Source organism: Hypanus sabinus, chromosome 1 (assembly GCF_030144855.1).
Source record: "Hypanus sabinus isolate sHypSab1 chromosome 1, sHypSab1.hap1, whole genome shotgun sequence".
In the NCBI taxonomy this organism is placed as follows: domain Eukaryota; kingdom Metazoa; phylum Chordata; class Chondrichthyes; order Myliobatiformes; family Dasyatidae; genus Hypanus; species Hypanus sabinus.
The window spans coordinates 31,915,229-32,170,472 of NC_082706.1; the positions used below are offsets into that span (position 1 = coordinate 31,915,229).

The 255,244-nt window shown below is 44.0% G+C and overlaps 2 protein-coding genes across 4 annotated transcripts; both read right to left on the reverse strand.

The window, feature by feature from the left end:
* Nucleotides 1–36,626: 36,626 nt before the first annotated feature.
* ido1 (indoleamine 2,3-dioxygenase 1) lies at nt 36,627–82,525 on the reverse strand. Of its 2 annotated transcripts, XM_059966136.1 has the most exons (12): nt 82,482–82,525; nt 82,319–82,385; nt 79,333–79,484; nt 77,113–77,208; nt 75,884–76,003; nt 74,594–74,712; nt 67,358–67,372; nt 62,952–63,051; nt 59,318–59,435; nt 58,763–58,814; nt 50,299–50,447; nt 36,627–38,941 (listed from the first exon to the last, which is right to left on the reverse strand). In XM_059966136.1, the coding sequence occupies exons 3-12, from the start codon at nt 79,453–79,455 to the stop codon at nt 38,562–38,564; spliced, it is 1,272 nt and encodes a 423-aa protein (XP_059822119.1). In that variant the 5' UTR covers nt 79,456–79,484; nt 82,319–82,385; nt 82,482–82,525; the 3' UTR covers nt 36,627–38,561. The 2 variants fall into 2 exon arrangements, with proteins under 2 accessions (XP_059822119.1, XP_059822114.1); XM_059966131.1 differs by having other exon boundaries at nt 82,319–82,502.
* Nucleotides 82,526–89,744: 7,219 nt separating this feature from the next.
* On the reverse strand, nt 89,745–224,430 carry LOC132392320 (disintegrin and metalloproteinase domain-containing protein 9-like). 2 transcript variants are annotated; one of them, XM_059966145.1, is made up of 23 exons: nt 224,196–224,430; nt 180,933–181,048; nt 177,024–177,088; nt 153,069–153,147; nt 151,367–151,443; nt 149,096–149,306; nt 147,106–147,171; nt 146,955–147,023; nt 143,940–144,109; nt 141,002–141,083; nt 139,467–139,597; nt 137,218–137,389; nt 130,133–130,225; nt 126,272–126,467; nt 122,290–122,395; nt 117,842–118,025; nt 112,108–112,188; nt 106,500–106,605; nt 102,517–102,649; nt 101,399–101,453; nt 99,034–99,057; nt 94,279–94,343; nt 89,745–91,548 (listed from the first exon to the last, which is right to left on the reverse strand). In XM_059966145.1, exons 1-23 carry the CDS (start codon nt 224,260–224,262, stop codon nt 91,491–91,493), a joined length of 2,406 nt encoding a protein of 801 aa, XP_059822128.1. In that variant the 5' UTR covers nt 224,263–224,430; the 3' UTR covers nt 89,745–91,490. The 2 variants fall into 2 exon arrangements, with proteins under 2 accessions (XP_059822128.1, XP_059822131.1); XM_059966148.1 differs by lacking the exon at nt 99,034–99,057 and having other exon boundaries at nt 224,196–224,427.
* Nucleotides 224,431–255,244: the final 30,814 nt, after the last annotated feature.

A 255,244-nucleotide genomic window follows, 5' to 3' on the forward strand; every position in this document is an offset into this window, starting at 1 on the left:
CATGGAACATCTGCACATGCACTTACTACAACTTCCGCAAAATTAAATATTTTATTGCATACAAGCAATTTCCCAAAATTAAAATAAAACCCATGCCCAGCTTGTATAAATACAAGCAAGCAATACTATCGATTTTATACATTCATCAGATAATTGCACAGTACTTCAGAAATGTGGGTCTTACCATTATGGACAATTTGAGATTGATTTGATATTGTCAGACAATGTGTTATTCTTGATAACTATGAGGAGGACGTTTAGAATTTGGCATCAAGGTTGGCACAAGACCACGTGCCAAATGGCCTGCCTGGTGCTTTACTGCCCTGTGTATGATATTTACATGCCTGTCCTAGCATGAGAAGTCAGCTCCAGCAGACTGAGATGGACGGTGACGTGCAACAGCCAGGAAGGTGGAACTGCAAAGCAATGGGCATGATAGGTCATGATCGTCTACTGCAACCAAGGATGCAGCCTAGTTTGTGATGCTTGCTCGTACCTCTAGACCCAGACTTCAGAGGCTGAGAAGAGTGGAACCACATGCAATGGCCTTTCCACTGTAAAACCCGCTCACAAAGGTTTCCTGTCACCGGTGAACCCAATGGACGACAGCCACGAAAACTATAAAAGTACTAGCAATAACGTGCTGGAGGCACTTCAGCTGTCAAGCAGCATCAGTGGGAATTCCTTCTCCTTCAGCCCTTTACTTTCCCCCCTTTCCACGCCCCCCCCACTCAGCTTCTTACTTCATTCCCCCTCCCTCACCAATCTGGCTGCACCTATCACCTTCTCGCTTGTACTCCTTCCCCTCCTCCCCACCTTCTTATTCTAGCTTCTTCCCATTTCCTATGCAGTCCTAATGTTGAAGCCCAAACTGTCAACTCTTTATACCTCTCCATAGATGCTGAGTTCCTCCTGCATTCTGTGTGTGCCATTCTGGATTTCCAACAGCTGCAGAATCTCTTTGCTTACGAGGAAGGAAATTGTCAATGTATTTCCTCACAGGTGCTGCTTAAGCCGTGGAGATCCCCCAGCAGGTTGTGTGTTGCTCCAGATTCCAGCAGCTGTGGTCTCCTGTACCTCTTGTGAAAGCATTAATCTCATCGGATTCACACACCTGCTTCAGAGGAGTGAACCATACACTGGCTGAGTGCTGAGCCACCAAGTAGATAAATCAGGGCTCAGTATTGTTATTGCTTCTTTTCACATTATACATCAACGATTTGGATGACAGAATTGATGGCTTTGTGGCCAAAAGTTGCAGACAGTACAAAGACAGGTGGCAGGGCAGTGGTGTTGAGGAAGCAGGGGGTCTGCAGGAAGACTTAGATATATTGAGAGAATGGGCAAAGAAGTAACAGATGGAACATAGTGTAGTGAAATGTGTGCTCAAACACGTCAGTAGATGGAGTGATGGCATAGACTATTTTCAAATAACAGAGGTGCAAAGGGACTTGGGAGTCCTTGTGCAGGATTCTCTACAAGTTGACTTGGAAGTTGAATCGATGAAGGCAAATTCAATGTTAACCTTCATTTATAGAGGACTAGTGTTGGCACGTGGCCAAGTGGTTAAGGCATTTGTCTAGTGATTTGAAGGTTGCTAGTTTGAGCCCTGGCTGAAGCTGCGTGTGTGTCCTTGAGCAAGGCACTTAACTACACATTGCTCTGCGATGACACCGGTGCCAAGCTGTATGGGTCCTAATGCCTTCCCTTGGACAACATTGGTGGTGTGGAGAGGGGAGACTTGCAGCTTGGGCAACTGCTGGTCTCCCATAAAAAAAACCTTGCCCAGGCTTGCACCCTGGAAACTTCCCAAGGCGCAAATCCATGGTCTATCAAGACTAACGGAGGCCTACTACTAGAAGACTAGAAAATGAGAGCAGGTATGTGATGCTGAGGCTTTTAAGGCACGAATCAGATCGTACTTGGACAATTGTGAGCAGCTTTGGGCTTTCTAAGAAAAGATGTGCTGACTTTGGAGAAGGTTCATGATTCTGGGAATGAAGAGGTTAATGTATACGGAGCTTTTGACGGCTCATGCTGGCAGGAGTTTAGAAGAATGAGGGGAGATATTGTAGAAACCTATCAAACATTGAAAGGCTTAGATAGATAGGATGTAGAGAGGATGTTTCCTATAGTGGGTGGGTCTGGGACAAGAGAGCACAGCCTCACAATCTGAAAGGCATTGATAGAGTAGACAGCCAGCATCTTTCTTTTACCTTCAGAATGTCTGATACAAGGCGAAAGATCAAAAAAAGGTGAGTGAGGTAAGATTTTTACACAGAGAGTGTTGGGTGCCTGAAAGGCTCTGCCAGGGGATGGTAGAGGCAAATATGATGGAGTCAAGGAGTCAAAGTGAAATACAGTATGAGTAATCTTGGTTTCCACTCAGCTGCTGCCAATGTCCTGCATTTAGCCCATTGAGGCATTTAAGAGGCTCTCGGATAGGCACATGAATGTGCAGAGAATGGAGGAACATGAGCACTGCATTGACAGAAAGAAGTCGTTTATTTTAACTATAGAACACTACAGCACAGTACAGGCCCTTCAACCATGTTGTGCCAACCCATATAATCCTTAAAAAAATTGTACTAAACCCACACTACCCCATAACCCTCTATTTTTCTTTCATCTACATGCCTGTCCAAGAGGCTCTTAATGTTTTAGCCTCCACCACCATCCCTGGCAAGACATTCCAGGCACTCACAACCCTCTGTGTATGAAAACTTGCCCCGATGTTTCCCCTAAACTTCCCTCCCTTAATTTTGTACATATGCCTCTGGTGTTTGCTATTGTTGCCCTGGGAAACAGGTACTCACTATCCACCCTGTCTATGCCTCTCATAATCTTGTAGACCTACAAGATCTTGGGCTTAAAATTACTCAATTAATTAGTTTGTCTCAGTACTGTGGGCAAAGGTCCTGTTCCTGTGTGTTGTATGTTCTATAAGTGCAGGATAGAAGATTTAAAATCTGAGGCAACAGATATTCTGATAATGCATATCATCTGGAACTCTTTGCCTTAATAGTATCAGAAACAAAGTCAACAGACCCGTCTACATCATATTAGATCAGCCAGTGTGAGAGTTATTATCAGAACAATGAGGAGAGATCAGGGTAACAGGACTGATAGTATTATTCTACTAAAGGTCAGTGCAGACTTAATTAACCAGCTAGCCTCTTCTATCCCAGAACAATTCTATGATTCCACACTCTGGCCATTTTATTAGGTACCTTCAGTGCCTAACAAAGTGGCCACTAAGTGTATATTCGTTGTCCTCTGCTGCTATGGCCCATCCAATTCAAGGCTCAATGTGTTGTACATTCAGAGGTGCTCTTCTGCACACCACTGTTATAAGCGTGGTTACTTGAGTTACTGTCAACTTCCAGTTAACTTGAACCAGTCTGGTCATTCTTCTCTGATCGTCCTCATTAACAAGGCATTTTCACCCATCGAACTGTTGCACGCTGGATTTCTGTCTTGTTTTTCGTACCATTCTCTGTAACCTCTAGAGATATTGTGCACAAAATTCCTAGGAGAGCAGCAGTTTCTGAGATACACGAACGACGTTGTCTGGCACCAGCAATCATTCCACGGACAAGGTCACTTAGATCACGTTTCTTCCCCATTCTGGTGTTTGGTCTGAACAACAACTGAACCTCTTGACCTTGTCTGTATGCTTTAATACACTGAGTTGCTGCTATATGATAGGCTGACTGCATTAATGAGCAAGTGTGCGGGTGTACCTAAGAAAGTGGCCACTGAGTGTTTGCATTCATCTTTGATATCACAGAACTGAATAAATGTTTCAAAGCAAGATTAAAATGTAAGAAGCTAATTTTGTTTCTCCTTGCACAGACCTCTGTGTCTAATTTGCTGACATTGTAATATAGTTGTCCTGGTACATTTGCATGCCTTCCCTGCAGTTTGAGCCCGTTGCCTCATTTTTGATATTTACATGATTATTAAACATTTATTTGCTGGCTGCCTTCGGGGTTCCTTGCTAGTGAAGGTTGCTTTTCTGCATTATTTCAACGAAGAATATTAAATGACCATCTCCTTCTGAAATAATGGTTCCAGCCTTGTCTAAATTAAAAGTCAAAGTAGTCCAGAAAATTCTCTTATGGTCACTATAGAAAAGTCTGACTCGCCGGACTATACAATGCAAACCCCTGTCAGATATCCTTGTTTTAAAATATTTAACATATTCTGAAGCACAGGAGAAAAATGTGCATCTTTTTCATTTTTGATTGCCTTTTGCTCTGCTGACATGACTGGTAGATTCTATTGGCTTTTCCTTCCTACCATACCCATATTCTAGATGTTAGAATGAAAGTGGGAGCTACAATTCAATTTCATAACCAAAGCCCATCCGAAGTTCCCCATGACAAAGATCACCGACTCCCTCCTGAGTGGCCAAACGAGATTCAAATAAGAATGTTTTTCTCTATCAGCAACCGTTTTAAAATTCATAAATATTAAATTGCTCATTTCTTTCCCATTTGAAAAGTGGCACAATCATAAATTAATCATTTCAAAAAGTGCATCTTTCTGCAGTTTTGCAGGGAACCAATAATAACAGTACACATCATGACGCCACGTTTGATGGACCTTTTGTATCCTAATAAATGTGGCACTTTCTCCATGAAATACAGTTTGAAATAATAACTTCCAAGCAGGGTAAAAATAAATTGTGAAAATATGAGAGAGGGAAAGAAAAGCAAAGAATAAATTAGTGCTACTAATGTAAAGAACATACAGAACAGGCTCCACTTTCAGTGCAGCTTCGTCCTCGGAGAACATGCTTCTCTTGCTGTTTTACCCTATCACGTGATGAAAGAGCTGCCTGCTTGTATATCGGCATAGTGGGTGTCAGGGGTTCAGGAGTCAGCAATTTAAGACTCGAATGAGCGGAAGGTTGTTCTCCCAGGGAGTTTTGTATGTTTAGGGTTAAATATCCCAGAGAGCTGTGGAGGATGAGGCATTGAGTGTATTGAAAACTGAGGTAAGAGCTTTGATCTACAGAGGAATCAACCAATATGCAGAAAATTGAACAGTATTGCAGTGCTCTCTCCTGCATCTCATTCTTATGATTTAATTTCAAACCAAAAGTAGTAAATATAGTTAGAGACATAGAGTTATACAGTACAGAAATAAGCTCTTTGGACCAATTCATCTGTGATGACCAAGATGTCTGTCCAAGCTAGTTCCACTTGCCTAATGTGATAATTTATTGCTGATACAACAACAGCCCTTATTTCTTTTTGTTCCATAAATGGTGACAAAATAAACTGATGGCATTTCGGAACATACCTCCTGCAAGGTTTTGCACTGTCAGTGACCAAGCTTGCAGAAAGTTTGTTAAAAGTACACTTCAATATGTCTATTTCCTTCTCACCATACTCTTGATGTTCAGTAAACAACCCCCACCCCCACCCCCAGCATCATGACCATCATGTCGCTGTATGGCCAGGCAATGTTGCTCGCCTCTTCACGAGCCAATCCTATCGTCTAAGTTCACAGTCAGCAAGGTATCGGGAAAGTTGGCACTTGTGAACTGGACCGCGGCAGTGATGAGTCTACCACAGGAAATATCTTTGGTGGATTGGTGATCTATTGGTGAACAATAAAAGAATACTTTTTTTATGCAGTAACCATTACCTCAACCTACACAGGTTACACAGAAGTGCCGGCTTATAACAGAGCTCAGTACAATAAAGGACACTCTAGGTTTTCAGTACTCACAGCAATGTTTAATTTACCTTCATCTCTGGACTTCCTGCAATATTTGATTGGCTACTTAAGTAATAAGTGGGAGGTCAGTATTGCAATTGACAACATAAAGCAACTGGAAACACAGAAACCAATTAAACAGTTCCCTGGCAACCATGTGCTGTGACCAAACACGGTGCATGGCAAGAGGTCAGGTTTGAGATCGGTACCACGTTTCGGTGAGCTAGAGGACTGGGGTGCAATTCGATTTGTTCGAGACGTGACTCGCTCTCACCTCTGAGCAGTCTAGCTCCGGACAGAATGGATGCTTCCTATAGCGGGGTGTAGAACCCAAGAGGACAGTCTCAGAATCGAAGGATGTTGCTTTAGAACAGAGATAAAGAGAAATTTGTTTAGCCAGAGGGTAGTGAGTTCATTGCCACAGAAGGCTGTGGAGGCCAAGTCATTGGGTATATTTCAAGCAGAGGTTGACAGATTCTTCATTAGTAAGGTTGTCATGAGGGAGAAGGCAGGAGAATGAGGTTGAAAAGAGAAAATAAATTATCCCTGATGGAATGGGAGAGCAGACTTGATGGGCTGAATGGCCTAATTCTGCTCCTATGTGTTATGTCTTATGTTTTTGTCTTATTCTATATTCAGCAGAAATGCACCTTTCACTGCTAATGTGTGCACTTTGACTCTGCTGCCTCGGCACTATAATGGCACAAAAGGTGCTTGGTAACTGGGGAAGGAATTCAATGTCAATAGAAGGGAAATGCCACCATTTTCTAATCTTAGCAAAGCAGAAATAATAGCATAAAAATAGCAGCAGTGTTCATGCAAACTTTTAAGAAAAATTAGTCATAGAATCTTTGCCCTCATCAAATATTGACAGCAAAATTTATAAATAAATATTGTCATTGAAGCATGGAACTGGGGCAGCTTTACAGGTCAGTGGAGGCTATTTGTCCATCAAGTCTGTGCTAGTTCTCTGAAGAACAATCAAGTCCTTTCCATTCTTCAGAGCCTTGCAAAGCTTTTACCTAAATTTATTCATCTATCTCTCTTTTGAAAGCTACAATTAAAGCTCAATCTGCCACACTTTCAGGCAGCACATTCCCGATCATAACTAATCGTGTGCAGTAAACAAATTGTTCTCGTCGGCTCTGGATATATTGTCAATCATTTTAAATCTCTTACGCCTTTGATGGGAACAGCATCTTTCTATTTATCTTGTCTAAACCCATTGTGATCCTCCTCAATCTTCTCTGCTCTCAGATGAACAAACCTGATTCTTCATATCTTTATAACTGAATCACTTCAGCCATTGCTTGGACAATATTATTTCATAGTGTCAAGTTGAATTATAAATAGCATATTTTAGTCCCTTTTTTTACTCCGGATATTATGGGAATCCAGGTCCTTTACTCCCTTCACCACCCATGCCTCTGGAGGCTGTGCCGATGCCCCTAATGAATATGGTCTCCAAGGCACACACAGCCCAAACACCCATGCCTCTGCCCTATCCCAGTAAAATATCTTGACTCCCAGCCCCAGAAGCACAATAATGTGAACAAAATTACAACATTACGCAAAATCTTATGCCAACTTTTCTGCAACTTCTCTGGCTAATTTTGACAGATGATCACTGTGTTAAGCGCAACACATACAACCATTTTCAAACTTCAAAATAAATTTTATTATCAAAGTTCACGGCCTAAGGTAGAAGGAGTTGATTTTAGAAAACCTAGCGCATTTATTTTTCAACATAGTCCCCTCCTATATCATCAGTTAATAACTCATCGGGGTGATTGATAGGTTCGTGGCCTAAGGTAGAAGTAGATGAGTTATTAACTTAAACTTTCTGCATAATCACTCAAAGAGTTGAACTGCACGTGCTTGTAACGAGAGCTGTTTAACTCATCTCCTTCTACCTTATGCCACGGACTTATCAATCACCCCTGCTGTGGACACTTTCTGGAGGTCCAAGATCCGTATGCTCCACGACCGCTGGACTAAGTGTGTAAATGTAGGAAGAGACTATGTTGAAAAATAAATGTGTTAGGTTTTCTAAAATTGACTCCTCAATCGTCCCTCGTATATACAATATGAGATCCATTTTCTTGTGGGCATACTCAAAAAAATCTATAGAATAATAACCATAACAGAATCAATGAAAGACCGCCCAATTAGGACAGTCAACCAAGGCATTTCAAGAATGAAGAAGCAAACAAAATGCGAGAGGAACAATGGGACATGCAGTGCTTGTAGCAGCAGTGAGTTTCTCCAGCATCTGTGTCTTCATTTGAAGAAGGGCTCTCTAATAGTGGTCCAGCATGGATCACTGGATAGTGACCAGTAGCTAGAAGTATTGATTAATTTCCTCAGCTTGTTTCCAGCGCTGACTAACACAGGATGATTACAGGACAAAGCCTCTTCAAGCACTAGCTTAATGCTATATGTGTAATGAGTTCAAAACTCACCTCAATTACTGCGGCATCTTTGTTTATTGAATCACAGGATGTGGACTTCACCAGAAATGCCAGCATTTATTGTCCATCCCTCATTGCCCTTAGATCGAGGAGGCATTTTGACACTGGTGGGATTAGAATGACGGGGTGAAGATACATCCCTACCAAAGGAATTGAAGGGTGCTCCTTTCCTCCACCAGCCTGCAGGTCACCCTTAGGCAAGAATTTTAACAATGGTGGGGGGGCTTAACCTCATGTCATTGGATTAATAGTTTAGCATTTCAACTGTTCGACTAGTAACTTAACCATGTTCTACTTCACACCATAACGTAAATGAAATTTTAATACAAATTCAGTTGATTTAAAAAAATGCAATTTACACATGTTCTTAGCAATATGAAATTATTTCTCTGTTTATTATAAACCATCCAGTTCAGTAATGTCATAGAGTCGCAGTGAGATAAAGCAACAAGACGGGCCCTTCAGCCCATTGAGTCTGCACAGACCATTAGCCACCTGTTTACACTGATCTGACAATAATCTCATCTTTTACTTTCCCCATATTTTCATCAGCTCCCTCCTCCGTATTCTGTCACTCATCTACATACTAGGTTAGGGTGGTGTTGTAGTGTAGTGGCACGTTATGGCGCACCAGCAGTAAGACCAGAGTTCGATTCCTGCCGCTCTCTGTCAGGAGTTTGTACACTCACCTTATGACGGCCTCGGGTTTCCCTGGGCTCTCTGGATTCCTCCCACATTCCAAAGATGTACGGTTAGGTCTAGCGAGTTGCGGGCATGCTACATTGGCACCAGAGTCATGGCAACACCTACGGGCTGTCCAACTCAATTTTCACTGATTTGGTTTGACTCTAAACAATGCATTTCACTGTGTTTCGATGTATACGTTTCAAAAACAGCTCATCTTTAACTTGGCGCTCGCTTTACCGTGCCCAGTAAACCTATCAAGCTGGCCAGCCTCGGGACAAAGGGAAAAGCCAGAGCACCCAGGGAAAATCCACAGGGTCAAAGGGAGAACATGTAAACTCCACACAGACAGCACCTGAAGTCAGGAATGAACCTCACTACCTAGTCTGGCGGCCTTGCCTGGGCTGAGGTACTGTATATTTGACACCAATCCCATTGCCATCTGCTAACCATAAGTACTTTCAGAAGCAGCCTCTGCATGGTGATAAACGTTGGTTTTGTCAGAAACATCCACAATCTATTTAGGAATCATTTGGCGGCTATGAAAGATGTCAATGGTAGCTTCTGGATTAATTCCAATCAAATAAGTAAGACATGAATAATCAGAGAAATCTACATAATGTCAGAGCATTGTCAGTCAATTCTACTTTTAGGAAATACGTATCAACACACAGAAGCAAAACAATGGGAGGTTAGTGCTGGGTACATTATGTGCTGCAGCTTTTCTTTCAGTGCGTCACATCTTTTAAAGTCAAAGTTGAGTTTATTGTCAGATGCACACAGAGATATGTGCACAGGTGAAATGAAAAACTTGCAACTGAATCATAGGCACATTTACAAGGAAAACATAAGTGATACCCAATTTTTACATGAAAAATACACAATTAGAACAGTAAAAATAAATTCCATTGTAGGTCAAGGTGGTCATGGTGTTGCTATGCCAAGGGAGTGATGAGGGCTGTGCAAGAACTGACTGGTTGAAGGGAAGTTACTGTTCTTGAATCTGGGGTTATGGGACTTTAAGCTTCTGCATGTCCTGCCCGGTGGTAACTGAGAGAAGTTAGTATGGCCCGGATGGTGGGGATCATTGGTGATAGATGCTGCATCCTCGAGGCAGCACCTCATGTAGATACTATCAATGGTAGGGAGGAATATGCCACTATGGTTTGTACATTCCAAAATTCCGGCATTTCCAACACCTGAATTTTTAGCCTGATGCTTCACATATTGTGTGCCCTGAGTGTTCAAAGGCCCCATCTGAGTTACAAAATCACAGTAAATTTGCACCTCTGAGATGGGTCGTTGAACCGATTCTCCCCGTGCTAGCTGTAAATATCAGAACCTGTATGCCTAAATGTGTTAAAGGTTTCTTTCTCCACTACCTCAGGTGGGTGGGGAATGAGTAAGAGGTGGCATGGTAGCACAGTAGTTAGTTTAATGCTTTACAGCGCCAGCTACAGGATCGGAGTTCAATTCCCGCCACTATCTGTAAGGCATTTAGACATTTTCCCCGTGACTGTGTGTGTTTCCTCTGAGGGCTCTTGCTTCCCCCCCCCCCACCCCCATATTCCAAAGATGTAGAGTTTGGGTTAGTTGAGTTATGGGCATGCGACGTTAGTGCTGGAGGCATGGTGACACTTACAGGTTGCCCAGCACAAACTTCACTGATCTGATTTGACTAAAACAGATTCATGTCACTGTATGTTTCAATGTACACGTGACAAATAAAGCTTATATATGCTGCAAATCTTTAAAAACCCTTTCAGACAATCAGCTCCCGACCCTAATGGGTGAAAAATACTTCTTCATCTCCCACTCACCACTTCTAATAATAGTATCAAATTCTTATGGGAATCTTATCAACACAAACAGTCAGCAGTTTTGGAAAACAAAACCTTTAAATAGTATAATGTTAAAAGATTGCATATTTCGAATTGCTGTCCTTGTACTAACTCCGAGATAGAATGGCTTCATATGCTATTTTTGTGAAGCGAAGCCAATATCAAAAAGAGGCGCCATAAAAGGAAATGCAAACCTCTGGAGCGCCTGTGCTTCACCCACCTTAAAGACTTCAGAACAATAGTCAACTGCAGAATTCAATTAGAGGAAACAGCTGAGGGACTGCATTTGTCAGCACTGCTTCATCTCCCGGACATTTTATACGGCTACAGAAAGGGTGTTAGAGTGCTTCTTGCAGACAAGTTGTATCTTAGTTGTCATTGTTCTCACTGCCCTCACAAATATATTTTATTGGGAGGGGAAGGGGAGAAGGCTGTCACACAATCAGTTAACCTGCTACGTTAATATCTGCCATAAATATACATTATATTGTGGAAATTGAATTGCACTAATTATAATTACTTCTGCTCAATTAACTTCAGTCAAAAATTAAATAAAAGTAATCCTATCAAAGGTTTGAGCAAGATGCAAAATATACTTACCCTGCCGCCCAACAAGTCTTCCGTAACTCACATTGAAGGCATTTCTCAGACTCGGCTTGACCAAGCACAGATGAATTGTACAAAAGTTTTTGCCTCAATAGTCTCTGCTCGATCATCAAATGCTACCCACCAGTGGTATCTGCTTGGCATGCTATGTTACGAAGGCAATATTTATTATCAAATATCCCCACCACCCAAGCCATCCCATCTTCTTGTACCTACCATCGGGCAGGAGGTAGAGAAATCCGATACCCCACACCACTGGATCCCTTCAGCTTTCCATTCTTGGACAAGTGGCACAATCCTAGCCACTACATTAGTATAGAAATACTATGACCAGGTTGAACTACCATGAACTTTGTTTTCAATTGTGTTTTTTTTGTATAATTTATGTTTTTCTTGTGCATGAACCAGACCACACTCTCTTCTCGCTGCTGCCATCAGGAAGAAAGTCCAGGAGCCTCAGGACTCACACCACCAGGTTCAGGAACAGTTATTATCCCTCAACCACCAGGCTCTTGATAACTTCACTCACTGAATCACTGAACTGTTCCCACAAACAATGGACTCATTTTCAAGGACTCTTCACCTCTGTTCTCAATATTTGTTGCTTATTTATTTTTTTTTTCTCAGGTCAAGCTGGTAAAGCCCGAGGTACGGGCATTGCCAAGCACAATCATTTGTCAATTGCTAGGAACTTCCCAACTATTCTCATGGTGTTTAGTATTGTGGCTTTCTGAAGAGTTACATAGAGAAGATACTGTTTAATGCTGTTGTGTCATGTCTTTGGGATGACACCAGTTGTAGATATTACTATCAAGACAATATATACCCTGTTCATGTTCCATAGTCTTTCAATTTCCTCTTTTAATTCAGCATATTTCTAGTGTTTTTCTCTTATTGATTTCTGTAAGTTATATGCATTTGGAATGGCTATTAAATAAGTTGTTTTTGATTGCTTGTCCTGTATTATTATATCTGGACAGTTATTATAGATTGCCCTATCTGTAATAATTGATCAGTCAGAATGTAATTTGTGGGATTCTGATTCTAAAACTGGATCAGTCTTGTATTTATAGCAAGGAATGATTTCATTTATGAGTTTGTACTTTAAAGCAAGATTTTGATGAATGATGTTTGCCATTTGATAATGCCCAAATATTATTATTATTTCATTTTTTTCTTTGGTATTTGCACATTTTGTTGTCTTTTTCACATTGGCTGTTTGTTCTGTTGGGTTTAGTCCTTCATCGATTCTATTATGGGTCTTGGATTGACAGAGCATGCCTGCAAGAAAACAGATCTCGGAGCTGTATATGGTGACATATATGCACTTTGATAATAAAGTTACTTTGAACTTTGCTGCTTATCTGATGTCATGTCCCCGTGATGCTGCTGCAAGAAAGTTGTTCTTCACACCTGGGCAGACAGGCATTTTTGCAGACACTGTAACAATAAACCTGACTTTGACCTACCAATCTTGGTCTTTTAATTAGTTTTGGGAAATACTAGCCCCTCCAAACCAGAAAAATAAAGATCTAGGAAGAATAAAGTTGCTTTATAGTAATGGTTTTATGGTGGTTATTTCTGTCCCTCTGAGCTGGGGGTGCTCATCACTTGTTTGTTGTTGGAAGGATCTGTATGAAGCAGCAGTATGTCCTGGAGATAGTTATTCACAACGAGGCCAGCTTCCTGCCAGTTACTGCGACCCAAGAGCCCTCAACACTCTTGCACTGGCCATTTGGTGAGGCACCCCAAACATCAGCTGTCAAAACTGACATTTGTGAATTCACGCTCATCCATATTCAAAAGCATTTACAAATAAAAATAGCAACTTTTGGATTGTTAAGATTTCAAATACATGATCAAAAACAATCCTTCTGTTTCTTCCCACTCACTTGAATGGGAACACTGTACTTTCCGTGGATTAACCCAGCACAGACTGAATGGACCAATTTCTAGAGGAGAGAGGGAGGCACCTCATCAAGTGACTCCATTCCCAGCTCAAGATTTTTCAAGAACACAAGAGAATCTGCAGATGCTGCACATCTTAAGCTGCACACAAAAAGTACTGGAAGAATTCAGCCAGTCAGGAAGCATTAATGGACGGAAACAAGCAGTCGGCGTTTCAAGCCCAGACCTTTTATCGGGATGAGATCTAAGGACCCAATGAAGTGTCACAGCCTGATATGTTATTTCCGTCCATAGCTGCTGCCTGACCTGATGAGTACCTCCTGCATTCATACACATTCTTCAAGAATTTTCAACTGTGACTCTGCTTTCAAGAAGAAAATGCTGGAAACACTCAGCAGGTCAGGAGGCTTCTGTGGATCGAGAAGCAATGAATATTTCAGGTCCAGAGTACGTCACCAGACTGGGAAGAAAGAAGAACACAGAACAAAGGGAATATCTCTGATAGGGCGAAACCAAATGGCAATATGGCAGTTGGAAGCATTTTATGTTTCTTTGTATAATAGTGCTTGAGGCAAGGATATGGGACATGCTAAGCAATGCAGTCTGTACAAACAGAGAGAAAAACTAAGCCACAATCACAGGTGGATGACAGATTGTAAGAAAGACCAACTTGCTTAAGAAAATCAGACCTAACACTTGCTATCTGGAGCTAACAGATGCAAATAGATTTGCACACTTGGTAAATCAGTTTACTATTGTCACATGTGCTGAGGTACATTTAGAAACTATATTTTGCATCCCATCCATACTGATCATTTCATCATATTAGTATATCAATAACAGAATGCAGAATCAAGTGTTACAGTTACAGAGGAAGTGCAATACAGGCAGACAATAAAGTACAAGGTTGTGGCAAGGTAGGTTGTAAGGTCACGAGTCCATTTTACTCTACAAACACTTCAAGCTAAAGGAAAGTTTTAAATCTCCTGAAGTTTAAGGGAAATGGCCTCAGGGAATCTTGGACAGTGGACCAGAGGCTGAACTTTCTTGGGTGCTCAGTGTAGATCAGGTCTTGTACTGAATGGGCTAGTAGATTGGCTACTCTTGCCCGTGGAATAGGAGTGAAACCCGTGGGAGTCCAGGTGTCCAGTTCACAAGCCATCTGCTTAGATCAACAGAGCTTAGTGTAAACAATACTTTGACGTTTCAACAACTTCAACGTTAATAATGATTGAGGTTCTAGAAGTTTTGTAGAGTCTAACTCACTATTCAGAGATCATCCTGCCTCAATTTGGAACTTGAATTGTTGACAAGTCAGACATGTACCAACTCTGCATGAAACAGATGGATGGATCCTTCCGACATGCAGCTACACTACAGCAACAAAGATCAACGTTCAAAGTAAAGTTATTCTCGAAGTACGTATATATCACCATAAACAACCCTGAGATTCATTTTTTTGCAGGCATACTCAATAAATCCCTAGTAGAATAATAACTATACAGTGTTGTTGAAAATTCTTAGGCACCCGAGCTATATATGTGAGCCTAAGTCTTTTGTGCAGTATTGTAACAGAATCAATGAAAGTCTGCACCAACTGGGCATTCAGTCTGGGTCCCTCAGTGGCAGCACTAATCTGACTGAATCTGCAGCAAGCCAGCAGAGGAGGTATCAGTCCCTCGGACACAGTGTCTGTATGGAGTTCTCAGCTGATCACACCAGGGCATTGGGTGCCAGCAGTGGATGGTATCTTGAGGTGCAGACCAGCAGAGACACTGGCCTCAGGCATCATGGCTGAGCCTGTATTCACTGTGGTAATGCACAGACTATTTCAGGAAACTCTTCACTCCATGTTGGGCCAAACACATCAGCAATGGTGATGGTATTTATAGAGATGTGTGGACACAAATGCGTTAACTGTTAAAACTCATTTGTAAAATCAGTGGTGACAGAACGTTATTTTATAGGTAGGCTCTGAAGGGAAGGTTCTAGGTTTTGAAAGTGCCATCAATACCCAGGAGATTTCAACGTATTTTAGTCACCAAGGTTACAAACAAGGCAGTAACTATGGAACACTCCATTGCAATCAAGACAGGAAATGCTTTGTGGTGCATAGATAAGGGATTCTGTTTGGAGTCAAAAGGAAATGTGAGTCTGCCAAGTTTTTTTTCAAGTATTTTGTCTAATGTAAAAGTTGCCATGAAAGGTTATATCTCTTTTTATATATTGACCAGTTGTAACTGACTCTGATATGTTGGCTTCAAAGGTCATAAAGGTACTTAAACATCTCTTTATTCCTTCAGCAGATTTTTCAATCCTGCCTCCTCCATCATTCTCCCAACCTCCTCCAATTTCTTTTGGTTGTCAGCAGACAACCATTGGTATGGCCCCCAATTTGGAATTTCCTTCCCTGACCCCTCTGTTGCTCTGTTTGCTCTCTTTGTTTGATCCACATTATTAATTGAGTAGGTATTGAGAAGGGGTAATCTATTACAATTTGACCCACAGACCCCCTTAGCATACACTCCAGACAGGGGCAAATTTCCCTACAATCATGACCTCTCCTGTCTCGCCAGCTTTCTTTCCAAGTTAAAAGGCCCAGAAAGAGTGGCTGTGGAGAGGATGTTTCCTATAGTGGGGGAGTCTCGAACCAGAGGGCCCAGAAAGAGTGGCTGTGGAGAGGATGTTTCCTATAGTGGGGGAGTCTAGGACCAGAGGGCACATCCTTGGAATAGAAAGGCATCCCTTTAAGCAGAGATAAGAAGAAACTTCTTTAGCCGGTGGGGAGTGGAGGGAGGTGGCAAATCTGTGGAAGTCATTGCCACTTTGCCTGCAGAAACCAAGTTATTGGGTATATTTAAAGAAGAGGTTAATAGGTTCTTGATTTGTAAGGAGATTAAAGGTTATAGGGAGAAGATAGGAGAATGGGGTTGAGAGAGATAATAAATCAGCCATGGCAGAACAGGCTTGATGGGCCGAATGGCCTAATACAGTTCCTATGCCATATGGCTTTATGGTCTTATATAAGGCAGCACTTCCCCTGTCAATTTGTTGGGGTCATTTACAACATCCAGCGCTTCAGTGTGGTTTCCTCTACATTGGTGAGACCTGACACAGCTTGGGGGACAGGATCACCCAATGGCCAACCATTTCTATTCGACTTTCTGCACCCACATCGGCATGTCCATCTATGGTCTCCTCTATTGCCACAATGCATGTAGAACAAGCAACACATCATATTCCATTCAGGCAATCATCTCCAACCTGATGTTCTGAACATTGATTACACTTTTGGGCTGCCCAGAACAAACCTCACTAATCTGATTTGACTAAACCAGAAGGTCATCAGGATCCTGCACAGCTAACAACTCTTTTCTCTCCAGAGTCCACATCTAGCTTGGGTACCTGGAATGTGAGAACCATGTCCCAGGCATTGTAACAAATGAGATGAAAAGATACAATCTGCCAGTTCTTGGACTGAGTGAGACAAAACGGACATCATCTGGGGACACTTGACTGACAAGTGGGATAAGTGTCATCAGAGCAATGATGCACCACATTCATAGCCTTCATGATGACACCAGAAGCACATAGAGCCACGATCACATGGGAAGCCATCAGTTCCAGGATCATCAGTGCTAACTTTAAAACCAACCACAAGAAGACAGCAGCTCCAGTTATCAAATGTTACACAATGAATGATGTTAAGGAAGAAGGCAAAGACAAGCTCTACAATGCAATCAGTGGAGTTATCGGCAGAGAGAAGGAAAGAGACCTGCGCATTGTCATGGGATATTTTAATGCCAAAAGAGGCAGGGAGAGTGCAGGGTATGAACAGGTGATGGGGAAACACAGTCTCGGAGAAATAAATGAAAGTGAGGAACAATTTTCTGAAACTTGTGCTAACTTCAAGCTAGTTATTGAAGGAAGCTTATTCCTACACAATACACAAGGCAACATGGATGTCACCAAACAAGGTATCATAGAACTAGATCAACCATGTGTGCATCTCAAAGAAGTTTCGAAGATCACTCAATGTTGCACGAGTGAAACACAGTGTCAATGCAGGATCGGACCTCCATTTTCTGATTGCCAAAGTACAGATAAAGCAAAAAAGACACTACGCATCTCAGAATCAGTGACTGAAGTACAATGTGAGCTGCCTGAAAAACAGCTCAGAGGTTTGCCCTCACACGTTCCAACAGGTTCAAAGCACTTGAGGACCTTGATAGCAAAGATGAATGGACTGTTGTCAAACGTGCGAGGAAGTACCGGGAAGAAGGACCCCTGAGCATAAGGGACGGATTAAACCAGGAATGATGGAAACAATCAACAAGAGAAGAACATTAAAAGAAAAATGCAACAGTAGCAGGACAGGCAACGAGAACGTGGAGGCAGAGAGGGAATATGACAGAGTACACAAGGAAATAAGGAGGAGCATCAAGAGGGACAGGAGAGGGTACACCAATATCCTTGCACCCGAAGCAGAAGCAGCTTCTGCAAATGAGAAAACGATACGATACTACCAAGAAACAAGCTGGCAAATTCAACCAGATCAACACCCAAGTAAGGATAAAGATGGAAATGTCCAGACTAAAGGAGATGAACTGCTCCAAGGTTGGGCACATTACTTCAATGATTTTTTGACCAAACCACCTCCGGAATCTCCTTTAATTCCAGAAGCACCATCAGACTTGGATCATTCAGGCAGTCAACGGGCTAAAGACAGGAAAAGCAGTTGGCCCAGTCAGCATACCACCAGAGGCATTGAAGGCAGACCCTAAACTTTTGGCGGATATTCTCTATACTTTGTTCTGCAACATCTGGGACAAAGGAGAGATGCAACAAGTGTCAAAGGAAAGTCACATAATCAAGCTTCCAAAGAAAGGTGACCTACAAGACTGTAAAAACTACAGAAGCATTTCCTTATTCTGCAAAGCTTTCAACAAGCTGTTTTCACAACATTAAGGGATGAGCAAGCAGACTTTAGGAGACAAGCACAGTCCAAGTAGCTACTATAAGAACCATTACGGAACAATCAAATGGAATACTTCTCTCTACATTAACTTCATCAACTATGACAAAGCCTTCGATAGCTTAGACAGAAACACTGTATGGAAATTTATGAAACATTATGGAATACTGCAGAAGTTTATCAATTTCATCAGGAACTCCTACATGTCATGTAACATTATATATGTGGGAAAACTGTCAAGAAGCTTCAATGTCAACAATGGGGTTACACAGGGATGTTTGATGGCCAAAGACTGGATTATGAAACAGTCAAGTGAAAACAAAGTTGAATCCAGTGGACTACGTGTCAGCATCTTGATAATCTAGAGTCTGCAGATGACATTGCCCTACTGTTTAGCTCTAACTAACAGATGTAATACTCTCAGCTACTAACTCCACCATACTGGGTCTAAAATGAAAGTGATGAAGAAGAACTGCACTAGCAATAGACCCATAGTGATGAGAGATACAACCCTGGAAGAAGTGACTATCTTGGAAGCATTGTGAGTGTATATGGTGGAACGGATGAGGATGCCAAAGCCAGACTCAAAAAGACCAGGGTAGTTTTCAAGGTCTTGAAGAAAGTGTGGACATCTAAATTCATATCAAGGAAATCCGAAATTGAAACCTTCAACTCAAGTGTTAAAACAGTGCTCCGATATGGTTCTGAAACCTGAAAAGCAACAAAGAAGACACTACAAAAACTACCGGCTTTCATCAACCAGTGCCTGAGAAGGATCCTAAACATCAGATGAACTGACAAAGTAACTGACCAGACACCATGGGAATACACCAACTAGGAATCCATAGAGATACATATACGCAAATGGAAATGGACATGGTTTGGCCACACATTGAGAAAGCCAACCAGCAGCATCACCAGGCAGGCATTAAAATGGAATCCCCAAGGAAAGAGGCATCCAAAGAACACATGGAGGAGGGGCGCCCAGGCCAAGATTAGACGATGGGGTGGGGACACTCCAGGTCCACCCTTGAGAAACTGGCTTAGGACAGAGAATGATGGAGACAGGAGGTCACCAATGGTCTATGCTCCACTGGGAGCTAAGGACCCAAGAAGAAGAAGAATGCCATATAGAACAGCACAGCAAAGAAACAAGCTTTCGGTCTACAGTTGAAGACCTTCCAATCTCTTATCATTATCCTGTAAATCTCCATCCCATTTCCACTCTCAGGTTCCAACTGAAATCATCTTGTACAACATACATTTGTATTGAACTACAAAGTGAAATACTAACCTGAAAGATGTTCCCCCGCAATCAATTCCTTGGGGATACCATGGCCAGAAAATTAATTGGACTAACACACATTTATTGAGCTAAAAACCAGTCATCTGTTGTCCAACCTGTAACATTGTATCAATGCTAGACTCCTTAAAGTCATTTAAAAGCTGAGTCAAGAGGGAGATGGATAATTTGTCACTTGTTTGGACTTGCGGAACCTAAACAACTCTTGGGAATATCAACAGCATCTTCCTTGACTGCCAACTTACTTGTAATCCTAAATACTCACTTCCTCCAGCAGCAGAGAGTACAGGACAAAAGGACACGCCCTCTCTCCTTCCCCTTCCACCTCTCTCTACCCCTCCCACCCTATCTTCCTCTTCTTCTCCAAGTCAGGCTGTACTCGCAGTTGAAAATAAATCAGTTTCCTTATTGTCAATTTGGTAAAATCCTGAACTTCCAACTAAATAGCAGTTCCATCACATGGACAACCGTGATTTAAGAAAGACAGTGAAATAAGAAATGGAGGTGGCAGAAGATGCCGTGCTTGCTGCCAGCATCCACTTCACATGAAAGACTTCTGCTTTTATTCTGTACATAAATCACCAAGTGTGATTTTCAGTGTCTCTCATCCGTTGGAGATTTCTTTCACATCCACGAAACAGAGAACTCACAAAGGTGTCTCAAGATATTGATGTAAAACTTAAAAATTCATTGAAGGTAACTTCTAATTGTGGTAACCAATCAAAATCAGAGTTGGTTAATTATTATTAACATATGTCATGAAATGCATTGTTTTGTTGCATCAGTTCAGTGTAGTACTCATTGTCCATTCAGATATCTGATAGAAGAAGGAAGAAGTTGTTCCTAAAACATTAAGTGTATGTCTTCAACTCCTATGCCTGTTCTCTGATGGTTGTAATAAGAAGAGGGCATGCCCTGGGTGGCAGTTCTCCTTGACAATGGATGCCACGTTTCGGTAGCAAAATGGCTAAGTCATTCATCCAGCATCAACGAGTTTTTCAAAAAAAAATTAAAAGTTTCAAATACATCTCAAATTTATCAAAACAAGGCTAGAATTGGTAATGGTCTTAGTGAAGCCACTGCATTATCTTGAATTAGCGTTGAACCATTTTTAAACAATCTGGTCAATATGTGACTCCAGTCCCAGCAATGTGATCAGCTCTAAATTACCTCGAAGAGCACAGTGGTAGGTAGCTCGGGAGGGTCATTAAATGCTGGCATTGATATCAACAACATCCCAGAGATAAACAATACCTAAACAATCTCAGGAAATGTAGAAATTAGCCCATTGTTAATTAAATGATATAGGGAAGTGTTTTGGCTCCTCCAGTGTTTATGGCTCCCCAGAATCTATGACTGGAAGCCATTCTTGCTGCTGGAATCGGTCCCAATATATAAATGGTATTAAGAGCTTACAAATAGCTGTCAGCCACAGCATATCCTCCCACTGCTTAAAGAATAAAATATTGTTTGTGCATTACTAGGAGGAGGTTTCTTCAATGTGATAAGCGTGGTCTGCTTCAAGTCCAAGGATATGCAGTGTTTTGATATATTGTTTAGTCAATTACTTGGATTTCCAATAGCCTGCTGTTAAAAATCCAAAACACAGAATACTTGTATTTCAAACAGCAGGCTAGCTGAAATCCAAGTATTTTGTATGCAGAACTTGCTTATTTCCATTTTTCTTTTTCATTTAGATAAGAGTGTGTATGATTATTATTTTATAGCAAAGCAAAATAACTTTAGTCAAAAGTTAAAGGGTAGGACTAGGGACAAACCTGGTTAGGACTTCCATGGTGAGCGGTAAGGCACTGCAGAGTCTGGTAGAACAGAGGGATCTGGGAATACAGATCAATAATTCCTTGAAAGTGGCTTCACAGGTAGATAGGGTCATAAAGAGAGTTTTTGACACATAAATCAAAGTGTTGAATACAGGAGTTTAAGCTGCATAAGACGTTACTGAAGTGTAAGTATTGCGCACAGTTCTGGTCACTTAACTTATCAATAAGATTGAAAGAGTGCAGTAAAAATTTACAGGGATGTTTCGAGGACCTAAGTTACAGGGAAGGTTGAATAGGTTATGACTTTATTCCTAGAACCTCGAAGAATGAGGGGAGATTTGACAGGGGTATACAAAATTATGAGGGGTGCTGACAGGGTAAATGCATGCAGACTTTTTCCTCTGAGGTTGGCTGAGACTAGAACTAGAGCTCATGGGATGAAAGGTGAAAAGTTTAAGAGGAACGCGAGGGGGAATTTCTACACTCAGAGGCTGGTGACAGTATGGAATGAACTACCAGCGAAAGTGGTGGGTGTAGGTTTGATTTGAATCTTTAAGATAAAATTTAGTGTACGTGGAAGGGAGAGCCATGGTCCAAGTGCAGCTTGATGAGAGTAGGCAGAATAATACCTCAGCATGGACTGGATAGACCAAAGGGCTTGTTTTTATGCTGTAGTACTCCAAGGCTCTACGACTCTCAGTACTTGTAAGGGGAAGTTGATGGTAACATTTCATTCTCTTTCAAGGTCATGCCAGCTAATCATAAAACTTACAACAGTTGAGAATGGTTTTGATTGCCAGCACATCCAGAAACTTAAAGGGGTGATCAGAAATGTGGCTTTCTCCAGGCATGCCAGGTACAGCGATCAAACCTGAAAGCTTCTTGATTTACAGAATGGATTGAGCTGCTGATTCCAGAAAGGTAAAAGTAGGAAATGCATGTTTTATGATAAACTCTCATTGGTGCTCCAATGTGGCAGTTCTGTCGAACTCGTTCCCCGGCCTTGATCACCTAATGGTCAAATGCCATCCATTCTATTTACCTAGGGAGTTCTCCTCTGTAATCCTGACCACAGTTTATATTCCACCCATGGCCGACAATAATCAGGTGCTCAAGGTACTGCATGATGCTATCTCCAAATAAGGAAGTCTATCCCAGACCATTTCAAATCATAGTCGGGGACTTCAAACAGGCTTGTCTAAAGAAAACCCTGCCCAATTACTATCATGACCAGAGGTCCCAACACACAGGACAACTGTTGTACTAAGATAAGGAATGCCTACTGTTCCTTGTCCAGACCGCATTTTAGTAAATCAGATCACTTGGTTGTCGCTCCCCTGTCTCCATACAGGCAGAGCAAAGCTCCAGAGATTAGACAATGAAGCGGTGGTCGCAGGAAGCAGAGGAACGGCTGCAGAATTGCTTCAAAGACAATGGATTGTGCTGTGTTCAAGCACTCACCTAAGGATCTGAATGAGTGTACCATAGTCCAGGTATGATGTCTGGTAAGCCATCTTACGGACTAAGTGGAAATTCTGGACCAAACCTGAATCAATGAAGAACGCTTGACAGTAGTGGCAGGCCTTGAATACTATCACCTCTCAGAAAGTTAAATCAAGCAACATGGACTTCACTTCCAGATGAGCTCAATGCCTCTATGCTTGCTTTGACCATCATAACATGGAGAAACCATTGCATACTCCCATATCCCTTAATGATTCTATGATTTCTGTCTCTGAAGCTGTTGCGTGAGTTACCTTCAGGAGGGGGGGCCCATGAAAAGCACCTGGCCCAGATGGGGTACCTGGCCATGTACTAAAGACCTGTGTGTTCACTGAGATACTTAACCTCTTTGGCAATGTGTGGTACCCACCTGCTTCAAGCAAGCTTCAACTGCGCCAGTGCCCAAGAAGAGTGTAGTGCCCTGCCTCAATGACTACCACCCAGTGGCACTTACATATATTTGATGAAGTGTTTGAGAGGCTGGTGATGAAACATACCAACTCCTGCCTGAGAAGCAACTTGGATCCATTCCAATTTGCCTGCCAGACCAGCAGGTCCACAGCAGGTACCATTTCACTGGTTCATCACTCAACCCCGGAACAGCTGGAGAACCAAAATGCATACATCAGGATGCTCTTTATTAACTACAGCTCAGCATTTATCTCATCAAAACTCATCAATTAGATCCAAGGCCTTGGCCTCAATACCTCCTTGTGCAATTGGATCCTGGATTTCCTCAGTTGTAGATACCAATCGGTTGGGATTGGCAACAACATCTCCTCCACAGTCTACATCAGCACAGGTGCACCACAAGGCTGTGTGCTTCGCCACCTGCTCTGCTCACTTTAAACTTATGACTGTGCGGCTAAGCACAGCTCCAATGCCATACTTAAGTTTGCTGACGACACCCCGTCATAGGCTGAATCAAAGGTGGTGACGAATCAGCATATATGAGGGAGGTTGAAAATCAGGCTGAGGGGTGTCATAACAACAACATCTCACTTAATATCAGCAAGACCAAGAAACTGATTATAGACTTCAGGAGAAGGAAATTAGAAGTTCATGACACAGATTCATCGGAGAGTCAGAGGTGGAGAGGGTTAGCAGCTTCAAATTCCTAAATGTTATTATTTCATAGGGCCTGTCCTGGGCCCAGCACATAAGTACAATTATGAAAAACTACAGCAGCACCTTTCCTTCCTTAGGTGTTTGCGGAGATTCTGCATGATTTTGGCAAACTTCTAATGAAGTGTAGTGGAGAGTATATTGACTGGCTGCATCACTGTATGAAAACACCAATACCTTTGAATGGAAAATTCGACAAAAAGTAGTGGAAAAGCCCAGTCCATCATGGATAAAGCCTTCACATTCATTGAGCACATTTACATGAAATGCTGTCACAGGAACATAGCATCCATCATCAGGGACCCCCACACCCAGGACCTGCTGTCTTCTCACTGTTGCCATCAGGAAGAAGGTATAAGACCTCAGGACTCACTGCACCAAGTTCAGGAACAGTTACTACCCCTTAACATCACCCTCTGGAACAAAGGAGATAACATCACTCAACTTCACTTGCCCCATCATTGTAATGTTCCTCCAACCAATGGACTCACTTTTAATGACTCTTCATCTCATGTTCTTGTTATTTATTGCACAGTTTGTTGTCTTCTACATTCTGGTTGAAAGCACTAGTTTGGTAGCCATTCATTGATTCTGTTAAAGCAACGGTTCTACTGATTTGTTGAGTATGCCCACAAGAAAATTAACCTTGGGGTTGTATATGGTGACGTATATGTACTTTGATAATAAAACTTACTTTGAATTTTGAGAAGTCATTGCACATTTTGAAAGGCAAGTGCAACATTCTAAACAAAATGAGGAAAAGTCATTTATCATTGGCACAAATATTTATTAACCAAGAATAAACAGGTGTACATTTCTTCCAAGTTGAAATCACGATATTCAAGTCCTGGTTATATGGTTCTTCTATCATGTGCTTAATATTCATAGTAAGATATCAGGGTCTCTTTTCTCTTGCAAAAGCAGGTTGAGAGGTCTTGAAGGGTGGAGAGTTTTGAGTAACAGGGTTTTGAGACAACGTTTCTGTGTGTAGAGAATGGTGTCAAGGCCACTGATGAAAAATGGTCACCAAGGATTTTGTCCATTCCCTTGAGCATTTGTCTCTCCCCACTAACCTCCCTCCTGCAACTTATCCCTGCAAGTTGCTAAATGCTACACCTACCCATTCACTCACTCCCTCCCTCACCTCCATTCAGGGCCCCAAGTAGTCCATCCAGGTGAGGCAACACTTCACCTGTAATTCTGTGGGGCTGTCTACAATAGTCAGTGCTCACAGTGCTGCCTCCTCTGCATTGAAAAGACCCGACCTAGACTGGGGTACAATCACCTTTACTCCATCTTCAAAAAGCAGCATTTCACGATGCCCAATCATTTTAATTCCAATCCCCATTCCCATTCCGACATGCCAGTCCATGGCCTCCTTAAATGCCATGATCAAGCCACTCTCAGGATGGAAGAGCAATAACTCATATTCCATCTGGGTAGTCTCCACCTGGTAGCATGAACATCGATTTCTCTAACTTACCCCTCGCCTTTCCTCTTTTTCAATGCGTCACTCTGGTTCCCCTCTTACCTATTCTCTTCTCTTCTTCTCACCTGTCTATCACCTCCCCCTGGTGCCCTCCTCCATCCTGTTCTCCCATTATCCACACTCCTCCCTAATCAGATTGGTTCTTCTCCGGCCCTTTGCTTTTTGTACCTATCATCTCCCAGCTTCTTACTGCACCCCCACACCCACTTGCCTGGCTTCACCTGCCACCTTTGAGATTGCACAATATCCCTTCCCTACACCTCCTTATTCTGGCTTTTTCGCCATTCCTTTCCAGACTTGATGAAGAGTCTCAGCTCAAAATGTTGACTGTTTATTCATTTCCATAGAAGTTTTGAGACAACGTTTCTGTGTGTAGAGAATGGTGTAAGTCAAGGCCACTGATGAAAAATGGTCACCAAGGATTTTGTCCATTCCCTTGAGCATTTGTCTCTCCCCACTAACCTCCCTCCTGCAACTTATCCCTGCAAGTTGCTAAATGCTACACCTACCCATTCACTCACTCCCTCCCTCACCTCCGTTCAGGGCCCCAAGTAGTCCATCCAGGTGAGGCAACACTTCACCTGTAATTCTGTGGGGCTGTCTACAATAGTCAGAGCAGATGATTTTGACTACCTATTCTACCTGGACCTCTTTTAATTTTATAAGCCTCTATCAGATTCCTTCACTCCGGGTAAAACGAATCCAGCCTATCCAATCTCTCCCCCATAACTGGAGTCCTTCATTTCAGACAATCCTCTGGTGAATCTCCTCTGTACCTTCTCCAGCACAGCTGCACCGTTCCTGTGGATTGGCGGCCAGAATTGCATGCAATATTTTAAGGGTAGTGAGATGCGGGATAGCAAAGCTGGAAGAGCACCATCTTTGCATGGAGCGATTGGGCTGAATGGCCTGGTGTGTAGCTCCTCTGTCCCCTGTAACTTCTTTATAAAGACCCTGCTCTTCTGTCCTGGAAAAGGACTAGTGTTGCTAGTTCTCCCAAAGGAGAGGAGGATACTTCATCCACACTGGAATCCTTTGCAGCTACAAAGTGATATTGATATTAGTATTGGTTTACTATTGTCACCCATATGAAGTTACAGTGAAAAGCTTGACTTGCATTCTATTTGTACAGATCAAATCATTACAGTGCATTGAGCACTGTAATGAATAATAACAATGCAGAATAAAGTTAAAAAGATACTGGAAGAGTGCAATGCAGGTCAATGATAAAGTGCAAGATCATAATGATCATAATGGGCAAAAATCCATCAAGTTCAGATTAAGTACGCATGTACACCACGAAATGAAACAACATTGCTCCAGAGAAGTTGCACAACACAGTACATATACCTCACAAACATAGCGCATAAACGAATGTTACCGCAAATAAATTAACAAATAATAACATACATTTACAAACACAAGTTAAAAGCTAACCGAAAAGTGTAATGCTACTGGAGCTTCATACGTGATGAGCCCGAGGTGGCAGGGAGTTCAGTAGACTTACTGCTTGAGGGAAGAAGCTGGTTCCCAACCTAACAGTTCTTGTCCTAGTGCTGTGGTACTTTTTGCCTGATACACCACGTTCTTGATAAATATCTCTGATGGATGGAAGAGAGACCCCGATAATCCTCTCAGCAGTCCTTGCAATCCTTTGTAGGGACTTGTGGTCAGATGTTTTGCAATTCCTGTACCAGACGTTGATGCAGCTGGTCAGGGCACTCTTGATGTTGTAAAAATTGGTTAGAATGGCAGGGGGTTGGGGAGCCCCACTCACCTTGGTCTCCACAGTAAGTGGAGACATTGCTGTGCTTTCCTGACCGAAGAGGTGGCGATGAGGGACCAGGTTATATGTACTCCCAGAAACTCGGTGCTCCTAACTCTTTCCATGGAGAAGCTGTGTATGTTCACTGAGGAGGGGTCAGTCCACAATCATGTCTTTGGTCTTGTCCACGTTGAAACTCAAGTTGTTGCCTTGTGCCATTCTATCAGCCGCTCTTTATCAGCTCCTCTTTATATGCCATCTCCTTGTCATTGTTGATGAGGCCAGCCATGGTATGGACTGCATCTAGCACTGGAGCCATGCATCAGCAGCGGGCTTGTCATACAAAAGATCCATTCAAGAGTCTAATACAGTCTAATACGCTGTCCTTGAACCTGGGGGCAGGTGCTTTCAGACTTTTTTTGTTTTTAGCCTGATGAAAGGAGGGGAAGAGAGAATGTCTGGGGCAGTTGGTGTCTTTGATTAAGCTGGCTGCTTTACTGAGAAGTAGAGACAGAGTTCATATAGGGGAGGCTGGTTCCTATGATGTGCTGAGCAATGCTAACACTGTATTTTGGAAAGCGCTTACTATGAACCCTAGCGACGGAGTTTCTTCAGCCCTCGCTAACCCTCCGTTATCTGGCCACAGCGGGAAGATGCTGAATCAGCCAATTATCAGTCAGAAGTCACCGGAGAAAAAGGGTTAAAAGTCGTGGAGCGAATGAAAGGTGAATTTCATTTCTGGAATGTGGAAGTCTGGTAGAACAGCAGCCAGTGGCCTGGAACATTGATGTGGGATTGTGAGTAGTTCTTTGAACTTAAATTTCCCAGTATCACAGCTGGAGAATTTAAATTCATAGAGCTATGTACATCTGGACTGTTAGGAAGAAAAATAAGCAACAGTGACTAATGCCTTTCATGGGAAGACACTTGTTTACCACAACTGGTCTGGTGTATACATGACTTCATGCTGCAACAATTTAAAGTGACGAACACCTAGCAAACCATACTAGATGATGAATGTGCCTAATAAGTAGAATTCTTTATTAATCACTATCAGTGCATAGAATCAAAGTTTTTTTAACATAGTTTCAAACAGAAGTTATTAACTCTTTAGTTAAGCATTTCAATAATTAGTTTCACAAGTTCTAAACTCATTTCTTGTGTTCAGACATTAACTGCTCGAGCTGAATCTGGAGTTCAATCTTAACAAATTCCTTTCTGAGTACCTCTTTTGTGATGGGTTTTTTTTTGCATTTCTCATTGTCATCTGTACCATGAGGTAACTTCTTGTACATCTCTTTGCATATCTGCCAGACGTTGCTTTGATTTTTACATCCAATTCCATAGCTAAATTCACCTCAGCTTTCATAAACACCCTAACCCTTTGGTTAAGCCATGGCTGCTTGATCATCAGTGTGTCTGTCTAAGTTTCTTCATATATCTGTATGCAGAAGTGTAGACAAAGATGTATTTGTTCGTCTGGCATTTCTCTTTTAAAATCACAAGTCACTGCTGGATGCTAAGGATATCAAGTACTGCAGGACTATCCCATCAGCCAGTTGCTCGATAGTGATGGGGTTGGACTTATTGTGTACCATTGTTGTGTTGCTGCCTGGACTTCTTGCATATCATTGTGCCAAGACGGCGTGCAGTCCAAAAACCAGTGTGAGTGATCTTCTTGGATGTCTTTATTGTGACCACAAGACTCCGTTGGACATTGGTAACGTTGAATACTGAGACCAATGGCAGGGGAGCTGCGTTGCCTCAGATGTTATGTGGCTAAGGCCCTCGTGCCTCGGAGTCACTTGTTGCGGGAACCAGCGAAGAAGAGACCGGAGCTGGCTACGTGCTGCTGGATTTCGTACTGGATTGGGGGCTGGTCCTCTCATCAGTGCTGCTGTATGTTACTCTCTCACTGCTTCCCTCTAGTCCTCATTCAGAAGAAGCACAAGCTAGACCAGGACAATGGGAATTGGGCTAGATTATTATTTTTTCCTTCTGTGTGTTTTTTTTCCTGAAATTGCAACCTGGTGTACTATTTGTTCCATGGCAGGGTGCTGTGTGCTGTGTGCTGTTGAGAATGTGTTTTGCAACTTGGCCCCAGAGGAAAACTGTTTCATTTGGCTATATTTAAGCATGGTTGACTGATAATTAAACTTGAAGTTGTTAGCAAGCTGGAGAGACAGAGGATAGGAATATGGAAACACGGGAGTATGAGAAACCCTCTCCATCTTGACACATGCTCATAATCTGAAGCCTTAACTACCTCCACTCCAGAGATGCTGCCAGAACCGCTGTGTTCCTCCAGCAGATTTTTCATCATGAATATGAATATCTCTGATATTGTAAGGCGAGGGTTTGGCAGTACTCAAGGTGAACTGGCTGATGGGCACGCGGGAGTCATGGGAGAGGGAGAACATGGTCTCTTGTTCATAGAGAATGAGAAAGCAGACAAGGAAATGAAAAATGTAGGACTCTGTGTCACGCTGTGCTGATTGGAATGAGAATAATGAGCCAGTATCACATGGAGGAACCTGGGATAGTTCTCAAGTTGACAGCGAATGTAAGTTACTGAAGTAGAATTCAATGCTGACAACAGAAGGCTGCAGCTTTCCCTGATGGACGAGGAGGAACGTGCTGTCCCGTAAAGATGACCCACAGAATCAGAACCAGATTTATTATCACTGAGATATGTTGTGAAATGTATTTATTTGCAGAGCAATGCATTAAAAAAGTTATTTAAAGTCACAATAAGAACTATAGCGAGAGCTGGTCTCCCGCTCTCGCTGGTCGCAGAAGCGATATCTCTCTCCCTCGTGAATAAGTGAGAACCTGTCTAAGATGTCGAAGTATTGGGATGGACTCTAGATTATGGTCGCTTTGGGGGCTTTACTATTGCTTGCACGATGGGGCTGTGAGTTCAGAGCTTTTGCTGGAGCAAGTGGGTGGACAGGGATTGAGGGGGTTGACGCTTTTCCCATTGCTTGTGCGGGGAGAGAGGAAGGGGATTTAGGGGTTCTGACACTTCTGTCCATTCTTTGGGGGTTTTCTGTTTTGTAGATGTCTGTGAAGAGCAAGAATTTCAGGTTGTACACTATATACTTTTCCTGATATTAAATTGAACCATTGAACCAAAAAAAGTGCAAAAGGGGAGCAAAATAGTGAGGTAGTGTTCATGGACCATTCAGAAATACGATGGCAGAGGAGACGAAGTTGCCCTAAAACAACGAGTGTGACTTTCCAAGCTCCTGTACCTCCTCCCTAATGGTATAATTGAGAAGAGAGCAGTCCTGGATTGTGAGAGTCTTTAATGATGGAGGCTGCCTTCTTATGCACCATCTCTTACAGATGTATTGAACGTGGAGAGGCTAGTAAATATGATGCAGCTGGCTGAGTTGACAGCACTCTGCAGCCTCTTCCAATCTTGTGCGTTGGAACCTGCATACCAGACAGTAACGTAACCAGTCAGAATGCTCTCCAATGTACATCCGAAAAAAATTTCTAGTCTTTGGTGACATACAAAATCCCTTCAAACTCGTAATGAACAAAAGCGGCTGGAGTGCCTTCTTTGAGACTGCATCAATATGCTGGGCCCAGGACAGATTCTCTGAGCAGTTGACACCCAGGAACATCACCCTCATTATCAAAATGTAGGAGACTGGGCACAGGTAGGTGAGATTGGAGGCGGAAGGGGAAAATTGCACTCACAGGCAAGATGGAAGTTGAATGCAGGTGCTCCAGAGTTGTAACCCAATCTGGGCTTGGTTTTTCCAGTCTTGAGGGGTCTGCAATGTGAACTTACAGAACTTGCTTACTTGCTGGAGCTCAGAATCAGAATCAGGTTTATAATCACTGGCATTTATCATGCAGTTTGTTGTTTTGCAACATAGCTGTGCCGAACATGTCCTTACCTTAAAAATTACTTAGGGTTACTCATAGCCCTCTATTTTTCTAAGCTCCATGTACTAATCCAGGAGTCTCTTAAAAGACCCTATTATTTCTGCCTCCACCACTGCCGTCAGCATCCCTTTCCATGCTCACTGCTCTTTGCGTAAAAAATTGTCCCTGACGTCTCCTCTGTACCTACTTCCAAGCACTTTAAAACTGTGCCCTCTTGTGCTAGCCATTTCAGCTTGGGAAAAAGCCTCTGACTATCAAGATGATCAACGCCTCTCATCATCTTGTACACCTCTATCAGGTCACCTCTCATCCTCCATCGCTCCAAGGAGAAAAGGCCGAGTTCACTCAACCTATTCTCATAAGGCATGCTCCCCAATCCAGGCAACATCCTTGTAAATCTCCTCTGCACCCTTTCTAACAACAGGAAGATGCAAGACAGAAAAAAGTGTAAAAAATGAATAGTGAGGTCATGTTCATAGGTTTTTGGACTGCTCTAAAATTGGGGAAGAAACTGTCCCTAAAATTTTGAGTGTGTGACTTCAGGCTCCAGTACCTCCTCCCCAATGTAATGCGATGCCTGGGAAAGTACTCAAAGTGTGAAAATGTTGCTTCAATATCCCTAGCTCCAGTTTAACTTTCCATATTATTACTTATTAACTCGTAGCTGACATGGGCCCCATTGGTATCATCATTCCAAAACTATTCTTGTGAAGCAGCAAAGAATATTCCCAGTTCTCAGTCAAGAACTGAGAACATAGAAAAGTACAGGACAGGATAAGGCCATTCGGCCCACACTGTTGTGCCAAACCAGATAAAAAGCAAATCAATACCACCCAAACACTAATCCCTCCTATCTATGCCATGTCCATATCCCTCCATTCTCCTTATACCCATTTGCCTATCCAAACATATCTTAAAAGCCTCTAATGTATTTGCCTCCACCATCATACCAGGCTGCACATTCTGGGCATCCATGACTCTCTGAGTGAAAAAACATATCCCTCACATTCCCCTTGAAGCTACCCCCTCTCACCTTCAATGCATGCCCTCTGGGTTTAGACATTTCAACCCTCTGGTAGTAGACATTTCAACCCTGAGAAGTGGCTGGTCTGATGGTTTAATTGGCCCTTGTATGTTGCCCTGGAGTGCTGGTGAATGGTAGAAACTGAGAGGAGTTGACAGGAATGCGACAATTAGCGTAGGAGAGTGTAAGTGGGTGGTTGATGGTCAGCATAGACTCAGTGAGCCAAACGATATTTTTCCATGTTTAAATACAATTCCCTGAAGTCAAACTGAGGTAATCACAATCCCAAATCAGCTTTTTAGCAGTAGTTCTAATAATAAACATGTACAATATTGTAGTAACGACAAACCAATTAGGACAAAAAAGAGAGGAAATTTATACTCTGATTTAATCAATGTATGTAGACGTGGTAATTAGAGTGAGCTTTCTGGTAAATGTCATGAAGAAGTAATGCATTCTTTATGGTCTTTACGCGTAAACATTTCTACCAAGAAAAATATGTCAAAGGTTATCACTGATGGAAAATATGCAAGCACAGTTTTAACTCTCACAATCCCAATGTTCACTCAGTAGCCACTTTATTAGGAAGATGGTGTTAAGTTTACATACAATGTCAGGAAACAGAAAGATAGCATAGTGGAACTTGAGTTCTGAGTTACACATATTTTAATGCAAGGAGCATTATAGGAAAGGTGGATGAGCTTAGGGCAAGGATCAGGACCTGGAATTATCACACTGCAGCTCAATGTTCCAGGATTCCATTGTTTTAGACATGATAGAGCGGGAGGGCTTAACGTTGGAGGGATGGAATTAATAGTCAGTGAAAATGTAATAGCAGTGCCCAAATAGGACAGATTGGAAAGCTCAAGCAACACACACAAAATGCTGGTGGAACGCAACAGGTCAGGCAGCATCTATAAGGAGAAGCGCTGCCGACGTTTCGGGCTGAGACTCTTCATCAGGATTGGAAAGCTCGCCTACTATGCTACATGAGTGGAACTGAGGAATAAGAAAGGCGTGCCCACGTTAATGGGACTACACTATAGACCTCCGTACAGATCACAGGATTTAGAGGAGCAAGTTTGTAGAGAGATTACAGACTGTTGCAAGAAACATAAGTTTGCCAGAGGGTCCCAGCCCAAAATGCCAACAGTACTTTCTTCCATAGATGTTGCCTGGCCTGCTGTGTTTCTCCAGTATTTTGTGTCCGTTGCCTAGGTGTCCAGCATCTGCAGATTCTCTCTTGTTTGAGGTTTCCATAATAGGTGATTTTAACTTTCCACATGCTGACTGGGACTTCCATACTGTAAAAGGGCTGGACAGGATAGAGTTTGTCAGATGTATCCAGGAAAGTTTCATAGAGATCCCAACTAGAAAGGGTGTGATACTAAATCTTCTATTATGGAACGAGACAGGGCAGGTGACAGGAGTTTGTGTAGGGGAACACTGCATAAAGTGAAAACAATGCCATTAGTTTCAGAAAAATTATGGAGCGGGATGGGTCTGGTCCTCCGGTTGAGATTCGGAATTGGAGAAAGGCCAATTTTGGAGATATCAGAAAGCACTGGGGAACTGTGGACGAAGGCAGGCTATTTTCTGGCAAAGGTGTATTTGCTAAGTGGGAGGCCTTCAAAAATGAAATTTTGGGAGTACAGAGTTTGTGTGCCTCTGTCAAAATAAAAGACAAGGATAAAAAAGTTTATGGAACCCTGGATTCCGAGTGACAATGAGGCCCTGGTTAAGAAAAAGAAGGAAGTGCAGAGCAGGTATAAGCAGGTAGGAGCGATTGAGGTACTTGAGGAGTATAAGAAATGCAAGAGAACACTTTAAGAAGGGAATCAGGAGGGCTAAATGAAAGCATGTGGCTGCTCTAGCAGACAAGCTGAAGGCCTGACAAGGTGTTCCCTCAAAGCCCGTGGGAGTCTAGTGCACAAATTGCAGGAATCCTAGCAGAGATATTTAAAACATCCTTAGGTACAGGTGAGGTGCTGGAAGATTGGAGGATAGCTATTGTTGTTCTGTTCTGTAAGAATGAGTCTAAAATTAAGCCAGGAAATTACAGCTGGTGATCCTTACTTTGTAGTGGGTAAGTTATTGGAAGGTATATTCCAAGGGACCAGAAATATAAACATTTGGATAGTCAAAATGGCTTTGTGCATGGTAGGTTGTGTCTAACCATTGTTGTAGAAATTCTGGGGGGAGTTACCAGGAAAGTTTATGAAGACTAAGCAGTTGATATTGTTTGACCAAGTGAGATGAAGGTGACAGGTAAGGGAGAAGCTAAGTAGGGAGAGGATGAATGTGATTGGTGAGAGCAGGTGAGGACGAAGGTGATGGGTCCTGCCAAAAGGTTTCAGCCTGAAAAGTCGACTGTACTTTTTTCCATAGATGCTGCCTGGCCTGCTGAGTTCCTCCAGCATTTTGTGTGTATTTGTCGGATTTCCAGCATCCACAGATTTTCTCTTGTTTGTGAGGGAAAAGATGGGTTGGTGGGTCAGTGGATAAAGGGGGATGAAGGTGATGGGTGAGACCGGGTGAGGGAGCAGGTGGGTCGGTGGGTGAAGGAGGGTGAAGGTGATGGGTGAGACCAGGTGAGGGAGCAGGTGGGTCGGTGGGCGAAGGAGGGTGAAGGTGATGGGAGAGACCAGGTGAGGGAGCAGGTGGGTCGGTGGGTGAAGGAGGATGAAGGTGATGGGAGAGACCGGGTGAGGGAGCAGGTGGGTCGGTGGGTGAAGGAGGGTGAAGGTGATGGGTGAGACCGGGTGAGGGAGCAGGTGGGTCGGTGGGCGAAGGAGGGTGAAGGTGATGGGTGAGACCGGGTGAGGGAGCAGGTGGGTCGGTGGGTGAAGGAGGGTGAAGGTGATGGGAGAGACCAGGTGAGGGAGCAGGTGGGTCGGTGTGTGAAGCAGGGTGAAGGTGATGGGTGAGACCGGGTGAGGGAGAAGATGGGTGGGTAGACGAGGATGAAGGAGATAGGTGAGGACAGATGGGTGGTTAAAGTCAGAAGCTAAGAGTTAATAGGTGGAAGATAGGCTGAAGAAGAGGTTTATCTGATAAAAGACGATAGTGGACCATGGAAGAAAGGGAAGGAAGAGGGCAACCAGAGAGAGAGAGGTGGTGGACAGATATTGGATTATTATTGTCATATGTTACATTGCCAATAATGAAGTAATACCAATATCTGCCTTTACAGATACAGTGAAATGCTTGTCTTGCAGGCTGCTTTATACAGATTAAATTATTACACAATCCAGAGCTAAACTAAGGTAAACCAATAACAATGCAGAATGAATTATAAATGCTAAAGGAAAAAGTCCAATGAAGGTAACTGATAAAGTGCAAAATCATAACAGAGTAGATTGTAAGGCTGAGAGTCCATCTTATCATACTTGAAAGAAACTGATAACAGCAGATTAGAAGCTACTATTAAGACTGGTATATATGCTTTGAAGCTTCTGTCTCTTCTCGAGAAGAGAGAATGCCCGGGGTTGGGGTCTGTGCTTTCTTGAGGCATCAAGGTACGTAGGGAGAGTTTGAAGAGAGGAGGCTGGCTCCTGTGATGAGGTAAGTTGTGCCCACAGTTCTCTGCAGTTTCTTGTGGTCACATGCAGAGCAGTTGCTGGACTGAGCCATTAACCAAACAGAATGGTGCATCAATAAAAATTGGTAAGGGCTGATCAGGCTATCCCAAATGCCTTTAGCCTCCAAAGGAGGCAGATGCATTGGTGAGCTCTCTTAGCCATGACGTCAATATGGTAGGATCAGGACAGGTTATTGGTGATGTTGCCACCAAGGAAGTTGAAGTTCTCAATCCTCTCAAAGTCAACACCATTAACGTGGACAGGATCTCACTGTAACCTATCGAATGGTTGAAAGGCCTAGATAGAGTGGACATTGAGAGGATGTTTCCAGAGGGCACAGTATCAGAATAGGACAGCCCTTTTGAACAGAGATAAGAAGGATTTTTTTAGCCAGAAGCTGGCGAATGTGTGGAATTCATTGCCACAGAAGGCTGTGGAGGCCAAGTCATTGGGTATATTTAAATCTGAGATTGATAGGTTCATATTTAGTAAAGGTGTCGAAGGTTATAGGGAGAAGACAGGAGAATAGGGTTGAGGGGGATAATAAACCATCCATCGTGGAATGGCAGACCAAATTCAAAGGTCTAAATGGCCTAATTCTACTCTTATGTTTTATGGTCTTAAAATACTTTGCAAGCTGGGCAGCATCTACAAAGAGAGAAACAGAATTAATGGTTATTTCTCTTCCCAAAGGAATCCACTCAGTCTGATAATACCTAACCTCGTGAATATCTTACTTCAAATTGTTAGGAGCATTAGAGCAATTCTGGCAAGAAGAATGTAAAATAATATAAATTCTTTCAAAAACTTTCTTTAAATCCAATTTAGTTTATTCAATAAAGATGCTGCTTGCTTATATTTGCAACAACAGAAAGCAAGTTTGATAAAAATATATATCTTTTAATAATAAATTCAATAATATTTTAGTAGGAATGTTGTGCCGTTAAGCAGAGCTTTTATTGCACATTACAAATCCGACCACTTACAAGATGACAGCAAAGTGAATGCTCAAATTATTACATTTAAAGTGGGATTTCAAAGGAATTCAAATCCTGAGATGTGTCGTTTCTTAAATAAATATTTTAACTCGTACTTTAACATGGGCTGAACAAAAGTATGCTTTAAAATATTTTCTTCTTACAAATGAGTTTGTGTGTGTTGCTTTCCTACTGTATTACTCTGCTTTTATTCGGCTAGAATGTGCTCCTAGATGGCTGGCAGTTCTCTCAAAGTCCTAGCTAGTCAGCATCAGCTTCCTATATCTTTTGGAATTGATTTTAAAGTTCTCTTGTTTTTTAAGCTCTTAATGGTCCGGGACCAGAGTCTATCGCAGAACCATTTTTGCTTTGTAATCCTGCTTGAGCAACTAGGTCTTCTTCTGCCTGTCTCTTAGGTTTAAAAAATAATTGGCAGGTCAGCTGTGTAGAACTACCCTCCTAAACTGTGGAATTCAACACCTCAAACTATAAGGGATGTAGACTCTTAAAAAAAAAACTGCTCAAAGCCCATTTATTTAACTAACTAGCTTTTAACCAACAACTTACCTTTTATTTTCATGTTTGTACTTTACCCCACTGTAAAGCACTCAACTACATCCTTTGTATGAAAAGTACTGTATAAATAAGCTGTTATTATTATTTGCTATTATTCCTGAGTGCTCCTACTTGGAATTTGGGAATGCACTGGAGTTATTGCACATCTAACTCTTTGCTCCATCCCTCACTCTCCAATGACTCTGGGATGGAGCAAGCGGTAGATGCTGAGCCAAAGGATACACTCTGTGCCAGTTTTACGACTGCCATTGTTTGAATGGGGTCATTAGACTTTATTTGAAAGGGAAGGTTATTGCTTTATTTATCATGGATCTATTCATAGCACAACCTCTTCAAACTGCAGAGTTAGGAATCAAGTCCCACATTGGGGATGTGTAAACACATGGGCTGATGCTCTAGTATAGTTCTACTGTAGAACTATAACCTCTGCTACACTGAGGCACCACAGATGGAGTCGCTGACGCAAGTTCAATCCTGGCCTCCGCTTGGTCTGTGACCACTTCCATTCCCCCTCACGTCCGGAAAGCATCCTCCCGTTTCATCAGTAAATTGGTTCATGGTAGGATCATCAAGGGAGAGGAAATGGACATGTGAGAGAGAAGAGGAGGGGGAATTAATCTCATGGATTGTACTGGGTCTGGCAGAGACCTTCAGGGGCTGAAGGACCTCCAATACCACAAGGAAATATTTAAATCAATGGAATATATCAGATTTTTAATTAAATAACAGCAGCTCAATGTGCTTTTAAAATGTGTTTTATTTCATACTTCCATGAACTTTATTTACATTTTTCCAGTTGTCTCTAAATGTCTCAGACCACCTGCTGTCAGAGAGGCATCAGAGGCTCATGGGCGGGCCTTATATTCTGCCGTCGGATGTCAAGTCGCCGCTCAGATCTGTGCAGCGGCCCAGCAAGCAGTGCTGGCAGAATGCACGGAACCGCAGCAGACTGCTGCAGTCCTGAGCAGTAGTGCAAGGAGGCAATTGCGACAATGCAGGACATATGGATCGCAATTTGCCCATTGCATTGATTGGAGCAAGAGCAATGCATCCAATGCAACAAAGAAAAGCATCCGGGAAACTTAAGAATGATCACAGGGTAGGAAATAGATTTAACTATCTTCAATGACAAGACAACGAGCTTTTGAAGTAGCTGCAAGAAGTGATACAGTGTTTCAGTTTAATCATTGGAAAGTTAGCCAGACTCACTGGCAGTTAGTATTTTCTAAGTACTTGATAATTCACAGTGTTTGCACCAAGCATTGCACAGCTATATCTGTAAATAATCCTTCTGAGTTACCACAAGCAATAGTTATCTTCAATCACTGCTGTTCTCTTTCTTTGATCATCATTTCTTTAGTCGCGTCCCGTGCACTTTTCAGCAGAGACATAATTATCGAGCCGCCAGTCCCCCGCTCTTCCAGGGACGTTGGAGCTTTCTGTAAGATATCAGGCGTGCATCTGATCTTGCCCTTCTTTGCTTTCGCTCCGGAGGCCAGGATCGTGATGTACCGAGTGACCACTGTGATGTGGTAGCTCCTGAGACTAACGAGGGCCTGTATGCATTCATTGTATCCGTCTCGGAGACTGGGGCTCTGGTGTAAGATGATGTACTCTCGCACGGATGGGCCTGAGGCAATGGCTTGGATAAATGCCTTGTGTGCCGGTGGCATGTAATCCCTCATCCGGTGGAGGAATGCCGCTGTTAATCAGAAGACAATATGTCAACCTGGATGCAATTATTCTCAATGTCACATCTAACCAAATAACCATGCAAGCAAGTGTACCTTACAAGTGATGCTATAAGCACATTACATCATTTAACTAGTTACATTCATCTGTCCAACACACGACAAGACCATCAACAGGGCTAAAAATCACCCTAGTCATCATCAACAGTCCAACTGTCCTCCCGACCATTATCCACTTTCCAATGCTCTCACCCAACCTTTACCAACAGTCCAATGCTCACCCCAAGCATTACTGACAGTCCAAAGTATCTCCCAACTATTATTGACAGTCCAACACTTCCCCCCGCCCGACCCATTAATCACAAGATGTTGGAGAAACTCAGCAGGCCAGGCAGCATCTATGAAAATAATACAGTTGACGATTTGGGCTAAAAACCCTTTTGCAGGATTGGAGAAAAAAACTGATTTAAAAATCTAATCCTCAACTTTTGTTTTCTCCAGTCCTGCTGAAGGGTTTCAGCCCAAAATATACGCTTTTTCTAGATGCTGTTTGGCCTGCTCAATTCCTGCAGCATTTTGTGTGTTTTACTTGGATGCCCAGCATCTGCAGACTTTTTCTTGCTTGTCTCCAACCATTACTGGCAGTCCAATGCTCCTTTCGACCGTTACCGACAGTACAACACACTTACCGAACATTACTGACAGAACAACGCTCCTTTTGACCGTTACCGACAGTACAACGCAAACACCAACCATTACTGACAGTCCAATGCTCCTTTCGACCGTTACCGACAGTACAACACACTTACCGAACATTACTGACAGAACAACGCTCCTTTCGACCGTTACCGACAGTACAACGCAAACACCAACCATTACTGACAGTCCAATGCTCCTTTCGACCGTTACCGACAGTACAACGCACACACCAACCTCTACCAGTAATCCAATACACACACTGAACATTGGCCTGTAGACATGGATTTTGTCCTAGAGCCTTATTTCTGTGAGAACAGCCCACAGCATTCCTCATATTGTATAGTGCAATCCATCTTGTCTCACATTAAGCAAACACTGATGGGAGGGGCCAGCTTCCAGCCCGCTGCAGAACCCAGCGGCACACGGCCAGTTCCAGCATCTTCTTCCTTGGTGGCCACAACAAGGCTTGAATGAGGCCTGGTCTAGGACACAACTGAGGGTACACAACTCCTCTGCTGTTGGTCTTGCCAATGAACCAGAATCGCAGTGTTCTTCAACATTTTATCAAGTTTGTTCTCCCTGTTCTCTCAGGTGTCACTGACCACTAAGTTAATAGACAATAGACAATAGGTGCAGAAGTAGACCATTCGGCCCCTTGAGTCTGCACCGCCATTCTGAGATCATGGCTGATCATTCACTATCAGTCCCTGCCTTGTCCCCATATCCCTTGATTCCCCTATCCATCAGATATCTATCTAGCTCCTTCTTGAAAGCATCCAGAGAATTGGCCTCCACCATCTTCCGAGGCAGTGCATTCCACACCTCCACAACTCTCTGGGAGAAGAAGCACTTCCTCAACTCTGTTTTAAATAACTGACCTCTTATTCTCAATCCATGCCCTCTGGTACTGGACTCTCCCAACATCTGGAACATATTTCCTGCCTCAATCCTATCAAATCCTTTAATTATCTTAAACGTTTCAATCAGATCCCCTCTCAATCTCCTCAATTCCAGCGTGCACAAGCCCAATCTCTCCAATCTCTCTGCGTAAGACAGCCCTGCCATCCCAGGAATCAACCTAGTGAATCTACGCTGCAATTCCTCAATTGCCAGAATGTCCTTCCTTAAACCTGGAGACCAAAACTGTACACAATATTCCAGGTGTGGTCTCACCAGGGCCCTGTACAAATACAAAAGGGCATCCTTGCTCTTGTACTCAATTCTCCTTGTAACAAAGGCCAACATTCCATTTGCCCTCTTCACTGCCTGTTGCACTTGCTCATTCACCTTCATTGACTGGTGAACTAGGACTCCTAGGTCTTTTTGCATTTCTCCCTTACCTAACTCTACACCGTTCAGACAATACTCTGCCCTCTTGTTCCTGCTTCCAAAGTGGATAACTTCACATTTATTCACATTGAATGACATCTGCCAAGTATCTGCCCACTCACCCAGCCTATCCAAGTCTCCCTGTATTCTCCTAACGTCCTCTTCGCATGTCACACTGCCACCCAGTTTAGTATCGTCAGCAAACTTGCTGATATAGTTTTCAATGCCCTCATCTAAATCGTTGACATAAATCATAAAGAGCTGTGGTCCCAATACAGAGCCCTGTGGTACCCCACTAATCACCTCCAGCCAGTCCGAGAAACACCCATTCACTGCTACCCTTTGCTTTCTATCTGCCAACCAGTTTTCTATCCATGTTGAAACCCTGCCCCCAATGCCATGAGCTCTGATTTTACTCACCAATCTCCTATGTGGCACCTTATCGAATGCCTTCTGAAAATCTAGGTACACAACATCCACTGGCTTACCCTCGTCTAACATCCTTGTTACACCCTCAAAAAACTCCAACAGATTAGTCAAGCCTAATCTAACCCTACCCAAATTACCTGGCTGAATTCTTCTCCCCCATCCTGAGTAATCTGCTAGAATACCCCCTCCCCAAATTCATTTGTCAACTCTGGTCCTGGTCACCTGACAGACCATTCTAGCCAAGCACCTGAACAAACCTCTCTCCTCTCAATTGCTTGCTCATCTCTCCCAACACTCTCTCCGCTTTCCTTGAACAAACCAAGTCGTTGGTAAATATCCAAAGGTTTAACAGAAGTGATCTCACACAATTTCCCACACTAACTGCTCCGAGATGAGATGCACATGAAGAAGGATAGGACTAGTCCTTGGGTTGAGATTCTAAGCAGGAGAAAGGCCAGTTTTGAAGGCATCAAAAAGGTTTTGATAGTTGTGGATGGGAATGGGTTGTTTTTTGACAAATGGTAAATGGGAGTCCTTCAAAAGTAAAATATTGGAAGCACAAAGTTGTAATTTTCCTGTTAAAATAAAAGGCAAGGCTAACTGGTTCAAAGAACCCTGTTTTTTTTTGAAGGGATATTGAGGCCCTGGTTAGGGAAAAGGTGTGTGGCAGGTGTAACAGCAAAGAACAAAGGACGCACTTGAGGAGCATAAGAAATGCACAAGGACAGGAGATCAGGAGGGCTAAAAGAAGGCATGAGGTTTTTCTAGCAGGCAAAGTGATGTGAATCCCAAGGGCTTCTATACTAGATATGTTCAAAGCAAAAGGATAACAAGGGTCAAAAAATGAATATCAAAGAGGTCTATCACATGGAGCTGAAAGAGATGTGGGAAATCTTGAACAGTTTTTTTTTAATCTATATACACTGAGGAGATGGAGACAGAGTCTGTATAACTGAGGCATAACACTAATGAAGTCATGCACTGTATCCTGATTACAGAAGGGGAGGTGCTTGCTGCCTTGAGGCAAATTATGGTGGATGTCACCAGACCCTGACAAGATGTCCCCTTGGACCAAGTGGGAGGCTAGTGTGGAAATTGTAGGAGTCCTGTAAGAGGTATTCAAAAAGTCTAAAACACATTTGAAGTGCCAGAGGACTGGAGGATAGCAAGCATTGTTCTATTCTTCATTAAAGACTCTAGGAATAGGCTGGTGAGCCTGATGTCAGTAGTGTAAGTTATTGAAAGGTATTCTAAGGAACAGGATATATAAATATTTGGATAAACAGAGTTCATTATGGATAGTCAACGTGGCTTTCACATAGTAGACCATGTCTAACAAAGCCCTGCAGTGGAGGCTGGTTCAGAAAGTTCCTCCTGAATGAATAAACTGGATTGGGCTTTGGCTCAGCAGGAGAATGGTAGTAGATGGCATCAGTGCTTGGTCTGTGGTTGATTGCCATCTACATTAATGATACGGATGATGATTAGGTAAACTGGATCAACAAATTTGCAGATAATGCCAAGGTTGGGGGTGTAGTGGGCAGTAAGGAAGGCTATCGAGGCTTGCAGCAGAATCTAGACAGGTGGGAAAATGGGCTACAAAATGGCGGGTGGAATTTAATGCAGACAAGTGTGAGGTTATGTATTTTGGTTGGACACGCCAGGGTAGGACCTACACAGTGTATGATAGAGAACCGAGGAATGTGGTAGAACAAAGGGATCTGGAAATACTGATTTCCAAACTGTTGGAAGTAGTGACACATGTAGATAGGGTGGCAAGGAGAGCTTTTGCACATAAGCCTTTATAATCAAAGTATTGGGTACAGTAGATGGGATGTTATGTTGAAGTTATCTAAAATGGTGGTGAGGCCAACTTTCAAGTATTCTGAACAGTTCAGGTCACCTTCTTGCTAGAAATATATCAATAATATTGAAAATATACAAAGAAAATTACAAGGATGGTGCTGTGACTTGAGAACCTGAGAAATATTGTCTGGATCACAGGAAAAAAAGGGAAGATTTGATAGAGGCATACAAAATGGGATAAATGCAATCAGGTTTTTTTCCCTACTGAAGCTGGGTGAGGCGAGAACCAGAGTTCATAGATTGAAGGGTGAAAAGTGAAAATTTAAGGGGAACCCGAGGAGGGACTTCTTCACAAAGAGGGTGATGTGAATGTGATACGAGCTGCCAGTGGAAATTGTGGATACCAGTGCAATTCCAACATTTAAGAGAAATTTGGATAAGTACACAAGTGGGAAGGATATGGAGGACTACAGGTCAAGGCAGAATAACAGTTCATAATGGACTAAATTGGCCAAAGGCGTGTTTCTGTGCTGTAATGCTCTATGACTGACTCTATGTCCTCACATGATGCCTTACCCTTATGTCATCTATCATGAAACTCTTGCAAACGTTACATTCTACATGTTCTACTTTTGCAACCCTCACTCTATGGAGGGGACGTGCCTGCCGGTACTCTGTGAGTTATTTGATTGCATTTGTTGCCCCAGTATGTGAAAATGTTTTGTTATAATATTGCTTCATTCAGTTGCATAAAGCATTGTTAAGAAGGCGTATGGTGTGCTGCCCTTCATCAACCATGGGACTGAGGTAATGTAACAGCTATATAAGACCTTATTTAGACCCCATTGGAGTACTGTGCTCAGTTCTGGTCATCTCACTACAGGAAGGATGTGGATGCAATAGAAAGGGTGCAGAGGAGATTTACAAGGATGTTGCCTGGATTGTAGAGCATGCCTTATGAGAATAGGCTGAGTGAACTCAGCCTTTTCTCCTTGGAGCAATGGAGGATGAGAGGTGATGTGACGGAGGTGAATAAGATGAAGAGAGGCAATGATCCAGTGGATAGCAAGAGGCTTTTTCCCAGGGCTGAAATGGCTAACACGAGGGGGTATAGTTTTAAGGTGCTTGGAAGTAGGTACAAGGGGGATGTCAGGGGTAAGTTTTTCACACAGAGAGTGGTGTGGCTGGAATGCACTGCCAGCAATGGTGGTAAAGGCGGATACAATAGGGTCTTTTAAGAGACTCTCAAATAGGTACATGGAGCTTAGAAAAATAGAGGGCTACGCAGTAGGGAAATTCTAAACAGTTTCTGGAGTAGGTTCGTGGTCAGCACAACATTGTGGGCTGAAGGGCCTGTAATATGCTGTAGATTTTCTACGTTTGATGTTCTATGAAACCTGACCATGACCTGAATATGTTGATGTGCCACTGTGTCAATCCACATTTGGAGAAATATCATCCTTTCATGTCCACATATATACAGAAAGATGCTGGAAAGGAGCCAGTAACATCAGGAAGGATCCCACCCACCTTGCTCATGGACGGTTTGTCCCAGTCCTGTCAGGGAGGATGGGACGTAACGTCCACACCAGAACCACCAGACTCAAACAGTAAGGCTGATCAACATCTCCACCTACTCATCCACCCCTATACAACGCCCAAACACCACGACCTTATCATTTCCTGTTGTACATACTCTGTTGTGTCTAGTATCACTTTATAGGCATACAATCCACCTATGTGTATGATATCTTATGTATTTATATTTATTGTGTTTATATTATAATTATGTTCTTTATCTTATTTTGTTTTTTTATGCTGCATCGAATCCAAGGTAACAATTATTTCTTTCTCCTTTCCACTTGTGCACAGGAATCAAGGCAGAATAACAGTTCATAACATTCTAGATTGAATCAAACAAGCTTGAATCTCTGTGGATTTACTACAACTAACCTCAGTAACAATGCAATTAAACTTGAGACCAGTTTCCCTGCTGATCGTAGCCCAGTGACAAATGTGAAGACAATAGACATGTCAATTCAAGTGTCCATTTCAGACAAGAGAACATTTTTGGAGACAGAAGAGACTGCCGACTGTGGAGTATGAGGATCTCAGAGAGTCGGGTAGCATTGTAAAGACAAAACAATAACTAATGTTTGAGTTGAGACCCTATGTCAAAACATGAAATATCAGCCATCCCTTTGTCTCCACAAATGCACCTCAATCTGCTGAGTTCCTTCACCAACTTGTTTTTTGCTCAAAGTTCAAAGCAAAATTTATTATTAGAGTAAATACATGTCACCACATACAACCCTGAGATTCTTTTTCTACAGGAATTCTTTTTCTCGGCCTTTACTCCTTGGAGTGACAGAGGATAAGAGGTGACCTGTTAGAGGAGTACAAAATGATGAGAGGCATTGATCGCGTGGATAGTCAGAGGCTTTTCCCCAGGGCTGAAATGGCTAGTACGAGAGGGCACAGTTTTAAGGTGCTTGGAAGTAGGTACAGAGGAGATGTTAGGGGTAAGTTTTTTACGCAGCGAGTGGTGAGTGCGGGGAATGGGCTGCCGGTGGCAGTGGTGGAGGCGGATATGATAGGTTTTTTTTAGAGATTCCTGGATAGGTACATGGAGCTTATAAAAATAAAGGGTTAGAGGTAACCCTAGGTAACTTCTAAGGTAGGGACATGTTCGGCACAGCTTTGTGGGCTGAAGGGCTTGTATTGTGCTGTAGGTTTTCTATGTTTCTACGTTTCTATACTTACAAATCTATAGAAAGGTAACTGTAAATCATACACATTAGGAACTATAAACAATAAATGAACTGTGCAAACACAGAGCTAAGTAAATATCAATAAATAACAAGTATGAAGTAAAAATATAAAAGAGTCCATAAATAAGTGGAGTTATCCTCATTTGTTCAAAAGCCTGATTGTGGAGGGGTAGTAACTTCTGGTGGTGCGAGTCCTAAGGCTCTTGTACCTTCTACCTGATGACAGCAGCAAGAAAAGAGCCTGTCCTGAGTGGTGAGGATCTTTGATGACAGATGCTGCCCAGCGGTTGGGAGGGTTTTACCAGTGATGTACTGGGCCAAATCCACTACCCTTTGTAGGATTTTCTGCTCAAAGTCTTTGGTGCTCCTATACCAGGCTGTAGTGCAGCCAGTCAGCACACTTTCTAACACACAAGTTTGCCAAAGTTTTCAATGACATGCCAAACCACCGCACACTCCAGAGGAAGTACAGGTGCTGTTGAGCTTTCTTTGCGATTGTATTTATATGAGGGATCCAAGCCAGGTTCTCCAAGGTAGCGACACCCCAGGAATTTAAAGTTACTGACCCTCTCCACCTCTGCTTCTCTGATAATTACTGGCTCATGGACCTCTGGTTTCCCTTTCCTGAAGTCTACCTTTGAAACTATTAGTTCCTTGTTCTTATTGACATTGAGTGAGAAGTTGTTGTTACTACACCATTTGGCCAAACTTTCAATCTCCTTCCTGTATGCTGATTCATTATCCCCTTTGACACAGCCCACAACAGTGGTGCATCAGCAAACTTGTCTATGGCATTGCATCTGCACTTAGCCGAACAGTCATAGGTGTAAAGTGAGTAGAGCAGAGGACTAAGTACACACCCCTGCGGTACCCCTGTGCTGATGGAGATTTTGGAGGAGATTTTTTGCCAATCTGAACTGACTCCATGAGATTATTAGTATTTGCCACCTTCTACGTACAGTATTCCCTTGAAACTTTTCAATAATACAAACTGCTTTGGTGAGAAGAGTCCATTCTGTTTATTCCTTTTGCTGAGTTTTATTTTCAGTCGAATCGACTGCTGTCAAGAGCAGCTATGGTTATAATTTAAGTTTCCCCCTTGGATGCAAACCATGCAGTGTTTGCGTTATTGATGGCTTGTGACAGCTGTATTAATACAAAGTGCTTATCTTAATGACATTTCTATGGTTTGTTGTTTCTGCGTATACCTGCATATTCAGAGAGCTTTGCTTACCTGGGTTTGAAAGGTCAGCCATGTTGTTTCTATCAGGCAGGAGGTTAGCCAGTCAGCTAAAGGAAGGACATGGGCAGGCCACAATAAGGCCTCATTGACAGACAGTACAAGCCTACGTAACACTCACAAAGTGCTGGAGGAACTCGGCAGGTCAGGTAACATCTATGGAAATGATGCCGAAGAAGCAACTTGGCCAGAAACGTCAACTCTTTATTCATTTACAAAGGCGCTCCCCGACCTGCTGAGCTCCTCCAGCGTCTTGTGCGTGCTGCTTTGGATTTCCAGCACCTGCAGGCTTTCTCATATTTATGATACTACAAGCTTACCCTGTCTAGCCAGCGGCCAAATCCATCAATGTTTTTGAATTCACAATTCAAGATTGTTTTTTGGCAATTCGCAGGACATGAGTATAAAGGAGAACAAAATGACTCCAGAAAAAAACACGAGGCACAATAAAAATAAATATTAAAGCAATCCTAGCAAACATAATGTACTACCACACACGTACATAAACTGTATGTACATGAAGTGACTCTAACTGTTGTGTTTGTAGTGATGGTGGGACGTGCCAGGATGGGTTAATGGGTGGAGGTGTTGATGGATTGGGGAAGTACCTGTCTTTGAGTATGGTGCTGCACAGCCTCTTCCCTGATGGGAATGGGACAAACAGTTCATAAACAGCATGGGTCCGATTCTTCATGATATTGCCGGCCTGTTCCCAACAACTTTCTGTATATATCAAATGACTCCATAATTAATTTTTTTTTACTGGAATATTACCTGTGTTTCAGCACCTCAGTTACAGAGAAAGGTTGAACAAGTTAGGTCTTTATTCTTTGGAGCGTAGAAGGTTGAGGGGGGACTTGATAAAGGTATTTAAAATTATGAGAGGAATAGATAGAGTTGACGTGGATAGGCTTTTTCCATTGAGAGTAGGGGAGATTCAAACAAGAGGACATGAGTTGAGAGTTAAGGGGCAAAAGTTTAGGGGTAACACAAAGGGGAACTTTTTTACTCAGAGAGTGGTAGCTGTGTTGAATGAGCTTCTAGTAGAAGTGGTAGAGGCAGGTTCGATATTGTCATTTAAAAAAAAATGGGATAGGTATATGGACAGAAAAGGGATGAAGGGTTATGGGATGAGTGCAGGCCGGTGGGATTAGATATGAGTAAGCATTCGGCACGGACTAGAAGGGCCTGTTTCCATGCTGTAATAGTTATATTGTTATGTGGTTAAAAAGTTTAAATTATATTTAATCTTCTAAGTGTAAAGTGCTGCTAAATAACTTCAAAACAGTAAACAAAGCATTTTTCTTATATAAATAGCACTTTATTTTTCCCTTCCTCCCCTACAGCCTCTTTCCCCAGTTTAGTGATTGGCCTTCGAGATCTGTGTGAGATCAATGAGGTTCTGCTTGGCTGCTGGATCTATGGGACCCAGTGACAGAGTGTCGTTGGAAAATGGACAGCTGAGCTCAGCTAGTCAGGCTGGGGCTTCCATCACTGGCTGGGACACTCTGACCTTATTGCCCATTGCTCTGGGAATTGCTGGGTGTGCCCTAATAAACGATTGGCCACGTCCAGAAATCAAATCACAAGCAAGAGAAAATCTGCAGATGCTGGAAATCCAAACCGCACACACGCACACGCACATGCACGCATGCACTTGCACACACACATACACACACACACACACACAATGCTGGAGAAACTCAGCAGGCCAGACTGAACTTTTTCTATAGATGCTGCCTGGCGTGCTGATTTCCCCCAACATTTTGTCCAGAAAAATCATTCATTTTTCTTTTGTGAATTCGCAGAGTCTTTAGAAAATAACCCAGTTAAGTAATGGGTAGATAAAATGAACTATAAGACCATAGGATATAGGAGCAGAAGTACATTGAGTCTGCTCCGCCATTCACTCATGGCGCTTCGTCCAGTCATTCCCACTCCCCTGCTTTCACCCCATACCCTATGATGCCCTGGCTAATCAAGAGCCTATCTTTCTCTGCCATAAATACACCCAAAGACTTGGCCTCCACAGCTGCTCATGGCAAAAAATTCCACAGATTTACCACCCTCTGACTAAAGTAATTTCTTCGCATCTCAGTTCTAAAAGAACCTCCTTCAATCCTGAAGTCATGCCCTCTTGTCCTAGACTCCCCTACCATGGGAAATAACATTGCCATATCTAATCTGTTCAGGCCTTTTAACATTTGGAATGTTTCTATGAGAAACCCCCTCTTTCTCCTGAACTCCAGGGAATACAGCCCAAGAGCTGCCAGACATCCCACATGTGGTAACCCTTTCATTCCTGGAATCATTCTCGTGAATCTTCTCTGACCCCTCTCCAATGTCAGTAGAACCTTTCTAAAATAAGGTTCCAAAACTGCACTCAATACTCCGAGTGTGGTCTCACGAGTGCCTTATAGAGCCTCCACATCACATCCCGACTCTTATATTCTACACCTCTAGAAATGAATGCCAACATTGCACTCACGTTCTTCACAACCAACTCAACCTGGAGGTTAACCTTTAGGTTGTCTTGCACAAGAGCTCACAAGTGCCTTTGCATCTCTGCGTTTTGAATTCTCTCTCCATCTAAATCATAGTCTGCCTGTTTACTTCTTCCACCAAAGTGCATGACCATACTATACCCACTGAGGTGGTAGATTGGGAGAATAAGCCACACCTTACATGCCTTGGCTGGAACTAATAAATTGAACATTCTTCTGTGCCAGAAATACAAGAACTTCTCCTGGCATCATACCTTTCATCTCAGTCAAACCAAGATCCTAAGTACATGCAGACTAACACTTGAAACATTGACCTGTCCTTTCTGCGACGGGGAATTGAAACCCAAATCAAAGTAGCCACTTCAGTTAGGAGGGATTTCAGTTAATGCGTCAGATCGTAATGTAAAACTTGTGAGTAGGGTTGGAATTTATTAACATGAAAATGAGAGCAGTTTGAACATTTTGCAATTCAGTTCAACAGAACTCAAATGGATTTTGACATTGCAATTTCTCATTCAACAGAGGTCAAACCTCTCCCTGTTCTTTACGCCCAAACATTAGACTGAAAAGGCATGGCAGACAACGCTTACCACTTTGCTCTTTGTGACGTACTCCCAAAAACTCATCGAAGGACTGGAGCGACGAGCTTTGGGCTGCACTTCCCCCTGAGAATTGCCTTGGATTCTCCCACACTCCCTCGTACAGCAGCCCATCCGGAACAGCTGGGTTATCCTTCCACCTGCAAGGTCAAATCCAAGTGAGTTCTGCGGGGAAGTGCAGTGAAAGAAACGCACGTAGCCAATGTGTACACAGCCTGCTTTCCTTTTGTCAGGATCATCACTGGCATTGGATTAGAGCTTAATTAGAGTGCCTGGGAAGATATGTAGAGTCAGAAATGAATATTTTACTCCACTGCCCAACTTCAGTTATGTTGAAGGCAATAATGTTCCACAGTAAATCTGGCCGTGCAGCAGTTGAATTACCAAACCACCAACTCCGAGGAATTAACTAACCATCCAGAGATCTGCAGTCATAAACTCACCGTTTATAGATTTTAAACGTGAGATTTATTTGTCATGACTACGTCAAAACATACAGTGACATGCGTTGTTTTGTGTCAACGAGCAACACAGGCTGAGGACTGTGCTGGACGCAGCCCACTAGTGTCACCACACCTCCAGCGCCAACGTAACATGCCCACAACTTACTAACCTAAACTGTATGTCTTCGGAACATGGGAGGAAACTGGAGCATCTGGAGGAAACCCACACAGTCAAGGGGAGCATCTACTAACTCCTTACATACAGCGACAGGATCCGAACTTCTATCAGTGATGGCTGTCGCTGTAAGGTGATTGTGTTAACCACTGGGCTACCGTGCCCTATAGCTGAATTTATTTTCCACGTCTTAATCAAGAAACTTCTATCTGGTCTCCTCCCAGCCTCTGCTGCTCCAGAGAAAATAACCCATTCATTATTATGCTTCCCTAAATGCCCTTGCTAGGGCATTTCAGCAACCTGCTATCCAGGGCTATATATAGGCAGCACCCTGCTGCAAGGTAATGCTCTTGTCTGAAAGAAATTAGTGAGTGAGATGGGTCCTTACATCATTACGGTTTAAATTCAGTTTGTAACCTGCATCTTGACAATATTAATGGTGACCACAAAACTACTGGGTTGCTACAAGGACCCAACTCATTCACCAATTTCTTTCAGACAAGAGCATTTAACTTGTAGCGGGGTGTTTTTTTTTCTATATACAAATAACCCTGAACAACAGGTTGCCAAAATGCCCTAGCAAGGTCAAGGGCAATTAATGAAGGGATACAAGAGCTCCCGCAGATACTGGAAATCCAGATCATTTCACTCAAAGTGCTGGAGGAGCTCAGCAGATCAGGCAGCACCTATGGATGGGAATAAACATTTGACGTTTTGGGCCAAGATCCTTCATCAGGACTGGAAAGGAAGGGGGAAGAAGTCAAAATAGGAAAGTGGGGGGAGGGGAGGAAACGTACAAGGTGGCAGGTGATTGGTGAAACCGTGAGAAGGGGAGGGGGTAAAGTAAAGAGCTGGGAAATTGGTGAAAGAGAAGGGGGAATCTGACAGGAGAGAACAGAAGGCCATGGAAGAAAGGGAAGGGGGAGGAGGCAAAAGAGGGAGGTAAGAAGAGAAGGTGTGAGATGGAAACAAGAATGGGTAATGGTGATTTGGGGGGTCAATTACTGGAAGTTTGGAAAATATTTAGGCCTTTAGGTTAGAGGCGACCCAGAGAGAATATAAGGTGTTGCTCCTCAACCTGAGTGTGGCCTTTTTGCTGCAGTAGACTGACGTGTCGGAATGGGAATGGGAAGGAGAATTGAAATGGGTGGCTACCAGGAAATCCCACTCTTTGTGGCCTGAGGGGAGATCTGATAGAGGTTTATGAGATATGAGAGGCATAGAATGAGTAGAAAGCAAGTACCTTTCTCCTAGGCCTACCTGGTGGAAGCAACAGTGGCCATGCCTCTGGCACAGAGTCTGGGCCGGTGGCTCAGAAGGGTAGGGAAAGGAAGAGGATGGCAGCAGTAATAGGGACTCTATAGTTAGGGGGTCAGACAGGCGATTCTGTGGATGCAGGAAAGAAACACAGTTGGTAGTTTGCCTCCCAGGTGCCAGGGTCTGGGATATATCTGATCACATCTACAATATCCTGAAGTGGGTAGGAGAACAGACAGAGGTCTTGGTACATGTTGGTGCCAACGACATAGGTAGGAAAAGGGAGGAGATCCTAAAAAAAAAACTACAGGGAGTTATGAAGGAAGTTCAGAAGCAGGACCAGAAAGATAGTAATCTCAGGATTACTGTCTATGCCACATGACAATGAGTATAGGAATAGAATGAGGTGGAGGATAAATGTGTGGCTGAGGGATTGGAGCAGGGGGCAGGGATTCAGATTTCTGGATCATTGGGAGCTGTTTTGGAGCAGGTGTGACCTGTACAAAAAGGACGGGTTGCACTTGAATCCCAGGGGGACCAATATCCTGGCGGGGAGGTTTGCTAAGGCTACTGGGGAGAGTTTAAACTAGAATTGCTGAGAAGTGGGAACCGAACTGAAGAGACGGTTGGCTCGCAAATAGAGAAAGCTTATAGACAGTGCGAGAGGGAAGATAAGCAGGTGATCGAGAAGGGATACACTCAGACTAGTGGTTTGAGATGTGTCTATTTTAATGCAAGGAGTATCATGGACAAAGTGGATGAGCTTAAAGCATGGATCAGTTCTTGGAGCTATGATATTGTGGCCATTACAGAGACTTGGGTGGTTCAGGGGCAGGAATGGTTACTTGGAGTGCCAGGCTTTAGACGTTTCAGAAAGGACAGAGAAGGTGGCAAAAGAGGTGGGGGGGTCATGACAATGTTGATCAGAGATAGTGTCATGGCTGCAGAAAAGGAGGAAGTCATGGGGGGATTGTCTACAGAGTCTCTGTAGGTGTAAGCTAGGACAAGGAAGGGGTCAATAACTCTACTGGGTGTTTTGTTATAGACCTCCCAATAGTAACAGTGACATCGAGGAGCAGAAGAGATAATAACAGGGTTGTCATGATGAGAGAGTTTAATTTCCCAAATATTGATTGGCATCTCCCTAGAGCAAGGGGTTTAGATGGGGTGGAGTTTGTTAGATGTGTTCAAGAAGGTTTCTTGAAACACTATGTAGATAAGCCTACAAGAAGAGAGGCTGTACTTGGTCTGGTATTGGGAAATGAACCTGGTCAGGTGTCAGGTCTCTCCGTGGGAGAGCATTTTGGAGACAGTGATCACAATTCTATCTCCTTTACCATAGCATTGGAGAGGGATAAGAACAGACAAGTTAGGGAAGAGTTTAATTAAAGTAAAGGGAAATATGAGGCTATCAGGCAGGAACTTGAAAGCATAAATTGGGAACAGATGGTCTCAGGGAAATGTATGGAAGAAGTGTGGCAAACGTTCAGGGGATATTTGCATGGAGTTCTGCATAGGTACGTCCCAATGAGATGGAAAGAATTGGAGGGTACAGGAACCATGGTATACGAAGGCTGTTGTAAATCTAGTCAAGAACAAAAAAAAAGCTTACGAAAGGTTCAAAAAACTAAGTAATGATAGAGATTGAAAAGATTATAAGACAAGCAGGAAGGAGCTTCAGAATGGAATTAGGAGAGCTAGAAGGGGCCATGAAAAGGCCTTGATGGACAAGATTAAGGAAAACCCCAAGGCATTCTACAAGTATGTGAAGAGCAAGAGGATAAGACGTGAGAGAATAGGACCAATCAAGTGTGACAGTGGAAAAGTGCGTTTGGAACTGAAGGACATAGCAGAGGTACTTGATGAATACTTTACTTCAGTATTCACTACGGAAAAGGATCTTGGTGATTGTAGGGATGATTTACAGCGGACTGAAAAGCTTGAGCGTATAGATACGAGGGGTAATTGATAAGTTTGTGGCCTAAGGTAGAAGGAGTCATTTTTAGAAAACTTAGCACATTTATTTTTCAACATTGTCCCCGCCTACATTTACACATTTAGTCCAGTGGTCATGGAGCATATGAATCTTGGATCTCCAGAAAGTGTCCACAGCAGGGGTGTTTGATAAGTTTGTGGCCTAAGGTAGAAGGAGATGAGTTATACAGCTCTCATTACATGCACATGCAGTTCAACTCTTTGAGTGATTAAGCAGAATGTTTGACTTTAATAACTCATCAGTTAATAATTCATTAGGGGTGATTGATAAACTTGTGGCCTAAGGTGGAAGGAGGTAAGTTATTAACTGAAAACTTTCTGCGTAATCACTAAAGAGTTGACCTGCATGTGCATGTAACGAGAGCTGTATAACTCATCTCCTTCTACCTTAGGCCACGGACTTATCAATCACCCCTGCTGTGGACACTTTCTGGAGGTCCAAGATTCGTATGCTCCACGACTGCTGGACTAAGTGTGTAAATGTAGGAGAGGACTATGTTGAAAAATAACTGTGCTAGGTTTTCTAAAAATGACTCTTTCTACCTTGGGCCATGAACTTATCAATCACCCCTCGTATTAAGAAAGAGGATGTGCTGGAGGTTTTGGAAAGCATCAAGTTGGATAAGTCACTGGGACTGGACGAGATGTACCCCAGGCTACTGTGGGAGGCAATAGAGGAGATTGCTGAGCCTCTGGTGATGATCTTTGCATCATCAATGGGGACAGGAGAGGTTCCGGAGGATTGGAGGGTTGCAGATGTTGTTCCATTGTTCAAGAAGGGGAGCAGGGATAGCCCAGGAAATTATAGACCAGTGAGTCTTACTTCAGTGGTTGGTAAGTTATTGGAAAAATTCCTGAGAGGTAGGTTTTATGAGCATTTGGAAAGGCATAATGTGATTAGAAATAGTCAGCATTTCATGAGCCGCACTGAATTTTTTGATGATGTGACTAAACACATTAATGGGAGTAGAGCAGTAATCCATAATGCATATGGATTTCAGCAAGGCATTTGATAAGGTATGCCATGCAAAGCTCATTGAGAAAGTAAGTAGGCATGGGATCCAAGGGAACATTGCTTTGTGGATCCAGAACTGGCTTGCCCACAGAAGACAAAGAATGGTTGTAGGTGGTTGATATTGTGCATGGAGTTCCGTGACCAGTGGTGTGCCTCAGGGATCTGTTTTGGGGGCCCTTCTCTTCGTGATTTTCATAAATGACCTGGATGCGGAAGTGGAGGGATGGGTTATTAAGTTTGCTGATGACACTAAAGTTGAAGGTGTTGTGGATAGTGTGGAGGGCTGTCAGAGGTTACAGCGGGACATTGATAGGATGCAAAACTGGGCTGAGAAGTGGCAGATGGAGTTCAACTCAGATAAGTGTGAGGTGATTCATTTTGGTAGGTCAAATATAATGGCAGAATATAATATTAATGGTAAGACTCTTGGCAGTGCCGAGGATCAGAGGGATCTTGGGGTCTGAGTCCATAGGTCACTCAAAGCTACTGCGCAGGTTGACTCTGTGGTTAAGAAGGCATACAGTGCATTGACCTTCATCAATGGTGGGATTGAGTTTAGGTAATGTTGCAGTTATATAGGACTCTGGTCAGACCCCACTTGGAGTTCTGTGCTCAGTTCTTGTTGCCTCACTACAGGAAGAATGTGGAAACCATAAAAAGCGTGCAGAGGAGATATACAAAGATGTGGTCTGGATTGGGGACCTTGCCATATGAGAATAGGGGTTGAGTGAACTTGGCCTTTTCTCCTTGGAACGACGGAGGATGAGAGGTGACCTGATAGAGGTGTATAAGATGATGAGAGGCATTGATCGTGTAGATAGTCAGAGGCTTTTTCCCAGGGCTGAAATGCCTAGCACGAGAGGAGACAGATTTTGAGTGGTGAGTGCATGGAATGGGCTGCTGGCGACGGTGGTGGAGATGGATACGATGGGGTCTTTTAAGAGACTCCCGGACAGGTACATGGAGCTTAGAAAAATAGAGGGCTATGGGTAACCCTAGGTAATTTCTGAGGTAAGGACACATTCAGCACAGCTTTATGGGCCAAAGGGCCTGTATTGATCTGCAGGTTTTCTATGTTTCTATGAAATGTCTTATACTAGACAGCATGTATTTTAGGTGACAGGGGCTAAGTTCAAAGGGGATGTGTGGCACACATTTTTTATATACAGAGATTAGTGGGTGCCTGCTATATGCTGTCAGAAGAGGTAGTGGAGGCAAATATATTCAAGTGGCTCATAGGAATGCTCATGAATATGCAGGAAATGTACTGCCAGAAGGGATTAGTTAGTTGGGCATTCAATTACTAACTGCAATAGTTTGGCACAACATTGTGCACCGTGTTCCTGTGTTGTATTGTTCTATGATTGATGTTCCAAATGCCCAGCAGCCCCTGGAGAATATACAAATAAAGTATGTACAACACAGTGAACACCACAGACCTGAGCTGAGCTTCAGAAAGACAACCAAGGTGACTTCATTTATATTTTAGGATTGACATACTGGTGGTAAACCTGCAATTGAGCACCAGGCCATTAAAGAGTCAGTCGTACTGCAGGGTGTGGAGTTACACATAGGCCAGACCAGGTAAGGAAGATCGATTCCCTCCTCCAAACCTGAAGTGCTAATCTAACAATGTCAATATCATTGTTCCTGATTCTAGCTCACATAAAGAATGAATGCTACTAAATCAACTGAACTTAACTTCAGTTAATTTGGATTTGAACTCAGATCTCTAGATTGTTGGTTCAAAAGATTACTAATCCACTGACTTAACTTTGTTCCATCACTGGCTTTTATAATACAGACCAACCGCAACCAGTGAATGGTGGCAAAGATTTTCCCTGTTTTTCCTGTGACCACAGTTGGAGCATTGTAGGCAGCAGGGTGATTTAACGTTGGGCTGTGTGGCTGGTTTGATCAATGTGGTTTTGTGAACATGAGGCTTTACGGAGCACAGGCAGATGAGTGCTACTACAAATGCAAACTACTACAACTTCTGAAAATCTGCAGAGAGAGTGCTGGGAGGGCTCAACAAGGAGAAAGAAAGGAAGTTCAGGTTTCACCTCATTGGAATCACATCAACCTGTACTTTTAAGCTATTTCTCTCTCCACAGTCACTGCCTGATCTGCTGAATATTGCCAGCAACATTTGTATCTATTACAGGGACATTATTCAATTTCCTGGAGGCTTGGAGTTATACGGCACAGAAACAGGCCCTTCAGCCGAACTCATCCACGCTGTCTTTATATCCATCTGCATTAATCTTATTTGCCTATGTTAGGACAGTATCCATCTATGCCTTGCCTATTTACGTATCTGTCTAAATATCCCCTAAATTGTATCTGATCCCTCCACCACCTCTGCCAGTGCTTTCAGGATATCAGCTACTCTCTGTATAAAAAAAATCTCCTCATATCCCCTTGACGATTCCTTCCCTTCATTTTATCCTTCTGCACTCCTGCTTTTAATACGCCTGCCATGGGGGAAAGGGTTTGGCTATCAACTTCTTCTTCTAGCCTCTCTTCTTATGTAATTCCACCAGATCACCCCTTCTCACAGGGAAACAAGCTCAGTCATTCCAATCCCTCTGACAGCCAAAGCCCTTCAATTCAGGTGAATCTCCTCTGCACTCTCTTCAACACAATCGCATTCTCCTTATAGTGTGCACTCTTTATTCATCCTGCCATCTAACCGGTGGTTTGCAGTATTGTGGAAGTGAAATAACAAGGCAGGGAATATTACATTGATTCATCAGACGTACTCTACATTAAGTACCTAAATAAAGTGGCAACTGAGTGCTTGGCAGTGGTCTTATGTCACCTGAGCCCATCCGCTTCAAGTTTTGACATGTTGGGGGTCCAGGAATGCTCCTCTGCACACCACTGTTGTAACGCATGGTTATTTGAGTTACTGTCACCTTCCTGTCAATTTGAACCAGTCTGGCCATTCTCCTCTGACCTCTCTCATTAACAAGGCATCTTCACCCCACAGAACTGCCGCTCACTGGATGTTTTCTGTTTCTTGCACCATCCTCTGTGAACTCCAGAGACCGTTGTGCATGAACATCCCAGGAGATCAGCAGTTTCTGAGATACTCAAACCACCCCGTCTGGCATCAACAATCATTCCACAGTCAAAGTCTCTTAGATCACATTTCTTCCTGATTCTTATGTTTGGTCTGAACAATAGCTGAACCTCTTGACCACGTCTGCATGCTTTTATGCACCTGGCAGTTGCTGCCGGGTGATTGGCTGATTAGATATTTGCATTGACTAATAGGTGTATAGCTGTATCTAAGAAAGTGGCCACTGAGTGTATCTACAAGATTAGTTAACCAGGCTAGTGTCATTACACAGAAAATTCTGCAGCTGTTGGATGCATTATTGCTTTAAAAGTACCTTGAAGACTATGACAGCCTTAAAAATAGATGGTTATTCAAAGGAAAAGGTTTTGGGCCAACTGGGATTAAGAGTTTAGAGGATAAATTAACATAATACATGGACAGCTAATCCATTGAAAGTTGTACATAATTCTACAAAATAGAAAACAGTTTTAATAGCAACTACATACCCAGACAGAAAGAGGCGAATGATTCCATAAAATACAGCAGGGTCGACATGCTCTGTGGAGAGAAACAGATCCTTCTTCAATGAAAGCATTGTACAGGAGAAGAAAATGGGCCCGTCCATGAAGATAAATCTTAGGCTGGGGTATGGCCAGTGATCGTCAGGCACCAAGACAGATTATTCCATAACGAGTTGCACATACAGGCACAATTGCGACATTTGGACGGGTCTACGGGATGGAGGGGTTTAGAAGGATAGTGGGCCAAATGCAGGAAGGTGGGACTAACATGGTCTGGTTGGGCCAAGGGGCCTGTTTTGATAGTGATTAGCTGTATAACTTTACGACAAAGCATTCCTTCTGGTGAAGGTACTCTGATAACTGCACGTTCCAGTGCTGTTGGAGGGGAGTTCCAGGACTATTCCTACCCATCAGCCATCCTCCTTTCTGGTATTTCAGTCTGGTGAAGTAACACGATTTAGTTCATTCCAGGAAGATGCCAAGAGGGTGGTCAGCCAGCAAAGGACCCGACAGTATCAGCAAAAGTGTGCTGACTCTTACCATCCATCTTCCTGAAGGCCTGGTTCATCTTTTTGATCGATGCAGCCACATCTTGCAAAGCACTTTTAATGGAATCCTCTTCATGCTTCCAAACTGCTTCAGTTGCTGTGGCAATAGCCTGGCCAATGAGGAAGAGGAGCACTTGCATTAGGTATGCAAATAAATTTCCTTTGATGTCATGGTGACATGTACATATTATGAAAATAAATTTAGTTTGAACTTTCAACCTATCCGCCTCTTTGGATGTGTGTGGTGGGGGGTTGGGGGCATAGAAATCAGTGCACCAAGAGGGAGAATGTCAGAACATCATACAGACAGCACAGAGGTTAGGATTGAATCTAGGTTTCTGTAGCAGCAGTACTCTCTGAAGCAGCACTATGCCGCAAGCTTCCTCCCATAAGTGAGAACTGACATTATTAATATGTTATCCCAGCACTTTGCCGTGCTTTCATTGCGTCTAATTCCTCAGATTCGGAATAATACGGTGAAATGCATTGTTTTCCGTAAACCTCCAACACAACCTACGGGCGAGCCAGGGCAGCTCAGCAGAGTCGCCACATATTCCAGTGCCAACGTAGCACGTCGACAATGCTCGGTAGGACAATACAAACTACAGCAAGACAGAGCCCAACAAGCAAACAAACAACGGCAAAACAAACCCCTTTCCTCCCTCCCCTCCCTAACAGCCACCCACCTGATGCCATTTCCATGTCTGAAACTCATCTGCTGACGTTAAATAAAGTTTCAGTTCAGGATGTGATAAACGACCTCAAAACAACATTTGATCTGTCGGAAAATGGATCTGTTCCCGTCTCGATTGACAGGATGGCTCTAATAATTCTGACTGGAACTGTTAGATACCAGGCTTGATCGTCGACTGGTTCTTTGAGTTGAGATGAATTGCTTTCAGAATCCGCACAATGCAGTCTAGGATACGTGGAACAGGAAACAGCAAGAATGGCTGGGATCCCAAACACTTTCATCAGAAGACACAGGGTGCCTCGAGAGCGTAGCTGTTTCAGCGTCGGAGTTTGGAGTTTAATTCTTGGTGCTGGCTGTAAGGAGCTTGTGGTTCTTCCCATGTGGGTGTGGTTTCCTCTGGGTGCGCCAGTTTCCTCACACAGTCCAAAGACATAGTGCCTAGTAGGTAGATTGTACTGTGACTAGGCTAGGGTTAAATATGTGTCGCTGGGCATTGGGACGAAAGGGCCTGTTCCTTGCTGTATCGCTAAATAAAATAATTAACAAAAAATGGTATCACTCAAAGTCAAAGACCAAACACCTGCATCTGCACATTTAATGCTCTATGAAAGGTCTTGTCTTTCTTTTTCAGAACTAGTCGGAAATAGACTGAGGTACTGTGGCTCACAGAACGGGGCAGCTGAAGTCCAATTGTCATGTACAGTGCCTGCAGCAAGGAGAGAGTCTGGGCACTGCAACTTCAGGAAGAGAGTGTGGTCAGAGGAGATTCTAACACTCATACTGAACAGTCAGCACAAGGGCTCCAACCCTGAAGATGCAGGTTTAGCCCTAAAGCTAACCGTAGGTTGAAGTGACCTTCACATTGTAGTGAGGCGCGGCTTCTATTCAACTGAGATCCTCAGTGATGTTGTGCAGAGAAGAGGCAGCCTCCTACAAGGAGGAAACTAAGTCGAGGTGTAATGTGCGGGGAAGGGTGGTGCTGACGGACAATCAGTGGCAACTACATGGAGGCTCATCAGTCAAGGAGTTCAGGGCTCTGAGGGAGAAGTGTAAACTTATGCAGGTCACATGAGGAAGGCACACCACTCCAAGGGTAAAATTAAACCACAGCATAATGCGCTGTAAATTTATAAACAGCTTGTTTTCCACTGATGAAAGCTATTGTGCAGTCAGGTCATTCACCTGAGTTCGGCAAATGACAACAATGGTTAATCACTGCAAGTAAATATTATTATCAAAGTACATTACACCTCACCACATATAACCCTGAGATTCGCTTTCTTGTGGGCATCCTTAACAGATCTATAGAATAATAACTATAACAGAGTCATTAAAGACCACCCAACATGGGCGTTCAACCAAACTGTAGAAGACAACGAACTGTACAAATGCAGCAGAAGAAACAATAATAATAAATAAATATCGAGAGCATGAGATGAAGAGCCCTTGAAAGCAAATCCATTGGTTGTGGGAACATTTCAATGACGGGGCAACTGAAGTTGAATGATGTTATCTCCTTTGCTCAAGAGCCTGATGGTTGAGGGGTAGTAACTATTCCTGAACCTGGTGATGTGAGTCTTGAGGCTCTTGAACCTTCTTCCTGATGGTGGCAGCATGAAGACAGTATGTCCTAGTTGGTGGGGTTCCCTGATGATGGATGCTGCTTTCCTGCAGCAACGTTTCGTGTAGGTGTGCTTAGTGGTCGGGACTCGGGCCTTAACCACGGTGGACAGGCTGTATCCAATACTTCTTGTAGGATTCTCCATTCAAGGGCATTGATGTTTCCATACCAGTCTGTGGTGCAACCAGTCATCTACAGAAGTTTGTCAGTTTTGTCATGCCGTTTCTCCTCAAACTCCTAAGGAAGTAGAGGTGCTGCCTTACTTTCTTTGTAATTGCACTTACATGCTGGGCCCAGGACAGGTCTGCTGAAATAATAACACCATAATTGAAGTTGCTGATCCTCTCCATCTCTGATCCTCCGATGAGAGCTTGCTCATGTACCTCTGGTTTCCTTCTCCTGAAGTCTATAATCAACTCGTAGGTCTTGCTGACATTGAGTGAGAGGTTGTTGCTATGACACCCCTCAGCCAGATTTTCAACCTCCCTCCTGTATGCTGATTCAGCACCACCTTTGATTCAGCCTATGACAGCGGTATCATGAGTAAATTTGAATGTGGCGTTGCAGATGTGCTTAGCCACACAACCGTAAGTGTAAAGTGAGTAGAGCAGGGGTGCAACTGTGCCGATGGAGATCATGTCAATCCAAACTGACTGGGGTCTGCCAGTGAGAATATCCAAATTCCAACTGCACAAGGAGGTACTGAAACCAAGAACTTGGAGCTTATTGATTAGTTTTGAGGGGATGATAGTATTGAATGCCAAGCCGTAGTTAATAAAGAGCATCTTTGCTGTCCAGATGTTCCAGGATAGAGTGAAGAGCCAATGAGATGGGATCTGCTGCGGACCCGTTGCTCTGGTAGGCAAATTGGACTGATCAAATTGCTTCTCAGTCAGGAGTTGATATGATTCGTTACTGGACTCTCAAAACACTTCATCACAGTGGCTGTAAGCACAACTGGGTGATAGTCATTGAAGCAAGTTACCACACTCTTCTTGGGCACCAATATAATTAAAACTGCTTGATCCAGGTGGGTACCACACACTGCCGAAGCGAGAGGTTAAAGACCTCAGTGAACATGTAGCAATGAACTTCGTAAAGCCTATGTCATTAAATAAATTGTGCACGGTAGAAATGGGAGATATTGGATTTCCTTGTTCGACTGCCTTTCTGAAAATGCAAAAATGCTTTTGCCAAATGTTTGCCTTCTAAAACAGTGGAGTTGAGATACATAACAATATTAATAAAAGCAAACAGTTTACTTAGAGTATTTACCCCTTTACCCCTTCAGATATGTGACCCTTCACATACCTTGATGCCTTGTACAGCTGCCAATTCCACCTGTAATGTTACCAGAAAAAATCCCTTCAAGCTGCTTCCTCCAGGTAAGGTGAAGATCGTGTCCAAATTTCTGGAAGAAATGTATTACCATCTAGTGGTCATACAAAATACCAGCACATAAATAGAAACACAGTTTACCAGCACATGTTTTCTTGTCGAAATAAATCAATTTTAATCTGGTTACCTTCTCGAAAGAAGCCTTACGTTTGTGTGAAGAGATGGGACAGTTCTCCTCAGATGAAATCACCTTAACATTGAACCAACAGTTTCTTGCGTACAAGAACACTGCAGAGCAGCTTATACGGAAGAAGCAGAGGTACACAGCCAGGGAGACGTCAGTGTACACAAGGTGGCAGGAGGTCCTATGACATGAACTGAGAAGGTAGTCAAGACCCTGGACTTGGTTGGAAAGTAAGAATTTTAAGACCTCAGATGAGTCATTAAGGGCAATAGTTCTGTGCCAAATCCTGGCAATTGCGCCACTTAACTCAGACTCTGCTCCAAGTCAAAGTTAAGTTATTGTCATGTGCACAAATACAGTATGCACAGGTGCAATGAAAAAGTGACTTGCAAGCTCACAGGCACATAGTAACAGATAAGTATTATTCACAAGGGAAAACAAACATAAATTATATACAACTTTGTACGAGAAAGAACATAAATAGAGCAATAGTCCCCTTTAGTGTAAAGTGATCAAATTTGTCACTTTATTGCTATAATGTAGTTAGGGTTGTGTGCCGGTTGGTCTAAGAAATAGCACGGCTGTTAACGCAACGCTTCACAGCACCGGCAACCTGGGCTCAGTTCCCGCCTCTGTCTGTACGTTCTCTCCGTGACTGCGTGGGTTTCCTCTCGCAGTGCAAAGATGTACTGGTTGGTAGGTTAATAGCTCATTGCGAATTGCTCTGTGATTGGGCTGCCTCGCAGGGCTGGAAGGGCCAACTCCATGCTGTAGCTCAATAAATAAATAAATATGAATAAAGTTGCGGGCTTCTGTACGCAGCTATCAACACCCTTCACTAACGGGGACTAACATTATATTTATGTAGACTATTAATAGTAATGCCACATTTTTCAGGTTTGACTCACCAATCAGTCTTGCTCCCAAACATTTCTCATTTCCCAAACACATTAGGTGACCTCTCTCCCACTGTCACATCTCCCTTTCCCTTCTCGGACAAAATGGCTCAGGACTGGAGGCAGGAGGGCTCGATTACCAGGAGACTGTTAGGTCCCATATACCTCCTATCCCCTCTCAGCAGGCAGGGATGGGCATAACTGCAATGGCTGTCATGGGAGTAAGACCAAAACGATCAATAACAATATCCTCTCCTCTCGTCCTCCTACCAGCCCTTAAGTTAAAACCTCTCCTGCCAGAAGAGCTGAAAGTGGTGTAAGTGCACATCCATGTCATTCTTTTCTCCCCACACCACAACCTGGTATCCTGTCCTGTGCAAGGATCGGAGCTGGCCAGGTGGTGGACACAACCAGAGCGTTTCAGGAGACCTGATCTGCTGCCTGGTCAGTGACATCATGGTGGAGCATCTGGTCATGGGTTTTGTATCTAACACACATCAGCTGAGGGAGACAGTGTCCAAGGCTGCAGGTCAATGGATCACTGAGTGGAGCAGGTCAGGTTAAGAAAGTACATGGGACATTTGCCTTCATTGGGTGAGACTCAGAGCACAGTGCAGGGTCATACAGGAACAGAACAGAACACACTTTAGGCCACAGCTGCAGCTCTATGACCATTCTGAGATGGCGATGGAGGTGGAGAGGAGACCTATGGGAACGTTGCCAGGGCTGGCGAGCTATGGGTATCAGGAGAAACTATTTAGACACAGGGTGCTTTCTTTGCGACAGAATGAGCTGGGATTTAATTGAGTTGTGTCAAATGCCAAAAGGACAAGAAAGGTATGCTTCCCTCAGCAGAAGAGGTCAGTAAGTAAGATATAAGACCATAAAATATAGGAGCAGAAGTAGGCCATTCGGCCTATTGAGTCTGCTCTGCCATTCAATCATGAGCTGATTGATGTAAATGGAGATGTAGTTTCTGCAGGATTTAGGGTCAAAGTGTTGAGACAAAAAAAACTAATTCATACAGATTGTGGTCAGAGTCTGGATCACATTTTCTGCAGAGGCAGTGGAGAAGATGCCTTCCTCCTATTGACAAAGTACCTGTCCCGGGCTATTGGCCTGTCTCTACCTTCAATGGTGGGAAGCAAGAGCTACAATGGAAACTAAACCGGAGCCCATTTTGGCCAGCAGGTACTTCCTCAGTATCCGGGCTAGGGCCAGGGTGGTGCTGGTACTATTGCTGCCATGACCCATGATCCTGGCGCTGTCTACGTGGATGAAGGGTCTCGGCCCAAAACATCGACAGTTTACTCTTTTCCACAGGTGCCTGGCCTGCTGAGTTCCTCCAGCATTTTGTGTGCGTTGCTTGGATTTCCAGCATCTGAAGATTTCCTCCTGGCTGTCTGTGTGGAGTTTGCAAGCTCTTCCTGTGACAGTATGGGCTTCCTCTGAGAATTCCACTCAGATATCACAGCAGGATGGTAGATTAATTACTCACTGTAAATTACCCCTGTCGCAGATGGATGGTAAAATTTAGGGGGGGTGAGCAGCTGGAGAATAGAATGGGAATAGGACATCAGGGCCTTTCTCTGTAGCTCTCAAATCTCTGATCCCTTGTAACATTAACTACCACCAACCAAAGCTGTATCAACTACAGCTGAAAATGTCCCTACCATAGTAAATATTAATGCTAAAAAGAACTAAAGGGAAACTGATGGGCATATGTGCATGAGAGAGAAAATGTTGTTAGTGTGTGGTAGGTCATGTTTAACCAATCTATTAGAGTTTTTCGAGGAAGTTACCAGGAAAGTGGATGAAGGGAAGGCAGTGGATGTTGTATACATGGACTTTGACAGGGTCCCGCGTGGGAGGTTAGTTAGGAAGATTCAGTCGCTAGGTATACATGGAGAGGTCGTAAATTGGATTAGACATTGGCTCAATGGAAGAAGCCAGGGAGTGGTAGTGGAGGATTGCTACTCTGAGTGGAGGCCTGTGACTAGTGGTGTGCCACTGGGATCAGTGCTGGGTCCATTGTTATTTGTCATCTATATCAATGATCTAGATGATAATGTGGAAAATTGGATCAGCAAATTTGCTGATGATACAAAGATTGGAGGTGTAGTGGACAGTGAGAAAGGTTTTCAAAGCTTGCAAAGGGGTTTGGACCAGTTGGAGGAATGGGCTGAAAAATGGCAGAAGGAGTTTAATGCGGACAAATGTGAGGTATTGTACTTCAGAAGGTCAAACCTAGGTAGAACATACAAGGTAAATGGTAGGACACTGAGGAGTGCAGTAGAACAGAGGGATCTGGGAGTACAGATACATAATTCCCTAAAAGTGGTGTCACAAGTAGATAGGGTTGTAAAGAGAGCTTTTGGTACATTGGCCTTTATAAATCAAAGTATTGAGTATAAGAGTTGGAATGTAATGGTGAGGTTGTATAAGACATTGGTGAGACCGAATTTGGAGTATTGTGTACAGTTTTGGTCACCTAATTACAGGAAGGATATTAATAAGGATGAAAGAGTGCAGAGAAGGTTTACAAGGATGTTGCCGGGACTTGAGAAACTGAGTTACAGAGAAAGGTTGAATAGGTTAGGACTTTACTCCCTGGAGTGTAGGAAAATTAGGGGTGATTTGATAGAGGTGTATAAAATTATGATGGGTATAGATAGAGTGAATGCAAGCAGGCTTTTTCCACTGAGGCCAGAGGTCATGGGTTAAGGGTGAAAGGGGGAAAGTTTAAAGGGAACATTGCGGGTGGCTTCTTCACGCAGAGATTGGTGGGAGTGTGGAATGAGCTGCCAGATGAAGTGGTGAATGTGGGCTCACTTTTGACATTTAAGAAAAACTTGGACAGGTACATGGATGAGAGGTGTATGGAGGGATATGGTCCAGGTGCAGGTCAGTGAGACTAGGCAGAAAAATGGTTCAGCACAGCCGAGAAAGGCCAAAAGGCCAGTTTCTGTGCTGTAATGTTCTATGGTTCTATGGATAAGGGGTAAATTGGGTCAATGGAATTGCTGCACTGGGAGCTAGCACAGACTCAGTGGCCCGAATAGCCTTCTTCTGTATAATCAGAAGTATAAGTGAAGTATTATCACTGCCCTTTAACCTTACGAGGACCACTCTCTGCTTCAATTTCTCAGTATCCCTGTCAAAGGACATTTTTTTGACTTATTTTCACATAACCACAGGAGAAGACAGAAGGTCTGTAGATTGCATCACCCACCCATCTTGATACAATTCTAAGTGCAAAAAAAATCATAATGAGAAGAACAAAGAGATTCAGTGCTTACCTTAACTCCATGCCCCTGAAAAGATTCCGCAAAGAGATTTGCAAAAGAAAGGAACAAATAATTAGCATTTTCCACAATTCTGCATGTAAGAAAAATTAAACAGCTTCTGAGTGCACACTAATTTCACCTGCAAATCCATCACAAAAATGGTAACCACAATTCATAGGTTTAAGCAATGACTGGAAATGACTGGACACTGGGCACCGGAGGAAGATAGGATGTGGAGTGGACAAGTTTAGCCTCATATTCCAGCTACCTCCTTCCCAAGCAATCTCAGTAAACCAGTAAGGGGGACCAGTGAGAGCTTTGTCTCGAGATCCAGGGGATAAAACAGATGTGCTATAATGAACAGAGAATGCTGCGTGCTAAGTTCCTGGCAATTTCCCTTTGTTATAACTTGTTTCGGGATGAAACATGCTGAGGATTTCCTTCACACAGTGGAGGGTATTAAAATGGATGACCTGCCTGTTAAAAGAGAGTCAGAAAATTCCACGATCACATTTCGGGTGACGTAGTGTGCAGCAGGTAGTGCTACTGCTTCGCGGTGCCAGGGACTGGGTTTGGTCCTGACCTCAGAAGGGTTCTGTATGGAACTTGCATATTCCTCCTGGGACCCCGTGGGTTTCATCCCCTGATGCTCCGGTTTACTCCCACAACCCAAAAAGTTGCAAGCTGGTAGGTTAATTGACAACTTTACGTTGCTCCTAGTGTGTGTGTGTGTGTGTGTGTGTGTGTGTGTGTGTGTGTGTGTGTGTGTGTGTGTGTGTGTGTGTGTGTGTGTGTGTTAGGGACAACTTTTGGGGAGTCGATGCAAATGTAATAGGGAGAATAAAACAGGGCCAGGTTAGGAATAGTGTGAATGGGAGTTATGGTCAGCATGGTCTCAGTGGGCTGAATGGCCTGTTTCAGCACAGTATCTCTCTACAGTCCTGCGAACTGGCATTTGGCATTGGTCTATTGTCATGTGCACTCAGATACAGTGAAAAACAGAGGAACTAAGGAGGCAATAAGAGGCACAGACCTCATGAGTTAAACAGGCCAGCTTCGTGAGCAAGGACAGTGCTTTGAATTTTGTTTGTAACCTGTTTAGTTTTTAACTTCTCTGTTAAATTCTGTAGCTTCAATGTACATTCATGAGAAGTAGTCTTTAACCTCTCAGGAACCAAAGTAACCAGCTAGAACTGATTAATTCTGATCACACAAGATGCTGATAACAGCAAAAGCAGTAACTGAAAGCACAGTGTGATTTTAGCGCAAGTGTCCTGTGAATGGAATGTCCACAAAGTAAGGAATTTGGTGAGCAATGCACTGGGGAGATAAGGACCAATTAGGTCTGTCAATTATATTAAGCATTTCAAGACATGTCTGCAAAGTTGCTAATGTGTTGCAACTGTAGTTAAGCAAAATATGGCAATATGCAATTTAGGTCATGCTGAATTAGTACATCTTCCAGAATATTGGATATTATTTTATGTAATTTGATATTTAATTCACTTTTTTAAAAGATATTCCACAGCACTATGACACATGTGAGGCCAATAAGTTCAAAGGGAGTTCGAGGAACAGGACTCTGTTAAGTCCAAAGGGTTAGTGGGAGCCCAGGCCTGATGAATGAGAAGGGGAATGCAGGAACCAGGAGCACAGGGAGCTGGAAGGGAGCGTGGCAAACGTTACCTTCTGAGTCAGATGAGGAACCGCTAGGACTTCTGAATGGTCAGATAGTGAATCAGAATCAGAATCAGGTTTATTATCACCGGCACATGACGTGAAATTTGTTAACTTAGCAGCAGCAGGTCGATGCAATGCATAATATAGAAGAAAAATAATAATAAATACATCTTATTCAGTATACTTTATACAGTATAAATATATTGAATAGATTAAAAATCATGCAAGAAACAGAAATATTATACATTTTAAAAAATGAGGTAGTGTCCAAAGGTTCAATGTCCATTTAGGAATCGGATGGCAGAGGGGAAGAAGCTGTTCCTGAATCACTGAGTGGGTGCCTTCAGGTTTCTGTACCTCCTACCTGGTGGTAACAGTGAGAAAAGGGCACGTCCTGGGTGGTGGGTGTCCTTAATAATGGACGCTGCCTTTCTGAGACACCGCTCCTTGAAGATGTCCTGGGTTCTTTGTAGGCTAGTACCCAAGATGGAGCTGACTAAATTTACAACCCTCTGCAACTTTTTTCAGTCCTGGGCAGTAGCAACCCCACCACCCCCATACCAGACAGTGATGCAGCCTGTCAGAATGCTCTCCATCTATAGAAGTTTTTGAGTGTACTTGTTGACATGCCAAATCTCTTCAAACTCCCAATAAAGTACAGCCGCTGTCTTGCCTTCTTTATGACTACATCAATATGTTGGGACCAGGTTAGATCCTCAAGAATCTTGACGCCCAGGAACTTGAAACTGCTCACTCTCTCCACTTATGATCCCTCTGTGAGGATTGGTATGTGTTCCTTTGTCTTACCCTTCTGGAAGTCCACAATCAGCTCTACCACCTTACTGATGTTGAATGCCAGGTTGTTGCTGCGGCACCACTCCACTAGTTGGCCTACCTCACTCCTGTATCCTCTCTCGCCACCACCTGACACTCTACCAACAATGGTTGTATCAACCACAAATTTATAGTTGGTACTTGAACTATGCCTAGCCACACAGTCATGTGTATAGAGAGAGTAGAGCAGTGGGCTAAGCACACACCCCTGAGGTGCACCAGTCTTGATTGTCAGTGACGAGGATACGTTATCGCCAATCCGCACAGATTGTGGTCTTCTGGTTAGGAAGTCAAGGATCCAATTGCAGAGGCAGGTACAGAGGCCCAGGTTCTGCAACTTCATCAGAGCTTCGTCTGGATCATCAGGTTTTCTGTCATGCCTCGATCAGACCACTTCAGGTGCCAGGGTCCTCCAGGCTCCGCTGCTCCGTCCCCTCTGATTATTAGTTCCTTGCTTTCACTTGTGTCTTGTTTTAGTTATCAGTGCACCTGTGCCTGGTTTTGCTTGTCTATTTAAGTTCCATCCAGTTTTTCATCCTTGCTCATGTTTGAGCTTACATACCCTGTGTTCTCTACAAACCAATCCAAAGTAAAAATTCTTTTTTTCAATCCTATCCTAGTCTCTGGTCTCCTTTGTACTTGGACACAAATGCATTGATAGGGTGAAGGCGAAGGCTCAGCCAAGGGACTGGAGCAGATAGGGCCCAATTTTTGTTTAAATCGGAACTACCAAGGTAACAGAGCACGGGCCTGGTGCCTGTGAATCCCCAGCTATGGGTAAATAGCCCCACTGCCTTGTGGACAGCCTTGAGAGAGATGAAGGCTATGGGAGTAAACCCAGACAGCAAATCTAGAGTGGAGCCCCTAAGGCGGCTGGATGTCATTGAACGTCCTTCCGGCTGCTCCTGCGGCCAAGCTGGTGCCAAAAGTATTGCTTCATAAGCTTTCCTTTGGATTATACTGGTGAGGCCGAAAGGGATCAACTGGGCATGTCAGGATCCCCATACCTTCTGCCCAGGCCTGTGCTATGGAGAGGTCACTCTGTTGTCCTTTGAGACAGAGGGATCATCGTTGTCATCATGTGGGGAAAAATACGCCGGTATTGGTTTATTATTGTCACACGTACTAAGAAACAGTGAAAAGAATTTGTTTGCATGCCATTACTCAGATCATAAGTACCTCAAGGTAGTTAAAAAAAAACCCAGAATGTAGAATATGGTAGAGCAGTTACAAAGAAAGTACAGGGGCCATGACGAGGTAGGAAGTTCATCTGTGAGTGCATGAGGTGAAGAGTATGGTGTGATTTGAAACCATAGAGGACTGGCATCAGCACTGGGAATAATGGATCGGTTCCACAGGGATGGACTTCACTAGAATAGAACTGGGGCCTGTGCCCCAGCAAATAGAAGGCAGTTGTAACTAGGGCATGAAAGTAGATAGTGTGGAAAGCTTTTGGTGAAAAGGAATTTTGGAAGTCAATGAGAAATGACAAAGCAAGGTTGCAGAGTTGTAACTCAGCGACTGCTAATCAGAATCTACCTGGAAGGAACAGAGCAGTGTAAGAATGTACCTTCAAACAGAGTCAGAACAAGGAAAATGGTACAAAGTCTATTAACGGCTGTTCATCTGAATCTGTTACAGAACAGGTAAATTGTTGGCACAATTAGAAATAGGTGAATGGATTCTAACAGCCATTTCAGAGACATGGTCACAACATAACCTAGGATGGGAAGTAAAGAGTGCTAGAGGACTTAAACCTTTAGAAGAGACAGATGATGATGGTGATGATGGTGATGTTGATGATGATGGTGATGATGATGATGATGATGATGGTAATAATGATGATGATGATGGTGATGATGATGACATCAACTCAGGCCTGGGAGGCCAGCGCCGGGCATTTTCATGCCTTACAAGGTGCGGAACGAAAGACTGTGTGGCGTTCCACTCCTCAAAGTCTCTCCTCAAGAGATAGGCAAAATGGTAAAAGAGCTGAAGCAGCCATGGTGTTAAGAATATGGGAGAAAGGCAGCAGAGAAAAAGGACATTCACCCAGCAAATCAAGGACAGAATCAGTTTGTTTGGAAATCAAGAGAGGAAAAGGACAGAGAGCAGTGGTGGGAGCTGTCTATGATCAGAAGCTGTAGAGGTAGTGCAACTCAGTAAGACAAGATGCATGTAACAAGGATAACACACTAATCACAGGGGAATTCAATCTACAACAAACCAAAAAAACTGTAATGTTGTGAAGAATGAATAAAGAGATTGGGTGTTATCTTCCACTGAGGAGCCAGGCAGATGCAGAAGTAATACTATGTACTGAAAAAGGATTTATTGATGGTCTGGTAGCTCAGCTAGCTTTGGAAATAGTAATTATAATATTATAAAGGTCTTAAAAAAATCTCTGATAGTGATTTAATCCAGTCTTAAATCTGAGTAAAACAAACAAGGCATGTGGTGTGTGTTGGTGAAGGTGGAAAGATAACCTATAATGAAAGGAAGTGACAGCAAAATCTACCCTTTAGCAAATGGATCAGAAATTACAAATAATAGATAGTGTTTAGGGGGAAAATATTCAACAGAAGAATTGAAATGGTTATGGATATCAACAGTATAGTCATATCAAGATAGGATGTACTAAGTATAAATATTATTTGAGAATTTTGAATGATAAATTATATTAAAATTAATTTGTATTATGATGCAGAGTATGTGATACCAGAGTAAAAGTTTTATTTATTTTTAATTTAGAAATATGACACAGAATGTACCATTTTCACCCAACGAGCCGTGCAGCTCAGCAAATCACTGATTTAACCCCAGCCTAATCACAGGACAATTTACAATGACCAGTTCACCTACTAACCAGTACTTTTTTGGACTGGAGCACCCAGAGGAGATCCATGAACATGTGGGAAGGGCGTAAAACTTTCTTACAGAGGACGCTGGAATTTAATGCTATAGTACTGTCACGCCAGCTGTGACACTACCATGACACCCCAAAAAGAAAAACGGTGAAAAGACTGTGAAAGCTTCACAGTTCACTAAAGCAAGAGCAAGAGGAATTGATATGGAAATGGAAAGGATGCAAGTGTAGTCTGACAAGAACTGTAAAAGTGACTAACATTTACTTTGGATATGTAACGAGGAAAGCATTAACTCAGGTTAATAATGGACCCTACAGACAGAGACGGGAGAAATGATGATGGAGAAGAAAAGAATGACAGAGAAATTAAACAGCATTTTGTATTTGAATTCACAGAAGGCACAGTAAACCTCCCAGAAACTGAAGCATAGGCATAGAGTGATGAAGGAGCTCAAGAAAACACACAGTATGTTGGCATTTGTTGCGAGACAAATTCAGTTCACATCTTACATCTTGCTCCAGTTATATTGGCCCCTGCTGAGAGGCATCTTGCTCCAGTTATATTGGCCCCTGCTGTGACTTCAAATAAGGGACCTGGTGACGATTCTTCCGGAGTATTATTCAGAGCCTTGTCTCCTTATGCTTACAACAGAAGGAGAGAAGTGGAGGTTCATTTGTCCAACAGGAAAGAAAAGTAATTTGAGCTTCCACCGTCTGGCCTTCAGCAGAATGGGAGGTGATATTGAAATATATATACTTCTCACTGGGCAGGTCCAAGGTTTCCAAGGCCTGGATTGTCTAGACCCAGGGGTCACAGGGACAAAATGAGCGATCAGCTATTCAGTGCAGAGATGAGAAGATGTGAACTAGGTAAAAGAGAATTGGAACTCTGTACCCCAGCAGGCAGTGGAATTGTTGATTATGTTCAAGTCAGATGCTGATAATTTTCTAGCTGTTCAGGGAATTGAGTGATACAGGGTTACTGCAGGAAAGTGACACTCAGGTAAAAGATTACCCAAGATTTAATTAAATAAATAGCAGATCAGACCTTTTCCTGCTTGCCTTATGTTCTTTGCTCCTTTGACACGCTCAGCTTTACACCAGAGATAACCCGAGTACATAGTGCAGTGTGTTTCACTTATGTGGAGACACGAAACATTATTTTTATAAAAAGTGGAGACGCAAGAGACTGCAGGGGCTGGAATATGGAGCAACACTCCAAGAATGCTGAGGGAACAGTGGGTCAGGGAACATTATGGAAATGGAGAGTCGACGTTTTGGGTCGAGACCCTTCATGTGGACTGAAAGACAGATGGGAAATGACCAATATAAAAAGTTGGAGCAAGAGCAGGCAGGGAATAGGTGAATCCAGGTAAGGAGGGTTAATAGGTAGATGGAGGAGGTGGGAATGGAAATAACACTGAGGTTGTGAGGTGATAGGTGGAGCCAGGTGAAAGGGATGATAGGCAGATGGAGGAGGGGAGAGTGGAACTAGGGACAGTAGTTCAAAGGCCTTTAACCAGCTGTGAGACTCCAAGGGCCAATGGGGCTTCACCATTCCTTGGGTGGGGCCACTGCACCTCACTCTGGGAATGTTCAGCCAAGGAAGAAGCGGGGCATTGGGAGCAAGCTGCAGGTGGAGTGGGGAAACAGGCCTTCTCTTGAGGGATAAAATACCCACTTGATGTTTTCCATCCAGTCAGGTGGTACAAAATAAGGAACGAAAGTTGGAGGTTTGAGTATTCTCAACAGCCACTGGCTGAGAAGGACAAAGGGAGGTGGAACATTACGAGAACAGTAACTACACCCCCTTACCTTGCACACTTACTCTTTATCACAATCCAGAATAATGAGGCCAAAGTTCTTACCTGTTGGGATCCTTTTTCTTCCAATTTGATAAAACACAGTCAGCATGAACTAAGATTGGTGGCAGTCCAATGATTTCAGATACTTTGCAAAAGGGCACCACAAGGTTCTTGGGCAGCACCTGATGAATGTACCAAGCCACAAAGAAAGCAAGAGTCAATTCATTACCCTGGAGACTACACAAGCAATCTGCAGGAAGACCTCAGTGGGTCAAACAACCTCAGTGGAAGATGCTGTTTGACTCACTGGCTTCTTCCAGCTTGTTACATGTTATTCTGTTTAAACCTGCTTTCAGCTTCCGACATCCTAGGTCCCAGACTCTACCTCTCTCTAACCCCACACACCTTCTTTTCTTTTGGAACCTGCTTAAAATCCCCACTTAGGTCACTCGTCCCAACCACTACATTTTTCTCTCAACAAGTGTCTCAAAACCTCTAAACGCTCTCTCTCTCTCTCTCTCTCTCTCTCTCTCTCTCTCTCTCTCTCTCTCTCTCTCTCTCTCTCTCTCTCTCTCTCCCTCTGTCTCTGTCTCTCTCTCTCTCTCGAGATATATATATATAAAACTTTAAAAACAGTAAGTGTAGTTGTTATAATGTGTGATTCTGTGAGATGAGTAGCAGCATTTAACATTATCATTTGCTTCGCGTTTGCATACGTACAGTTTTTAAGGAAAAATCCTTCGTTATTAGTCATGTTCAGTTTTTCTTTTGCCAATTGGTCTTCAAGCAGCTGACTAACTAATGTTTTCAATCCTGTTCTATTTACAGAGGTAAAAATAGCCACACAGCTATGTAAACATAGAACAGTACAGGCCCTTTGGCCCACAAAGTTGTACCAAACTTTTGACCTGTTTTATGATCAATCTAACCCTTCCCTTCTATGTAGCCTCTATTTTTCTCTCATCCATGTGCCTAATTAAGAGTTTCTTAAACATCCCTAATTTATCTGCCTTTACCACTGCTCCTGGCAGGGCATTTGACACACCCACCTCACTCTGTGTAGAAAACCTACCCCTGACATCCCACTATACTTTCCTCCAAACTCATTAAAATTATGTCCCCTCGCATTAGCCATTTCCACCTGGCTATCCACTCATCTGTCTCTTATCATCTTGTACCTGATGATGTATCACTGCGATGCAAAACAAACTTCCAATCCATTTTTACAACATTTACACAGTGCCTCGGTTCCACGAGCAGCAACAACACTGGCAGCTCCAACCGGTTGTGAAATGGTCCCGGTGCCAAGTGTTTGCAAAACAGGAGTCAGTGACACAAGGCTAGCTTTCAAACCTTTGCGCTGTTTTGCTCTCCCTCCTGCCACACGTAGCCCATCGTAATGAAGCTCAAGGCCAGGTGAGCCAGCCGCAGCTGTTTATGCCCAATGAGTAGATGTGTGTCCAGAAGCTCCATCTGCAAACAAGATGATATCGGAGATAGAACAGGGCAGGAACAGGCCCTTTGGCCCATGATGTTTGTGCTAAACTACACCTCTATTCCCTGCATATTCATTTGACTAGCTAATACTGCCATTATAGTCACTTCCACCATCACCCCAGCATCCCATCCTGGCCACCTACTACCCTCTGATTAAAATACATCTCGGTAATGGAATTCCCACATCTATCATTTGATGTATTTAATCCAAGGCACCCCTCATTTGGTCCTTTGCTCTACTTCCAGGTTGATTCTTCAGGGTGAGGCTGATCTTAACTTCAAAGTCATTGGTTTTTGCCATCGGCACCAGGTCACGTCAGCACAGGTCCAGTGAAAAATTTACAACAGTACCACGTGCACATAGCGTTAGAGACACACCACCTTCAGAAGAAGAGCTATGTAACAACATAGAATATACAAATGTATACATAATGGACCCTCATAATTCAGGACATGCCCTCTTCTCACAATAAGAGAAAATCGGCAGACGCTGGAAATCCAAAGCAACACGCATAAAAAGCTGGAGGAACTCAGCAGACCAGGCAGCATTTATTGAAAAGAGTAAACGGTCAGCATTTCGGGCCAAGACCCTTCATCAGGACTCTCGGCCCAAAACATCGACATGCCCTCTTCTTATTCCTACCCTCGGGGAGGAGGTACAGGAGCTTGTCGATCCACATTTATCATTTTAGAAACAGCTTCTTCCCCTCTGCCATCTTGTTTCTAAACAGTCCATAATCTCATGAACTCTACTTCACTGTTCCTCTTTTGCATTATTTATTTATTATATTTATATTTTTTTATTGTAACATGTAGTAATTTTTTATGTTCTTGCACTGTACTGCTGCCACAAAACACGTGACACGTGACCGTCAGAAATATGATGGTTATCTATAGCCTGCATTGTCATTTCTCAGCATCCTCAGAGGGCATTGCGGGATGTTTTTTAATTAACATTGCCTTGCCTTTCTGCTTTGGTCAGTAGCCCCCTGAAGTGCTACATACATTAACTTTATTTGGTTACTTGGTAATAAGCACACATTTTCTTCATTCGATCGGGATTATAGGATAAATGAAGTACCTACTTTATTCACTTCGTGACGAAGCTGCTGAAGTTCAATCAACCGAGGCAAATTGTTCGCAATGTCCATCCACGGCTGGTAGAATTTCGGGAGCTCATACTGGTAAGAAGAAAGAAGCTACTCACCGGCTGAGCCACATACAAACTACGCAAAACTTGGGTGAGGAAACGATTTGTGATTGTAATGCTAAATTGTATTTCTTGATGTCAAGATAAATGGAGCTCAATGCTCCAGATATTAACCTAACATAAATAAGATTTATTAAATTCCTGTCACTCTCCCTGCGTTGGAGGAGCCTCGTTTCCTGAGGAAGGCTCATTTGACTTTAGCAAGTGATAACTTTCCATTTTTGTCCACTTTGTTTCTGAAAACTCTAATTCGTCCAGCAACAAAGAACATGATTCTGTTTCTGGGCTGTTTACACAGGATAAGTGATCAAAACCCTCATATACAAAGGGAATAAAATGGAATAACACTGCTCCCCAAATTGCAACTAACAGATGCAGGAAAGGACAAGTGTGCAGTCAAATTAAAATAACAACATTGCTTTATGATATGCAAATAAAAAATAAAGCAACACTTCTATATTTTTTCACACCCGGAGATTCTTATTGCAGATTATTTACTAATGGCTGATTCAAACAAAGATAAATAATGGCGAAAATGCTGGGGATAAAATTAAAGACAAAAGCTCTGCAGCTTTGTAAGTCCTGGATCTAAAGCCATGCTAATAACAAAGGATGCTTCACTCACAATTTAATGGTGAGTTTGCAGAAGATTGGTAGCTGGTTCTGGGAGTGACCATCCTGTCTCTGTGCTCAACTCCACATTAATGCAAATTAAATCATTATTTCCCAACTTGTGGAAACAAATTCTCCTCAACTTTACCCATGGGCCCAATCCCTGAAACTCTTTTTGAAAGACAGAAATATATTAATATTGTACACAGGAGTTATAACTGCACTCAAGGAAAGCAATGCAATAGAATTAATCATTTATACAATAGCAGTAGAAAAAGTGATAACATACCAATGGCTCTGGTAAAACAAACCCAAAGTCTTTGGAGACATGGAACTTGTCCATGTTTAAGTACTCTCCATCTGATACATTATTCTCGCCCTTGTCCATTGCTCAACGAGAAATATTAATGATGCAGTGAGATTCACTTCTCTGTCAAGGATGAACTGCAACAATGGCTTCCAAATGTGTTTTACCTAAGGCTGAGAACTGTCATCAGGCAGAAGAGGAACACAGATATAGTGCAAGCTGAACATTGGACTTTGGTCCCACTGCTGGTTGGTTTAAATGGGGTTTTTGAGTGTCTAATTAATTTCAATGGCTATCTCAAGTTTCTGAATTAGCTGGCTGGAATGTAAAATTTACTGTGAGGGTGCATCAGGGGAGACAAAGTGATGTTTACTTGTTCCAAAATAGAATAAATAACACAACTGGCAAGATAAGAGAACAGAGATAAGGTGAGCTGGGTCCAAAGAAGGTGCAAATCTGCTGCTGTATCCTGTCTGTGACTAGAGATCAGCAGATGAGTAAGGCATAGGGACTTAAGAAAGTAGGGTTGGAGGGAAACATTTGACCCCTAGTTAATGCTCAACCAGGACAATCTTGGACAATAATTTTCACATCATTTTTGTGCTGATGTAAGTATGCAAAGTTCACTTGCTCTGGTCCATGAATGGTGATGGTTGGGGTGGGGAGTGGAATTTCGCAGAGCAAGCAGAAATTTTGCTGGAGTGGACTGCCGAGTGGTGGTGACATGTCCAGCACAGTGTCAAACTGGGGATGGGCAGGAGACTAAGATGTGGTCTTTGGCGATCTCTGCTCCAGCTTTGCAAAAGCGTCAGCCTGAGACTAAGTAATCTGCCCTTTTGGTTTGAAGAACATGAAGAATTCTGCCAGAGTTAGCAGCTCATGTGAAGACTGCAGATAAAATAACAGCCTCTGCTTCTTAAATGTAAAATCCATAGATAATACGTATAACACTGGACAATGATTCTTTTCAAAGGTACTGCTTCCTCAGAATTATTTTGTGATTATGATAGAATCCTTGAAGCTGACTATAAATATAATTTCAGATGACACGTATCACATAGGAATATGATGAAACAAAAAATTAACTTTTATTGAATATAATGCATTTAATTGGATAGTGGTGCTGATGCTTTGCAACAGTTCAACAAAGATAAACATGTTTAGTTGATGATTTACATTTTTACTCAGTGTCTGAGGTTTCTCACTTAAGTGTCCAACAATAATCAGCCAGTATTGAGGGATTCCAGTTGCTCCGATACTGTTTCTCCATGACTGCAATGTCCTGGTGAAACCTTTCATGACGTATGCTGGTGATTTTAAACCTGATTCTGAAAAAGAAGTGAGTTAATCCCATAAGAGGTCACACACGAGTACATTGTGAAGAAACCAACACAGGATCAAGTCAAGATTACTATTATGTCCACAAGTATGGTGAGGTAGAAATAATGTACGCTTAGCCCATGGCTCTACTCTCTCTACACCCATGTCTGTGAGTTAGGCATAGCACAAACACCATCTATAATTTGCCAATGGCACACATTGTTGGCAGAATTTCGGGAGGTGTTGAGGTGGCATACAGGACTGAAATAGATTTGTTGGTTGAGTGGTGTCACAACAGCGTTCACTCAACGTCAGTAAGACTAAGGAATTGATTGTAGACTTTAGGAAGGAGAAGTTAAGGGAACACATACCAGCTTCTTTCAAAGGGTCAGTAGTGGAAAGGGTGAGCAAACTCAGGTTCCTGAGTGTCAACATCTCTGAAGATCTACCCCGGGCCCAATATATTGATGCAATTACAAGAAGAGGCATGTGAGGAGCTCTCTTTCATTAGGGGTTCTAGGAGATTTGGTTTGACATCAAAGACTCCTGCATATTTCTAGATACACTGTGACAGACAGGAAAGCAAAACTGATAGACAAATCAATTTAGAACCCACCCTTAGAAGGGTGGGGTTGGCAAGTTTGCAGATGACACAAAGGTTGGTGGTGTTGCGGATAGTGTAGAGGATTGTCGAAGATTGCAGAGAGACATTGATAGGATGCAGAAGTGGGCTGAGAAGTGGCAGATGGAGTTCAACCCAGAGAAGTGTGAGGTGGTACACTTTGGAAGGACAAACTCCAAGGCAGAGTACAAAGTAAATGGCAGGATACTTGGGAGTGTGGAGGAACAGACGAATCTGGGGGTACATGTCCACAGATCCCTGAAAGCTGCCTCACAGGTAGATAGGGTAGGTATTAAAGCTTATGGAGTATTAGCTTTCATAAGTTGATGGATAGAGTTTAAGAGTCACAGGGTAATGATGCAGCTCTATAAAACTCTGGTTAGGCCATACTTGGAGTATTGTGTCCAGTTCTGGTCGCCTCACTATAGGAAGGATGTGGAAGCATTGAAAAGGGTACAGAGGAGATTTATCAGGATGCTGCCTGGTTTAGAGAGTATGCATTATGATCAGAGATTAAGGGAGCTAGGACTTTACTGAGATGAGACATGATAGAAGTATACAAGACATTAAGAGGAATAGATAGAATGGACAGCCAGCGCCCCTTCCCCAGGGCACCACTGCTCAATACAAGTGGACATGGCTTTAAGGTAAGGGCTGGAAAGTTCAAGAGAGATATTAGAGGAAGGTGTTTTACTCAGAGAGTGGTTGGTGCGTGGAATGCACTGCCTGAGTCAGTTGTGGACAGGTATTGTGGACTACTAAACAGGTATGTGGAGGAATTTAAGGTGGGGGATTATATGGGAGGCAGGGTTTAAGGGTCAGCACAACATTGTGGGCTGAGGGGCCTGTACTGTGTTGTATTGTTCTATGTTCTAACTCCGTTCAACATATCACCAGCAGCCTACCCATCTTCACGGACATATGTATATACAGAGAAATGCCGCAAAAGGGCCTGTAACATCAGGAAGGATCCCACCCACCCTGCTCATGGACCGTTTGTCCCACTCCCATCAGGGAGGAGGCTTCATAGCATCCACACCAGGACCACCAGGCTCTAAATCAGTTACTTTCCCAAGCAGTATGGCTGAGCAATATTTTCACCCAATATCACCCCTGACAACCACTCCCTTATCACTTTCCGTCAGAGTCACCTTACATACAGATACTCTTGTGCTTATGGACATACAATCAATTATATATGTTAGCTATCTTAAGTATTTGTATTTATAGTGTTTTTTAAATTTTTTTTATCTTATTGTTTTATTTTGTGCTGTATCAGATCCAGGATAATTCTCCTTTACACTTGTGTACTGGAAATGATATTAAGTAATCTTGAGAGCATTCTAACTGGTCACATCACTGTCCGGTATGAAGGGCCCACTGCACAGGATCGGATAAAGCTGCAGAGGATTGTAAACTCAGCCAGCTCCATCATTGGCCCTAGCCTCCCCACCATCGAGGACATCTTCAAACAATGATATCTCAAGAAGGAGGCATCCATCGTTAAGAACACCCACCACCCAGAACATGCTCTCTTCTCATTGCATCAGGGATAAGGTACAGGATCCTGAAGAAACACACTCAACGTTCTAGGAACAGCTTCTTCTCCTCCGCCATCAGATTATGAAGGGCCCACGAACACATGAACAATGCCTCAATATTTTTGCTCTATTTTGCATTATTTACTTATTTTTATATATTTATTATTGTAATTCACAGTATATTTCATGCATTTCAAGGTATTGTTGCCGCAAACATCAACTTTCATGACATGTCAATGATAATAAACCAGATTCTGATTCAGTCTGTGACGATCTGTCAAGATGGCATGCAATTAGAAGCTACTCATTGTACTCCCTAGCGACCCCTTTGTCCATTTGTCCCTCCCCACTGATCTCCTTCCTGGCACTTGTCCTTGCAAGCGGAACAAGTGCTACACCTGCCCCTACACTCCCTCCCTCACTGCCATTCAGGGCCCTCAGCAGCCCTTCCAGCTGTGTTTTTCTCTCCCCTCCCCGCCCCCCCCCCCCCACCTTTTAAATCTCCTCCTCAGCTTTTTCCTCCAGTCCTGCTGAAGGATTTCGGCCCAAAACATCAACTATATTTTTCCCCCATAGATACTGCCTGGCCTGCTGAGTTCCTCCAGCATTTTGTATCTGTTGCTGTTCACTGTACATCTCAGTAGATATGATGATAATAAAACAAAAACCTAGTCCATACCTTCTCACGGTAAGTACTGGACAGAAAGTCAGCCTTTCACCTCATGGTGACCCCCTACCATCCATTCCTGTGTGCGGAAGATTAAAGTGCAAGTTTAGGCACATTCCATTGCATAGAATTGAGCTAATGAAAGACGGACGACAAGACAGATAGGATTTCTGACACATTCATCTGAACTGCTAGTGTTTCACTCCAGTCTACCTCCATATCCAGATAATCCAAAATAGGTGGATGAGGTAATCTCTCCGACCCTGTCCTCACAACGAAGATCAAAGCTCAGCGTTGTAATTGGATTGGAAATTTGCAGAAATAATCTTTTGTCTTAAAAGTGCACACAAATTAGGTTTGAGAGCCACACCTTGTCTGGCCGGTTTACAAAAGGGCCTTTCGGGTGTGACAGGGAGATGAACAGCTGGTCTGAGTGCAGTCCCTAGTGGTTTCCTGGCATTGAAATCTGCAATTGACTATTGTTTCGGTCTTGAAGGAAGGCGACTCTCTGTGCTTCAGATTTCCTATGGTGGCGCCTTTCTTTGGATTTGTTCCTCCCTAGTAAAAGCAGATAAATAACTACTACACTCCTTCACCCTTGTCCTCTCTGTTTCAGTGCTGTTATGGATACCATTAAGTGTAAATATCTAGTGCAGTAAAACTCTGACGGTCCACTATCTGGATAAGCTAATGGTTCAGACATGCTCCCTTGCTGCTTCAGTTCCAGTTCTCCCGTTTAACTCAGCACGATTAGGGACTGCGCTCACTTCAGACTGACCAGTGCTTCTCCACTCTCCCTTCAAACATAGTAACTTAACTGGGAAACTTATTGCAGTATCAGGTGAGATCTGAAAAATCACCTGTGTATTCATATTGCATTTAATAACATCCGAGAGACCAAAAAAACCTGCAAGTTTCAGTGAATTCCTGGCATTAGCAAAGATTCACTGTGGGAAGCTCTTGGGGAAGAACGTCTGTGGATGGGGCTGAAATTTGGGGCCTCGGCAGTTTTTTCCTCTCTCTTTCTACACACGGTGTTTATGGGATTCAGAGCTGGTCAGGTAAGAGGAAGGATTCACTGGATACCCAGATTCAGAGCGGTTTATTGTCATATTATCTGGGGTATGTTGAAACTCCTTGCTGTTGTGAAGCTCACAGAGGAATCAATGTGCATGGTAATAGTAAGTAAAAGAATAAAGACAGCAACAAGCACAAACAACAAAGTACAGTCGTGCAAACTGAAGCAGTGCAGAAAGGGAAAGGTAACAATAGCAGACAATGTAGAATTAAGGGCCTGGGAATGTGGCAGCAACACTGGGAAGGGGACGTGAATGGGGTGACTGGTTCAGAAGTCTGGTAACAGTGGGGATGAAGCTGTTTTGAAGTCCAAACATCCTGGTTTTCATGCTGCAGCTGGCAGAAGAGAGAAAAGAGAATGGCCAGGGTGGTACATCGAACGACGCAATCCAAAAGCACAGCGGTAGAAAGGTTGGGGTTCACAGGTTACACACACAGGGACCTGGGGAAATGTACCAGTACAGCAATCAAACTTACAGGCCAAAATATTCAGATTTCTTTGAGGTCTTTCCTGTCTATATGCATCATCAGTAACATCATTCATGCTCCACTGGCAAAGCCCAAATTAAATGTCCTTTCTTAACTGCCCTCGGGAAAGTGGCGGTGAGGCATTTCCTTCTGGTGAAAGTGGCCCCATTGTGGTGAAAGGAAGACCCACTGCTAATAAGGAATGAACAACATAGTTCCGAGTCAGAATTGCATGCGACTTGCTGGAGAACCTGTTGTCGGAGTGTTGCCAATGCATCTGCTGCTCTCGGGCTCCTGAGAGGTCAAGACCATGGGCTTGGAGGCGGGGGAACAGAAGAATACTGCAACATTTCCTCCCTGTCACTGTTTTTTGAGGATATTCCGCACAGAACCTCCAATTTCCTGTGCACTCCACTAAAGTGCCCCCTGCTGCCTGTAAGGAGTTTATACGTTCTCCCCCTGACCGCATGGGTTTCCTCCCATGGTCCAAGGATGTACCGGTTGGTCGGGTAATTGGTCATTGTAAATTGTCCCGTGACTAGGCTAGGATTAAATTGGGAGATTGCTGGGCAGCAGGGCTCGAAGGTGTGGAAAGGCCTATTCCACTCTCTCTCAGTAAATACGCAGTTCTTTCTGAAAAGTCTGAATGTTTATTATCCATTTCCCTCCATAGATGCTGCCTGAGTTGCCAAGTGCATCCAGCTCATTTCCCTATTACGTTTCCAGTGCCATTGCATTTATGAACCCGTCTCTGAGTAGCCTGGTATGTAATTTTCTCCTAACTTACTGACCAGAGTGGAGTGAGGAAGTGGGGGACTGGTCTCACTATTCCCACCATCTGAAGCATCTTCCCCTCCCTTTTTAACATTAACCCCGATGTGTGTAAAGCAGTCCTTGGCTGGTTTATTCACATGCAGAGATTTAGGGTATTTAGGTTTGAAATTGAAACACATTTTATTAAGCAGTTACTGCACGGAGGAATTGCACAATGTTGTAAATACTTATTGAAGATGTGAATATTATTCACTTTATTCAGCAGACCAATAACTATACATTTTGCTGTAAATCTCTCAAAGTTCAAACTGAATTTATTATCAAAGTACATATACAGGATGACACCATATACTGTACAACCCTGAGTTTCATTTTCTTGTGGGTGTAGACAGTAAATCCAAGAAACAAAAGAATCGTGGGAAGACCACACCCAAAAGGATGGGCAAATGGTCAATGTGCAAAAGACATCAAACTGTACAAACGCAAACGAAAAACATAATAAAAATAAATGAGCAAAAAATATCAAGAACATGAGACGAACAGTCCTTGAAAGTGAATCCATTGTTGGAACAGCTCAGCAATGGAATGAGTGAAGTTGAGTGAAATCTTCTCTCTGATACAAGAGCCTGTTAGCTGAGGGGTAATGACTGTTTCTGAAGCTGGTGGTGTGGGTCCTGAGGCTCTTGTTCCTTCTTCCTGATGACAGCAGTGAGAAGAGAGCACGACCTGGATGGTGGGGATCCTTGACAATGGGTGCTGCTTTCCTGTGACAGTACTCCATGTAGCTGTGCTCAATGGTGGGTAGGGCTTTAGCCATGATGGGCTTGGATTTGCCTCTCAAGGACAATGGTGTTTTCATACCAGGCTGTGCTGCAGCCAGTCAACATACTCTCCACCACACATCTATGGAAGTTTGTAAAAGTTTTACATGCCATGGCAAATCTTCACAAATTCCTAAAGAAGTAGAGGTGCTGAAGTGGTCCTTTGTAATTGTACTTACATGCTGGGCCCAGGACATAGAAACAGAAAACATACAGCACAATACAGGCCATTTGGCCCACAAAGTTGTGCTGAACGTATCCATACCTTAGAACTACCTAGGCTTTACCCATAGCCATCTATTTTTCTAAGCTCCATGTAGCCATCCAGGAGTCTCTTAAAAGACCCTATTGTTTCCGCCTCCATCACTGCCGCCGGCAGCCCATTCTACGCACTCACCACTCTCTGTGTAAAAAACTTACCCCTGATATCTTCTCTGTACCTACTTCCAAGCACCTTAAAACTGTGCCCTCTCACACTAGCCATTTCAGCCCTGGGGAAAAGCCTCTGACTATCCACACGATCAATACCTCCCATCACCTTGTACACCTCTATCAGGTCACCACTCTTCCTCCGTTGCTCCGAGTTCATTCAACCTATTCTCATAAGGCATGCTCCCCAATCCAAGCAACGTCCTTGTAAATCTCTACTCTACCCTCTCTATGGTTTCCATGTCCTTCCTGTAGTGAGGCAACCAGAACTGAGCACAGTACTCCAAGTGGGGTCTGACCAGGGTCCTATGTAGCTGCAACAAGGCCAATACACTGTATGCCTTCTTAACCACAGAGTCAACCTGCGTAGTAGCTTTGAGTGTCCTCTGGACTTGGACCCCAAGATCCCTCTGATCCTCCACACTGCTAAGAGTTTTACCATTAATACTATATTCTGCCACCATATTTGACCTACCAAAATGAACCACCTCACACTTATCTGGGTTGAACTCCATCTGCCACTTCTCAGCCCAGTTTTGCATCCTATCAATGTCCCATTGTAACCTCTGACAGCCCTCCACACTATCCACAACACCCCCAACCTTTGTGTCATCTGCAAATTACTAACCCATCCCTCCACTTTCTCATCCAGGTCATTTATAAAAATTACAAAGAGTAGGGCTCCCAGAACAGATCCCTGAGGCACACCACTGGTCACCGACCTCCATGCAGAATATGACCCGTCTACAACCACTCTTTGCCTTCTGTGGGCAAGCCAGTTCTGGATCCACAAAGCAATGTCCCCTTGGATCCCATGCCTCCTTACTTTCTCAGTAAGCCTTGCATGGGGTACCCTCTCAAATGCCTTGCTAAAATCCATATACACGTCATCTACTGCTCTACCTTCGGCAATATGTTTAGTCACATCCTCAAAAAATTCAATCAGGCTCGTAAGGCATGACTTGCCTTTGACAAAGTTATGCTGACTATCCCTAATCATATTATGCCCCTCCTAATGTTCATAAATCTTGCCTCTCAGGATTTTCTCCATCAACTTACCAACACTGAAGTAAGACTCACTGGCCTGTAATTTCCTGGGCTATCCCTACTCCCTTTCTTGAATAAGGGAACAACATATGCAACCCTCCAATCCTCATTGATGATGCAAAGATCATTGCCAGAGGCTCAGCAATCTCCTTCCTCACTTCCCACAGTAGCCTGGGGTACATTTCATCCAGTCCCAGTGACTTATCCAACTTGATGCTTTCCAAAAGCTCCAGCACAACCTCTTTTTTGATAACTACATTCTCAAGCTTTTCAGTCCACTGCAAGTCATCCCTACAATCGCCAAGATCCTTACCCATAGTGAATACTGAAGCAAACTATTCATTAAGTACCTACACTATTTCCTCCAGTTCCATACACACTTTTCCATTGTCACGCTTGATTGGTCCTATTCTCTCATGTCCTCTCCTCTTGCTCTTCACTTATCTGTAGAATGCCTTGGGGTTTTCTTTAATCCTGTCCGCCAAAGCCTTCTCAAGGCCCCTTCTGGCTCTCCTAATTTCATTCTTAAGCTCCTTCCTGCTAGCCTTATGATCTTCTAGCCAGCTCCACCCTAAGGCTGCTGAGGAAAGTAGGAGTCAGTGGGCAGGCCCATAGGAAGGCAATCAAAGCACTTGCTAATGCTGCCGAGATGAGCAGTCACTGGCTGTGGCTGGAAAGAATGGATGCTGTCTGGGCTGCCAAGTGACCATCTGGAGACACACACCCCCAGGTCTAATCAGCCTGTGGTGGGCCTGCTTCGGCTGAGGGTGTCTCATGATAAAAGGCAGAAACACCCAGTGACAGCAAGGTACACATCTGAAGATGCATCATAATGGTAGTAACATCATCTAGTGGTCATCTTTAAGAACTACTTCCACTCAAGTCAAGTGCAGTGCAGAAACTTTAGGGATTGTAACATCCAGTCCTGTTAATCAAACTCATATCATTACCTAGTTTTTTTGAACCTTTCGTAAGCTCTTCTTTTCTTCTTGGCTAGATTTACAACAGCCTTTGTGCACCACAGATCTTGTACCCTACCATCCTTTCCATGTCTCATTGGAACGTATCTACTCAGAACCCCACACAAATATCCCTGAACATTTGCCACGTTTCTTCAGTACATTTCCCTGAGAACATTTGTTTCCAATTTATGCTTCCAAGTTCCTGCCTGATAGCCTCATATTTCTCCTTACTCCAATTAAACATTTCCCTAACTTGTCTGTTCCTATCCCTCTCCAAAGTAAAGGAGAGAGAATTGTGATCACTACCTCCAAAATGCTCTCCCACTGACAGATCCAACACCTGACCAGGTTCATTTCCCAATACCAACTCAAGTACAGCCTCTCCTCTTGTAGGCTTATCCACATATTGTGTTAAGAAACCTTCCTGAACACACCTAACAAACTCCACCCCATCTAAACCCCTCACTCTAGAGATGCCAATCAATATTTGGGAAATTAAAATCTCACACAACAACCCTGTTATTATCAATTTATAGGGCCCCTGCCCCTTCCCTCTTCAGTCCTGATGAAGGTTCGCGGCTCGAAACATTCTGTTCGTTTCCACGGATGCTGCCCGACCTGCTGAGTTCCTCCAGCGTGTTATACGTGTTGCTTTGACCACAGCATCTGCAGTGTACTTTATGTTTACAACCCTGTTATTATTACTCCTTTCCAGAATCTGTCTCCCTATCTGCTCCTCAATGTCCCTGTTACTATTGGGTGATCTATAAAAAAACACCCAGTAGGGTTATTCACCCCCTCTTATTCCTAACTTCTACCACAGAGACTCCATAGACTCCATGACTTCCTCCTTTTCTGCAGCTGTGACACTATCTCTGATCAGCAGAGCCACACCCCCACCTCTTTTGTCTCCCTCCCTATCCTTTCTGAAACATCTAAAGCCTGGCACTTGAAGTAGCCATTCCTGCCCCTGCACTATCCAAGTCTCTGTAACGGCTACAACATCATAGTTCCAAGTGCTGATCCACACTCTAAGCTCAACCACTTTATTCGTGATACTCCTCGCATTAAAATAGACACATCTCAAACCATCAGACTGAGCACAACCCTTCTCTATCACCTGCCTATCCTCCCTTTTGCAGTCTCCAAGCTTTCTCTATTTGTGAGACAACCTCCTTTTCCTCCGTCATTTCAGTTCAGTTCCCACCCTCATCAATTCTAGTTTAAACTCTCCCAATAGGCATAGCAAATCTCCCCACCAGGATATTGATCCCCCTGGGATTCAAGTGCAACCCGTCCTTTTTGTACAGGTCACACCTGCCCCAGAAGAGGTCCCAAAAGTTCAGAAATCTAAATCTTTCCTAACTCCCTGTAGTCTTCTTTCAGAACCTCCTCCCGTTTTCTACTTATGTCATTGGTACCAACATGTACCACGACCTCTGGCTGTTTTCCTTCCTACTTCAAAATATTGTGGATGCGATCAGTATCATCCCGGACCCTGGCACCTGGGAGGCAAACTACCATCTGCGTTTCTTTCTTGAGTCCACAGAGTCCTGTCTGACCCCCTAACTATAGAGCCCCCTATCACTGCTGCCATCTTCTTCCTTTCCCTACCCTTCTGAGCCACAGGGCCAGATTCTGTGCCAGAGCCACAACTGCTGTTACTTCCCGCAGGTTGGCCATACCCCCCCAACAGTACTCAGAGGAATACTTATTATTAAGGGGGACAGCCACTGGAGTAGTCACTTCTCTGACGACAGACTCTCTGAAATGGTAACACTGAGGAATTTTAAGTTGCTGACCCTCTCCACCCCCGATGAGAAAACACCCTAGCAGATCAGTTTAAATGAATATTTCATATTAGAAAAAAAATCATCTTTATTGCATCATTGTCTTTTTGTACAGATTAAATAAAAGCCATCTGTAATTTATGTATGCATAACTTCTTTACATCTCTTAAGAAAAAATAATCAGTATCTTTGAAAATGATATACAGTAATCATTGTAAAACAACAAGTGCAAATATTCAAGTGAAAAAAGATAGAGGATATACAATGAGGGGCATCTCCAGGGGTATCTGCAGGGACCAGCAAGGCTGTCTCCGAAGATTCTACAAAACACTGTGACCTGGATTCCAAGCTCCAATTCACTCCAAGGGTGTCACTTAAATTCATCTGTATAATATATGCATGAAATCTAAAAATAGATAATACACTTGTAAAAACACCCAAGCTTTTAGCTGCAGCATCCTGTTGTTCTCAGGAAGGTCACTGGTGGATCACACAGCCCATAGTTAAGGTACAGCCTTCATATCCTTATTACTGATACAAAATATAACCTGTTTCAGTACTCTGATGAACTTGCATGAAACTCAGATGACCCAAAGTACCCAAAAGACAAAGACCCAAAATATCTGGCCACCTTTGTAACTTCAATCTTGAACTCCAGTAAGTCTTAATCTTAAAATGTCATGCTGATGTTAGCCTTTTTCTTAAAAACAGATCAACCCAATGCAATTTAGAATGTTGTTTATCTCCCAATTAAATAATTAACCGAGATTATAAGTTTTCCTGTTCAAACTATGTTGCAGGAACCCAAAATTAGCAAAGCACTGGGCTAGTTTTCTGGCCAATTTTGTCATTCTTTTACAAAAAAAAAATAGGTCAGTTTCAGAACAGCAGGCCAATTTAAATTTGTGAACGAAAGGACTTGGGGAAGTTACTTTATTATTATTATTTTTTAATTATGGTAGTGTTAAAAGGTTTTACTTTAACATGGCTCAGAGCTGCACCAATATTAGTCTGGCAGCGCCTCAAGAAAGCAGCATTGATCGTTAAGGACCCTCACCATCCAAGACATAACCTCTTGTTACAAGAGACGGAGAGGAGGTACAGAAATCTAAAGACCCAAACTCAACGTATTAGTAACAGCTTCTCCATTGGATTTCTGAAAGGTCCACAAATCTCTGAACATTACCTCATTATTCCTCCTTGGCATTATTAATGTATTTTAGAGTATATTTTGTGTTTTGCACTGTACTGCTGATGCACAACAATAAATTTCATGCTACATCATTGATGATAATCCTGACTGCAGATACTGGAAATTTGAGGCAAAACACACACACACACACACAAAGTGTTGGAGGAACTCAGCATGTTTGGTAGCATCTATGGAGGGACATGATTAGTTAAAAGTTTCAGATTAGTCCTCAGTAGTAATGGATTATTCCCTTCCTGTTCTATTGGGCATTTGGGTATCTGATAGCTGGTGACCACTCGTGGCCAGTGCGTAGTAACATCAGGGTTTCTTCAAAGTAACTAAAGCATACAACATAATCACTCTAGATAATAATGATTTTTTTTAAAAAAAAGAGACACGTAAGAGGTATTCAGTTGCTATGTTCCTTCAGAGACTGGGAACCGCAGACACTCCGTTTTCTTGAGAACTAGTGAAGCACGTGTACAGTGCAGGAAAATCCTGCTGATCAGTCTGGCTCAGACAGAAGTCCGTTGACACTCAGGGAGCTTGTCGGGGCAGAGTATACTGAGCACTGATCATAGGACTATCCAGACAGAGTAGCTACGCTGCAAGTGTAATAATAAGCTAGACCCTCTGGGGTGGGTGAACAGGTCTTGAAGGCACAGGTCGAGCTGGTGCTGGCCTAGAATTTAATGAAAAAAAAAACACTTTCAAAAGGATAAATACAAAGTTATCACAATGCCCAGATTTAGTAATGAAATAACCCAGTAATTCAGCTTATTATCCTGATTAACAATATTATCCTGAATATCCCAGTTAACTTGTGTGGGTGGCGTTAACCTTTTGACCAAAAACACCCATTCTTTCACTTTTCAAAGGCAAGCTCCTGTTCAAAGCTAGGATCACAGAAACAATAACTTGAAGGGAAGTGATGCTTCTTTGGAAGTCCCAGAATAACAGACCTCTGCAAAATTTCACACAACATCCCAAATCTGTGAATCAAGATCCCAGAAGCGCACTGGGAAGGGGAGAAAAGTCGGTCATCCCACACTTCGAGTTCGTGGTACTTTTCCTGCATGATTTCCAAGCTCTGATGGGAATTTACACGCACATGTAATGGTAGAATGTTCATGTTTGAAGGGAATGCATGAGCCAGGTTTTATTGCATCTTTAGACTGAAGGAGCCCATCTGGCCCATCATCAAGCCCATGCCAACTCCTATTGATCCCACTCTCTTCAGCTCCCTCTCACACAAGCCCAGCAATTCTCCCTTTGGTGCATTTAGCCATGAGCTTACACTGGGACTAATGTAACACTGGGTAGCAAAAGAATGAAGTAAAACTACGCCAGTGCATTGCAACTTTCAAAACGCAAGATAAATCAGTGACACGACAGGCTGACCTTTCTCCCCCAACATATTGACACAATCATGAAGAGAGCACAGCAGCAACTTTACTCTGTTAGGATCTGAGGAGAATTGGTGAATGCACCAAAATAAACCAAACATCCCACCTTATTCACTCCGTCCATAACAACAAGAATATTTGTGCTTGCAAGTGTGCCCCCGCCACAGATAGAAGTGGAGCTGGAATCAGTGGGCTTTCCAGACAAATTCACATCCAACCTTTCACTATGTTTGCAGTTGAACTTAAGCAGGTGCCAAGGACATGTCTGGAGTCTTGAAAGGTCATGGGGGATACAAGAGGAGTGGCACTGCAGCAGAGCCATTAGTGCAATGCTCCTACAGTGACCCCAGTTCAATTCCAGCCACCGTCTGTAAGGAATATTTACCTTCTTCCCATGACTGCGTGGATTTCCTCCGGGGGCTGCTGTTTCTTCCCACAATCCAGACACATACAGATGAGATGACATAGATGTCATTGGGCAGCACAGGCTCTTTGGACTGTTGCTGCTCTGTACCGCTAAATAAAATAACTCAAGCTGATGACAATTTGAAAACGGAGGTCCCAGGGTTCCCCTGTCCAGAGAGGCACTGTATTTCCAACGACTGCTTTGGAAGGCCCATCCTGCCCCCTTTACCCCTCTTCTCAAGGCACGGCACAACATCAGAAGCTGTGAACTGATACTCTGAGTACAGAATGGCAATAACAATATAAACTGCAAGCCTGCATCCAGAACATGGCACGCTTTGCCATGCAAATCCTGCGATAACTTGTACACACAAAAAAGCTTGCAGTGAAGCTTGTGGCAAGCGGTGAAGTATTGGAGCTCGCATGTTGGCCTCACCAATACATATTCCTCATCGGCAAATTATATCTGTTGTAGTCTTTTCCACCACTGCTTTAAAAAAAAGGGTTACATACTTCAGACAGAGAAGAGGAGGATTTTCTCTTTGATAGATGCTCTTCCTCAAAGGGTTGAAGTAAATAGTCAGAAAACTGAGGAAGATTCATGATGAGCTAGAGAATGAAATTCAGTACAGAAACAGGCCTCCTGGCTATTTGGCTCATCACTTACACACTGGCTTTATCTGCACTAATCTCATTTGTCTGTTTCTACACCTTGCTTATTTCAGTGCCTGAAGAGGCATTGCAATTACACTTTATTCCACTAACTCCTCTGGTGACATGCTCCAAGCATCAGCCACTTTCTGTGTAAAAACCATACATCCCAGATCCTGTTTAAAACTCCTTCCTCCCACCTTAAGACGAAGACCACTTGATAACCCCTCCCTCCTTATCAGGGGAAAGAAATTCCAACTATCTACCCTATCTCTGCCTCTCATCATCTTATATAGTTCTACAAGCTCATCCCTCAGCCTCTTTGGATGCAGGGAAAATAAGGCAGGCCTAACCAGCGTTTGTCCCTAACTACAGTCCTCCAGACCTAGTGAATCTCTGCAGTCTCCTGCACAGATAGGAATGTGGACCTGAGGAAAACATGGTCCCATTTGGTGTCTTGCTGTTCAGATCTCCTTCCATGCCAGCAATACCCCAAGGTCATGAAAGGCACTGATTAAATGCAAATTTCTTTGCCCCAACTGAGTCTGGCTAACCTGTCTAGCTTTGTTCACGGATCTTATTCAGAACTGCTTCCCTCACACATGCTCTGAATCAGAGGGAGAGTGAGCTATAGGACCCTAACCCATGGCTGTCCCGCCAGCACGGCAGCTGGCACCAGAAACAGGACGATAGGATTACTGAAGAGACAACCAGAGACAGAACACAAAAAGCAGGCCAATGGCTCTCATTTGTACTTCAGATGGCTTTTAGTGGGGAAACCTCCAAACAATACCAGCTAGCTTCTCGTCTGGCAGAACCAGGCTCTAATGAACCAGGGGTTAGAAAGAAAAAGGGGGACAGGAAGATGGAACTTGAAACCGACAAGTGACCAACTTTTAACACTGATGGGGGAATACTGTACATACATTTATAGTTAGGAAGGAACATACCTGGATGGTGTCAGCTGTGGTGGTCTGTTTACATATGTTGGCACTGCTGTCCTCGTTGGACCAGCCTATTTAAAAAAAAAATAAAATCATGTAATTTGTAGAAACAGAAGAATGCCTCCCAGTAATTCATCCACTGAATAAGCCGATAAAATGGATTCTGTGGTATAGTACAGAATCAGAACTGAAAGCAACTAAGCAAGCATGCCATATGGCAAGTGGAGATGACAATATTGTAAAGTATTTGCCCACTTTTATTTATTTTCATACAAATGCCAAACAGATTTCGAGGAGATCTCAGGGGTGAGTTTTCCCCACACTGAGGTTGACGAATCTGACAGAGGAGGAGGAGGGACAAGTAGAAATACAACATTCAGAGTCGGTCACAAATTTGACTCAGTTTCTCTTTGAGTAAATTAAGATAAGAGCAGGGCAGTGAATGGTGCTTACATGGATTTTAGTAAGGCTTTTGACAAGGTATTGCACGGTAGGCTCATGTATGCGATCCACGCTGACTTGGTAGCAATGCAGAAAGGCGCTGGAGGAACTCAGCTGGTCAGGGGAGGGAAATGGAGGATTAATGAAGGTCAAGACCCTTCACCAGGGAGGAAAGGAGGAGATAGCCAATGTAAAAAGGCGAAGGGAAACAGAGCTGGTGGGTGAGAAGTGGATCCAGCTGAGGAGTGTGATAGACATGCTGGGGGAGGAAGGATGACAGTGGGAATGGTATAAAAAGCTGGGAGGTGGCATGTTGCAGTGAAAAGGGGCTGAATCATATTGGAGAGGACAGTGGAGCACGTAATAATGGGAAGGAGGCTGGGAGGGGAGATCAGTTGCAATAGCTGCGGAGGAGAGGGGGTTTATGAGGGTGGTGAGAGGAAGACAACAAAGGGGGTGGAGTGGTTGGTTATTGAAAGTTACAGAAATCGATGATGACTCGGTAGTTTGGACTCGGATTGGTTTGCCACAGAAGACAGAATAGTGGCAGAGAAGTGTTTTTCATGCCGGATGTTTGGAGATATGTGGTATTCTGCAGCAATCACTGCAGGGACATATGTGGATGACAACGTAGATAGCTGCACTAGGAAGTTTGCAGATGACACAAGGATTGGTGGTGTTGTGGACAGAGAAGGTGGTTGTCAAAAGCCACACCAAGATGTAGATGAGTTATAGATATGGGCAGAGAAATGGCAGATAGAGTTTTATTTGGGCAAGTGGAAGATAATGCATTCTGGAGGGTCAAATCCAAGGGGAAATCATACATAAAATGGCAGGCACAAAATGCTGGTGGAACACAGCAGGCCAAACAGCATCTATAAAGAGAAGCACTGTCAACGTTTCGGGCCGAGACCCTTTGTCAGGACTAACTGAAAGAAAAGATAGTAAGAGATTTGAAAGTGGGGGGGGGGGGGGGGGGGAATGCGAAATGATAGGAGAAGACCGGAGGGGGTGGGATGAAGCTAAGAGCTGGAAAAGTGATTGGCGAAACTGATACCGAGCCTCCAACCTGATGGCATGAACATTGACTTCTCTAACTTCCGTTAATGCCCCTCCTCCCCTTCTTACCCCATCCCTGACATATTTAGCTGTTTGTTTTTTTTCTCTTTCTCTGTCTATCACTCTGCCTGTTCTCCATCTCCCTCTGGTGCTTTCCCCCCACTTTCTTTCTCCTGAGGCCTCCCGTCCCATGATCCTTTCCCTTCTCCAGCTCTGTATCACTTTCGCCAATCACCTTTCCAGCTCTTAGCTTCATCCCACCCCCTCCGGTCTTCTCCTATCATTTCACATTTCCCCCTCCCCCCACTACTTTTTTTTTCAATAGAGCTCCATGTTAATCTGCCTGTTGATTGCATCTTCACATTCCTGGTGGAAGTTCTGACAAACTTGGGAAGCCATCCTGTTCGGTGGACAATTACAACTTTCTATCACCTGGGGAAGCTCCTAAAGAGGCCCCCACTACTTTCAAATCTCTTACTATCTTTCCTTTCAGTTAGTCCTGATGAAGGGTCTCGGCCCGAAACGTCGACAGTGCTTCTCCTTATAGATGCTGTCTAGCCTGCTGTGTTCCACCAGCATTTTGTGTGTGTTGTTTGAATTTGCAGCATCTGCAGATTTCCTGGTGTTCGCTCATAAAATGGCAGGCCCTGAACAGCACTGATGTACAGAGGGATCTTTCGGCCCAGATCCATAGCCCACTGAAGGTGCCATTACAATGACACTGTCTTGATTAGTTGGACCGTTGAGTACTAGAGTCAGATGAAGCTATATAAAACTTTGGTTGGGCTGTGCTTGCAGTATCATGTGCATATCTGATCTCTCCCCCGCTCCATTTCAGGAAGAACGTGGAGGCTTTGGAGAGGGTACAGAAGAGTTTTACCAGGATGCTGCCTGGATTAGACAGTCTGAGATACAGAGGTTGGACTAAGCCAATGGAAGTTCATAACACTGAGAAACATAGATAAGTTAGACAGTCAGAAACTCTGTGCCATGCTAGAAATGTCAAGTACTAGAGGACATGCATTTAAGGCAAGAGGGGCAAAGTTCAAAGGAGGAGATGTGCAGGCAAGTTTTTTCCTCTTCCACAGGGGGTGTTGGGTCCATGGAATGGGCTGATAGGGGAAGTCGGGGAAGCAGACACAATACTGGCGGTGATGGCAGTGATTAAGAGGCTTTGAGATTGATAGACGAGTATGCAGGGAGGAGAGGGATCATGTGCCGGCAGAAGAGATTAACTTGGCATCACGCTCAGCAGAGACATGGAGTGAAGGGCCTGTTCCTGTGTCGTTCTCTTCTAGATTCTTTGTTCCACGAAAAGGCATTTGAACAGAGACTCGTGGAGGAAAGGAACAGAAGGATACAGCATCACGAGTAAGTTGGGATCATGGTCAGCATGGAGGAGGTAGGACATAGCAGACAACTCGCTGTACATTTCCATATTCCTATTGAAACCTGAAACTGAAGATTCCCGTTCTGTCACACTCCCGAGTTAATTTTTAAAAATTAGTGATTTCCATCAGAATGAAGGTGGATATAGATTACCAGATTTGTTGATGACCCCAGAATTGGTGGCATAGTTTGTACAGTGAAGAGAGTTGCTACAGTGGGATATAGATAAACTAGGGAAGTGGACAAGGGAATGGCAGGTGGAAGTTAACTCAGACAAGTGCTAAAGCGATGTATTTTGTGAAGTTCAACCAGGCCAGAAAATACACTGTGAATCAATTTGCCTGGGGAGTGCCTTTGAGCAGTGAGAACTTGGAGTATCAGTTCCTTAAAGGCAGCAACACAGGGAGTCAAGATGGTAAAGACACAGCAAGCAATGACACTGAGCTCAAGGGATGGTCATCATGTTACACAACATTTCTTCAATCCCAATTTCCAGTGCACATTTGCCCTGTGAGTGAGTACATCATACATTTCTCCTAGTGTGTAGGAGAGCTTAACATTTGTCAGGAGAATTAATGCATAGACTTGGCTTGAGACAACCACCTCTGATGTCTTAAGCCAATCAGAGAATATAGAAAACTTCCCTCCCCGTTACCCTGCAATTTATTCTCCTTCAGTCTCTTTCATCACTTCTCCTCGATAAGCCGGTCACCCAGACAGGAGCACACCCAAACCTACCCTCAAGCCTGCACTAACTCCAGAGGAGATAAAAACATTTCATATACTGTTTTAAGCATCATCAACACATCAGTTATCGGCAGGGAGGCAGCCATTAACTTATCTTTGCTGATTAATTCAGCTATGCATCAGACAACAGCAAATCACAGTCTCATTAATTAACCACCAACAAATCACATTTAAATAGGGTTAAACAGGAAGACAACTAAGCCTAGGCATTTATTCCCTGTCAGTAGTTATAATCACACTATGCAGTACGTTGTACTCAGACAACAATGCTTAGTTCCATTGTATACAGTGTTTAGTACTCGCAGCCAGGGATAAAGGTCAGTCTAGGGCAGATTTTAGCCCCTTTAACAATCTGAAGCCACAATGGGTAACAGTTACAGTAACAGCAGGACACAATTCATCCTGAAGTCAATACAAGTTTCCATCTTTCCAAAGGCATTTACTTCCTTTTGCCTCTAAAATGCAGCAAAATGTAGATGCTGTTACTGTGAACGTTAAACTCATGGTCAGTTACAAACATGCAAAGTTAATTCAAAGCTGCAAAGCAGACAAAAAAACTGCAGGTGATGGAAATCTGAAATAAAAACAGAAAACGCTGGATATGCTCATCAGGCCAGGCAGAAACAGCTGTGGCGAATGGTCACTGACCCTAAACATCATTTCTGATTCTCCTTCCAGAGCTGTTGACCATATCGAACATCTTCTGTTTTTATTTCAGATTTAAATATTTCCTAAAAAACACAAAGTTCTCCGAATTCATGCATCTCGGCTGGAGTAGGCAGGGGCATGCTAACAAATTATTATTTCCGAAGTTTAGCAAGCCTGCGTTGTGAACAAGTGTCACAAGACGCTTAGATTTTTTAAAAAATTGGTTTGGTCTTCACAGTGACATTGACAGCGATCTTTTCACATATAAGGCTCGCTTATTGTGCTTTACATCAAATAAAGCTTACTATCAGTCCAGCCGACTTTAAGGTGAATTTCTGCACAGAACAGAGGAACTTTGTGTGCTTGTATTTCATGAAATCCCCACCTTTCTCATCAAACACTTTACAAAAGCAGAGGGTCAGAACACCAACTCTAAGAAATTCCCAAAAGGTCTCCCTGAGGATTAAGACAACTTACCTCTTGGGCTGGTATTAATTGGACCTGGTATTTTAAAAATAAAACATATTATTGCTGCATCTAAAAGATAAAAGATAGAAGTCCTAAACTATCTAATGCTCAGTGTTGGCAGGTTCCAGCTCGGAACTCACTTCGACCCTCACAACTAGTAGTGGAGAGAAGTCTTCAGCAGTCATACTTTGTTAAACCATACATTTCGGCAGATTGTAAGCACTAGACTTCATGGCAATAAATGAGCAGGAAAAACAGGTCGAGGATGAGAGGATTCTCGAGGAACAGACAGTACAGCACAGGAACAGGCCCTTTGAGCGATTGTGCCACCTTGATTCGCCAGATTTTAGAGAGGGCAGGTGTAGAGATTTAATAGCAGGTCTTTCTGGGAAAGGTTACAGGCTTCACGGAATGGCACGGTTCACAAGTCAAAAGGGAGAACCTAACACCTCAGGTGTTTACTGGGAAATTCCATCTTCTCGTTCAAACATTGGAGATGCCCTTCTGCATTGTCAAATGGGCACTTGCAAAGAAGGTGGGAAGGATCAGGAGAGGAGGCCATTCAGCCTCTTGTGCTTACTCCTCCATTTGGTAAGAACAGGGCTGATCTTCTAGCCCGGTGACACTTCCTTGTTCTAATTCCATATTCCTCCATTCAGTTCAAATCAAAAGATCCGCTGCTATGTTGAGTACACACACAGGCCAAGACTCTACTGCCCTCTGGGTTACAGAATTTTAAAAAATTCACCAATCTCTTAGTGAAGAGATTCTTTTATCTCTGTCCTGAATGGCTGACCTCCAAGTTCAATCTGTGACCCCAGGTTCCGGGCAACCCAGTTCAAGGAAATATCATCTCAGTGTCTTCCCCATTAAAAATTTTCTAAGTTTCTGCAAGCTTAATTCTTCTTGTACTAAACCATAAGGAGTCTAGGTCCACAAAAATCCTGATGGAAGTTCTCCAACCTGAACTGTCCTTTTTCACAGATGTTGCCAGATGTGATGAGCATCTGAAAGTGCTGCAAAATACAAACCTAGTCTGCTCTCTGTCTGAGAAATTAAACTGATGAACCTTTACTGCACTCCCTCAAGTATATCCTTCCTTGGGGAATGACAGTATTCCAGGTGCAGTCCAGTATAATTGCAGAGTGGGGAGGTTTTACCTTTGTATAGGTGGCAGGGTGGGGGCATAAGGCACTTCTCTCCTCCGCTAGCTTGCAACCTACTTAGACCCACCCCAACCCCACCTATCAGTCACGTGAAGCCACGGGAGCAAGTGGGGAACGGTTGTATGAGCAGCCGGTGGACATCACAAGTCCTGGTTATGCAACCACTGATGCCAGGCAACTTCTGAAGTATCGATGGAGGCTGGGTTCACCCGTCTTGTAAAGACACTGCCCAGAAGGCAGCAATGGCAAACCACTTCTGTCAAAAAATTTGCCAGGAACAATCGTGGTCATGGATCTTCTACATCATATGTTACAATGTATAATGAATGGGCTGTTCGGATCCACTTGAACTGAAGCCAATATAGTTTACCTTCCCAATGGCTTGCTGCTAACCTTGATGTTAACTTCCAGCCATTCAAGTACAAGGATAGCTAGATCTTTCTGGGCACCAACAACGCTCCCACTGGCCATTTTGAATTTACTCCACTGACTTTCCTCATCATATATCCCACCTGCTGGGTCCTAACCCACTTACCTGTATCCACTGTGGCCCCATTCTCATCACAACCCACATTTACGGTCAGCATACGTGAATATGTTACAGTCGATCCTTTCAGCTGAGTCACTAATTCTGATTGTGAGCATTCAGAGCCCCAGCACTCGATCCCGGTAGCACACACTGGCCATAGCCTCCCTACCTGAAAAGGACTCACTTATTCCTCCCTCTGCCCTGGGTCTAAGCCAACATCGGGGTCCCAGCACCTTGAGCCCTAATCAACTTGAACCAAAACAGACTTTTTATTTGTTCCAATTGTGTTTTTTTTTTCTCGTAAAAATTGTTTACGTTTTTCTTGAGAATGCTGCTTATATGATGCTAATTGTGATTTTGCTGGAAGTGTGTTTTTCATTGCACCTATGCTTACATGTACTTGTACAGGTGACAATAAACTCAATTTTGACTTTGGCAAGGGCCTTCTCCTCGACTCCCCTTCAATCCTTCTATCTGCAGTCACCTCTGCTGAGGGAGAGTGCCCTGTTGCTCTTGCAACTAGGCAAAGAGACAGGTGGAAAATTCATGTTAGCAAGACATCACCAAGATCTTGCTACAAAACACATGGTTTATAAGGACAGGGTTAAAAATTATCCTTGCCGTTTCTCAACAACACCAGAACAGATGGAGGAGTGACTGCAAGGCCACTTTCACTCACCCCTTCCTTAGGCAAGTCATTCGGGGCTCTTCTCGGCCCTGCTGTGCTTTCAGACCTAAAACAGATGCATTAGGAGAGGCAAAACAACATAATTAATTTCTATTGGTAATTCAATTTTCATAAAAATGGTGTAGTTAATCTCAACAGCTTTCAATATCCAATTATCAGAATGACAGGAAGTTGGATTGTATTTTGAACAAGAACATCCGGAGAGATATAACTAGGTAACAAAGGTTGACTAATGTGAATTTATATAGCAACACCAGTCCATCAAAGCATTTTAAAGTGACCTACTATTAAAGAACAATATCCTTCTGATTGATTGGTGAACAAAATACGGAGAAAGGTCCAAGAAACTGGGGGAAAAGTGTCCGTTAATCCATTTAGTTTTCTACCAATTAGCAGATTACAGCACTTGGTTAATTAAGGAATATCGAAAAAATTCTTTCTTTGCTTTCAACAGGAAACTGGACTGAACTATGTGATTTAACAACTCATCTGAAAGTTAACGCTATTGACCAGCGTAGCATCCTCGACATACAACTGCTCAATGGCTGCGTGCCAACTGACTGCATGTGTTTCACTGCTAAGCAACAAAGCAGTCAAGAAACTAGGAGAAAACTGTTTTTTTTTTCACATTGTCAAAAAAAAATAAATTGAATAATTGCAGTTCAGAATGCTTGAACTCTACTTGTCATCGACGGCTTTTGCAGCCAAGTTAGAAGGTCACAGGTTACAATACAACTTTGAGATCTGAATCCACAACCCTGACAGTACAGTGCAGAACTGAGGGGGAGTAGCATTGCTAGATACATTCATTTTCTTGCGGGTGAGAAGTCATATTTTATAGAATAGAACTGGAACTCAAAGTACCTCCATAGCCTAGAGTTCTGTATGAGAAAATACCTTCACTTTTACTGAGCTTCTACTTCAGATTAACTAAAGTTATGCACTGAAGTGAAAATTGGTAAGGAAGTTTTCAAATCAAACATAAAAAATTTATCACTTACACAGGTGCAATTCAAAACTGTAGCAATTTTAAGCACTGTCTGTAAACACTTTCTCTTTTAATTTGGCTTTTCAAAATTTCTTCTTGAAATAAAGAGCAAAACATTTACTTGTGCCTTCGTGTTCGAAAGAGTCTTCGTTTCAGCTCATTCCTTTTGATAAACATGTACACGAGCACAATAACCAGTGGAACCACCAGCAGAAAGAAAATCAGTAATCCATCCCGTAGCGATGTATCCTTATCTGGAAAAGGTGCGAGAGAGGAGAGCATCACTCATGAGCAGAATTGGCCAGAAGCACTTGATGAAGGCAGCAGTGCACTCAGGGAGTGCTGTTTAAGTGCAAATATTCAGCAATTTGGAATCATCTTGGCACAATTTGCCTTTGTAAACCAACTTGATTATTGGGTGAGCACTCAAAGAACATAGAACAGCATAGGAACAAGTTCTTGAACCACAATGCCTGCACGTGCTCTACACTGTATTAGGTACACCCGCTCTTAATACAAATGTCTAATCAGCCAGTCATGTGGCTGCAACTCAATGCATAAAAGCATGCTGACGTGATCAAGAGGTTCAGTTGTTCTGACTAAACATCAGTGATCTAAGTGACTTTGACTGTGGATACCAGACAGGGTGGTTTGGGTATCTCAGAAACAGCTGACTTCCCGGGATTTTCACACACAACAGTTTCTAGAATTTACAGAGAGAACGGTGTGAGAAACAAAAAATATCCAGTGAGTGGCAGTTCTGTGGGTTAAAATGCCTTGTTAATGAGGGAGGTTCAAGCTGACAATAGCTCAAATAAACACACAACAGTGGGGTGCAGAAGAGAACCTGATTGTGCAAAACGTTGAATCTTGAAGTGGATGGGTTACAGCAGCAGCAGTGTACAACAGTGTACAACATACACTTGGTGGCCAGAGAATTAAGTATAAAACTAGCCACTGAATGTATATAGCTTCATTCCCTGCCTGTTCACATGTCTGTCTGAATGCCTCTTAATCGTTCCTATTGTATCTGTATCCACCATGCCCCCAGCAACGCCTTCTGGGCACCTAGCACTTTCTGTGTTAAAAACAAGTATACCTTGTACATCTTCAACCATTTCAGCTTAAACCTACGCTCCTTAGTATTTGACATTCCAACTTAGGGAAAATGGCTCTGACCACAAGAGGAAGCATGTGGCAGCTTTGGAGAAGGTGCAGGAGAGGTTCATCACATTGTTGCCTGGATTAGAGGGGATAAGGAGAGGTTGGATAAACTTGTACAGTTTTCATTGGAGTCTCGGAGGCTGAGAGGTGACCTGAGAGGAGTAACCCAACATGAAAAACACTCATTCTGTCGCAATGAGAATTCCTATAAACAGAGATGTCTCACAGACACCATCTATGTCATCTTGTGGGCTCCAAGTTGTAAAATGAGAGACATTTATGGAGGAGGCCAGTTGGCCCATTCTATTCATGCCAGCCAAAGCTATGGCCAGTTTCCAGCTCTTGTACCCAAAAAGAGCTCCTTAAATGCACTGAAGTTTCAGCCTCCACCATCAGAGTGTGATGTCTAGACTATCATACTTGAATGAAACTGTATCTTCCAATTCCGCTAATCGTCTCAAATGTAGGCCACCTCGCCACTGACGTCGGTGTGAAAGGTCCTATCTAACCACCTGTTGAGATACAGTAACATTAGAACTTTACCAAGAGGGCCACAATACCTTTGCTGTCGTAATTTACCTCTGTATGATCTTGCAACTTATTGTCTACCTGCACTGCACCTTCTTGCAGCAGTAACATATTATTCTACATTTGTTATTGTTTTACCTTGCCTACCACAAGGCACTACGCAAGGACTTAATTTGTATGAACAGCATGCAAGTGATGCTTGGTACATGTGACAATAATAATCTAATTCCAATCAGCGAGTGACCATTAGTACTAGTCTTCCCTGTCGTAACAATGAGGCAAAACATGGCTTTAAACATTTGTTCAGAACAAGGCACCACTGGGATTTATCACTCATCTATAGATGACCAGTGAGATTGCCCTCTTGAACTGCTGTGGTAAAATATATCCACAATGCCTTTTGGTTGGAGTTAGGAGGATTTTAACGTTAAATGTAAATCAAAAAAAGAACTACTGTTACTGGAATTCTAAAAAAACACACATAAAATGTTGAAAACAGCCCAGTGAAAGGTCTTTGACCTGACACACATGTTTTTGTTCCTCTCTCCACAGATGTTCTCTGATCTGATCTGATCTGTTTGTGGTTTTGCTGGATTTGAGCTAGGATTACGATTCTATAGCTTTCTCTAGCTTGCATCTGCCTGGACCAGTGCAGCTCCAAGAGCACCCAGGAAGCTCAGGACAAAGCATTCCATGCCCCATCCTGAACACTCATTCCTGCCACCAACAGCGCCAAAACATCCACAAAATGCACTCACACCACGGGACAGCCCAAAAGCAATTCAAACCCGTGACCTTCCGACAAGATGGACGAGGACAGCAGGTGCAGGGGGACACCACACTTGCTAATTCCCCTAAAGTTACCACCACACTGATCTTGAACCATGTCACTAAATTCTGAAACAACCACCCCCCCCCCAAACGGCACTGAGCGAGTACTTTCACCAGAAGGATGATAATAGCTCCAGCAGCCATCTCATCAGCACCACATAAGCAATCAGGGATGGGCAAGAAATACTGGCTGAGCCAGGGATTCTAAGAAATAACGGTGAGAACGAAATTAAACATCAAGCAAGGTTCAGTCAAGTTTACAGTTCTCTTGATTGACATGATGGATAGCAGCTAAAGCTAACTGAACAGGCGGACCAATAGTCGTGGACTTGAACTGAGAGTGACGAGCAAGGAAACGGAGGCCCTGGACCAATACTCACAGACCGAGAGGATGGCAAAGTTGTTAAGCCTGTGCTTGCCGGGCCAAGACCCACCCTGGAATAACACGTCTCAGCTAGTGAGAACAACTGGCCCCTGCAGCCACAACCTTAATATCTGGCTTCCTGATCCACGAGCCCACCGCACCTCTAGCAGATCACACCTGTCCGGCGCTGTTGTAATCAGATCATTACAGTGACAGTCGCATCCTCACAAAATAAGAGCGCTCTTATGGGGAATGTGTGATGTTCAGGAGGAAATATTTTACAGGCTCCAGGAGTTTAGCTGAATGAAAAACAAACAGTGATACTTGTCTGTTCTGCTCTTCGGACAACTCATTTCTTTTTACTGTGTGATTCAGCACGTTCACTTTTTATTTTAAAATGAGCAGTTTCGGATCTGTATTAGGTCACCTCCTGCACAGTCAGGACGTAGTAAGTAGGGAAGCATGCTTGCTGGTAGAAGGCTAGAGGTTTATGTTAGGAGCAAAAGTTTCTTTTTAAAGCCAACCAGTATCTCCCCAGCAGAAATACTGCCTACATGTTGATGTTATATTGTTTAGAAGTTAATGTAAAGGTATTAACAAGATTTTGCTGAAATGAAATGTTATTTTTGACACTAATTTAGATGCTGATCATTTACACATACTATTTACCTGCAATATTTACTTGACAGAATCTTATACCATTTACCTGCCAGCAAATTAACTAAGTTCTTACTTGCCTGTTTAAATGCAACAATGTGGTAACTGCACTTTATTTTGTTGTTTTTCAGATCACTCCTTATTCACTATGTCATGAGTCTACAACAAACCTAAGGAGCTAAGATGCTATATCCTGACTCTCATGTCATTGTTGAATGGAGTTTCACTGACTGTCTAGTTGATTTTACAACACCTCAGTGAGGGCGGTACAATTTGGGCCCTGCGAAGCTTGGGAGGATGGGTTGAACCAGACATCTCAAATTGTTCTGGACGAAGGAGGTTGTGGACTTCATTAACACTGCCAAAGGAGCCTCGATAGATTCCTGATTTCATCAGACCTGCAGAGTAGACATTGTGCTACCAACGGCAAATTGTTATACCAGGCACCCTCCAACCAATCCATTTTTTTTTCCAAATGCTTAATTTATGTGCATTTTTTTAGATTTTAAATCTCTTCCAAAACACACATGAAGCCATGCAATAAAGTAGTTTTGAGTTACCGTTGTACGTTGGTCCACTGTCAATGCTCCCACCGTAGCCGGCCTTTGCACAATCAGGAGGTGCCCATCCTTTCTCACAGTGACAGTTCTTATTGTTATTGCACACCTGTAGACAAGATACAAGACAAGGGTCACGCTCGCTGCTCTCCCGCCCAGCTGGAACCGTGCATCAAGAGCAGATTACTGACCAGCAGCAAGGTTTTACTCAACCAAGGAGGAACGAGAAATTGCAGATGAGGAAACCATCAGCAAAAGGGAAATGCTGGCATGTTGGGCCACAACCCTGTATTAGGACTGGGGGGACGGGGGGGGGACGGGTGAGGGGCAAGAGGGAAAGTGGTCACTATGTAGACCTGGAAGGGATGGGAAGGCAGGAGCTGGAAAGGTGATGGGTGGGCAAATAGAACCACTGGGATGGAAAAGGTGAATAAAAGGAGGGAGCACTTGGAGGACTGATGGGAGCAGGAAAGCAACACAGGGGCGTGGATGACCTGAAGTTGGAATATTTAATGCTCATTTTGTTGGGTTGTCCAGCAGAACATGTCATTGTTCTCCTAGATCATGATGGCCTCACCCTGGCCGTGGACAGACAGGTCAGTGTGGGAATGAGAAGGGGAGTTGAAACAGCTTGTAACCTTTAGCCTTTCACCTCCTCCCTCACCACCGTTCAGCAATCCAACCAGCCCATCTGACTGCGGCAGAGATTCACCTGCACTTCCTCCAACCTGATCCATGTGACCTCCTCTACGTCAGAGAGATCAGAAATTTCAAGATGAATGTTTTACAAAGCACCCGTGCTCTGTTTGCGATGGACATCTCGACCTTTGGGATGCACGTCACTTCCAGTCCCCTTCTCGTTCCCACACCAACCTGTCTGCCCTCTGCCTTCTCCACTGGCACTGTGAGGCCAAACACAAACTGGGAAAAACTCCTCATATTCCACTTGTGTAGCTTATAATACCATGACCAACGAATTTTACAACTTGCAGAACTCCCCACCCCATACCCATCCATGCTCCTTCCCTACTCACACTATTTTACCCAGTGTCTCCATTTGTTCACCCTACCCATGCTCCCCTCCCTCACCTAGCTTTATCTCCCTCTCTCTACCCCAGCCCCCATCCACCATCTGCTTCTCCTAGCACCTACCAGCTCCTAACCCACTTCCGTATAACTGGCCACCTTTCTTCTTACCGCACCTTCAGTCTGGACGTGGCGTCTCAGCCCGAAATGTGAACCAGTCTCTCTTGCTGCCTCACCTGCTCAGTTCTTCCAGCCAGTTTAGTGGCTCCTCACATCTACTGTCTGATGAAGCATTTTGTCTAGCCAGTTGATAAACACTGTTACGTACCCGTGACACGTGACAGTGGTGTACTTGTCACGTGACAGGGGTTGAAGCTATACTGGACTTGAGGTGATGGTCTTGTGATGGTGGAGTGACGTCATTTTCCCGCCAGTAGAGGTCATGTGACAGGTTTTATTTACAGGGTATAAAAGGAGGACCCCTCCCTGTGAGGAGGGGCAGTTCGTGGCTGGATTTACCATGCTGACTTCATGACACTGCGCGATTTAATGTTATGACGCAGTTTAGTTGAAAGATGAAGTTTTATCTAATGCCTAAAGTTTAAAAGGTATTTGCCAGCAGTTCCTTTATACTACTGCTAGTTGAGAATCAGTGGAGAGTGAAGATCGGAGTTTGGGAGTTAAAAGATCAAGGAGAATCGATTTCGACGGTGAAACAGGTTCGACCTTGTTTGATCCTTATTCGGAAGGAATTTGTTGACTGTTCTCGTGTTAATCCCTGTGAAATAGCAGAAAGGATTGGGAACAGTTCTGTAAAGGAAAGGTCAGTGCCTTTAAGCCGTTTCATTTGTCCATCTATGTAAATTCTTCGTGGGAAAAGTTCAATTTGGGAACCGAAACAAGACGACGTGAAAGAGAATTTAAATCATCTTAAAAAGTCTCTCCTTTAATGGACTGTAAGCACTTTGAACTTTTGCAATACTACCTTGAAGAACTGTTTTTGCAACATCGCTTTAAGAACTGTTTAAGCTGCCGCACAGCAGCTGATTTCCAGATAAGTTAGTGATTTGTTTACTTTTGGGGGGTTTGTTTTCAGTGTTTAATAAACGTGTTGTTATAAAAACCCCTGCCTAACTCATATATTTATTGTTGCTTGAATCCATAACAACACATCTGTAGCATCCACCTCAATCACTGGGGAACACGTTACACACTCTTACCGCTAACTGGGAAAAGACTTCCCTTCTGGATTTGTGCCCAGCTGCCTTGCATTAAAGGCCTCCTATTCAGCCTTGCAAATTTCGTTTTCTTGCATTTACCTCAAGGCTTGTCTATGCTATTAGCCTTTTGGTTACTGCCCATCAGACAGCTTGCATTTTGGGCAGGAATGAACGTCCTCCATCTCTGGTGGTGTTCAGAGCTTCCTTCATGTCAGTGGCTTCCTCTCGTTTTTCACTACTGTTAGCCAGGTGGAGACTCAGGGATACCATCACACTCAGATGTAGAAGGCCTCTTCATTGCTGTTTCCGTAACAATTTTGTTTTACCTGTCAGGGCACCCTCGAATAAGGAGGACCGGTGGACTAGTCTTAGTCTGGCCTCTACCCTCTGACCTGTTTGTCATAGGTGACCCAACCAGGAGCTAAAGCTGAAAGCCCTGACTCCAGCTGGGTTGTATGCTTCCAAATCACGAAAAGACTGTCAACCTCTTGGAGCCTTTTATTCTTCATGAGAGCTGCAGGCAGATACAACACGGAAATAGGTCCTTCAGCCCAGCAAGTCTGTGCTGACCATCACCCACCCATTTATTACAGAACAGTTCAACAGAGGAGCAGGCCCTTGACTCCACAATGGTGAGCCAAACTAATTAAACTGGTAATTACATGCCAATTAATCCCTTCTGTCCTCACAAGGTCCAGAGCCCTCTAATATCTGCACGTTCACGCAGACATCTAAGAACCCCCTAAATGCCTCCACCAGCACCCCTGGCAGTGCGTCCCAGGCACCCACCCTCTCTCTGCAAAAATATTTGCCTGGCACATCTTTTAACTCATCCCCACTCACTTTAAATGCACAGCCTCTATTATTAGACCATTTCCACCTAAAGAAAGATGCCAGATGTTTATCTACGTTTCTCATAATCACATAAGCTTCCATCAGGTCTCCTCCTCAACCTCCACCACTCCAGAGAAAACAACTCAAGACTGTCCAACCTCCCCTCTAAGAGGTTTAGCACTATGTTGTCTGGGTTAGAGGGCATCTGCGTCCTGGTGTACCTCTTCTATATCCTTTCCAAAGCCTCCGCATGCTTCCTGTAATGGGATGAATGTGGCTTAACTAGACTATGCCAAACACCTTCTTTGCCACCCTATCAACCTGCACAGCCATAGGGAGTTATGGATTTGAACCCCAAAGTCCCTCTGCACATCAACATCGTTAAGGGGCCAACAATTAACAGTGAATTGACTCCTTCAATTTGCTCTCCCAAAGTGCAACTCCTCACACTTGCCCCCACTTGCCATTTCTGAACCTTTACATGCAACTGATCTATATCCCAGTGTATCATTTGGCAATTTTCCACACTCCGCACATCACCAATCTTCGTATCATCTAGAACCTACCAACCCAACACTTCTATCTAGGTCATCTATAAACAGCAGAGGTCCCATTACAGATCCCTGCAAAAAACTAGTCACATAACTCCTGCCAGAATAAAGAAGATCTGTTTTCTATGGACAAGTCAATTCTGAATCCAAACACTATGGACCTGTGCATCACGATCACATTAACTTACATTCATCTGAAAGCATGTATCTCAAGAAATTCTGATTTGTCTGGTCTTGCTAACAGGTAACACCAACTTATTTTGTGCTGTCTTTTAACAAAAAAAATGGTGGTGCACTCGGATACAGTGGCCACTCTGGGTCCAACCAAATGTGTAACTGTTTGTCCTTAATGTCTTTTTGTACAATGACAAGACGCTTGCTGGTTATCAAGTACTGCAGGTCTACCACATCAGCATGTTGCTTGATAGCGGTGGAGATGGACATGTTACACACCATAAGCCAGCAGGGGAAGAAAGCGTAAGAGGCAGTGTGTGATCCAACAAACGGTGCGAGTGATGGACATTTTCCTTGTGATTGCAAGACCCTGTTGGATACTGGTAATGTAGAATACTGCAAGTTTGGCTCACTGGTGAGACTGACGGCGAGGGAGCTGTGTAGCGCGGACCAAGGCCTTGTGCTGTGGCATCGCCTGTTGAGACACCCTCGGGTGGGGATGCTGGAGGCTGTGTGGCACGGCGGTCCACGCTGGTTTTGGTGGTCTGTCCTCTCGCATCAGTGCTGCCCTCCAGTGGAAGACATTATGTTTGTCTGCAGCTGCACTCATGCACAATGATCGAACTGCTACGAATTTGTTCTTGCTCACAACATCCCACACACCATCAGTCTACAGGCCATGACACTCAGGGACATGTGCTAGACTATTACTTTTGTGTGACTGTATGTTTATTGCTGGCATAACTCTATATGCGCCTTGTTCTGCGTGAGACTGCTGATACTGTGCTTTGCACCTTGGCCCAGAGGAACGCTGTTTCTTTTGGCCGTATTCATGTATGGTAAATTTGAACTTGACTGGTAAACATGTGTTCTGAGATCTTATTGCCTTCTCCATTTCACCTAGACTCCCTCTTTCCAACCAGTAAGCAATCTCCTTACCCTCCTTCACCTTTAAAAAACTTTTTAAAACGTACATAGGGATGGAATGATTTCCATGGATGGCATGCAAACAAAAGTTTTTCCACTGTACCTCAGTACGTGACAATATTGAACCAATTAACAATTACCAGTAATCAGTTTTGTACCTCATCTGCCAATTATTTGTCCATTCAACAAGTTCATCAAAACCCCCCTATAATTTACTGCAACTCTCCTTGGCACTATTTCCCCAAATTTGCTACCAATTCCAAATTTGGAAAGTGAACTTCTGATTGTAATGTGTAAACTGACCGTGTAATGTGTGAAGATCAGAGGGCTCAGCCAATGCACCTTTTGTCTCTGTGAACAGTTTCCCCGTTACTGCACACTTGTTTCCACTCTGTTTGATTCTATATAGTGTAGACAGGCAGAAGGGTCAGCACGGAAGCAGTGGGCAGTAGGGCTCTACGATCCCTACCTTCTGATTTCTGTCCAGAAGCTGGCTAGCGATTAGTCTGCAGCCTGGTCCCCGACTGCTTCCTGACTGGTATTTCACGAACTCCAGAGACCACAGATCTGGTGCAGCTAGTAGTGCTGCTACTTCGCGGCTCAAAATCTGGTCTCGATTCCCAGCTCATGCGCCCCGACCCTGTTCTCGCTATGGCTGTGTAGATTTCCCCCTCGTGCTCTGTTTTCCTCCAACATCCTAAAATCTAAGTGGGGAAGGGAGTTGATGGGAATGTGGGGAGAAAAGGTCACAGGAAATTAGCGTTTCTCTGTGACCTGGCATGGGCTTATGGGCTAAATAGCCACCTCCTCTGTCATAAGGAAATACAGAAGCACAAAGCAATAATTATTGGATTTACTTGCACAGAAGTTCTTGCTTACCCCATGGCCACTGCATTTCACCTCTACATCGCAGTCATAGTTCAGGATAGCGACACCCACACACTTGAAATCCATGCAGACCTAAAGCACATCAAAATGAGCATCAACGCCAGAGAACATGGCTCACTTGATTTTTCTTGTATGGTGTAAAAAGAATAGCTACTGAAAAATCTTAAGTAAAACTGGAAAATGCTGTCAATACTCAACAGGTCAGGCAACTTCTGTGGAAAGAGGGAGAAAATGGTTCATGTTGCACTCTGCCGACCACCGATTGGAACTGAAATTGAAGGGATAACTCTGTTCAATCTCTCTCCAGATGCTGCTCGACTTGCTGAGTACTTCATGTTACAGGATGAGCAGGCCTTATCTAAAATGCTTGAGGCCAAAAGGGTTTCAGATTTTTTTTTTCAGATTTTGGGATATAAAATGAGAATGGGAATGACATCATTTCAGACTCTGAATTTATTAAGCAGCCTTTGTCTTACACTTGTTCATCACACTTATGTACCCAACAGTAAAAATTATGACATCATTTATATGATGAAAACCTAATTGTGCAGGGTAACAAAATCAGCTCAGCAGAATCGGGAGAATACCTAAATCAGCCGTTGAACAACAACAAACAACGGCAGACTTTCAGTCTCCATCTATAATGCCATGTTTTGATTAAAAGGTTAGAGTACACTGTATTTGTATTTTTTAAGGTTTTATGTAAGGTGACAAGCAGCATTGCAGACATTTTCTGGTGTTACATTTCCATCACTGCCTATCTTTGCAAATTTATCTGTGAATGCCTGCTGTTTCGTGATCAGTAGATACTTTATCTTTAAAAAAGTAATGCCGCGCCTGTTCTTAAATTTCTGCAACCAGCCAGCTAAGTATTCAAAATTATCTTCTATTTTTATTTTGTTGTGATAGATCTTTGTTTATTTGATCAGCATACAGTTAAGTGACATTTTCTCATTCTGACAATGACAAACTCATTCTTTCAACACGGGATTGAGATTTTCGTTTTATGCTTGCAGTGATTTTCTTTTTCCATTAACTTCTATTCATTGCATATGTCAAGTCCCTTCTCGGAACAGTCAATGGTGCAGGGAGAGCCATGCATTGCCTTTAAACCTTCCCAGCGTCTTCTGGAATTTTCCATTTGTGACGTCATGTCAGTACTCAAAAAAAATTGGAGATTTCGGAGTTTTTCGGATTGGGGTACTCAACCTGTACCAGAAAATGCGATTCCTTCCCAAATTTGTAGCTAATAAGTTTTTACTCAGTTTGGTGAAATGTAAGGTTTAATTATGCTAAAACTGATCTACATTCTAATTTTCTAATACAAGTGACAATCAACATTAAAGTGCGGAAGACATTTCTCACACGGTTGTGCCGTTGGAAACAACCTCTCGGAATGCAGCACCAGTTGTTCAGCCACTTGTTAAGACGTAGCCACATACAGGCCAGGTGGCAGATACCCTCCGAAGGAAGGAAAAAGCCTGTAATGACACTCCTTCGACTTCCCGGTCTCTTATCACTGATTCCAGCCTTTAAACTGTGAATTTATGAAGAATGGCATGGTAGCATAGCGGACAGCTAGTGGACAGTCCTATCTTCTCCTATCATTTTGGATTTCCCTCTCCCTCTCCTACTTTCAAATCTCTTACTACCTTTTCTTTCAGTTAGACTTGACAAAAGATCTCGGCCTGAAACATCAATACTTCTTCCTATAGATGCTGCCTGGCCTGCTGTGTTCCACCGGCATTTTGTGTGCGTTGCTTGAATTTCCAGCATCTGCAGATTTCCTCGTGGTTGTCCTTCAACATTCGATGGGTTTCAGTGAGATCTCCCCTCATTCTTCTGAATCCCAGTGAGTACAGGCCCTGAGCCATCAAATGCTCTTCAGATGATAAACCTTTCAATCCCAAAATCAATTTTGTGAAACTCCTTTGAACCCTCTCCAACATTACCATATCCTTTCTTGGATAAGGGACTAAAATTGCTCACAATACTCCAAGTGATGCCTCACCAGTGCCTTATTAAGCCTTAAAATTACATCCTTGTTTTTTTATATTCGAGTCCTCTCAAAATGCATGCTAACATTACATTTGCCTTCCTCACCACCAATTCAATCTGCAAACTAACCTTTAGAGAATCCATGTATGAGAACTCACAAGTTCATTTGCACCTTAGAAATTTAAAATTTTCGCTCCATTTAGAAAATAGTCTACACTTTTATTTTTCTGCCAAAGTGCAATGATCATACACTTCCCCGACAATGTATTCTATCTGCCACTTCTTTGCCTATTCTCCTCATCTATCTCAGTCCTTCTGTAGCCTCTCCAATTACTCAATATTACCTGCCCTCTACCCATCTTCGCATCATCCACAAACTTGGCCATAAAGCCGAAAATTCCACCATCCAAATCATTGACATATAATGCAAGAAGAAGAGTTCACAATGCAGTTCCCTATGGAACACCACTATTCACCAGCAGCCAATCAGAAAAGGCTCACTTTATTCCCACTCTGGCTCCTGCCAATCAGCCAATTCTCTATTCATGCTAGAATCTTTCCTGTAATACCATGGGCTCTTATCGTGTTAAGCAGCCTCACATGTGGCACCTTGTCAAAAGCCTCCTGAAAATCCAAGTAAACAATATCCATCAATTCATTGTTTCTCCTGTTGTCATTTCTTCAAAAGATTTGTCAGGGAAGATTCTCCCTTGAGGAAACCATGCTAACTATGGCCTGTTTTATTATGTGCCTCCAAGTACCTTGAAACCACATTCTTAACAATCAATTCCAATATCTTCCCAACCACTGAAGTCAGACTAACTGGCCTATAATTTCTTTCTCTGCTTCTCTCCCTTCTTGAAGAGTGGAGTGACATTTGTAATTTTTCAGTCCTCCAGAACCATATCAGTATCAACTGATTCTGGAAAGATCATTATTAGTGCCTCCACAATCTCTTCAGCCACCTCTTTCAGAACCCTGGGGCTCAGGTGACTTACCTACCTTCAGATCTTTCCTGAGTACCCTCTCCCTAATAATGGGAACTTCATTCACTTCTGTCCCCTGACACTCTGAAACTTCTAGCACATCAATAGTATCCTGCACAGTGAACCATGATGCAAAATACTTATTCAGTTCATCTGCCATTTCCTTGTCCCTCATTACTTCCTCTCCAGCATCATTTTCCAGCAGTCCAATATCCACTCTTGAGTCTGTTTTACACTTTATATACCTGAAGAAACTTTTAGCATCCTCCAATATTATTGGCTCACTTACCTTCATATTCCATCTTTTCCTTCTTTATGACTTTCTAGTTGCTTTTTGGTTTTTATAAAGCTTCCCAATCCTCTAACTTCCCACAGATTTTTGCTCTATTATAGGCCCCCTCCCTGGCTTTTAGGTTGGCTTTGACTTCTCTTGCCAGCCACAATTGTGTGTCCCTGCCTTTAGAATACTACTTCTTCTCAGGGATGTATTTATCCGGCACCTTCCAAATTGCTCCCAGAAACTCCAGAGGTGCCATCAACCCTGCTCGTGTTCCCTTCCAACCAGTTTTGGTTAGCTGCTCTCTCACACTTCTGTAGTTTCCTTTACTTCACTGTAATACTGATACTTCTCCTCCTCAAATTGCAGGGTGAATTCTCTCATACTATGATCACTGCCTCCCAAGTATTCCTTTATGCTAAAGCTCTCTAATCAATTCCGGTTCACTGTGCAACATCAAATCCAAAATAGCTGATCTGCTAGTATGCTTAACCACAAGCGGACCTATAAAGTCTTCTCACTGGCATTATACAAATTTCCCCTTTTGAGATCCAGCACCAACCTGATTTTCCAAATCTACCTGAATATCGAAATGCCCCATGACCATCGTAACATTACCCTTTTGACATGCATTTTCAGTCTCCCTTTATAATCAGTAGACCACATCTTTGTTACCATTCAGAAATCTGTATACAAATCCCATCAGGGTGTTTTTCCCCTTGCAGTTTCTTAGCTCTACCCACAACAATCCTACAACTTCTGATCCTATGCCACTCCTGCTGAATGGTTTGATTTCTTTGTTTTTAAACCTGCAGAGCTACCCCAGCCCCTCAGCCTACCTGCCTGTCCTTTTGATACAATGTGAATCCTTGGGCAGTAAGCTTCCAGCTATAATCTTCTTTCAGCCACGATTCAGTGATACCCACAATGTCATAAATGCCTACCTGTAGCTGGGCTACAAGTTCGTCCATCTTATTCTGTATACCGCCTGCATTCAAATATCACATTCAGTCATGTGTTCATCATCCTTTTCAGTTTTGTTCCCCTTTTACATCACAACTCATCCTGTTGACAACAACGCTGCCTGATCACCACCCTCTCCTTGCTGGTAGTCTCACTATACACTGCCTGTCCGTAATCCAACTTCCCCATCCTCAACCCTATCACTCTGGTTCCCAACCCCCTGCTGAATTAGATTAAACCCTCTAGAAAACCTGTCATAAGAGCATAAGACAAAGGAGCCCAATTAGGCCAATTGGCCCGTTGAGTCTGCTGCACCATTTAATCGTGGCTGATTCTCTTCTCCCCTGCTCAGCCTCATAAAGGTATTGGCTGCCCTCGGGTTCAGGTGTAACCCATCCCTTTTGTACCTTCCCCAGAAGAGATCCCAATGATCTAGAAATCTGAAGCCTTGCCCCACTCTTCAGCCGCACATTCATCTGCCAAATCATTCTACTCTCACCCTCACCAGTGTGGAGCACAGGCAGCAATCCAGAGATTATTACCCTGGAGGTTTTGTTTTTCAGCTTTCTACCTGGCTTTCTAAAATGTCTCTTCAGGACCTTCTCACCTTTCCCAACTCATTGATGCTAGTACATACCGAGGGTTCCAGCTGCTCACCCTCCCTCTTCAGAATGTCATAGACCCGATCCCAGACATCCCTGACCCTGGTATCTGGGAGGCACCATACCATCTAGGTCTCTCTATCACGTCCACAGAACAACACCTCTATTCCTCTAACTATGGAATCTCTGTGTTCTGGACACATTGTCATTGTGGACCAAGTCCCATGCCAAAATATGCTAGGATATAAACACGCCCAAGTTTAGAAATGTGCCAATTACTGGCAAGCCCAACTAACAGGGTTGTTTTTCTCACAGATGTTCAAAAATTGATTTTCTCTGTACACAATTGCTCAATATTTAACCATATACAGTAACCCGATGTGGTGTCTATCCGCAGTTCCAGTGTTGTACGGAATGGTGTTGAGACCGACAAGATTGATAATAAAGAACAATTACTAAAAGTGGAGGGGGGGGGGGAGAGGAGGGAAGTATAGAACCAAATGTAAGTATGCAAACAACACACACAAAATGCTGGTGGAATGCAGCAGGCCTGGCAGCATCTATAGGGAGAAGCGCTGTCAACGTTTTGGGCCGAGATGCATGTTTGACTTCTGAAATTAATATTATTAGAGTTCATTTATGTGTAGGGATGTCCATATATCATGCATTTGCAATTGCGGGATGGCCTATATCAAACAAGTTCATGTCCTTGTAGTTGTTCAAATATCCAGTGAAAAGAATGCACATCGGAGCTGCACTCTGATTCTCTAGATAGCTACTGACATCCAAATCTCCATTTGTAGTTTATGCCCCAAAGTCCCCACTCAAATGCAAAAATTTTACAACGCCAAAGAAAATACAACTTTTGACAAAAGGTGATTATGAGATTCTAACCGTACCTTGCCTGTGGCGCATTGGGTGCCTGGGTTTACCATGCCAGGATCAGGGACATCTGACCCCATCTTAAAATCAACCCCCATGCAGGTGACGTCTCCAATAGGTGTCAGGCTGAAGGCAGGCATGATGCCAAAGATAGGCTTCCTGTCCACATTCACACATTGCAACTTCCCACACATCGAATTCCTGGATGAAAAGAAATAATGGGAGACATTTATGTGCAAGACGAGAACAGCATTACGCAGAGCAACAGGGATCGTGAAACAGAGCGCGCTGGCTGCTATTTCTCTTTTGCCCAAGTCTGACTGACTGGTCTGAGTTGAATTTAATACCTTGCACAGTTGGCTTTATGTTACTTAAACTCCATACATAACACATACAGCAGGAACATAGAAGGCTCTTCAAGCCCACCATGCTGTGCTCTTCAAGCCCACCATGCTGTGCTAAACTATTTAAACACCCAAGTGCACTAATCCCTTGTGTCTATACAATGTTCATGTCTATCCATTCTCTGATGAATTGGTGTTTCCATGATGCAACCACAGAAACGGCGCTGCCCAGAAACAGAAAAGCCTGGATACAGCCAAGTCCAACACAGCCAAAGCCTCCCCTACCATCGAGGACATTTACTCTGCTCCAAGAAAGAAGCATCCATCATCAAAGGCCTTTATCATCTAGGCCATGCCCTCTTAACACCAGGCAGGAAGTACAGAAGCCGTAAGTCCCACACCGTCAGGTTCAGGAGAGAACCATCGTGCATAAATTCATTCACCACTCCTCTGAACTGACTCTATGAGCAGCAGGGTCACTTTCAAGACTGCTTACAACGCATATTCTCTGCATTATCTTTATTTGCATAATGTGCTTTCCTTCCTACATTGATTGTTTGTCACTCTTTATATATAGTTTCTCATAAAATTCTATGGTATTTTATTTTCTTTCTTATAAACGTCTGCAAAAATGAATCTCAAGGTAGTACTGTGTAGGGTAACATACGCGCTCAAAGGCTCATTTTATTCTCGAAGTACATCTGCAGAATATGACTCTGAGATTCGCCTTCTCCAGATAGCCATGAAATATAGAATAAACATGGTTGTCATTGAAAAAAGACAGCTACAAAAACTAAAACTTGAAAACCATAAACCCTCCAACCCCTTCCTCACACAGAAATCTAACATATTGCCCACAATTTGATTCATTCATTTGACAATAAATATACTTTGAATTACCATATTTGCCACCACTATCACCAATGGCAGCACACAGCAGCTGCCAAACATTTGAACTTGCCCTTCTTAGCTTAAATACATGCCTTCTGGTGTTAGATATTTTGATGCTAGGGAAAAGACAGTACTATCGATGGCTCACATGCTCGTTAAAAACTTTTACCAGATCTCCTCCCAGGATCTGCTGCTCCATCTTATCTCTCACACCACCACCAATCCATAAATTCATGGAAGTTTTCAACATATTTTCCCCTCAAGGGTTTCCAATTTGGGGTCTATGGACCCCTCAGTTAACAGTAAGGCTCATAGGCATTAAAAAAAAAGGTTAGAAACCCCAGTGACCGTAAACCTAGAGAGACCCAAGACCACAGCTGCCTGCACCGCCTTCTGCAGCAGAGATTCAAAAATTCAGAGCTCACCAAGAGGGAAAAGTTTCTCCTCAGCGATTGGCAAGGTAAAGTGATATGAAAAGACTTTCTTTAAAATGTGTGTTCACAGAAAGTGACAAAAGTCTGGAATATGGGATCACAGTGGTGCTGTAGCAAACCGGCCCTTCTCTACCAAATTGTCACTTAGACCTCAGCACAGTCTATTAGCTTTCTTTTTAAATTATTTTCCTGGCAATAGGTGCCGCTGCCCAGGCCAGCCTTCCCGGCCTCAATAAGGTGGTAATGATGCATCATGTTAAGGTGCTACATTCCCTGTGGAGAGGGAGCTCCCACAGCGACGCTGGGAAGGGAGACCCACTGTAATTGAACCACATATTCCCGAAATCAGGGTGCAGTTGAGAGGATCAAGAGTTCTCTGGCAAGTGAGGAAACTGCAGATAGCAGCCGGTATGGTGAGCGATACCTGTCATTGTATAATTAAATGAGCTGAATTGTATTTCATTGATTTATGTTCATTTACCCATCACGATCAGTCAGGTTATTATGATTAAAGTTTTATGCCGATTTCATTAATTGCCTCCCAACACAAAATTTAACAAAATCTTGAAAACTAAAAGTTAATTTTTAAAAAGTGGTTGCATAATGATAAACAATGATTGGACCTATCAAGACTGCTCAATAAAGATAAGCCTGCAAGCTGACGTGGACTCCTGATGTGATACTGGCTGCTGTGGAGCGGGCCAAGTCCACTTTACTCTAACGATTCGAGGTCACTCACATGCTCCTTTCCAGAAAAGTTCACCGGCTCAGTCTCGTAACCAGGACCAAATTAATGCCACTGTAACAGGAAGTGAACCTGGACGGAAGAGGAGGCCACATTCGAAAATGGTGTCATCACATCGGTCCCTCTTTTCACAAAAACTTCCACATGTTGCCTACTCCTGATTCCCCTGACCGGAGGGATCAGCCTTATCACACACATTTGTATAGACCTTTGTACTTTTGAACTAGACCAGACTAGGGAAGGTAGTCCCAGAATACCTTTCACCCAGAGAGTGGTGGATCTGTGGAATGCTCTGCCCCAGAAGGCAGTGGAGGCCAAGCCTCTGGATGCATTCAAGAGAGAGTTAGATAGAGCTCTTATAGATAGTGGGGTCAAGGGATATGGGGAGAGGGCAGGAACGGGGTACTGATTGTGGATGATCAGCCATGATCACAGTGAATGGCGGTGCTGGCTAGAAGGGCCAAATGGCCTACTCCTGCACCTACTGTCTATTGTAGACAAATCTCTTCTCTGAAGAAAAATGAAGCAAATGAGTTCTCACAACAGGGTAACCGTAAAACTCTAAAAACATATTTTGCAGACTGTTTAGTGTTATTTCTATTAGCATCCTAGCACACCTCTTTATTCAAAAAGATATTGTTCACTAGAAAATGTAACCAAATAGTTGGACAGCAGTTTAATTGGAGTCGCACTGGATTGTTTCTTTCCAGCTTCTTTTAATTTCTGTCATGATGGGATTTGAGTGAAGCATCCAGAACTCTGGCTGCTAATCCATTATCTTAACAGCTATGTCATCATACTTGTCACTATCCCCAGTTTCCTCAGTCACCCGAGAACTCTTTGAATGTCATCCATTTTTGTTCATCATTCACCAGAATTTTACAGATTTGTTTTCAAAACCACTCTTGAATTAATTATTCAAAGCCATGTCAAGCACTGATCCTGGGAGAAGGGTGAAAATTCAATGGACAGACTTCACAATCAGTCTTGAGTAAAACAAAATGCTTTCACCCTGTACAAAATTTACTACAAATATTTTATGCCTTATGCTGTGGTTACTATAGTGCTGCCAATAACCATGAGAATGGTTCCAGTGAAAGCCAACAGTCAAATGATTTCATTACAGTAAAGAGTTAGGATGATATTTTATGGTTGTAAAAGCTGCAAGCTCAGTCACCTTTAGGATTCACCTGCTAGAAACACTTGTGCAGAAGAGATGTTCTCTGAGTGGCCGCACTTAGAATAGTGTGCAGTTCCAGTTGCTTGGATATGGAAAGGATGTCATTAAGCAAGAGGGGATGCAAAAAATTTTTTAAAAGATTCACAAGGATGTTACCAGGACGGCAGAGCTCAAATCTGGCTGGGACATTTTTTTACTTGGAGCGTCAAAGGCTGAGGAGTGACGTTATAGAGGTTTATAAACACGAGCGGTACAAATAACATGAATGCGTACAGACTTGTTCCCAGATAGGGGAGTCTAAAATTAGAGGGCATAGGTTAAAAGTGAGAAGGAAAACATTTAAAGGAACCTGAGGCAAATCCTTCAGAGAGGGTGGTGGGCATATGGAACAAGCTGTCAGAGTAAATGGTGGAAATGGGTACAATTTCCGACACGGAAAATGGAGGAATATGGGGCAAAGGCAGGGAAATGGGACTAACTCAAGTAAACAACTTGCTTGGTATGGAGAAGAGCCTATGGCCTGTTTCCATGTAGAGTAACTCTTTGACTCTTAAGCACTTTGTGGTGCCAACGGTAGGGTAGGGATGGAAGTGACAGGAGTAGAGTAGACAAGGAAAAGGTTTTTAGTTCTCTGTTTGTGTCTGTGCATTTAACTTTATAGAACATATCAATGTACACATGTTAACTCTGTGCCAGAGCCTGGTCTCATCTTGGATCTCCTTGGCATTGGACTCAGACCTCCCTCTATTGACCACCTTTGGCAGCCAATTTGCAAAGTATTCACACAGGTCATCTTCCACCCTTAAGAGCTAGGGTGGGGGCAAGTCAACCTCAATCCTGACAGACTGCATCAGAAAGCAAGGAGCAGCACCTGATCTCACACTTCTTGTAGTGGACGCCGCTCATGCCACAGTTTCCAAATCGGTCACCTTTAGAGTTCACTTCCTGGAAACACTGTTGTGGAGCAGACTTTGCACCTGAGAGGATAGAAATGAATACAAAGAGCTCAGTCAGATACTCCTCCTTCCACTTGCCTCGATCAAAGCGTTAAACTCCCCTGTAGTTCAATCCTGCGACACAAAACATTTTATGTTTTCCATACAACCGTAAGATGTAGGAGCAGAATTAGGCCATTTGGCCCATCAAGTCTGCTCCGCCATTTCATCATGGCTGATCCATTTCCCTGCCCTCTTCCCATATCCGTTCATGCCCCGACCAATCAAGAATTTATCCATTTCTGTCTTAAATATACATAAAGACTTGGCCTCCACGGCTACTTGCGGCAACAAATTCCACAGATTCACCACTCTTTGGCTACAGAAATTTCTCCTCATCTCTGTTCAAAATGGACGTCCCTCTGTTCTGAAGCTGTGTGCTCTGGTCTCAGACTCTCCTACCATAGGAAACATCCTCTCCACAACCACTCTATCAAGGACTTACAACATTTATAGGTTTCAATGAAGTCACCCCTCATTCTTCTGAATTCCAATGAGTAGAGGCCCAGAGCCATCAAATGCTTCTCATATGATAAGCCTTTCATTTCCGGAATCATTTTCTTGTACCTCCTTTGAATCCTAATGTCATCCTTTCTTATATAAGAGCCCCAAAACCGGTCCAAGTGAGGCCTTATCAGTGCTTATAAAGCTTCAATATTACATCCTTGCTTCTAGTCCCCTTGAAATGAAAGCCTTCCTCATCACTGACTCAACCTGCAAATGAACCTTTTGGGAATCCTGCACAAGGACTTCCAAGTCCCTTTGTACCTCAGATGTTTGAATTTTCTCTCCATTTAGAAATTAGTCTATGCTTTTATTTCTTCTACCAAAGTGCATGACCACACACTTACCAACACAGTATTCCATCTGCCACTTCTTTACGCATTCTCCTAATCTGGCAAAGTCCTTCTGCAGCTTCTCTGCTTCCTCAAAACTACCTGCCCCACCACTTATCTTCATATCATCTGCAAATTTAGCCAAAAAGTCATAAATTCTGCCAAGTCACTAACGTATAACGTAAAAGGGTGCAGTTCCAACACAGACCCCTGTGGAACACTGCTGGTCAATGAGACCCAACCAGAAAAGGCATCCTTTATTCCCACTCTTTGCCTCCTTTCAATCTGCCAATGCTCCTGTAATACCATGGGCTCTTAACTTGTTCAACAGCCTTACATGTGGTCCTTGTGAAAGGCCTTCTGATAATCCATATATACAACTTACACCAATTCTCTTTTGTCTATCCAGCTTCAAAGAATTCCAACAGATTTGTCAGGCAAGATTTTCCCCTAAAGGAAATCATGCTGACTTCAGCCTATTTTATCATGTGCTTCCAACTATCCCAAAACCACATTCTTAACAATCGACTCCAACATCTTCCCAACTGCTGAGGTCAGACTAACTGGCCTATAACTTCCTTTCTTCTGACTCGCTACCTTCTTAAAGAGTTAAGTAACATTTGCAAATTTCCAGCCTTCCAAACCCATGCGAGAATCAATTCATTTGTGAAAGATCATTAATTAATGCCTCCACAATCTCTTCACCAACCTCTTTCAGAACCCTGGCTTGTAGGCCACTTATTCTTGGTGACTTATCTACTTTCAGACCTTTCAGTTTCCCAAGAACCTTCTCTCTAGTAATGGCAACTTCATACAGTTCTGTCCTCTGACTCTCTTGAATTTACGGCGTACTGTTAACGTCTTCCACAGTGAAGAGTGGTGCAAAATACTTAGCTTCATTTGTTCGCTATTTCCTCTCCAACATCATTTTCCAAGCAACTTGCTAAGTTAGGAGCTGCAGCCTAATTTAAGTCAATGGTTTAAGTTCCACACATCAGATGAATGGTTGAGAACAGTCACCTGTCATCAGAACTGTGAAACAGAGAGCGTGGGGGAGGGAGAGGTGGGATGAGGAATATTTGTGATCAGGTCAGGCACAAGCTGTGGTAATGATTCTACTACTTATGGATAGATTCGGTTGAGGGATTAATGAGAATGGTTCATTTGCGTGAGAGACAAAGAGGGACAGAGCACGCAAGACACATATAGGCAGACAGAGACAGGCAGGGTGTGCAAGACACACGCATTGACAGAGCAAGACAGATAGAACGCACAGGACACAGAGACAGAGAGACAGGCAAAATGCACGTGACACATCACAGACAGAGAGAGACACAGGCAGAGTGTGTGAGTCACAGAGACAGAAAGAATGTACAGGAGCAAAATATCACAGTACATTTGTGAAATGCAGTTCTAAGGTGATGCTGCCTGAGTTTCTCTGACAGCGTTTGCGTTACTCTAGATTCCAACATCTGCATTCTCTGTCTCCAAATGCACATCAGTGCGGTTATTGAAATCTCCCACACCACTGATGCTATATGACCTTCTGAGTACTGCCAGTATGTAGACTTCCAGCATCTGCAATTCCCCGATTTCATGTCAGACATGGCCTGGATTACCACAGGAACGTGAGCAACAGCAGGTGCTGACCATTCAATCCAGAGCAACAACAGTGAATGCTGGAAACAGACGGTCTGGTAGCATCTACGGAGGGAGACACGCAGTTGACAATTCATATTGTTGAAGTGCACCAAGGGAAAGTAACCTGGAAACGTTAACTCTCTCTGCACACACTGCCCTGCGGAGTAATTCCACCAACCTGACACAAACCTGAAAATGTTAGAGCACGATCCCTGCGGAAGGCGGAGAGAGGTAAAGATATGTTTAGAAGTAGGATCCATTTGGATGTGGCAGACATTACAGAGGATGATGTGTTGGATTCAGAGGCTAATGAGATGGGAGGAAAGGACAAGAAGAACTCTATCATTATTAAAGCACTGGGAAGATGGGGTGAGCACGGATGTTCAGGAAATGGAGGAGGTGAGGGTGAGGGCAGCATACATGGTGGAGGAATGAAAACCCCATTCTTTGACGGAGGAGAACATCTTTGTCCTAGAAAGGAAAGCTGTATTCTGGGAACAGATGCGGCAGAGGCGAAGGAACTGAGAAAAGGGAATAGTATTTTCACAGGAGACAGGGTGGGAAGAAGTATTGTCAAGATAACAGTGGGAATCGGTAAGTTTATAAAAGATGTCAATTGAAAGTTTGTCTCCAGAGATGGAGACAGAGAGATCGAGAAAGAAGAGGGAGGTGTCTGAAATGGATCAAGTGAACCTTAGGCCAGGGTGGAAGTTAGAGGCAAAGTTGATGAAATTGATGAGCACAGCATGGGTGCGTGAAGCACCGACGCAGTCGCCAACATAGAGTAGGAAAAGTTGAGCTGCGTTACCACGGACGGCTTAGAAAATGGACTGCTCTACGCAGCCAACAGAGAGGCAGGCATAGATGGAGACCAGACAGGTGCCCGTGACTACTCCTCGAGCCTGGAGAAAGTCGGAGGAACCAAAGGAAAAACTGCTGAGGGGGAGGACCAGATCTGACGGACAACGGAGGATGGTGGTGGAGGGGAACTTGTTGGTTCTTTTACTGAGAGAGAAGCAGATATCTCTGAGGCCTTCTTGATGGGGGATGCTAACTCCCTCTACGTAAGCTGCTCTACTGAGTGATTCCCACCATCCTTATACAAATCTGGAAATGTTAACACTCTCTTCGTACACTGCAGTGATGAGTGACCACAGTGATGTACCGTAAATCTCCTCTCCTGTCACTGAGCTCTTCCGACTGGATTGACCATCGTCTTGCCACTACCTCAATGATGGCGAGCAGGCAGAAGAATTGTGGGTTAAAAAAAAATATACCCAAAGCTCATGGAACTAAAAACAAAATCACTTGCTGGATCATCTGAAATAGCTCCTTTGCAATTCAGGGGAAGGTTAAATTGTGGTGACGTTGCGGTACTCACCCTGGCCAAACAGAGCCACGCACTGACTCTCGTAGCTCTGACACATTCCGTTGTAGCAGTAGGAGGTGTTGTGCTGACAGGGGTGGCCATTCTGCACAAATACATCGGCCTGGCAGTTGTGGCTTGTTCCATTGCAGTACTCCGGTAGGTCACATTCATCTTCAGAGGCTCGGCACACGGTTCCGGCAGCCAGGAACTGCCGGGAGAAAGTGGAAATTAAACGTCAGCTACATGGTGAGGATGTGACAAGATCAGCAACACAATTGGACATGCATGTTGCTCCGTAACCATGCAGGACGATCATAAAGACTAGAGTCTCTTTCAGCCCGGACCTCAGCTGCAAATGCTACCCAAACCTACTATAATTGGAAATATTTCAAAAAGAGCCATGCACAGATTCACATTCAAGTGTGACATGACACCCAGGAGCTGGCAGTGAGGTCTAATGCACAGTGGTCTAAACATCAAATGGCTGCTTATCCATCTCCAAGCTCCCATTCGATTGGGCCAAGTGAGCTTGAACTTGACCCACTGGAGTCTGGAACCTCCCAATGGGGTAAGGGAGGGATGGACAGGGTTGGAGATCAGACACTGCTACCTCAAGATGAGGAATTAAGAACCTCCGGCACAGAAGGGGAAATTTCTTTGCAGTAGAGGATGTTCTTTTGGAGTTCTGCTTCCAAAGGTTATTTGGGATTGACAGGTTGCCCGTAGCCCAGAAGTACAGCTGGTAGAACTGCTCCCAGACTCTGGTTCAATCCTGACCTCTGGGGCCGGACATGTGGAGTTTTTGCCTTCACCCTGTGGCCATGTGTGAGCTACCTCACTCACCCCAAAGGTGTAGGGATTGGGAGGTTTGCTGGATCGCTCCTTCCCTTGAACCACCATGCCCCAACCTTTCAGCTCCTTGCTTTCTGATCTCATTAATTCCCTTCCTCCATCGTTCCTCTTCTAAATGTTTTGAGATTGTCTCTCCCACCCTTCAGGCACAGCACCTCTGACTGGGTAAAGAAAAACTTTCTCACCTCACCTGAGTTTTGGATGTAATTTATCAACATTAAACAAAGCCGTTCACCTACTCCAGCAAAGTCACGCTCCTTCATGACCACTACACAAAGCAAGTCAGGCAGCAGCAAAGAAAGGGAATAAACTGCGGGCGTTTCTGGCTGAGACCATTCATCAGCTGAACGACCAGAATTCTCAGCCGAAAGTTCGACTGTTTATTCTCTTCCATCAGATGCTGCCCGACTTGCTGAGTTCCTCCAGCATTTTACACATGGTGCTCAAGATTTCTGGCATCTGCAGAATCTCTTGTTGGCTCAGATGTAGCCTTAACTCAGATCACTTAGACTTACCAACTTAAAATGGTTCTAGTTCACAGCAGATGGATCTGTGAATTTCATAATTTATTCCCCCTGCCAAATCTTCCTGGTTTGGTTTCCCTGCGACTTAGTGCCATGTCTGAACACATCCTCTTCAAAAACTACTCCACCTCTGTTCCTTTACTCCCTCTCCTCCAGGTGCATACACACACCTGTTTGCAAGAATCTATTTCCTTCCCCACCTTCTCCCATCTGCCCACTGGGTCTGCCCCTTCCCCTGTCCCCAGCTGCCCTTGGTAGGGTAAATTATTGGTTTCCATGGTCCATCTTCTTTTCCTATCAGCTTTCATGGTCTGCTGCCCTCTGTTGCCTCTACCTATCACCTCCCAGCCTCTGCCCCTTTTACAACCCTTCCCTTCTCCATCCGGATTGATCAATTACCCTTCCTCGTCTGGATCCACCAATCACTTGCCACCCCTTCCCCTCATCTCATCTCCCCTCTGGCAGTCCAAGTGAAGGAGCTCGACCCGAAATATCCACTGCCCATTTCCCTCCACAGATGTTGCCTGGCCCACGGATTAGGATGGTTTTTTCTTTGTTTTTTAAACTCAACCTTTTACTAGCTCCTAAATATGTGACTAATGTTTGTGTTATTGCAAAATGTAATATTCTGGCGGAAGGAGAAGAAAGCCCTCAACTCCGAGTGGAGTCGTCGGGACGCCGTCGTGACAGTGTTTTTTTTTAAGCAGGCTTTCTTGTTTCTACGAGGCCGAATTGCCAGCTCGATGCTCAACCCAGCACAGATGGAAAGCTTGGAAGGGAGCCGGCTGGATTCGAACTCATGATCCTTCGCTCCGAAGTCCGGCACTGATGCCACTACACCACCAGCCGGCATATTCTGATGGGTGAGGGGATTAATTGGTGGATGCTGAGAGGGAATTTCCCCTGGGTAATGAAATCTAAAACGGTGAGGGGGGGGGGGGGGGGCAGCATTACAGAGTAAGGGACACCCATTTTAGACAGATTCATGAATGTTTAACGTCACTTCCTGTACAAAAGTCTAAAGGAGAAGAAAATAACTGTTACTCTGTATCCGATGGAGCACAAAAAATCCAGAAAAAAATGCAGAACACAACAATAATAAGCAACACAAACTAAGACAGCTTATATGCATGGATTGATGGTACATCCATAAAGTGATGCCAGGTTGTACGCAAACTGACGAACAGGAAATAATAAAGTAGTGGTGGAAATAGCTGGTGGAGGTTTTGATTTGTGGCGTTCCTTGGAGAAAGTAACTTTTTCAGTCTGGTGGTCCTGGCAAGGAAGCTATGTAACCCGCTTCTGGATGGGAGTGGGAGTGGGAGTGACTGTCTATGTGCAGGGTGGGTGCAATCCTTCATAGTGTTACTGGCACTTTTCCAGTACCTTTCTGAATACACATCCTTGATGGCTGGTAAGCTGGTGCCAGTGACGTGGTGGGCAGTTTTGACTACCCGTCATAGAGCCTTACTGTCTGTCGCAGTGCAGTTTCTATATCAGCTGGTCAGGATGCTCTCTACCGTGCATCTATAGAATGACATGAGCATGGATGTGCAAAGTCCAGCTCGCTTCAGCCTCCTCAGAAAGTAGAGGCGTTGGTGAGCTTCCTTGACTCTGTAGGATACGGACAGGAAAGGAATGGAGGGTTATGGGCTGAATGCGGGTCAGTGGGACCAGGTGAGTGTAAGCGTTCAGCACGGACTAGAAGAGCCGAGATGGCCTATTTCTGTGCTGTAATTGTTATATGGCTATATATGTTCAGGGTCTATGAGAGGTTGTATGTGACGTACACTCCCAGGAGTTTGAAACTGCTTGCAGTTTCCACTGCTGTGCCGCTGATGTATAGAGGGAAGTACGTGGTGCAAGCTCTCCTGAACTCTTTGTCTTTTTGACATTGAGGAAGAGGTTGTTTGCCTGGCACCAGGCCTCGAGCTCTGCCTCCTCCTCTCGTTGGCCATCTCATCATCGTTGGTGATGAGCCCCACCACTGCCACGTCATCAGCGAACGTGATGATGCGATTGCTCGTGTGTTTGGCCATGTAGTCACGTGCGGGCAGAGGGTACAGCAATGGGCTCGGCACACAACCCTGGAGGGCACCCATGATGAGGATGATGGGGAGGGAGGAGCAATTATGCATTCTGACTATCCGAAGACTGTTCGTTAGGAGGTCCAACACCCGGTTGCGCAATGGTGTATTTAGACTGAGGAGTAGTTCGTTCACCAACGTCTGCGGGACGTCAGCAAACTGAAATCCAGAAACAACATTCTGAAACAACATTGTGTTTTCTCGGTGCAGCAGGACCAGGTGAATGACAGATGCCACAGCATCGGTAGCCCAGAGATCAGAGGCACAAGTCAGTAAAGATTAACTTTCTGAGCTATTGGTGAGTCTAAGAGGAGTGGAACAGACTCCACCCTGATTTCTTGAATGGCATGTCAGATCAGAGGGGATGGCTCCTGCCCCATTTCGTAGCCTGCTCTTTACCTTGCACCTACCTTGCACTTATTGCAGCAGACCCCAGTCGCACACTCCGCTCCGTACTTGAGTTTACAAGTGGACGCCTCACAACACCGGTCATTTTTACACTCCTGCAAAAAGAATCAACCAACCTCAGCGTGGCAAACTTAACAGCAGTCAACGAAAGCAATTCACCCTTCACCCACTGCCCTCTCCATCCTTTCACAACGTAGTCAGAGTAAATAAAACATCTGCTTCCCCTACTGAACCAGACTCTCCACAACTCCAGCCCCTTGGCAAAGTCGGTGCTTCTTGGCCCACAGGTTTCTGCCAAGGGCTTCAGTTTGATTGTAAGTTGAAGTGTGGCTTCAGTAAAGGGACTGTACTTTACTGTGCGGCTTTGATGGGCAACAAATGTTGGTCCTTACAAAATATAATGAAAAACAGTTTTCACTTGTTCCCCCACCAAAACACCAAATCCATCATCTCAGATTCAGATTCAGTTTATTGTCATTTATAACCACAAATACAATGCAGTTAAAAATGAGACAACGTTCTCCGGAATGATATCACAAAAAAGCACAAAACAGACCACATAAGAAAAGCCTCATTACGTTTGCTAATCCCCAATCCAGAGTCCGGAGAGGCTGCTGTGTATCGATACCGCACTACCGTCTTAGCACGTTCCCCGGAAAGGAACTACAAATCCATCAGACAAACCTAAAGCTACAAGACCTACTCAAAACCACATAGTTACATATAGTTATAGTTAACATATAGTTTCAACAGTACAGACAAAACCATAATTGATAAAAGACTAACTGACAAAGACCACATAATTATAACACATAGTTCCAACAATGCAAAGCAATACCGTAATCTGATAAAGAGCAGACCATGGCACGGTTTAAAAGAGAGTCTCAAAGTCACGACAGCCCATCATCTCACGCAGACGGTAGAAGGAAGAAAAACTCTTCCTGCCATGAAGCTCCAGTGCCGCAAAGCTTCCCGATGCAGCACTTTGGGAGCCCCGACGACAGCCAACTCTGAGTCCGTCTGAAAACTTCGAGCCTCCGACCAGCCCTCCGACACCGAGCACCATCTCTGCTGAGCACTTCGACCCTGGCATTGGCTGCCAAGCAACAGGCAAAGCCGAGGATTCAGGGCCTTCCTCCCGGAAATTTTTCCGATTGCACAGTAGCAGCGGCAGTCGTTCAGTGTGCTGAATAGCCATTCCTGGTCTAGTTTTCTGCTTCTCTATCAATATTGAGAACATTGTAGGAGTCTGAAGACCCACAACTGATAACAATAAACTTGATCTTAAAATATTTTATGAACATTTATGATTTTAAGAAAAAAAGACATCATTTCAGTACATTGCTGCCTTTGTTAATTTATGGGAGTGAACGATTACAGCTGGTTTATGGATATTATCAGTAATAAACTCTGATAATTTAGTTAGACTTTTTTTTCCCAGAAGTAACTTCTTAAAATATTTAAGAAATACAAACCAGTGTAGTCTCTCTTTAGTTTCACAGTGTTGTCCACACTATTTATTCACATATTGTTAAGTCTTTGCACTTGTGGTTTCTCAAGTCAATATATTCTATGTACAAGGCACCAATGCCAGTCATGTGACCTCTTTGGACAAAAGATTCTACAGCATACAGCAGGGGTTCCCAACCTTGTTTATATCATGAACCAAAACCCGTAAGCATGCGATACATGCACCCCAGGTTGGGAAACCCTGCTTTACAATGTCTATGGGATTGTTACACAGGACCTAGCCCTACATGTTCAGTAAAATCAGGATTTTAGACTGCAGTCCTTCACTACAAGATCTTTGCATTGGCTGCACCGAGCTTTAGTGAACTCCTCGGCATCTACTTCTGCATCTCACTGCACTGGAAAACCAGCAAGTTTCAGGCAGAATAAAATGCCTCCTTCACTTCTCTGATAATTGTTCTGCAGCACTTGATATCTGTCTTATGCGTACCACGTAGGTTAGAGAGCTCTCTGTTATACAGCTACTTCGGACAAACCTTTGGAAATACAAAGAAAGAATGGACAGAGTGCACACTCCAAAAGTTTATGGAGGGCCCCTCTCACTGCCAGACCAGTGATGTCTTGATGCCTGTTATCAAGTTCTGGCAATGATCAATGGCTTTGACAGTATGCTTGAGGAACTGTCCCACAGGATTCATTCTCCTACAGATGCAGGACACTGTGGACAAAGGTGATTTTTCTGAAGGAACTGTTCCACAAAGGACGGGTAGCGTGACATCGACAGACTGAATGGAACACCTCCCTTCACAGCGTCAGGGACTGGTAAAACATCTGCACAGAGGGACACGTGCTGTGGGCATACTTCAGACCCGCACATAAAGATGGTCATCAGGACAAAGGCAATGTTGGGGGATGTTGATCTACCCCCACCCCCCACAACCACAATTCCACCTGCGCATTGCTATCCTCCAGACATGCTCTATCTTGGATTCCCCAGATGAAGCAGAAGGTGGCTGGTTCCCACCCATTTCTTGGAACTGTACTATGGATGCCTGTGTTGTACAGTCTGACCAAATTCCTGGCTCCGTCCCCACACGCCATTTCGGTGAGCATGTCCTTCACGTACGTGCTTCATATCGTACCAAAGGTCTTCTCCTAAACCAAACTGACCAGGTAGTATCCACCCCCTTCCTGCTTGTAGGGCATAGTACCCCACACAGTGCAAGCTGTCAAAGATTTTCACTAGGTACTGTGCAGGTTTGGTCGGGGTGGATTAATCTAGTGGATTGGAATTCATTCCACGGACATGCAATACCTCCTGCTACCACACTGTGGCACACTACACCAACTGATCACAATGCAACTGCTTTTAAGAATCAGTTTCAAGGTGCAAGGAGAGAGATGACCTCCCTCCCTTTGTTCAGAGGGAGGGAAGGCTCTGAACCATCAGACAGTTTTAATGCTATTCACCCTTCAATGCTGCTGCTCCAAATTCTGATTCAAAGGGTCCAGATTTGCAGATCTCTTGGAAAACAGGGTCTACAAACACACAGTACGTAGGTGCATGTGAAGATTCTGCACCTCCGTCCTGAAGGTTTTAACCTATGTTCTCAGTGATTTAGTAAGGTACATGGTTACGTGTGCCATGAAATGCCTGCAGTATAAGCAAGATGTGGTATTCATTGAGACATTGCTAAAAACCTGCATCTTCCTGTAACCCTGATGGTTTCCACAGGGTTAACAGTGGGACAACCTGCTTCTGCCTGTGGTTTTTAACCAAAATAGAATACCACTACCCCATCTCCAACCTAGGTTGGCAGGTTCCAGCAATGATTTAGAAAGCCTCATTTCAAACAAAATGATGCCCAGAAGCAGCTCTCTACAAGGTCTGAGTGATTCTAGACAACATGGAACTAAAGTGGAAACAATCTGCACAGGGTCATCATTGATTCATAGAGTACTACAGCACAGAAAGAGCCCTTTGGCCCATCTAGTCCATGCTGAACTAATCCTCTGCCTAGTCCTTTTCTGAATGAAGACCTTTTCTTTATTTTCCTGTAAACGTATGCAAGAAAATGAATGTCAAATAGTGGCCTATATGCACCTCGATAATAAATTCCCCTTGGCATCGCCTCCTTCCACGTACCTACCCAAACTTCTCTTAAATCTTACAGCTGACCCTGCCCCTAACTCTCCACAGTCTCATCTCCCCCGCACAAAGAATTCCCTTCACACGTGAAGAATTCCCCCCTTCGATTCTCCTTAAATATTTCACCAATCGCCCCAAAACTCTCACCCAACCTGAAAGGGATAAAGAACCCTGCAAGGATTCACTCTGTTGCTGCAATTTTGTGCGCCTCTGTAAGATCTCCCCTCATCCTCCTGCACTCAGGGGAATGTAGGCCTCAGCTATTCCACACGTCCCTGCAGTCTCCCACACCACTTGCGCGGGAGAGGTCAATTGGCTCCAAGGGAACGGGTATCGTTAATGACAAAGCTCTGTGGTCCCCTGGCATACAGTGCTTGCTTCGGGCTCCACTATGATAAGGAACTTAACCTCCTCTTTTCTCCCTCACACTAAGCACAAGCAGCAACAAAGAGACATTCCCCCCCCCCCCCACCCCAAACACACACACAATGGTTTATGTCTGGAAAATGCCTGCCAATGGAAGAGATGGAATCAAATACAATCAGTCGGTTTAAGAGCATTTAAGCAGGTAGGCAGTGCACAGAAAGGGACAGAGGATGAGTGCGGATGGACAGAAGGGCCTGTTTATGTGCTGTACGACTCCAGGAATCTATGACTCATACTTGACATAAAGGGACCATTTACACTAATGCAAACAAGACTATTTTAATTCCTGTATTCCAGCCAGTATCGCACAGTTGGTACAAGGCCAGTGACCCAGATTTGATCTTGAACTCAACATGTGTGGAGTTGGCATACTCTCCCTACAACCAAGTGGATTTCCCCGGCTCCCTCCCGCATCCCCAAGACATGAGAGTTGGTAGCTTAAACAGCCCTCAGTGCGTATATGAGTGGTAGGATGAGGGAAGAACTCTGGGAATAATTCTGAATTTACTCAAATTGTAAGTCTGTTAGCGGTCAGCATGGATTCAATGGGCCAAAGAGCCTCTCTATGACTCATTCTGTTGGTTGGCTGTCATGGTAGATTAGTGATTAGCGTGACACTATCACAGCTTGGGGGCAATCCAGAGTTCAGAGATCAGTTTTTAAGGAGGCTGTATGTCCTCCCCGTGGAATGCTTTAATTTTCCCAGAGTGCTCTGGTTTTTACCCACAGTCCAAACTCATACCCGGTATGGTAAATTGCCTCGAGGTTGGGTTAGGGTTAATTGGTGTTACTGGGGCAGAATGTGGACCAGTGTCTTGAAGGGACAGAAGGACTTACTCCACACTATATCGCTAACTAAATAGATTGTTCTCCACAGAAATCACTTCCTGTGGCTCTGATGTCAGTCCTCACCACTGAATTCAATCACTGCAGACAGAACACTACGCACCACCTCCTGCATTACCAGGGATTGGTCTCTGACATTGCTCTGCAGAGTCTGTTTTCCCTTCAGGGTGGTAAAGACCTGCCTTGATTACATGACGCAAAGTTTGAGGGTCAGAAAGTTACACTGCAGCTTTATGAGAGTCTGGTTAGTCTGCATCTGGAGAACTACAAACAACTCTCATCATCCCGTTATAGGAAGGATGCAGAGAACTTTTACCAGGATGCCGCCTGGATTAGAGAGCAGGAGGGATAAAGGGTGGTCAGACCTGGGTTGTTTCCCCTGGAGCGACGGAGGCTGAGGGGCGAACTGACAGAGACCAATAAAATTATGAGAAGCACAAAAAAACAGCCAATATCTTCCTCCCAGGGTCGAAATGCCCAGTACCGGAGGGCATGCATTTTAGGAGAGGACACGAACGCCAGGGTAGCTTAGCTGTCGGCGTGACTCTATTTCAGCCCTGGACTCTCCATTGCTCAGAGTTCAATTCTGGCGCTGCTCTGTGAGGAGTGTCTGTACGTTTCCCCGTGCAGCGCAAGGACGTTCTCCGCTTCCTCACTCCGCTCAAAGCCGTGCCGGGTCATTGTAAACTGTGCCGTGACGAGGTTTGGGTTAATCAGGGTTGCTGGGGCTGCGCATCTCCAAGGTCCAGAAGGGCCCACTCCGCGTTGTATCGCTAAATAAGTAAATAAACATTCGAAAGACAGTTGGGGTCTTGAAAGTACTGCCAAGAGTGGCAGTGGAGGCTGAGATGACCAAAGTGTTTAAGAGGCCCTTAGAAAGGCAGACAACGAATCGTATGCAGGCAGAAGGGACTAGTCTGATTAGGTGTCATTAGCTCCATCAGTCAGCCACACTGTGGACTGCAGGGCCTGTTCCAGTGCTGTACTGAAATGACCATTGTCTTGTTTTATTGATATACAGTTTACATTCTCCGTCCTGTCTCCACCTACCTGCCTGTGATGCTGCTGCAACTTTTCTTTTATTGTACTTGCACCTCACCGAGCTTGTGCACGTGAAAATGAATTCTATTTGACTCGAGGATACGCCCGTGGGCACGCCCGCACACACAGATCACCGACGGCAGGCTGTCTCACCAGACTGGCAACACCAAGCTGCCTGTGTCAGCTCAAACTGTGCCGGGCAGTGTGATTTGGTCAGGGTTTCCGCACGAGGCCGGTGCTCTTGCTTACGGGCTGCGCAGTGATTCAGGTCTCCGCTTCTGCTTCTCTGAAAATGCACTTGGGTCAGAGATGGAACAATTATCGATCCTTGACCACGGGTCAGTCAGTGCAGGTTTTAACTTCATACCGCACTCCCACCCAAATGTCAGTGGGAAATCTCCCACACAAGAGATTCTGCAGACGCTGGAAACCTTGAGCATACGCAAAATGCTGACGGATCTCAGCAGATCGGGCGGCATCTATGGCGGGGGGATAAACAGCTGACATTTCGGGCCGAGACTCTTCATCAGTCCTGACGAGAGATCTCGGCCCGACCTGCCGAGTTCCGCCAGCACTTTGTGGGAGTGGCTCATCTCTGGCACTTCACCTTGGCTGCACAAGAGGCGTGCAGGCGCGACCCAAGATTAAAGGGATAAAGACAAAGTTTATTTTGTCACGTGCTTATCGAAACAGTGAAAAGTGGCATTTGTGTCAACACCCAATACAGCCCAAGGACTTACTACCCTTGATCAGTGTGAATTTGGAACGTGGGAGGAAACAAGAGCACTCGGAGGGAACCTACTGGGTCAGGGGAAGAACATACAAACTCCTTGCTGGCAGTGGCGGGAAGCGAACCGCTATTTTATTACCCTGGTACTGTAAACCTTTACACACGCCATTTCTAGCGATTGAATCCAGTGGTGTTTAAGGGCATTAATGTCAAAATAGGTGACGTATGTTCCAGTTAAACCAGTGGAGTGATTATCAATAGCAGGAACTCATAGGATGACACTAAGGGGGAAAGGAAACACTGGAAGGAAGAACCATAGACCAAAGGGTCAACAACTGTGGCCCAAAGTGTCACTCCATCAATTGCTCAGGCCCATCAATCCATAGCTGTGTTGAATAATGAGATGGAAGGAGATGTACACTGACCTCTGGCGATCCACAATCACATTCTTCACCGGTATCCACCAGCTTGTTGCCACAAAACGGAGGACTGTACTCTTCCTCAGGACTGGGGATGTTCAGCAGGCACCAGGCTCCTTTGTTTATGATCATCGCTTCAAAGTCATCGGCACTGCAACTGCTGAAGTTCACGGCGTTCCTGCAACAGCATCAGGCAGCATAAGAACTGGAAGTCTGGCCGAATGGCCTCCACTCAAAACGTCAGCTGTCCATTTCCCTCCGCGGATGCTGTCTGACCCACCGAGTTCCTCCAGCATCTGCAGCTTCTCATGTCTGCATTTTATCAGCAGGACTGCAGATGATTGGCTAATTCCCCATATCATTCAATGGAAATTTTAATAAAACCACAGATGTTGGAAATCTGCAGTTAAAACAGAAAATGCTGGGAACATTAAACAGATTGTGTACATCTTTGGAGACAGAAATAGTTAATGTTTCAGAACTGAAACATTAACAATTTCTTTCTCCACAGATGCCGCCTGACCTGCTGAATAGAGCATTTTCCACTTTTATCCCATGTCTGCAGTGCTGCCAAGTCATTGACAATGAATTTATATTTGTAACTATCCTCCACTCACTGCATTTTATGGAGTAACTGCTTTTATTTCAGTTTCCTTCTCTTTAAATAGACCTCTTGCCCTTCCTTTGCCAGCCCTTTGAAACTTTCACCTATCATCTGCCAGTTTATGATGCCATTCCCAGTCTCCCCTTCTCTCACCTGCCTGTTGTCACCCTTGTCTGGATCCACCTGCCAGTTCTTGTGCCACCTCTTAACTCTACCTTTTTATCTCCCGTCTTTCTGTTCAGACGAAGGGCTGCGACCCGAAATGCCAACCGTCCACTTCCTTCCGCAGAGGCTGCCTCAGCCACAATGGTGAGACCCATAGTAAACTGGGAGACCACTTCACTGAGTGCCCCCATTCCACTCGCCAAAAGTGGAACTCCCCGGTGGCCAAACACTTTAATTCCAATTTCCATTCCTGTTCTAATATGTCAGTCCTTGGCTCCCTCTTGTGCCAAGACAAGGCCACCTTCAGATTGGAAAAGCTGGGTAGCCTCCAAACTGACAGCATGAATATAAATGTCTCCTTCCAGTAAAAACATTTCCCCTACCCCCTCTTCTATTCCCCATTCTGACCTCTTACCTCTTCTCAATTGCCTGTCACCTCCCCTAAGGTTCCTTCCTCCCTCCCCTTCTCCCATGGTCTACTCTCATATCAGACTCCTTCTTCCTTATCTTTGCCAACCACCTGGCTTCACCTATCACCTTCCAGGTATCCTCCTTCCCCTCCCTCAGCCTTCATATTCCGGTGTCTTTCCCTCTTCCTTTCCAGTCCTGAAGGAGGATTCTCCACTTGAAATGTCGACTGCTCACACATTTCCATAAGTGCTGTCTGACTTGCTGAGCTCCTCCAGAATTGTGTGTGTGTTGCTTTGGATTTCCAGCAACTGCAGAATTTCCTGTGTTTGTGTCTCTTCTCTCTGCCTGATTTGACTTTGCTCTTATCCACATCCAAATTGGGATGTGTGAGAAAAGGAGTATTTTTAATAACATGGCACCAGGCAACGAGTTGGACGTTGGGGGGGTAGCACAGGACCCCCAAAAAAGTGTAGCAAGTAAGTAATTCACTCAGACGGCAGATTTTGCTTAAATAATTTAAACTGCAGCAAAATCTCCCATTAAAGGTAAGTAATTTCTCTTTTGAAAGTGCAGTGAGTGTAGCACAGTTCGATACAAATGCTATTCATAAAATCAGTCTCTCTCTCTCTCTCCTACAGCAGACACTGGAGACTGACGATGGAGGGGTGGGGCGGGGGAGAGTCTGGAGCTACAAAACAATCTGCCGGAGGAATCAGTAGATCCAGCAGCATCTTTGGGTGGGGGGGGGGGGGGGGCGAAGGAATTGTCAAAATTTCAGTCCTGATGTAGGGTTTTGACCCACAATATTAATGATTCCCTCTCCTCATCACAGATGCTGGTGAAGCCATGCAGTTCTGCCAGCAGACCTTTTACGCCTCGCTTGGTCAGCAAACATGGACAATGGGGAATTACCCAGTCATATCCACTTTGTCTGGGAATAATAAAGTGACTCCAACCAGACTCGCCCCCCACCAAAGACAACGTAACCCAAGTGCAGCAAAGGGTACAGATGTTATGCACACACTGAGGTCACTGATGTCGAGAGCTGCAGGCGCAGTATTGGCTGTTTACTTACGAGGCTTCAGAATTCATAACACAGTTCTTCGCTTCACAGGCACAGTTGCGGCCATCGTCGTGGCTCATTCCCAGGTTGTGGCCCAACTCATGAGCGACAACGGAAGCCAACTGAGGAATGCTGAAGCTATACTGTAAAAGAAACCACAATGTAACTGCTGAAAAGCCCAGCTTCCAAACTTCCCTCTAGCAGGCAACAAGCTCCAGAAGGCAGCCACTTCAGTGTGCGATATAAACAGGGACTCACAGTGACAGAAATCAATCCCTCAGTCCACTGGAGGGCCGGGCACTTAACCAGCACCCGTGACCCCCATCTCCAGCGGCTTTTGGTAAACTTCAACAGCAGCTCGTGCCCAGGGCAAGAGGAGTGATGTTCCTCCACAAGTCGAGTGCCTGCCTCGTATTTCTCTCATACGGATGTGGCAAGAAACCAGTGCACTGTGGAGGGGGACCCAGGCATTCACACAAGCTCCACGTGGGTGTGGGAGGGACTGAGATCGGGCCAGAATCCGGAACTCTGACACACTTAGGCAGCTGCTCTGGCACAGGCGCGATTTCGATCCGCGGGGATTGAGTTCTCCTCCTCGCCGTGACACCACCACGAGAACTGCTCCCAGATTCACTGGATCCCCCGGGAATGGGCCCGGACTGCGTGAACACATAAATAAGTGCACTGACTGAACTTTGCTTTCTCTGGTACGTCTTACAGGAGCCAATAGAAAAAATAGATCTCAAGAGTATTCACATTTCAAATGGGCAAAGTACATAGACGTGAGGGACTGCTTCGAAATATCTTTTTGCAAAGAACTCCTGCAAATTCACTCTCTCCCTCACTTGGCTCTCATCCATCACCAGAACGACCGGCTGTGTCCACCTGCCAACCCCGAATCCCAACATTCCTGGGACCCTGGTTTCCACTTTACCTCTGTAACATTCCCCGATCCCAACACAACCCCGGTTCTCCTCAGCGACCTGACCCACTCCTCTCATCCATCCCACCGGAGGCTAATCCCTGGTGACTATCTCTTGCCCCCAAACTCGCACTGCTCCATGTGGCCTCAGAACTGAACGGCTATTCTCCTCTGGAAAGCCCAAGCAGGAAAGCATTTAAAGCTCAGAGCACTGGACATCCCATTGGATGTCACCGATCTGGGGCACAGAAACCCCTTCTTGACCAACCAAACCCAAGTGGGACCAGGGCAGGTACAGAACCCCAGGAGACAATATCTCAGCAGCAGCAAAAAGAATAAGCTGTGCTGAAGCTGACAGTTCTACTCACAGCTCCATACAAATCTGGTTTTCAATTTTGTACCAGAATTTTCTACCACAGAAGCGAGACCATTGATGTTTGGAGGTCCTTGCTGGGTGCACATTAGTAATTGTGATTCCCCCCTTTATAAAGCATCCTCACTTTGGACTCTGCAGTATAATACTTAATTCACCCCAAGAGCATCAGAATCAACGTGTAAACACAAGCCTGGACAGTCAATCCGGATGTTAATTTGAAAGAGCAGGTAGTGAGAAATGGCTGCTTACAACATTGATTCCTCCACTGTGGCTCCCTGAACAGATGGTGTTCACAAAGGCCATACCTGCAAACCCTCCAAATCTCTTCTTCCTAAAAACATCAAAATACACATTTAATGCAGAAGATTTAAAGCGCACATTTAACTGGTATACTTAAAGTGGAAGCCAGAACAAATAGACTGAGGAACAGCTTCTACCCCGGAGCTGTGGCCTCCATCACACCACTCCCACAGAACAATGACTGAAACTGTGAGCACACAGAGGGACTCAAATACTTACACTAACGACACTTTGTGCATTACTGTGATATTCTGGTGCTGCTGCAACTTATTTTCTGCTACTTATCTATTAATACTGTTTTTCTATTACTGTCTTGTTTTTATCTACCGCTTTATTTAATTGCCTGAGAGGAAGCCAGAGTTTCATTGCATAATGACAATAAAGATCATTCATTCAGTTGATAGTTTCCTGATTGGTCAGGACATCAAGGAATATGGCAAGTATGGGGCTGAGTGGGATCCGGGATCAGCCACAATGGAATGGCAGAACAGATTTGATGGGCTGAATGGCCTAACTCTTCTCCTAGGACTTACGGTCTTAAAACCACAGGGCAAGCTGAAGCCCTCCGTTCGGTCTGTAATATACCACCCTGCCCCTTTCCAGGTCCAGCTGATGAACAGCAGGCACTCCTCACATTTCCAACCATCACCTCAGACAAGTGTCCACCTTGGACAAAGTCAGAGGCGTCCAAGCACCCCAGGACTGGGGAGCGGGAGTGAGCACATTGAAAAGAGTTGGATTTCACAGCTTTGCTGAGCACTGAAGCGTCTTTACCTGGGAAGACTTACTAAGAACCCCCACTGAGGAACAAGTGGCACAAACAAGCAACAGGCACCCATCTGAACCACACAGGTAAAGTTCTTCAGAGGCATCCAGGGCAGGGAGTTGTAACCCTGGAACCTGCAATTATTTTATTCCAGTCATGTACACCAAGTTACAATCGTGCTATCCAGTCAGATTATTCCACACACAAGTACACGTACCAAAGGGAAACAGTGCATGCAGGATATCGTGTTGCATTTAAAAGAAAGTGCAATGCAGGTGGACAGATAAACTGCAAGTGCCACCATGAGGTAGATTGGGAGATTTGACATGGAAAATCTGTCCTCACTGCAGGTAGCCGAGGCCAACAAAGATAAGTGATTGCAAGCTGCCACAGGGTAACCCCACCTTCCTTCAGGAACATCCGACTTCACACAGGGCTTGACTAGAAACAACCCCTCTGGAAACGTTGAACGTGAGCTGGTCTACAGGCAAGACTTCATAATTATTCTCAAGACTGGTGTCCAGCAAGGCCGCGTTCCCAGCCCCTCCTCCACTCTACACTCGCCACAGTGCGTGGCCAGTTTCAGCCCCAACTTCATCCACCACAGTGGGTTGGATCTCCAACAACGATGAGACAGAGTAACGGGAGGAGATGGAAAAAAACATAGTGGCACGGTATCAAGGCAACAACCTTCCCTTCAATTGCCTCTACTTTCTCAGAAGGTTAAGGGAATTCGCCACCTGAGAAGGCATCCTATCCAGATCTATCACAGCTCAGCATTGAACTGCTCTGCCCGAGACTGCAAGGAATTTCAGAGCCCAGTTTATCAGAAAACCAGCCTCCTGCCCAGAGACCCTGTCTACACTTCATGCTGCCTTGGGAAAGCAGCCAATATATTCAGGACTTCTCCCACTCAAGATATCCTCTCCTCTTCCACTACTTCCATCAGACCGAAGCTTGAAGACACATCCTACCAGGCTCAAGGACAGCTTCAATCCTGCTGTTACTAAGATTCCTGAATGGAATTATTGAACGATAAAGACGACATCTTGATCTCTCAGCCTACCTTGTTTGTCTACCAGCACTGCACAATCTCTGAATCTCTGTAACTATAACACTATATTCTATTAGTGATTTTCCTATTATCTTAACGTGCTTCTGTATGGAATGATATGTCTGGATAGCATGCCAACAGTTTCTCACTGTACCAATATGTGAGACAATAGTAAACCAAACTGAACCAGCTGGAAATGTCCACAGACTGGTCCGACCTGAACTATAAATGTTTGCGATTGTTACTCACTCTGGAACACGGTTTTCAAGTGCAGTCCAATTAAATTTCTAGACAATTAGAAATTGGCTGCGTTCTCATTGCGTGCACTACTGTAACCCCCTTTACACTACAAAAGCAAATCTTCAAAAAAAAAGAACAAAATCTGGGACACCCAGTCGTCATTTAATAGGAGAATCAAAAGAATTCTTCCTGCACAAGAAACCATTCACTCATTGACTCAATCTGTTCCTCAGTTCGATCCACAAATGCTTCCACCCCCCCTCACCCAAGCCCCCACCCCCAGTATTTGCTCAGTTTGCTTTTGAAAGTGACCCACTGCCCCTTCAACCAGAGTGTTCCAGGTCAGATTACTGACACTGGCCCTAGTTCTTGAAATTCTTCTCCGCAGCCCTTCTACAGGGTGTCCACCCCAACCCACCCTACAGGGTGCCCAGCTGTAAACCCAAACCCCACTAAAGGGTGGACCAGAACTTACTGACCAGAACGTCTGGACCATGGGAGGAAACCAGAGCAACTGGAAGAAACCCAAGCACTCACAGGAAAAATATACAAACTTCTTACCAGAACTGAGCTCCAAACTCCAACACCCCAAGCCGCAATAGCTTCACGCTAACCGCTACATAACATGGGGCCTCTAACCATTAACATTTAACCCTTTAACGTTGTAACAATGATTACTAGAAGAGCACTAACGTAATCGCCAATCATCTTCAGAAGATATCACCAAAAGTTTGAGAAGTGGAAAGAGAAATACACACATTAGTCAGTTCAGGAATTAATTTTCAGAGCACGTAACATCACTTGGTGTGAACATCCAGAAGACTCACAGAATTAAATGCCCGCTATCGTGTCGTCGTCGTGGCAGCAAGTTCTTCTCTCGCCATTGCATAAACCGTACCAGTACTTCACCCGCTCCTCCTTCTATGCTGATTTGATTCCCATTCATCCAGATCTCCAAACCGACCAACACGACTCGAATGTTTAACATTCTGTATATCTGTGGTATGATGGGGGTGAGAGGGAGGAACGTACTGTTTAACTCATGATGGATCTAATTTATTTCTGGCTGAACAGCTTTACTAAGGCACAACACCAGGTTCAGAGCAGAATGGGATTCTTAAATTCCTTACCACCTTGTTTTACATTCACATTGTGTATCATGGTTCATATATAGTTGAAAATTATTTTCCATTGTTTAAGAAAAGCAATAGAGATAATCTGGCAAAGTTAGGAGAGGATAATGACTGGAGAAGATTGTTAGTGTTTCCATGTATTCACATCTGGGAAAATATGAGACTTATTAGGGATAGTGAAAGCGGCTTTGCATGGCAGAGGTCATGTCTTATAAACTTTATCTCATTTTATTTAGGTACAGCACCAAACCGCATCACCCAGCAAACCGGCAATTTAACCCTTGCCTAATCATGGGACAATTTCTAGTAACCAATTATCCTACTAACCGGTACATCTTTGAACTGTGGGAGGAAACCCACAATCACACACGTAGGAATATAAAAATTTGCACTCGGAGGACACTGGAATTAAACTCCAAACTCCGACTCCCCGAGCTGTAATAGTGTCATGCTAGCCCCTGCTCTACCACCTCCTAACTTGACTGAGCTTCCTTGAGGAAATGACAAAAATCGATTGATAAGGCTAGGGCAGATGGACTTCATTCAGTCTCTCGTGGTGGGCTGATCCAGTAGATGAAATCTACAGTGACTGGGCAACCCTTGACAGAAATTATGTTTGTCAGTGACAAGTACTCACTGAGATGAGTATCAGTGTTGATACTTGGAACAGCTGCCGTGTGCTGTACTCTCGGAGACACGCTGGATGTGAACCGACACACAGACAAGTCAGTGGTCAACCAACACAAGCAACAAGAGGCTACTGCTCCTCGCCAGTTCACTACTTCAGTTTCCACTTTCTTCCTGTCAGATCTCTCTCAAACAGCTGGTCCCCTGGTTCCTGCTGTTATGGGAAGAATAGCCCTTAACTCGGTAGTGGAGTCATGATGGTGTTTCCGTAGCAAGCTATTCTTGTTTTTACGAGGCCGAGTTGCTAGCTCGACACTCAACCCGACTTGGATTCAAACTTGGGAACCTTCACTCCGGAGTCCGACGCTGATATTTTTGCACCACCAAGCGGGCTGTTAATCTAGGGTTACGTTATAAAGTGCTTAGGACACCCATTGTGCATTGCGCTGCAAGGCAGAACTGGATTCAGGCCAGAAATAGCAGATATTACTGTAAGACAGTCACTAATCAGCCCGGGGATATCATGACAAACTTCCTCGTGCAGGAAACAGTGAGAAGGTGGATCTCAGTGAGCGGGACAGATATTGCACCCATGTTAAAGTTTAAATAAGCACACTAAGAAAAGTCTGGACTGTACATGGGGATTGAAAGGAAGGATGCTGTCCATAAACACTAACATTTCACGGTACTCCAAAGCATTCCACAGTCAAAGAAAGACTATATAAAGTTTAGTTTTGAGGAAGACTGCTTCAGGACCAAGGCAGATTAGGAGAATGGGCAAAGAAATGACAGATGGAATACAGTGTAGGGAAGTATACAGTCATGCACTTTGGTGGAAGGAATAACGGAGTAGACTATTTTCTAAACGGGAAGAAAGTTCAAAAATCAGAGGTGCAAAGGAAGTCCTTGTGCAGAATTCCCTAAAGATTAACTTGCAGGTTGAGTCACTGGTAAGGAAGGCAAAGGCAATATTAGCATTCATTTCCAGAAGACTAGAATACAAGAACAAAGATGTAATGCTGAAGCTTTATAAGACCTTGTTCAGACCACACTTGGGAGTATTGTAAGCAATCTTGGGACCCCTATCTAAAAAAAAGATGCACTGGCACTGGAGCAGGTCCAGAGGTTACTCACAAGAGTGATTTTGGGAATGAAAGGGTTAACATTTGTGGAGCGTTTGATGGCTCTGGATTTGTACTCATTGGAGTTTAGAATGAGGGGGAACTCATTGAAAGCTATCGAAAATTGAAAAGGCTGCATAGAGTGGATGCAGGGAGGACTGGGTGAGTCTACGTCCAGAAGACAGCTTCAGACCAGAGGGACCTTCATTTAGAAGAGACATAAGGAGTTTGCCAGAGACTGGTGAATCTATGGAATTCATTGCCACAGGTGGCTGTGGGGGACAAGTCGTGGAGTATATTTAAAGCCGAGGTTAATAGGTTCCTGATTAGTCGGGACGTCAAAGATTATGGGAAGAAAAGAGAATGGCGTTGAGAGGGATTATAAATCAGCCACGGTGGATGACAGAGTAGACTCAATGGGTCAGATGGCCTAATTCTGCTCCTGTATGTAATGGATGTTGCCTGGATTAGAGACATGTCCTATGAGGAAAAGTTGAGCAAGCTAGGGCTTTTCTCTTTAGAGCGATGGAGGATGATAAGCAACTTATGTAAGATGAAAAGCATATTTTAACCAGAGTGGCAACAGCCAATAACAGAGGAACTGAGTGGGTCAGGTGGCATCTTTGGAAAGGGATAAGGAGTTGACATTTCCGGCTGAGACCCTTAAGGTAAGCAGAGGAAAGTTTAGCAGAGATGTCAGTGAAAGATTTTTATAAAAATGCAGGGTGGTAATGTGTCTGAAATGCACTGCCGGGTGTGGTGGTAGAGGCTGAAAAAATAGGAACAATTAAGAGACATTTAGATTGGCACATCGATATAAGAAAAATGAAGGGCTATGGTCTGTGTAGGATGTTAGATTTGATTGATTGTGGAATATGTTTATAGTGGGTTGGCACAATATTGTGGGCTGAAGGGCCTGTACTATTGTATATTCTATGAAAATAACTGAAAGCACACTTACCCCATCAAGGTAATTGGCAAGCTGAACTGCCTGCTCTCTCACAGCTGTCTCATTCCTTATTTGATCAAACTGCACAAGAGGGAAACATGGTCATTAAAGGAGAACAGCAGAGTTTTAAATCCTTCATTTGTCAGAATGGTTTCACACTCACCAGCTCCTTGTCCCACACGAGAAAGAACTCAATATATCGAGTCTGAGGCAGTATGGCTCGTTTGTGCTGGAAGTAACAGAAGTTATAGTGTTTTTTTTTTACAAATTTGAACACAACTTATCTCCACTTAAATTGTATAACTTAAGTAAAAGAGAAAAATGAGGGAAACACACAGCAAGCCGGGCAGAATCCGTGGAGAGAGAAAAACAGGTTAACATCTCAGACTTTCCATTGGGAACTGGAGTTTGAACTGGAGGGGATGTTGGGAAGGATGAAAAGGAAGATTGTGATGGGATTGGGGAGAGTCAATGGCATATGGAGACAGAATCAGGTGGAAAGAATGATAAAGAACAGAAATACAAATAGGAGTGGATCATTAGGCTCCAAGTCCTTACTCTGCCCATTCAATAAGATCATGGGCAATCTTTTACCCCAGTGCCACTTTCTCACATTACTCTTTATCCCTCTATTCCCTTTGTATTAAGGAGTGTTGGGGGGCAAGACAAAAAAAGGTGCAAAAATTCAGCAAATCAGACTGCAGCTGTACAGAGAGAAAAAGTATTTTATAAACTTCAAAAGTAAATTTATAAAAGTAAACACAAGAATGCTCTGCCAGAGGTGGTGGTGGAGGCTGATATGATAGAGGCATTTAAGAGGCTCTAAGAGAGGCAGAAAACAGAGGGACATGTTTCAGGGAGAAGGGATTGGTTTACTTAGGCAAACCATGGGTTGAAGGGACTTTTCCTGTAGAACTCTGTTCTACATTCTAACACAAAAACCAGTGCATAGCTTTCCTTACACTTTTAGTGTGGTTCAGCCAGTAAGTTTATTACACTACTGGGTCAGTGTATTTAGCATATGCTATGCTCGCACAATCATTGCTGATTGGTTTCCAGTCAGCATAAGATTCCACCCGTGTCAGCAAGTTAAGCTCTCATTGGGCTTGTCGCAGAATACTTACCTGCTTCTCCCCTTCTTCAGTCCTGCCCCACAATTTATGATCATGATTGATCTTCTATCTCAAAAGTGTATCACTGCTCTCTCCCCACAGGAAATCTACCCACCCAATTGCTAAATATATTCAGTGACGACCTCCACAATCACTGTGACAGAGAATTCCCATCACCCTCTAAATGAGAAAACTTCTCTTCATCTCAGTCCTAAATGTCTCACCCTGGACCCAGAGTTCCAGATAACCTCCAACCCCATCACAGACAAAAGCCTCCCCACCACTGAGTACATGTTCAGAAGGGAGCGTCTCAAGAAGGTGGGATCCATCATTAAGGACCCTTGCAAGCTGGAACATGCCCTCTTTTCACTACAATTATCAGGGAGATAGTACAGAAGCTTGAAGACTCACACTCAACATTTTAGGAACAGTTTCTTCCCCTCTACGTCAGATTTCTGAATGGTCCATTAACCCCTGAACATTACCTCATTATTCCTCTTCTGTACTACCTCCTTATTTTTATTGTAACTTACAGTAATTTTTTAATGTCATTTACTGTACTGCTGCTACAAAAACAACTTTCACGATATGACAGTGATAACAAACCTGACCCCCGAAACACACTATATCTTGCTTATTGAAGCTTATCATAATTTCATACATGTTCCATTCCTATCCAAAGGAATTTAACCGTGTCACCCTCTACCTCATTGGCACATTAAGTATACTTCACAGTCGTACACAATCACATTTCCTTTTCTGGTTTCTGATGTGGACGGTGCTGACAACATGGAGTTTGTCTGCGGATTTTAGAATTGATTTATTTACAGTAGTTTTATTGAAGAAATTATGCAGTGCGCACATGTTGTCGTCACCGGGCAAGAAAATGGGTAGCACAGACTTGTGCGCTCACTGGTCATTACAATTTAGAGGGATCATTGTTCCTATCCTGAAACCCACAACACCACACTTGATGACAATTCCTGCATCACGACCTGCTCATTCACTACACCAAGCTAGAGATGGTAAAGATCGACTTACACGCAGGAAGCTCGTTATGCTGTGTCCATCACGCGGCTGTTGCTCTGTGCCACCGGAATTATACTGGGGCATGAAGCCAGTCTCATTGGTCACGCCGCAAGTTAAATGTGTTTCCAACATATCCTCCACACGGTACACCAGGTGCTGAAAGATACTGGAATTCTCCAGGGGTTCAATGACATAATGCGTTTTGTCTGTGAGCAGCAGACCTCTGCAAAAAAACAAAGTACAATTACATCTGTGGCGATTGGAACTTTTTGTAATCTTCACTGTGTTTGAATCTGTATTAAGCACAAGTAAACAGACAAGCACTATGATTGCACTAGATTACTGAAGGGAGGCTCCTGAGAGAGGAGCATCACGGAATAACTACTGTGGAAATAGCCCTTTAATTTGCTTTCCAGGACACTATAGCAGAGAGCTTTCCCCAGAGCTCACGGAGGAGGGGGAGGCTGGAAGGGATTTCAGCATAATCATGCAATTTTTTCATTAAATGCTGGCACTGTAAGTAGAGTTTGCTTCTTTAGTGTAGCAGAAGTGGGCAAACGCCAACCAACTGGCAGGATTAACAACTTGAGAAGATGCCATGAATACCGTAAACCTTCACAGCCCTGCATTAAATACAGGACAGAACAGACAAAGCTGCACCACGCAAAAACCCAGAGAAACTGAGCGGGCCAGGTTGCATCAAGAGAGGGAAGTGGACAGTTAACCTTCTGGGTCAAGTCCCTTCTTAGGGTAAAGGTACACTTCAAGGATGAGATTTCAAAGTGGCCACATTAAACCTCGTCAAGTTGTCAAAGGTGACCGCTTGTCAAGAACAAAGCTGTACGAGTTCCTTCTGGGAAATACTTTTTGGCACAGTCTACATCTGGTGCGATCAATAAGATGTCTTGCATAAATATACAAAGGATGAAAGCTGGCCTGTAGGTGGCAGGGTGAGACTGTGCTGGCAATCATACACTGCACAGGACATTTTTGGCAGTTGCTTTGCTCAGGTATTTTGATGTTGTGTAACAACATTTCGGGCCAAAACCCTTCATCAGAACTCCTGATAAAGGGTTTCGGCCCGAAACGTCGTCACTACCTCTTCCCATAGATGCTGTCTGGCCTGCTGAGTTCTGCCAGCATTTTGTGTTTTTATTTTTTTTACCAAGTTTCTACAGATGTACAATGGAAAGCATTCGACCGGCTGCCTCATTGCCTGGTATAGAGGCTCCACTGCACAGCACGAGGCTGCGGAGGGGCTGTTGATTCAGTTGGCACACAACCCTCCCCACAATCAAGGTCATCTTCAAAAGGCGGTGTCTCAAGAAGATAACATCCATCATTAAGGACTCTCACCACCCAGGACATGCTTTCGTCTCATTACCACCATCAATGAGGAGGTACAGGATCATGAAGACCCACACTCAGTCTTTTGGGGACAATTTCCTCCCATCTGCCATCAGATTTCTGAACAGTCAATGACCTCACTATTCCTTACTATTGCAACTTATAGTGATTTTTAAAAATTTTAATATATCAATATATTAGTTTTGTGTACTGCTGCCACAAAACTAAATTCACAACATATGTCAGTGATTAAAAAAAAGGCTAATCCTTATACTAATTTGATTTTTTTAATTCTTTAAATCTCTGACCAACTTTTAAATCCCTGACTATAAAAGACATTTAAGTATTTACAAAAGCCTTCAGGGCAGCACAGAGGTGCAACTAGTAAAGCCACTGTTTCGGAGCAGAACCCCAGGGGGTATCCATGTGAGGTCTGCGTGTCTTCCCTGTGAGCAGATCATTTGCCCCAGTTACCCCCAATATCCCAAAGACATGTAGGCTGATAGACTAATCGACACCTGGTGTGTTAAGTGGTGGGACGTAGGATGTTGATGGGGACGTTGGAAGAATACGTTGGGATTATGGCAAATGGGTGCCTGTTGGTCAGCATGGATCCAAGAGGCTGAAAAGCCCGTGTCCCTGTGGATGACGCTCTGACTTTGACTAACGACACTCCGTCTGACCATTCTTAAGACAGAGCCACAGGATACAGTGCACGAGCCCGCTCTGCCAGAGTTTGCCTCCCCAGGAAGACGGGCAGAAACCTGGCTCTGGCACTAGATCGGCCCAACTCCACCCAGAATGCCAACTGACAACTGCGAAGCAGGCCCAAAGCTTTAAACCTGCAGCTGTCACTCACTGCCACAAGTCAACTAATGAATTACCCTGTGCAAAGACCGCTGTTACCTGCACACAAAGTGAACAGCGTGCACTTACCTTAGCCCATCACAGGTGCTAACGGCAACCACAGAACGGTCCATCCCCTCCACAAATCCTTGGAAATGGCAGTGGTCCTACAGTAACAAAACATAGGAAAGCATAAGAAGAAAATATGCCCCCACTCTAAAAACAAACGTAATTCAGCAGGGGAGATTTGGTGTAGTGGTAATCCCACTGGATCAGTAATACAGAGACTCAGTTATACGCTGGGGACATGAGTTCAAATCCCACCAAGGCAGAGGGTGAATTTGAATTCAATAAAAGAATATATCTGATTTTTGTAAAAACCCAAAGTCCTTGAGGGGAGAAATCCTGCCGCCCTTACCTGGTCTGGCCTATATGTGACACCAGACCCACAACAATGTGGTTGACTCTTACAAATAAATGAATAAATTAAAAAAGTACCATTTTCCAAACACCTAAGTCAAAGCAGTAGCCCCTCAGGTTTGCTCCTCCTTGCCTTACCACTATATTCTTGTATTTTCACACATTCTTACTTGATATCCAAAACCCTATAAATTCACCTCGAATGCACAGGGTGGCTGAGCCTCCACACCCTGGAGAATTCAAAAAGTTCATTGTCCACAGAGCGAAGAGTCACTTCATTCCTGAATGGCTGACACCTTATTTGTGCCCCCCCCCCACCCCCCACTGTGCTTACAAATGGTTCTGGACACCCTACCTGCCTCAACTTCCTCATGGAGGTCATCTCCATGAGGAAACTTAACTGAGGCAGAGATGTAAATAATGCTGACAACCCAGGTCAGAGCACAGCATCCTGTGGACAGAGCCCGAGACAGATGGAAGGGGAGCCCTCTCGCCTACTCGGACCACGCTACACACCCACTTCCACCAATCCTGCACTGAATTAAAGGTCATGACCAACGTATCTGCTATCTCTTCAGAAACCTCTCTCAGGACTCTGGGATGTGGTCCATCCGGTTCTGGTGACCTATCCACCCTACGACCTTTGAGTTTGCCTAGCTCACCAGCATCATGTTCCAGTGGTCCAATATCAACTGGCACCTCCCTTTTACTCTTTGTATATCTGAAAAAGCTTTTGGTATCCTGCATTATATTATTGGCTAGTTTGCCCTCATATTTCATCTTTTCCCTTCTTATAGCTTTATAGTTGCCTTTTGTTGGGTTCAAAAAGCTTCCCAATCATCCAACTCCCGAGTCACTTTTGCTACCTTATATGCCCTTTCCTTGGCTTTTATGCAATTCCTAACTCCCCTTGCCATCCACGGTTGCCTACCCCTGCCATTTGAGAACTTCTTCAGTGGGACAGATCTACCCTGTGTCTTGTGAACTATTCCCAGAAACTTCAGCTGTATCCTCCTCAAATCCATCTGGGCAAGCTCTTCTCTCATGCCTCTGTAATTCTCTTTATTCCATTGCAATACTGATACATGTGATTTATGCTTCTCCCTCTCAAACTGCAGTATTAATTAAATCATATTATGATTACTGCCTCCTACGGGCTGTTTTACATTAAGTTCCCTAATAAGATCTTAGTCTGATTAACTCGACTCACCATGGTGTGTCAGGGGTATGCTGCTTCATTCTTGTTGATTAAACACAAACAAGTGTAATAGATATTTAAGAAAAGCCAACAGGTTGGAATTGTACCCAAGTCTAGAAGTAGCTACTACTGATAAACTACCTTAGAAGACCATTTTGCCATCTCATCACATACCTTAATGTCTGGCTGAGATGAGATGAGGTCCCCATCATCTCCGTAAGTGAACATGGTGAAGTTCTTCACAATAAAGTCTCTGAAAGAAGACAACACCAACAATTTGAGCTCTTCGCTGTACAAACTCATCACAGCTCAATTTACAGATGCAATTGGCATTCCCATTAGAACTATCAGAAGCACATGTTCACCGCCCATATGTACAGCCTTTTGGCTTTGACCTTTCAATCTTTATAGTTTCTGTCAAGAACCAGCACGCAATACAGGGGCGATGCTGAGACAGTGGCCGATGATACTGGCATTGGCTGCATGGGTGAGAGTTCAGGCTACAGGAAGGCACGAATAGGCTTGTTGTACAGGCAAGGAGAAAATGTTGTTCAGCCCGGAGAAGTCCAAGGCAACACACTTGGAGGAGGGGGAGAGAGAGAGAGAGAAACCGAAGGAGTGAGTGCTCCTCCTTGGGTCTCTGAAGGCAATGGGACAGGTACACAAGGTGGGACGTGCTTTCATTGGCCTAGGGTGGAATATGAAGAGAGGCTGGCCATCTTTGAAACATGCTCCAGCATGTAAACATAAACATGCCCACGTGAGGCCCCAGCTGGAGCAATGCAAGCAGATATGATCAATGAAGTGACTGAGCTGGAGTAGAGCTCCAAAGCCACATTCAGGTTTGCTGACAACAGCATTGTTGACCAAATCGAGAGAGATTGAAAACCTAGTTGAGTGGTGCCACAACAGTCTCTCACTCATCATCTCCACAAAACCGTATCACTTCCATTTCACACACGTCTGCTCTCACCTCATCCTCCCGCTACCCTACCAGGGATAGGGCTCCTCTTGTCCTCACCTACCACCCCACCAGTCTCCGCGTCCAGCACATCATTTACTGCGAATTCAGCCTTCTCCAACAAGATCCCACCACAAGCACATCTTTCCCTCCCCCACTCTCTGGTTTCCACAGGGATTACTCCATACGCGACTCCACTGTCCATGCATCACTCCTCACTGATCTCCCTCCTTGCACGCAGAACAAGTGCTACACCTGCCCTTACACGTTCTCTCTCACTGCCATTCAGTGCCCCAACAGTCCTTCCAGGTGAGGCAACACTTCACCTGTGAGTCTGTTGGGGTCATTTACTGTGTTCGGTGCTCCTGGTGTGACCTCCTGTACGTCAGAGACCCGACATAGATTAGGAGATCACTTCACCAGGTACCTACACTCCGCCCGGCAGAGAAAGTGGGATCTCCCAGAGGCCACTCATTTTAATTCCACTTCCCACTCCCATTCCGATATGTCTATCCATGGCCTCCTCTATTGTCACGATGAGACCACACTCAGGTTGGAGGAACACCATCTTAAATTTCGTCTGGGTAGCCTCCAACCTGATCGCATGAACATCACTTTCTCAAACTTCCAGTAAGGTCCCCCACCCCCCACTCCTTCACCAGTCCCCATCCCATTTTCCCTCTGCCACCTCGTCTCCTTGCCTGCCCATCACCTGCCTCTGGTGCCCTCCCCCTTTCACAGTCCATGGCCTCCTGTCCTGCCCTATCAGATTTCCCATTCTCTAGCCTTGTATCTCTTTCACCAACTTCCCAGCTCTTACTGTACCCCTCTCAGTTTCACCCCAGTTTTTTTACTCTACTCACCTTTTTTCTCTCTAGTCCCGCTGAAGGATCTCAGCCCAAAACATCAACTGTACTCCTTTCTGTAGATGTTGCCTGTTCTGCTGAGTTCCTCCAGCATTTTGTGTGTGTTGCCGAGACTTCCGTTCAGCATTTAAAAATTGCTCCCTCTGATAAGCTTTAAAACTTTCCTCTGACCATAAAACTGTGCCCTCATGTTTCTGATACCCCTACTTTTAGAATAAAACCTACACCTTATCTGTGCCTAAACAAGGTAAAATCTGCAGATGCTAGAAATCCAAGCAGCACCCACAGATTGCTGGAGGAACTCAGTAGTCCAGCTGAAGGGTTTCGGCCTGAAATGTCAACTGTACTCTTTTCCGTAGATGCTGCCTGGCCTGCTGAGTTTCTCCAGCATTTTGAGCATGTTTTCCTTATCTGTGCATTTCATGTACCTCCAAATCGCCCCTCAGCCTCCTTCCCTCTTGGGACAAGGAACCCAGCCTTCCCAGTGTCTCCCCATAACTAAAATCCTCCAACACCCTGGTAAATGTCCTCTGCACTGTCTTCAGTATAATCACATCATTGCTATAATGTCATATTAACTCCCAAATACCTGAAGTGCAGTCTAACCAGCACTTGGTTATTGGAACACCCCAACTCTTTTATTCCATGATGCCCTACCTATGAAGTTAGGCATACTTCTTCACCATACTATCAACCTATGTCTCCATTTTCAGAGAACTAAGGACTTAAATCCTGAGATCTCACTGCTCACCAACATTCCCTTGGGCCCTGCCACTCACTCTGCCTACTTATTTGCCTTCCCCAAAGTGCATCAACCTTTCACTTGCCAGGATTAAATTCTCTCCACCAATGCTCTGCCCAATTCTCCATCTGATCTATATATTGCTACAGCCTTGGATAACCTTCCTTGCCTTACACAATACCACCATTATTTGTGTCACCCACAAACATACCCATAATGCCTCCTACCTTCACAAACAAGTCATTTTTATACACATCACAAACAGCTCAAGGTCCCAGCACTAGGCCCTGTGGTACACCACTGGGAACAGACTTCTGCCGCTACCTCCTGTTTCCTCTCAATGAGCTTGTTTTAAATCCAATGAGCCAGTTTGCCTTAGGTTCACTGGTTCCATTCAATATCAAGAGAATATGTACAATATACAACCTGTAATTCTCGTTCTTCACAGACATCCATGAAAACAGAAGGGCGCCCCAAAGAATGGGTTACAGTAAAAATGTTAGACGCCCAAAGCTCCTCCTACTCCTCCCTCCCACGCACTAGCAATGACCCTCCCCCCGTACCTACTTCAGCAAAAAAGCATGAGCACCCTCCAACCACCAAGCAACAGCAAAAGCCCCAAGACAGACCCGATCTGTAGCACAATAAAAACTTATCGTTTACCCAACATTTCGACCTACCACAGTCTTTCACTTTCCCTAAGGGACAGAGAGGTGTCACCCATTCTCAGCGAAAGAGTCCCGTGTACGAGTCTTCTGGACCAGCTGACCGTGTGGGACACTGCCGCCCTACTAGAGTCATTACAATGTCAACTACTGCCTTGACTTCATTAGTCTTTGACTGGTTTCTCTGGAGTGAAGGAGATTTAACCAAAGTGCAAATAACGTGAAGTCTGACTGAACCCATTCCTGCTGGGTACATCAAACACAGCGGCACTGTGCAGCGTTTCAGCTTTGAACTTCATGACCCCATTTCACTCATCTATTTATTTTGGAGGTAGACAGCAGTGAGTTTTATAGCAGCACCAGCAAATCACTGCCACGCACATGGGAAAAGGGTCATCGCTGGAACAATCTGGAAGCATTTCCACCACTCTTCCCTCAGACAGTTAATGTGAACAAAATATAGGCCAAAGGTGAAGAGGCTGCTGGATTTCCCATGATGGCTGGAAGCAGGCCAAGTTCCAGCAGCAGATGAGAGTCTCCCAGCACTCCAGGCTCAGCAGTGTGACATGGAGCTGACACTGAATGTACAGCAACACCACAGCATATAGACACGTGTGCCCATGCACACATTAACCCCCACATACAATGACCTATGCAAACACACATAAACCCCTGCATATACCGACCCATATGAACACACAAACCCCCACATACACAGATTCACGTACACACAAACTCCTCGACACACATGCTCACAAACTTCCAGGCGCATTGGCCCACAGGCATACACATACCCACAGACTCTCACGCACACACAGTAGGCACAAATCCAAAAAAATACAATATTCTGTTTCACTAAAATACAACACTATCTTGCGTGCTAATGCTTAGCTTGGTGACAGAACAAATATTGAATACAGCAAAATGTATTTCCAGCTAGCCACTGACAAGAGCTTTCATTCAGCAGTGTGAATTGAGATTTGCTGTAGTAACCAGCAATAATGTACTACATCGATCTGATGGAGGAACTCTGTGGGACGAGCAGGGGAACTGCTGATGTTTTCAGTTGAAATCCTGTATCAGCATCTCAGCCCCTCCGAATGGCAGCCCTCTGTTCACCATGCACCAACTACAACCCAGTCACCAAGCCCAGAGGCAAAGTGCAATGTAGTGTGTTGGTCTGACCTCTACCTTGCTGAGGAGAGGCAGCAACTCTCAGACAGCTCCTCTTACCCCTTGGAAAGGAGCTCAGCTGAGGACCATCAGTGTCTCCCACACCATCAGCAACCCCATCGACACTGGACACCTCTCGACCATTGCCACCAACCTCATAGTTCCGTTACTCTGCACTGCTCATTTCTCCCTTATACCAAAGATCCAAAAATCTGACTGTTGCTGCCTTTTCCCACCCCACTGAGCTAAAGTCTACATATTTCAACTCCATTTTGTCCCCTTGGTTCAGTCCCTTCCATACTCTTTATCTCCAGAACAAACTTCAATTCCCTAGTCATGATCACCTCAGTTTAACAGTCCCTTTACATTTCTAATCCCCATGGAGAAAGCCTTAAAGCTCTCTGCTTCTTTCTCAACAACAGACCCGACCAGTTCCCCTCCACCATCACCCTCTGATGGAACAATTTTTCATTCAGTTCCTCCCAATTTCTCCGATATCAGGGAGCAGCCATGGGCACCAGCATGGGCCCCAGCTATGCCTGCCCTTTTGTTACCAACATAGAACAGTCCCTGTTTTAAGGCTTCGCTGGTAATGCTCCCCAACTCTTTCTGTGCTACACTGACAACTGCATTGGTACCCACACTGAGATCATCAACTTAATCAACCTTGCCTCAAACTTTCATTTGGTTGATTTCTGCCATCTCTCTCCCCTTTCTCCATCATCGTCTCCATCTCTATAGACAAACTGTCTACCAAAATCTCTTATAACCTACTGACTCCCACAATTACCTTGACCATGCTCTCCTGTAAAACATCATCCCACTTTTCCCATTTCCTTTCCCGCTCCCTCATCTGTTTCCAGAATGAGACATTCCTTTCCCAGACATCAGACGTGTCCTCCTCCTCCATAGAACAGAGTTTCCCTTCCTCCACCATTAATGCTGCCCTCACTCGCATCTGCTCCATCCCACCTGCAACTTCTTTTTCTAGTCTCACCCAATCTCAGGAGAAGAAGACTGTTTGCATTTACCCTAACACCCCTCAACTTTACATACATCAGTTAAACCTCGCTTCATCCTCTTCCACTTCAAAGAATAAAGACCCAACATATTCAACCTTTTCCTATAATTCAAGTCCCAGCAACAGTGTTGTAAATTTTCTTGCTGGAAAAGGTGAAGACCAAATCATTGGCCAGAGGGACTCAAATAAGTACAGTTGAATGCACATTTTCCCCAATGGATTGCCAAATGTGCTGGAGCATGCTGAGATTATGAAAGAGATGGTGTTTGAGCTTCTGCAAGGCATTCGGATCCATGTCCGTGGGTCCAGGCAGGATTTATCCCAGGTTACCACGGGAAGTGAGGAAACAGACTACGGGGGTGTTGCCAGTTATCTTTGCCTCCTTACCATTGGTACCAGAGGACTGGACGATGCCAAATGTTTTTCCACTGTTCCAGAAAGGTAAGAGAGATAATCCAGGGAATTATTGACCAGTGAGTCTTAACATAAGTGGTGAGCAAACTGTTGCAGGCCATTCTACGGGCCAGGAATACAAACATTTGGAGAAGCTTCGTCATATTTGCGATAGTCAGCATGGTTTGGTGAGGGGTAGGCCATGCCTCACAGGCCTAATCAAAAGGTAGAGTGGTCAATGTGGTGTATATGTATTTTAGTAAGGTTTGAAAAGGTTCCTTGTAATAGGCTCATCCAGAAAGTCAGGAGGCATGGGTCTATGGAAATCTGGCAGAATTGACAGAGGGTGGTAGAGTGTGTTCTGCCTGGATGTCTGCGCCCAGTAGTGTTCCGAGGAAGCTGTCCTGGGACTTCTGTAGGAGGTACAGAAGCCTAAATGCACACATTCAGCAATTCAAGAACAGCTTCTTCCCCTCTGCCATCTGATTCCTAAATAGACATTGAATCCTTGGACACTACCTCACATTTTTTAAATATACAGTATTTCTGTTTTTTGCATATACTGTAATTGATTTACTTGTTTATTTATTATTTTTATTATTTTTTTTCTCTTCTAGATTATGTATTGTGTTGAACTGCTGTTACTAAGTTAACAAATTTCACATCACATGCTGGTGGATAATAAACCTGATTCGGATGTGAAATTGCATTGGGCAATACCCAAGAACATAAGACTATGAGAGCTGGAGTTGTCCAGCTGCCTCACTCCCCCCCCCCCCCCCCCCCGTTCAATATGACCACAGCTGATCTAACCCAAGTCCTACTGTCACGCAGGTGAGAAACTGCTAGAAAATTCAGCAGTCCAATGAACAAGGAGGCAATTAAAAGAGAGAGAGGACTCTGACGGTTTTGATAACACTTTTAATTGTGACCTTGAGAGAGAGAGAGAGAGAGAGAGAGAGAGTACAGCACCAGCTGAGACACGAGCTGGGAAGTCACCATGGTAACAGCTCAGAGCGATTGAGCTAACGGACGGCTGGAATTTCGAATGGATTATAAAAGTTGAGGCTTTGGTCTGTTAACGGCAGAGGAGACACGACACGGGAGAAGTGCGGAAGCTACCCGAGAAAGCACTGGTGGAGTTTAAGACCACCATGAGGGTGGAGGCCACGGACTGAGTAATTTCGACCCGTGATTACCAGTGTGGGTAAGAGCTTGCCTGTGTGGATCTGCTGGTGGTGAACCCGTGCCGTGGGTTAGTAGACCGTTCCCTAGAAGGGGCTCTGTCCATCTGTGTCTGTGTGGGATTCACACGAAGTGACTATAAAGACTTCGGAAGCAAGAACAACTAAAGCTGCCAACTTAAAAGTCAACTCAATTAACTCTCTCGCTCTCCATCAATTCAACTCGACGCAACACAAAGTGAAGTGAACTGCTTAAACTTACCTAACAGCACAAGACTGATATCGACCTCTGGGACTATGATCTTTTTACCCACACACACATTTACAGAAATATATACACACACACACACACACAAAAAAGTTTATAACCTGTATCGTATTATCCGGTTTTAATGATATTAATTCATAGTAATAATAAATATAGTCTTAATTTATAGTAAACCAGACTCCAGGTGTGTTCCATTTCTGCTGGTCCTTTTCAACTTGTCACGGGATTCGTGACACTACCAACTCTTTCTGCACTGGTTTCAAATGGCCCTTACTCCTTGATCTTTTAAAAAAATGTGTTTATTTCATCCTTAAAAACCCCAGGTGATCCTCTGGAGTGGATCTCTCCAGAGATTGAGCATTGTCAGTAAAAAGCTGTTGTTATTTCTGTTTTAAATAACCACTGACCCCCACTTAATTTACATCTATGTGCCTCTTTTTGCCAGAGAAGGCAAATAAATGCCAGGGGAGCATAGGGTAGGACACAGGGCCTACTCTGCCAATCCATCATGGCTGATTTATTATCCCTCTCAATCCCGTTATCCTGCCCTCTCCCCATAATCTTTGACATCCTTATTAATCGAATATCCACTTTAAATATACCCAATGATTGAGCCTCCACAGCGTCTGTGACAATGAATTCCACAGGTATGCCACCCTCTGGCTTAAGAAACTCCTTATCTGTTCTAATTGGATGTCCCTCTCGTCTTGGGCTGTGCCCTCTGGTCCTAGACCGGGGGTCGGCCACCCGCGGCTCCGGAGCCGCATGCGACTCTTTCATCTCTGTGCTGCGGCTCCCTGTGGCTTTGGAAAATAAATGTTGAGTATTTAATTAAAATGTATTTTATGTTAGTTTGTTAGTTTTTGAAATGTAATTCTAAATTTGAAGATTATGGTGATCTTGTACAGTCTAAATAAAACGTTGTGGCGACCCATTTCCTGGCACATCTGAACCGGCTCACAATTAGCCAGCGTTCAGGCTAAGGGAGATAGCCTACGGGGGTTTGTGAGTACGTGTCTTTTGGAGCATCCGCGCCCATGGGGTGCGGGTTGAGGGAGGCTTAAAAGCAAGGCTGTTTAGTTCGAATAAAGTTATCTTTGACTGCAGTTTACTGATTGCGTGTAGCACACAGCTACAACGTGTTTTTATCGCTGGCTGTCCAGAGGGGAGGTGCTGAAATGCTTTGTCGCGTGTCTGGAAGAAGTGAAAACTTTCCTGGGCATCAAAGGGCCCACCTTTCCTGAGCTGGAACAGCCAGAGTGGCTGGAAAAGCTACACTTCATGGTATACATGACAGCGCACCTGAACACGCTGAACACAGCTCTTCAGGGGAAAGGACATACAGCCCTACACATGTTGGAGGATGTTTTGGCATTCGAGCGCAAGTTGACAGTGCTTGCCAGAGATTTACAGAAAGGCATATTGTCTCACTTCCCCAATTTGAGAGAGTTCAAACAAGGTCACGACATGATAAATTCGGAGTATTTACATTCTGCAATCATCGCAATGCAAACATCGTTTGGGAAACGCTTCTGTGAGTTCAGAGAGGAAAAAAACACATTATCCTTCCCGGTCACTCCCCTAAGCATCGATCTATCCCTACTGAATACGACTGCATTGTCAGGTGTGAGTCAACCTGATCTTGAGATGGAACTGGCCGACATAGCCAACAAAGACACATGGGTGTCCAAGTTTAGACGCTTGACAGCAGACCTTGAAGATGTTGCCCATCAGAAGGCCGTTCTTGCTCAGAATCACAAATGGAGTGATATTGAAAACCTCCCGAAACCGGACAAACTTGTGTTCGAAACATGGAATGCTATCCCCGACATTTATGTAAACATTAAAAAGTATGCGCTTGGAGTCCTGTCGATCTTTGATCCACATATGTATGTGAGCAGGTGTTCTCCAACATGAACTTTATTAAAAACAAACATCGCGCACGCCTCACAGATGACAGCCTGCGATCCTGTGTAAAGATGAAGGTGACGTCATACAGCCCTAATGTGCAGACGTTGTGCGCTGAGGTCCAGGAGCAGGAATCCCATTAACCAAGTATGATAAATATTTTAATTGCCTATTATTTTACGTATATTCATATTTTTTCATTGTTCAGTGAAATAGTCCTTTTATTTTTCAGGTTGACAGCTGGCTGATGTTATTTTTGGTTTGCTACTGGCCGAAAATTTAAGTTCGGCGTTTTTCATAAATACAAGAAGGACTCAAATAGACATCGAGTATTTTACTTAAAAGTAACCTTCAACCCAACGTCTTTTTTTCGGAGTTCAAAATGTTTTTGTTGCATGCAGAAATGTAATTTCGTTTTCTCTGCAGGAGTTCATTGATTTCATAAATGCAACACATTATAGTTTGTTTATACATAGCATAAAGGCAAAAAAAATGTTGTATGCAGTGTTATTTCATTTTAAATGTCAAACGGGTTTTGTGGCTCCCAGTGTTTTCTTTTCTGTGGGAAACGGGTCCAAATGGCTCTTTCAGTGGAAAAGGTTGCTGACCCCTGTCCTGGACTCACACAGTAATGTGTGAGAGCAGAATTGTTGGCTTAAACAAAGGGATATTTTGGCAGAAGAATTGGTGACATGGATAGAAGTTGTGCAACTTCACAGAAAGGTGGGCCACTGTTTATAAGAAAAGGTGAATAGGAACACAGAGATTAAACAGCCTGTACTAAAAATCTAAAATGAAGCAGAACGTGCTGGATCGATAACAGTTTGTCCACACTCACAGTGTGAGTGTAACTCCGCCACTTCAGGGTGAAAACACGGGTCACCTGCTACAATGGCTGCCAACTGCTGCTCAATTGCCACAACCCCTGACTGAGTAGACCTGTCTGGATACTGTAATTCCAAAGGAATGGAAGCACCAAGGTGAGGCTGTGGAGTTCAAAGCTCCAGCTGCCCAGACTTACTAAGGAAACAGAGTGCAGCCTGTAGACCATACACCGGGGGTCAGCAACCCGCGGCTCCGGAGCCACATGTGGCTCTTTTACGTCTATGCTGCGGCTCCCTGTTGCTTTGGGAAATAATTGGTTGTGGCGACCCTTTTCCTGGCACATCCAAACCGGCTCACAATTAGATAGCCTACGGGGGTTTGCGAGCACAGAGCTTTGGAGCCTCTGCGCCATGGGGGGGCAGGTTGAGGGAGGCTTAAAAGTGAGGCTGAGGATTTCGAATAAAGTTTTTTCCTTCGACGGCGGTTACCGACTCCGTGTCGTAATTTTAGCGCTGCGTGTAGCACACCGCTACATGGTCAGTATTTAATTAAAATGTATTTTATGTTAGTTTGTTAGTTTTTGAAATGTAAATCTAAATTTGAAGATTATGGTGATCTTGTACAATCTAAATAAGACGTTGTGGCGACCCATTTCCTGACACATCCGAACCGGCTCACAATTAGCCAGCGTTCAGGCTAAGGGAGATAGCCTACGGGGGTTTGTGAGTACGTGTCTTTTGCAGCATCCGCGCCCATGGGGGGCGGGTTGAGGGAGGCTTAAAAGCAAGGCTGTTTAGTTCGAATAAAGCTATCTTTGACTGCAGTTTACTGACTGCGTGTAGCACACCGCTACAACGTGTTTTTATCGCTGGCTGTCCAGAGGGGAGGTGCTGAAACGCTTTGTCGCGTGTCTGGAAGAAGTGAAAACTTTCCTGGGCAGCAAAGGGCTCAACTTTCCTGAGCTGGAACAGCCAGAGTGGCTGGAAAAGCTACACTTCATGGTAGACATGACAGCGCACCTGAACACGCTGAACACAGCTCTTCAACGGGGTAAGGACGTACAGCCCTGCACATGTTGGAGGATGTTTTGGCATTCGAGCGCAAGTTGACGTTGCTTGCCAGAGATTTACAGAAAGGCACATTGTCTCACTTCCACAATTTGAGAGAGTTCAAACAAGGTCACGACATGATAAATTCGGAGTATTTACATTCTGCAATCATCGCAATGCAAACATCGTTTGGGAAACGCTTCTGTGAGTTCAGAGAGGAAAAAAAGCACATTATCTTTCCCGGTCACTCCCCTAAGCATCGATCCATCCCTACTGAATACGACTGCATTGTCAGGTGTGAGTCAACCTGAACAAGTGTGATAAATACTTTAATTGCCTATTACTTTACGTATATTCATATGTTTTCATTGTTCAGTGAAATAGTCCTTTTATTTTTCAGGTTGACAGCTGGCTGACGTTATTTTTGGTTTGCTGATGGCGGCAAATTTAAGTTTGGCGTTTTTCATAAATACAAGAAGAACTCAAATAGACATTGAGTATTTTACTTAAAAGTAACCTTCAACCCAACCTCTTTTTTTCGGAGTTCAAAATGTTTTTGTTGCATGCAGAAATGTAATTTCGTTTTCTCTGCAGGAGTTCATCAATTTCATAAATGCAACACATTGTAGTTTGTTTATACATAGCATAAAGGCAAAACAAAACGTTGTATGCAGTGTTATTTCATTTTAAATGTCAAACGGGTTTTGCGGCTCCCAGTGTTTTCTTTTCTGTGGGAAACGGGTCCAAGTGGCTCTTTCAGTGGTAAAGGTTGCTGACCCCTGCCATACACCATTACACAGCAAATTGCAACAGAACCCCCCCTTAAAGCTGGAGGAACGAACTACAACTGTGCCATTTTCCACAAGTCATCATTGCATCCACAAGCTGCTGTGCCTCCAGCTCAAGCAAGTATCGAGATGGAACCCTATAATATAGGACACTGCGGGCAGCACAATTAGTAGCAGTCCTTGCAGCCCCAAAGAGTCTGGTTCAATCCTATCCTCCATTGCTGGGTTTGCACCTTCTCCCTGGGACTCCAATCCAAGAGTATGTGGTTTAGTAGGTTAATTGGCCACTGAAAATCACCTGATGTAACTATGAGAATAAAGTAAAGTCAAGTCGCTTTTTATTATCAGTTCGACCATAAACTGCTGGTACAGTACACAGTAAAAACGAAACAATGCTTCTCCAGGACCATGGTGCTGCATGAAACAACACAAAACTAGACTAGACTATGTGAAACAACACAAGGCTACACTAGACTACGTAAACCAACACAAAAACTACACCATACTACAGACCTACACAGTACTAAATAAAGTGCACAAAATGGTGCAGTACAATAATTAATTAATTAATAATAAACAAGACCAATAGGTACAGTAGAGGACAAATTCCAATATAATAATAATTGATGTAAATGTCAGTCTGGACTCTGGGTATTGAGGAGTCTGATGGTTTGGGGGAAGAGACTGTTGCACAGTCTGGTCGTGAGAGCCCGAATGTTTCAGTACTTTTTGCCAGATGGTAGGAGGGAAAAGAATTTGTATGAAGGGTCCGTGGGGTCATTCACAATGCTGTTAGCTTTGCGGGTGCAGCATGTTATGTAAATGTCTGTAATGATGGGAAGAGAGACCCCGATGATCTTTCCAGCTGACCTCACTATCCGCTGCAGGGTCTTGTGATCGGAGACGGTGCAATTTCCGAACCAGGCAGTGATGTAGCTGCTCAGGATGCTCTCAATACAATCTCTATAGAATGTGGTGAGGATGGGGGGGTGAGAGATGGACTTCTCTCAGCTTTTGCAGAAAGTAGAGATGCTGCTGGGCTTTCCTGGCTATAGAGCTGGTGTTGAGGGACTAGGTGAGATTCTCCGCCAGGTGAACACCAAGAGATTTGCTGCTCTTAACGAACTTAATGGAGGAGCCGTTGAGAAGGGATTACGATGGTGGATTGTCGGGCCAGAATTTTTATGTGTCTTCTTATTCAACACTCAAGGAAATTGAGGCCATGCTAAAATGTATATACAGCGAAGAGCAGACACTGGTCCACAGTGCAGACTTTTTTTTAGATTGTGAGAACGCTCAGCCCTCGTTTATTGTCATTTAGTAATACATGCATTAAGAAATAATGCAATGTTCCTCCAGTATGATATCACAAAAACACAAGACAGACCAAGATTAACTGACAAAAACCACATAATTATATAGTTACAACAGTGCAAAGCAATACCGTAATTTGACAAGGGCAGACCATGGGCACGGTAAAAACAAAAGTCTCAAAGTCCCCAATAGCCCATCATCTCATGTAGACGGTAGAAGGAAGAAAAACTCTTCCTGCCATGAACCTCCAGCACCGCAAAGCTTCCGGATGCAGCCTCTGGAAGCGTCCGACCACAACCAACCCGTCCGAAAAACTTCGAGCCTCCGACCAGCCCTCCGACAATGAGCACCATCTCTGCCGAGCGCTTCGATCCCGACCCCGGCCCCGGCCGCCAAGCAACAGGCAAAACCGAGGATTCGGGGCCTTCCTCTCCGGAGATTTCTCGATCGTACGGTAGCAGCGGCAGTGAAACAGGCATGTCAGAAGTTTCACCAGATGTTCCTCCGTGCTTCTCGCGTCCGTCTCCATCAGATCAGGATTGTACACGGCATCCTACTTACAGATGACAGATATGCATCCCAGAGTGGCCGCTGCACGCTGCGTTGCGCAGCCCTCTTCTCTTTTTATTTTGAAGCAAAACAGGCAGAACTCTGGCTCTGGCAGCACCTGCTGGATGTTTTGGGGTTATGACCCTTCTAAGCAGGGCAAATGATCCATTCAGCCGTTCCAGCTTTTCTCACCCCGTCACTGAGCCTGAATATACAACTGGCCGTCCTCTGCCACCCCTTCCCCATCACATGGGAGTATCACAATGGGAAAAACTCAAGAACAGATTAGACACCTAATTCTCCAGATAACTGAGTAGTCGTCATCAAATTAACAGACTTTTCGGCATCAATCTTCACCAGGAAGAACAACATTTCAACTCCAGTTTGTTGTCAACACAGGGAACTGTGTGCACTCTTTCCATTTTTGGTTTAAATTCACTGACAAAATGTTGACATGCTAGGGCCGTCCACATTCTCCATTGAAGTGTGACTCGGTGGGTCACACACACAGTTCAATGGTGAATGTAAAATCTCATTAATGCAATTTTCAGTTTTCAATATAATTACGCAAAGCTGGAACAAAGGGCTGGCCTCGGTAATTGTTATCGCTCTCCACACCTTGTGGCAATCTTGCCGTTTCTGTAGCATCTGTCTGCCTTTTTTTTAAAAAAAACAAGGCCGAGTTGCTAGATTGACGTAAAGGTCTCTGCAATGGTGATCATGAAAACTGGCTGACCGATGGAAAAAAAACATCTTCCTTCTTTCCCTGATGTGCCCTGCATTTGACTCTATGAGAACCAAAGTTGTCTTGTTTACTGTGTCCTCACAGTGACGACTAGATGCCCAGCATTGATATCTAGGTCCCATAGTTCATACTGAGCAAGGACAGCCAACTTCCATCCAGTGAACCAGATGAGTTTGTACAACTGACTGGTGTTTATCACCAAAATGATTCCAAATTTAGCGAACTTCCTTGAATTTCAATTCCCTGGTTCTGTGTTGGAATTTAACTTCTGTCTCTGACTCAATGGTCCAGAAATTCAAAGGCCAGTTGCTGCCAAAACACAATGGTCTGAAGATCCATCTTCCTTGCCTGCTAACAAATGCACTGAGAAATCAAAGCTGGTCCCACGCCATCTATTTTCCCATTTTTGTTGACCCGGCCCAACTGGTCACAAGTCAGGGATGGGCAAAGGCGAAGATTTTCACTAAAGTTTGCAAAAGCTGCTATTTAAAAGTCACTTTCTTTTTGCTCTTGGATTTTCATATAGGAGAAAGCTTATGGTAACAATATAAAGATGGAAAATATTCAAAGATGTTGCACCCCTTGTTATGACTGAAATTCTTCCAACACACCATCTGAATAGCAACATACTGGATAGAGCTCGAGTTTGTTGTATTGTAGTGCTTTTGACTGAACTTCTTACTTATTATCCATGGCAACAGCAGTATAATTAAAGTGTTAAGATTACAGGGCTCTTCCAAAAAAAAAACTTTGCTGCACAATACCTTTCAGACATTGTTGAAAAAAACAAATGTTAAAAAACTCCTCTCGGCCTTTCAGCCAGGTACCAGTATCAACCAGGAGATAAGACATTAGAGCAGAAATCTGGCCATTTGGCCCATCAATTCTGCTCTTTCATTCAATCATGGCTGACAATCATATCTGACAAACTGCCATCTCTGATAAAGATGGCAGAGTTTGTCACCAAAACATCGGTTATAATCAATACCTGTACCTGGCTGGAAGCCGGAAAGGAGTTTTTTGCCACACACGTCAAGAAAGCACTAGATCCTTTTTCAGGAATAGTCATCCTGACCGCTTATTTAACTGGAAGCTTGATGGTTAGAGCACATCAGAAAAGGTTCCTCTCCAATCACACAAGTCAGTTTCTGCAGATATTCAGCTTGAACAAACTTTGCTGAAATTGTAAGACAATTGCTAGAGATTAGGGGTTTCTTTTAAACCAGTGTTTCCTATCTTACAGCCACAAGATTATCTGCTGTATGTATTCCTTCTTTTCGTAAGAACGGAAAGGAAGTGGGCAGAAAATGGATCAGGAGGAGGCACAGAGCAAGAGTTGCCATCTCAAGCTCCTGAGGCCAGACTTCAATCCTCACCTCTGATTCAAAGATTCAAAGTACATTTATTATCGAAGTATGTATATAGAATATAACTCTGTGATTTGTCCTCCTGCAGGCATCCACGAATCTTGGAAACATTATGGAACCCAAGAAACATCGAACACCCAACGTGCAAAAAAGAAAAATATTTCCAAATGGCAAAAAACAAGTGAACAAGACAGAATATCATACACCAAATCAGGAGCTCAGTAGCATTCAGTTTAGTTCAGCACTGTGTCACTAGCCAATGCAGGGAATTTAAAGCTACCACCAATCCCCCAATATAGACTGGCACATTGTTCACCCTCCTTCCCCTTCCTGAAGTCAACAATCAGCTCATTAGTTTTGCCGACACCAAGCAAGAGTCTGTTGCTGTGGCATTACTCAACCAGCTGTCCTATCTTGCACGGGGAAGCTGGCTCACAGACAACTGTGATTTGTCCAACGGCAATACTGTATTTGGCGGGTTTGAAGATGGCATCGGAGCTGTGCTTAGCCATTCATACGTACACAGCGTAGAGCCAGGGCTGAGCACACAGCCTTGAGGTGTACCAATGCTGATGATCAGCAAGGAGATATTCCCAAGTCTCACTGATTCAAGTCTCCTCACAAGGAGTCAAGGACCCGGTTGTACAGGAAGGTACTGAGGCCCAGGGCTTCAAGCTTGATGATGAGCTTGAACAGGATGATGGTGGAGTTGCTGATCAGCAGCCTGACATACAAGTTCCTCTTGTCCAGAGCAAAATGAAGAGCCAAAGAAATTGCATCTATTATTTGTTACAGGTTATAAACGGATGCAGATCCAGGTCATCTAAGGAGTTGATCACGCAATTATCAACCTCTTGCAGCAGTTCATTTCGGTTGATATAAGCACGGTAGTAGTCACAGGCTGGCATGCACTACTTGGGCACCAGTACAATAAATGCCTTTGGGAAGCAGATAGAAACATCAGACCACAGAAGCAAGAGGTTGACTATATCTGTAAATACTCCAGCCTTTAGTACTTGGCCAGGTACGTCATCTGGACCAGATACCTTTTACTGATTCGCCCTCTTTTAGGATCCCCGTACGTCAGCTTCAAAGATTGTAACTGCAGGTTATCTAGAGATGTAGGGGCTCGTGTGAGTATGTCACAGCTCTCAACAAAGCATTCATAAAAAGGCACTGAGCTCAACCAGGAGTGATAGGCCATTCCGGTTTGAGAAAGGGAGCAGCAGAGAACAGAGTACAAGATGGAACAGTAGGTATACAGAGAGATGTTAGCCAGGTTAGGAAAAATATTCCCAATACTTGGGCCAGTTTCAGGTGCCAGCATTTTATTTTAAATATACAAGTGGCTCATGACAGCAGACAAATAATTACTTGTGGCAAAGTTAACCACAGTCTCTCAAGATGGTTTCTATTTAATGAACACAAAACTGACCTTCAAAGGATAACAGAGAGCCTCATTAACATAAGAAAATTAGCCAATGTAACAAAACATACCGGTTAGATCATCAACAAATAATCCTTAGAATCTCATGCATTTCCTGACTGGCAACTCTGCCAAAGTCTTCAGAGTAGACAGCAGGACAATGAAGCTGTAACAGATTTCTAACCAGTTACAGTGCTCACTATTTCTTTAAAAGCTCCAAAGTAAATTATGTTAAGGATGGTCCTGTCCAGTATTTTTAATGGGTAGAACACAAAGGAAAACGGTTTGCTTAAATTTGTCCAGCACTCTCAAAGCTCGTCGGCATTTTGCAATATGGTTTTGATTGACTTTGGTGTCACTTGCAGGTAACTGCAGAGGCAAGGATGGTAATGCAATGTGCATTTAGTTTTAGCATGGTGCCAGGAGCGGGGATTCTGGCCACACAGCAGGAAAACCATTGTCCAGACAACTCTGCCTCTAATCTCTGTACAGTATCCCGTGCTGGAAAAATGCACACGCAATTAAGTACTAGAGGAAGTATCCACCCAGAGGAAAGCATCACTCGCTCCTGGGGCGGGTTCGCATTAGGTGCCCGTAGAGTGAAATTCTGCGCAGCCCCTGTGCATGAAATGCGTTCAGCGATGGGAGTCCCTCATCAAAAAGGAAAAAGTGGCTGGCTGGGAGAAATTACGAACTACGTCTCCCCAATTCAGGGAACTCCACTTGCAGGTTCCCCTTCCAGCCAACTACCATCCTGGCTCAGAAATATTCCTCCAACACTGATCTCAATCCAGGAACTCCCTCCCCAACAGGACTGACGGACCAATTCCTCCACATATGCTGTGGAGGTTTCAGCAGGCAGTTCACCCCCACTTTTTCAAGGGGAGTTGGGGTACGTGCACCACACACTGGAACATCAATTCCTTCTTGCTATCTATCTATCCATCCAGCTCACTACTCCACAACAAAGAGAACAGGCACAGTGCAACCATAGGCTAAAGGACCTGTCATGTTCTATGATCTACAAGTTTGCATATAATAAATCATATAAAATTAAGCACCCTCCCATCCCTTTTCTCTGGAAATGAAACCTCCCCATTTGATCTTCTCTGATCTACACAACCTGACCCTGGTGCTTCCCTTCCTGGGGAAAAATGGATGGGAAAAATTATGGTCCCATCAGCCCTACACAAAAGATCAATGCAAATTTAATATCCAAGAACATATACAACCCTGAGATTAATTTTATTGCAGGCATTCATAGAAAATACAAAGAAGCACAACAGAATCAGTGAAAGACTACACAAGATGGACCAACTGCCAACATTAATGCTAAAACTGTGCAAATACAAAAGAAAATAAATAGATAAGTAAATAAATAAGCAATAAAGATCAAGAACATAAAACAGAGTCCTGGTAAGTGAGTCCATAGGTTATGGGAAGAGTTCCATGAAGTTATCCCCTCTGGCTCAGGAGTCTGATAGTTGAGAAGCAATAACTGTTTCTGAACATAGTGGTGCAAGTCCTGATGATCCTGTACCTCCTTCCTGATGGCAGCAGTGAGCAGAGAACATGGCCTGGATGGCAGGGGTCCTCGATGATGGATGCAGCTTCCCTGCGACAGCACTCTAAGCTCATGTGCTCAACTAGGCTGTATCCTCTATTTCTGTATCCTCTTTTCCAGTCAAGGTCATTGCTGTTTCCACAGCAAGCCAAAATGCAATCAGACAACATACTGAGCCACACATCGAAGAAGTTTGTCAGAAGTTTTAGGTAACATGCAGAATCTTTGCAAACTTCTAAAGCAGCAGGAGTTCTCCAGCACATTTTCAATCTGAGTCTCAGTTTGGAAAGGGTCCCAACTGTGTGGAAAGCATCGTGTGTGGTCCCAATACCAAAGAAGGGCCGACCAAAAGTCTTCAATGACTACTGTCCAGTGGCCCTGACCTTGCGCATCAAGAGGATACTAGATAGGCTGGTCCTGGCTCACCTCAGACCCCTGGTCAGATCTCTCGATCCCTGCAGTTTGCCTACCAGGAGCACACTGTCACAATGCTGTCATCTACCTGCCTACTCCCATTTGGACAAGCAGGGCAGCACTGTGAGGATCATGTATTTTGATTTTTCTAGTGCCTTCAATACCACAGAGCCCTCATTGCTGGGGGGAAAAGCTCTATTCAATGAAGGTTGGCACTTCCATTATATCCTGGATAATGGACTACCTGAATGGCAGACCAGTTTGTGCAGCTTGAGAGCTGTGTGTCAGACGTGGCTATAAGCAGCACTGGGGCCCCACAGGGGACTGTATTGGCTCCCCTCCTGTTTACACTGTATACCTCGGACTTTATGTACAACACTGAGTCATGTCTTCTGTAGAAATTCTCCGCTGAGTCAGCAATAGTTGAGTGCATAATGGGAGGACAGGAGGATGAATACAGGGCTCTGGTGAGGATTTTGTCAAATGGTGCAGGCTGAATCATCTGCAGCTCAGCATCAGTAAGACAAAGGAGATGGTGATGGACTTTAGGAAGACTAAGCCTGAACTGTTTCCTGTTACTATCAATGATGAGGACACAGATGTGGTAAGGACTTACCTGGGGGTACACCCACCTGGACGACAGACTTGAATGGAGCACCAACGCAGAGGTTGTGTACAAGGAGGGCCAAAATAGCCTCTATTCCCTGAAAAGACTGAGGTCTTTTGGAGGATGCAGGCCTCTCCTTCACGTGCTCTACCGGCCTGTTGTTGCCAGTACAATCTTCTATGTGGCAGTGTGCTGGGGCAATGGCATCAACACGTGTGATGCCAACAGACTCAATGAACTAATTAAGATAAAGGAGATGGTGATGGCCTTTAAGAAGACCAAGCCTACGCTGCTCCGTTACCATTGATGGTGAGGAACCACAAGTACCTGAGGGTGCACCTGGATGACAGTCTTGAGTGCAGCACCAAAACAGAGGCTGTGTACTAGAAGGGTCAGAGTTGCCTCTGCTTCCTGAGGAGACCGTAGTCCTTTGGAGTATGCAGGCCTCTCCTTCACATGTTCTACCATCTGTTGTCACCAGTAGTCTTCTATGCGATGGTGTGCATGGGGCTCAAAAAACTGATTAGAAAAGCTGTCTCTGTTATATGTGCCTATAAAAAGTATAGAAGTTTTCATTGTTTTACAACATTGAATCACAGTGGATTTAATTTTTGACACTGATCAACAGAAAAAGACTTTCATGTCAAAGTGAAAACAGATCTCTACAAAGTGATCTAAATTACAACTATAAAACACAAAATAATTGATTGCGCAAGTATTCACTCCCTTAAGTCAGTATTTAGTAGATGCACTTTGGCAGCAAGTTCAGCCAATAACAGTGGTATTGTCAGCAAATTTGAATATGGTGTTGGAGCTTTGCTTAGCTTCACAGTCATAAGAATAAAGCAAGAAAGGCTGATCTGAGCACACAACCTCGTGGGTGCATCTGTGCTGATGGAGATCATGGAGGAGACGTTGTTGCCAATCCAAAATGACCGTGGACTACCTGAGTAAATCAAGGATTTAGTTGCACAAGGAGGTATTGAGGTTAAGGTCTTGGAGCTTATTGATTAGTTTTAGGAGATGATGCTATCGATGCTGAGCTGTAGTCAATGAGGAGAATCCTGATTACCGCAGCTTCACTGTCCAAATGTTCCAGGTTCCAATGAAAGGCACTTGCTGTGGACCTGTTGTGATAAGCAAAGTGAATCAGATCCAAGTTGCTCCTCGGGCAGGAAATGACATGCTTCTTCACCGACCTCTCAGAGCATTGCATTATGGTGGATGCAACTGCCACTAGACAAGAGCCATTGAGGCAGGTTACCACCTTTTTCTGAGGCACCAGTGTAACTGTAACCTGCTTGAAATAGGTGGGTAAATCAGATTGCTGAAGCAAGAGGTTAAAGATCTCAGTGAACACTCCAGCCAGTTGATCAGCACAGGTACTTAGTACTTGGCCAGGTATCCCATCTGGGCAGGAGGCTCTCTGTGGGTTAACCCTCTTGAAGGATGCTCCACATCAGCCTCAGAGATGGAAATGACTGGGTTGTCAGAGGCTGTGGGAGCTCGTGAAGGTGCCTCAACATTTTAATGGTCAAAGTGAGCATAGAAGACATTGAGCTCATCTGGGAGCGAAACCTAGTTGTCACCTATGTCGCTTGGTTTCACTTTGTAGGAGGTATTGGCCCTTAAGCCCTGCTATAGTTGTCAAGCATCCTAAATGATTCAAGTTTGGTCTGGAATTGACACTTCACACCTGAGGTGGCTTTTCAGATGTTGTACCTGGACCTCTTGCATCTTATCTGGTGGCCAGAATTGAACACCACTGATCTGACACTCAGCAGATTGCTCATCTTTTAGTTCATCTAGGGCTTCTGATTGGGAAACATTCTGAATGATTTTGTGGGCACACGTTCATCCACAACTGTCTTTATAAAAGTCTGTGATGATCTATTGAGTCCAGTGCATCGACTCAAAGCAACCCCATAGCCATTCCTCTGCCTCCTGCAATCACCTCTTTCTTATCCTTATCTCTGGAGCCTTGCTATTGAGCCTCTGCCTGAATGTCAGCAGGAGGGCGACATTCAAATGATCTGATGTCCCAAAATGGGGTCCAGAGATGGAACAGTAGGCATTCCTCCGGTCGAGTGTGTTGGAATCCCTGGCTGATGATAAATGGGCAGAGATTTCTTGAAACAAGCCTGAACGAAGACCCAACAATGATTTGAAAGGCGTTGGGGTAGACTGTTTCTTGTTTGCTGATTGCTGCACGCAATACCTCAAGTGCATGGTTAGAAACTGCAGTCAAGGACACAGAGGAGCACTCTTTTGTAAAGTAGAACAGATGGCACTTTAATCATTGTTCCAGCTCGGGGGGTGAGGGGAGGGAAGGGAGTGACAAGACAGCTACATCCAAGCACCACAAAAAGTTTATCACGAAACACAGACCTTTTGTTCTCTTCAAATCAGCAGTGTGGTTCATTTGATGTATCGAGAAGTCTTACTGACACATCTGGCATGCTTGAGGTAAGCCAGATTTCATTTCTGACCGATAAAACAATCTTGTCCTTTGGTCTTCAACCTTGGATGACTCTGACATCCAAGAGGAACCAACTTACCTTTGCAAAGATTACCTCTGCAATTTTAAACTTTCCCCAATTATAATGGAAAGGACTTGAAATGCAAACATCATTTCCCTTCCCAAAGGTACCTCCTGACCCACTCAGTATTTCCAACAATTTCCCCCATTTTAATATTGCAGTAAATTTGTTGACACACAAGGCCATTCAGCCCATCAGTGTCAGAAGAAAAAGGTCAACAAAGCGTGATCTCATCTTCATAAGTCTTTGGCCACGAGTGTCAGTGCTCTTCACATACACATCCCAAATACTTTAATTGCAACAGTTTTTCAGGCAGTGAGTTCTTCACCACCACCAGCCTCCAGGGGAGTTTTCCCTTTCCTCTCCTCCATTCCTTCTATCAATTAAATTAAACCTCGACACCTTTGCCAAGAGAAATATGTTCTAGTTTCTTTGAGCTTACATAATCTATCAAACCAAGCCTTTCCTCAGCCACCAATAAAACCCCTCCATCTTTCTTACCACCATTACTCTCCAGTCCTGGCAACGCCTGCGAAAGCCTCCACATCACCCCAGCAAGGTGGAAACCAAAACCGTGCATGTGGAGTTTGCAGGTCACCCGATGATTGCATGGGCTTCCACCCACAACTCAAAGACACGCAGGTCGGTTGGCCAACTGACCACTGTATGTTGCTTCTAGTATGTAGGCTGCCGGCATGGGAATCAGTGGGAGTTTATACCTGTGTTACATGAAATTGGAGGAAACATGTAATCCAAATTCTGGGTCGACCTGATGGGCCGGATGGCCATTCTGAGAAGAATGTGAGTAAGCTGTTCACACAGATTACATTGCAGCTGCAGAATACAGGCAATACTAGTGTTACATAATCCGTGGGTATCTTGTGACTGTCTAATGACCATGGTGTAATTGAGTATCTGGTGGGTGTGAAGTAATGATCTTGGGATGGTGGGGTGATGTATTTTCCCGCCGGTATGAGGTCATGTGATGGCCTGTTTTCAACAGATATAAAAGCCTGCTGTGACGCAGGAGTTTTTGTTGGGACGTCATTTAAGTTGTCCGTTACTCCATTATGCTGCGTATTTGGTTTCATGACGCAGTTTTGTTTTAAAGTGGAGTTTTAATTCTTACTGTAAGGTACATTGTTGTTGTGCCGGCAGTTTTGAAAATCACTGCCAGTTATGTTTGATGCATCTTCGATTTAATTTTAAAGTCTAAGTATTGGAGAGTGAAGATTTATCGAGGTACGGAAACCCGAGGGATCGAGTAAAGTTGGTGTCGTCGGCAGTAATACAGGATCGTTCAAAGAAGTAGTAACCTGCATCCAAGATAATCCCTGCTGTAAGAGCAGAAAGGGTTGGGCGCAGTGTTATTCGCCAAGGAAAAGGTCAGTTCCTTCAAGCCATTTTTATTTCTTTCATCGTGAATCATTCGGACAAGGCATATTTCGGCTGGGATCAGCAATAACATCACGTCGTTGAGGAATTCATTACTTCAGGAAAGGCTCTCCTAATTGACTGTATAAATCACTTGGACTTTCACATTTATCACTTTAAGAACTGTGCTCGCATTTATCGCTTTATGAACTGTTCAAGTTGCCGTATAACAGTTAACTTCCAGTTAAGTTAGTCATTTGTTTACTTTTCATTTTTATTGAGCAGAATTTAAATAAATGTTTATTTGTTTATAGAAAACCTTTCTCAATCCTATATTCATTGTTGCCGTATCATAACAACTAGGAATATAAAAAGAAAATACTCACTCATTTCTCGTCAGGTGAATAATATGGTCACGTCCCGCTATCTGAATGACATACGACAGCCTGCCCTGCAACATTCCATAGAAAAAATAGAATAGTTAGCTGATTTTTTTTAAATATATATAAGAACAGCATCAATAATTCATTGACAAAACAATAGGATGCCTGCACCTACATGAATAATGATTAAATAAATTGTTGATAACTTTATGTCTTTCCTCATCTCACAATAGCTCCCACGTAGGACTCCACATTTTAGAAAAATAAGATTGACTCTTTTAATTGCCAACTAATTTACAAAAGAAAATATTGACTTTTGTGGCTGTTACAACCCATTTGCTTATCAAAGGAAATTATAATACATAAACTTGTCACAGGCAAGTAATTATACTTTGTTAGTAACACCAGTGATCTAAAGTCAACAGAAGTTAGTGGCAAATGATTTATTGGTATGTCAGTACTTTGACCTGGCAGAGTCCAGGAAAGAGGCTACACGGAGGGGGAGTTTTTTTTAATTGCACTGCTTTGAGCTGAGTGCCTATATGTAATTTCAGGGTCTGCCTCCTTCCTCATTGCAACGACCAAATACAGACTTTGGCTCTGCGCATTGGCCATTTTGCCAGTCACCAATGCGCAGAGCTTCTCGTGAAATCTCCACCCCACATATATCCTGACCTCCTTGGCCACACCCCTCTCACTCTGCTGCAAAGTTATCTTAGCCTCTGCTCTTAGCCTCCTGGTCATAGCACCATTCCAACCACAGCCACTCTGAATCTTTTGGGACAATACCTGCTGGCAATGGTACTGCTGTTCACAAGTACATCTCCTCCAGATCCACTATTTTGTATGCTCATTATAATGAACTTAACAACAGTATCACTCTACTTGCCATGCAATCTTCACGCTCTTTCTGGATATCCACTCTACCCACTCTACTATTTCCAGATCTTCATAGAAACATAGAAAATAGGCGCAGGAGTAGGCCATTCGGACCTTCAAGCCTGCACCGCCATTCAGTATGATCATGGCTGATCATCCAACTCAGAACCCTGTACTTGCTTTCTCTCCATACCCCCTGATTCCCTTTAGCCACTTCCTCTTAAATATAGCCAATGAACCGGCCTCAACTGTTTCCTGTGGCAGAGAATTCCACAGATTCACCACTCTCTGTGTGAAGAAGTTTTTCCTCATCTCGGTCCTAAAAGGCTTCCCCTTTATCCTTAAACTGTGACCCCTCGTTCTGGACTTCCCCAACATCAGAAACAATCTTCCTGCATCTAGCCTGTCCAATCCCTTTAGAATTTGATATGTTTCAATAAGATCCCCCCTCAATCTTCTAAATTCCAGTGAGTATAAGCCTAGTTGATCCAGTCTTTCTTCATATGAAAGTCCTGCTATCCCAGGAATCAATCTGGTGAACCTTTGGTTTCACCCCCATTAAAAGCTGAAGACACAAGAACTACTGATGCTGGAATATTGAGCAAAGAAAAAAAAACAATGCTGGAAGAACTCAAATGTCAAGCAGCATCTGTAGAAGATGAGGAGTAGTTGGCATTTTGGTTCAAGACCCTGCATTGGAACCAAAAGGGGTGGAGGGGAGACAATGAGCAAAAGTGAGAGAGAGGGGTGAGACAGAGGCTGGTAGGGTGATGAGTGGAAATAGATAAAAGGGGGTATGGAGGAGGTTGGGCAAATGTAAAATGGAGGAGGATGGAAAAGGTCTACAAAGGGAGAAAGGCCCTCAGCAGACTGGTGGGAGTGGAAGAGATAGCTAAAATTGAAAAATCCAGTATTGGCACCATTGGCCTGAGGGCTAGCCAGGTGGATTATGAGGATCAGCTCTTGTTTGCCTTTAAGCTCACACTGAGATGGAAAAAGCTGGAGGACAGATCGGCGTGGGAGCAGGAAGAAGAGATTGAAGTGGTACAGACAAACTGCTCAAGATGGCCACTGTGAACAGTGTAGAGGCAGTTAGTAAATCAGTCACCTCATCTACACTTTGTCTGACTGATATAGAGAAGGCCACATCACAAGCACTGAATGCAGCATTCTCAACCCGAAACATTGACAGTTTACTCTTTTCCATAGCTGCTGTCTGGCTTGCTGAGTTCGTCCAGCATTTTGCGTGTGTTGCTTTCATTTCCAGCATCTGCAGATTTTGTTGTTACTGAATGTAACAGACCAGGTTGGCCAAGTTGCACATGAACCTCTTCCTCAACTGGAGGTGAAAGGTCATGTTACACTCTCTGAGCTGGCAAGGAATGGGAAGGGGTGGACGGGAAGGAAGGGGTGGACGGGAAGGGAGGAGTGGACCAGGCGTTCACAGAGTCTGGTCCCTAAACAAAGCAGAAGGGAGGGTGGAAGAAGAGGGGAAGATGGGACTGGTGTAGTCTCCTGCTGCTGGGGAAAATAGCAAACGATGAAAGGTGAGAACTGAAGGAACTCAATCTCCTGGGAAAGGCAAGGGGTGTCAGAAGAGCAGACGTGCAGGAAATTGAGGAAATGTATACATTAGGATGAACTATTGTATGTAAACTGAGATTCTCGGGCAATTTTTCATCAACCACTATGCTAACACGAACACATTTAGATGTGCATGTGATAAATAAAGTTCAAATCTTCAAAGTACATTTATTATCAAAGTATGCATAGAGTATACAAGTTGAGATTTGTCTTCTTGCAGGCAGCCACAAAACAAGGAAACACAATAGAACCCAACACAATTAAGTCCATCAATGCGTGCTGTCTGTGAGAAGTTTGTACATTCTCCCCGAGGCTATTCTCCTCCAGTTTACTCCCACGTTGCAAAGCCACACGGGTTGCTGGTGTAATTCCCCAAATGTAAGTGGCAAAAGCCCCTGAAAGGGAATTGTCAAATCAGTGACAAGGTGGTTGCTATCTGAATCAGTCTGGTATCTTAGCTGGCTGCTTATTTACAGTGGCCAATAAAGCTGAGCTGCCATAAACTTGTCTAAATAAATCCTCCTCTAAAATCTCCACAATTTTTTCACTTCCCTAACGAGGACAGGGAGGAGGCCATTCAGCCCCTCGAGCCTGCTAAGCCATTCAGTAAGATCATGGGTGATCAGATTGCAGCCTTAATTTGGATTCCTGTTTACTGCAGTGACCTTGCAGCCCACTGCTTAAAATAATCTATCTGGCTGGCAATGCTTTAAAAAGATTCACATTTCTTCCACTGTTCTTTGAGCAAGGTACTTCCAAAGACACGCTGAGAAAGCAGTATTTGCTTCAATTTTTTAAATGGGAAATCATTTATTTTAAACAGAAGAACCCTTAGTTCGAGATTCTCCCACCAGTGAAAACATCTCCCAACAACCCTTTAAGATCCTATATGTTTCAATCATTCCCTCTCACTCTTCAGAATTCCAACAGCTCCAAGCATAACCTGTCCAGTTTTTCTTCATAAACCAACCCATCCTTTCCAGATATTAGTCTAGTAAACTTCACCAAACTACTTCCAATGTATTCATATCTCAGTGTAAATTAGGAGATCAATACTGAACTACATACTCCAATATTTAATAGAACCTCCCCTCAATTGTATTAGTTCTCCTCACAATAAACAGTAACATTCTTTGAGTTCTCTTAATTTTATTCCTGCAGCCTGGTCATTTTCCAATCATCCCAATGATTCAATCATACCATATGACATACCAAGTTATTCAATTTCCTGCCACAATATTGCAAGTTGCGGGCATACTACGAGGGCACCAGAAGCATGGTGACATTTGTGCATCACTCCCCAGCACTCCGACCATGCTGGTTGATCATGAAAAACCTCACATTTCCCTGTTACATTTCAATACACGTGTGACAAATATTTTCCCAAGTAATACTTCCGTGTAACATCACCACTGTAGCCAGTCAGAAAGGTATTACTTTCCAGTGTACCTGCGATGAAGAGCTCGGACCCACGTCTCTCTTCTCTCTCTCCGACAGCTGTTGTGGGATTGTAATTTCATAGGCAGAAAGTGTCGAGGTCTGGTGGGAGGTTGGATGCAAATGACCTATTTAAAAATCAAAAAATCAGGAGTTAGAAATTCAGTATTTGCTGAAGAGTGTGAGAGAGCAGTATTACAAATAAACACCACACAGGTGTTCACATTTCATAGAAGCAGAGAAAAATTACAACACAGCAAGCTGCTCCGCCCATAACCACGCTGGTCAAAAAAAGAGAGCTCTTCAATCTAATCCCACATTGCACTACTGGGTGGAGAGGTACCCAATACCCAACTCTTGAAGTACACATCCACTTACTATGATGAAGGCTTCTTTCCCCACCAGCCTCTTCAGGCAATGAACTCAATGCTCACTACACTCTGATTCTTCATCTCTCCTTAAATCCTTTGAAAATGCTTTCAGTCCAATCCCCTGAATTTTACCCCTCGGCTAAATAAAACGTGTCCCCAGTGCATATTCTCGCTGAGTGTGCATCGGTTTGCTCCAGGTTTCCTGGTACGTTCAAAGACCTTTGGCCTGGTGGTTTAATCAGAATCAGGTGGCCAAATTTGCCAGAGATTATGGACATGACAGCGGAGGAACTCTCGAGCCATCGTAGACTTTACAGACCAAGTGGCTTCTGCTCGTAAGAAAACACAAGGAAAAAAAAACAAGATCATGGTTGGATGGGTCTCATGGTAATTGTTTATCCAAGACAAGCTCCTACGTCATGGCTGAAGGTCTTTGCGCTAATCTCTATACTGTTGTTATTTCTACTGCTTACCAATTGGCATTTCCTAAGCGTTAGGAAACAGAATCAGAATTAGGTTTACTATAACTGGCATCTGACATATGTTGTTTTGAGGCAGCAGTACTGTGCAAAAACATAGTATTTTTAAAAACTCTCCTGCTCTATTTAAATCAAATAAGTAGTGCAAAAAGAGAACAAAAAAATAGTGAGGTAGCTTACAGAGATTCATCTGATGCAATTACAAAGGCAGCTCAGAATTCTGATGCAGGAGGGGAAGAAGCTGTTCCTAAAGCGTTGACTGTATGCCTTCAGGCTCCTGTACTGTTTCCTTGATGGTAGCAACGAGAAGAGGACATGTCCTGGGTGATGAGGGTCCTTAATGCTGGGAAGGCTGGTGCCCATGATGGAGCAGGCAGAGTTGAGAGCTTTCTGCAGCTTTTTCCAATCCTGTGCAGTAGCCCCTCCATAGCAGATGTTGATACAACCAGTTAGAACACTCTCCATGGTACATCTGTAGAAACTTGGCAAGTATTTTTGGTGACATACCAATTCTCCTCCATCTCCTAATAAAATACAGCTGCTGTCGTGCCTTCTTTGTAACTCCACCAATATGTTGGGCCCTCAGGGATGTTGACACCTAGAAACTTAAAACTGCTCACCCTTTCCACTGCTGATCCCTCTATGAGGACTGGTGTGTGTTCCCCAGACTTCCTCTTCCTGAAGTCTTCACCGTTAAGAGTTCCCAAATACTTAGCTTTAAACAGATGTAATGGAGTGTGACTGGGACCAATGATCCTATTGAATTCAATCTGCAGGATGCTCTGCATCCCAGTATCCATGGTATTTCCATTTAAGTGCTGAGTGATAAGTACAAGTCTGTAGAAATATGAAAGTCTTTGGTGACACACCAAGACTTGTCAAACTCCTGATAAAATATAACCACTGCCTTTGTAATTGCATCAATATGTTGGGTCCACAATAAATCTTCAGATCTTTGAATCTTTTGCATCTTCCTGTGCTGTGGTTGCATAATGGTTAAGGTAATGGACTATAAGGTAGAAATATTGATCCAGAGAGAAGCTCAGATGCTACCAGCCGAGTTGGGGATTTAAATTCAAGTTAAGATTCTGGAATTTATAAAAATGTCACACTGAGTAATGCAGACAATAAAACTATGTTGTTGTGAAAGGATAAAAAACAGCAACATTCAGAAGGAAATCTGCTGCCCCTCTTCCTTACTTTACACATGCCCTGAAAACCAGCAACTGAGTTGACGCTTGACTAACTACTCTTCGGAAGCAATTAAGGATGGGCAATAAATGCTGGCAATGCCAGTGTCACTGACAGTCACTGCAGATCTAAATAAAAACAGAATGGTTATGTTACTTCAGAAAGATGTGACAACTTTTCTACTTGTTCTCACAAAGACCTTGAGAAGCCAACCACACCAGCGTTGTCCAACAACCTAACAGGAACAAAAAAACATGTGAAACTGTTCTAATACCTATTTCAGGATTCATCATATAACCAATGTTGCAAAACAAATGTAGGGAAGTGTTTCGTCCAATAAGTTTCATTAGTGACAGCTTTTCATATGAAAGGCCAGAACTCAACTCTATACTTCTAACAAGATGTTACTCCCCTAGACACGTGCACTGGCCCCGATTACAGGCCATTGCCTAGTCCTATCAAACACTTCAGGTTTGTGCACGATGCCCTGAATGTCAGAATCCGATTTATTAACACTAACACACATCATGAAGTTTGCTGTGCTTCACAGGAATTTCGAAAGGGCTGTCAGATCATCCAGCAAGCTGTTCCCTTCTCGTCTTTTCAGACACGCACAGCTGCCAAAAAGCAAACTGCAGGAGGAAGTCAGTAAGCCAAGCAACATCTGCAGAGGCATTTCGGTGACTGAAGCAGGGTGACAAGCCAAAATAGCCACCATCCCTTTGAATCCAAGGTGCTGATAGGCACAGAGTTCCTCCCACAGTTTTTAACTCTAGATTCCGTCACCTCTGGTCTCTTATGTCCGCGCAGCCACCGATCCTTCCACGTAATATCACATCACTGCAAACTCTACTACAGGAAATATTATACTTCAAAATTCAAATTTAATTATCTCACGTACATCGAAACAGTGAAATGCATCATTGCTTTAACAATCAATACATCCAAGGGCATGCTGGGGACAGTCTGAAGGTGTTGCTACACATTCCAGCACCAACACAGCAGGTGCACAATGCTCAGCGTAACAACATAGAGCACAAAGAAAAAATCAACAACAGCAACACAGGTCCTACTCCTTTCAGTCTCGCTTACTCCTCCAAATACAGGACAGGCAGTCTACGGCCTCCAGCTGACTTGGATTTGAACTCACAGACATTGGGCCTTCAACTTCCTCGGCAGACATGCAGAGATGCTGAAAGAATGTTCAGCTTACAATTCCAGGCACCGATTGGAGAACATAGAGATAGACATGATTCCTATCAAAAGGCACAAAATGCTGCCTGTAAGGAGTTTGTATGTTTTCCCCGTGACCGCGTAGGTTTCCTTCAGATGCTCCAGTGTCCACCCACAGTCCAAAGACAAACTGTACTGGCTGGTAGGTTAATTGGTCATTGTAAATTGTCCCGTGATTAGGCTAGGGTTAAATCAACTGGGCTCGAAGGGCCAGAAGGGGCTATACCCAACTATATGTCAATAATTAAATGAATAAATACTTCCCCCTTCATTTTGGCCATAGCCATAAAACAGGCATTTGCTGATGAACAGATCTGGTCAAGTACTTAAAATAACATGTCAAACTGCCCTGACAACATGATAAATGTTTCAATGGAAACCCTGACAAAGTGCTAGCAACATTTAACTTTGGTTCACTAGTCACAACTTCTGTTTGTCTGTTCCTCACCCCCAGGTTGGATTTGGTGGATTACTGTAGACTTCAGCAAGGAGTGAAGATGATCAGAAAAAAGCAGATGAAGGATCGCTGGCCCCTACACATTTCCCAGCACCTGTGCCTTGTTCTCAGCTCATCTTCGGCATCTCTACTGCATTTATTTCCCATCTCTAATTGCTCTGGAGAAGGTTGTGAGTCTCCCTCTTGGACTACTGCAGTCCATCCTGTTCTGCCGTGGATTGAAACCCAGCAATGACAAAGGAAGTTGATGTACAGTATTTCCAAGTTTCAATGGGGGAGACTGGAAGCGGCAGTGTCGTGCATAGACCATAGAGCAAAACAGCATAGGACAAGCCCTTCGGCCCATCATGTTATGCCAACCTTTTAACCTACATCACAATCCACCTTACTCTAAACATCCCGCACAGCCCGCAGTCCTCCACTTTTCTTTCATCCATGTGTCTAAAAGCCTCTTGAATGTCGCTAATGAGCCTCTACCAGCACCCCCAGTGGAGCTTTCCAGGCAATGGCCACTCTCAGTGTAAAAACTTTTCCTCTGACATCTCCCCCAAACCTTCCTCCACGCACCTTAAAAGGCAAGCCATTGCTGTCCTGGGAAAAAGGCCAATCTATCTATGCCTCCTTCTTCCTTTGAGAAGCACTGATGGAGTAACTTTCACAACAACTAGTGTAGATCATGCACATTGCAACAAAGGAGATATTAAAGGGGTGGGAAAGTAGCCAATTAAGCAGATGCTGTGTCCTGGATGGAGTTGAGTTTCTTAAAAGCTGCACTTTCCCAGGCTAAAGCTATAGAGTTATACAGCTTGAAAATAAGCTCTTTGGTCCAACTCATACACAACCAACCTAGGTATCTCAGCCAGTCAGGCAGCACCTAAAAAGGGAAATGGACAGTTGACATTTTGGGCTTAGACCCTTCATCAGATCTTGGCTCGAAAGTCTGACAGCTCATTTCCCTCCATACACGCTGCCTGACCTGAAATTCTCCAGCATTTTCTGTGTATTGCTCAAGGTTTCCAACATCTGGCATCGTCCTCATCAGAGCTAGTCACATTACTGTGTTTGGCCCACGTCCCTCTCAGCGTTTTCCAGCTACAGGCCAGTCTAAATTTTATTTAAATAGTGTAAATATTCTTGCCCCTGGCAGCTTGTTCCATATACCTTCTGTCCACATCCTATCTGGTCACATACCTGATGTCATGTTCCTATGCTAAACCTATGACTTAACCCTCACTGCCTTCATCTGATTTGAATCAGTTGTTCAGTCGAATTAGTTGAAACAGCAGCAATAAAAAATTACGTTAAGTTGCAAACAATTAGGTCTGTACTCCTCTGGGTTTCTCTGAATCACACAATAATCCTATCTCCGACGAACCAGTTCTTTTGTGTTGCTAATTTTATTGTACACAGTCCCTGGGCTTCATGTGTAAAAATAAGATTGTGAGGTGGGGGAAGAGTTTAAGAATGACATGAACAAGATCGTTATGTCTTGCCAGTTCACAGTACCTTCCGAGGTTCAGAAAGAAATTCTTGGTCCCAGTGAATCATTAAGACATTATCTGTCTTTCAAAACCATATGACTTCCCACAGTGATGTGAGGGTGAGAGATTCATTACTTTGCCCATTCATCGCCCTTCTAGACTTGGACCTTGCAGAAAGGCTTTGAGGTGTCAGGAGATGGTCAGTCAGCGCAGGAACACAACACAACACTATTCTTCACCCTATTCATATGGCTGGCTCATTTGAGTTTCTGGTCAATGGTGACCGTTTGGATGTTGGAGAGCAAATCAATCAATGAGGCTAGAAGTCACAAAAATTAAAACAAGGCAACACAAGAACACAGGAGGAAAACAGACAATTTTCCAGGTTGCGGTGGACCAAAATGTCAACCATCTATTTCCCTGCATAGATGCTACTTGACCCGATGAGATCCCCCAGCACCTTTTGTTTTGCTCCAGACTCCAGTGACTGCACTTTCTTGTGTGTACAAACTAAAGGCTTTGTACCTGAACACATGGAGCATTCAGAATCACTGGGAGCCCCAGTGGAAATGCACGGGATACAAGTGCCCTTAACGGAGGCATGGCTGCAAAATGAGATTGAATGGGACATCAATAATGAAGGGCACATGATACTCAGGAAGGGCAGGGGGGGGTTAGGAAAAGATGGAGAAAGGACGTATTAAATTAATGATGTTTGGAGCAATGAGGAAAGGTGACCAGGCTCCGGAAGCCAGGGTGTAGGAACATTTAAGGTGGAGTTAGGAAACAATAAAAGGCTAGAAGTTAATTGTGGGAATGAGACACAGACATGATAAACACAACCACACAGTCGGACAGAGTACAAAAGGAAAAGCAATCAGTGTTGGCGGAGATGATTGACGGCAATGAAGCGGGATGTTAGTTTACATACGGACAGGCAAGACCAAATGCCATCTTAAGCAGAGATGAGGAGTTCATGGTGGGCTTTCACAACAGATTTCTTTGAACTAGATCAGGTTTGGACAGCGATGGATTAATTAATGACGTCATTGTGAAGGTGTCTCTGCAGGGCAGTGATCATGGTGTGATTTATTTTTATACTCAGTCCCAAGAACAATCAGTTCTACATTAGTGTTTAAAAATTAACTAAGTACCGGTTTATGAGGTGCCAAACAAAGGTTACTAAAGCGAGGCACAAGTTTGATTTAGGTTTCATTCAGTTGAGATACAGTGGCAGACCTTTAAGGGGATCTTTCAGAATACATGGAATAAGTATATTTAGAGAGAAACAATTATTAAGGGGTGATGATGATGGTGGTGGTGATGACGTCAACTCAGGCCTGAGGCTACGTCCACACTACACCAGATAAATCTGTCACCTAAGCTTTTTCTCTTCGTTTTTAACCTTCGTCCACACTAAAACGGCGTTTTCGTCCCCCGAAACCGGAGATTTTCAGAAACGCTCTCCAGGGTGTGTAATTTTGAAAACGCCGCTTAGGCAAATCAGTGTGGACAGGATAACCGGAGAAATCTGAAAGCACTGTCATGACTTGCCAGAACAGATGACGGCAGCATACCATTTCATTGTTTTCTTGAACGCAACCTAACAATTTCAGAACAGACGGCAACAAGATTGAAGCCAGAAGAGTTTGAAATGTACTCACCAAATACTTTGACACATAACTTACTGAATAAGTAAGTATACTCACTTTGCCCTGTTTTCTGTACTTGCTCGTATGAAGGTGGTTTCCCTATTTATACTTCCCTGACAATAGATGTGTAACAGCCTAATGTAACATTTAACAAGGGGCTTTATTAATGCAACAGAGTTCATCAGTTTTTTTCAATGTTCATCATCAGCCGGGTCATACTGTCCGTGAACTCCCTGTCACTCCATACGCTCCCGTATATTTTTTTTTAAACTTTTAAGTCCTCCTGCGCGAGAGCCAACAGCTCTCCGTCTTTTCAGGTTTTCTAGTCTGTAACTGAACAAACATGCACTGTCTTTCGCAGCAAGATTTGACACCAAACATGTTGCTTGTTTTCAGTAGGTGTGTCCTGCACATGCGCAGTAGGAGGCGATTCGCCAAAATATCCATTTCAATGTGGACAGAGATTTTTTTTAAAAAACACATAGTGTGGACGCCTATCACTTTTACGCAAAACCGGCATTTTCAAAATTATCCTGTCTACTGTTGACGTAGCCTGAGGCCAGCGTCGGGCATTTTCATGCCTTACAAGGCGCAGAATGAAAAACTGTGTGGTACACCACTCCTCACACAGACATTTAGCAGTATTTTTCATTAGTTTACAAGGTGGAGTTGCGAGCTCAACACTCAACCCGGCACGGATGGAAAGCGTACTCAGATGGAAATGGCTCGACTGGATTCGAACCCAGGAACCTCCGTTCTGCAGTCCAGCGCTGATGTCACTGCGCCACCAGCCGTGACATCATTAAAGGAAGACCCGCCATCTGTGGTCAACTAAAACTCCTAAAATGTTATGAAAATTAAAGAGAACCGAAATAATTTGCAAAGACGAGGAGCAGATCAGAAGATTGAACAGAATCCAAGGCAGCAATGAATGCCTGAAATATTAGTAATGGAAAAATTACAGTGAAGGATAAAGCTGCACAGATACAGAAACAGATAGGAGCAGCTTCTATACTGAGCTTTGATCCTACATAACACAAGTCTGTGGAATTAATAATGGAAAACAAGATGGAGATAGATTAAATAAATGGGTATTTTACATCAGACTATAGAGAATGCACATAGCATCCCAGAAAAGGCTACAAATCAGGAATTGAAAGGAAGAGGAAATCAGAAAACTGACTGCCACTGGAGCAAATCGTTGTAGCTTCGAGCTGACAAGGCTCCAACTTCTGAGGGACTCTCCTCGAGAATCTTAAAAGAAGTGGCCAGGAACACAAGTGATACACTGGCTTTGAGCTTACAAAATTCCCTAGATTTGTGGATGGTTCTATTTCATTCAAAAATAGCAAAAAGGGAAGGATAAAGAAAGCAGGAAACTATGTCAGTTGGTTTAACAATGATATAGAGAAAGCATTAGAAGCTATTATTAGGGACATTACCAGGGCACTAAGAAAAAAAATCAATGTCAGTGTGATTTTTTTGAAAAGGAAACTACGTAGGGTCATTCTGCCAGAGCTCGATGCATTATGGATGAAGGGAAAGTGTGGATGTGATACACAGATTTCCACAAAGCAACTGTAAACTGATCAGTGAAAATAATTACTACTGATGTACGAAGTAACATACTGGTGTGAATAGAAGGCCAGCAGGAAAGAGAGAGGTGTCAAATTGGTCTTTTACCGTTCAGCAAGATATAACAAATGGTGACCTTCAATGACCAGGGCTGGAGCCACAGCTCTAATATAAACAGGTAACAACACCAAAGATACCCATGTTAAATCTGTTGAATGGACAAAAGGGGACAACAAAGGGATTACAGATGACTTAAGTGACATCCATAACAGGAGGAACGCGGGCAAGTTGCAACAAAACAGCAGACTCGCCTCCAAGCTGCTCACCACTCTGACGTGGAAACATCGTAACATTCCTTCACTGCCCTGGAACTGCCAACCCAATCTTTATCAGAAGGACTGAAGCGGTTCAAGAAACTGGCTAGTTATCATCTTCTCAAGAGAGTGGGAAGGGGCAACAAAATGCAGCTGTGTTGGACAACACCCAGGTCCCAAAAATTATTAAAATAAGCAAATGGGCAAAAATTTGGCAAAGGAATATAATGTGGTAAAATATGCAATTGCCTATTTTGGCTATGGAATAGCAAAGAACATATTACTTAAATGACAAGAGAGCTCTGAGAACTAGGACAGACCTGGATGTCTTTGTGCATGATTCATAAAGGTTGCTTTTCTTATTTAGAGACACAGCACGATAATCAGCCCTTCAGGAACAATGAGCCCACGCCACCCAATCATACCCAAGTGACCAATTGACCTACTAACCCATGCGTCTCTGGAACGTGTGAGGAAACCTGTGTGCCCAGAGGGAACCCACACGGTCACATGGAGAATATACAAACAAGTTCAAGTTCAGTTCAACTATGGATACAGCCAAACCAAACAGCATTCCTCTAGGGCAGGGGCTCCCATCCTTTTTTATGCCATGGACTCCTTCCATTAGCTGAGGGGGCCGTGACCCAAGGGCGTGAACCCCCCCCCCTCCACCCCACTCTCGGGCCACAGTGCCAACAGTCATACACAGCTTCGAGGCACATATAAAATAGCAGTAAACGTACAGCCACACAAAACACATCATATAACCCAAAGTCCCGGATTGTCAGATTGATAGCGGCTGGATGTGTCAGGGAAAACAAGGCATCACCAGTCCCCAAAGAGCATGGGCTCCAGCACGCCAGCTGCACGTATGCTCCCTCCCACGCCGACTTCGCCGCCTCTCCCCCCAGCAGCTGCAACAGACGGCCCCGCGGCTTGAGGCAGAGTCGGCGCTGCACCCGAGGCCGCGCAGCTGCCCTGCCAGTATTGTCAATGAACTGGATTGGCAGTGTTCGACATTACAAATGCCCAACGCAAGGAAAACACCCAAGACAATCACATCTTACACTGCTTCAAGCACCGATTCTCACCTTCCTGCAGCAGACAGCAGCACGGTCCACACCGTCCAGTTCCATCACTGTCAAACAACTCACTGATAGGGTAGACCTGCAGTATTTGATATTACTGAGAACCAGAAGAAAAGGAATTTCAGGATGTATTGTTATGTATCCCTAGGGTTCATTTTTTCTGTGGACTGTCACTTTAAAACGCCAGGAGAATAAAACTGACTTTTGGACACTAGGATTTCTGCTGACTGCAGAGTTTTTTTGATTACCATGGTGGAGTGAGATGGAGTTATTCGATAGACAATCGGTTTCTCTGCAGCTTGTTTATTTTTTACAAGGACAGAGAGACACACACGGACACACACAATTACAGTCGAGATGGATTCGGTCAATGAAAGACACCAGTGAGTCAGTCGCTGGTTTAAACTTCCAGTAGCCCAAAAGGGGTGAGTTGAGATCGATCCAGAGTACTGACAAGTGACTCTCACAAGTTTGCTGCAACTAGAAGTTTAAAGAGAAGAGGGGAGAGGAAGGTTTGCAACAGAAGAAACCTAGTGACAAAGAGATCACTGTTTGGACTCTCTCTTCTTCTAAGTAGCCCATCAGGGTGAGTTTGTTTCCATTCGGCTACGAAAGTGTGATTGTCACTTAGTTAATCTACAGAAGTGGGTTCTCTGGTGAGGGGAACCCTTTGTGAATACCACATGTGTGTTTACCCTTGTCTGGGTGTGGTAGTTCACTGAAGAAAGGCACCTCTGTAGCAAATCACTGTTGGACTTCCTTCGTATGTCATGGAACAGGTGTAAGGGGGTTTCTTCTTTTGTGGGTTTTTTTTGTGTAAGGGGGTTCTTTTGTTACTGCTTATGTTAATCAAAATGGCTTCTTTGTTTTGTTAAAAGTAGGAATGCTTCTTTGTTATGGTAAGTGCTTTTCTCACAGTTTCGTTTGGGTTAAAATTACTGATAACAGGAATTGTATTCATTTGTTAACCAATTGGTATTAACGTTATTCTCTCTCTTCTGAGTCTGTAAACTATTGTTGGCAGGCTCTGGGGAGTCGGCACAAGGGGGTGAGAGAGGGAGGACGCGATGCTGTAAGCTGGGCGACGGCACAGACCCCGAGCAGGGGTTCGAGGCCAGGATTTTCGGTGAGGAGAGGAGGGTGCCAGGGGTGCTTGGTTGATCACGTGGGGTGGTCCTGAGCTGCGAGTTCAGGAGGTCTGAGGGGATCGAAGGGTGGCCAGAAGACTTTGTTAATTGAGCTCCATCAGTTGTGCACGAAGTGGTTTGGACTTTGATAAGTTTGGCACCATTTTCTTTATTTTCTTTTCCTTTATATATACTGTATCATTATTAATCACTTAGTTCTAGTAATATCTATAAAGCATAATCACTTAATCGCATATGGTGTACTGTCTGTTATTTGCCGTGTTGGGGACATAACACAGCATCCACACAAGCTGATTATCCAGTTTGGCGGGGCCGAAGGCTGCTCCCCCTAGACGAAAGTGAGCTGAGTGAGCCTGAGGCGAGCCAGGGGGCTACAAAGGATAAATAGCTAACACAGTGTGTGTGATAGGGGTCAACTTGTGGAATCTACCAGCGTGTCTACCCTTGCCTGGGTGGTGGTTCCCTTGAAGATGGTCCCCTTTGTGATAAGCTACTGTTGGTGATAATCTATATGTGGATTCTGTTTGAGTATCCTGTGGCCACCAATTTGAGATGTCCCGAGGCTGAATTCAGGTGTGGTACCACTTGTGTTGAAAGGATATTCGTTGAAGATCACCGTCAGTGATACTTTGTGTGTGGAGTGGAACAACTTCGGAGATAAAAACCTACTGCTATTGTTATTTTGTATTGCTGTCGTGGAATCTGTGGAATATCAGCATAATTGCCCTCTCACAACATTCGCCTTTGGATTGCCAACATCTCGCATTAATTAACTTGGGCATTTGAACTGAACTTTTCTTACATACCATCGTAAGACTGTATCACTTACCACCTAAGCTTGAATAAGTTTGGAAATTATATTTACACCTATACATGCATAACACCATTAACTCTTGATTTGCCTGGTTTAAATTACTATAGGATGTAGTTACATAAAATAGTGTTTTGTTAACAGCAAAACCAGACACGAGGTGTGTTATGCTGCTGCTGATACTGTTACAGGGTTGTGAGTACGTGACAGTATACCATATACATTTCTGACATTAAATGTACCTATTGAAAGCTATTGAAACCAGAAGGGGCCTGTGATCAAAAAAGGATGAACACTTGCTCCTTTGGTTGGACCCAGAGTGGCTGTTGCAAACAGATACATTGCCATCATAAAGGAAAAATCTCCTTAACAGGCAACGGCAGGTTGCTAACAGGGTAATAGCATTATGCTAACTGCTATGCTGTTGTGGCGCCCTTTGTCAGTAGACACAGCAAGAACCTGGGAAAGTGAATGCATGTTGTTTATTACTAGGAGAAATAAACACAAAAGTAAGGTTATATAATGCAGTAATGAGTCCACAACTGAAATAGTGCATTCAATATTGGTCTCCTTATTTCAAGAAGGGTATTCGGGTCTCAGCCCGAAACGTCGTAGATGCTGAGTTCCTCCAGCAATTTGTTCCTCCAGTGTGTTGCTTAATATATTGCACATGGTTCAGAAGGTTCACCAAACTGGTACTTGGAAGGGGCAAATTTATTTTAAAGGTTGGAGAGGCTAGGCTTGAGGGGATCTGGATTGAAGCAGTCAAGATCCCAAAGAGCTTGGCATGTTAGATGACGACAGAATATTAACTTGTGTGACTTGACTGGAGAAGTTGGAATTTGAAGCAATAAAAAAAAACCTGTAGGAGGCCCTCTGCAGGTCGAGCAGCATTTGCAGGAGGGAAAAGAATTGTTTCAGGTCGAATCCCTGCATCAGAACTAGAGGATCATTGTTTAAAATAATAGATGCCCCACTTCAGATGGAGACAAGGCAATTCCTTTTCTCCCAGAGGATCCTGAGCCTTTGGAATTCTCTTCCTTGAAGGGCTGTGGAAGCAATTCTTCTGAAGGAGAGGCAGATGTTTTCTTGACCAGCAGGGGCGGTTGGGTGGGGGAAAGTGTTGGTGAAAGATTGCCAAGCTAGTGGGATTGTACAGCAGGCGTTATCTCCTTGAATGGAGAAGTAGATTTGACAGGATAAATTAACTCATTTATTCCCAATTCATTATGTCAGTATGGATATTGTGGGGCCTTTATGCTGTTAAATGTCTGGGAAACGATTGGGCTCTCTGTTGAAGATGCTTGGCACATGTGTGGCACTAAAACGTGATTAGGTAATTAACATTTTACCACAAGCATCCATTCAAAGGAATCAAATGTGAATGGGTGCCACCAGCACAGGACCTTCCCTTCTGGCTTCTGTCCTCAGCACATACAGACAGCAGGCAAGGTGCCATTTGTTGCATTTTGCCTAGCTTACCTGACAAGGTGGAAGCAAGCATCTGGTCCCCGAAGACTGGATGTCACTCAGCTCTTGGTGTGGAGCCAGTCTTTTTGTACACAACCTCCAGGAGCCCATGATTGCACCAGTCTGGTACAGCAATTCAAATGTACAGTAACACAAGAAACTGCAGAGCGCATCGGACTCTTCCCAACACAGCACTGGCACCACCCTCCTCAATCCCTCACCAGTTGCCTTCCGTCGTTACTCAACCTTCCCCGCCTACTCCCCACTCACCTGGTCAGAGGCCACCTTCTGCACTCAACTGACCATCGCCATTTCATTTGTCAGCCTCTCCCACGGACTGGCACCCGCAAACACATCTCCACAATCCTCGCTGTTGTCCCTGACAGCACCGAGCAGCGCTCAGCTCCTTTCAAATACCCAAACAGCAGAAGTGGATCCCAGGAACTGATAATCCACCTCCAGGATCTTCTCCCCACCCCTCTTTACCAGTTCTAAACATGGAGACGGAATATTTCCCTTCACACACGACTCACTGGCACACCGACCAAAGGAAAGGGCGCACCCTCAAAAAACTGACTCCCGGGCACTACTGAGGCTTCAAGCATCAGGCTAACATTGTGCGTGGTGGCCTGTCACTGAACCTCTGTGGGTGCCACCCAGTACCTTCCCTTGGGTTTCCATGGCCCACACCATCACGGGGCCAGACAGGTTCTCCACAGAATTGCTGGTGCCCCTCCCCATTGTTACAAGCACAAAGATCATATTGGGCTTAATGCTCAGCACAGGCCACCACAGCAGTGTGATACCAGGTGTTGCATACCTGGACATTCCCCGAAAATAAATCTCGAGTTACAAAGACGTGTTTTTTGGTGGTTGGCCAGTTCCATAAGACCATAAGATGTAGGAGCAGAATTCGTTCCAACAGGCAACAGAATGCGCTTGGCAACAGGAGTAATTCCACAACACAAGACCTTCATGCCTCTGGTATTTAAATACGTAATGGGGACATCAGGGGTCAACAGCTTTGAGCTGACTTCAGATTTAATGCCAAAGATTGAGATAGTCAGGAAAAGCACAGAGGCTGAGGAAAACACAAAAAAAAATCAGAGGAACTCAGCAGGTCAGGTAGCATCTATGGAGAGGAACAAACACAAGTCCTGATGACTGTTCTTGGCCTGAAACGTCGACTGCTTATTCATCCTCCATAGATCCTGACCTGCTGTGTTCCTCCAACATTTTGTGTATGGGTTACTCTGGATTTCCAACATCTGCAGAATCTATTGTGTTAAAGTGGATGCTGGTATCTGGAGCAACAAAAATCTGGTGGAGGAACTCAGCAGAAGTCAAACAGCCCGAGGGAGTGGGGGAGAAGGGACGAACTGGTGACATTTCTGGTCGAACTCCTTTCACCAGGACTGAGATTGGAAAAGTAAGTTAAAAAAAAGAGAAGGGAAGTGGCGATAGGCAAAGCGAGGGTTCCCATTCCCTACCACACTCGTTGTGAACCTGCTCAGAAACTGAGAACACCAAACTCTACCTGCCAGAGATGCCACACATGGTAGAATAGCCCCTCACCAATTTGCCTCATAAGAAGCATGACCTGCACCAAAATCTAGAGATCCCATAACCTAAAAAAAGTAAGCACTGAAAAGATCTACAGATCTGGTAACCCATGCAATCACCATGAACTCAGTATTACATCTGGGTCCTCGCATCCCTGCTGACCAATAATAATGGCACAGAGCACTCAGACAAAAACTTTACTTATTAAGGAAGTTAATTAATTGACTCACTAAAACTGCAATAACATAAAGCTTGCATGGAGGCATGCACGTCCTGCATTCTGTATCATTTTGGTTAAATTACTGGATTACATCACTGTAAATCCCACCAGAGCAAGTCAAGAAATTTAAGGATCGTTGTAACATCTTGTTTAGTTCACTGATGTACTTCGGGACAGGAAATCTGCTGACCCAATACAAAATGGTCTATACATGACTCCAGACCCAATTCAAAGAAACTGGGAGACAATACGTTACAACATTGCAAGTAAGATCCACATTCAGAATTGCAAAAAATACTGGGAGAATAAAACCTTGATTTCTGCAGGAACATTTTGAACTTGTAGCCTTATTGTGAATTTCATGATATTTTCAGCGAGTTGGAAGACAAGCTGGGTCACGTTCAGCTGTGGCTGTATTAGCATGTGATGGGTTACTCTCGCAGAAACATGGCTCCAGCACAAAATCCCACGCATCATCACTCTACAGGCCGTGACACTCAGGGGGTGGACTATATCATCTTTATGACTGCATATGTTTACTGCTATAGTATGTGTATGTTGTGTGTGACCGCTGGTACTGTGTGTTGCACCTTGGTCCCCGGAGGAATGCTGGATCGCTTGGCTATATTCAAGCGTATAGCTATTAAACCTGAACCGAGATTTAAAACTCTTGCAGAGTCTGCCAACATTTTTGTTGCCCGAGCAATTTGACACCTTGGTTGGGTGGAAACGATTACAAAGAATGCCTTGCAACAAAAGGGCAAAGGATTCCAGAGAAACAATGACATTGTTCATCAGCTCTCTCCTACATACGCATTCTGAAGCTCCACAGTCTCCCCTTGTGGACTATTCCTGGGAGCGAGGGAGTACGTGTAGCTCACAGACCTCTCCCAGTGCAGCAAAAAGAAAAGAGAACTGCTGGAGAAACTCAGCGGGTCAGGCGGCATCCGAGGAGGGAAATGGACAGTCAACGTTTCATGATGGAACCGTTCAGCTGCTCTGAAAGTGTACAGGGGAGACGAGGGGAAAGGGTTCTCCCGACACTTTATTTGTTGGAGGGTGACACCTCTGTAGAGTATACACAGGGATCACGCCTTCCAAACAACTGCTAAACAGCCAGGGAGCTCTTTGGCACATCTAGGAGGGACAAACAGTGACAACGACCTGGGGCTCACTTCCAACCTCGGGTGCCCTCTGTCCGGAGTTTGCACATTCACTCCGTAACCACACGGGCCACCCTCCCAGGTGCTCCGGAGCTCAATGGCCACTCAAACTGACCCCAGTCTGTAGGTAAGTGGGCAGATACTGGGTGTATGGGGGCGGAGGAAAAGAGTTGATAAGAAAAGAATATTAAAAAATGGGATTAAGGTTAGTGTGAATGGATGGCTGATGGACAAAGGGCCTGTTTCCATTCTCTATCACTATGGGGAAACCCATGCATTGCTGAGAGCACACTGTGAAGAGTACAGAGCTACCGGTACCCGCACGGAAGCGTATCGAGATCAGCCAGCAGGGAAGAAAGTTGTTCTATCTTAGTAAAATAATCTTCAGTAATAACAAAGAAATGTTTACAAGATAAATCAGACAATGGTCCTTCATTCTTTACATTCATAGTCGACGATTTCCATGCATTCCAACACACCAACAGCATTGCTGCCACTAATGTGGTATTCAGGGGGGTGGGGGGGGGGAGGCTTACTCAGCAAACCCTGCCCCTCCCTCTCCAGTCAGGGAAGGAAGTTGCCAACGGAGACCAGCACCTTTCTCCCCAGGGCAGCCACAGCCAAAACCAGAGGACACCCTTTTGAAGCGAGTGGAGGAAAGTTTAGGGGAGATGTCAGAGATAGGTGTTTTTTTTTAAATTATACTTACAGAGGACGACAAGTGTCTGGAACGTACTGCTGGAGGTGGTGGCAGAGGCTGATACATTAGGGACTCTTAGATAAGTGGAGGGTTATGAGCAATGTCGGAGGGAGGGGTTATATTGATCATCCAGACGGGTTAGATTGATCAAGTAGGTTAAAAGGTCAGCACAACTTGCCAGGCTGATGGGCCTGGACTGTTCTATGTTCTTAATAATGTGAAGTTTGGCCAAATGAGATACAATTTAATGATCAGTAACACCAGACATAACCCACACTTGTGCTCAAGTAACTCCACTCTAACAATATGCCATTCTCCCACAACACAAGAGCCAGACTGTTAACCGCATGCCCTGTCTTGCGCTGACATTGTACTAAAATGCAGGATGGCTGGGTCACTTTGGCAAGGTCAGCATTAAAGTTCAGCCACAAACACTCTGAAGCTTCAGCACAGCGAGTTAACCCAATCTTCAGAGGCTTCTGGCTGGCCCTCATGAAGCTGAAGTTGGCCGTTCCCAGAACAAAGGCACAAAAATGCACTGAGGGCTGAAAGAATTTAACACCACCCTCCCAAGTCAAACATATTATTTCAGCCTCTGAAAGCTCAGTATTGCTGTCGAACAGTCACATTGCATTCTACAAATAGCTTCCCTTAAGGCAACATTAACCCAGCCGAGCAGCAAGCTGTTTGCAGAACGTTGGAATTATTAGATCATCATAAGTTATTCTGGCGGCTCACCAAGGCTTCTTCGACAGCACTTCCCAAAGCCGTGGCCTTGTTCAAGTACAAGGGTTGGGGCATGGATGATGGATATTAAAAGTCACAGGTCGCTGGAGGGCTGGGCTGAGAACTCGATTCTACATCTTGACCTTAAACTGCACACTGCCAACTCCCTTCCCACCATCTCTCACAGACTCCTTCCAGGGATTACACATCTCCCTTCCCACCATCTCCCACAGACTCCTTCCAGGATTACACATCTCCCTTCCCACCATCTCCCACAGACTCCTTCCAGGATTACACATCTCCCTTCCCACCATCTCCCAGACTCCTTCCAGGGATTACACATCTCCCTTCCCACCATCTCCCACAGACTCCTTCCAGGATTACACAACTCCCTTCCCACCATCTCCCACAGACTCCTTCCAGGGATTACACATCTCCCTTCCCACCATCTCCCACAGACTCCTTCCAGGGATTACACATCTCCCCTCCCACCATCTCCCACAGACTCCTTCCAGGGATTACACATCTCCCTTCCCACCATCTCCCACAGACTCCTTCCAGGGATTACACATCTCCCTTCCCAGCATCTCCCACATCTTCCAGGGATTACACTTTTGTGCTTCATCCAGGCTGCTGTCCCCACATGCTTCAAACCAACCATCCTCCCATCTAAACAACAACAGACCAGTGGCACTGACACACTATAAAAGTGTTTCGACCAGCACATATCAAAAACTCCATCCCTGCCTCACATGCTTACTGACAGAACAGTTCTATGTGGCCCAGATGTACCTGGAAAACAAGGACACTTACATCAGAAAGCAGTTTCTGGATCTCTCCTCGACACTCAACACTATCGTCCCTTGGTGAGCTCACTCCTACACCTCAGTCTAAGTACACCATTGTGCAGATGGGTGCTGGACTTCCTAACCAACAGACAGCAGTCCCTCCTTCCCCACCATCCTCAGCACAGGTGCCCCACCCCAGGGCTGTGCTATCCACTCCACTCACACACCTCTGCACAACCAAACACCCGAGTAACCCCACTGTCAAGTTCACTGGTGACATGACGGTGGTGGGGCTCATCACCAACAACAGTGAGGTAGCCTACAGGGAGGAGGCGGAGGAAGAGCTCAAGGCCTGGTGCCAGGAACATACCTCTTCCTTAACGTCATCAAGACAAAAGAGATGGTCATCAACTTCAGGAGAACTTACAGCACCCACAATCGGCGGCACAACAGGGGGAAGCTTCAAACTGCTGGGAGGACACATTTTGTACAACCTCTCCTGCCCTCAGAATATTTTCTACACTAGTGGTCGCCAACACGTCGATCGCGATCGACTGGTCGATCTTTGAGGCTTTCCCAGTAGATCCCAAAAAAAAAGAAAAAGAAATACACAAATACCGTTGAGAGATTGTTTCTGGGTTGCGGGGTTTTAGTTCCGGTCTTTTCTGCCCCGGTGTGCATGCGTTTAACTGATCGATCTGGGGTGGATCTCGTCTTTCACTAAGGCCGAGGTAGGAGATCTTGGGCTTAAAAAGGTTGCTGACCACTATTCTACACAATCATGAAAGCTCACCAAAATCTCTACTTTCTGATGAAGCTGAAGGAAGCTGGACTAAGCACATCTATACTCGCATCATTCTACAGATGTGCATCCTAACAACCTGCATCACTGCTTGGTACGGAAAGTACGCTGGACAGGAAGCTCTACAGCAGGTAGTCAAAACTGCCTGGTGCATCACTGGCACCAACCTGCCTACTGTCAAGGTGCTGGCAAAGGGCCAATATCATGAAGGGTCCCACCCACCCTGGTTATGTATTGCTTCTCCCACTCACAGCTAGAAGGTGGCTATGTAGCATACACGGCAGGACCACCAGACTCACAAACAGTTACTTTCCCAAACAGCAACACCTCCACCCACTAACCCACCCCTCCACACCACCAGCCATCACTACTTTATCTCTTCCTATAGCTTGTGTAGATAGGCTATATTATTTATATATATTTATTTAAGTATTTATATTTATTAAGCTTTTTATTATCATTGTATCTTTTATATGCTGCATTAGATCCAGAGCTTGCCAATTATTCAATTTTGCTTCATATTGGTGTTCTGGAAATGACATGAAAGAATCTTGAATTCAGTGTCCTGCTTTTGGTGCTCATAATCATATCTGGTCACTATCTGGCTAAGGAGTGGTGGTGCAACAGTCTTGCATTCAATGTCAGTAAGATCAGGAATTGACTGTGGATCTCGGAGGGGGAAGTCAGGGGAACACACACCAGTCCCCATCCAGGGATCAGAAGTGCAAAGGGTGAGAGGTTTCATTTCCTAGGTATCAACATCTCTGATGATCTACTGCTGGAATTACGAAGATGGCTCACCAGTGGTTATATTTCATTAGGAGTTTGAGGGGATTTAGTATGTCACCAGATTTCTACAGATGTTCTGTCAAAGACAGTCCAACTGGTTGCATCTCCTCCAATGCACAGGATCAGAAAAAGCTGCAGAGGGTTGTCAACTCAACAAGCTCCATCATGAGCACTAGCCACCCCATCAGAGGACATCTTCAAAAAGTCATGCCTCTAAAAGGCATCGTTAAGGACAACCCCACCCAGGACATGCTCTCCTCTCATGACGACCAGAGGAGGTACAGGAGCTTGAAGACACACTTGACGTTTTATGAACAGTTTCTTGCCCTCCATCAGACCTCTGAATGGACAATGAACCCATGAACGTCACACCACTCTTTTTGTGTCACTTATTTAATTCTATACATTTCTTATTGTAATTTACAATTTTTATGCCTTGCAAACTGCTACTACAAAACAACAAATTTAAAGACATTTATTAGTGATTAATAAACCTGATTCTGATTGGCTCCACACCAAGAAACTAAACCCATGCTCCATGACCACTTTCCACCCTCCTGCCATCTTTATGCACCCTCCGCTTCCTGCACTTTTGCAACAAAGCCCAAGGAATGACACTTCATCTTCCAACAAGACACTTTACAGTTTTCCAGACTCCACTCAAAATTCAGACATTTCAGATCTCCATAGCTTACTTACTGTTAAATTCCTCTGTCACTTCAGCAGTGTAAATAAAGACAAACTCACATACAGCAGTTTGGGTAACGGAAGGTACCCTCACTGAATACACCAATCACCAAAAAAAATCTGAGGTGCAGGCAGAGATTTGCTCTCATGGAATTTGTATCAACTTTTTTTTCCTCCTCAGTTCAAATTTCCTGACACAGGCACAGATGATGTAGCTTGGTATTATGGAAAATCCTGCTATGGACTGTTTTCTAAGAATGCAGCCCTCGCTATAACACAAGGGTGACATTTTGATTGCCAGCCTGCACCAAATTCCAAGCCTGCAGCCTTCTCCATCCTGGGCACTAGTCTCCCCCACCATCGAGAGTATCTTCGAAAAGTGATGCCATAGAAAGGTGACATCCATTAAGGACCCCCGCCACTCGGACATGCCCTGCTCTCGTCACTACCATTAGGGAGGTGGTACAGGAGCCTTGAAGGTGTGATTGTCAGCCTGCACCAAGGTCCTTAGTAACAACCACAGCTTTGGATATTTAATCTTTCCTGCCTTCCACTGTATCACAGACCACCATGCATTCTTTCTACTCTACTCCTTAAAATGCTTTCCTCTGTCTTTTCCTAGATCTGGGTGAAAGGTCATTTACTTGAAGGGTTTCAGCCCAAAACGCTGACTCTATTCCTTTCCACAGATGCTGCCTGACCTGCTGAGTTCCTCCAGCACTTTGTGGGCATTGCTCAGGAGTTCCAGCACCTGCATATTCACTCGAGTTTATCACTTGAAATATGAATGTTGGCTTTGAGCCCTTTGCTCAGTGTTAACTGCTGTATTAGCAGTTTCAAGTCTCCAGCTCAACTCACCACACAGCACGCAACACTCAACACACAGAGGGACAACATGCAAATGGAAAGCATTTTCATCTCTGCAAATAGCACCAATCAGAATTCATCCAGTGCTTTAGCACAGTGTCTATGGGTAGCTAATGGGTTAAGAGACAGATGAGCTTGCAGATTGACGTGACTTCCTCATAGAATGTAAATCAGTACAAACCATGTGACATTCGGCAGCACAAGCACAATGAGCAAACTGTTGCATCACCACCTGCTTTGGAGGCTCCAATGCACAGAATCGACAGAGGCCGCAGAAGGTTGTGGACTCAGCCAGTTTCAAACAGGCACAGGCCTCCCGAGCATCGGGCACATCTTCAAAAGGCGGCATCCATCATTCAAGGCCCTCTCCACTCCAGACATGTCATCCTCTCATTATCAGAGAGCTGGTACTGGAACCAGAAGATCCATACTCAATGTTTTCAGAACAGCTTCTTCCTCTCTACCATCAGATTTATGATGGTCCATGAACCAAAACTACCTCACTTCTCCTCCTTTCGATTTATACAGTATATAACCTGACATTCCTGCTCTTCACAGACATCCACGAAAACAGAGATCCCCAAAGAATGAATGACATTAAAACATTAGAACTCCAAAGACCTCTCCAATGCACAAGCATCAAACCCCCCCCCAAAAATCTCCCCGTCCCTCACTTTATTTCACCAGGAAGCATCAGCACCCACCAAGCAATGGCAAAGCCCCCAGAGAGAGACCATGATCTGCAGTCCAACAAGTTTGCACTATCTATTAATATTTGAAAATTACAGTAATTTTATGTCTTGCAAGATACAGCTGGTGCTACAGTGGTAATAAACCCAATTGCGGTGGAATAATATGGTGTCGTATTACAGGACAATAAACTGAAGCAGTTTCTGCCACCATCACTTTTCACCCGCCTCCCCACCTTTGATTTCTTTTTCCCAACTGATGGAGATGGAGTTAAAAGATTTTTCAAAACAATGTGGAAGTGGATATTTCCTCTTTCTGGGACTGAAGCAAATGAACATGCCAGCTGGTGAGATAACCCTCCTCACTGCCTCCAAGGCAATACGATATGCTGCGATGGCTGTAACTGACCACTCTTGGTCCTTGCAGAGCTCAGCCGCTCTCAGCCCAAGGCACAGGATTCTGAGAATGACTGCAGTGAAAACGGAGACTGGCAAAGTGGCTCCCTGCACCCATGGGTGCCTCGGATGCTGCATGAGCTCTGCCTGGCTCGACTGCACTTCAGCCAGTCTGACGTGCTCCTTTGTATCACGTGCGTTCCCCTCAAACAAAGTGGGCTGGACAGCACCTTTCTAGCAGTCTAACCGAGCTGGTCAGCACCCACACAAACCTTGTCCCTCGTCACCCGAGGGGGCCGGCTTAGCCCTCTGACATCCAGGCCTTGGGAGCATCTCTAATGCCTCTCTTGGTCTCATGTCATAACAAGGGAGGGAAAAAAGGAAGAAAATAACCACAGCAACACAAAGACAGCTAAGCTACTCTTATCAACTGGATTAGGAGTAGAGGAAATACAACAGTCATAAATTGGTCCCTTAGAGAATCAGGGTGGTCAGCTATGTGTGGAGCCGAGGGAGATGGGAGAGATTTTCAATGATTTCTTCTCTTCAGTATTCACTAAGGAGAAGGATAATAAATTGTGTAAGGTGTGGGAAACAAGTAAGGAAGTTATGGAACCTATGACAATTAAAGAGGTGGAAGTACTGGCGCTTTTAAGAAATTTAAAAGTGGGTAAATCTCCGGGTCCTGACAGGATATTCCCCAGGACCTTGAGAGAAGTTTGTGTAGAGATAGCAGGAGCTCTGACGGAGATCTTTCAGATGTCATTAGAAACGGGGATTGTGCCGGAGGATTGGTGTATTGCTCATGTGGTTCCATTGTTTAAAAAGGGTTCTAGAAGTAAGCCTAGCCTTGACATCAGTGGTGGGTAGATTAATGGAAAGTATTCTTAGAGATAGTATTTATAATTATCTGGATAGACAGGATATGATTAGGAGTAGCCAGCATGGATTTGTGCGTGGAAGGTCATGTTTGACAAACCTTATTGAATTTTTTGAAGAAGTTACGAGGAATGTCGACGAGGGTAAGGCAGTGGATGTAGTCTATATGGACTTCAGCAAGGCCTTTGACAAAGTTCCACATAGAAGGTTAGTTAAGAAGGTTCAGTCGTTAGGTATTAATGCTGGAGTAATAAAATGGATTCAACAGTGGCTAGATGGGAGATGCCAGAGAGTAGTGGTGGATAATTGTTTATCGGGATGGAGGCCAGTGACTAGCGGGGTGCCTCAGGGATCTGTTTTGGGCCCAATGTTGTTTGTAATATACATAAATGATCTGGATGATGGGGTGGTAAATTGGATTAGTAAGTATGCCGATGATACTGAGGTAGGAGGTGTTGTGGATAATGAGGTGGGTTTTCAAAGCTTGCAGGGAGATTTATGCCGGTTAGAAGAATGGGCTGAATGTTGGCAGATGGAGTTTAATGCTGAGAAGTGTGAGGTTTTACATTTTGGCAGGAATAATCCAAATAGAACATACAGGGTAAATGGTAGGGCATTGAGGAATGCAGTGGAACAGAGAGATCTAGGAATAACAGTGCATAGTTCCCTGAAGGTGGAGTCTCATGTAGATAGGGTGGTGAAGAAGGCTTTTGGAACACTGGCCTTTATAAATCAGAGCATTGAGTACAGAAGTTGGGATGTAATGTTAAAATTGTACAAGGCATTGGTAAGGCCAAATTTGGAATATTGTGTACAGTTCTGGTCACCGAATTATAGGAAAGATATCAATAATCGAGGCATTTAAAATTTTGAGAGGGAGAGATAGAGTTGACTTGAATAGGCTGTTTGCACTGAGAGTAGGGGAGATTCAAACGAGAGGACATGATTTGAGAGTTAGGGATCAGAAGTTTAAGGGAAACACGAGGGGGTATTTCTTTACTCAGAGAGTGATAGCTGTGTGGAATGAGCTTCCTGTAGAAGTAGTAGAGGCCAGTTCAGTTGTGTCATTTAAGGTAAAATTGGATAGGTATATGGACAGGAAAGGAGTGGAGGGTTATGGGCTGAGTGCGGGTAGGTGGGACTAGGTGAGATTAAGAGATCGGCACGGACTAGGAGGACCGAGATGGCCTGTTTCCGTGCTGTGATTATTATATGGTTATATGGTCATTTAGTTGAACGTCCCTTATCATGATAATACTTACTTTTATGATGCTTCCCCATAGAAACAATGGAGATGCACGTGGTATTTCTAAATTCCAGGAACTGCGTAATGCAACACGGAGACCACATTGCACTACAATGTTTCCATTTTGTTCTAACTCTATTCCTCCTTGTCAAAATTGTGTGTACCTGCTGCAAGGGAGCTTACTGTTGCACTTGTGTAGATGAACTTGTGCATGACAATAAACTCAATCTTTTTGTTAAACCTTTTTGATGAAGGGATCCCTGTTGCAAACAGCAATGCAGCACTGCTCCAATCACAAACAAGGGAAAATCAGCCCGAAACGTCCACTGTACTCTTCTCCTATGCATTCCATCTGGCTTGTTGAGTTTCTCCTGCCTTTTGTGTGTGTGGGCAGCTCCACCTCAGCACGCACTCACTCCCACAACTCGGACTTCACTCTACAATACAGACTTTCATCTCTCAAAGCCTGGCCTCCTTACCGGCCTCTCGTTAATCTGATTACAGTAAATGCAAACTGCCTAGTTAAAGCAGCTATGTGCCCATTCAATGTGTAACGCAGGGTCTTCGATTCCTTCCTGAGAGACTGCTGACCCTCTCCTTCCCACAAGCAAAATGTGCTGCTGGAACAGTTTCCTTGAGTCACTTCCATCAGTTCACACCAAGCAAGACACAGCTAAAGGCTTTTCTTTAAAAGCCCAGGCAATTAGGACAAAGTCCAAATGTCAGAACAGTTGTTTCAATTGTGTGCTCAGTCGAATAGCCACACCCTGCTTATCTTGGTAACTATAAATATGAACCAAAGAACAGAACTGAAACAGGTCTTTTCATTCACAATGTTGTATCAATCTCATTAAACTAGCAAATAAATGACTAACCAAACCAATCCCTTTTTGTTCGATATTTCCCACATCCTGCCATTCTCTGCACTCTCTGAAAGCCTCAAATTCCTCCATTGTATTTACTTCCACTACTTACAGCTTCAACAGAAAAATATTCTCTCCAAATTTACACCCAACCAGTCCACTATCCTTTATGATACTGGTATTCAAGAGGCTTCTAGGTAGACACATGCACACTCAGCAAAAAGAGGGCATGGATTGTGAGCGGGCAAAGGCTCAGCACAAAGACAATGGGTGCTCTTGTGTCCCATGTTCCATGACCGCCACAGTCTAGTAGGACGAGAACATCAGCATACCTGTAAACACCACCACTTGGAAACCCCCTCCAAGTCACTCACCAACCTGACTTGGAAACATATCGCTGTTCCTTCATTGTTGCCGGGTCAAAAGTCATAGAATTCCCTCCCTAACAGCACTGTGGGTGAACCTACACCTCAGGGACTGCAGAGGTTCAAGGAGGCAGCTCATCACCACCTTCTCAAGGGCATCTAGGGATGGGCAATAAATGCTGCCTTAGCTGGCACATAAAAATGAATAAATAAAAAGACATTCTATTTATCATTTCGCCCACACTTTTGTACATGAATACCATTACATATTAATGGGGGCTTAACACACATTACTAACCGCAGCCAATTCTTGTTTGATTGCCCACGAGTTACACGAGTTCTTTCCCTTATACTTCACCTTAATTGCATTGCTGGACATAATCTGGCTCTCTGTCCCAGTCAGTACAGACATCATTGCTCCAAGAAATTATAACTCCAACACGCCAATGAGAAGTGGAAAAAAAAAATCAGACAAAAAAAAATTGCAGACGTTGGAAATTCAAAATGAATTCCGAAAATGTTGGAAACTGAGTAGTTCTAGTAGCTTCTGATGTTTAGAGGCAAAGTTAATGGACCTGAATCATTAACATTGCACTGACACAAACATTCCAATTCAGGCATCATTCCAGTAAAGCGTCCTTGTTCCCTCAAAATCCTTTCCAAATTACAGAGCTCCAAATAAAACACTTAAAATGGTCAAACTCGGTAAATCAATCCATTTTGACTTTTACACAGTAAATCTTTTGTTCAAACATTAAAATCAACTTTTTGCCTTTTTAAAAAAGTAGGCTTTAAGCAACATGAAGCCGTGGTGACAATTATTAATATCCTATCAATGAAATGATCTCTCTTCCCACCGTATCGTTTTCTTCACAAGACTCTCCCTACAATTAGTCCTTCTCCACCCACCACTTTGCTGCTTTTCCTCTCACAAAGGCAATAAGCTGTTTTTGGTCCTCAGTGGCTCCCATGTCATATTTCAGCAGATGCTGCAAGTGGCGCGTCACGCCCTTAAATCTCACAGCCTTGAGAGAAATTAAGCAGAAAACACTAGAAATGGTCACCAGGTCGAGCAGCATTCAGCGGAGAGAGTAAAACAGAGTTGAGAGTGAAACTTTAACTCCGTCTCTCCTTCCCACAGTCACCTCGGATGTTTCCTGACATCAAGTAATGGATTCACCCTGCTGGATTGAGATGGAGTTTTTCTTTTAATTTGCCTGTGTATTTTTATATAACCACCTATATACATGTAATTGTGCAGCGAGTTTTCCAGTTGTCATAGCTACCTCTGTATTTTTCTGGAAATCCCGTGATTTCAGTGGTGGGTGTCACATTACTTTAATCTAGCTATTTTTTGCTTTGTATTTTCACTGGCATTTCCTGTTATCAGTAATCTGGGACACAATCACACTATTCTCTTCCCTTGCTCTGTCTGCCCTTTGTCTTCTCTTTGTCTCTCACCCTTACTTCTTCCTTACTATCCTTTGCCTTGTAACACTTAATAAAACTATTGTAAGCAACAACTTTTATGCCTGTTTCTGAACGACTGATGAACCTTTGGATTGCAAAAGATTCAGCATCCAAGAGCTCTACTGTCCCAGTCTTCAAGCACACGTTTTACTCTAACCTCGTTTCATTCCCATACAGTTTTATTTTTGGATTACTGAAACTCAGGAGACACTACATCCCACTTGCAGTAATTCCAAAGCTCCTCTTATTGTCCACTTTTCTGTTCCTCCCTTCTGAACAGCTATGAATACAATTTGTTACTTGCTAGTCTTACCTCCTGTAAATGGAATTCTGAAAGTAGTGCGATGAGATGAGTAGCAAGTAGTAGGATGAGATTTTTTTTTAAATATCAGGTCATTTCATGATCAATGTTAATAATAATAGCATGCTATTTAAATTTATGACATTATTGTATTTACATTCCCAGCTGCTGTGGCAGGACTCAACCAATCCAAGCCTACGAACACCAGTCTGGTAATGCAAACAGTATGCTATCATTCTCTTGGTTTCAATGCCAATTTACAGCAAGTGCAAATTGTTTTGAACTGTAAATAGGATGGTAATCTCAGAAACACAGCAAAAACAGGGTATGGCAAGATCTCATCCATGATTGTGACCAGCTAATCAGGCAGATTTTAAAAAGCAGAAAGATTTAAGAGGATTAATTGTGCCAGAGGATTGCAGGGAGATAGTTTAGCTCTTGTTTAACATCTTCCCATCAACCCTTACCAATTTTTAATTGATGCACCATAGAAAGCCTCCTATCTGGCTGTACCATGGCTCTGTACAGCAACTGCTCTGCAAAAAATCTGCAGAGAATTGCAGATACAGCCCAGCATGTCTCGGAAACCAGCCTCCCTTCCTTGGGTTGTGCCTATGCTTCTTGCAGTCTCAGCAAAGCTCCAAAACCTGGGCCTCCATACCTCCACATGCAAATTGATCCTCGACTTTCTCGCTCACAGTCTGACAGATCGGAAACAACTCCTCCTCCTCACTGACGATCAACACTGGCACAACTCAAGGATGCATGCTCTATTCGCTCTCCACTCACAAATGAGAGGCTAAGCACAGTTCAAACACCAACGATAAATTTGCTGATGATGCAACTACTGATGACAGAATTTCAGATAATGAGGCGGCGTACAGGAGCGAGATGGATCACCTGATTGAGTGATATCATAGCAAAAAACTCAACATCAGTAAAACCACGGAATTGATCGTGGATTTCAGGAAGGTTAAGTCAAGGAAACACATACAAGTCCTCATCGAGGGATCAGAAATGGAAAGGGTGAGCAGTTTCAAGTCCCTTCATGTCAAGATCTTTGATCACTTTGATGCAATTACAAAGACGACATGACAGCAGCTATATTTCATTAGGAGATTGAGGGGAATTGGTATATCACCAGAAACACTCACAAATTTCTACAGATGTTCACTGCATTCGAACTGGTTGCATTATTGTCGGGTATGGAGGGGCCTCTGGACAGGATGAAAAAAGCTACGGAAAATTGTAAACTCAGCCAGCTCCATCAAGGGCAGCAGCCTCCACGGCATCCAGGCCACCTTCGAAAGGTGAAGCCTCAGAAAGATGGCACCCATCATTAAGGACCCCTTTCACCCAGGACATGTCCTCTTCTCATGGTGCCCATCAAAGAGGAGGTACAAGAGAATGAAAGACACGCGCTCAATGTTTCAGGAACAGCTTCTTCCCCTTCGTCATCAGATTTCTGAATGGACAATGAACCCACGAACACTTTGTCAGTATTTTTCCCTCTCTTTTTGCACTTAGTTTTTTTTAAATTGTACATCTTAATAAAATTTAGTTTTTAATTATATATTGCAATGGACTGTTTCCGCAAAGCACCAAGCTTCACGACATATGGCAGAGATTTATTAAACGGAATTCTGAAATATTTTGCTTTGTGTCAGCAATACACTGCAACACAAAATACCATAAATTAAAGTAATATGTAAAAAGTAGAGCTAAAAAGAGGGCAAAAAAATAAAAGTAAGTGAGGTAGTGTACACAGGTTGATTGTCCACTCTGAAATCTATTGGCAGTGGAGAAAAAGCCGTTTCTAAAATGCTGAGTGTGTTCAAACTCCTGAACCTCCTCCTTGATGGTAGCATTAAGAGGGAATGTCACGGATGAGGAGGGTCCTGCCACCTTTTGGAGGTGGGCTAAGCACGCTTCGTTGAGGTGCATAGATGTTGATCATCAGTGAGGAGGAGATGTTATTTCCATCTGAACAGACTGTGCTCCCCCAGTCAGAAAGTCAAGGATCCATTTGCAGGTTTAGGTACAGAGAGAGACCCAGGCTTTAGAGCTTGTTGATTAGTACTGAGGGTACGATAGTGTTTTGAATGCTGGGGCTAAAACCCCAGCATTTCTTCGCAGTTGGGGTGACGAAGGGAGCTGGGTAAAGCTACTATGAAACACCCAAAAGCGGGTTCACACAGAACTACGGGCAAGCAGCGTACAACTTCAACTCAATGCATAACACTTGGAGAGGGAAAGACTGCAAAAACAATCTTAAACAAGCGAGGACCCACAAAGGAAAATAATAATGAAATTTATTCCAGAAGCAAATCCCTCACTCCCACTGAGCTCTGGCACCCTGGGCAGCCCACACCTAATTTTAGGCTTGGCTTATTTTTAGCCACACCCGTCTCCACTGGCAATTTCCTGATCCATTCCAGCTCTGACTGCAGATGCTGAAGGCTGATTACAGCACCGGTGCTCAATCCCTCCAATGAGCAGCTCACCCCCAAATAGGCTTCACTCATTCAGCAGTAAAGACCAACAAAGAGGAATGAGTCACTTCCGTAAGCATTCACCACTAGCTACACAAAATGTCTGAGATGCAAGTATTTTTTATAGATGTTCTAGATGATCTCGGTAGAGATCGTTAAGAGCACCAAATTTCTTGGTGTTCACCTGGCGGAGAATCTCACCTGGTCCCTCAACACCAGCTCCATAGCAAAGAAAGCCCAGCAGCGTCTCTACTTTCTGCGAAGGCTGAGGAAAGTCCTTCTCCCACCCTCCATCCTCATCACATTCTAGAGGGGTTGTATTGAGAGCATCCTGAGCAGCTGCACCACTGCCTGGTTTGGAAGTTGCACCATCTCGGATCACAAGACCCTGCAACGGATAGTGAGGTCAGCTGAGAAGATCATCAGGGTCTCTCTTCCCGCCATTACGGATATTTACACTACATGTGGCATCCACAAAGAAAACAGCATTATGAAGGACCTCACACACCCCTCATACAAACTCTTCTCCCTCCTGCCATCTGGGAAAAGGCACCGAAGCATTCAGGCTCTCACGACCAGACTATGTAACAGTTTCTTCCCCCAAGCCATCAGACTCCTCAATACCCAGAGACTGGACTGACACCAACTAACTGCCCTCTACTGTGCCTATTGTCTTGTTTATTATTTATTGTAATGTCTGCACTTAATGTAGTCCTGGGTAGGCCTGTAGTCTAGTGTAGTTTTTCTCTGTGTTGTTTTTACGTAGTTCCGTGTAGTATTTGTACTGTTTCATGTAGCACCATGGTCCTGAAAAACATTGTCTCGTTTTTACTGTGTACTGTACCAGCAGTTATAGTCGAAATGACAATAAAAAGTGACTTGACTAGTACGCTGGCCAACTGGGAAGAAGAGGCCATGAACTGAAGGCCCAAACGTTCAAAGTAAACTTATTAATTATCAAAGTTCATATATGTCATCACACACAACTCTGAGGTTCATTTTCTTGCAGGCATACTCAATAGACCCATGATAGAATCAGTGAAAAACCGAGCATTCAACCAGCGTGCAAAAGTCAACAAACCTAGTAAATAAAAAAGAAAGAATAATTGTAAATAAATAAGCAATAAATATTGAGAACATGAGATTAGGAGTCCTTGTAAGTGGGTTCATAGGTTGTGGGAACAGTTCAGTGATCGGGCAAGTGAAGTCGAGTAAAATTGTCCCCTTTCGTTCAAGAGCCTGATAGTTGAGAGGTAATAACTCTTCCTGAAGCTGGTGGTGAGTTCTGAGGCTCCTGTACCTCTTTCCCAATAGCAGCTATGAGAAGAGAGTATGAGCTGGGTGGTGGGGGCCATTGTTCCCTCTAATCTCTCACCCAGCCTCACCCTTCTCAAAATTGCCTCAGATTTCAGACTTCCCTGCTCCATTCCTGGATTTAATCATTCTATGTTGGTAGCCAAGATCTCCAAGCTCTGGAATTCTGTTGTCTGCCTGAAAAGTTGCCCTCTAAGCTAAAAAAAACAGACATCCTGATTTGGAAATGTATCACCATTCCTTCTGCGTCACTGGGTCAAGATCTCACCACAACCTTCACAAGAACAACTAAACCGTGGCAGGCTACTAACACTGGCTCAGCTGCAAAGCTCCACTCTCGTCACTCTGCTGTCTTTTCCTGTTAATGGCACACCTTAAAAAACAAATTACTGGACCTAGTTTAGGGCAACCTGCCCTCGTGTATGACACAGAGTCAACTTATTTGCCAACTCTTCTAAGTGTTGACTTTAACCCACAAATTAAACAAAAAATGACCGAGAAATTCTGCAGCTCAAGCCGAAATGTAGGTGCACGTCCGAAATCCGCTGCATGCCCCTGCTGTACTCCAGTGAGTGTGTTTGAGTGACGTCAGTGTGCAATGTACAAAAGGTGTTACTCTGGCGGTTTTCCAATGGAGTTACACAGTTTGCAGACGTCACAACAGACCATTTCTCCAGTCCATCCGTCTTGAAGCCAAGTTCCTGGGACATGCCAATCAGCATCATCAATGCACAATGCTCCATCGGCCATCGGGTTGCATTCCAACTGCCCAGATTTCCAGGGCAGACTGCTATTGGTATTACTGTCACATCAACTGAGATACAGTCAAAAGATTCTGCTCTAAATGCCATGCCAGACATTTTTATTTAGAGATACTGCACAGTGACAGGCCAGTCCAGCCCGACAAGTCTGAGAAGCCCAATTACAAACGTGACCAAATAACCCACTAACCCCTACAGCATGTCTTTGGAACGTGGGGGAAATCAGAGGATTCAAAGAGAAGCCCACATGAACCAGGGGAGAATCTACAGATGGCAGAATTGAATTTGGGTTGCTGATGCCATAATGGCTGTAACTTTATGGTAACACTACAATATCGCATGGACCCATAATTATATTGAGGTAATAAGAAAACAATGCAGAATACCATGTTACAGTTACGCAGGAAGTGCAGTGCAGGCAAAGCATCTAGACTGAGACTTTGCAAGCCTCTCTGCAGTCCGGCAAAAGGCAAAGTCATACCTTACGCGGGACTTGCAATGTGTTGCGTCACACAGAGCCCGGGAATCCCCAAGGCTTACCTGTACGGCTCCATCAGGCAGCCGACAATCACAAATCTGAGATCTTGAACAAAGGGCTGCTTCTGTGCTCTAGAGTAGTACGTTTACAATGCAAATGTCAACTACCAGAACAAATGCCTCCACCTCTGATATTAGCAAGCACCACATTCAACTAGAGAAGGGATCCTAATGAAACAATTGCTGGACAGACATCAGGTTAAACGTGTGGCATCTACAGCAATGCAATAAATATGGAAAACTGACGTAAATCCAGAAATACTGTCCCTCCTAAAGTGTAATTCAATCAATTATTACATACTGTGCTCCAGTAATAACAGTGTTTCCATGGTAATTATACCCTTTGACAACAATAAACTTGAAACTATAAACAGAACAATGCATTCCAAATTGGCTGAAACAGCCTCACTTTCATTCCACGTTCTTACAAGCTACCCATCTCAGAACCACAAGGTTTATTCACTGAAGTTAGAAGACTGATTGAAACATGTTGGTCAAGTGGATGACACTTCCTCTTGAAAGAAGTAGGGGTCATCATTTAAAATTCAGGGGACAGACAAGCCAGTTTTTTTTCCTCTCACGGAGTCATGACCTTTTGGAACCCTCTTCCTCAAAAGGCAGCTTTTAAATATTTTTAGAGTAGAAGTAGATAAGTTCTTGGTAAGCAAGGGGTTTGAACGAATCCCACTAGGAGGTAGGACCATGGAGCTGCGGTAACAATCAGTCACGACCTCCATGAATGTTGAAACCCTGACGGCCCACTAATGCCCTGAATTCATACATTACTGCCCACAACTCAGGAAGAACAATCCGATCATGCAATGCAGTGGCAACAATTATGCAGACAGCTCATATTCTGTCTCAGGGTTCGATCACAGAAGGTTGTAGGGAACGTTGTTCCAACATTAGCTTCAACACCTGGAACACTTAGCAGGAATATGCAGGATTGGGGTCAAGAACAGGCCAGGGAGAAGAATGTCCATTTTAATATTAGAAATGAAATGGGGAAATGCTGAATTATTATCAATAAAACAACATGAAAACTGAAGTAAACAAAGAAAGTACACAAAATCCGCAGCAGGTTGGGCAGCATCCGTAAGCCCAAAGCTGATGATCAATGGAAGATCATGGATGTGCTAAGTTGAGTGCGTGCATAGCTTCCTGCTTCTAGCTGGGTTATAAAGAACTTTGCTGGGATCCTGTCAATCCCTGTGAGGTGGCCAGGCCAAACAACATCCTAGGCTGAGTACTCAGAATCAGATTTATTATAACGTGAAATTTGTTAACTTAGCAGTTCAATGTAATACAGAAGAAAAAATTCAGTAAATCTTATTCAGTTCATACAGTATATGTATGTTGAATAGATGAAAAATCATGCAAGAAACAGAAATACTATATATTAAAAAAAAAGTGAGGTAGTGTCCAAGGGTTCAATGTCCATTTAGGAATTGGGTGGCAGAGGGGAAGAAGTTGTTCCTGAATTGCTGAGTGTGTGCCTTCAGGCTTCTGTGTCTCATACCTGATGGTAACCATGAGAAAAGGGCATGCTCTGGGTGCTGGAGGTCCTTCATAATGGACACTGCCTTCTGAGACACTGGTCCTTGAAGATGATCTGGGTACTTTGTAGGCTAGCACCCAAGATGGAACTGACTAAATTTACAACCCTCTGCAGCTTCTTTCAGTCCTGTATGGCACCCCCACCCCCCCCCCATACCAGACAGTGTTGCAGCCTGTCAGAATGCTCTCCACAGTACATCTATAGAAGTTTTTGAGTGTATTTGTTGACATACCAAATCTCTTCAAACTCCTAATACAGTATAGCCGCTGATTTGCCTTCTTTATAACTGCATCAATATGGTAAGATTAGGTCCTCAGAGACCTTGATGCTCAAGAACTTGAAACTGCTCACACACTCCACTTCTGATCCCTCTATGAGGATTGGTATGTGTTCCTTCATCTTACCCTTCCTGAAGTCCACAATCAGCTCTTTTGTGTTATTGACACTGAGCGCCAGGTTGTTGCTGCAGCATTACTCTACTAGTTAGCATATCTCACTCCTGTCCGCCCTCTCATCACCACCTAAGATTCTACCAACAATGGTTGTATTGTCAGCAAATTTAGAGATGGTATTTGAGCTACGCCTAGTCACACAGTCACGGGTGCACAGAGAGTACAGCAGTGGGCTGGCACACATCCCCGATGTGCACCAGTGTTGATTGTCAGCAAAGACGCAGCTAAGGGATTATGCACTCCAGATCATTAATATCTTCACTAACATCTTCAACACTTCACTCATTCAGGCTGCTGGCCCCTCATGCTTCAAGTCAGCCACCATCATCCCTGCACCAAAGAACTCTACACTTTCAGAACTAAGCAACTATCGCGCAGTGGCGCAGTGACAGTGATCATGAAGTGCTGTGAACGGCTGGTAGTGACACACATTAAAAATGCCATTCCTGCCACCCGCCCATATGCTTGTCTACAGGATCGCTCGATGACAGCTGCCAAAGCATCTGTCATTCACCTGGCCCTGACACACCTAGAAAACAATGGCACTTAAGTCAGAATTTTTTCTGGATTTCATTTCGCCATTCCACACAGACCTTGGTGAACGAACTCCTACTCCTCAGTCCAAATAGACCACCACGCATCTGGGTGTTGGACTTTCTAGCAGACATCACACAGTCAGGATGCACTACCACTCCCCCCCTCCCCATCTTCCTCACCATGGGTGCCGTCTAGGGCTGTGTGCTGAGCCCATTGCTATGATTCAGTTCACACATGACTGTAAGGCCAAACACCCGAGTAACCACATCGTCACATTCATCGATGACACGACAGTGATGGGGCTCTTCAACAACAATGATGAGATGGCCTACAGGGAAGAGGTGGAAGAGGTGCCAGGCAAATAGCCTCCTCCTCAATGTCAACAAGGCAAAGGAGAGGGTTATCAACTTCAGGAGAATTCGCACCACTCATAGCTCTCCTCACATCGGTGGCACAGCAGCAGTTTAAATCGTTCTCCAACAACCTCTCATGGTCCTATACAAACAGAAAAGCTCACCGATGCCTCTGCTTTCTGCGGAGGGTGAAGAGAGCTGGACTGTGCACATCTATACTCACATCATTCTACAGATGCGCAGTAGAGAGCATCCGAACACGCTGCGTCACTGCACGGTACAGAAACTGCATTGCACCGGACAGGAAGGCTCAACAATGGGTAGTCAAAACTGCCCAATGCATCACTGTCACCAGCCTATCCGCCATCAAGAACACGTATACAGAAATGGCCAGTAACGCCATGAAGGATACCACCTACCCTGCTCATGGATTGTTTGCCCCTCTTCCAGAATCACCAGCCTCAAAAGCTGATACTTTCCCCAAGGCTTATCAAAACCGCCACCCATTAACCCACTACTTTATTATTTCCTGTCAGAGTTACCTTATGTCCAGACACTCCTGTGTCTAGCATCATTTTTTGGACATACAATCAATCCAGGTATATAAACTTTTACGTATTTATATCTGTTTTGTTTTTATTACTGTATCCTTTATCTTGTGCTGCATCAGACCCAATCAATCCATGTATACAAGCAATCTTATGTATTTATATTTATTGTGCTTTTTTATCATTGTGTTCTTTAGCTTATGTTTATTTTGTGATGCATCGGATCTGGAGTAGCAATTATTTTGTTCTCCTTTACACTGACATTAAACAATCTTCTCTTTATTACAATACACTCTTCACATTAAATACTTGCAGTTTAGAAAATACAGGCCACATTTATAGTTTATCCTTAAATTGCTAGTGATACCCAAGGGCATCAAATGAATTATCTTTAGTTTGGATGTCAAAGCAGCACACAGGAGGTGTGAAGAACATCACTGGCTTCGATCAGCCTAGCTGTAGAGCCTAGAGATGCAGCTGGGAATGAGCTAATGAGTTAAGCCAATTCTTCAATAAGTTTGACAAATGCCCTCCTGTTCACACACCCCACCATCAACACACCAGTCCAGGTGTCAAGGCACCCAATGCTCCCTCAGCACTAACTAGTCCTCTCCTCCTTCTATTTCAACATAACCTACGTACCCTCCTTCCCCTGCACCTACCATCCACACCTCCACATACCGACTGCTATCGTCCCAATCCTCACCTCCCCAGCCCCCACCTTCCACCATCTCCCCAGTCATCATGGACTCATCTTCAATTCTGAGCAGGACAGAAGGGCTTTGGGAAAACTCAGGAATGGCAAAGCATTGGGGCCGGATGGCGCGAACCCCAAGGTCGTGATGGAATGTGCTGAGCAGCTGCGTGGAGTTCTCCAGCACATTTTCAATATGAATCACTGCCTGGAAAGGGTCCCGGCTGCATGGAAAACATCATGTGTGGTCCCAGTACCCAAGAAGGGCTCACTGAAAATCTTCAACGACTACCGTCCAGTGGCCCTGACCTCACACATCATGAAAACCCTAGAGAGGCTGATCATGGCTCATCACCGACCCCTGGTCAGATCAGTCCTCGATACCTTGCAGTTTGCCTACCAGGAGCACACTGAAGTCGATGATGCTGTCATCTACCTGCTGACCAGAGCCTACTCCCATTTGGATAAGCAGGGCAGCTCTGTGAGGATCATGTTTTTTGGATTTCTGAGGTGCCTTCAGTACCACAGAGCCCTCACTGCTGGGGGAAAAGCTCTGTTCAATGTAAACTGGCAGTTCCATTGTATCCTGGATAATGGACAACCTAACCAGCAGACCACAGTTTGTGCAGCTTCAGAGCTGTGTGCCAGCCATGGCTATAAGCAGCACTGGGGCCCCACAGGGGACTGTACTGGCTCCCTTCCTGTTTACCCTGTACACTTCGGACTTCAGATACAATAAAGAGTCACATCATCTGCAAAAATTATCTGTTAACTCAGCAATAGTTCAGTGCATAAAGGGAGGACAGGAGGATGAACACGGGGTCTTGGTTGAGGACTTCGTTGAATGGTACAAACTGAATCATCTGCAGCTCAACAACAGTAAAACAAAGGAGTTGGGTGATGGACTTTAGCAAGGCTAAGCCTGAACTGTTCCCTGTTACTATCAATGATGAAAACATAGATGTGGTGAGGGCCTACAAGTACCTGGGGGTACACCCCCCTGGGTGACAGACTTGAGTGGAGCACCAACACCAAGGCTGTTTACAAGAAGGGCCAAAATAGCCCTTCATTACAATGACTATGTAATTGGTAAGACTCTAAAAATCCATAATATGGTCTACATAGATACATCTCTTCACAGCTTTTTCATCATAGAGCCAGACTATTTGGCCTATCCAATCCATGCCAGCATTTCCTTGGCTCCTCCCATTCTCTCCGAACCCATCCGTGTGACTCTATTCCTTTCGACATGCCTGTCCAGCCTGCTCGTAAATGTATCTACTCCCTCAGGTGGGAGTGAGATTTTCATTCCCTCCAGAGTCACGGAGACTGCAGATGCTGGGATATGGAGCCACAAACCAATCTGCTGGGGGAATTCAGTGGGATGAGCAGCATCCGTGCAGAAAGAGGAACTGTCGACATTTTGGGTCTGTTCTGAAGCTAGGTTCTCACCCAAAACATCAGCCAACCTTCCCCTCTTACGAATGCTGCTGGACCCACGGAATTCCTCCAGCCGAAGGTTTCTTCTTCCAGCTCTTTGAGAAAAAGGAGTTCCTGGATTTCCCTCCTGGAAATCAAATCCGGATTTCAGATGTTGATGGCCACCGCAGAGTCAACTCCCCACGTCAAGCCTTACATCAGAATGATCGATAACAAAACATTTCTCCCTCCACAGATGCAGCTTCACCTGCTGCAAGTTTCTAGCACTTTCTGTTTTGATTTCAGATTTCCCACATCTGCAGATTTTTTTTGTTTTGAATTTATTGCAGGAATGTTCTGGATGGGAGCTTTGCTCGCCAATCTGATATACTGTATAACTGCTGGACTGTGGGGCATGTATAATATGATAATTCCCTTCCCTCATCCCTCCCACATCCTGCCAAAAGCTTTCAATGTTTCCTAGATCTCTGCCAAGTCACCCCTTTAGTCTTCTTTTCCCAAGGGAAAGGAGAACCCATCTACTCCTCTTTCCTCGATACTCTGACCAGCTCTAGCTGCCTACACAAATCTTCAAATATTTTGCCTTAGGAAAGTAGTAGTTTTCAGTATCACGGAAACTCACAAACAGTGACTTATTGCACTCAGGCAGATTCTTTGAACCAACGGTCCAGTTTGGCCTCATACCCAGTCACCCTGTCAATTAATCTTGTCTGATACTCCTGGAAGTTTAAGGTTAAAAGAAAAATGAGGCCAGAGACTCTGCAGATGCTGGAACATGCACAAATTGCAGGAGGAACCCATCAAGGTCGGGCAGCGTCTATGGAAGGGAATAAACAGTGAATATTTCAGGCCGAGACCCTTCATCAGGATTCCTGAGGCTCAGGGTTTAAAAACCCTCTGGTACTTAAAATTAGACTCGGTCATGGTCATACAGGACAGGCCCTTTGCCAGCCATCACACACACTCATTTACATTAACCTCCAGCATTCTATGTGTTGCTTTAAACTGACCTTATAACAAGTCCTAATGTTTAAATAAAACCTTTCCGCAGATCCTTTAACTTCCTCCAGACTTGACCACTCACCCAGGTACAGGATTTTTTTTTTAAAAAACAGTGGCCAATTGACCAACTAGTCCACAAATGGTCGATGCTTTAGGCCGAGACCTTCATCAGGACTGAGAAGTAAGGGGGAAGATGCCAGAATAAAGACAGGAGGAGGGAAAGAAGCGGACGGAATGGTGATAATTGAAGGCAAGTGGGTAGGAAAGGTCAAAGGTTGGAGAAGAAAGAATCTGATCGGAGAGGAGAGTGGACATAGGGGAAAGGGAAGGAGGGGACAACCCAGGGGGCAGGTGAGAAGCAAAAGCTCAGAATGGGGAATAGAGGGGGGGAGAGATTTGTTTATCTGAAGGAGAAAGCAATATTCATGCTATCAAGTTTGAGAGTACCCAGACAGAATATAAGGTGTTGCTCCTCCGCCCCGAGGGTTGCCTCATCTTGGCACAAGAGGAATTGGAATGGGAATTAAAATGTTTGGCCACTGGGAAGTCCCACTTCAGGCAGACGACACGGAGGTGCTCAATGAGGTGGTCCCCCAACCTTCAACGGGCCTCACCAATGCAGAGGAGCACTGGACACAATAGACGGCCCCAGCAAAATCGCGAGTGTTGCCTCACCTGGAAGGACTGTTTGGGGCCCTGAATGGAGGTGAGGGAGGAGGAGTATGGGCAGGTGTAGCACTTGGCCCGCCTGCAGAGGTAAGTGCCAGGAGGGAGATTAGTGTGGAGGGAAGAACAGAGAAGGGAATCCACCTACAATACATTGGGTAAGGGTTTCAACTGTGGATGAGTCTTACCCCACATGGAATTGAGTTCAGGTCTCACTGCAAAAACCCAGGCAGGAAATCCAAGCTAGCTGTCTACTTCATTAGTGGGGGAGAGCTGAACCTCAGAAATGCTACTGGATGGTTCAAGGGGCTGGAACCAATGTAAAGATTTTGAGTGGGAAACAGAAAGAGAAAATGCTTTCTTTCTGAGAGAGTGAAACACTGCCTTCAGTGATTGCGAAGGGGTACTGGGCAGAGGATAAGGATGACCCCCCCCCCCCAACGTATCCAAGGGTTGCGTATGCTAGAAAATTAACATCATGAAGTTCCGTAAGCGAAGCCACATCAGCTCTGCATGCACCAAGGAGCACGTGTTGAAGGAAACTAAATTTTGTGCTGACTTATTTACTTTTTTTTCCATTCTCACATAAATTGCACCGGAGTGAATTTTATTTTATCTATCTAATTTTTGGGTTGTGATTTATGAATTTTGCAGGGGTAAATTTCAGTAATCTGAACAGTGTCGCCTGTACTTTACGGAGCTGGGGGAGCGACCAGTGGGCTGGAGCCCAGATGCCCTCCTTCTGTGCCACACAGGATGGCAAGCATTTCCTTTCAGAGGATGCATTGAATACATGATACTATTTCAACGAAGCAGTTAGCTAACCTCGGCCAACATTTAAACCACAACACATCATAAAGGCAGGTTATCTGATGTTCGTGAGAGCTTTCAGTACCCAAACCCACTGCCAACTATCCTGCACTACAAAAATATCTGCTTCATTGTGTCCGGAGAAGAGAAGCTGCAATTAACACTTACAGACAATCAGAAGCCTTTTGTACTGCTTTTTGCTTAATAAATTCATTTAAGCATTAAGATTTTCCACAAGTTGTTACATTCATATTGGTGACCCTTGATGCAATCTTCGGGTAAAGCTACAAGTTTACTTTTTAAATGAACCTCATCTCGAGCAATCCTAGTCTTAAACAGAATGTAACTTCCACAGAGCAAGAATTTAAACCTCAGGCCACAGCTGGGGAGGCCCCTGAGGCAAAGCACATTTTCTGTTCCGCACTTAAACAAGTAAAACAAGTACGCTCCTGCACAGTTGCTGAGAAATCATACACATTAAATGTAATCAGGACAGTGGAAGGAATAACAGCTCAGTTTTAGAAAAGTCAGTTTAGACATGCTGGGACAGTTCTTTGAGACTACATAATGAGCACTGAGCTCAATAAGCAGAAGAAACTATTATTCAAATTATTCAAATTAAACACAACTGCTTTCTGCAAATAGTTTCATGTAGTAATCAGATGGAAGTGATTATGTTATTATATTCATTCAAAATCTTGCTCTCCCCCTGCCCCCCCCCCCCCCCCCCCGCCCCACATCCTGCATTCCTGACTGGCATGTCCTTATTTGGGCAGGAGGATGATGGGATAGACTGCATGGATTTACCCAGAAGGTCACTGCTACTCCTACCGTAGCCAGTTCGAGGGCCTGTGCACTTTAATACAAGTGGAGGAGCTTCACTCATTTTACGGAACTGTTCCGATGAAACACCGGCTGGCAGGAAAATTAACTCTTCGATTTCCAACCAACACCAGATCAGCAAGAGCATCTCCAAGATAAAGTTTAATAATGTGAAATGCAGCAGCTCAGTTTGTGTCTTGGTATCAAGCCCCACCATGTACACAGGCATTGCCCCTCCAGAGCAACCGAGGGGAGTTACAGTTCTAACACCGCAGGACTTTTGTCGAGAAGTTCAACTATCAATTTATTTGAACTGAAAGAACCAACAACTTCCCCACCTCCTGGGGCAATATTTACCCCACCCTCAGTACACTAATACAGAATTTCTGGTCACTCTCGCCCTGCTGTGTTGTACTCAGCTTGTTGTGCATAGATACACTCAGTTCCTGCAACACCTCAAAAGTACTTCATTGGCTACAAAATGCCTCAAAAAGCATTTGATGGAGCTGGGTGATACGACATCCATGTAGAAGACTAATAAATGGTTCCTGAAGTACGATAAAACAGTCTCTTGACCCCACAATCTACCTTGCGCCATATTGTCTCCCTGTACTGCACTTTGTTCCTGTAGCTGTTACACTTTAACCTGCATTCTGTTATTGTTTTACCTTGTACTCCCTCAATGGACAATATGCAAGACAAGCTTTTCACTGTAACACGGTACTCGACAATAAACCAATTTCAATTACCTCAGACATAACACAGAAACAGGACATTCAGCCCATCCACACCTTTAATCTACACAACAACACAAATCCCATTTGTCTGCATTGGGACTGCACCTTCCACTGTCACACCTAAGTTCCTTAACTGCTTAAGCGTATTGATTCTACCCGATTCCTCCGGCAGCACATTCCAGATAATGATCACTTCTGTTAAAAAATAACCCTTCCAATCTCCTTTAAATGTTGCTTCACTTCACCTTAAACCAAAGCCCTCTTGCGTTTAGTACCCCACACCGTGGAAAAATAAATAGTTGATTTTTTTCCCGTCACATGCACAAGTGAAAAAACAAACCTTACAACAGCATCACAGGAACATAAGATATAAAATATTCACTAGGGGAAAAAAAACAAACTATACAAGAAAGTACATAATTAGAACAACAAAAGGCTTGCCCATCCTTTCTATACTTCTCTTAATATTACATGTCTCTATCAAATCTTCCGGTGCAGTAACTGTGAAGAATTGGAGTTAATACTACGAGGTGGTCAGAGATCAATCAAGTAGGAGGGGATCGCCCCTTCACTATAGGGCAGGACACTGGTGCGCCCCACTCCACACTCCGATCGAAACAAGCCGGCTCTCCCAACACAAAGAGGGAAGGGTGAGTATAACCTCCATCGGCTGCTCGATAGTAAAGGGAAGACTATGGCCGTGGGGGTTCTGAGGGACAAAGCCTGAAGAGGGAGGGAGGGAGGGAGTCCGGTGAGGTGGTAACTCACCCAAGGCTGGTGTCAGCAGGCACAGGAGCGCAGTGAGGGCGGAGGGTCCCGCGAAACTCCGAGCCATCTTCGTGCGGGCGCCCGAAGCTCAGCGGCGGTGCATGCCCCTTCACGGCGCGGAGTGGGAGAGAGCAGGGGTAACAGCGGCGTGGCTCCTCGGTGACCCGCTCGCCTTCAAGCCCTCGGTCCCATTGATGGGTGTCCCGGGCGGGCGCATGCTCAGCCGAGCTCGCTGCGATTGCGCAGCCTCCTGCCGGCGCCAACCTCTGCACGTACATTCCCCTAGCGCCTGCTGGACGGGCAGTGGGGTGAGTGCGGAGGCTGGGGGTAATGCTCCTGCATGGCACACTGCCACGTGATTCGTTTTTCTTGCGCCTTTCTTTTCTATAATTCATAGATGTGTCTGTCGATGCACTGTAGCGCTGGGGCTAAACAATAAATATCATCCCGTGTAGCCCTGTGAGTAAATCTGATTCAGATGATGGATGGACGTACAGAGCAGGAAAAAATACTTCCTTGCTGATAGTATATTGCCGTGAGCAGACACACCCAGGAAATAAATGCTTCTTACAGCCACTGCAAATATAAATTATGCAGCAGCTACCCAACAAAATAAACTGGAACAATATTAGCGCAAATTGAGTCAGAGGCAGAGTTAGGGATTTTTTGGGCCAGTCCAACAACGGGGACGAAGCTGTCGTTGAGCCGGAAGTGAGGGTCGCCAGGCTCCTCCTGTATGTAAACACAAAGTACACTGCAGATGCTGGGGTCAAATCAACACTTACGAAAGCTGGATGAACTCAGCAGGCCAGGCAGCATCTGTTGAAATGAGCAGTCAACGTTTCGGGCCGAGACCCTTCGTCGGGACTCTCCTGTATGTCCCGTCTGATGTAGGTGCGACAGAGAAGTACTAGCAATTGAGGCAGCCCGGCAGAGATAACCCAGGCTCCGTGTTGGGATGGAAGGATTGCCCAGTCGTGGGCAGCATTAGATGTTGAAAATCTAAAATAGAAACCTGCAGGTGCTGGGAATGTAAAGACAGAAAATGCCAAAATATCCTTGGAAATTTATAACAATGAAGGGTGATCTTATTAAAGTCAAGTTGAGTTTGTTGTTATATGCACAAGAACAGGTGCGTCGAACTGCTTACTGAAAAGCAGGATCTCAAGCAGATAGCATTAAAACCACAAAATTCACAAAAAAAAGGCAAAATTATGAGAGAAAGAATATAATTCGAACAAAACTCCATTGTAGTGCAAAATGGCGGCGTGTTGCCATACTGAATAGGTGATTAATGTTCAGGAGCCCCATGGCTGAAGGGAAATGCATTATGATCAGAGATTAAGGGAGCTAGGACCTTACTCTCTGGAGAGAAGGAGGATGAGATGAGACATGATAGAGGTATACAAGATATTAAGAGGAACAGACAGAGTGGACAGCCAGTGCCTCTTCCCTAGGGCACCACTGTTCAGTACAAGAGGACATGGCTTTAAGGTAAGGGGAGGGAAGTTCAAGGGGGATATTAGAGGAAGGTTTTTTACTCAGAGAGTGGTTGGTGCGTGGAATGCACTGCCTGAGTCAGTGGTGGAGGCAGATACACTCGTGAAATTTAAGAGACTACTAGACAGGTATATGGAAGAATTTAAGGTGGGGCAGGGTTTAAGGGCTGGCACAACATTGTGGGCCAAAGGGCCTGCACTGTGCTGTACTATTCTATGTTCTATGAAATAGCTGTCCTTGAACCTATTGGTGCATTACTTCAGGATTTGTACCTGCTGTCCAATAGTATCTGTGAGATGATGGTCCCAGTAGTGGGGGTCTTTGATTATGGATGCTGTTATTCTGAAGCAGTGCTGCCTCATACAGATACTTTCAATGGCAAGGAAGGATGACCCCGTGATGTGCTGGGCTACGTCCACAGCTTTCTTCAGCTTCTTTACATTCCTGCATCTACAAATTGCCATGATGCAACCAGTCAGGATACTTTAAACAGCACACCTGTAGAAACGAGAGTGCTTGGTGGCAAGCCAAACGTCCTAAGGCAGTAGAGACATTGGCTCACCTTCCACCTACAGTATGTGCTGGGCCCATGACACTTCATCCAGCATCTCAACACCAGCACTTTGAAGCTGCTAACACTTTCCACTGCTGATCTCCCAGTGTAGGCTGGTGAATGCATGTCCGTCTTGTTCTTCCTGCAGTAAGCAGTCAGTTCTTCAGTTTTACTGGCAATGAGCAACAGATCTCAAGAATCAATATTGTTTAATGTGACTTCCAGTACACAAGGGTAAAGGAGAATGAAATAATTGTTTCTCTAGATCCAAAGCAACACAAAAAAAACACACAATCAGATAAAGAACACAATAAGAAAAAAACACAATACATATAAAACATTCCTGATAATATAAAAACTGTCCTGATGAAGGGTTTCAGCCCAAAACGTCGACTATACCCTTTTCCATTGATGTTCCCTAATCTGCTGAGTTCCTCCAGCATTTTGTGTGTGTTGCTTGGATTTCCAGCGTCTGCAGACCTTCTCGTGTTTGTGTTTTATCCATAGATTGATTGCGTGTCCATAAAGTGACACTATGCATGGAAGTGTCTGTACATGGGGTGACTCTGACTGGAAATGATAAAGCGGAGCTCGTTTGGGGGGTGGGTTAGTGGGTGGAGGTATTGATTGGCCTTACTGCTCAGGGAAAGTTAACTGTTCCTGAGCCTGGTGATCCTGTCGTAGCCTCCTCTCTGGTGGGAATGGGACAAACAGTCCATGAACAGGGTGGGGTGTATCCTTCATGACATTGCTGGCCTCTTTCTGTAAACATATCTTTGATAGGCTGGTGCTGGTGATGTATTAGGTGGTTTGGACTACCTGTTGAAGGTTTTTCCCGTTTGCAGTTTGAAACCGCTCACAGTTTCCACTGCTGTGCCACCGACGTAATGAGGGGTGTGAGTGGGGTGCAAGATCTCCTGAAGTCAATAACCATCTCCGTTGTCTTGCTGAAATTGAGTGGAATGCCCAGGGCTATCGGCTTGTGTTTGTCTAGGGGAAAATCCGTCCACCCGCCAAACCGCGTTTCCCGTTTGCGTAGATGCTGTGTAAAGCACACTGATACAAATTTGTGCACACACACAATATCAGACAGCACACAAGGTATGTTTACAGAGTACACTTTACAAATCTTTCTGGAACTAGGTAATTAATAGCGATACAATATAAAAAGAAAAGAAAAAGGCGCCAAAACTTATCAGAGTTCGATCAATTCGTGCACAACCGTTGGAGCTCAATTATCAAAGCCTTCAGTCCACTATTCGATCTTCTCCGACCTCCTCGACCCGCCGTCTGGGACCAACCTCAGTGGTCGACCAAAGTGTGTCCAGCACGTCCTTCCTCTCCGGTTCTCCTCCCGATAAAACCCACGCACTCACTCCAGATTCCCACACAAACTGATAGAACAGCATTGCTACCATTGGTTAGTTCCTCTGTTATCAATGTAAAGGGGGTTTCACCTTTTTCTTTGTTACTGCGTATGTTGATTAAAATGGCTTCTTTGTTTGTTAAAAGCAGGAATGCTTCTTTGTTGCGAGAGAGTGCTGGAAGCTTGTTTGGGTTAAAATTTACTGATAACGAGAATTGTATTCCTTTGTAAACCAATTGGGATTAATGTTGTTCTTTCTTCTGAGTCTGTAAGCTATTGTTGGCGGGCTTTTGGGCAGATCGGCGCGAGGGGGTGAGAGAGAGAGGACGCGATGCTGTAAACTGGGCGAGGAACAGACCCCATGGGGGTCCGAGGCCAGGAGATACCCCGAGGAGAGGAGACGACGATAGATGTGCTTGGTTAACCACTTCAGGTGGTCCTGAGCTGCAAGTCAAGGAGTTCGGAGGGAATCGAATGGTGGCCAGAAGACTTCAGTAATTGAGCTCCAACGGTTGTGCACGAAGTGGTTTGGACTTTGATAGGTTTGGCGCCTTTTCTTTATTTTTTTTCCTTCATATATACTGTATCATTATTAATCACTTATTTATAGTAACCTTTATAAATTGTACTCACTTAATCGCATATGGTGTACTGTCTGTTTTTGGGCGAGGTGGGGACATCACACAGCATCCACACCAGCTGATTACCCAATTTGGCGGGGCCGAAGGCTGCTCCCCCGAGAACGAGCTGAGCGAGCCTGAGGCGACCCAGGGGCTTACATCAATAATTATAACCCAAACATTCCAACTAAACAGAGCATTACTTCATCAGTTACCCACAAAGAAGCCATCTCATTATAACGCTACAGAGAAGCCATTTTATATATGCAGTTAACAGTTAACATACAGTTAATAATCTGAGAACCCTACATGAGGAAGAGGTTATTTGCCTGGCACCAGCTCCTGTCTGTAGTCTGTCTCATGTTTGGTGATGATAAGCCCCACCTTTGTCATGACATTAGCAAATTGGAGATGTGATTACTCGGTGTCTGGCCATGCAGTCGTGTGTGAGCAATGTGTACAGCAATGGGCTCAGCACACAGCCCTCGGGGGCACCCATGTTGAGAATGATGGGGAGGGAGGAGCGGTTGTGCATCCTGACTCTCTGGGGTCTGTTGGTTAGGAAGTCAAACACCCAGTTGGGCGGTGGTGTATTTAGATCAAAGAGTAGGAGTTTGTTCACCAAGGTCTGTGTTGAATGCTGAAGTGAAATCTAGAAACAACAGTGACAGAAGTGTCCTTGTTTTCTTGGTGTGTCAGGGCCAGCTGCTTGACAAATGCTCTGACATCTATCAGTAAACGTACTGGTGAGCATCCAGTGTGGCAGGAATGGCGTTTCTGAAGTGTTCCATTCCTAGCCGTTCAAAGCACTTCACGATGATTGGTGTCAGTGTCACTGGGCGATAGATAGTTAGTACTGAAACTGTGGAGTTCTTTGGTATAGGGACGATAGTGGCTGATTTGAAGCACGTGGAAGCCAAAGCCTCGATGAGTGAAGTAGCGAAGACGTCAGTAAGCTGGTGTTCTCGGCCTGGGATATTATCCGGGCTAGCTGCCTTATGGGGTTCACTGGCTACAGAATCCTTCTCGCGTCTGCGGCTGTTACAGAAAGCAGCTGCTCGCCTGGGAGGGGGTGGGTAGCCTTCATGGCTGGTGTTACGATGCATGCTTCAAAGTGTGCATAAAAGTTGTTTGGAGCATCAGGGAGGGATGTGTCACTGCTGTAGTTGGTGCTGCTTTCCCTTGTGTAATCAGTAATGCCTTCGACACCCAGTCACATACACTGGGGATTGTTATCGGACAGATGTTCCTGAATTTTTTTTCGTGCATAAGCAGTCTTTGCCCTCTTGATACCTAAGATGAGGTTTCTGTTGACTGTACACAGAGCTGTTCTGTCTCCAGACTTGAAGGCAGTGCCCTGGACTTTTAGTAGGGAGCATACCTCTGAGTTTGGCCAGGGCTTCTAGTTGGGATGACCGTTCCCGAGGAACCGACACCGTCTACACACTTACAGATGTAGTCGGTGACAGATGAGGCACATTCCTCGAGGCCTGTGTCTTCTGTTTATGGCGGCTTCCTTCATCATCTGCCTATCCGTCCATTCAAAACAGCATAGAGGTTACCTGAAAACGCAAACACGAGGAAATCTGCAGATGCTGGAAATCCAAGCAACACACACAAAATGCTGGTGGAACACAGCAGGCCAGGCAGCGTCTATAGGGAGAAGCACTCACGGCCCTGACGAAGGGTCTCGGCCCGAAAAGTCGACTGTACTTCTTCTAGTTGCCGTTTTCAGAGAAGTCGATCTGTTAGTTTTTTGTGCGAGGGAGTGGGTGGATGGTTTGGGGTTTGCGAGTTTTGTTTCGTTTTCTTTTTTGTGTGGTGGTGGGGGGGGGGTTGATGTATTTTCTTTCAACAAATCCCGTGATTCCTCTGTATTCCGTGGCTATCTGGAGAAGACAAATGTCGGAGTTGTATTGTTCATGCATACAGTACAATGAACCTGTGAACCTTTTTAATTCATTCCCTAAGAGTTGCTTGAAGTTCTTTTCTCTCTGTTCCCTGACCCCAGTTGAAACTTCCGGTTCACAAAGAATCGCATATGTAGATCATATCTTGTGCTTCCTTCTTCAGTTACTGTTGGGTCCTGTAGATTCAGTCAGTGATTCTAATTTACTCGTTTGCATGATGTGGGCATTGCTGACAAGGCTGGCAGTTATCGTCCATCCCAAATTGTTCTTGGAAAATATGGTGTTGAGGACGATCTTGAACTGCACCGCCACGTGGTGAAGGAGTTCTTTGGCACAATTTAGACCCAATATTGACGATAAAATAGAGACATATCAGAATGATGTACAACTTGGAATTCCAATTGGTTTATAATATCATGTGTGTAAGGTGCAATGAAAATGCTTTATTTATGTACAATCCACCCAGATCATTTTATTACGCCAATGCATTAAGTTAATACAAGAAAAAGCATTAACAAATACAGAATAAAGTGCAGTGCAAGCAAACAGTAAAGGTATGTGGCCAAGTGGTTAAGGCATTGGACTAGTGATCAGAAGGTTGTGAGTTCGAGCCCCTGCCAAAGCAGCATTTTGTGTCCTTGAGCAAGGCACTTAACCACACATTGCTCCAGTCCACCCAGCTGAAAATAGGTACCAGCAAAAATGCGATAGACTGGCATCCTATCCGGGAGGGAGCCTCAGTCTCAGTCGCTTCACACCACGGAAACCGGCATAAGCTCCGGCCTGATGAGCCTGTAAGGCTCGGGACAGACTTTAAGTAACCATAATGACATAGATGGTGAGGTCAAGAGTCCATCTTATCATAATAGGGCATAATAACCTGTCTTATTACAGGTTACTTATCCCTGAGCCTGCTCGTACCCTCCTTGGTAAAGAGACATAGATTGTCTGTGCAAGTAGCCGCAATGCTTTTAGTAACTGGCAGACCTTCCATCCATGTTGTGTCTGTGAAGGAGAGTGAGAATATTAGGCTAGTGGGAGCAGTCCCAATTGAGAGCTTTGTCCAAGACTTTTGTTTAAGAAAGGTTAATGCAGGGGTTTGTGCAATTCTGGTGTTCAAAGTACCATACAGCTAATGTCGACACCTTTCGTTTTATATTTACCTTGAAATTCTGTCCAATATTTTCCATTATGCTCTTGACTAGATTTCCTGGAAACTGGTTGTAAAGCCAAACAGATTAATGAAAATGAGCTACAGATTTTCACTGTGAAATAGGCAAGTTTTAGCCCTAGGTTTGTACTATAAACAATAAGGACAGCAACCTTACCGGTAACAGTGATAACCATCAAAAGGAGATTATTGAAGCAGCTGCTACATCCTTCCATGTGGATGTTTGTTACAAAATGAATAATTCAATAGGATTAAACCAGCAAGAGGTCCAAACATTCCTTGAACGCCTTCCTCTTATTCTCCCGTGCGCTATGTCTAACCACAAGGCATATTTCAGAGAACTTCACTGGATAATTTCCCAGTAATTTGGAGAGGTCCAGAATGGCTTCTCCAGCAGCAAAATCTAGGCCCAGAGTGATTCGCCAAGGAGCCAGATCCTAGTGCAAGGTTCAGACAATTTAAAGGCCAGCCCAGATAGTTTGGGGGCTCCTCCCTCCACAACACTAAGCCTGTGAGACTGCCCCCGGCTGCTGTGCTTCCTGCCTGCAAATTTTGTGACAATTTTCCCCACTAATACAACAAACTGAATACTGAGGCTTTGGGCCTACTCCAGGCTGCTCCGGGGATTTGGATCTTATGATTCGGAATAGTGTTGCTGTTGCTCACTGCTATTGTTTATATGATTTGTTTTGTGTTTTTTCTCTCTCTGTGGGCACCGGGGTTCGGTTAATTTTTTTTTATTGTGTCCTTTCAGGTTCCTTGCCTTGCGACTGCCTGTAAGGAAACAGATCTCAAGGTTGTATAATTTATACATTCTTTGATAATAAGTGCCCTTTGAATCTTTGATTTTTTAACAGGCCCTTCCGGCCCAACAAGTTCCGCCACCCAGCAGCCCACCTATTTAGCCCAAGACTAATCACGGGACAATTTACAATGACCTACTAACTGGCATTCCTTTGGACCGTGGGTGGAAACCAGAGCATCCGGAAGAAACCCACAAAGTTCACGGGAAGAGTGCACAAACTAATTACAGATGGCACCAGAATTGAACTCCAAACTCTGGAACCCCTGAGCTGTAGTAGTGTCACACTAACGACTGTGTGACTGTAATCTAAAATTAATATCTTGAATGTTTTCTGCAAATATTTCATGATTGCGTGAGGAGTGACTGTAACGTTCTCCTTCGCGTGTAACTGATAACGTCAAATTTAACGTCGAGATAAACCACATTCAATGAGAACCAGATCGCAGTAAGATTAACCATTTACTGTTCACTCTTCACATTAACATATGGTGAAAACTGTTGATAAAACAATACAAGATTGATACAGTATTTGTTCCTTCCTTAATATCACATTTCAAGTGTAAATACTTGCAAAGGTGACTATAACTACATTACACTAAGGTGCAGTATACAGGGAGAGTTTACCTGCTCCATTGACTACTTTAAATACACTTCCATGCAAACTATCCGCGACTCTTTAACTAACGAAAGCATAAACATTATCTACCATCGTTACTTCTAACAGGATCGGCATTAACATCTTAGTTCAATATATCGATTATCTATTAACTTACAGCGTTGCTCTCACTGTGATTTCTCATGCCTGCAAAACTACTTCTGCTCAGGTGAGCCTCGTGGAGAGCCCCCACCCTCGCGCTAATTTCAAACCGGTATTTTCCCACAAGACGCGGCGAAACCGGATGTTACGTCATCGCATGCCGATATATTTTACATGCAATGAATATACTTTAAACACTTCTAATTCTAACTAGAAAATACTATTGAATGAATTACTAAGCGAAAATATTATAAACTAAATAACTGTCGTAAAGACAGCACACTCCCCGCTTGACCTTCGTAAGGTCACAATGAGCAGAGTACAAAACTTAGTCTCTTAATCAGTCATTGGGTAGAAGTAGAATAACTTCTGTAACTGGCCTTTGGTAAATTTTCACATCGCCTTGGTCGGTAGTCTTCAATTCGATCTTCCTGACATGTCCATCCCCGCTAGGGAATGTAGCAGTGATTCTGGCCGTTGGCCAGATTCCTGTGGGGTCCTGTCCACTTTTGTCTCTGTTGCAACAAAGGTAGATATTTTTGTCTCCAGCGAGGCCAGAACTGATTTGCCAGAGCCTGGACTTGTCTCCATTGCTTTGTGTACAAATCCTTGTCTGAGAAGTCTCCTGGTGGAGGAGGTGCTCCTGCCTTCTGCGTAAGGAGCGTTGATGGCGAAAGTATAAAGGGGTTTTCTGGGTCAGAAGACACAGGTAGGAATGATTGTGCGTTTATAATGGCTGTGACCTCTGCCATTAGGGTGCACAGTACCTCGTGGGCCAATCGGGTGTGTTGCTGCATCTCAGGTTTCCTTTTCCGGGTTTTCCGTAAGGACGTGAACCGTTTGACTGCCTGCTCTTTGTTATCTGGTGAGCGCTGGCGTGGTTCTCTGAAAGGCAATGGGGCAACCCCATTATTTGCTTCATCTCTGAAGACCTTGGTGTCTTTGGTTTTTAAAGAAATGGTATCTTGAGCTGATTGTGCAAGTTTGTTTCCGTGCTCGGTTTGAACGAAAACTGACTGACCTAGCGTCTCGTCGGTTACTTTACGCTTGGTAATGTCTTGTTGTGCTTCTTCAGGGTACACCTCAGTGAGGCAGATCTTGGAACAAGAACGGCTTGACTGAGTTTGACCGCAAACTTCTGTACAGTTCGAGCTGACAATTGTTGTCCTGGAGTGAACCTCTCCCTCCCCGCCGTCCTGTTGTGGGGGTGAAGGAGCGTTGTCGGTTCTTTCATTCTTGACTTCATCACGGAGCCGTGAGGGTAAATTTCCTTCCTCGTATGGATGTGATGCAATCGTGACTCTCTGAGGTTCCTCGTAGTTGGGGAAGTTATCGAATACGTATGGAGAGGGGAGACGAGCCTGCCTGTCTATTTGATATTGTACATAGTCGCTTGTGCGTTCCAGTCTGGTCCTTTCTAAAGTAGATCTTGCTTCGGTCAGATCACGCGACCCTTCAGCTTCTTCTATGTACTTTGCTTCCGCCATGGCAGCTTCTTCTTCTCTTTCTAGCTGCAGCACTTGCAACTCTGTCGATATTTTTGCCATTTCCAACTGGGTTTCGGCTTCTCTGGCGGCCTCTTCTCTTTGTCTGGCAGCCTTTTCGGCTTCTCTGGCGGCCCTTTCTTCCTGGATTTCGGCTTCTCTGGCAGCCTCTTCTCTTTGTCTGGCGGCCCTTTCTTTCTGGATTTCGGCTTCTCTGGCAGCCTCTTCTCTTTGTCTGGCTGCCCTTTCTTTCTGGATTTCGGCTTCTCTGGCAGCCTCTTCTCTTTGTCTGGCGGCCCTTTCTTTCTGGATTTCGGCTTCTCTGGCAGCCTCTTCTCTTTGTCTGGCGGCCCTTTCTTTCTGGATTTCGGCTTCTCTGGCAGCCCTTTCGGCTTCTGGCAGCCTTTTCGGCTTCTTTCTGGATTTCGGCTTCTCTGGCAGCCTTTTCTTTCTGGATTTCGGCTTCTCTGATGGCCAGTTTCATTTTCAAAACTGCTTTTTGTTTGGCGTAACGCAGTCGCACCTTGGCGGCTTCTGCCTTGGCTCTTGCCTGGGTGGACTTACTTGATGTCGGTTTACCGCCCTTGTTGCTGGGTGCCATCGACTTGATCCCGGATCGAGCTGACATTGCAGCACTTGGAACACCTGATAACGCCTGGGTGGGCTTACTTGATGTCGGTTTACCGCCCTTGTCGCTGGGCGGCGTCGACTTGATGCTGGATTGAGCTGACATTGCAGCACTTGAAACACCTGATAATGCCGCTTTTTCACTGTAACGTTCTCCTTCGCGTGTAACGAACGCCGAATTTAATGTCGAGATAAACCACAGCCAATGAAAACCAGATCGCAGTAAGTTTAACCATTTACTGTTCACTCTTCACATTAACATATGGTGAAAACTGTTGATAAAACAATACAAGATTGATACAGTATTTGTTCCTTCCTTAATATCAAATTTCAAGTGTAAATACTTGCAAAGGTGACTATAACTACATTACACTAAGGTGCAGTATACAGGGAGAGTTTACCTGCTCCATTGACTACTTTAAATACACTTCCATGCAAACTATCCGCGACTCTTTAACTAACGAAAGCATAAACATTATCTACCGTCGTTACTTCTAACAGGATCGGCATTAACATCTTAGTTCAATATATCGATTATCTATTAACTTACAGCATTGCTCTCACTGTGATTTCTCATGCCTGCAAAACTACTTCTGCTCAGGTGAGCCTCATGGTAAGCCCCCACCCTCGCGCTAATTTCAAACCGGTGTTTTCCCACAAGACGCGGCGAAAGCGGATGTGACGTCATCGCATGCCGATATATTTTACATGCAATGAATATACTTTAAACACTTCTAATTCTGACTAGAAAATACTATTGAATTAATTACTAAGCGAAAATATTATAAACTAAATAACTGTCGTAAAGACAGCACACTCCCCGCTTGACCTTCGTAAGGTCACAATGAGCAGAGTACAAACTTAGTCTCTTAATCAGTCATTGGGTAGAAGTAGAATAACTTCTGTAACTGGCCTTTGGTAAATTTTCACATCGCCTTGGTCGGTAGTCTTCAATTCGATCTTCCTGACATGTCCATCCTCGCTAGGGAATGTAGCAGTGATTCTGGCCGTTGGCCAGCTGTTGCAGGTGGCTTGCTTGTCCCTGAGCAGGACTAAGTCTCCAACTTGAAGATTCCTGTGGGGTTCTGTCCACTTTTGTCTCTGTTGCAACAAAGGTAGATATTTTTGTCTCCAGCGAGGCCAGAACTGATTTGCCAGAGCCTGGACTTGTCTCCATTGCTTTGTGTACAAATCCTTGTCTGAAAAGTCTCCTGGTGGAGGAGGTGCTCCTGCCTTCTGCGTAAGGAGCGTTGATGGCGAAAGTATAAAGGGGTTTTCTGGGTCAGAAGACACAGGTAGGAATGATTGTGCGTTTATAATGGCTGTGACCTCTGCCATTAGGGTGCACAGTACCTCGTGGGCCAATCGGGTGCGTTGCTGCATCTCAGGTTTCCTTTTCTGGGTTTTCCGTAAGGACGTGAACCGTTTGACTGCCTGCTCTTTGTTATCTGGTGAGCGCTGGCGTGGTTCTCTGAAAGGCAATGGGGCAACCCCATTATTTGCTTCATCTCTGAAGACCTTGGTGTCTTTGGTTTTTAAAGAAATGGTATCTTGAGCTGATTGTGCAAGTTTGTTTCCGTGCTCGGTTTGAACGAAAACTGACTGACCTAGCGTCTCGTCGGTTACTTTACGCTTGGTAATGTCTTGTTGTGCTTCTTCAGGGTACACCTCAGTGAGGCAGATCTTGGAACAAGAACGGCTTGACTGAGTTTGACCGCAAACTTCTGTACAGTTCGAGCTGACAATTGTTGTCCTGGAGTGAACCTCTCCCTCCCCGCCGTCCTGTTGTGGGGGTGAAGGAGCGTTGTCGGTTCTTTCATTCTTGACTTCATCACGGAGCCGTGAGGGTAAATTTCCTTCCTCGTATGGATGTGATGCAATCGTGACTCTCTGAGGTTCCTCGTAGCTGGGGAAGTTATCGAATACGTATGGAGAGGGGAGACGAGCCTGCCTGTCTATTCGAGATTGTACATAGTCGCTTGTGCGTTCCAGTCTGGTCCTTTCTAAAGTAGATCTTGCTTCGGTCAGATCACGCGACCCTTCAGCTTCTTCTATGTACTTTGCTTCCGCCATGGTAGCTTCTTCTCTTTGTCTGGCGGCCCTTTCTTTCTGGATTTCGGCTTCTCTGGTGGCCAGTTTCATTTTCAAAACTGCTTCTTGTCTGGCGTAACGCAGTCGCACCTTGGCGGCTTCTGCCTTTCTGGCGGCCCTTTCGGCTTCTTTGGCAGCCCTTTCGGCTTTTCTGGCAGCCTTTTCGGCTTCTTTCTGGATTTCGGCTTCTCTGGCAGCCTTTTCTTTCTGGATTTCGGCTTCTCTGATGGCCAGTTCTTTCTGGATTTCGACTTCTCTGATGGCCAGTTTCATTTTCAAAACTGCTTTTTGTCTGGCGTAACGCAGTCGCACCTTGGCGGCTTCTGCCTTGGCTCTTGCCTGGGTGGACTTACTTGATGTCGGTTTACTGCCCTTGTCGCTGGGCGCCATCGACTTGATGCTGGATTGAGCTGACATTGCAGCACTTGAAAACCTGATAATGCCGCTTTTTCACTGTAACGTTCTCCTTCGCGTGTAACTGATAACGTCGAATTTAACGTCGAGATAAACCACATTCAATGAGAACCAGATCGCAGTAAGATTAACCATTTACAGTTCACTCTTCACATTAACATATGGTGAAAACTGTTGATAAAACAATACAAGATTGATACAGTATTTGTTCCTTCCTTAATATCACATTTCAAGTGTAAATACTTGCAAAGGTGACTATAACTACATTACACTAAGGTGCAGTATACAGGGAGAGTTTACCTGCTCCATTGACTACTTTAAATACACTTCCATGCAAACTATCCGCGACTCTTTAACTAACGAAAGCATAAACATTATCTACCGTCATTACTTCTAACAGGATTGGCATTAACATCTTAGTTCAATATATCGATTATCTATTAACTTACAGCGTTACTCTCACTGTGATTTCTCATGCCTGCAAAACTACTTCTGCTCAGGTGAGCCTCGTGGTAAGCCCCCACCCTCGCGCTAATTTCAAGCCGGTATTTTCCCACAAGACGCGGCGAAACCGGATGTTACGTCATCGCATGCCGATATATTTTACATGCAATGAATATACTTTAAACACTTCTAATTCTAACTAGAAAATACTATTGAATGAATTACTAAGCGAAAATATTATAAACTAAATAACTGTCGTAAAGACAGCACAGTGACTATATATAATGAAGATTCCTGTGTGTGTGTATGCATAGAAAATATGTGTGTGTGCTTGCATGTATGTGTATGTGGTCTGTGTCACCACCCTCCTTTATGGCTGTGAAGCTTGGGTAACCTACAGTCATCACGTCAAATCCTTGGAGTGCTTCCACATGAGCTGCCTTCAGCACATCCTGGGAATTACCTGGCGTGAGCGGGTGAAATACTTGTAAAGACCAACTGCGGAAGTATCGAGGCCACGATCACCCAGCGTCAGCTGCAGTGGCTGGGGCACGTGATAAGGATGCCCCCATGTTGGCTACCCCGCAGAGTGTTATACGGCCAGCTACATCATGGTCGACACTCAGCTGGAGGGCCGAAGAGACGCGATAAGGATCAGATGAAGAATGCTTTAAGGAAGTGCAAGATCAGACCTGAGGACCTGGAGGATGTTGCTGCTGACCGTAACACTTGGCGACAGCTGTGTAGGGACGGGGTTCGTATTCTGGAGATGGAAAGTACAACCAGAAGACAGCAGAAGAGAGCCGGGAGAAATTCAGCCGTGGTTGCCATCACCACCACCACTACCACATATACATGTCCCACCTGCAATAGAGCGTGTGAGTCCAGGATAGGACTGTATAGTCATCAAAGATCTCACCGTTAAAGGAGTGGATGTCGTCATCAGATTCCGATGGACAACCAAAAAAGAAGAATGTACGTATACAGTACTGTGCAAAAGCCTTAGGCACATATATATAGCTAGGGTTCCTAAGACTTTTGCATTGTACTGTAGTTGTCAACGTGGAGCGGAAGGTGATTTTATAAATCTTGCGGGAGTGAAGGCTGCTGAGAACTGCAAAGGTGGGGCACTGTGGGACAGGTGGCAGAGAAGGAGTGCCAGGTGCAGGGGCAGAAATACCCAGCCCTGAAACACCAGGAATTGCCACCTGGTTCCAAACAATTGGTTTATTGATCATTACAGAATGTATCTCTGGTGCTTCCGGCTCCCTCTCTTCTCCCTTCCCCCTTTTCCAACCCAGATTCCCTGCTCCCTGCCTCCTTCCGACTCTCAGTCCACAATAAAGCCCCATACCAGAATCAGGTGTATCATCACTCACATATGTCATGAAATTTGTTTTTTTTTTGTGTGGCAGCAGTACACTTTGATACGTAAAATCACTACAGGTTCTGTGCAGAAGTCTTAGGCAGCCTAGCTGTGTGTGCCTTAGACTTTGGCACAGTACTGCTTATGTAAAGGACTTGGTCCACAAACATCTTGTAAAAGGAATTCACACATAGGCATCTTTCACTCCTCAGAGCTGAGGTGGAAACAAGTTACCCTCAACTGCTGCCAAAGAAACAAAAATGCATGCAATTATAGTGGATTATATTTCAGTGTTAAAGTGCCTTCTGTGTTCTTGGTCTCCTGGGCTTAAGTGGGTTGCAGCTACAAGGAGCCTCTGCTGACTTACCGCTTTGTTCTTCATGCTCATTGTCATGGCTGGGTTGCCAGGATTCGATCAAATTGCCATCTGTGAACTTGCGTCCTCCTCCTGGGAGAGAGGTGTGGTGCTGGATATGAGAGGGGTGAAGACAAACAGCTCCGAAGGCACCGTTCGGTTTCTGAGTCTGAGCGAACGTCAGCCCGGCCCAGCTACACCCTGAGCTTCTCCAGGACATGGTCAGGTGCTGCAGGCTTTTCTTTTCTCTTCACTCGATTTCTGAATATTAAGAAATTATTTTCTCAAATGTAATATTTCCTTACGGCATGCAAAGGCACCATTTGCCCCATTGAGATAATGTTTTTCAGAGTAATCCCACCAATCCCATACCCTCACTTCACTGTCACCTCTTTTCCCTCAACCTCCAGTGTAGAGCACCCCTCAAAACTAGGTATATTGCTTTGGATACTGTTGGGGGTGGGGGAAATGACCCTACCGGGGGGAAGCCGCAGTGACTGGGTCTCTGGCACTGTGGCTCAGAGGGAAGGGGAGAGAACAGGATTGCAGTAGTGATACGGAGTTCCATAGTTAGAGGAACAGACCTGAAATTCTGTTGACGTGATAGAGAGACACGGATGGTATGTGCCTTCCAGGTGCCAGGGTCAGGGATATCTCGGATTGGTCCACGGTGTTCTAAAGGAGGAGGATGAGCAGGCAGAAGCCTTGGTACTGATTGGCACCGATGACATAGGTAGGAAAAGGGAGGAGGTCTTGAAGAAAGAATTTAGGGGGCTAGGAGGAAAGCTGAAAAGCAGGACCTCCAGGATAGTAATCTCTGGATTGCTGCCTGTGCCACGTGTCAGTGAGGGTAAGAATAGGGTGATTTGGTGGTGGCTGAGGAACTGGTGCAGGGGGAAGGGGCTTGGATTTCTGGGTCATTGGGATCTCTTCTGGGGAAGGTATGACCTGTACAAAAGGACTGGGTTAGTACCCATACCTGAGGAGGAGCAATACCCTTGTGGGCAAGTTTGCTGGAATGTTGGAGAGGGTTTAAACTAATTTGGCAAGGTAAGGGGAAACTGAGTGATAGGGCTGAGGACGGGGTAGTTGGTACACCAGCAGAGGCAGTGTGTAGTGAGACTATCAGGAAGGACAGACAGATGATAGGGAAAAATTGCAGTCAGTGGGATGAGTTGCAAAGAAACTTGGGGACAAAATCGAAAAGGGTGAAAAATGCAGGATTGAAGGTGTCATATTTGAATGCATACAGTATATGGAATAAGGCAGATGATCTTGTAGCATAGTTAGAGATTGGCAGGAATGACATCGTGAGCATCACTGAGTCGCGGCTAAAAGAAGATTATAGTTGGGAGCTTAACGTTGAAGGATACACGTTGTATCGAAAGGGCAGACAGGTAGGAAGGGTGGGGTGACGTGGCTCTGTTGGTAAAAAGTTCTGGAAAGTGGTGACATAGAGTCAGAAAATATAGAATCATGGGCAGAGTTAGAGAGCCTCAAGGGTAAAATGACCCTGAGAGTAGCCAGGATGTGGGCTATAAATTACAACTGGAGGTAGAAAATGCATTTCAAAAGGGCAATGTTACAATAGTCATGGGGGATTTCAATATGCTGGTAGATTGGGAAAATCAGGCTGGAGCTGATTTTGGATCCCGAGAGAGAATTTTAAGAATGCCTATGAGATGTTATTTAGAGCAGCTTGTGGTTGGGCCCAGTAAGTTGTATAATGAAATGGATTTGAATAGGAGTTTAAGGTAAAGGAACCCTTGAGACAGTGATCATAATAGGATAGAAATCACCCTGTAATTTGAGAGGGAGAAGCTAAAGTCATGTGTATCTGAATGTTTTTTGTGTGTGCCATACTCTGCCAGAGCCTCGGCGACCATTTATTTTCTCAAGTGGTTGTCTTGGAGGAAAGATTCTGTGAGCGGTTCCCCACATCCTTCTCACGGCGCTGTTCTTTTTTACGAGGCTGTGACCGGTACGGATGGAAAGCGTGTCCGGGGGCAGCCCGACTGAATTGGAACTCGGGAACCTTCGCTCCGGAGTCCGGCGCTGATGTCACTGTGTCTGTATTACAGTGGAGTAAAGGCAATTACAGAGGCATGAGAGAGGAGCTGGCCAATGTTGATGGGAAGGGATGATGGCAGAGCAGCAATGGCTGGAGTTTGAAGAATAATTTGGAAGGCACATCCCAAAAATGAGTAAGTATTCTAAAGGCAGGAGGATGCAACCATGGTAGACAAGGAAAATCAAAGCCAACATAAAAGCAAAAAGTTGGAAGTACATTTATTATCAAAGTACAGTATGTTCAAAGTTCAAACTAAAATTTTGTTATCAGAGTACATGCTGTACATGTCACCATGTACAACCCAGAGATTCCTTTTCCTGTGGGAATACTTAGAAATCTATAGAACAGTAATTGTAAACAAGATCAATGAACAACAAACAGTGCAAATGGAAATATAAATAAATAGCAATAAATAATGAGTATGAAGGAACAAGACAGAGTCCTTAAAGTAAGACTATCAGTTGTGGGAACCCCAGAAGTAGAATGAGGGTAGATATCCCCTTTTGTTCAAGAGCCTGATGGTTGAGGGGTAGTAACTGTTCTTGAACCAGGTGGCATGAGTCCTGAGGCTCTTGTACCTTCTACCTGATGGCAGCAGTGAGAAAAGAGCATGGCCTGGGATGTGAGAATCTTTGATAATGGATGCTGTATTTCTACTGTAACATTTCATATAGATGTGCTCAATGGTTGGGAGAGCCTTACCCTTGATGTACTGGGCTGGATCCACTACCTTTGATAGGATTTTCCATTCAAAGACATTGGTCTTTCCATTCCAGGCTGTAAGTTCCATTCAGCACACTTTCCACCACATGTTCTGTAGAGGTTTGCCACGATTTTTGATGACATGCTGAATCTCTGCTGACCCCTCAGGAAGTAGAGGCCCTGTCATGCTTTCTTTGCAATTATATTTCTGCGATGGGTCCAGGACAGGTCCTCTGAGATAGTGCACCCAGGAATTTAAGGTTACTGGCCCTCTCCACCTCTGGTCCTCCGATGAGTACTGGCTCAGGGATCTCTGGTTTCCCTCTCCTGAAGTCCACTGTCAGTGAAAAGCAGCAAACATCATAGAGTATCAAGCAAACCCAGCCCGACCTCGCCTCTGGTCCCAACACCCTGCCTTTTCAATCCATCCAGTCTGGCGCTTAAATCATCCAAATATTGGGTCGTCCTTGCTCTAGAACCTGGATATTCACATGGCGAGATCATTGGCTGATTGACATGAGGCAAAGAGTGGCAATAAAGGGAGCCTTTTCTGATTGGCTGCTGGTGACTCATGCTGCTCTGCAGGGGTCGGTGTTGGGACAGCTTCTTTGTACATTGTATGTAGTTGATGGCTTTGTGGCCAAGTTTGCAGACAATACAAAGATAGGTGAAGAGGCATAGTGTTGACAAAGCAGGGAGACTGCAGAAGGACAGATTAGGAGAATGAGCAAAAAGGAGGCAGATGGCATACAGTGTCAGCAGGTCACTTTGGTAGATGGAATAAAATCATAGAACGTTTATTTATCTAAATATTTACTTATTTCCTTATTGAGAGAGAGCATGGAGTAGGCCCTTCCAGCCATATGAGCTCCACCATCCAACAATCCCATGATTTAATCCTAGCCTAATCATGGAACTAATTAACCTACCAACTGGCATGACTTCGGACTGTGGGAGGAAACTGGAGCACCAGGAGGAAACCCACACATCCATGGGTAGAACATACTGACTCCTTACAGGCTGCGGCTGCAATTGAATCCTAGTCACCTGTACTGGAAAGTGCTGTGCTAACCAGTACATTACCGTGCCGCCCCAATATTTTCTAAACGGGGAGAAAATTCAAGACTCCGAGGCAGAAAGGAGTCCTCATGCAGTGTTCCCTAAAGTTTAACTTTCGGGCTGAGTCGGTGGTGAGGAAGGCAATTGCCATGTTAGCTTTCATTTTGAGAAGATTAGAATGTAAAAACAAGAATGTAATGCTGAGGTTTTCTTTCTTTTCAAATCTTTTTATTATTAGTAGTATTATTATCCAAAATACAAGACTACATTGAAGTAAGTAACACTTACAATGTCTCAAAAAAAAAACAATATTAAGGATTGAAAAATATGGTGACACAAAAAAAGAGAAGGAAAAAAACCCTACTAAAGCAAGAGAAAAGTGAGAAAAAAAAGAACCCGTTAGGTGTTCAACCCCAGAGCCGTGTGTCATACAAAAAGCTTCTAAAGATAAACATCAAACCACCAGCAAGAAAAATTAGAATGTGGAGAAAATCTATCAATTAACTCAAATGGTAATAACGAGCAAATGAACCCCATCTTTTCTCAAAATCACACATAGGTTCGACTTCTAATTTTCTCCAAACTAAGACATAACATCACTTGAGAGAACTGTTGTGACAGAGTGGGAGCCGACATATCCTTCCACTTCAACAGAATAGCCCTCCCAGCTATCAATGTAACAAACGCAATAACATGTTGGTCAGACAAAGAAATAACACAAATGTTTTGAGGTATTATTCCAGAGAGCAGTTAATTTGTTAGGCTGTAAATTAATTTTAAGTGCTTTAGAAATTGTAGAAAAAACTGACTTCCAAAACTGTTCCAGTATAGAACAAGACCAAAACATAGTGTCAGTGTAGCTGTCTCAGTTTTACATCGATCACAATAACTATCAACATTAGGAAAGATTTTAGACAATCTCTCCTTCATCAAATAATAACGATTATTATTATTATTATTAACAATTTTAAATTGAATCAATGAATGACTAGCACAAATCGAGGAAGAGTTAACCAACTTCAAGATCCGCATCCAGTCCTCCGTCATAAAAGTCAAATTAAGTTCCTTTTCCCAATCTTGTTTAATCTTAAAGAAAGGGCACTTATCCCATTGTAATAATAAATTATAGATTCTTCCAATGGAACCCTTCATCAAAGGGTTCATACTCATAATGGTATCTAACAGGTCGGCCTCTAATATGCAAGGAAAATGACTTAAATATTTTTGTAAGAAATGTCTAACTTGAAGGTATTGTAATAAGTGTGAATATGAAAGAGAGTATTTATCAACTAATTATTCAAAAGACATCAGTCTATCTTCTTTAAATAGATCCAAAAAAGAATTAGTACCTTTATTTTTCCAAAATAAAAAAATTGGATCACTCAAAGAAGGCTTAAAAAAATAGTTTCTATAAATTAAACTACAAAGTTTAAATTTTGTAAGATTAAAAAAATTATGTAACTGCAGTCAAATACTTAATCACAGGGTATAAATTTAAATTAGCAACTTTAGCTAATTGTATAGGTAGAGCAGCTCCCAATGATGAGGTTAAATAAAACTATTTCACATCTTTCAATTCCAAATCTACCCAAATTGGCTGCTCGTTCTTATCAACCCAGAATAACCAAAAGGACATATATCGCACATTAACAGCCCAGTAATACATTCTTAAATTAGGCAAAGCAAGACCTCCATCCTTTTTCAATTTTGGTAAGTGACATTTACCAATTCTTGGTCTTTTATCATTCCAAATAAAAGATGAGATAATAGAATCAATTTGATCAAAAAACTGCTTAGTCAAAAAAACCCAGGGATATTCTGAAATAAATATAAAAATTTTGGTAAAATCATCATTTTAACTATATGGATGTGGCCAGCAAGTGAAAACGTAAGTGGGTTCCATCTGCTAAATAAATACTTCATAGAATCTACCAAGGGAACAAAATTAGCTTTATAAAGATCCTTATATATTTTAGTGATTATAACGCCTAGATATAGTATCTAAAGGAATCCGTAACTTTGAAAGGAGTACTATCATATATAGAAACAGATTCATTTAAAGGAAACAGTTCACTTTTATTAAAATTAATTTTATATCCTGAAAAATCTCCAAATTCATTGAATAATTTTAGCAAAGCAGTAATAGATTCCTCAGGATTTGATATATAAACCAATAAATCGTCAGCATAAAGAGAAATCTTATGAATGGTCTCATTCACAAGAATCCCAGGAATATCTTTAGCTTCATGAAGAGCAATAGCAAGGGGTTCTAATATTAAATTAAATAGCAAAGGACTTAATGGACAACCCTGTCTTGCTCCCAGTGAAAGCTGGAAAAAAAGGCTATCTACAATTATTAGTAATAACAGTAGCAATAGGAGTTATATATATCATTCTAATCCAACTATTAAAATTAACACCAAAGCCAAATTTCACTAAAACATTAAATAAGTATTTCCATTCCACACGATCAAATGCTTTTTCAGCATCCAAAGAGATGACACATGGTGGAGTTTTAAAAGAAGATGAATATATAATATTAAATAATCTCCGAACATTTGAAAAGGAATAGCGTCCCTTTATAAATCGTGCTTGATCTTTAAAAAGCTGAGGCTTTATAAGGCACTCACTTGGAGTACTGTGAGCAGTTTTGGGCCCCATATCCAAAACTGAATGTGCTGACGTTAGAGAGGGTTCAAAGGAGATTCACGGAAATGATTCGAGAATGAAAAGCTTACCATATGAGGAGTGTTTGATGGCTCTAGGCCAGTACTTGCTGGAATTTAGAAGAGTGAAGGGGGATCTCATTGAAATCCATTGAATGTTGAAATGCCTAGACAGAGTGGATATTGAGTGGATGTTTCTTATAGTGGGGGAGTCCAGGACCAGAGAGCACAACTTCAGAATAGAGGGATGCCATTTTATAATGGAGATGGAGGAATTTCTTAAGCCAGGGGGTGGTGAATCTGTGAAATTCATTGCCACACGTGGCTGTAGAGGCCAAGTCACTGGGTGTATTTAAGTTGGATGTTGGTAAATTCTTGATCAATCAGGGCATGAAAGATTACAGGGAGAAGGGAGGAGAATGGAGTTGAGAAGGAAATGGATCAGCCGTGATCAAATTACAGAGTGATGGGCCAAAATATGTGATGGGCCAAATGGCCTAATTCTGCTCCTGTGCCTTATGGTCTTCTGGTCCAAATTCATTCCATTTTTTCTGCCACCCACCAGGGCACCTTACAGTAGCCAATTAGCCGACCAACCCTGTGGGGAGGAAACCAGGGCAAGTGGGGGACACCCATGCACTCACAGGGAGAACATGCAAACTCCACGCTGACAGGTGAGGATTGAATCCAGGTCGCTGGAGGTTTAGACAGTTTCCCTGCCAGCTGCATTGCCACAGCACCCTGATCTTCTGGTCTGCCTATGTAGCAACAGAGTGAAGAATTAGCATGTTCCGTTACTTCCGGATCACGTGACCAGGAAACCGTTGGGAGCAGTGGACACAACTCAGCACAGGGTATCAGCCTCCCCACCGTGGACTCTGACTATACTTCTCACTGCCTCAGTGACGCAGCCAGCATAATCCAAGACCCCACCCACCACAGACATCGTCTCTTCTCCCCTCTCCCTTTCAGCAGAAGATACCAAAGCCTGAAAGCACATACCGTCAGGCTCAAGGACAGCTTCTATCCCACTACGATCAGACTCTTGTAGGATAAGATGGACTCTCGACCTCACAGTCTACTTAGTTAGGATCTCGCACCTTATTGTTTACCTGCACTGTACTTTTTCAATAGCTTTTGCATTTTATTTTGCTTTATTATTTTACCTTATTCTACCTCAATGCATCATCTAATAATTTTATCTGCATGAACAGTATGCAAGATGAACGTCCACTGTATCTTGTTACATGTCAATAATTAATCAATGTCAATAAAAGGAAAATGTATTTAACCCTATCTGTAGTTCCCTTTCATGGACTGATATATAGCATGGGGAAAAGGCCATTCAGCCCAGCCTATCCATGCTAGTCTTTATGCTCTATTCCAGCCTCCTCGTGTCTTTCCTCCTCTACGTATATCTGGGTGACTCTCGGTTTCCCTTTCCTCATTGCGTGTTGAGCCTCTCCATTGACACAATTTTGCGAAGCCACTCCATCTTGGGGATGTGGAAGAAAAACAGCGTACCTGAGGGAAAGCCACACTGTCAAGGGAGATTGTGTCATCTCCACATGGGCAGCATTGAAGTTCAGGACCGAACCCAAGTCCCTGGAGATGGTGAGGTAACGGCCTGTCCTGGCGTAGCACAGAGCTGGTCACTTTGCTATCTGCCATGGCACCAGTGACTGTTAATCCCCTAGTTCTCATCAGATTAGCGGCTCTTAAACATTCAAAATCTTGTGCTGTAGTCTTTTAGTTATAGAAGAAATGGAGCACTTCTTAGCCATATATTTACTCTCCTTTGCCTGCTGAGAATGATGCAGAATTAAACAAAAACATAATTAACTGTTTCGCTCATTAGACCAACAATCATGCAGACCAGAATCCCTAAGACCATAAGACACAGGAGCAAAATTAGGCCATTCAGCCCATTGAGTCTGCTCTGCTATTCCATCATGGCTGATCCCGGATCCCACTCAACTCCATGCACCTGCCTTCTCCTCATATCCTTTGATGCCCTGACCAATCAGAAAACATCAACTTTCACCTTAATTATACGCACGGACTTGGCCTCCACTGCAGTCTGTGGCAGAGCATTCCACAGATTCATTACTCTCTGGCAAAAAAAAATCCTCCTTAACTCTGTTCTAAAGGGTTGCCCCTCAATTTTGAGTCTGTGCCCTGTAGTTCTGGATACCCCACCATAGGAAACATCCTCTCCACATCCACCCTATCTAGTCCTTTCAGCATTTGGTAGGTTTCAGTGAGATCCCCACACATTCTTCTAAATTCTGGTGAGTACAGGCCCAAAGCTGCCAAACGCTCCTCATATGTTAACCCCTTCAGTCCTGCAACTATCCTCTGAAACTCCTCTGGACTCTCTCCAATGACAGCACATTGTTTCTGAAATATAGGGCCCAAAACAGTTGACAATACTCCCAGTGCGGCTTGACTAGTGCTTATAAAGCCTCAGCATTAACTCCTTCCTTTTACGTCCTATTCCCCTTGAAATAAATGCCAACATTTCATTTGCCTTCTTTACCTCAGACTCAACCTGTAAATTAACTTTCTAGGAGTCTTGCACGATAACTCCCAAGTCCCTCTGCTCCTCTGATGTTTGAACCTTCTGCCCATTTAGATAATAGTCCACACTATTGTTCCTTATACTAAAATGCATTATCATACATTTCCCAACACCGTATTCCATCGGCCACTTATTTGCCCATCCTTCAAATTTGTCTAAGTCCTGCTACAATCGCATTGCTTCCTCAGCACTGCCTACCCCTCCACCTATTTTTGTATCATTCACAAACTTTGCCACAAATCCATCAACTGCATTATTCAAATCATTGAATAATCATGTAAAATATAGCAGTCCCAATACTGACCCCTGAGGGACACCACTAGTCACCAACAGCCAACCTTATATTCTCACTCACTGCCTCCAGCCTCTCAGTCATTCCTCTATACATGCCAGTATCTTCCCTGTAATGCCAAAGGATTTTATCTTGTTAAGCAGCCTCATGTGTGGCACCTTTTGAAAATCTAAGTAAATGACGTCTACTGTCTCTCCGTTGTCCACGCTGCTTGTCACTTCCTCGAAAAACTCTAACAGATTTGTCAGGCAAGATTTCCCTTTACAGAAACCATGCTGATAGTAATTTATCATTTATTTCCAAGTACCCCGAAACCTCATCCTTAATAATAGACTCCAACACTGAGGTTAGGATAACTGGCCCATGATTTCCTTTCTTTTGCTTTCCTCTCTTCTTGTGGAGTGGAGTGACATTTGCAATCTTCCAGTCCTCCGGATCCATGCCAGGATCAAGTGATTCTTGAAAGGTTTTACCAATGCATCCGTTATCTCTTCAGCAACCTCCTTCAGGACTCTGGGATGTAGTCCATCTGGTCAGGTGACTTATCTACCTTAACAACTTTGAGTTTGCCTGTCACCTTTTCCTTTTTAATAGCAATGGCACTCACTCCTGCTCCCTGACACTCACAGGCCTCTGGCAAACTGCTAGTGTCTTCCACTGTGAAGACAGATACAAAGTACTCATTAAGTTCATCTGACATTTCTTTGTCCCCCATTACTACCTCACCAGCATCATATCCCAGTGGTCAAAAACTTTTGGTGTCCTGCATTATATTATTGGCTAATTTGCCCTCATATTTAATCTTTTCCCTTTTTAGTTGCCTTTGTTGGATTTTAAAAGATTCCCAATCATCCAACTTCCCACTAACTTTTGCTACCTGTTAAGACCTTTCCTTGGCTTTTATGCTGTCCTTCCTTTGACGGCCACAGTTGCCTAGCCCTGCCATTTGAGAACAACTTCTGTGGGAATATCCAGCCTGCGGTTTGTGAACTATTCCCGGAACTTCAGCCATCTCTGCTCTGCCGTCATCCCCACCAGTATCCTCCTCCAAACCACCTGGGCAAGCTCCTCTCTCATGCCTCTGTAATTCCCTTTATTCCATTGCAATACTGATACATGTGATTTATGCTTCTCCCTCTCAAACTGCACTACGAATTCAATCATATTATGATCACTGTCTCCGAAGCGGTTAATCATAAAATTTGAGAGATGTGCTGGTAAATGAAGGCAAGAAATGCCAGCAACACACGCAAAATGCTGGAGGAACTCAGCAGGCCAGGCAGCACCTGATGAAGGGTCTCGACCGGAAATGTCAACTGCTTACTCTTTTCCATTGATACTGCCTGGCCTGCTGAGTTCCTCCAGCATTTTGCTTGTGTTGCTTGGGTTTCCAGCATCTTCACATTTTCTCTTGTTTGTGCAAGAAATGCTAGTTGAGTAAGAAAATCCAAAGTAGTTCAGAAAGGATAACAACCTCTCCACATAGAGTATGGAGTATTATTTAACCATTGACTTGATTTATAAAGTGTGACTGTCCAGGTTGTCATGTGGAAGAATGAAAGGAAATGGCCTCCTTCCACCCTGTAGGATTTTTGTTATTCTCTAATCCTTTTTTGTGACTAATTTACATTAGGTGCATATTTTGTTCAAGTTTAATTTCAAGATTAATTGTCATTCAACCGTACATGAACACCCATGAAAACCACCAAACGAAACAGCGTTGTGTAAGCCTACAGCTTTAAATCACTTAATATCCAGACCAAGTAGCTCCAATCTCTCTGGATTATTCCTGCCAAGCTTTTCTTACTGCATACTGGAAGAAACAGATTTCCTGTTTATTTTAAAGGGTTTGCCAGGCAGCTCCTCTGATACTGATTGCACATTTGGCTCGCTATACCGGGATAAGCCTGTGACAGATGAATCACTGGGTTAGTTCAGTTCTCCTCTGGTGCAGTCCATAATTCTATGGCGGTGGTACCAGATCAAAGTGCACAGAGTGGAGAAATAAGCCAGAGCTTCCACTCCGAGGACCCAAAATCCAGCCTGACCCAGGATGTGAAGATTCCTACTGCTGTAAGGATCGCACAAGAAGCCAGTGTCCAGGCACTTTACCCAGTTCCTGGTCTTCAACAGAACATTGACAATTCATAATTAAAAGGCTTTGAGAAGGTAATCTCGCTCACTGAGACCATGGGAGGGCAGGTGTAGTGAATTAAGAACTTGTTAGAATGATTAAGCGAGACGGGGCTACTGACAATGAGGACCTGAAGTGTAATGCTGACTAATTATGATATGTGTGACCTGAGAGAGCTTGATGTTATTTTTAGGTAGTTGGAGGGGGATTAGTTCTAGTCTGCTGTCTCACTAAGTACAAAAAAAAATCACATTGTCCAGCAGTACTGACAGTTTTGAAGGGTTTGGCAGCCAGCCTTAAGTTACACAATAGTATCTCCAGGCCTTCACAATGTAGATTGATAAACTGGCTCCAAAGCTAGTCCACTGGTAATGGTATAAATAAATTGAAAGGCTGGAAATAAAAACCCATAGAATTAGACAGGAATAGGAAGGTAAGAATCATTGTACTTCAGAGAAACTTGAATCAATAATGTACTCACTTTGAAATTTCTCAAAACTCCAATTGCATTTTCTGCAGTATGTTTTTGTTAAGAAATCCATCAATATCAAGGATAGCAAATGACAGTGAAATGGATGTGTTTTCAGATGGTTTTTTTGTTGGTAATGTCGCTTAAAATTCAGGCAGGTGGGGCTCATCATCCTTGGACAGTATTGGAGAATAAAGTTGCATCGTTTGCTGTGTGGCCAGAACTATGTGGCCAGCCTTGACCTTGTGTTTGCTATTTGCTATGTATCCAATTTATTGGCCAGAATGTAATCTCTGTATTGCCTCTGTACTATTGAATGCATCAGTGCCTTAAGAATGTAGCAAACAGTGAAAGTAAGCATATAGAGATAACGGTGGTGGAGGGGTGCGATGGTATGATGGTATGGGGACCAGTCAAGGCTGGGAAGGGGGACACATGTTCCAAGGAGTAGACGAGAACAAATAAGCTATTGATCAAAAAATACTGTTGGCGAATTGAGAAGCTAATGTGCTGGTGATAAGAGGGTATGCTAATGTAACTAAGATAAGAAATTACTATAAAGAATACTGTGAACTAGGCTCGGTGGGCAATTAGTGACACGCTCATTAATTGTCTCAGCTTTTGTTTGCAAATAAAGGCTTAAATTTCTCGAAGAATGTTCTGTGTCTCCTGGTTATTTCAAGAAACCACGACAAAATCAGCCCACCTAGGAGAAGGAAAACTCTGATTTTGAACCTCCTCTGCCTTGCAGCCATACCCACCCATGGGAAAAGCCTCAGGAGTAAACTCCAAGGACGAAATCCGGAGCCGGGGTCCCTAAGGCAGTTTGATGTTGTTTACAGCTTCACTCTGGCAACCTCTGCGACGACACTGGTGCCAAGCTGTATCGGACCTTGCCCTTCCCTTGGACTCCATCAGTGATGTGGAGAGGCCTACTACAATGACATGTAGTAGGACAACAGCCGGTTATTCAAATCTTCCCACTAGAGGCACAAACCAATGATCCCCTGGGATCGTCAACCGCCTACTACAGCTACTACTACAGATCAAAGAGATTAGAGAGAGAGTGACTGTATTTGTGTGCATGAGATAGAGAAAGAAAGAGCGGATGAACCCTAAAGTTAATAAAAGAGGTACAGAACTTTACTTAAGGATCTTACATGAGGCTTCAGGGACAAACTATTGGTTCATGAATTTCTGCTTATGACACCAAAGGAGACCATTCAGCCCACTATGCATGCTGGCCCATTAGTCCCATTCCTCTCTCTATCTCCCTACTTTGTTACTCCTCACTTGCCCCTCAATTTCCCTTTCATTTGCTTAGGAGTACTGTACCTACACAGTCCACACCATGACCCTGAAAGTCTTCCTGGTGGACAATCCTGCTACCACCACCTACAGCGTAGCCAACACCACAGAGCCAAGCCATGGAAGATTCCATAACCATTGGAGAGACATGAAAGGCGGAAGAAGCAACTTCCCCTTCATATTAAGGAACCCCTTTGTTGTAGATTCAGCAGATTCTGTATTTTTCTTACACCCTTAGAAAGTAGAGCATAGAATATAGAAGAGTACAGCACACAAACAGGCCATTTGGCCCGCAACATTGTGCTGAGCCAGCTAAAAAGCAAGTTAAAAACTCCCAGCCACTATCCCTCCTACCTACACCATGTCCATATCCATCCATTTCCCTTACATTCATCTGCCTATCCAAACGTCCCTTAAAAGCCTCTCATGCCTTTGCCTCTACCACCAGACCAGACAGTGCATTCCAGGCATCCAGGATGCTCTGAGTAAAAAACTTACCCCCACGAACCTACCCCCCCACCTTCAATGCATGCCCTCTGGATAAGATATTTCGACCCTGGGAAACAGATTCTCTCTGTCCACTCTGTCTATGCCTCTTATAATCTTATAAAACTCTATCAGACTTTGCTCTTAACAATGTAGTGTCTCTTTTCATTTGCCCTACGTTTATCAGCACCTCACGTTTATCTAGGTTAAACTCCATCTGCCATTTCTCAGCCCAATATCTGCAGCTGATCTATATTGTATAGCATTCTCTGTCAGTCTTCTACACTATCCACAATTCCACCAATCTTGGTATCATCTGCAAATTTATTAACTCACCCAACTATATTTTCATCCAGATCATTTATATACATCATAAACAGCAGAGGCCCCAACACAGATCCCTGTGGAACTCCATTCATATCAGACCTCCAGCTTGAATGTCCCTTCAACCACTACCCAATGTCTTCTACGTGCAAGCCAGTTCTGAATCCGAACAGCCAATTCACTGCAGATCCCATGGATCAATATCTTTTGGATTAGCCTCCCATGAGGGACTTTGTCAATTGCCTTACGAAAACCCATGTAGACAACATCCACTGCCCTACCCTCTTGCCAGCTTGTCAAAAAATGCAATGAAGTAGGTAAGCCACAACCTGCCACCCACAAAGCCATGCCGGCTCTCCCTAGTTAGGCTGTGAGTTTCCAAATGCTCTTGTATCCTATCCCTAAGAATTTTCTCCAGCAATTTCCATACAACTGACGTGAGACTCATCAGTCTATAGTTCACAGGATTCTTGAATAGAGCCACTCACCAGTCCTCTAGGTCTTTGCTTATGGCGAGAGAGGACACAAAGATACTGGTCAAGAGCCCAGAAATCTTGTCTCTTGCCTCCTTTAATAACCTGGGGTAAATCCCATCAAGCCCTGGGGACTTATCATCTTAATACTCACGAGGAGGCCCACGTTTCCTCCTACCGAATCTCTAAACCTTTCATACTTTTTTTCCAGCTGTTGAATCTAATGGTGAATTAGATTTCCTTATTTCTTAATAATAATTAATATCACAGAGGGAATTCACCAGGATGTTGCCTGGGATGGAATGTTTTAGTTATGAGGAGAGATTGAACAAGCTGGGTCTTTTTCTGTGGAGCAGAGGAGATTAAGAGAGGACGTGTTTGAGGTACTGTACTTTGCTAATAAATGTACTTTCAACTGTAAACTTTCTTAGCTGCTATTTGGGGAGCCAATAGATCCGTATTTCCTCCATTCTCCCTAAATAAGCAGACCTGGTCATACTGGGTATTTGAATAGAAATACCAAGGCAGTGGGACACAGTCCATCTTGTAGACTGAATTCAACAGCATCATTTGCTCCATTGCATCTGTTCGAAGGAAGTATCTAGGAACCGTAGTAGTAAAGGCATTCAAACTGGGAGGATTGGGACTGACAGGAAATGAGCGAGAATGTGGATGAATCATAAAAGTAACGGTTGCCGATTATAAATGAACAGTACTACATTGTATCTGAATCAATTTTCCCTGTATGTTTGCTGTTGCCTGAGGATGGAATGTGCATATAAAAAGAGTTGTCACTGTTTTTAGAGATAAGCTCCTAATAGGGGCTACTCATTTTCAGTCCACTCAAAGTGAAATGTAATTGCTTTATTCCAGATTTGAACCTGTGTTGCCCCAACACTACAAATAATCAAAAAATTTCTCCCCCCCCCCCCCCGTATCTAGGCAGTAACGTGCTGACTTGCTGTGGGGAGCATGTCGTAAATTCAGTAACATTACACTGCTTTGACTGTCAGCAAGCAAC

Coding starts and splice junctions, on each gene's coding strand:
- ido1 (XM_059966136.1), bottom strand. CDS start 79,455: ATGAAAGGTTTCACCAGGACATTGCAGTCATGGAGAAACAGTATCGGA. Junction 76,004..77,112: donor TTCGTCACGAAGTGAATAAA/GTAGGTACTTCA, acceptor TCTTGTTTGCAG/ATGGAGCTTCTGGACACACA. Junction 74,713..75,883: donor GAGAGCAAAACAGCGCAAAG/GTTTGAAAGCTA, acceptor TACATTCATCAG/GTGCTGCCCAAGAACCTTGT.
- LOC132392320 (XM_059966145.1), bottom strand. CDS start 224,262: ATGGCTCGGAGTTTCGCGGGACCCTCCGCCCTCACTGCGCTCCTGTGC. Junction 149,307..151,366: donor AGCACCTGTGATGGGCTAAG/GTAAGTGCACGC, acceptor GTTTTTTTGCAG/AGGTCTGCTGCTCACAGACA. Junction 126,468..130,132: donor TCTGCTGCAATAAGTGCAAG/GTAGGTGCAAGG, acceptor TTCTCCCGGCAG/TTCCTGGCTGCCGGAACCGT.